At 36.8% G+C, this 276,101-nt stretch overlaps 1 protein-coding gene and 1 long non-coding RNA gene across 2 annotated transcripts; one reads left to right on the top strand and one right to left on the bottom strand.

Moving 5' to 3' along the window:
- The first annotated feature begins 69,346 nt into the window (after positions 1 to 69,346).
- On the top strand, positions 69,347 to 234,632 carry LOC143571783 (uncharacterized). The gene is made up of 2 exons (XR_013142154.1): positions 69,347 to 69,467; positions 234,359 to 234,632. It is a non-coding gene; the product is annotated as an uncharacterized LOC143571783 (long non-coding RNA).
- On the bottom strand, positions 118,971 to 120,802 carry LOC143571782 (protein LATERAL BRANCHING OXIDOREDUCTASE 1-like). The gene is made up of 4 exons (XM_077057118.1): positions 120,396 to 120,802; positions 120,034 to 120,281; positions 119,496 to 119,823; positions 118,971 to 119,373 (listed from the first exon to the last, which is right to left on the bottom strand). The coding sequence occupies exons 1-4, from the start codon at positions 120,654 to 120,656 to the stop codon at positions 119,113 to 119,115; spliced, it is 1,098 nt and encodes a 365-aa protein (XP_076913233.1). The 5' UTR covers positions 120,657 to 120,802; the 3' UTR covers positions 118,971 to 119,112.
- Positions 234,633 to 276,101: the final 41,469 nt, after the last annotated feature.

A 276,101-nucleotide genomic window follows, 5' to 3' on the forward strand; every position in this document is an offset into this window, starting at 1 on the left:
AGTGATCAAGTTTAATGACTTTGGGTTTGCTCTAGAAAGCGAGTGAAATATTCATGCATATGAATACCCAGATGGTTAAACCGCATAAAGACTCACAATATCCAGAAATTTAACGCTTGTTATTTGCTTTATTTGATTTTTGGGTGATCAACAAATATAAGGCTTGAGTAAGACTGGTTATTACATTTCTGCCATCCTCACCAAGACTTTTGCTAGAGACTAACACCCCTTTCAATTTGGCGTTTCTTTATGTTTATATCACATACTTTACTCTACTGGGTTGTTTTAAGACCTACCAATGCACCAATGCAATTAAACATACAGTCTTTTAAGCTTACCTTTTGCTGAACTTGGGGTCAAAATAATCAATGTACTATCATTTTCTCTTTTTGCTTCAAAAACTCAATATTTAGAGGAGCATAAAAAAACAAAATAAAGATAAATTTAATCGCCCCAGTTAACTTAAGTTAATAAATAAATGGCTAACCTTCAATCCACAAGTGAATCATAAAATCACATTCTTTTTGGTTTTTCAAAAAATTTTAAAAAGTTTTTGGTTTTTCTAGATATTTAAAGGGAAAACATTAAAGAACATAAATCACAATATTTTTGAATTTTGAAAATTTTTTAATGTTTTTTTTATCTATACAGACGAAAGCACATTCTTTTTGTATTTTCTATACTTTTCACCCCCTAAAATCTAAAACATAAAAAAATAAGACTAAATTTATAAAGCAATTAAAAGATAATTATCTTAATTTTAGGATCTCAGCAAGGGTCTTCAATCCATTTAAACCAAGCAAAAAAGTAAAACGTGTTTTATCAAACGCTTTGGTAAATAGATCGGCTTTTTGAAAATCAGTGTGTACTTTCTCAAGATCAATTAGTTTCTTTTCATAATAATCCCGTATAAAATGATATCGAATCTCGATATGTTTCGTTTTAGAATGTTGTACTGGATTCTTGGTGATACTTATAGCAGCAGAATTATCAATCAAGATGGGAGTAGTAAGAAACTTCAAACCGTAGTCGCGAAGATGTTGTTGTATCCACAGAACCTGGGAACAGCAACTCGAGGCTGCAACATATTCAACTTCGGCGGTTGAAGTAGAGACCGTTGTCTGCTTCTTACACTGCCAGGAAACAAGCCGGTTTCCTAAAAAATGACATCCTGCAGTCGTTGATTTGAAGTTGATCTTGCATCCTCCATAATCTGAGTCTGAATAGGCGGTAAAATCGAAAGAATTATCTTTGGGGTACCATAACCCGATGTCAGGATTTCCCCGTAGATATTGCAAAATACGCTTGACCGCTGCCAGGTGAGTCACTCGGGGACTAGCTTGGTACCTGGCACACACACAAATAGCAAACATTATGTCAGGTCGAGAAGCAGTTAAATACATTAGAGAACCAATCATAGCACGATAAAGGGTCGGATCAACGGTATCCTCCAATTCATCCGGTGATAAATTGTGACCCACTGGAAGAGGAGTTGAAGGGATTTTTCCGGCAGTTATCTTGAATCGGCTCAAGACGTCGTTCACATTCTTAGTCTGATGAATGAAGATTCCCTTATCAGATTGATGAACCTGCAGCCCTAAAAAGAAATTCATCTCTCCCATCGAGCTCATTTCGAACTTTGTTTGCATGGACTTCTCGAACTCCTTACATAAAGTGTCGTTTGTAGACCCAAATATAATATCATCAACATAAATCTGGACTAGAAGAAGATCATCACCAACAGTTTTATGAAATAAAGTGCAGTCAACAGTTCCTCGTTTGAAGTCATTATCTGTCAGATGGTCGGCGAGTGTGCCATACCAAGCTCTCGGGGCTTGATGTAAACCATACAGGGCCTTGTTTAAACGGTAAACACGGTCAGGATAATCAGGATCTTCAAAACCAGGTGGTTGTTGAACAAACACTTCCTCATGTAGTTCACCATTGAGAAAAGCACTTTTGACATCCATTTGATAAACCTTGATATTCTTGTAAGCAGCATAAGCCAGAAAGATTCGAATCGACTCTAATCTTGCAACTGGAGCATATACCTCTGTATAATCAATACCCTCTTGCTGATGAAAACCTTGCACCACTAGACGTGCTTTGTTTATGAAAATCACCCATCGATCATCCTTTTTACATTTAAATACCCACTTAGTCGGAATAGCTTTCTTGACTCTAGCAGGTTTGTCTATTAAATCCCAAACACCTAATCATGCAAACCGCTGTAATTCCTCTTGCATAGCTTCTACCCAAGAAGGATCTTCAAGTGCCTTACGAGCTGTCGTTGGCTCAACTTGAGATAGAAAGCAATTGAATTTAGCAATATTCACAATTCCCGAAGAGTGTAAATTAGTGTAAGCACACAATACGTTATTGTCGCTTAACGAAGCAACTTGATGACGTGTACAAACGCCCACATCAAGTTCTCCAATGATATTGTCCTGTGGATGATATCCATGAATCCGAAGAGTAGGATTTTCAGGAACAACAACATTGTCAAATAAATTAGTGTAATGTTCACCCAACTCGGGAGATGAGACATTATCGCAATCAAGATCAATAACTTGAATCTCAGCTTGATCATCATCGGAAGAGGTAGAGGCACTATCAATAACAACTGGAGGAACAACTTGAGAATCTTCAGTTGTAGCATCGGGTTGAACTTCATCTGCATTAGTATTTGAAGAGCTTGGAATGTTCAATTGTTCTTCAAAGTAAGTTCTAACCAGATCTTCATCGATGTGATCAGTCGAAGGAGTAAACGAATTAAATAAACTATCGTAGTCAAACATCCAGTCTGGACCTTTCCCTTGTGGAGGAGTTGTGTATTTTTGACAATCCACATGGTACCATTCTTCAACACAGCCGGATGTAAAATTAAATACTCTTTTCTTTGGAGACGCATAGCCCAAGAAATATCCTTCGATAGCCTTTTCATCAAATTTACCCGAATCCTTCTTCAACATTGTACACGGACACCCAAACGGTTACAGGTACTTTAAATTAGGTTTTCTGTTATTTAAAATTTCATAGCTTGTCTTCTTGAGTCGTTTAACTGTTAGAACCCGATTAAGTGTATAACAAGCTGTGTTCACTGCTTCATTCCAAAATTGAATAGGAAGCTTTGAATCATCAAGCATTGTACGTGCAGCTTCAATCAGAGTTCTATTTTTCCTTTCAGCAACACCGTTTTGTTGTGGTACATAAGGTGCACTATATTCTCGATGAATTCCCTTTTGAATACAAAAGAAATCCAAAATAGTGTTTTTGAATTCAGTACCATTATCACACCGGATTCTCCTCACCTTTTGTTTGTACAGTGATTCGATCTTGGTAATAAGGTTTTGTACCAAAACAGGTGTTTGATCTTTTGAACTCATAAATAACACCCATGAATATCTTGAATAATCATCTGTCACAATAAGACAATACCAGTCTCCAGAAATACTCGCACAATTCACTGGACCAAACAAATCCATATGAAGTCGTTCAAGAGGAGTATTAATGGAGTTCAATAACTTAGATGGATGTGTCTTCTTCTTCTGCTTGCCCTTTTTGCATGCAACACAGTGATCAGATAACTTAAAGTTCTTTAGCGAGACACCCTCAACTAAGTCATTTGCCATTAAATAATTCATCTTTCTAACATGAATGTGACCCATTCGTCGATGCCACAGAATCGAGTCTTTCTCAGTTGCTTTCGAGACAAAACATGTTTCAATTGATGTTGATATCTTAGAATTCATGTTTAAGACATAAATATCATTTGATCGTGGTGATCGCATGATAACCATGTCCTCGGGAATCACGTAACCCGGTTTCAAGATAAGACACTCTTTGTCAGTAAATATTATAGTGTACTTTTTATCACATATCTGCGATACACTCAATAAATTATGATCAACCTTGTCACAATAATTTACTTTTTCAAATGTAATATGACCATTTGAAACATCACCCTCTTGTGTGATCATGCCTCCAGAATTCCCAGCAAATGCTACATAACCACCTTGAATATTTCTTACATTGGTTAAAAGGTCGAGATTTCCAGTGATATGACGAGAACACCCGCTATCCATGATCCAGTTTTCACCAGAAATGGTCTTGGATGAACCCTACACATAAACAAAAATGATTAGTTCAAAAAGGCAGCCCAGGCCTCAGTCTTGGGCACCTTTTGGTTTTCTCTTTGATCATTAACATTAACAGATTTCAATTGTTGTTCAGCCACTTGTGAATAAGTTACTGGCTTCTTAGACTTTCGTCTTAAATAAGCTGCCTGAACAATGTTTGAATTCCTGTTTTGACATAAAGGTTCAGTTGGAATGAATTTTGGTTTCACTTGACCGTGTGTCTCATTGATCTGAAACACCTTCCGAGGATTCACATCAGAGAACAAGATATAAGTATCATCAGCATATGACATTGGTCGTTTCAGAATCTCCTTAACCACTGGAATTGGTTTAGATTTGTACTTGATAAAAGGATGAAGATTATGAAAGTTCTGTTGATTACAATTTCTCACAACATGACCTTGTTGACCGCATAAGAAACACGTTCGTATGTCCACAAGATGATGTTTAGAAGTAATTGGAATAGATGATTTATGATGACTCACATTCTTAGTCATGCTCTTAGCAAACTTATCAGATAATTCAGATTTCTTGTTTAAATAAAAATCTAAATTAGAACTGTTTGAAAAACTTTGTAGTGTATCTGTTCCAGTTGACTTAACAAAATTAATCTTCTTAGCTTGCTTTAAAAATTGTTGTGCCTTAGTCAATGGATCAGATGAGACTGATGCTTTCGCTTGAGCATACACACGTTCAAGTTCACGAACCTTGGAAGTTTCATTGTAAAACACACTCTCAATTAGCTCAGGCTTAATGATACTAGTTGGAATATCTTTTTCAGTGAACATTGTGTCCATTCCTTTTAACTTAAAAACTCTAGCAGCAGATGGCTTAGAATTAGAAGGATTAATGAAACGCATTAGATCCTCATCAGAAATTTTTGGTTTAACTGACTTCTTTGCCTTCATAGAGTTCACTTTCTTTGAATTTTCCTTTTTCTCTTGAGGTTTGTGTGAACCATACACTGCTTCCTCAAATTCGTGAGGTTCGCACAGAATGTGATTAGAACTGGGAATGTTCTTATTCTTGTGTATAATTTCTGGTTCAAACACATCCTCGATAATGACCTCGTCATTGTGTTCAACAAACACCTTTTTGCTTTGGACATGAGATTTTTGAGGAGCAACTTGGGGTTTGACAATTTCAGGTTTAACCATTTTTGGTTTTTCAGAAATTAAAGATTCCTTTTGAATCAAATCCTCTTCTTTTCTTGCAAAAGGATTAATTTTATAGTCATTATGAAAAGGTGGTGGAATTTCAACAAAACGAATACCTTTTTAGAATCTTTTTGTTTTCCAGAAACTTCAATAATTTCATTCAATAAAAACGAAGAATTTCGAAATTTACCCAACTTGTTCTTCAACTCAAGAACCTCATTCTCAAGCTCAGTTATTTTAGAACGATGTTTCAAGATTTCCTGAAACTTTTGGTCATTAATGGTCATTTTCACAGATAACTCGGCTTTGAGATCATGATTACTTGTCGACAATGCTTCAATCTTTTCTCGAGATTTCATTTGAGACTCAAGAGATTGTCGATAAGTGTCCTTAAGAGAAGCAATTTCTCTTATAAGATTATCATTTTGATTTTTCAAAGCTTCTAACTTAGAGTTATTAGATTCACAGTCAACACATGATGCTTTAACAAATGAAGTAGAATAGATAGAATTACTAACCTCATTGATCTTAGCCATGCAAGCAAACATTGATTCAGAAGACTTGTCGCAAGAATCATCAGAATCAGATCCAGAATCATTATCTGAAGACATCACACTAGCAGTAGCATCTTGACAATCTTCATGTAACCCAAACATAGCTAAATTTGCTTGAACATCATTGCACAATAGCCTTTGAGACCAATCAGTTCCATTTGCTAACATCGCTTGTGTTGTAGAAGTAGACGGTTTCTTTTCAGCATCACTTCCTCGTGGTGAAGAAAGCGTTTTGACTTTGACCACGAGGTCCAGTGTATTCTCTTCTTGGTTTGTCGCATTCCTTCGCGAAATGACCGAATTCTTGACAATTATAACACTTCACCTTTAATTTGTCAAAACCCAACTTCTTGTTTAACGCTGGAAGATCTTTTCCAGTTCTCTGCATGAATCTTTTAACTTTACGAACGATCATGGCCATATTCCATTTTAAATCCATGATCTCTATATCATCCGGATCTATTTGATCATAATCCTCATCTATTAACTCACTCGTGGCAATTTTACTACTCACCAGGTTTTCATATGAAGACATAAATGCCGTCAGAAAAGCAAAGTTTTGCTCAGCTTCCTTCATATTCACACTAGGAGGTGTAGCAAATGGATTAGTACTAGTAGAACTTCCAGAACCACCTGAATTACCAGCAGAGTAGAAACAAACTTTTGGATCATTAAATAAAGCAGATTCTTTTTCACTTGCGGCATGAGTAAGAAAAGCAGTGATAGGTGAGATTGTTGAACTCAGAGGCATACTTCCACCATAGAAAGCCGGATCTTGATTTTCTTTTGAAGACTTTTGACACTTAAAAGCATACTTCCACCATAGAAAGCATACTTCCATCATATTCTCTTGCTTCGATCTTTTGTAGGAATTCAAGTGCTGTCAAATCTTCATTCAGAAAATAATCATTCTCTTTCAAAACCATGAGAAATGTTGAATAGGAACTAGGAAGCACACTCTTGATAGTGTCAATTTTATCTCTTTCAGAAATTTCCATTCTCATTTTATCCATTTCAGCAATCAAATGACTAAATCTGGTAGTCATTTCTTCAACTGTTTCTCCTTTTAATAAATTAAAGTTTCGAAATTGAAACTTGTGCATCACTTTCTTACTCTCAGCTGTGTTTCCCATGCTTCTCATACGCAGATGTTGAAAAAAAGATGCACATCTCTTGATACTTCCAACTTGATGAAAAATATTCTCTGGTAAAGCCATAGTCAATGTAGAATATGCTTTTATCTCAATTTCTAAAGCTTTCTTCCCTTCTTGTGAGTATTGAGAGACAGCTTTAGGAGTATACCCAACAGTATCATCACCAATCATTGGTGCAACATAAACCTCATCCAGACAATATGAACAGTCAGGATGAACCGATCCTAAATGTGCACGAAACCAAGGTTCCCATTTGGCGAAGTCACTGAATTTCATCAATCTTGGACATTTAGAATGTGAACCAATCTCGGTATCAAGTTGCAAAATCTGTTGCATCAACATATTTTGAGACGCCAATGCATACATACCATCCATCTTTGAAAATAAACAAGTAATAAAATATCTTAACGAATCAGTGAACAGTAGTAGCGAATGGTGAACAGTTGTAACGAACTGAGACTTAACGAATCAAGTCTTAACGAATGAGGAAAATTGGTTAACGAATCAAAAGTCAACTAAGCGAGTCAACCTTAACGAATCACAACTAAGTTTAACGAATCACCCAAATGGCGAAACAGATAACAAATGTGATAAAGGCTTAACGAATCACAAGTCAACTTAACGAATTGACTTAAACGAATTGACCAAGTCAACTTAACGAATTGATCAAGCGAATTGACCAAGTCAACTTAACGAATTGATCACACGAATTGACCAAGTCAACTTAACGAATTGATCAAGCGAATTGACCAAGTCAACTTAACGAATTATTAAGGAATGCTTAGCAAATTAAGATAACGAATCAGCTACAGTTGATAACGAATCAACACTATAGCGAATTATAATATAACGAATCAGGTTGTTACAACCGTTTGTAACAAACTTGATTCCTTTTTGCCACGTGGCAAAAAGTTGTTAAAGCACAAATTCCAAGACTAACACGTGTCAAACGAATCAGTTATCTAGTTAACGAACTAGATAACACGAATTAATTAACTCACACGAATCAGTTAGCGAACTGATTAGCGAATGACAAGAATTGATAGCGAATCAAATTAAAGACATAGCGAATCGCCTAAAATTTTATAACGAATCGCATTCATCTTCAAATCTTCAAACATTCAAGAACAAATTTCCAGAAATATGAAGATCAAACCCAGAAATATATCAATTCCAGATCTGTAATACACACACAATTCTTAACCAAACTCAACACATAATATACCAAAATGCTTGTAATCGCAAAGCGAATTCAACCCAACACATCTCGTAACCAATTAACACCATACACGAACCAATTTCGACCAAAATCAAACCCCTGTTCACGGACTTAAACCGAAAGCACAATACACATCCCAAATCCAATTCACACTCCAATTCCACACAATTGAACCTCAATAATACCTTAACTAAACCAAAATCACTCTAATCCATCCATATTCAATCCAAATCAACTAAAATTAATTCAAATTCAATCCAAACAGAAAAATAACACAAAACTATAATAATAATAATCAAAACCAAGTGAATTGAGCCCCGAAAGCTCTGATACCACTTGTTTGATCCCCTGACTTACACTCGTTCTAATCAACAACTCAGATCTGATCCAGATCTATATGTTGATATTAATTAAACGGATCTAACTCTTTCTATACCTTAGTTTGATTGTTATGTAATATATATTATCAATAATATTAATCGTGAAGCTTGTGAGAGAGAGAGAGAATACTTTAACTTATTTTAGAATAATATTAGTTCTCTAAAAAACTTTTCTCTAAATTACAAGTGAGCAGTGGTTCACTATATATAGAAGACGATCTGGTTCGCTAACATCCCCTAGTGAACCAGAATCCCCTTCGTTAAATAACTTAATTAACTTAACGAACCACCCCCTGATTCGTTAACATCCCCTAACGAATCAGGAGGGAGTACATTATAAAGTCCTAGTTCGCTAACATTCCTAGCGAACTAGACCTAACCTTAACGAACTAGTCTTAGTTCGCTAACATTCCTAGCGAACTAGACATGACATAACGAATTAGATAAACAAACATTAAATATTACATTAAAATAATCAAATAAACATTTAACGATAATTACAAAGACTCGAGACGCAAAACCGTGCACTAACACCTTGATAACCCATCGTCTGCTCAAATATCCTCATCAAGTGAGGTGTGTTGAAGTTTATTGAGTTATGATCATCATCATTCAACCACAAGCATCTCCTTATCATCCTCTCAGTTATGTGTATTTCTTGTCTTGAAACAGTTGCTTCGATTCTCTTTCCATTGATGTCTTCAACAAGTTCTGCAGATCTCCAGAAATCCAGTGAATGATTTCTGTAGATGACAGGACATTCAGTGAACGCAAAGCTGACATTTGATCGAGCCATCCATGTAATCATCCTTGCCACCGGCTCGTTGTCAGGTGTGACTTGTAATAGTGCACACATGTTGTGTTTTGGTTCGAAGGCATATTTGGGTTGATCTTCTGCCGTATCTGAACAACATAATTAAACATATTCAAAGTGAAATTAGTTTTAAAGCTCACAACTTTAAGTAATTTCAAGTTATAAAAATGAAGAAGAAAGAGAGTAAAATCATCAAGAACCTGTTCTTCGACAAGTTTATAACCTAAACACAAAAAAAAGTATTAGTAATCAGATACATAATCAAAGCCCATTATAGTCTAATCGTGATCGGAAAACACATTATTATTGCTTACCGAGTCAGAATTAGAGGGCTGATTCAAATTAGGGTTTGGATTAATAATGAATGCGATAAGTCGGTTTAGGTTTCTTTGTGAGTAAGCAGTTGTAGTGGAAGGAGAGAGAGGGAAAGTAATATTGAAAAATTATGCCTAACTCCCTCTTATATACCTTTTGAAAGTGGGTTTTAAATGCTTTTTGTCGTTTAGTGAGTTATTAGCTGTCAAACAGTAAAATTATCCATTTGATAATTTTAAAAAAATTTAAAACATATAACTCTTTATCATTTTAGGCTTAGCAAACCTTACTCGGAAAAGTAATCCTTCGCAAAGTCTACTTGGTATACTTCCACTTACACAAAGCTTACCCGATTGAAATAAAACATCAAACCTTGCTTGGTAAAATTTTCATTATTAGATTCACAAAGCTTGCCCGATCCTTTCCTATTACAAACCATGCTTGGTCAAGCTAAGTGATTTAAAGTCAAGACACTTTTGAAGAAAGCTTACCCGAAATACCAGATTTCTTGAGAAATTAATCACAAGGTAAATAATCAAGTATAAAATATCAAATAAACATCCTTACTAGGAATCAATTAAGATTCCGATATTAATTTCTTAATTTAGATTAATAGCTCAATCTAGCATAAACCCTATCAGAATAAGAATCATATTCAATTAGGCATACTAAAAACATATTCAATCAAGCATACTTGGAAGCAAAGTGTGCCCCAGCAACCTTTACAATGTTTAATGTGCCCGAACAACCTTTTTATGCAAAGTATACCCGAATAACCTTCCAAGAGTACAAAGTGTGCCCGGAAAAGGTCTTTTAGCAGACAGTGTACTCGGAAAGTCAATTTTTGAAATTACCAAGTATATTGAGGGAACAAAAGTGTACCCGAAATATAAAGTGTGCCCAGGAAACAACATTTTCCCTGAAGCACTTGTTATCTCAAAGAAATCATAAACACAAATATCATAGAGCAAGTAAGGAATGAAATTAAAAACACATAAACATTTAAGTGTGCTATAGTCTAAAATTTCAAAGAGCTTGCCCGAATAACGTATGTTAGCATTAAGCTTACTAGGATACACATATTCAATCATCAGGTATGCCTGAGTACTAGACTAAACAGTTTAGTCTACCCGAGAGACTTCAACATGTCAAACCATACCCGAAAATGACAAACTTAAATAATAATATCTAAGTGTGCCCGGAAAGGTTAACAAACCTTTCCTAACATCATATTCACACAAATCACAAAGCTTACTCGGTGTACAAATCCTAAGTTCACAAAGTTTGCTTGGAATAACAATCAACATATAAAATGCAAAGCTTGCCCGAAACAAGAATTTCTTGTTAAAAGCTAGCTATAACACATAATCATCTCAAGATTTCAAGCTTGCTTGGGAAATTAGTACAACAATGTCCTCTACCCGGAAAGTGTAAACACTTCAAAGCATGTCCGAAAATCATAAACTTAGTCAAAAATGACTAAGCTTTCCCGGAAAGGTCATAAAGCATCAAACCTTACCCGAAAGTACATATTCAAACATATTCAACTGTTTTGTGCCCGGAAAGGTTATAAAACATCAAACCTTACCCGAACTTACATATTCAACCTATTAAAGGCAAAATGCAACACTTTTTGACTCAAACCACTTGTCAAAATATATTTTCATTAAAGATCATAGTTTAAGAGAAAATGGTGCATTTAGAGATCAAATTTCAGTTGTAATTCTCTTCAAAACAGGTTGTTCCATTTTCTGAAAAGATCTCAAGAATGGGATCATATTGACTAAGTAGCTTTCTCAATACTTCATTCTCAGCATTATTATGACAACATAGATAGGTTAACAGCAGGTATTAACATAGCATGAATTTCATCTCTTTGGTGATATGATTAAGGTTCATTTAGTAGCATAATGCATTAATGGTCAACACTATGCTATGATGCCTCATATCTCTTCTCAAAGCTTATTTGGCTTTCCCCAGATCACCCCAATTTGACTCCAACCTCCTGTATTTGGTCAAAAAATTATTTTTTTATATGACAGAACTTATTGGATCTTTTTGTATTTTTGATTTTCAAACATATATAGAGGTTGAACGTTGGACTTACTGTTAGATAACAGGCCTTTCATTCAAGATGAGACAGATTTTGTCAACATCTTTGTAGTTCTTGTTGTAACCCTCTTGTTTGATAAAATATTTAAAACACTTATCAACTTGTGGTTGATTTATTCATTCTTCCCCTTGTTTTTGATATTTTATCAAAATTTTCTAACACGTGTTCTTTGTCATATTTAAAGATGTTTCATTTTTGTTTGACCAAATAACAACAGGCTTGTGTATGACTGGGTAATCACTTTTCTGCCTATCATTTGGAGAGATTTATCTTGAGACATGCAAGGACAACTATGTATCTCCACTTAAAGATTAACATATTCATTATGTTTATATCACTTTAGTTTTTACATCATCATGGGAAAGCAACCATACATGTTAATGACTATACTAAGGTCTTTTTAGCCTATTAAATCCATATGATTGGCTAAGTAGTCAATGTACTATCATTTCCCATATTAAATTCAGTTTAATATTCAATCACCCCAATTTCTCTTCATTGGCAGGTAAATGGCTATCATGTTTGATCACAATTTATCAACAGGACCAAACATACATGTGAATAAATGTCCTTTCAAAGTTAGAGCTATTGACATAGTTTTAAGTGAAGGAATAAGAAACAAGTCATAATTGCCCCAAATGCATTCAGTTTTAAATGTCAATGGCTATCCTTTGAATCTGTAGAGATTTTAGGACCAAACATACACAAGTGTATGTCCTTCCAACTGGGCAAATGACATAATTTTTAGCAAGAATAACTACTTGAAACTTTTCTTTAAAAATCCTTCTTTTTAAGCTTCTTCAAAGCTTGAACTGAATAATCTTATCATATCTCTGCACCACTAATAAACTTGCTCATGTTTTGACCAAAATAAAGTATTTATGCAAAATTCATTAGAAAAACTTCATTTTATCCCTTAAATTTGACATAAGACTCATTTTGACATAAACAGTTGTAACATAATCAAATCTTAATCAAACTTAATATTATCAAGACAAGTAGACAGTATTGACATTCAAGGTCTATCATATCCTAATAACATCAGAAGATCAGATAAAACAAATATTCAAGCAATTAAGAAATGATGTAAGATAAGCTTTCATTAACAAGTAATTCATAACAAGAACACTCATTCTAACATCACAAATGCACATCAACTGATAAACATGCACACAGATTAAACAGATCAATCATGTCAAACTTTGCACACATAATCAGTTAAAGCACATAACAGTTAACATATCAAGCAACATAATCAAGCATATTCACTAAACATTCATTATGTGTGACCACTAACAGAATAATCAGTTAGCACATAGAGGTACACAACTAGTGTGACATTCGTGACAAAACAAGGTATACCTTATTCATTACATAGCGAGTAAACGATAAATCGGTTAATTTGTAGTGCTTAAACGAGTAACCGATCGATACTAATTATGACCCGTATACATACCGAGGGGTCATATACGAGTTATAGATATATTATAGAGGCTAACATATTGATATTTAGGCCCCAGTACGTTTAAAACTCTGTAAACAAAAAAGGTTTCGTTTATCGATACGCTATAAGCTTAAACGCAATCGTTAACATCAAAACGAGCATTGTAGCATCCGTCAAGCCGAAAAAGATTTATAGAACACTTATATGACATGTTCTAAGCTATCCGTGAAAATATTTTGGGCTTTTACAACCATTTAATATGTTTTTATTACTTTGCAAAAAATGAGTCGAAAAACGAACATTTTCGCGCTATTTCTCGCACTTGGTTTAATTTTCTCGCGAAAAACCGAACCCGAATTAAATTTTGGACCAAGGCCGAACTTTGGGCATGCAAAACGAGGCATGTGGGCCAAAAGAGGGGCACATGGGCCCCCCTTTTTCTTTGCGGCCGCCATACACATTACATACACCCTTAGATATTTTTGATTGATAAACATGACATTTCATTGATATTTTTCACACTTTAACATATATCTAACAACTTAGCAGCTGAGTTATTCTTTCCCCAGCAAAAAACTTAAGGTAAGGTTTAAAATTAATGATTTTGAACTTGTTTTAATTCTTGATATAATCATAATAAAAGTGTTTTGATTAGTATTAAACATGTTTAACCATCCAAAAACCATAAAAATCAAGTAAAATCATGTTTTGATGTTAAACATGTTTACAAACCAGGAACATATACTTTTTTGGTCAAAAACGCGGATTAGAACATGAATACAACGTTTTTACGGTTTGAAAGTTCGGTTTGAACCCAAAACCGAAACCCTAATTATCAAGGCTGTCACATGGATGATTTATGCTTGGTTTGATGTTATATGATATGTAGATACACTGAGTTTGCAACCCGAGACCCAGAAAGTCGTTTAAGCTAGCAAAACTCATCGAAAACCGACAAGGTAAACCCGTAACACTCGTTTAAGGACTGTTTAGTATTACGTTGTGACGTGCTTGTTGTTAGCTTGTGAAAATTTTCAGGGACATTAGGGATCATATAAATGAGTCCCTGTTCAAATTTGGTAATTTTTCGATAAACGGAGAATATTTGGTGAATTTATTTCCGTTTATGAGCGTTTATTTGGGAAAAATAGCTAAACATATTGAAAAATTCTGAAATTTGGTTTTAGAGATTAATATGTGATGTTAAGATCACTGGTAAAGTTTGGGGATCATTGGAAATGCCTAAGTATGGTTTGTGCAATTATGATTTAACTGAATCTTAACAGCCGAAAAACGCACAAAAAGGCATTTTGTCAAAAGAGTTAGGTTCTGGAGATTTTTCAGGGGCTATGTAATAACATTGAGGCCATTTTTAAAAATTATCTGATTTTTCAGAGGTTGTTTGATATAAACAGGCCATTTATTACACGATTATAACCTATTAAATGAATTTTTATAAATAAATAATTAATCATTAAATTTCTAAAAATATTTTTATAAAATTTTCCATGTCTTAATGTATTTTTACAAAAATTTACATAATTTATATATAAGTACATATTTAGTTATGATTAATCAAAGATTTAAATTATAATTGTTTTAATGAAACCGGCAGTTTTGTGTTTAACGGACTGACTGGTATGTCAAAATGTCAAAAGTGGTCAAATATCATATTTTTGAATGATATTGATAAAAACGAACTTTTTACAAGAATTCCGGACAATTCGGGTGGATTGTACACGTTTTGTATAATCAAACCCGTGTGAAAAGGAAACGAACCCTGCGATCAAACCAGATACCGAAACCTTAAAATTCTTTCATAAATCAAATCATTTTATCAATCAATATATTTACTTAAGTTTATGTGATCTTACCTAATCCCGAAACGCATAAACGATCAACTTGGCTAGGCTCGGGGAACGGTGAAACTGAGCCAAATCCAGTTTTAATCATTTCATAGTATACAACGTCAAAATCTAAGACTATGGTCATGGTCTGGGCCTAACAGTTATACCCAGACTAGTTAAACAGCCCGATTTGGTTTAAACATTGTACTAGTATTAACAGTACGATACCGGTTATAGGAGTCAAGCTATAATCGAGACATTCTAGTTACCGATACGTACCACCAGCTCGAACAACATTAAGGTGAGTTTCACGACCCCACTTTCTAAACTGTTTGATGAACTTTTGGGGTGGAAAGCATGTTTACATATACTTATATACTTGAAAACGTGTGATGATGTGAATTATCTAAGTACTAACACTTGACAAGTCCCCACAAACACAAGTGATTAACTTCGTGCCGGTGACGTGTGGATAGTACTATCGGTTTGACAAACCCAACTGACAGAGCCGGTGGGGTATGCCGGAACATGTTAACCCAGTTGCACATTGTCATTTAAACTTATTACATACTGCTATGTGGTGTTAGACATAGTACATACTTGGGGCAAAGTGGCTGTTAAATGCCAACGGAAGTGCATGGGCAGGGGTGGCCATGTGTTTTAGCTCGTTTCGGTTTCACTTGTGGCTTAGGATAATACATCATACACATACATATATACATACACACTGTAAACTTTACGAACTCGTATACTGGTTTCGTTAATACTCGTGAAACTTGAAACTCACCAACTAGACGTAGTTGACCTGTTTTAACATGCTTTTCAGGTAAAGCAAAGGTAGAATGACTTGCTTACGTCCTTGGTGTTAGGAATGAAGTTGAATAGCTGTAAATAGACGCAGATATATAATATTGAATATGAAGCTCGTAAACCGGTTATGTGAATTTCATCTAGTTTGTAAACATAGTACCTACCAATGTAATATGATGTAAATTAGTGGTTGAATTTCTTTATAAACAATGTGGTTGATACCAGTGTTATCTGTTACATTCCCGTATTACGCTTCCGCAACTACTAGTCGGGGTGTGACAACTAGGCACACATCCTTAATCAGATTTCATCAGAGTTGATCATTCCCAAGGCTTTCAGAAGAAAGTTGAACCTGGTTCTATCAAGTGGTTTGGTGAATAGGTCAGCCAAATTGTCACTTGTATCAACTCTTTGCATTTCAATCAAACCTTTTTCACTGCAATCTCTGATGAAGTGATGTCTGATTTCAATGTGCTTAGTCTTGGAATGTTGAACTGGATTCTTAATAGTAAAATATGCAGCAATATTGTCAATAAGAATAGGGGTGTTCAGAAAATTCAAACCATAGTCCAGCATCTGATTTTGAATCCATAGAACTTGTGCACAACAGACAGATGCAGCAACATATTCAGCTTCTGCAGTGGAGATTGAGACAGTAGTCTGCTTCTTGCATTGCCATGACACTAGCCTTTCACCCAAAAATTGACATCCTCCTGAGGTTGACTTTCTGATCATGTTACAGCCATAATAATCACTGTCTGTATAGGCAATCAGATCAAAAGATTGGTTCTTTGGGTACCAAATTCCTAAGTCTGATCTTCCCTTCAAATATCTGAATATTCTTTTGACAACATTCATGTGGGAGACTTTTTGACTTGACTGGAATCTTGCACACACACATACAGCAAACATGATATCTGGTCTTGTTGCAGTTAGATACATCAGAGATCCAATTTTGGCTCTATATTCATGTTCATCCACAGGTTCCCCCTTTTCATCTGCAATCATCTTTTCTTTAGTGTCCATTGGTGTTGAAGAAGTTTTGTATTCATGACAGTTGAACTTGTTCAAGATGTCCTGCACATATTTAGCTTGGTGAATGAAGATCCCTTCAGCTTTTTGTTAAACTTGCAATCCAAGAAAGAAGTTCATTTCTCCCATAGAGCTCATGCTGTATTTGGACTTCATTACCCCTTCAAACTCCATGCACATTTTTTCATTTGTAGATCCAAAGAGGATGTCATCCACATATACTTGTAACAGTAGTAAGTCTGATCCCTTTCGTTTGTAGAAGAGTGTCTTGTCAATGGCTCCTCTTTTAAAACCATTTTCAAGAAGATGATTTGACAGCTCATCATACCAAGCTCTAGGAGCTTGATGCAATCCATATAGGGCTTTGTTCAACTTATACACCTTGTTTGGATACAAAGGATCCTCAAAACCTGGAGGTTGAGCTACATACACCTCTTCATCAATCTTTCCATTTAGGAATGCAGACTTAACATCAAGCGGGAACACCTTAATGTTCTTTGAGGCAGCATATTCAAGAAAGGTCTTGATAGCTTCAAGTCTTGCAACTGGTGCAAAGACTTCCTCAAAGTCTATTCCTTCTTCCTGAAGACATCCCAGTGCTACAAGTCTTGCTTTGTTCTTAATCACCAAACACCTTTCATCCCTTTTATTTCTAAAAACCTATTTGGTTCTATTGCATATCTCTCTATTGGCTTATCAACAAGATCCCACACATGTAGGTGTCTGAACTGTGCCAGTTCCTCCTGCATTGCTTCCACCAAACTATTGTCTTTTAGTGCTTCAGCAATGTTCTTTGGCTCTATTTGGGATAGGAAACAGGAGTAAAGACAGATGTTTGCAGTCTCAGAATGACTTCTTGTGACTCTTTCATGCAAATCTCCAATGATGTTTTCAGAAGGATGATTCTTTTCCAAATAAGGAGTTTGTACAATCATATCTGTAGACAAATTTGTGTCAAGATTTGTTTCATTGAGATCTGGTTCTTCAATGATCAAATCAGTTTCTGTATCATTAAATTCTGGTGCTTCATCATTATGTTGTCCTGAAGTTGATGCACCATTGTTTTCTAAATTCAGTCTCTCAAATAGATCTTGAAATCTTGAAGTAGTTGCAGGTTCTACTTTATTCAGTAGGTTACTTGTGTCTCCCTCATTCTGAACTGGATCATTCTGTACTTCTTGATTGTCTTGATTGTTCTCAGTATGATCATGTTCAGGATTGTGATTGTTTTCTTGATTTCGATCAACATTATCACTTGAGGAATTCTTCACAAAAGTATATTCCTTTTCATTTCTAGCAACCTTCTTCCATAATTCTTCCAAGTCCAATGTTTTCTCTTTTTCTCTTCAATTACACTGGTCTTGTAGAAAGATTCATCAAAGTCTTCAGGATAAATCTTGAAAGACCTTATCAACTTTTCATGATCAAACAGCCATGCTGCACCATCAACTGTATTGAATTGATTCTCATTAAAGATGATATCAGATGATTCTATAACACTCAAATGGTCTTTCACATATACTCTGTATGCTTTTGAATGTGTAGAATATCCAACAAAGAAACAATCTAGGGATTTTGTTTGAAACTTGTTCAAATAGTCCCTCGTGTTCAGAAGAAAAAATTTGCATCCAAAGGGCTTGAAAAACTTGATATAAGGCTTTCTGTTGTGAAATATTTCATAAGGTGTCTTGTTATGCCTCTTGTTGACAAGTGTGACACTCGTCAATTTCAGGTTAACTCCGTTAACTTAAACTCCGTCAATTCAAACTTAAGATCACTGGATCTATAACGCATATCTCATTACATTTAAACTAGGGTTTTAAATGACGCTTGACAATTACTACATGTGTAGTCTTTCGGGATTTCACCGAAACGCAAACGAGTTGACGCAAACCATTGGTGAATAAACGAAAAATATCAAAACAATATTTATGTGATAATTATGTGTTAGACTTATGTGTTATGTGATAACATGGTATAAAAACTCTAACTCAAGATGCAAACGAGTTAATTTAAGCTAGAAAAGTAATACTAAAGAGTTGAGGGACATTGATGTAACATATTATTATATTATTATTAATAATATTAAACCCTAACCTCTCCTCTCTCCCTCTCAACCGATCGCCCCCCCCCCTCCCCTTGCTCTTGGCTGCCGTCAATCACACACACACATACACACAAGATCTTTCAAGTTTGGTTGAAGATTAAGGTGCTAGGAAGGTATAAACAACTATCCTATGTATTTTACATGTTTAATTTTGATCTTGAATGGGTTAATCTAAAACCCTAGGTCACGAAAATTATGAATAAGTGTTCTTATGCTTGATTGTTGCTAGAGGATGATTGATTATGTGTTAGTTATTGATATTGATAATCAAATGTGATTTTGAACGGTGAAAGATCATTGAATCATTGATTGTTTGTAAACCCTAGAGGGTTACTACTGATTTTTGTGATTAATTATGCTCGTTACATGTTTTGAGATATGTCGTATGCTTAGGATGCATGTTAGATGATTGTTTATGCTTGCTGAGTTTTGACAGCAGTGATTGTTAAACTTGAACATTGTGTAACTTGTTGAATATAAACGAAAACTGAGCTAATTATGAGTCTACAAGGTAGTACTCTGAGTCTAGTTTTCAGAAAGTCCAACCACGCCTAATTTGGAGGTGTTTTGGTTAGTCAAATGATTTAAATGTGATTAAAGGTCAAAACTGGTACTGGACCGATTGTAAGTTATGTTTAGACAACTGTAACTAATTGTAAATGTGGAAATTGGCTGAGGTTGTTAACACTACAGGGTACTATAATGAGTCTGGTTTCTATAAAGTCTAAGTTTGTAATTTTTGGACGAGTAAAAGTTAATCTTTAAGATTTTACAAAACTGAAGTGCAAATCTGAGTTGTGAGACCTGCTGTTAAGTTGTTTTATAAATATCATATCTCATGAACTATGAGACCAAATGGGTTGGTTCCACTTCTGGAAGTTAACTTGTTGAGTTAAGAACCTAACCCAATTGGTCTTGCATTAATTAGATTTTTCATTTAACGGGAAAAACAAATAACATACTGTTGCGCATGAATTTGACTGTTGTGAGTTTGCTGTAATGTTTTGATCATTGTGAGAAATCTATGTGGAATAAAAATACAATAAAATATGTTTTGGAAACCTAACACATGTGTGCTTTTGTGACGATTTTTGGTGAATTAATTGAGATACTATGATCTGTTGAATAGAGTAGTCTTTCAAGTAGAATTCTGTCGTGATGAAACTAGCTGCTGAACTTTGTGAAAATACATGAAACGTGCTAATTGCTAGATAATTGTTATGTTTTGACCAAATTGCCCTTGCGGGGAATAATTTCTAGTAATGTACACCATTAACACTTGACACGTAGATAGTTGTTCACAAGATGTAACGTATCACAAATGTGCTTGTTAAGTCACACACGAGTCACAAACGAAACACGAAACGTATCTTGTGCATAGGAATTATGTGCCGGGTCTAGAGACTCGATAATAGTTCCGACTCTTAGAAAATCTCCTTGTTGTTATAGAACGCTAGTGAGAGTTTTCTGTGATGCGCATCACTTGGGTGACTTGTTTTTGGGAATTCTTCGCAAACAGTGAGTTTCACTTTCCCCTTTTAAACTTTTAAACGCTTTTCACTTGGGGGAGATAACATACTCCGAAACGCTTTTAGATTTTGTTATGAAATTATATAACATACTCCGAAACGCTTTTAGATTTTGTTATGAAATTATATATCACTTGTAAAGGCTAAGTGGCAAACGAAATAACTGAAGTCCTACACATCGAACCGTTTAGTATTGGAAAATAGTGAGTCATTGTTGAGTAGTACTACTGGGTTTGACAAACCCCACCCAACGCTAAGCTCGACTGGAGGTCGAGTGGGTGTAATTTTGGCTAACACATTACCATGGTCGGGATAGACCTGGTGGCAAGGCACATGATAAACAGTCAGCTTCGGTGTCGAACACTTAGTAATACTTGCTTTATAGGCTAGCTACCTATAGATATATAATCGATTTAACACTATCTGGTAACGCAAAACGCTAAACGCAAAACGCAAAACGCTAAACGCAAACGCTTTAATTTATATACACATGTGAACTCACCAACCCCGTGTTGACACTTTTAGTATGTTATTCTCAGGTAGCCGAGGGGGGCGCGCGGTATAGGATCATGCATTATTTGATACGCTATTGTTTATGCAAACTTGTTTTAAACTGTTATCAATTGGGTTTTAAGTCGTCCTGCGTGACGCAACATTTGTCTTATGGTTTTTACGCTTCCGCATTTATTTACACTTAAACGTTTTCGTGGCTTCAAAAACTTTATTTATGGTTTGATTATAACTAATGATTCCGATCCTGTTGGTTCACACCCTCTGACGGTAAAACTCCGTTAGTGGATTTGAGGGTGTGATAACAAGTACTCTATTCTGAACATAGCAGGCTGTATTTATGGCTTCAGCCCAAAAAGTAACAGACAAATTAGCATCTGCTATCATGGTTCTTGCAGCTTCAATCAAAGTTCTATTACTTCTTTCTGCAACACCATTTTGTTCAGGAGTTCTAGGAGCTGAGAATTGTTGAATGATTCCTTTTGCTTTACAAAACTCTTGCATAACTCCATTCTTGAACTCTGTACCATTGTCACTTCTCATTATTTTAACCTTCTTATTCAATTTGTTCTCAATCATTGTTACACAACCTTTAATCAACTCTGCAGTCTCATCCTTTTTACTTAAGAAATAAACCCAAGTATATCTTGAATAGTCATCAATGATCACAAGACAATATCTTTTCTTTCCTATACTTGGCACACTCATAGGACCAAAGAGATCCATGTGAAGTAATTCAAGTACTTGATCAATTGAGTTGATGAGTTTTGGCTTATGAGTAGATTTGTGTTGTTTTCCCTTTTGACATGAACTACAGTGATCTTCCAATTTGAATTCTCTTATAGGTAAGCCAATCACATGCTCACCTTTCACAAGTTTGTTCATGTTCTTCAAGTTCACATGACACAGTTTCCTATGCCACAATTTTGATTCATTTGCAGTGGCTTTGGAAACAAAACATGCACCTCCTCTTGAAACAACTTCTTTCATATTCAATTCATATAAGTTGCCATTTCTTGGTGCCATCATCATAATCATTTCAGGTGGAATTAAAAATTCAAGTTTTAGAATGAAAGAGTGGGAATCATCAAAACTGACTTTGTAACCCATATCACACATTTGTGAAATACTTAGTAGTTTATACTGAAGACCCTCAACATGAAATACATTATCAAATGAGACTTTTCCATTTGTTAAAATTCCTTTTCCAACAATTTTTCCACCATTTTCATCACTACCAAATGCTACAGGACCTACAAACTTTTCTTCATACTTGACAAGAGTTTGATAAAAGGTTGATCAAGGGTTTGTTTCGTAAAGTATTCTATGGGGTTGACATTGAAGCATCTATGTATAACAAGAATGGATTATGCCCAACGTACAAGTATTTATTACATGTACTAGTCCATTACTTAGTAGGTTGAAAGGGTGGTTTCGATGAATGCCAGATTATTCTACAATCAGCATTTGTTGCTTTGATTTTGAACAAGCCTTTCAACTTCTCGGAAATGATCTTTTATCATCTTAAGGAACAATGCCTTCAGATGGTTCAACGAAAGAATTTTTTAATGTATCCTTGGTTCCTCCAGTTAATTATTGAAGATTTGATTCCCAATCTGGTTATAGATCAAGCTGTTGTGAATGATGTGTTGCCACTTGAGCATATGTCGGCTGATACTATACGACGGATGAAGATTTATAGGAAATATCCTCCACAGACCAAACGTTTAATTGGTCATCTGGTGAATCCAGAGTATGTATGTCCTGACAATGATCACTTGATCCATGATGATTCAGATTCTGAGCGTGAGGAAGGACCAGGTGGGAATGAGGGTGATGATAATGATGATGATGGTGGTAATGGGCGTAATCGTGGTGATGGTGCTGTTATTGCTGAACAACAAGATGCGGTTGAGGCGGCTTTAGCTGCTACTATTGCAGCTCAACGCAAGAAAAAAAGGGAAAGAGTTAGTTGTTGAAGGATCCTCGAAACGTCGAGTGACCGCTGGAGCTGATGTATCGTTTGGAGTTCCACCTCCAATGACGTCTATTACTCAACGATCGGCGGTGCCGCTTACTACTAGTACCCCAGAACTTACATTGACGACCACGCTGACGTCGGATCTGAGGCTTGGCATGATTCCACATTCAGTCTTATCTACTTTGCCAAGGCCTTCAACTGTTACCTCGGTGGTTTTTCCTACACTGATGATGTTGCCTCCACCACCGTTGGACATTTCATTTATGAGACTTAATCGCCCACAAGTGTACAGTTCAACCTATCCCTCCATCTTTTCATGCTATGGCTCAGGATCAGCAGACGAATATGTTGTTAAGCTTACTTCATCTTTATGAAAATCAAATGTCTGTTGATCGCTTGAATCAAGAAAGGTTGATGGAGAATCAGAAAAAACTTTTAAGTTATGTCTCCTTCTGTCAAAAGGAGACAAAATCCCTTCGTGAGATTGTTACGTCTCAGGGGGTGAAGCTGAAAGAGTAAGAAGACCTTATTTTTCAACTAACTTGCAAGGAAGACGTACTAAAGAAACTCAAAAACGAAGATGAAGATCCTGATGCGTCGGGTGCTGGAGGAAGTGAGCCGAAACAAGCTCACGGCTCGTCCTCTTGTGCGGGTACAAGTGTTGCTGATGATTCAGGAAAGCAGATTATTGTGTATCGTGACTATATAGCCGCCAAACCCATTGAGATGATTGAAGCTAACACTGTTATCTTTGTTGATGGATCGGGGGTGGTTTCAAGTGTTGTGAATAAGGATGAGATTGAAAGGTCACTAACACAAGTGCAGATTCCGTTACTGCTTGGCTTGAATGATGATGATTTGACCTTGTTAGAAGCCGAGCCTGATGTGGAAGTTGAAAATGATGAAGAGATCTTTAATGATCCAACTATTCAGATGAATACGGACTTTATTTACGAAGACGAGGAGATAGAGATTGAGGATATGACAGCTCAGGAATACCCTGATCTGTTTCAACACACCAATGTTGATCAGGGTGCTCCGGTATTTACTGAGGAAACGGTCAAAGCAACTGAGGATCACTTGGAAAAGAGATCAAAGGGAAAGAGTGTTGTAGATACAAGATTTGACTCGATTCGTGATCCTTCATTGGCTGATATTCATAATTGGTTTGGTTATCGAGACAAGAAATCTCGTAAAATTATTGAGGCTTATCGGTATGTGGATCAGGAGTAGAAGGATGAAGCTGTTGCTCGAGCCCAAGCAAATCAGATGGCATCTTTCAAGACTGTGTCTAAAGTTCAAGGTGATATTATTTCATGGCTCTTTGATCCTGATTTGAAAGTTTGTATTGTTAAATGGGAGAGAGGCATTCAATACTATGAAAATATCACTTATGTTCTCTCATTACCGCGTTGGGACGTTCGAACCCTCGCGTGTCGGTCGTTTATAAACCGTGGGGGTGATCGAATCGCAGATTGGTTTCATCAACATCTGCTATTCGAGGTCAACCATGGGTGTAAGTTTCTTAAGCCACAGGTTCCTACTCGCAAGCGTATCAATGAGATTGATCCAAGGACGGGCTGGAGAAAGTTGGTTCTTAAAGTAAAGCCGCCAAAGACTATGAAGCGTGTGCAAGTGAAGACGTTGAATCAACACATGTATTTATCATTCAACCGCTACTATGACAACCGAACTGGAGAGGCCGTAATTGTCTTGGGTAAAGGGTTAAAGACCGAGCTGATAAAGATCATCGAACCGATATGGCTCGTGGACTAGACAGAGACCGAAAACGACGTGCTTTTCGAGAATAAGATTTTATTTGAGCGCCGTGAAGACTATGACCAAGCAATGCAGTTTCAACGTGTTGTTCATATGTGTTATAAACATGGTATTCACAACTGCAGAGATTGGCAAAGCAAGCGCTTCAAGTAATTTAAAGACAAAGAGCTCAAGACGAGGGGGTGTTTGTTAGTACACGGTTTTGCGTCTCGAGTCTTTGTAATTAACGTTAATGTATATATCGTTTATTAATGTAATAATTAATTAAGATATTATTGTAGTTCGTTAAAGTAGTCATCTAGTTCGTTAAGGATGTTTACCGAACTAGACTTAAGTTATGCTCCCTCCTGATTCTTTAATGATGTTTAACGAATCAGGGGGTGATTCGTTAAGTTTATTCTGTTTATTGTATATAACGAAGTGGGTGGCTAGTTCGTTACGGAATGTGTAACGAACTAGACCCATCTTCTATATATAGTGTTTTCATACACTGTTTAAATTAAGTATTGAGTTTATATTATCAAAACTCTGTGAAAATCGTTTCTCCTAATCTTCAACTTAATATTATACATATACATATATACAATTAATATATATACATATACTGAACATTAACGTATAATCGACATATATAGCATCATGAGCTAGATCCGTATTATAATATGTTTAGATCTTAGATCTGAGTGGATTAGATTCAAACAGGTAATCGAATGGAAAGGGGACATTCGAGTACAATGACCCAGACTTAGAAATTTTTGATGAACTTTAGAGTAAAGAACAGTTAATAGAAATAAAATTTTTTTAAGCTGACCTTGCAGCTCGACCCCAGCCAGGGGCTCTGCCCCTTGGACCCTGCTAGGGCGCTGCCCTCGGACCCCTCATTGAGGGTTTTATCAATCTAGAAGTAAAATATGGATAGGGTTAGTTAATTGATACTTGTAATTATTATACAGTTAGTCGTGCACAGCTAAAGAGGACCATTACTATACACTCATAAAGAAGCATGATCCATGTGAGTTTCTAGCCCCATTACCTTGTATTTTTTCGGGGTTGTGTGCATACTCAATTTGATTAGTTAATACACCTACCTTAAGTGGTAAGTGTATGATGTGTGAATGCTTATGAATGGTGTATGCATGATATATTAATGTATATGAATGTATATGAATGATGTATGCATGATGTATGAATAATATTGAAAGTATTAAGAGTATGTATGAGAGTATATAAATATAAAAGAAAAGGAAGGTGTGTATGAATTGATGGTAAAGGGTGGCAGACCCTAATAATATCTGTGAAGGAAGGTGTCAGACCCTAATAATATATGTGAAGGAGGGTGGTAGACCTTAACAATATCTGTGAAGGAGGGTGGCAGACCCTAATAATATCTGTGAAGTAGGGTGGCAGAATCTAATAATATATGTGAGGTTATAGGGCAAAAGGCTCTTTAAACATACGAGTATGTATGAAAGTAAGATAAAATATGAAAGTATGAAAGAAAGAAAGAAGGAAAGTAAGAATGAAGGTATATACTTATGTATGTACAAAAGAAAGTAAACCAGGATAAGTATGTAATATATGAATGTATTTTATGTTGCCTGATTAACTAGAACTCACTCAGCGTAGCTGACTTTTAGTATGCACACAGGTGAATAGGCTAAGGCAACTCGCTTGAATGAAGACACATGGCATTGGACTGAAGATACTGGCATCTTGAGAAGAATGTTGTGATGTTTTTAAATGACTTTTTAAATTAAGTTTCAAGACAAGAATTTAGTTGTTGAGACTATTTGAATGATTTGTAATACATGGTTGATGTTTTTATTATTCCGCGAAAGTTTTAATTAACTCTGATATTTAGAACTGTGTTTATGAGTAATTCAACGTCAATGTAGGGCACTGGGATCGGGCCCTTACAGAAACATGGAAGGTAGAATGAATTCCTTCTAGCTCCTTGGGTAAATCTAGCTTGTAAGAAACTTCACCCACCCTATATACAATCTTGAACGGTCCAATGTACTTTGGACTCAACTTCCCCTCTTCCTAAAATGAATAATTCCTTTCCAAGGAGTGACCTTGAGCATCACATTGTGACCAATGCTAAACTCCATCAGTCGCTGCCACTTACGGCATATGACTTCTGACGATCTTGAGCAGCTTTCATTATTGCCATTACCTGATCAAGCCTTGAAGAGGTTTCTTGCACAACTTCCATGCTTCCAAGCTCCTTCTAACCAATCTCTCCCCAACATATAGGAGTTCTACAACGTCTACCGTATATCATCTCAAACGGTGGCATACCAATACTTGAATGGTAGCTGTTGTTGTAAGAGAATTCTGCAAGATGCAAATGATCATCCCAACTTCCTCCAAAGTCTAAACACAAGCACGTAGCATATCCTCAAGGGTTTGGATAGTCCATTCAGACTTCCCATCTGTTTGAGGATGATACGTCGTGCTAATGTTCAACCTCATTCCCATAGCTTCATGGAACTTCTTCCAGAATCTCGAAGTAAAGAGAGTATCTCTATCGGACACGATTGACAACGGCACTCCATGCTTAGTCACAACTTCTTTTATGAACACATTTGCTAACGTTTATGATAAGATGGCCTCTCGTATAGGCAGAAAGTGAGAACTTTTTGTCAAGCGGTCCACAATCACCCCAATGGTATCATGATGTTTAGATGTATGTGGTAGCTTAGTTATGAAATCCATGGTGATGTGTTCCCATTTCCATTCAGGTATCTCTAAAGGCTGCATCTTCCCATAATGCTTCTGGTGTTCAGCTTTGACTTGCAAACAAGTTTAGCACTTACTAACATAATATACTACATCATTTTTCATTCCCCACACCAATAGTCTTTCTTCAAGTCCTGATACATTTTGGTGGATCCTGGATGGATCGAGTATCTTGACTTATGAGTTTCATCTAGGATTCGGCTTCTAAGATCTATGTGGCACGGAATCCACATGCGGTCAAATCTAGTTTTCACACCATGACTGTTTTCCATCAACTCACCTTGTTGTCCGAAGATTCTTTCCTTCTTCACTAGGCCTTCATTTATAAGAACCTCATACTGTACCTTGATGATCTCTCCAAAGAGATATGAGTTAATAATCAACTTATACGACTTCACCGTTGCAATGACCTCTTCATTCTTCCAGCTTAGTGCGTCTGCAACCATATTAGCCTTACCAGGATAGTACTTGATATCACAGTCATAGTCCTTTTTCAACTCCAACCATCCCCTCTGTCTCATGTTCAGCTCTTTCTACTCAAAGAAATATTTCAAACTCTTATGATCGGTGTAGATAGTATAGTTAGTACCATATAAGTAGTGTCTCCAAATCTTGAGAGCATGCACCACTACTGCTAACTCTAGATCATGTGTTGGATAGGTACTCTCATGCACCTTTAACTGTCTGGACGCATAAGCTATAACATTCCCTCGTTGCACTAACACGCAACCTAACCCACGATGCGAGGCATCGGTACAGACTACCATATCCTCATCACCATCGGGTAGAATAAGGATTGAAGCTTGTGTAAGCCTCTTCTTTAATTATTCAAAATTCAAAAGCTTCTTGCTGAAACTTACCCCTACTGAATACTACAGACTTGTGGGTCATCCCAGGTAACGGTGCGGCTATCTTGGAGAAGCCTTCGATGAATCTCCTATAATAGCCAGCCAACCCTAAGAAGCTTCGAATGTCAGTCAGGTTATGCGGAGTCTTCCAATTCGTTATCGCCTCGATCTTAGCTGGGTTCACGTTAATCCTTTAGGATTGATTACGTGACCTAAAAACTGCACTTCACGCAACCAGAATGCGCATTTTAAAAAACAAAGCATACAACTTCTCTTCAAAATCTCCAATACTTCTCTTAGATGTTCAGCGTGGTCATACTCGCTCCTTGAATAAATCAATATATTGTCAATGAAAACAATAATTGGCAGGTCTAACATCGGCCGACATACCCTATTCATCAGTCCAAAAATTTTATGGGAGCATTTGCTAGACCAAACGACATCACATGGAACTCGTAGTGTCCAAACTGCGTCCGAAACGCTGTCTTAGGGATGTTCGCCTATTTCACCTTCAGCTGATGATAGCCTGATCTAAGGTCTATTCGGGAGAACCAACTCGAACCTTGTAGTTGATCAAACAAATCATCAATCTGTGGCAACGGATATCTGTTCTTCACCGTAAGGTTGTTCAACTCACGGTAGTCTATACATATTCTCATGCTTCCATCCTTATTCTTAACGAACAACACTGGTGCGCCCCATGGGGAAATACTTGGACTTATGAAACCTTTATCGAGGAGTTCTTGCAGTTGTAACATCAATTCCTTCATATCGGATGGCGCCAAGCGGTAAGGTGCTTTCGCGACGGCCTGTGCTCCTTCTATTAAGTCTATCTAGAATTCTAGCTCTCGCTCCGGTTGCAACCCCGGAAGGTCCTCAGGGAACACTTCTGGGTAGTCGCACACAATAGGAACATCTTTCACTTCTTTCGTTTCGGCCGTAGCTTTGACTACATACGCCAGGTAGGCACCGCACCCTCGCCTTAACAATCCCTCGGCTTTTATCATTGAAATGACATTAAGTCTAGAACTTTCCTTATCACCATAAACCGTCATCGTACGTCCATCCAAGGACTTTAACCCTATCAACCTACTCTTACACACAATCTGAGCCTCAAACTCAAATAGCCAATCTATTCCCAAAACCACATCGAACCCTCCTAAGGTCATAACATACAGGGTAACAGGGAACTCACGTCCCTCTAACTCTATCTTACAATCCTTAACAATTCTCATTATCTTGACCGAGCTTTCACTAGCGATTTCTACGGTAAAGGTTTCAGGCACACGACAACATCTCATTTTTGCTAACTTACTAAATATTGTAGCTACAAAACTTCTATTTGCACCTGAGTCAAACAACACAGAAGCGGAAATACCGTTTACTAAAAACGTACATGTGACAACATCTGAGACCTGCTTGGCTTGCTCCTGAGTCAGCATGTAGGCCCTGGTCCTTGGCCTGGCTTGCTCACCATCTTTCTTTCCACTTCCTCCAACTCCACCATCGGTTCACTCCCTTGACATGTGACTTGTCTTGCCGCATTTGTAACATGCAGTCTTTGCATTACACTCATGAGCATAATGCCCCTCATTTCCGCACTTATAATAGGCATTTGATCCAACTCTACACTCCCCAGCATGGATTTTCCCGCACTTGTGACATGTATCTTAGCCAATGCCCCACCTACACTCACCACCGTGCATCTTACCGCATGTTTTACAGGGTCTTCTCTGCCACACCTTTTGCCTTTTATCCATGGGATTCAACATCTGAGTACCGGGCCGCTTAGAATGAGCAACCCATTTCTTTTCTTTCTTCTCCTCCACCACCACCACATCCTCCACAGTCATATCATCATAAACCATCTCTGCGAGCTCAATAGTAGAGTCAAAGGTAGCAGATTTATTAGTCCTACGTTCTGTGGCAGTCCTCTTATGTAGCACTTGATTCTTTTGGCTTTGGGATTCACCATTTCAGGCACCAACCTAGACATACAGTTAAATTCGGTAGTATACTCTCGGTGTGTCATCTTACCTGCCTTCAAGTTCAGAAACTTCATTTCAGCCCTCTCGACTTTAGCATCAGCACAAAACCTTCTCATCACTAACTCCTTCAGGTCATCCCATCTCATAGCCTTAATTTCTTCTCAAGTCTTCCTCTACTCTACCGACTCCCACCAGTACATAGCTTCAAATCCGAACGATTGGGTAGCATAACCCACGACTTGGTCAGGACGACACTCGATAATTCAGATAACCTTGTCCATGGCGGTTATCCATTGGAGGGTAGCGAATGCATCCCCCAAACTAGTCGGCTTTGGTGGGTCGCAACCTTTGAACGACTTGTAGTTACACCCAATAACATGCTCACCTTTAACCATTTTTTTCATGTTCTTTAAGTTCACATGTCACAATTATTATTCTACAATCTTTATTTACTCTTTGAAGCTTTGGAAACAAAAAAGGCACCACCCTTGGAAATGGCTTCTTTCATATTTAACTTATATAAGTTCTCATTCCTTGGTGCAATCATCACGATCATATCAGCATGCATTAGAAACACATGCTTAAGAATATAATTGTTGTTGTCATCAAATTCCACTTTGTATCTTTTTTCATAAACTTGAGAGACACTCAACAAGTTCTATTATAACCCTTCAACAAAATAAACATTATCAAATGACACTCTTCCATTTGTAAGAATCCCTTTTGCGACAGTATTTCCCCATTCTCATCACTACCAAAGACAACCGGCCCTTCATAATTCCCTTTATAATTTACGACTGACCTTTTATCATAGGTCATGTGCCTGGAACATCCACTATCCATATACCATACATCTTCAAGCTCCTTGGATTGTTGACGTATATAAAATAAAATAAATTAGTGATGAAGAGAAACACAAGGCATTGAGGCTTGCTTTCTCTCATTAGCAAGAACAACATAATCTTTTGGATCCATTGATTCAGTGATTGCTTCATCTTGATCCATTCTTTGTATAAAATCATTGGAAATTTATGGTTTCTCTTCTTTATTCACTATCTCCTATCTCTTCAATCCTTTCTTCAAAGGATGTCTTTTTCACCCAATCAAAACCCTTTAGATATTTGCCATAAACCGTTAAGAAATCATCATTTCTTCTTTGACTAGTATTCTTTTTTGGCTTGTTCAATTTGGATTTTGATTTCTTAGCCTTTACATTCACCTTTGGCTTTGGTTGATCATCTTTCTTCAGATACTTTATTTTAAGTTTTTCAATATTCTTTTAAGAATTCACAATCTTCTTTTCAGGTTTCTCATTCACTTGTTGCTTTGATGATTCGCCCTTCTTCACAAACTTCATAGTCTTTTTCTTGACAACAAGTTTCTTGTGTTCTAATTCTTCATTCTATTCAACCGTTTATTTACCTTTGTTTATATAGGCATTGTATGTCTTCTTATTAAAGCCAAAGTCTTGACCAAACTTCTTTTTTTCATTGATTTTAAAAGGTTTCTCATTCTTATACCAACAGCTATCAGAGTGATGCCCATAAACATCACAATGTTTACACCACACATTTTCATGGTTTTCAATATCATCATCGCTGTAACAAGAACTTGATACCTTATTGAATCTTTCACTTGTCTTCACATTTTAACTCCAATGGTCTTTTGATGACCAAACATCTTTTTGTAGTCAACTTGAATAGGAATAGAAAAAGTGACCTTATCTTCATTTGGATATTTGTTTCCATTCTTGAAAATGACCTTTTGTGAAGGTTTATATTTTCCATTGCTTTTAGAATACCATTCTAAACCTGGTCTATCCTTCTTTGGTAACAATGAAGGATCACCACAAATATCAAACATTTCATGATTTGAGTACAGAGGATAGATTTATGGATGAATTTGAGTCCACATTTGAGTGTTGTTTTGAGTTGTCATCTTTTTGTTGGAATCGATCTGCCCAAGACACATACTTAAGTTGATGTGGCTAATAAGTTATGATCCAAGCAGGGTCATACCCAATAACAAGCTAGGCAACACACCATGATATTTATTATTAGTTATGATCTAACTAATAATTATCAACACTTATAATATTTGGAAAAAGGTTTTCTAAATATTTGCACTTGTGTGGTAAATAAATTATATGGATAATTTGTATGTTGAGAGTTGTTATTAAATTGGTTAAATAACATATTGCATATTACTTATATATGTTATGTTACATTTTAAATGTAACATATAACAACATATGTAAACAAAAGAAAGAAAGAAAACAATTTTGGGTTTGAATTTGGGAGGGAGCCATGTGGTCGGCCCCCTCTTCCCTCTTCTCTCTCCTCTTTGTTTTCTTTCTAGGACATGCAATGTAAAAGGTTGGTGGATTGTTTTTTTCTTGAACAACAACAAAAACACTTTCTCACACACACGCACAGGAAACTCTCTCTTTCTCTCTTCCTATTTTGGCCGAACAAAGAAGAAGAACAAAGAGATTTTTGCAAATGTTAAAATCCTAGCAAGAAGGTGTTTGTTGAAAAGCTAGGGTATACAAGCTTGAGGATCTTCTACATTGAAGACTCATCATTCAAACCATTAATCCCCTTCGGTGTTTCTAGGACTTGATAGTATGTTTTAAAACACATTATGGTTATATTTGATAGCATGGTAATTCGTATATGGATCCTGTTATTGGGTTTTATATAAAACGGACTTGGTCAACAAGATTTAAAACTAATATTTCCGCTGCGTTTTACATATAAATGGGTTTATATGTTCTTTATAATCTTGTGAAAACCCAACAATGGCCTCAAGAGCCGCTTATACGATTACTTGCTTCAAAAGGGATCTAAAGTATTCGGGTTTTATGGTATTTTTTTATAATATTGGTCGAAAACTTTAGGCTTTTGGTTACCCCTTGGTTTTTCAAGATTGTATCATACATGCATGTGGTATTCTGGAAAATTGAATCATTTGGATGATGGAATTTTGTTTGGACAAAATCTGATTTTCAGCTCCGGCCGAGAATTTTTGGTTGGAAAACACAGTTCTCGGTATGGCCGGAAATACCACAAGACGCCGTTCTCGGTTGCCCGGGAACTCATGGTTCTCGGTCTTGGCCAAGAATTCTAGGTTCTCGATCACTTGGCCGAAAACTCTCATTTTGGTTTATGGCCGAGAACTTAAAGGGTTAAAGAGGAACCATTATGTACAAACGTTGACCTGATTGTTTGGATGTTCATAACCTAGCCATGACCTTGTGTATGTTGTGTGTTGTGTTGTGATTTATTCAATTTGGTTGTAATATTCTTTTATTCGGGTTTGTAATCTATTTATTTATTTCAAATTGGTTTGTAATAATAAGTAAGGTAGTTGTATTCCTTTTACTAGAAAAATGTATTAGGATATATTTTGTAAAGCAAGATGCAACTACATTAACATTTTGGTTTTGGGCCTTAATGGACCTAATAGTTCACTATGGGATTTAAGCCTAATAGCCCATTCCCAAAAGAGGCCCAAGGAAGCAAGGAGCTAAAGTTGGAGCCCAAATGGAAGCCCAATTAAAGAGAAAGGATCACAACCAGAGGTGGTGTGACACCCGGTAAATTCCCAATCCCTTAAACCGAGTAATCAACCTAAATATTAGGTAATTATGTTATATGCGCCTTGCGCGATGTGCGCCCTGCGCGAGCGCGCCATGTTAGAATCAGCGCGTGCATTTGTTATGTGCGTCCTGCGCGAGCGCGCCATGTTAATCAGCGCGTGCATTTGTTATGTGCGCCCTGCGCGAGCGCACCATGTTAAGAACCAGCGTGGGCATATGTTATATGCGCCATGCGCGAATGTTTTGGCTTTATGTTTTCATGTACCTTAACGTTATGTTGTCTAATGGGTTGACCATCCCGCATGATGCTAAGGCGGGTGCATCCTAAATCGTTTATGCGCGTGCGGAAGGGAACTAACCTCCCCGCATGGCGGGAACATTGAGAGCTAGTTTGTCTGAAGCTCCAAGATGGAATTGACTTCAACATAACTGATCACTATGTTGAAATACCAAGACCACCTGGAGAATCTACAAATGAAACTCAATGTCCCTGACTGCGAGAAGGTTACACCCCTACCCGCAGCAAAGAAATGTCCTTCACGCAGAAAGCTATGCGCACCAAGTGATACGCGCAGAACACTTTGTCTATTCTCCAGATGTAAGGAGATTACTCCCGCCCAAAAGAAAACAGTAGCGTGTTTCAGAGATTTTCCACTTTTTACTGTACACTGACAAAAGTACCTGAAAAAGCACACTGTAACATGAAAAGTCAACTGTCAGCCACCCTATTCTCACCAACCCCAGACCTGCATGTCCTGACCAAATCAAATCAAAATCTTTTATCCACTACTCCACTTTTAAATAAATAATAATAATTTCCATACTTTATCATCATTACACCTAGATATGAAAAGATTACAATCCCCTAAAGCAAGGGATTGTGTTCCCTTGAGTTTGACTATAAATATGTAACCTAAGTTATCACCCAAACACACTTCAAACTTCTCTCTTAAGAACTGCAAACTTGCACTAATCATCTCCCAAGCATCCGATCCTGTTACTAGGTAAGCCGAGAATATAACCTTGAGATCTACCTTCCAACCCTTATATTCTCCTATTTCTTGATCTTAATATATATACTTCTTAATCGTATTCTAGACCTTCAATTCAAAGGCCAACACCAAGAAAACCCGAATCTCGATTAATCCCTTAACAAGAACCACAGGTGAGTCTCACAGCCCCTATTTTTCACTATTTTCACTGTTTTTAAACTGTTTTCGGGGCGAGGGACACGTACTTAAATTACGATTTATCATGTTATACTTACAAGTTATGCAAACGATTGTGTTTAAATTATGTTTCATGATGAGCAATGCAAACGGTTATCTATGGTTTACGATGTATGTGCGCCAGAATTCGAGTAAGTGATCACTTTACCATTGGAACTCTAAGGGTAGGGACTGCTGGTTTGATCCGCCCACTCGTAGGGGTCGCACCTCTTACACAGACGAGTGCCTAGTATGGTCATGGGGCAGTACTATGGGTTTGAGCCCGCTCGTAGAGGTCGCTCCTCTTACGCAGACGAGCGCCTTGTTTTCCGGCACAACGTCCGCGCGTAACCCGCGGGACGGTATTATTCGCTCGTAGTGGCAGCGCCACTTACACAGACGAGCACGATTTTTCAGAAGTGTCCGCGCGTAACCCGCGGGACGGTATTACTTGTTTCGCTCGTAGTGGCAGCGCCACTTACACAGACGAGCACAGTTCCCAGAAATGTTCGCGCGTAACCCGCGGAACGATTTTTATCAGAATATGTTGATAGAACTATGTTTTACCAAGCATGTGTTTTAATGATGCTATCAGAATTATGTTTCAGAATGATTTTTATCAAGATTATGATGCAATACGATTTATCAAGTTACTAAAACTTGTGAACTCACTCAGTTTATACTGATTCAAATGTTTTACGTGTCTTTCAGGAGATAACTAAGTAGCGCTGGAGTCACACTTAGAGCACCTCACGCTGAACATCTAAAACTAGCTTTTTGGAAGATTTTAGTTCTATCCCTTCGATGCGCGTGGTTGTTCTCGCCGCGCAAGGGGATATAGCGTGGAAATCTTCAACAGTTTTTATACTTGGATGTTTTTATGTAATTTTTAAAACAATGTAATGTATTTGTATTAAACATTTCATGCGCAATGAAAATCGTACTTTGAATGTTTGCAATGGCCCGTGCTTAATTATCAATCCCCACTCGCGCGCGCCCGGCTGTTTCCGCCGCTCAGGGCCGGGTGTGACAGATTGGTATCAGAGCACTGGTTATAGCGAACTAGGAAAAGAAGTTTTAACCTAGACTATAACCGTTGGGGAATCGCATGAAATATTTTTCAAAAGAAACTATACACACACTTAGGAACACGGGTCACACAGTGTCTAGTGAATAAAGATAAAGAACATTATGTGCTCAGAGTAAATGCGCTAAGTTTAATATATTTTCACTCTTTTAAAGCGAGAATGCCTCCAACCAGAGCCAAGGGAATTACCATGACACCCGAGGAACTCGCGGAAATAATCGCGCAGGCGATTGCGACACTGAGGCCAGCAAGACCGAATCAAGTCAGGGTCGTCAGAACGAGACCCCAGAACCCGATTCAGGAGCCTTGGACAAAGGATGCTCCTATAAGACATTCATGGCCTGTAGGCCTTGGCCATTCAAGGGTACCGAAGGGGCCATTGGGCTCTACAACTGGATTGACAAGATGGAGACAGTTCTCTCCATTAGCAGATGTAGTGAGAACCAGAAGGTCCTTTACGCGACATGCATGTTCCAAGAAGCAGCTTCGTCTTGGTGGAAGCTTCAAGTGAAGACTTTGGGGCGAGAAGTTGCTCTTCACAAGACCTAGGAGGAACTGAAGGAAATGATGATGAGAAAGTTCTGCTCTCGCGCAGAAATCCAGAGTCTGCAGCAGGAATTCTGGAACCACACCATGGTAGGAACGGATATCGACGCCTACAACAACCGGTTCAACGAGCTTTGCCAGTTGGTGCCAGACATGGCAAACACGGAGGAAAAGAAGATCGAGAGGTATATTTTTGGGTTACCTCCTGTTGTTAGGGTTCCGCTCAACGCCGCAGCGCCTCCAACCTTTGATGAGGCGGTAGCGCGGGCCATCACCCTTACAAGGGATACGGTCCGTGCGGGTATGTTGACTACGCGCGGAAGCGAGCAGCGAACCTCTGACTCCAAGAGGAAATGGAACTCTCACCACCGAGGGTCCGACTCCAAGCAGCCACCGTTCAAGAAGCAGGAAAGCGCAAGGGTTTACGCGATCCAAGCCGCGGAGCCATCAAGGAAAGGATACAGCGGGCCTTACCCATGGTGCAACAAATGCAAGTTTCACCACGAGGGTGAATGCGCGAGCGTCACGTGCGCCAAATGTAACAGGCCAGGGCACAAGACGGTGAATTGCCGTGCTAAAGAAGCTGGAGCCAGTGACAACTGCTACGCATGCGGAAAGCCAGGGCATTTCAGTCGGGATTGCCCGCAAAGGGGAAACCAAGCTCGCGGGAGAGCTTTTGTGATCGGCGCGGGTGAAGCTAAAGAAGAGCCGAATGTGGTAACCGGTACGTTTTTGCTTAACGGCCATTTTGCATCTGTCTTATTTGATACTGGCGCTGACCTAAGTTTTATATCTGCTGAGTTTAAAAACTCCCTAGGCTTAGCAACCAGTAGGCTAGACACGCCTTATACTATAGAACTAGCCAATGGAAGGCAGTTATGCGCGAACGAAAGAACTGAACAATGTGTTATAGTCATGGGAGGTCACGGGTTCAATATTAACTTGTTACCAATAGACTTGGGAAGTTTTGACATTGTGGTAGGTATGGATTGGTTAGTCGAGAACCGCGCGGAAGTTATTTGCCATGAGAAGCAGGTTCGGATCCCACTGTTGAACGAGGAAACCTTGGTAATTCAAGGGGAAAGAAGGGGAGTTGCGACGAAACTGATTTCGTGCCTAAAGGCGCGCAAGTGCCTAAGGAAAGGGTGCTACACCTTCCTGGCGCATGTAGTAGAGAAGAAAGGAGATGAGCGAAGAATTGAAGACTTACCAGTAGTGCGCGAATTTCCAGAAGTTTTTCATGAAGATTTGCCCGGATTGCCGCAGCCGCGACAAGTAGACTTTCGTATTGATTTAGTCCCAGGAGCTGCGCCAGTAGCTCGAGCACCTTATCGATTAGCTCCATCTGAGATGCAAGAGCTATCCGATCAGTTACAGGAACTATTGGATAAGGGTTTCATACGCCCAAGCTTTTCACCTTGGGGAGCTCCAATACTGTTTGTTAAGAAGAAGGATGGTTCCTTCCGGATGTGTATTGACTACAGGGAGCTGAACAAGCTGACAGTCAAGAATCGGTACCCTTTACCGAGGATTGACGACTTATTTGACCAGTTGCAGGGATCCAGTTATTATTCAAAGATAGATCTACGGTCAGGATACCACCAACTTAGGGTCCATGAGGAAGATGTGCCGAAAACAGCCTTCCAAACTAGATACGGCCATTATGAGTTCTTAGTGATGCCCTTCGGGCTAACTAATGCGCCGGCTGTATTCATGGATCTGATGAACCGCGTGTGCAAACCATACTTGGACAAGTTTGTGATTGTGTTTATAGATGATATTCTGATTTACTCTCGGACCAAGGCCGAGCATGAGCAACACCTGAGATTGATTTTGGAATTGTTGAGGAAAGAAAAGTTGTATGCGAAGTTTTCCAAGTGCGAGTTTTGGCTTAGAGAAGTTCATTTTCTCGGTCACGTTGTAAACGAGAAAGGAATACACGTTGATCCTTCCAAAGTCAAGGCCATCGAAAACTGGGAAGCGCCAAAAACCCCAACTGAGGTGAGGCAATTCCTAGGACTAGCTGGCTACTATCGACGCTTCATTGAGAACTTCTCCAAGATAGCTCTACCACTGACCGCGCTAACTCAGAAAGACAAGAAGTTTGTTTGGGGCGAAAATCAGGAAACAGCATTTCAAATGTTGAAACAGAAGTTATGTAGTGCGCCAATTTTGTCTCTGCCCGAGGGGACGGATGACATCGTCGTTTACTGCGACGCTTCACATCAGGGACTTGGATGTGTCCTTATGCAGCGAGACAAAGTCATAGCGTATGCCTCGCGCCAACTCAAGATCAATGAAAAGAACTACACAACGCATGATCTGGAACTTGGAGCGGTTGTCTTCGCGCTAAAGATTTGGCGCCATTACCTCTATGGTACAAAGTGTATAATCTTTACGGATCACAAGAGCCTTCAACATATATTTGATCAAAAGGATTTAAACATGAGGCAACGAAGATGGGTTGAATTGTTGAATGATTATGATTGTGAAATAAAGTACCACCCTGGAAAGGCGAACGTGGTAGCAGACGCGCTAAGTAGGAAGGAGCGAATAAAAACGCTACGAGTCAAGGCTCTAAGGTTGACCTTTCGCGCAGATCTCTCTACCCGCATCCGAGACGCTCAGCAAGAAGCCTTGAAACCAGAGTTTGCTAAAAACGAATCCCTTGGGGGTATGATTAAGAGTTTGGAACTTAAAGAGAATGGCAATTTATATTTCGCTAACCGCATATGGGTCCCTCTCAAGGGAGGATTGCGCGAGCAAGTATTAAACGAAGCTCACAAGACGCGGTATTCCGTACATCCTGGCGCAGACAAGATGTACCATGATGTTAAAGCGCTGTATTGGTGGCCCAATCTTAAAGGCGCCATCGCGACGTATGTCAGTAAGTGCCTGACGTGTTCGAAGGTAAAGGCTGAATACCAGAAGCCGTCGGGGTTACTTCAGCAGCCAGAAATTCCCATGTGGAAGTGGGAACAAATCTCTATGGACTTCATCACCAAACTGCCAAGGACACCTGGGGGTTATGACACAATCTGGGTTATCGTAGATCGGCTAACTAAATCAGCACACTTCCTGCCGATCAAGGAAACCGATAAGATGGAAAAGTTAGCCCGATTGTATATTCGAGAAGTAGTTTCAAAACATGGAATCCCAGTGTCCATCATTTCTGATAGAGATAGTCGGTTCACATCAAGGTTTTGGAGATCGTTACAAGGAGCTCTAGGTACTCGCCTTGATATGAGTACAGCTTATCATCCTCAAACGGATGGGCAAAGCGAGCGAACAATCCAGACATTGGAAGATATGCTGCGCGCGTGCGCGATCGATTTCGGAGGTAGCTGGGATACTCATCTCCCATTGGTTGAATTTTCTTACAACAACAGTTATCACACAAGCCTCAAGGCTGCGCCGTTTGAAGCTTTGTATGGGCGCAAGTGTAGATCCCCACTGTGCTGGGCTGAAGTGGGTGACAAGCAAATGACTGGTCCAGAATTGATCCAAGAAACAACAGACAAGATTTTTCAGATACGGGATCGCCTTAAGACAGCACGCGACAGACAGAAGAGCTACGCAGATGTGCGAAGGAAACCATTGGAGTTTCAGGTAGGGGATAGAGTACTTTTGAAAGTCTCTCCATGGAAAGGAGTCCCCCGTTTCGGCAAGCGAGGAAAGTTGAATCCGCGCTATATTGGACCATTTGAGATCCTGGAAAGGATCGGTCCGGTTGCTTATAAACTCCGTTTACCCGCCGAACTCAGTGGAGTTCATGATACGTTTCATGTGTCCAACCTCAAAAAGTGCTTATCTGACGAAACGTTGATTTTGCCGTTGGAAGAGATTCACATCGACAAACAGCTGCACTTCGTAGAAGAACCTATAGCAGTAACCGATTGGAAAGAACAAAAGTTACGCAGAAGCAGAATCAAGTTAGTAAGGGTTCAATGGAACTCGAGGCGTGGGCCTGAATTCACTTGGGAAAGAGAAGACCAGATGCGCATGAAATACCCACACCTCTTTCAGAGCATGGCTTCTGCCAGCAACGTCTCCTAAATTTCGGGACGAAATTCGTTTAACAGGGGGAGAATGTGACACCCGGTAAATTCCCAATCCCTTAAACCGAGTAATCAACCTAAATATTAGGTAATTATGTTATATGCGCCTTGCGCGAGCGCGCCATATTAGAAACAGCGCGTGCATTTGTTATGTGCGCCCTGCGCGAGCGCGCCATGTTAGAATCAGCGCGTGCATTTGTTATGTGCGTCCTGCGCGAGCGCGCCATGTTAATCAGCGCGTGCATTTGTTATGTGCGCCCTGCGCGAGCGCACCATGTTAAGAACCAGCGTGGGCATATGTTATATGCGCCATGCGCGAATGTTTTGGCTTTATGTTTTCATGTACCTTAACGTTATGTTGTCTAATGGGTTGACCATCCCGCATGATGCTAAGGCGGGTGCATCCTAAATCGTTTATGCGCGTGCGGAAGGGAACTAACCTCCCCGCATGGCGGGAACATTGAGAGCTAGTTTGTCTGAAGCTCCAAGATGGAATTGACTTCAACATAACTGATCACTATGTTGAAATACCAAGACCACCTGGAGAATCTACAAATGAAACTCAATGTCCCTGACTGCGAGAAGGTTACGCACCTACCCGCAGCAAAGAAATGTCCTTCACGCAGAAAGCTATGCGCACCAAGTGATACGCGCAGAACACTTTGTCTATTCTCCAGATGTAAGGAGATTACTCCCGCCCAAAAGAAAACAGTAGCGTGTTTCAGAGATTTTCCACTTTTTACTGTACACTGACAAAAGTACCTGAAAAAGCACACTGTAACATGAAAAGTCAACTGTCAGCCACCCTATTCTCACCAACCCCAGACCTGCATGTCCTGACCAAATCAAATCAAAATCTTTTATCCACTACTCCACTTTTAAATAAATAATAATAATTTCCATACTTTATCATCATTACACCTAGATATGAAAAGATTACAATCCCCTAAAGCAAGGGATTGTGTTCCCTTGAGTTTGACTATAAATATGTAACCTAAGTTATCACCCAAACACACTTCAAACTTCTCTCTTAAGAACTGCAAACTTGCACTAATCATCTCCCAAGCATCCGATCCTGTTACTAGGTAAGCCGAGAATATAACCTTGAGATCTACCTTCCAACCCTTATATTCTCCTATTTCTTGATCTTAATATATATACTTCTTAATCGTATTCTAGACCTTCAATTCAAAGGCCAACACCAAGAAAACCCGAATCTCGATTAATCCCTTAACAAGAACCACAGGTGAGTCTCACAGCCCCTATTTTTCACTATTTTCACTGTTTTTAAACTGTTTTCGGGGCGAGGGACACGTACTTAAATTACGATTTATCATGTTATACTTACAAGTTATGCAAACGATTGTGTTTAAATTATGTTTCATGATGAGCAATGCAAACGGTTATCTATGGTTTACGATGTATGTGCGCCAGAATTCGAGTAAGTGATCACTTTACCATTGGAACTCTAAGGGTAGGGACTGCTGGTTTGATCCGCCCACTCGTAGGGGTCGCACCTCTTACACAGACGAGTGCCTAGTATGGTCATGGGGCAGTACTATGGGTTTGAGCCCGCTCGTAGAGGTCGCTCCTCTTACGCAGACGAGCGCCTTGTTTTCCAGCACAACGTCCGCGCGTAACCCGTGGGACGGTATTATTCGCTCGTAGTGGCAGCGCCACTTACACAGACGAGCACGATTTTTCAGAAGTGTCCGCGCGTAACCCGCGGGACGGTATTACTTGTTTCGCTCGTAGTGGCAGCGCCACTTACACAGACGAGCACAGTTCCCAGAAATGTTCGCGCGTAACCCGCGGAACGATTTTTATCAGAATATGTTGATAGAACTATGTTTTACCAAGCATGTGTTTTAATGATGCTATCAGAATTATGTTTCAGAATGATTTTTATCAAGATTATGATGCAATACGATTTATCAAGTTACTAAAACTTGTGAACTCACTCAGTTTATACTGATTCAAATGTTTTACGTGTCTTTCAGGAGATAACTAAGTAGCGCTGGAGTCACACTTAGAGCACCTCACGCTGAACATCTAAAACTAGCTTTTTGGAAGATTTTAGTTCTATCCCTTCGATGCGCGTGGTTGTTCTCGCCGCGCAAGGGGATATAGCGTGGAAATCTTCAACAGTTTTTATACTTGGATGTTTTTATGTAATTTTTAAAACAATGTAATGTATTTGTATTAAACATTTCATGCGCAATGAAAATCTTACTTTGAATGTTTGCAATGGCCCGTGCTTAATTATCAATCCCCACTCGCGCGCGCCCGGCTGTTTCCGCCGCTCAGGGCCGGGTGTGACAGGTGGACACGTGAAGCATATGGATGCGGAGTCAAGTGGAAGTTCACCATCACATGCCTTGTGTCATGCTCGTCCCTTAGGAGAGACCTTATGGCACACTTGTTTCGATCAACAAGTGTTGTCAATCTTAGGTGGCTATGGTTATGGACTTGTGATTGTTATATATGTTTGTGTGGTTGATTTATGTTTTTGTTTTATCATATTTGAATATGGATGTTAACAAATTAAAATCAACAACTTGCATAAAATTGATTCCTTAAGAAATTATTAAGTAATAAAATTGGTTTTATTAACAATTAATGATTTCATAATAAAATGGGTTTTATTAAAAGAAATTATGAAATTGGTTTTCATCAAAAGTACCATAAACCTGAATGCATGAAAATGGAAGGTACATAAAAGGTTTTCCAATCTAGAATTTAGAAAACTTAAATCACTTTTAAAAAGAAGTTGAATGCCATCCTTTTATACGACACTCGAATCACTTGTGAACTTGATGTGGGATAAAGGTCACCTAACTGCATTAAAGGAAACTTGTGAGTTTGAGGCGTGTTTACAATATTTGTGGGATAAAGGTCATGTAATCGCTTGTATGTGTAAACTCACACGCGTGTGTAAGTAGGACGACTTGATTTGGAAACCATGTGAATAGGGTCACCGAAGCATGGCGTACAAAGGTGTTGATGGGATTAAACATGCCAACTAAACATATGATGTTTAACCGATCCCATAAAGCTAGAAGTTGCAAAGGTTTGAAATTGTCAAACGTTGACTACCTTGTTGTGACACCCGGTAATTTTTCACACTCTAATGTATATATTTGATTTAAATTACGTATTATTTATATAATTTATATAAGGTATAAACCATAGTATACTTGAAATGTGAACGAGAACAGTCGTTATGCCTATAGGATCGTGTAAAGAGCCGATGAGAACGGCTATATGATAAAGACAGCCCAGTAATAGTCAGAGGTGACAAACATATCAAGCTAAATATATACCTATGATCCAATATAATGGGTAATGGTAAGACTTTGCCCAATAATGTCCTAATTCCCTAATTAGGACCGAAACGTCAAAAACGTTTAAATAATGGAATATAGTCGCCGAACCGGCCAAATTAATGACACATTATACAGTGAGACGATCAAGATATGAAACTATGAAGTGTTTAAAGGTATACTAGTCGGAATAATATGAAGATAATAATTTAAACAATCCATGAAAGATTACAATATGGAGCACTATTTAACCGAATATAACTCCGGGCTAAATTTAAATATACATCATACCGGGAACCGAAATAAATACCGGGTTCCATACCATCTATAATACTTTATAGGTGACCAAATAAATTAAGAGAAGCTCATAATACCCAAGTCCAATATAATTCCCATAACTCGTTCATTCGATAAACTACTCGTCCTAACGACTATCCATTTAAGACCCGAACCAAGATTGAACTTAGCACTACATTTGGACAACCAATATATTTATTAAATGACCATAATACCCTCCCTTTGCAGCCCAAAGCCGAACCCCAACTTTTCCCATTCGGTTATAACACAAGACAAAACACCATTACATACATCCATGTATTAACATATTCATCATCATCCATAGCATCATCCATCTAACTATCATCATCACCAACATTATCATGACCTTGAAAATTTGCAAGCCACCAAAAAGTCTCCAAAAAGCCTTCCAAGAGCCGGCCTCCCATTCCCCTCCCAAATAAAAAACAATTTACACCATGCCTTGACTACTATTACACTTGAATGAGTGATTTGCCACCCTTAATTCATGGGATTGTGATTCCCCAATTTAAGGGATTATGTTTCCATCCTCCACTCTATATATACTCTAGCTTTCTTGATCAAAAATCACCACCCAAACTCAAGAAACTTAACTCCAAAAACAACCCCTTCCTCTCTCGGCCGAAGGCAGCAGCAGTGCACCACCACAGCCGCCTCTTTGCAACCTGTTTTCTCTATAATTCTACTATTATCATCTTGAACCCTATATATCGTTGGAAAGCTAGAAGAAATCCTTAAACCGTGGTAGAAAGCCTTGAACGGATCTCTGCCCGGAAAACTCGGTAAGAAGCTTTGAACCTTCGAAGGTCACTACTGGAAACTGCATTTTCCAGCAGTACCCCCCTCTCTTCTTTTGTTCATATCTCACAAACCACTTGGTATTTTTGGGTGATTCTTGTTTAGGAATCCAAGGAAACTCGCAAGGATCACGAACCACCTTTTGAACATCCATTTCCGGCTTCATTTCAGCATTAGGTAAGCCGAAAACTCGAGTTGTAACAGTTTATGGTGGCTGGAAAAACACAGATTCTGTCCAGCCACGGTTTCATCATTTTACTTGACCCTAGTTCACCTATTTCATGTTATTTAAACATAATGTAGACCCTCAACATCGTGATTAACGTCAAGGAACTTGGATCTCGCCTTAAACCCGCTCAAGAACGCCTCAAAAACCGACATTCCCAAGGTACTAATGCCATGTAATGTTTAGTAGAAAAACATGGACTAAGCCTAAGATACATATACATAATGAGGTGATGAATCATGAACATAAACTTGAAGTGTGTTAAAATGACATATAATGAGGAGTAAATCATGTTGGGTAAAAATTACAAGTGTTAAAAGGGTGTTTAAGGAAGGTTAAGGTTAATAGAACACTTAGTTAAGATCTTGAGTAATAAAACCCACTTATAAATAAACAAGATAATATAAATGTAAAGACGGAATCTTGGTTATGTTAAACTTTAAAAAGGGTATATAACTAACGTATTAAAAACCGTATCGGGTGTAGTATGAGAATAAATATTTTTACTATCATAAAAGTAAAAATAATAATAGTAATAATAATAGTAATAATAATAATAATAAAAGTAACAAAAATAATAAGAGAAACGACTACGGGAAATCGGATACTAAAATATATATAAAAGTGCAATCCTTTGCGCTGAGGATACATGGATATAATGGCTTTAAAACAAAGAGATATATATATAAATACACTCGTATAATCCTATGAATACACGGGGAATACGTGTAAGATATATATAAGTAAATGTAAATATACAATATTGTATGGGTCAAGGATAATGGTAAAAGCATGTAATATAATTATAAGATTTAAAAAGAATATTAATAATACTTATAATATATACATAACAAAATAAGTATACAAGTCATACACATATATTCCTATATATGTGCAACAAATATAAAATACGGGTTTTTGTGATGGACATTGCGAGTAACTGGAAGGGTGGAGGTGCCGGTAGTCGGGACGTCCTGTCTAGGCTGGTAAACGAATATATCATAGATGGGCCCGTTACCTACCTGGGGACAAACGATGAGAGAACCAAAACCTATTAGGCTAAAGCATGTCACGAACGTCATGATTACCGACGAATAATTTGTATCGAGCATTCCCTAATGCTCGGAGGATATATATATAAAGAGGATATAACGGATATACATAACAAGTATAAGACGTTGTCTAACGTCCGTATCGCTAATGTATAAAAAGTATACATATATACCGTCACCTCATAAGTATGTATCGGGCTAAGTATTAATAGTTATATATTATGTACTGAAGTGCATACGTATACGATATAATACAGGAAACTCGCCAAGTATAACGGAACATTATTCCTCATTTAAGGTGAGTCTCACAGCCCCTATTTTCACTATTTTCACTATGTTTTAAACTGTTTTCGGGGCGAGGGACACGTGTTTAAATATGTTTTATCATGGTGTATATCTTGATTTACAATGTGCGTGTACATGAGATATTTGGCGCGCTCATGGTACATAAAGTCCCCGGTATATATTGTAACCATAAACTATAGGCAACTATAGCCGAGGAACTCTACGGGTAGTACTACTGGTCTGACCAACCCACTCGTAAGTGGTCGCGCCACTTTATAAGACGGGTGCTTAGTTTTCCGATTTATTTATTCCCTCGTGGACTCGTGGGATGTTATGTGGGGCTTTATGGTGTATATATATAGTCAAGGAATGGTTACGAACTCATGTATTCACGTTACACTGCAAGTCATGGATACTGCATTCATGACGTTATGAGAATTATATTATAAAGCATTTTATCGAGTCACAAAACTTGTGAACTCACTCAGTTTATACTGATTAAATTATTTTACGTGTCTTTCAGGTATTTAGCTACGTGGAGAGGTCACGGTGTCTCACTACGGTTTTATGTTTAACTATGGAAATTTCATGTATGAGGATTTTATATTTTGGAGTTTTCACGGTTATATCTCCCTTCGGCAGGACATAACTGTGAAATCTCAATATGTTATATGTAAACTTTTTTTATGGATATTTTTGTAAAACTTATATTATGAATGAAATCCTCATGTATTTTATCATATAGTTGTTGCTTAACCGCGCTCTCGAAAAACCTTTCATGAGTCACACACCGGTTGTTTCCGCCTATGGACCGGGTGTGACACTTGTTAATTTGAATAGTAGGATAAAGGTCTCCTAACTACTATTTGAATGAAACGTTGGATTCTAGATTTTAATCATTAATTGTCTAGGATACATTAAAAGGTATTAACGATTAAAATTTGTTAATGACATCAAAAATACTAAAATTGATCTTTGTTAATTTTATAGATGGCCACAAACAACAATCCACCGAACGCAATTATCCCACCCGTGCATAACTTATCACTAAGATCCATTCTGGATAAGGACCGTCTAAACTACAACAATTTTATGGATTGGTATCGAAACTAGAAATTTTTTTCAAGCAAGAAAAGAAATCCTATATATTGGACGATCCTATTCCTGATGAACCTGATGTTAACGACTTGGTTTCCTACAACGATTGTTAAAATACACCGAGGATTTGGTGCAAGTTTCTTGCCTTATGTTGGGAACAATGATTCCCGAGATCCAAAAGGATTTCGAGAATTATGGGGCATATGACATGATCACCCAGCTTAAGGAAATGTTCCTTACTCAAGCTAGAAGAGGCTTCACCTGGAACCTAAAGCAAAGTTTACTAGTGGTAAAGTGCAAGTCAAGGGAAGTTTCAAGGGAAAGGCAAAATCGGAACCATCCAAACCGACGAAGCTAAAGGTTAGCTCTAAGGATCCATGCTTTGGTTGTGGCGAGATAGGCCATTGGATGAGAAATTTTCCAACTTATCTCAAGGAGTTGAAAGCTAACAGGGATGCGGGGCATACCTCAGGTACAACTTTCATGATCTATATTGATCTTAACGTTATTTCTTCTAACACATGGGTATTGGATACCGGATGTGGAACTCATATATGCAATTCATTGCAGGAGTTCAAAAGAAGAAGTGGTTACAAGAAAGGAGATATAAGTCTCTTTATGGGCAATTGTAGGTTCCCAGCCGGATCTACACGGAATATCTCGTTCTACGTAGGTGCGGAATCCCTACGTAAGACGTTACGAGCGTAGAAGACGATATACGTTAACACGATCGAACACACGTTACAATAAACAAATACTCGATGTATTGCAACTGGAAACACGTGATATCAATGATCACCGATTACACAACATGTTAACTGACTCGTACTCTCAAAAAAATCACGTTCTAAGCCGTAACCTAGCCATATATAAACACGACAACTTCGCCTGGCATGTTCAGGCGAAGTTGTCCCTAACTTCGCTTAGTTCATAAGTTCGCCTGTATCAGCGAACTTGTGAGCTAACTTCGCTTACATCCAAATACAAATCTAACAAACTCGATTACAGACACTTGACACTGAACTACTGACATCATGTACCAACAGACTCCCCCTTGGCAGTAGCTTCATATCTCTATCTTCAGGTACGTGTCTCGTAATCTTCAACAATCTTGTATCTCTATCTTTAAGCATGAACTCCTTCGCGTACACAAACCGAAACAACTCTTTGATATTTCCTCGCTTCGTCTTTCCAAGCAGGAATATAAAATATTTTCTTCTCATTCAGCACCTGCAGATCAGCTTGAGACAAGTTCACTAGATGCATCGGATCATACACTCTCAGCAGCTCTTGTTCATCTTCATCCTCCATTACTGCCTCAGCTGTTTCACAATCTACATACCACCACTTCAGGTCTTTGAGCACATCCTTGGGCATTTGTTTCATCGGCACTTCTTTAAGACACCGGATCGGCTTATACTTCATAATCATCCAAGGCATGCCATCTGCTCTCATCCCTCTATCTTTGTCTTCAATAAGTTTTCCCTTCTGTGGTTTCAACAGCTCGAACTTCTTTTCCTTTATACTTTCTTTCCAAACAATCTTTCCAATGACTCTAGCCATATTATCATCACTTCTGTTTATCAACCCCAATCTGGTTAAGTCCTTCACTTCACATTATGACAATGTATTCAATGATCTTAACAGCCTTTTGAAGTACTGAACACCGTCATACCTTTTAATCACAAAGAGCCTCAACTGCTCATCATATATCCAGCATATAATTCCCTTATTCGATTCAGCATAACCTCTAATATTGTAACTCTTCTTGAACATAGTAGGGATCGCCGGTTTCTTCGTTTTTACAAACCACTGAGCATAGCCTTCTTTCCATCTTGGCTGCTCTTCCCATTCCGTCTCATCACTTCCCATACCTTGACTCATATCTGCCTTATCAACATCCGGAATCTCATGCTCAACATTTTCTTCTACAATCTCTCCCTCTTCAATCTCATTATCAATAACAATCTCTGCACCAATCTTCTCTATCTCTTCAACTGGTAATACATCATCATCACCTATAAACTCATCATCCAACTCCTCAACATCCACGACCACCACCTCATCACATGTATCATCAGCCGCACTTGTTGACTCCCCCTGAGATGTGGAAGTCCCAAGAGCTTGTTCAGTTCTTGGCAACTCTCCACCTGCACCTTTCGATGCATTGGGATCATCGTCTCGATCATTTCGCTTCTTAGTCCTCAGCTCATCGCCTTTACAGCTCGTCTCCCCCTGAGATGCCAAGAACACCTTCAAAGCATCAATGATTTTGCCATGTTCGATCAGCAGGGACGACTGTATCTGATTCTCTGAAACGAGGCGCTGAATAGCATGGGTCTGGATAAGATTCACCCTTGATTGTTCTGCCACGACCCGTTCAAGTCCTGCTATTCGTTCTGAGTCTGATAAGGTTGCATCGAAATCAAACCTCAGATGTGATATATCTTGAGTGTACTGAGGAGGGATTTCCAATGTAACTGGGACCTCAGAAGAAGGCGTAATCGTAACCGCAGGTGGTATCGTTACTGACAACCCTGCAGTTGCCACAACCGTCGACTCTTTAAATATTTCCACGACCTCCGTTGGAGTAAGAGTTGGAGGTGGCAAGGGTACAATCTCCGGAGTCGATAGCTGGAATGAAGTGGGTGGGAGGCCAAATGAGGATGAGGTAGCCACCACGGGAACATCCGTGGCGCTTGGCCTTATAACAGGTAATGATGAAGGAACTATTGTCATACCGGACAGTGCGGGTGGAGTGAAACGTACCACCCTTGAGCTCTCACCAGCTCCCGATCCTTCACCTGTCCTCTCCCTTCTTGATCTTCGAATCAACTGATGTACTTCTTTCTCAAAATCTGACTCGCTGTCATCATCAGTTCTCTTTCTTTTCCCTTGAACCCTTTCTTGTGTAACTAAGATGCGTCTAGCCTCAGCCACTTCATCATCTGACGAATCTGAGTCAGCCACCGTCGTAGCTGCCCTAGTAACATTCACACTAGAAGCTCGTGCTACCGGGACTTGTACATTCTCCTCAGGGTCAACACGATCCATATCAAAGAAGCCTTTACCACCAAATGCTTCATCAAAGTCTACAGCCTCCTCCGGTGACACAACAGGAGCAGCAGGAATAGCTTGAGGTGCTCCAGCCTGTTGTGGTTGAGGATCCCGAAACTCGTCCCCAATAGCTGGCACATACTCCGGGTTGATCAGGTACCCAAATAAAGGAGTATGTCGAGGACGGAGCTCAGGTTTGCTCCTCGCACTGGATGATCTGCACTGAGCAAAGATCCGCTTGCTCACACTTTCTACATATCTGATTGGGCGGCACTGAGGTAGCGTTGGAGCAACATGATTCAAGATCATCTGAAGGAATCTTGGATACATGATAAATCTCTCACGCGCCACCGCTCTTCTTTGTCGATCTATCTCGTAAAAGACCATCTGACTAAAGCTGTAATGCTTATTGTAAGTCAGAGCAGTCATCGCCGACTGCATGGTCGCGCCCATCCCATCAGTACCAGCCTTTCTCCCTGACATGCACACGATCATCACGTGCATGAGAAAGCGCCACTGGTCTAGCAAGAACCCCTTCCTTCTCTGAGTATCCCCCAAGGGACCAGAGTATCCCATTCTCAAAAACGCTCCATCTCGGAAAGGAGCTACAAAGTCTGTCGGGTCGTCTCTCGTTTCATCTCCAAACCGCAAAGCCGCCCGGATCTGTTCAGATGAGAACTGAACAATCTGATTATTGACCGTTGCACGCATGACCGGGGGCTCGACTCGACAGTCATACTCCACCGTCTGCCAAAAATCCTCTATGTTTGGCAAAGAGATAGGCAGGGTGGTAGTAATTGCGTGAAAGATACGCGAGCGAAGGAGAAACGTGATGATCTCGCGGAAATCATCAACTCCGCTCGCATCCGGGTCTAATGTTATGTACATGTTGTGACCCGGGAAAAACTGTCGCTGGTTGTCTTTCCCATCATCACCACCTGCACCGCCTGCTCCAGCTACAGCAGCCATTTCTGCAACAAACAGACTAAGTTAGATAAACGTCAAGGCAAATCACAAGTTCGCCTGTTACCATGAGCGAAGTTGTGATTTATTCTGTATAGGCGAAGTTAGAGGTGGGGCGAAGTTGGGAACAACTTCGCCTCAAGTTGAACTTCGTCTGATAAATGTTAAGTAAAAAGGGCTAGGCGAAGTTAATGAGAACTTCGCCTAACCACAACTTCGCCTCATAAACTGTTACATAATTAATTGTCAGGCGAAGTTAAACCTCAGGCGAAGTTACGGATAACTTCGCCTAACCTGTAACTTCGCCGAATATGAATCGGCAACAGTTAAGGTTTTGAAACAAAACTGATTTGAAGAATTCGGTTAAATTGGAGATTGCGGATCCCGTAAAACATGTTTCTATGACGATCTAGACGTACAAGTTGATTACGACCACGTGAAATTAAGTTTGAAAATCGGTTATTTAGTTTTCGAATAAACGGGGTCGAGATTCGGGTCGAAACGACCGATGATTAAAGTCAATAACATTGATTATACGATACTATAACCCCACACACCTTTAATCGGACTTGTAATCGAGAAAAGTTAAACACAGATGAACCGATAGATAAGTTCGCCTAGGGTTACGGAAGATAAGTTCGCTGGGTTTTGAAAATAATAACCAGTTTGACCTTAAAAATCCTTTATATAGGGTTAGAGTTATACAGGCGAAGTTATGGGTAACTTCGCCTATTGCAGGCGAAGTTATCGATAAGTTCGCCTATATATTAAACTTTACAAAAAAAACCTCTATAATTTGAACAATTTGCAATTAAGGTTTAAAATATCATTTAAAGAGTTAAATGATACGATCAAGACCAAGTAACCAGGTATAACATCAAACAACTACATAAGTAGAAAAATGTTTTAACTATAAAGTACACGGGATCAAATTTCAGTCTCGACAGGGACTACCATTTATTAGAAAAGATCCGAACAGGAATCATACTAATTAAGTGACTGTCACACAGATCCGTGTTCAGCTGTATTATGACATAAAGAAACAGGTTGTAAGCAGGTAATTAACTTAAAATGGTCTTCATCGTTTCTGTGATACGGGTTATGTTCAATTAAGCTCAAAACTTAAATGGGCAACAACTCAGAGATTATGATGCCTCCTATCTATTCTCAAAGCGTATTTGGCTTTCCCCAAGTCACCCCGAGTTGACCTCGACCCATAGTGTCTGATTAAATAGTAAGTACACATCTCTGTAGAGTCTTCTTCCCGTTCTCTTTCTTACATCTTGATTGAGAAGTATTAACATTATGAACTCTAGAATGTCTCAATAACATACATTTTTTTTTTAAGTATTTACACAACTTCAGAGTAGTAAATAACTGCAAGTCCCGAATCTGGATCACTGCAGTTTCTTGACACGCTATCTTCACGGGAATCAGAACACTCACGGGCTCGTGTATGACTGGGTAATCGCTTTTCTGCCTATCATTCGGAAAGATATATGCGGAGACATACACAACTCTTAAGGAGTTTCCACGTAAAATCGAGTAGATTTAGTTAGTATCACTTCTACTTTTACGCACCATAAAAAGCTACCATGACATACAATGACTGTTCTAAAGTCTTTTAGGTCTAATAACTTCACTAGTTAAGCACACAGAATCAGTATATCTATCACTTTCCAAGGTTGGATCAATTTTCTGTTAAACATAGTAAAGGAACTTCTTACGAAGTAGTAGACTTGAAAAATAATTTCATATCCCCAAAAATTTTAACTTCAATCGCCCCGATCAAATTGAAGTTTTCAGGTAAACGGCTATCCTGAAGATCCAATGGATCAGCTGGACCGACCACATACAAGTATGTGTCCTTCTAACTACTTATGAACGACTAATTTTCAGCGAAAGAATAAAAACACATCATAAATCGCCCCGGTCAGTTTCAGTCATCTGGTTAATGGCTATCCTCATATTCTACAAGTAGAAATGAGGACCAAACATATCCGAAGATATGTCCTTCAAACTGAGGCAACCGACATAATTCTAAGCAATAGTGACGTTTTTTTTTTTTTTTTTTTTTTTTTTAAACAAAGACTAAATACACGGTTACTCGGGATTGATCATCCCATTCAACTCAACAAGGTTTTGAAAACGGTTTTTGTCAAACGCTTTAGTGAACAAATCAGCGAAATTATCTAACGTATCAACCTTTTCGAGCATAATCAGTTTCTTCTCAGCACAATCCCGTATAAAATGATGACGGATGTCAATGTGTTTAGTTTTACTGTGCTTTACGGGATTGTTAGTTACTGAGATAGCAGCAGTGTTATCAATGCAAATAGGAGTATGAGTGAAATTCAGACCATAATCGCGCAATTGCTGTTGTATCCAAAGAACCTGGGAGCAGCAGTTAGATGCTGCCATGTATTCTGCTTCACAGGTTGAAATGGCGACTGAGGTCTGCTTCTTGCATTGCCATGACACTAATCTGCCACCAAGAAACTGACATCCACCTGTTGTTGACTTCCGACTCTGATTGCACCCTCCATAATCAGAATCCGTGTAGGCGACCAACTCCAAGTCTCCTCCTTTCGTGTACCACAACCCCAGCCTAGGCTTGCCTTTGAGATATCGCAATATTCTCTTCACACCCTTCAAATGAGATTCTTTTGGGTTTGCCTGAAAGCGTGCACAAAGACAAACTGCAAACATAATATCAGGTCTATAAGCAGTTAAGTACATTAAAGAACCTATTATTGCCCGATATTGGGTTGGGTCCACGTCTGCATCACTGTCTGAATCAGTGCCCAATTTATGGTTGACGCAGACTGGAGTATCAAATGGAGTGCTGTCCTCCATCTTGAAGCGTTTGAGAACGTCTTGGACATACTTCGTCTGATGAATGAACATCCCATCTTTCTTCTGATCAACCTGCAGTCCTAAAAATAAAGTTAGTTCACCGATAGCACTCATTTCAAATCTCTTTTTCATGACGGCCTCAAATTCCTGACACATGGCGACTTTTGATGCAGCAAAGATGATGTCGTTCACGTAGACTTGCACCAGAAGAAATTCGCTTCCTTTTCTCTTAAAGAACAGTGTGCTATCAATCTTTCTCCTTTCAAACTCATTCTCAAGCAAGTAATCAGATAGTGTTGAGTACCAGGCACAAGGAGCCTGATGTAGCCCATATAGCGCTTTACTTAGCTTGTACACATGATCGGGAAAGTCTGGGTCAGGAAATCCCGGAGGTTGCTCAACGTACACTACCTCATCAACTTTACCGTTAAGGAACGCACTCTTCACGTCTAACTGAAATACTTTCATCTCCTTGTGTGCTGCAAATGCCAAAAACAGTCGAATGGCTTCCAATCTCGTCACAGGAGCAAACACCTCATTGTAGTCGATCCCCTCTTGCTGATTAAAACCTTTAACAACCAGCCTCGCCTTGTTCCTGATAATTATTCCTTTCTCATCTCTCTTGCATTTGAAAACCCATTTTGTGCCAATCGCGTGCACATCCTTCGGTTTTGTAACCAAATTCCATACTTCCATCTTCTTGAACTGGGCTAACTCTTCTTGCATGGCTTTGACCCACGAGCTGTCCTTGAGAGTCATTTGATAGTTCTTTGGTTCAATCTGGCTGATGAAGCAGGTGTACAAGCATTCGTTGATTATGCCCGTATCTTTAATGCTTGTGTAAACACAGGTGTGCTCATTCAAGCTTTGTCTTGTTTGTACACCGTCGGACAGATCACCTATCACGTTCTCCAAAGGGTGATTTTTGTGAACTCTCGTAGTCGGAACCGAACTGACTTGCAGATTATCTTCCAGGTTCGAAGATAGCTCATCAATGGGTGATTGTTGTTGAGAGTGAAACGGATTGAAGAATTCTTCTTCTGTAGAGGCAGCAGGGGTATCGACAGCATTTGACGAGGAAGGCTAACATTCATTGTACAGCGGTCTTTGCACAGCATTTTCTTCCTAATCATAAAGCATCTTCGTAGCAATTCTCTCATCAACTTCTGCACAATCCAAGTAAGGCATGTTAAAAGATTTAAAAAGCCTATCATAGTCGAAAACCCCAGCGGGTCCCGTGCTTGGTTTTGGTGATATGTAACTTGTGATATCAGTGTTACACACCACCTCAACCTTGCTGGTCGATGTATTAAAGACTCTTCTGTTGGGAGTCCCAACAACATATCCGACTAAAATACCTTCGTCGGCTATTTCACCAAATTTAGAATTTTTCTTTAATATCGAACACGGGGACCCGAATGGTTCGAGACCACTCAAGTTGGGCTTTCTCCCATGCATAAGTTCATAACATGTTTTATTCAATCTTTTAACAGTTAACACTCTATTAAGGATATAACAGGCTGTTGCAACAGCTTCAGCCCAGAACACCACAGGAAGTTTCGAATCAGCTAGCATGGTTCTGGCTCCTTCAATTAACGTTCTGTTCTTCCTCTCAGCCACTCCATTTTGTTGCGGAGTATTAGGCGCGCTGTACTGGTGTTCTATCCCTTTTTGTAAGCAGAAGATCTCCATCTGATAGTTTTTGAACTCTGTCCCATTGTCACTCCTGATGTATTTCACTCTTTTCCCCATAATATTCTCAACCTTGGTAATCAAATTTATTACCATCTGAACCGTTTCATCCTTTGACTTCAGGAAATATACCCAAGAGTATCGAGAGAAATCATCAGTTATCACCAAGCAGTATGATGTTCCTCCTAGGCTTTTTACATTCACGGGACCGAAGAGATCCATGTGAAGTAGGTCTAGGGTACTGACTATTGAATTGACCTTCTTGGTGTGATGGGATTTCTTGTGTTGCTTTCCCTTTTTGCACGATAAGCATTGGTCTTCAAAGTTGAAATTCTTCAAGGGAACTCCAAGAACCAGCCCATTCTTGACAATGTAGTTCCTTTTCCGAAGATGAATATGCCCCATTCTCCTATGCCATAACTCGGACTCCGAATCAGTTGCTTTTGACAGAAGACACGATTCTTCTGTTGCCAGCTCAGTCGACCTCATGTCCATAATATACGTATTCTTTTCTCTTGGAGCCTTCATAACTATCCAATCCTCTGGTATCTTGAAACCAGGATACAGCACGATCGCTTCATTCTTGGTAAAGTGCACGGTGTAATCTTTGTCACAGATCTGCGAGACACTCAGCAGATTATGCTTCAGTTCTTCAACGAAATTTACTTTCTCTAACGTCATTTTTCCATTAGTCACCGTCCCAATTCCTGTGATCCTTCCACCGCTCTCTCCAGCAAAACTCACTCTTCCTCCTTGAACAGGTTACCAATCGTGTAACAAATTCTTGTTACCCGTCATGTGCCGGGAACAGCCGCTATCCACAACCCATAGATTGTTTGCAGCCCTGTTCAACTGTTCCTGCACGATTAAAGCAGTGGATTAAAATCTGAGGGCCCAAGACCTATTGGTCTTGGGTCGATACATCCCGTACTTTGGCTGTCCAAAGTTAGTATCAGAATAATTTCTGTAAGTCCTAAAAGGATACCTTCTTGTAGATTGACTATGAGGCCATCCAAACCTTCGTGAATTAAATGAATTATTACTTATGGTTTGGTTGTTAGCAGTGAAAAACTGAGATCGATTTCTTTGAAAACCTGGATTAGTCCAATGTCTGAACTTTGATGAGTTTTCATTTTTACCATTATTGTATTTACCGTTAGATCTATTCTCAGTTTTTGAAGGCCTCAGACCTCTGAATCTCTGCTTCAGAGGGCAATCAGCAATCAGGTGTCCTGTTTGATTGCATCTAAAACAACTTCTGTATTCAACTTTCTTCTCAATAGTTGTTTTAGATGTTGAGGCTGCATTACTGCCCGTTTGTCTCACATATGGTGGGACATACGGGTTTAGTGGAGAATTCTTTTCATTTGTTTTATGTTTCTCTCCACTTTTTGGTAACACTGCCTCTTCTTTTGTCTCACTCGACTTGGATGTCTTGTCCGAATTTGATGAGACTGGACTAGGTACAGAAATCTTAACACTCGAAACAGGCTTACTTGTTTCGCCTTTACTAACTTCTGGTTCTTTAATAGTAACCTTAACCGGAACTGTCTGACCAAAATCAACATCAACAGATTTCTGATTACTAGGATCATAAGTGTAATTATGATTGTAAGGTGGTGGAACTTCATGATATCCAATTCCTCTCCTTTTAACTGGGGAACCTTGATCACTAACGAGGTGATCAAGTATAGCAGAGGAATTTCTGAATTGCTCAAGTTTTCTGTTAAGTTCCACCACTTTCACCTGGTGATCAGCTATCTGTTTATCCCTTTCAGCTATTAGTTTGGTTTTCTCTTCTAACACTTCATAACTAAGATCAATTACTTGTATTTTCTCAGCTAGATTGGCTTTAAGACTTCTGATATCTTTCTCACTAGCTTTTATTTTTACTTTGTAACTATTTTCTCTAGCTTTAGTGAAATGATGATCTTCTTTTAATGTTTTAAATTGAGCATCCAAACTAACAAACTGATCAGTTATAGTTGTCAATTGTTCAGACAGATTTTCACATTTAGTACAAGGGAGTTTAGTACTTACCTCGGAGAGCTGATCTGTCACATCGGCCATGAAAGCTTGATTTTCTCCAGTCACCTTCTCACTTTCTGCAGTTTCGATGTTCGCCAAATTAGCCTGTTCAAACACTTCCTCAACATGCAGATTCCAGTTGTACTCCCCGTTCTGTCTGGATATCATGGCTCTATTCTCATTACCACCCCCACTCTGCTGTGTAGACCTGTTCTGACTACGTTCAACACGTTCATTTGTGCACTCTTTTGCAAAGTGGCCATTCTGTTGACAGTTGTAACACCGAACCTTTGACTTGTCAAAACCTGGTCTTTCACCAACAAACTTCCTACCAGTCTTCTTCATAAACCGTTTAACCCTCCTTACAATCATCGCCATCTGCCACTGCAGATCCATCTCTTCCAGATCATCAGCATAGATCTGATCATAGTCTTCATCTAAAGTAGCAGGATCAACAATCTTACCTTGAATGTAATTTTCATATGAGGCAATGAAAGATGCATAGAGAGCAAACTGCTGTTCAGCAGATTTAACACTCATGGGCATCTTAGAGTAGTTGTTGTTAGGAACACTTGAGGAAAAACTACCCTAGGTTGCTTGAGGTTTAGAAGCATTTGATCCACCAGCTACAAAACACACATCACCATTCATGTTGAGAGATACATGACCTTCATGTGTTGAGTTAGCGCCCGACTCTCCCTTTGAGTAGTAAGCAGATGATTCAGACTTCAAACTTAAACTTGAGTTAACTTTTGCACCATACATTCCTGGATCTTGAACCTGATCGGTTGGTGTCTCTTTTCGAACCATGTTAAGTTCAAAAGTTCGTAGTTTGTTGACTGCTGTTTCCAAGTCATAGTCTGCAAACTCTTTGTCTTCTCTCATCAAGATAGTGTACATCTCCCATTTCGGTGGGAGAGCATCAAGAAGCTTTTCCACGATCTCATCTTCTTTGTAAGTAATGGAATAATTGCTGAGTTCGGTCATCAGATGATAATATCTCGTGATGATATCATCGAGTGATTCATTCTTCAAATACTTGAAGACCGAGAATTGGGTTTTGAGTAGTTTAATCTTCGATGCACGTATCCCCACATTACCCTCAAACCGGTTTTCAAGTGCTTCCCATAGCTCTCTGGCAGTTTTATACTTCCTGAAGGTATGAAGAATCTCTTGTGGAAGAGCCATTGTAATCGCAGCATGAGCTTTGCTTTCGGCCTCATACATTTTCTTCTCTTCCTCTTCCATCTTGCTGTATTTCTTAATCTGATCACGACCCTCATACTCAGCAGTTGGTGGAATGTATCCATCTTGGATGCACACCCACATCTTAGCATCTTGGTATTTGACATATTGTTCAAACCGATCCTTCCAAGCCACGAAATCGGTTCCTTTCAGCATCTTCGGTGCCTTAGTAGCTGAACCCGCTTCCACTTCCATCTTCACCAGTTCCGTAATATTTATTGAAGTCATCTTTCACGAAACACAAAGAAACCCGAAAAACAAAAATTTTATTCTTAACAGTACTGTAGGCGAAGTTGTGGATAACTTCGCTTAAGTCTTAACTTCGCTGATTTTTAACTTCGCTCCCTTTTTAAATTCGCCTGAAAAGGCGAAGTTGAGAATAACTTCGCTTAAGTTAACCGAACTTGTGAGGTAGGCGAAATTGTGGGTAACTTCGCTTAGGCGAACTTGTGAGGTAGGCGAAGTTGTGGATAACTTCGCTTAACCTTATATCTTCGCCGAAACCCTACGAACAGTGACGGCAACTTCGCCTGATGAACACGATGGTTTTGCAGGTTTGATTTCTGGATTTTGCGATGTTTGTGAAGGTGTTATGGGTTGTTTATGATGGTGGGAGGTGAGTAGGACACAAAAACTCGGTAAACTCGTCCCGCGAATAGTCGAACGGAACGATTTCTACACCCGCGTGATAATCCCGAACCACACAATCACGAGCAATCGATCTGATACCAATTGTAGGTTCCCAGCCGGATCTACACGGAATATCTCGTTCTACGTAGGTGCGGAATCCCTACGTAAGACGTTACGAGCGTAGAAGACGATATACGTTAACACGATCGAACACACGTTACAATAAACAAATACTCGTTGTATTGCAACTGGAAACATGTGATATCAATGATCACCGATTACACAACACGTTAACTGGCTCGTACAATCCAAAATCACGTTCTAAGCCGTAACCTAGCCATATATAAACACGACAACTTCGCCTGGCATGTTCAGGCGAAGTTGTCCCTAACTTCGCTTAGTTCATAAGTTCGCCTGTATCAGCGAACTTGTGAGCTAACTTCGCTTACATCCAAATACAAATCTAACAAACTCGATTACAGACACTTGACAATGAACTACTGACATCATGTACCAACAGCAATGGAGCAAAGGTTGACGTCCAAGCCCGATGAGATTATGTTTTGAAGCTTCCAAATGGTTGGAAGTTATTTTGAAAAACAATTTGTACCCTCTTAGTTTGACTAGGAATATTATCTCTGTTTTTGTATTAAGACAATTTGGTTTTGATTTGAAGTTTGTTGACAATGGTATTTATGTTTTCATGAATGATCTCTTTTATTTTAAAGCGATGCCGTCTAATGGCATTTATGAATTAGTTCATGATAACACAACTATTGATAACTCGTTGTACCAATCTAGCACCAAATGGCTCAAATTGGATTTTAGTAAGACTTATCTTTGGGATTGTCGCCTTGGTCACATAAACAAGGATCGCATACATACACTTCAAAAGAATGGTCCTTTGGAATCAAATGATGAATCATTTGATAAGTGTGAATCTTGTTTATTAGGAAAGATGACCAAGGAGCCCTTTAGTGGAACTAATGAAGGTGCGAAAGACTTATTAGGAATCATACATTCGGATGTATGTGGTCCTTTTAAGACAATGACAAGGAATGCTGAAAGGTACTTCATTACCTTTACCGACGATTATAATCATTATGGGTATGTGTTCTTGTTAAGACACAAAGATGAAGCCTTTGAAATGTTCAAAGTCTTCCAAAATGAAGTACAAAATCAACTCAATAAAACAATCAAAGTATTACGTTCCGACAGAGGTGGTGAATACCTCAATGATTCTTTTCTAGATCATCTTAGGAGTTGTGGGATTATCTCACAACTTACTCCACCTGGAACACCACAACATACTGGTGTATCTGAAAGGAGAAATCGAACCTTATTAAATATGATTCGATCCATGATGGCTAGAAGCACATTACCTTTATCATTTTGAGGTTTCACATTGATCTTCGCAGTCCGTATTCTAAATATGGCACCAACCAAGAAAGTGGATAGGATGCCTTTTGAAATATGGCATGGAAGGGTTCCATCATTATCATATTTAAAGGTATGGGGTTGTGAGGCTTATGTTAAGCACAACACCCAAAACAAACTTTAAAGTTAATCCACTAAGTGTATCTTTGTAGGATATCCCATAGATTCTATGAGATATTATTTGTACAATCCAAACAAGCAAAATGTGTTTATTGCTCGAAAGGCTGAGTTCTTGGAAACTAAGTTCCTTATGGAAGGAACTAGTAGAACTGTGGAACTCGAGGAAGATCGAGAACCATAAGCCGATACACATTGGGTTGATACTAGCAATCAATAAGCGGTTGTTGAGAATGATCAATGGTTGATCGAGACACACAAAACGTTCGTAAATCTGTTATAATTAGCACTCCACCCGAAAGATATGGATTTTTCGTGGTTGGATGTTATGTGGTAGATTCGGATGAACCCTCCACTTACCATGATGCATGTCACAATTTGATTGTGATAAATGGCTTGAAGCCATGAACGTTGAGATCCAATCCATGCATGACAACCAAGTATGGGACTTGGTTGCACCACCTCTTAATTCCAAACTGGTTGGAAGTAAGTGGGTTTTTAAGAAGAAAACTGATATGCATGGAAACTTGGATACTTATAAAGCTAGACTTGTGGCAAAAGGTTTTACTCAAACTCAAGGGGTTGATTAGGATGAAACTTTCTCGTCGGTAGCGATGCTAAAGTCTATTAGGATATTGTTTGCCATAGCCGCATATTATGACTATGATATTTGACAAATGGATGCCAAAACCATTTTTCTAAATGGACACCTTGAGGAAGATGTCTATATGGTTCAGCCTGAAGGTTTAGTCTATCCACAACATTCTAATAAAGTATGCAAGTTAAAGAAGTCAATCTATGGATTGAAACAAGCATCTAGTAGTTGGAATCACCGTTTTGATGATGAAGTTAAGAAATTTGGATTCATCAAAAATGCTGATGAAGCTTATGTGTATAAGAAAGCTACTGGGAGCATCATTACCTTTTCGGTATTATATGTCGATGACATACTACTATTTGGAAATGACACTCCAACCATGGAAGGTGTAAAAGCCTGGCTTGGAAGTTGTTTTTCCATCAAGGATCTTGGTGAAGCCGCCTATCTTTTGGGAATAAGGATCAATAAGGATAGATCAAGACGGTTGATAGGTTTAAATCAAAGTGCATACATTGACAAAATCTTGAAAAGGTTCAAGAATGACAACTCTAAGAAAGGTTTGGTACCTATTCAAAGAGCAACAATATTGAGTGCATCTTGATGTCCATGCTCAATGGATGAGCAAGACAAAATGAATGGAATCCCATATGCATTTGCTATAGGTTCCATCATGTATGCCATGATATGCACTAGACCAGATGTGTCATGTGCTTTGAGCATGACAAGTAGATACCAACAAATTTCGGTAACTAGCCACTGGATGGCGGTTAAGAGCATATTGAAATACCTTAGGAGGACTAAGCATATGTTTCTAATATATGGCTCTGGTGAGGAGGAACTCGTTGTAAAGTGTTACATGGATGCGAGTTTCCAAACTGATCGAGATGATTCTCGATCGCAATCGGGATATGTTTTCGTTTTAAATGGTGGGGCTGTCTCTTGGAAGAGAGCAAAACAAGATGTGGTGGCGTTGTCCACCACTAAATCCGAATACATCGCCGCCTCTTTGGCAGCTCAAGAAGCTGCGTGGATTAGAAACTTCATTGCCGATCTAGGGGTAGTCCCTACCATTCAGGACCCTCTAGAGATATTTTGTGACAACGAGGGTGCGATTGCTCAAATCAAGGAACCCCGTGCACAACAAAAGACAAGGCACATTGAGCGGAGATTCAACTACATAAGGGATGAAGTTGAAAAGGGAAAGATATGTATTCTCAAAGTTAACGCTGATCAAAACATTGCGGATCCACTCACGAAGCATCTAGAAAGGCCAAAGCATGAAAGTCATACTTGTGCCTTAGGACTTTGATATTCTAGTGATTAGATTTGATCAAATTTTGTATTTGGATATTGGGACAATTGATATTTTGACTCAATCATATGATTGTGTTTTATGATTATGCTTTTGATTTATGTTCCATTTTAGCATGTTTAAATCCATGAATAAGTTAATTATTCTAAATGTCCGTAGTCGATCATATTTGTGGGAACGAATATGAAGGTAAGACTATTATGAACTTGGATTGGTAGATATTCATAAGGTATGAATATAGCAAGGGTTTGTTGCCAAGGTTCATAGATATTTATGGGATAAGTATTGGACTGACCCGCCCTCAAATTTTACTGCATGGAATCCTTGGAATTTGTGGTCATAAGTAAGTTTGAGTAAAGGCGAACATCATAGTATCCTCCAACCTGAGATACTATTGGGTCTTAATATTCACCAAATATTATACTTTAACTTAGTTCTTCGCTGCTCTGAAACATGTCAGTACATAAGGCTAAACTAAAGTATAGTACAAGGCGATAGTGAGAGACGTATGTAGTCAATAGTGGATTTGTCCCTCTTATTCGTTGAGAGTTAAATGTCTAAGGCCTGATAAGTTAAATCAACAGAGAATGATCACTCTGTGTCTCTGGATTCAACATGGCATTTGAGGCAAAAGAATAAATGATAGTTTCACCTAAATCATTTTCAAGTAAGGGACTTGAAGGGGATGATGTTAATGAATGGCACTTTGTCATGTGTATTAGGGGTAGTAAACCGTTGTTAGGTGGTATTTGATGCTTGCTTCAATCTTCTGTGTATCTTGTGCAAGTGGGAGATTGTTGGAATCAATCTGCCCAAGACACATACTTGAGTTGATGTGGCTAGTACGTTATGATCCAAGCAGGGTCATACCCAATAACAAGCTAGAGAAACACCACGATATTTATTATTATATATGAGCTAACTATAATTATCAACACTTATAATATTTGGAAAAAGGTTTTCTAAATATTTGCACTTGTGTGATAAATAAATTATATGGATAAATTGTATGTTGAGAGTTGTTATTTAATTGGTTAAATAACATATTGCATATTACTTATATATGTTATGTTACATTTTAAATGTAACATATAACAACATAAGTAAACAAAAGAAAGAAAAAACAATTTTGGGTTTGAATTTGGGAGGGAGCCATGTGGTCGGCCCCCTCTTCCCTCTTCTCTCTCCTCTTTGTTTTCTTTCTAGGACATGCAATGTAAAAGGTTGGTGGATTGTTTTTTCTTGAACAACAACAAAAACACTTTCTCACACACACACAAGAAACTCTCTCTTTCTGTCTTCCTATTTCGGCCAAACAAGGAAGAAGAACAAAGAGATTTTTGCAAGTGTTAAAATCCTAGCAAAAAGGTGTTTGTTGAAAAGCTTGGAGGGTATACAAGCTTGAGTATCTTCTACATTGAAGACTCATCATTCAAACCATTCATCCCCTTCGGTGTTTCTAGGACTTGAAGGTATGTTTTAAAACACCCTATAGTTGTATTTGATATCATGGTAATTCGTATATGGATCTTGTTATTGGGTTTTATATAAAATGGGTTTCATATATACTTGGTCAACAAGATTTAAAACTAATATTTCCGCTGCGTTTTACATATAAATGGGTTTATATCTTCTAGATAATCTTGTGAAAACCCAACACTTTTCACTTGAATTACTTCCATTTGAACCCCTGCAACTACAGCTACATGACACACTCTTTCCATTTTCACTTGAGTTCTCAATAGAAGTTTCACTTTCTTTCTTGTCTTTAGATTTATTTGCAGCATATTCTTCATTAGAAAACTCAGATTTTGTTTCATTAAAATCAGTTTCATACAAAGCAAATTCACCTTATTTATCTACAAATACAATTTAGAACCGATTCAAGTAAGCCTCTTTCTTATCTTTATCTATTTTCAATGAGTAATTGTCACTAAAAGGTGGAGGGACTTATTTGTATATGTCTTCAGGTTTCACTACCTCCATCTTACCAATAATGTTACTAGTTGAAACCAAAATTTGGAGAAAATAAACTTGAATTTCCACTTCAACATTCTTAAATCTTTATTCCGTGAACATCTTCTTTAAATTATCAATTTCAACCATGTATCTTGATTGAAGTTGTAGAGTTTCAATGCAATCATCTCTTAAGCTTTTAATCTACTTTTCATAACTGTTTTCACTTTCTTCCATCACTTCAATTATTCTTTTTTCTAGTTTTAGACTTCAAACTCCTATTCTCCTTTTTCAAATCATCAATTAAAATATTTAAATCAGAAAGATAAGGTTCGGTTGGTACCTTGGAAGAAGAAGATCCATCTTCATATGTTGGAAATGAAATGAACTTTGTCTTTAACAATAGCTTCGGCATGATTACTCCAGTCAAAATCTACATCTTAATGCTTAGCAGTAACTGCAACATTGACTTGATTTCTATGATGTTTTTGATTTTGTTGTTGGCTGAATACTGATTGGTTCTTTGTTGGTTTGGAGCAACTTGATTTCTTTGTGGTTCAAATCTCTACAAAATAGAGCTTAACCTCTCACCAGGTATCAAAATACACCTATCAATTTGTTGCTTTAACTTGTCCTTCTTAATATCCTTCAATTCCACATTTCCTTCAAACATGTCTATAACAACATCACACATTGATTTAGTTGAGACATGATGTTAAACACTTGTTAGAATTTCTAACGACAATCCCAGTTTTAACATGGCAAGAGACTTTTCATCAATTCTTAACATGGCTCTTTCACCAGCTTGATTCATAGGAGCATTCTCATATCTTTCAAAAGGTCCTACACTTATAGACTACCACACATTTTGATCATTTTAACACACTACAACTTGGAATAACACCTTCCACTTTGATGTAATTTGATTTTTTTTTCTTTTGAGAAAATTAAAACAACGGCTTTGTGTATTTTTATTTTAATTTTGAAAACAAGGAACCCTAAGTTACTTAAAAATAAAATATCACATATTAAGCAGAAAATTTTCTAGATCTGCTAAAGCTTGATCAGATTCGGAATAATAAAATCTCAAAAGTGGATTAAGACAAATATCTAAAGAAAATAATCAATAAAGCACATTAAATTTAGGATTAGAAAACTTTTAAACCTCTAAATTTAGCAAATCAGGAAGAAAAACAGCAAGTTCAGTAATGGTGATGTAGCAGGCCAATGGAACAGTGCTCAGCTATCGTCACTGTTCGTCTTTCTTCAGATTCACCTCAAATTCTTCAGATCTAGTGTTAAAAATCTGGATTCAGCAACCAACCATTCTTCAAATCAGCTTACACAACTTCAGTGTCTTCAATTTGAGCTCCAGGCTCTTATACCACTAGTCAGAATCAGATTAAACCATGTTTGATAATATCAAACGGAATAATAATAAACTTGAAGAACACTAATTAATGAAGGCGGAATCAACAATAATTAGTATGGTTGCTAAAAGAAGAAAAACATATCAACAATTAAACTCAAAATATATCCATTATCATATATCTCATTAAATGCTTAGTACATGGAATATCTAGGGTATCAGGGAAAGAAGGAATGTCGGCTTCCAAAGTAGGTCAGGTAGTGGGTATGAGGTAGAGAGGTGTTCCATCAATGCTAATAATCATTCTATTTAAAGAGAACCTGACATTCCTTCTAGAAACTCTAAAATATAGAAAACACTAAATTACGTAAGCATAAACGGTCTTTGAGCAAGCTTTATCCTATCTCAAGCATGGCTCCTTGACCTTGTAATCTTTAAGTAAGTCTTGATATTTTATGACAAAGCCTCATGCTAGAACAGTTACATGGAGAAACCATTCTTTCATCTTCACGAGCAAGAGAATTCTTGCTCGAATAACTTCAGTCTTAACCTAGTTTTTATTTGAACAACCACTAGTATGCTCAGATACTGTTGGGTTGCTCGAGACTGAACCTTGCTGGGAGTATCCCACAGAAGAATATTATAAACTCCTTACCAGCATGCTCGCGATCTTTTATTCATGTCAATTTTTCTCGGCCCACAAAGTTGCTATGGAACTTTGTTTATGCAGTTGTTCTTCAACAAGTTTGCTCGGTAGCCAAACTTGTATACTCGAGGACATCCTTTGCTTGGGGAAGTGTTAGTTTTCTCTAACTAGCCACTTAGAATATATAAAAGACTTAGCATGCACGATTGTCGATATCATGCTCGAGGAAGCACTTGCCTTGCTCAGAGTGCACTTGTTTGCTCGGAATTCATACTTAGCGTTTTCCGGGGAGGTTGAGAATATTTCAATCATTGTTTGGACCTAACACCCGCTATTCCACATTTTATAAATTTTGATAAATCAATTGATGTCTATAAATTCTAAGGACTAGTTAATTGGATCCGAAATTAAATTCCATACAATACTAAATATAGATATTCAGTTTTGATTAAGGTTGGGTTTGGTGCCTCTATGGTGTAGGACATACTCACTTATTTCTTATTTTTGCGAACCAAAACCTCTAAAAATAAGTTTATAACTTCTTATTAATGTTTTAATAAATAATATAATTTTTCAAACATTCATGACATTTTGAAATATTTTTGGACTTTTATCCTAACATGGGTCATCGCCAGCATTCGTTTCACGTATTGTCCGGTACGCGACAATATTTAACTTTTTAAACGTTATGAAATACAACTCATATATTTTTATAATTTTTGGAATAAAATAATTTCCTTTCATTTACTATAATACTTTATTTACAATAAACAATGATTACATTAGCACAATGTTAGGCTTAATTTAGTCCAGTATCACATGTATGGCGATGGAAACATCCTAGTGAAAACATATTTGATATCCCTGCTGAGATATCCAGAAAATTATTTTGTGTTTTAACGAATGATTAAAATTCTTTTAGAGTCTACCAAAGTTTCCCCATCATGTCGCTACGTACTTTCTAAATATTTTATGTAATTAAGTTAAGCAGCTAAAAATATTAACATTTGCAAAACAAGTATGAACTGACAATCACATATTTTGGCCCTAACTCGGGGTGTGACACTTACCTTGCATGACAATGTTATTATTTCATTTCTTATTAGATACTAAGATGACTAGAATACGAGTGATGGTGGTCGTACCGGTGTCAGGTCGACTATCACTCTACTGAAGACCATCGAAAGAGAACAAGAGCACCTCTTGATGGCCTTCGTTGAGTTACAGCCGGCCCTTCTAAAGTTCTCACTTACAATAGTACTTGGTTAGCATCAAGTACTTGCTTGAACCAAATTCTTAGTTAGCAAGAAGCGAATACTTATTTACTTTTGTATCATAACTTCATTTTCGTTGGACCCCCCACCCCCCCTCCCTCTTGGGAAAAACGACCACCTAGCCACGAACGGTAAACAAAAATTGCGGAATTAATCTTCGTTTGGCTAAACTATTTCCTGACCCGAATGAACCAATGAGGATGCAAACAAATAGGGTAATTAAAAGTAAATAGGACACAATAAATTTAGCGTGGAAAACCTCTCAAGACGAGAGTAAAAACCACGGGACTACTAGAGCCGCTTCATATCCACTGTCACCAATAATAGCAATACAAAGTTCTTCTCTAGATAAAACTAGAGGCATACACAAATCATCATATACTTGGTATAAACTAACATCAAGTACATGGAATAAAACAAAGAGTAAGAGGTAACATTAATGAGAAAATACCGATCTCTTGAACGTCTCTTATCTTCACAAAACCACCCAAAATAATGGTGTAAAAAACTTGTCTTCGTCTCTATTGGTCTTTGACAGCAGAGGAATACAATAATAATCTTTTCGTATATGTTGTAAGTGACGACAGGATCCAAGAGGAAAGAAAAACAATGTATATAATATTTATTTCTTGCAGACCACTCAAAAAACCCATATCTGTTGCCCAAAGTCCAAAACCAATATTACCAATTTGGTTGTGGTGTAACAAATATATATATATATATATATATATATATATATATATATATATATATATTATTCTCTTTTTTTTTCTCTTTTTAACATTATATTAATAATATAGATAATAAATCCCATGAAGGTTAATATTGTTGTCGGTTTTCTCATGGGCAAAAATACCCCAACAAATCTCCCCCTTTTTGTCTATGAGAAAGAACTCACCACCCCGGCGAGCGAACAACATATCTTCAGTTTCTCTCTTGCCAAAGCTTTAGTCAACATATCAGAACAATTATCATCGGTGTGAACTTTATCAAACTCAAAAAACTTGTCTTCAGTAGCATCTCTAATCCAATGATACCTCACATCAATATGTTTTGTTCTCTTATGATACATAGAATTCTTAGAAATGTGAATAGCACTTTGATTATCACAAAGAACCACGTAGCGCTGTTGCATAAAGCCAAGCTCTTGCATAAATCTTTTCAACCACAATAATTCTTTGCATGCTTATGTTGCTGCCATATACTCAGCCTCGGTAGTAGACAAGGCAACACACTTTTGCAGTCTTGATTGCCATGACACGGCTCCCCCTGCAAATAACATCAAATATCTAGAAATGGATTTCATGTTGTCCTTATTTTCAATGTATTGCTCTTGTGACATGTGCAACTTCTTTGAAGCTCTATCTCTAGTAATCCGAATGCCAAGAATCTTCTTAGCTGGCCCCAAGTCTTTCATAGAAAACGACTTGCTTAACTCTTTCTTCAGCTGGACAATTCTTTCTGCATTCTTGCCAACAATCAGCATATTATCAACATAAAGCAAGAAACTGATGAACCCATCATCACCAAATCTCTTAAAGAAAACACAGTGATCAGACGCATTCTTTCGGTAGCCTTGCTTCCCCATAACTGACTCAAATTTCCTGTACCACTGTCTCGGTGCTTGCTTCAACCCATAAAGACTTTTATGAAGTTTACAAACATAATATTCTTTACCTTTAACATGAAAACCTTCAGTTTGTTCCATATAGATTTCTTTATCCAGATCACCATGAAGGAATGCTGTCTTGACATCTATTTGCTCAACCTCAAGATCAAGACTAGCAACTAAACCAAGGATCACCCTGATGGAACTCATCTTCACAACTGGAGAGAAAATCTCATCAAAATCAATACCCTCTCTTTGACTGAACCCTTTGACCACCAATCTTGCCTTGTACTTAGGCTGTGAGGTATGTTCTTCAGTCTTTAATTTCTAGACCCACTTGTTCTTCAAAGCTCTTTTGCCCTTAGGAAACTTCACTAACTCAAAGGTATTGTTCTCATACAAGGAATTCATCTAATCTTGCATGGCTTCAAACCACTCTCTTTTATGCATATGTTCCATGGCCTCTTTATAATTCTCGGGCTCTTCCCCATCAGTGAATAAGACGTAATCACCAGTCGAATAACGAGTAGAAGGTAGACGATCTCTCGTAGACCGCCTGAGTGGGATAAATGCAGGCATATGTACAGGTTACTCGGGATGAATATCCTCATCCAACTCTACCTGCTCTTGATTATCAACATTATTGGTACCATGTTGTTCGTCATTTTGAATACCATCTCCGTGATGTGGCTTAGATTGCTGAGTAGGAATAGGATCCAAATCAATGAGATCATCAGTGTACTGAGGAACTACCTGTGTCTTCTCGATATCTTTCAAACTCTGATCTTCCACAAACACAACATCACGACTTCTAACAAGCTTCTTTGAAACCGGATCATATAGCCTGTATCCAAACTCATCTTGCCCATAACCAAGGAATATACACTGTCTATACTTCACATCAAGCTTTGATCTTTCATCTTTGGGAATATGCACAAATGCTTTGCATCCAAAGACCCGCAAATGACGATACGAAACATCTTTGCCACTCAAAACCCTGTCTGGAACATCATTATGCAAAGGAATACAAGGAGTAAGATTAATAACATGTACCGATGTATTTAAAGCTTCTCCCCATAAGGAATTAGGCAAACCTGCATGTGAGAGCACAAACTTAAACCTTTCAACCAAAATTCTGTTCATCCGTTCTACTAAACCATTCAATTGTGGTGTATTAGGAGGTGGCCTTTGGTGTCAAATACCTTTCTCTCTACAATAAGCATTAAAAGGATCAATGTATTCACCTCCATTATCTGTACGAACACACTTGAGCTTCTTCCCAATCTGTCTCTCAACCAGGGCATGAAACTGCTTAAACACATCAAATACTTGATCTTTAGACTTTCATGTATAAACACATACCTTCCTCGAATGATCATCTATAAATGTGACAAAATATAAGCAGCCCCCAAGTGTTCTAGTCTTCATAGGACCACATACGTCTGAATGCACCAAGTCAAGTATACTTTCTTTTCTATGAGGCGGATGACTATGAAAAGAAACTCTCTTTTGCTTACCATTCATACAATGAGAACACTTCTTTAAATGAACATCTTCCACACCAGACAAGGAATCTTTCTTCAATAAAATAGACATCCATTTTTCACTCATGTGAACAAGTCTCTTATGCCACATATCGGTCACATCAGAATTCGTCAATGAATTAACCGAGTCTCTGGAAATATTTGGATGTGCCATGTACAACTTTGAAGTTCTTTCACCTCTTTCCACGATCAACAAACCACGAGTGAGTTTCCAAATTCCACCACCAAAGGTACTGTGAAAACCATCATCATCTAATGTGCCTGCAAAGATCAAATTAAGTTTAATATCCGAAACATGTTTTACATTGGATAAAACCAAATCCATCCCAGCATCAAATTTCAAACAAACATCCCCAATACCAACGATCTTTGATAGCCCATTATTACCCATCTTGACATTCCCAAAATCACTAGGAGTGTAAGACGAATTAAAATCCCTTTGTGATATCACATGACAAGTAGCACCACTGTCAACAACCCAACTCAATCACGTGCAACGTTCACCCTATCATAATCACAACAAATATGAAACTCTTCGGTGGCAGTGCTAGTTTCAGAAGTACCTTCATCACCGTCGTCTTTCTTATGGTTGTTCTTTTTATTGTTGTAATTAGCCTTCTTGTTCTCCTTTTTCAGTTGTCTGCAATATTTTATTGTGTGTCTTTTTCTACCACAATGATTACACTCATAATCTTCAAACTTCCCTCTAGACTTACGGCGGTGCATTGCGTTATTACTCGGACCTCTGCTATGGCTTCTACCCCTACTTTCGGTAATTAAGGCATCTGACTGTGAAGAGGAACCTTGTGACTTTCTTCTCATCTATTCATTTATAATATTACCTTTAGCCAATTCCACAGTAATAACACCGTTAGCTGCGGAGTTGGACAATGATGTCCTTAAAGTCTCCCAAGAATCCGGTAAAGTACCAAGAAGCCATAAACCTTGTATTTCGTCTTCAAACTTAATACCCATACCTGCAAGTTGATTAATAACACCCTGAAAAACATTCAGATGATCAATAACAGGAGTTCCATCACGGTATTTCAAGTTTATCAATTGTATAATCAAGAACAACTTATTGTTCCCGGTCTTCTGAGCATACAACTCTTCAAGCTTGGTCCATAGAGTACGAGCATGACTCTCCCCGCTAATATGGTTCAAAACATTATCATCAACCCATTGCCGAATATACCCACAAACCTTCCTATGCAAAATATTCCACTATTCAACAGTTTTATCTTCAGGTTTATCGATACTAAAAATAGGCAAATAATAATCCTTCACATAAAGAAGGTGTTCCATCTTGCCTTTCCAAACATGATAATTAGAACCATTCAAACTCACCATCTACCCGAATTAGCTTTCATTGTTCAAACAAGGCTTAACCCAAGAACAAGAGCCGAAGCTCTGATACCGCTCTGTTGGGAAAAACAACCACCTAGCCACGAACAGTAAACAAAAATTGCGGAATCAATCTTCGTTTGGCTAAAATTTTTCCCGACCCGAATGAACCAATGAGGATGCAAAAAAATAGGGTATTTAAAAGTAAATAGCGCACAATAATTTTATCGTGGAAAACCTCTCAAGACAAGAGTAAAAACCACGGGACTACTAGAGCCGCTTCAAATCCACTATCACCAATAATAGCAATACAAAGTTCTTCTCTAGATAAAACTAGAGGCATACACAAATCATCATATACTTGGTACAAACTAACATCAAGTATATGGAATAAAACAAAGAGTGAGAGGTAACACCAATGTGAAAATACCGATCTCTTGAACGTCTCTTATCTTCACAAAACCACACAAAATAATGGTGTAAAAAACTTGTCTGCGTCTCTGTTGGTCTTCGACAGCAGAGGAATACAATAATAATCTTTTCTTATATGTTATAAGTGACGGCAGGATCCAAAAGGAAAGAAAAACAATATATACAATATTTATTTCTTGCAGACCACTCAAAAAACCCATATTGGTGGCCCAAAGTCCAAAACCAATATTACCAATTTGGTTTTGGTGTAACAAATATATATATATATATATATATATATATATACATATATATATTATTCTCTTTTTTTATTCCTTTTTTTAACATTATAATAATAATATAGATAATAAATCCCATAAAGGTTAAGATTGTTATCAGGTTTTCTCATTGGCAAAAATACCCCAACACTCCATTCCCTACCCACACCACTCAGCCAACATATGTAACTTAGAAGCAAATGTGATATTAAAAGAAGCTGATTTGGTTGTATATCATCGTTAATTGGTCGTCAAATAAATACCCTGTTAAGTTTAGCTAAACATACACACAGATAAATGAATCAAAAATATTTAAATTGGTACATAGAGTTCATGTGAAATAATTTTATGATTTCTATAATCACATGTGTTACATATTTAGAAAATTAAAAACTTAACACATTCGTGTTAACGTATAGCGGGTCAACTGTAACACCCCGTAACCGCAGCGGAAATGTAAACGGGATGCAACAGACACCTCTGATATCAACCACATTGTTTATAAAGAAAACTGAATACATTAATATACTTCAAATTACATTATCTCGTATTTCATTACCGTCTAGGTGATACACACATCATACAATATGATACATAATTCTATTTAATATAATGTATCCTAACATCCCACACGCAAATCTTACACACATCAAGCACTTAGCACGTAAGCAATCACTTCATCTTAATTGTACCTGAAAAGTATGTGAGAAAACGGGTCAACTACGAATAGTTGGTGAGTTTCACAATTTGAGTAAACCATGATAAATCCATATCATAATATAATATTATCGATGTAATTATGCTGAGCCCACAAGTGAAACCTCTGTTAACCCGGTACTGTACCCGTTCCGGGGGCAATGTTAACCCAGAAACACTTCTAGGGACATCTGGGGACACTGTTAACCCAGTACAGTACCCATTCCGGGGGCAATGTTAACCCAGAAACACTTCTAGAGACCTCTGGGGACACTGTTAACCCAGTACAGTACCCATTTCGGGGGCAATGTTAACCCAGAAACACTTCTAGGGACCTCTGGGGACACTGTTAACCCAGTACAGTACCCATTCTGGGGGCAATGTTAACCCAGAAACACTTCTAGGGACATCTGGGGACACTGTTAACCCAGTACTGTACCCATTCCGTACGTTTCCCGTACAATCAAATATTTATAAATACACGCAAATCCATGCGTTCAGTATGTACTTAAACATTTCAATAGTAACATGCTTTCCGCCCCGGGAAAATATTTAAAAACAATTCAGAAAAAGGGGCTCGTGAAACTCACCTTAGCACATGCAAGCAGGTAACAACAATCATTATCAGTTAACACGTCCAATCTGTAATATGATCCCTACGATCGTTATTATACAATTATAGTTTATATAATCTTTAACCGTGTTAACCAGTACATCTGGGGACACTGTTAACCCAGTACTGTACCCATTCCGGGGGCAATGTTAACCCAGAAACACTTCTTCGGACTCAGATTGTGATATCGTTTAGAGTTTACTAGTCAAAATTACTATTAGTCGTTTTTCCCGTTTTGCGTGCCTAGCACGGTTATCCGTTTTTACGTTTCAAAAATGAGTTTGGTCACACACGACCCGAAAATAGTGGTTGACTGATAATTTAATTAAAGTTGTGAAATTAGAGCTCGGTTTAGACGCCCCGATTGGCCGCGGGACCCGTTTCCGTCTTTAGTGCACCGGAAACTGTTTTATCGGATAAAATTACCCAAATCATCCGAATTATTTTCGGATGATTTATTTTTACTTGTTTAAATCAGTTATATGAAAATAGTTCATTTTTAGGGTTTTTATACACCAGTCAGCTCGTTTAGGCGAGCTTTACCGGTTTACGCGTTTTAAGCTTTAAAAGTTTGTTTTTATTTTCTTTTTAGCACAAATAATTATCCGTTTAGTCTCGGATCTTGAAATTTTGCACAAATCACTTTTTGACAGTGGGGAATTTTATAAAAATATTTCCAGAATTAATTTTTATATTCAAAATTTATTTATCTATTTTTAAACACCATTTAAACACTAAATATGTCGTAAATACCAAACGACCTTAGAAAAATCCCAAATTTTTCCTGGATGACCCCTGCCATCTTAATAGTCCCCTGTAATTTTTCTAGAACTAAAATCTCTTTTTACATGCCATTTTCACTAAAACCGAGCTAGAAAACCCTAGAACTCGTTTAACCGAAAAGCCTACTTAGACTTCTCCAACTGACCTAAAATTTTGTGTGTGACTTTTACATGTTATAAAAAGCTTATCTGCAATTTTCCAGATTTTTTCATGATATTTAACTATTTTTCACCATTTTTGGCCAAAACCGAGCATTAAATTCACCAAATATTCATCCTTTGTCCAAAAATTACCAAACTTTCACAGAACTCATATTTTCATGTATTTAACACCTCTGTAAAATTTCATAACCTAACTCTAAACCATCCACAATCTGTCCAAAAACTCATACTTATATAAAAACCGAATATACCTTTCGATCTCCGCCACTACAAGCTACAAACTCGTTTTTCTGCCTTATCTACCACTAAATTCAGAACCTACAACCAACATACCACAATACCAAGCAAGTTACACTCACGATCAAGCCTCTTACACTATAGTTTCGGTTATTGTTTCAAAACTAAAGTTTAAACCGTAAAAATTCGTTTTTGGTTCGTTTAACTCCTTTCATGGACCAAGATCCCTTGTATAACCCGTATACATCACTTGATCATGCAAGAATCGGTTCTCATCTTTGAAACCTCATTTTCTTGCAAATAAACTCAAGAAACGAAGATAAACACGTAATTAACTCGGTTTTTACCTCGGTTTTCTTGCTCCAAATATCGGTTTTGAGTTCATGAAACTGGAGAGACTTGAAGATTGTTGAAGTGTTTGTGTAAAAAAAAGAAATGAGGGAATGGGGTTAGACCCTTGGGTCCGATCGGTGTAAAGGGGGGAGTGGGGTGGGACCCACTTCTCCATTCTTAGCCACATGTTTGGATTCTCGAAATCCGGATAATGTTTTGGATAATCTGGTTCAGTTCGTTTTTCGATTAAATGTTTAATTTGGCTTAAAACGAGGCTAAAACGGTCGTTTTCGGCTTAAAAATGAAATTTATATAAAACCGATTTAAAAACTTTAAAAACTTAAACCATGACATTTATTAACTTGAAACATCATATTATTAATATTTGCGCATCTTTTTCGGCTTGATCGATTGTCTCTTGCTCGGTTTGGTATTAAAGGTTTCGTTTAATGTACCGACGTACCATTAAATCGAAATTCTTTTTCTGTGCCGTATTTTACTTACCCCGAAGCATTAATGCTCCGTAAAATCACTAAATATTATAGATATCGTCTATAATTGAACCCTCGATTCGTTCGGGTTTCAATAACTATCGATCGATTAATCGCATATTCAATAGGATGAATTATATATTCACGTACAATCAATACAGTGAACCATGTATTCTCGTATAATTACTATGGTAATTCATGTACCCGACATTAAATATAACGTAACTATTGTCTACCGGTTAGGGTATGCCTAGTTTCGTCGGAATCGTTACATTCTCCCCTCGTTAAGAAATTTCGTCCTCGAAATTTTACACGCCCACTATCCCCTTCCGAGAGAAAGGTGGGGGTTTTTCCTTCAGAATTCACCCTCGCGTTACCAGGTATAATCTGGTCCTCGCTGTGAATTCCACTTAATCTTAATCAATAAAACTTGGTGTGTCCAAACTGTTTAGTTTTCCCGTCTACTATCTCTACGGAATTATTTATGATATCAAGTATGTCTTCTATGAGTACCTCCATTACTAGTACTTTCGTTGCCTCGTCGCTTAAGTACTTTTCAATCCATATACATGGCAAAACATCAAGTATAGTACATAGCCCCTGGAGTACTTTAATCGATAAACTAAATGACCAATCATGGAGATAGTCTCGTGAGGTCCAATATATTAAGGAGCTATTTTCGATTTTGCCAAACCTCATATCACCTCTCTAAGGTGATGCCTTAAAAATACCTTGTCACCTCTTTCTAGCGACAATGGTTTCCTTTGAATGTTGGCATAGATCCCGTGCCAATCTCACGCTGCTTTCAACTTATCTTAAATATTATAAATCCGATTTGGTTGTTTCTCGAAACAATTCAAATCTTATGGCTTGATTGACGCCCATTTTCAATTTAACAAATTGGTGATAATTACTTCCCCCATAGAAAGCTTCAAGCTCTCGATGCTTCCTTCCCTGCCTTCCAATAATGGAAGTAGGATGACTATTTCGATCTGAGATCATTGAAAATGGTACTCCACGACGAGATACCATTTCACCATCAGGAATCTGGGCGAGAATTCATTGTGGTAATCGTCATGGATTGGGATGAAATGCGAGGATTGGTTAATCGATCCGCGATTACTCAAATTGCATCATGTCCTCGGGACGTCTTAGGGAGATGTGTCACAAAATCCATCGTGAATTGCTCCTACTTCCTTTCGGGAATTTTCTGTTGTTGTAACATCCCCGAGGGTTTCTGGTGCTCCGCCTTAACTCTCGCACAAGTCGTACACTTACCGACATACGTTGCTATATCCTTTTTCATACCCGGCCACCAGTAAAACGCCTTCACATCCTTGTACATCTTATCCGATCCCGGATGTATGGAATATTTCGATCTATGCGCTTCGTCCATTATTAATTCACGAAAGTCATGGAGGGTCGGGATCCAAACCCGATTTTTGAAATAGAGAATTTCGTCCACGCGCTGTTCGAAATTCTTCTCATTGCCGTAAAGTCCCTCCTTGTCCAATTGTTCCTCTTTCAACGCCTCACGTTGAGCGACTCGAATCAGGTCCGAAAGGTTCGACTGGACTATCATCCCCAGCGCTCGCACTCGCAATGGCTTAACCCGATCTTTCCTACTCAAGGCATCGGCTACGACGTTAGCCTTGCCGGGGTGATAACGGATGTCACAGTCATAATCGCTTAACAACTCGACCCATCTTCGTTGAATATGAGACTGCGGTCTCTTATCATCTATAAAATTTGTACATTTGCGTCGTACAAAGGATTATAAGTTGGGTAATGTTAAAAAAATTCTTCAATAAACCGCTGATAGTCTCCGGCTAGTCCTAAAAATTGGCGCATTTCCTTTGGCGTCTTGGGTGACTGCCAATTTTAATGGTTTCTACCTTACTCGGATCAACGTGTATTCCTTGATGGTTTACAACGTGACCGAGGAATTGCACTTCTTGTAACCAGAAGTTACACTTGGAGAATTTTGCATACAACTTCTCCTGATTCAGAAGCTCTAAAATTATTCTCAAGTGTCGCTCGTGCTCTTCTTTACTTTTCGAGTAGATCAAAATATCGTCAATAAACACGATGACGAATTTGTCGAGGTAGGGTTTACAGACTCGATTCATGAGGTCCATGAACACTGCCGGCGCATTTGTTAGCCCGAAAGGCATAACTAAGAACTCGTAATGGCCGTAGCGAGTCCGACACGCTGTTGTTGCAACGTCCTCCTCTTGGATTTTTCATTTGGTGATAACTATATCTAAGATCAATTTTCTAAAAATAAATCGCTCCTTGCAGTTGGTTAAACAGATCATTTACTTCGAAGAAGTGAATACCTATTCTTGATCGTCACTTTATTCAATTCTCCCTAATCAATACATATCCTAACACTTCCGTCCTTCATTTTACAAATAACACTGGTGCACCCCATGGTGACTAACTAGGTCGTATAAAACCTTTATCCAATAATTCTTGCATTTCAGTTGGTGCAAGTCGGTAAGATGCTTTAGCAACAGGGCCAGCTTGAGGTGTTAAATCGATTCTGAATTCGACCTGTCGGGTTGGCGGTAATCCAGGAAGTTCTTCTGGGAAAACTTCTGGATATTTACGTATCACCGAAACATCTTCTATATGTTTTCTTTTAAATCTGTGGCAATCACGTTTGTTAAATACACCACGTCTTCTTGACGTAATTATTATAACATCTCAAGACGAGATTAGAGTGGTAACATAATACCGTACACTTTTCTCTGTATCTAATCGCTTCATCGTCCGAAATAGAGCTTCTAATCATCTTCTTTTCATATTTGATTTCAGCTTCATGTTGAGTCAGCCAATCCATGTTAACTATTACGTCAAAACTTCTTAACTTTACTGGTCGTAGGTCAATAAGGAAAGGTTAATCGTGCAGAATAATAGGACAATTCCGAACAATTTAGTTAACCATTAGGGGTTTACCGTTAGCGATTCTACAGTATAGGGTTCTATAGTTTCACTAATCGGTATCTTTCCAAATGATAGGAGGTTAACAGGAACTAACTTCTATCGACGACCGTAAAAAATATCACTGAAGCCTATTGATTTAAAACTACAACATACTTAATAACACCTTTGGATCATGACGTGCTTTATTCGAATTACTCACAAAAGCACGGCTCCTTGCTTGATCAAAGGTTGATGCTTGTCATGAGGTTCGTCTTCCAACGACAACTTGGTTCAACTTTGGGCAATTTCTCTTGAAATGTGTTGTACTGCCACATTCATAGCAAGTACAACTGTTTGGCATAATTTGATTCTTTGGATGGATTGTTATTGAAGCTGTTGGGTTCGGAGTGGTTGTACACGAATGGGTTGGGGTTGCCGGTTCACATAGCTTTAAATGGTTCTACAATTGGGGCATTACGTCCATCTTTACCACACATGTGGCCTACTATCACTCGACATTCTTCTTCCTGCCGATAACCATATTTTCCACATTTAGGGAAGGACCCTTCATGCGGTTCATGTTTTCACACCAGAACTAGTCTTAGTATAATTCTGGGTTGTAGGACATACCCACTTATTCACAAGTCTATCTTGCACTATACCTTTATCATTTCTCTTCTTTAACTCTCGACGTCTCACCTAACGTCCTTCCAGTCCGCTTCCCATAGAGTCAAATATATCAATGCTGGCTTGTGACACAACCCTTCCAAAGGTTGTATATTTTACAGGATTGACTATACTCCTTATCGATGGAGTTAATCCCCAACATAGTGCTCACTTCGCTTAGTTTCAGGAGTAATTAGCCATGTTACCAGACATGGCAATTCCTTCAAACGATTAGCGCGTTCTAAGTGATCAGCACTCAACATTTCTATTTTCCATAGCTCAGTTTCCAATCTCTGAACTTAATTACTCAAATAAAAGTGCTCTAGCCCAAGAATTTTAAATTCCGACCATATCATCTGAGTAATAATTTTCTAACTATAATTTTTGTACCATCGTGTTCCATCACGATACAACATAATCTATCAACATATTTGTAGCATATTTCACTACACAATGTTCTAGACTCTTACCAATATCCTTAACCATTTCGATCTTTTCTATCCACTTGCTAATCTATTCCTCCCTTTACCATCAGTAAACTATTAATAATTTCCTTAACACAACCACAAACATATCCTTCATACCGGATCTAATTCATTACGACTACTATTCATGTTTAGTTTATAACTAATACTTGTAGTCATAATAGTATTCGGTGGGACATTATCACTCTTAGTAATAACACTAAGAATTGAAATATTCATATTCATGTGATTGCTCGATCTATAATTCTGAGATCACATTTGCATCAACACTAGCAGTGATCTGTGATACGACATTCGGTATCATCATCTGCTATCTTTGAGCAATCAGCTGAATCATATCAATCTCCATCATTGGAGTTACTTTTTATGTCATTCTGCCGTACTCATCCCGTACGCAGCAATCAATACTAATCTCACCGTATAACTCGTTACCAGCTCAATCATAACAGCAGGTATACATACACACCAAATATTATCATACATATTACACATACCAGTATCTAGTATATATGTCCCACAAATATAATAATATATAGACTTAACCTGACGTCAGTTAACGTTTAAATATGTTCCATAACCCTTGTCACCAACTGACATATAGATCTTTCTCAACAAAGATTATTGTTTAATATGCTTGATTTCGATATCCTTCTGCATATCAGCATAACCGATACATGCTCACCGTGAGCACCAAACGATTACGTACCACGGAGTTATAATATCCGTGTCCATTTGTATACCCGGCATACACGGTATACCACCTACGAACAAACAACCAACTATGCTATAATGATTCCAACACCTCTTTGTGTATGGGTAATCATTCTATTCGAGTATGCATGGGTATAGGCATCTAACGGATGTAAGGATAACATAGGGAGTTGCAAGGTTCAAGGTAATCGCGCAACCCATGTTGCCTTCAAATATTATCAATTACTATCATGAGAAACTCTATCACTTGCTCAGTCAATGTCCTCGGGCGTTCTAGGTTCGCTAAAATCGGTAATTCTCGATCTGGAGGTGGTATGTCTCATATGTTTGAGAGTGAGAAATACGCATATATATTTCTATATATATTATTTTTATCTGCTCATTTATTATCAAATTTATTATTATTATTATTATTTTATTTTATTTTATTTACTTATTTACTTATTTATTTATTTACCTTAATGGAATAGGAATGGGTTCAGGTACAGATCCGTCCGTACGTGAGGGTCGGCGGTTCGGGTGAACATAGGGGGTTATTAAGATATACGGTACCGGTATTGGTAGGGTAAGGGATTTATTAATTTCGGTTGGGAGTGACGGTTACTAGATATTTCTGGTTAATGTCAAACGGGAGATCTAATTTGGTACTATCATAACTATGGCCCGATAAGTCAGACTTATCATCAACCGATGCTCTAGAAATTTCAGCATCCTTGGTACTTTTATTATTTCATCCCCCGGTTCCTTATCCGGGTCCTATTTCTCAATACATGTACCCGCGAGATATGTACATATATATATATACACATTAGCACGTATGAATAATATTATATACTTTACACATATGTTGCCATTTTTACCTATTAATGTACCCAGTGACTTCCCCTGAATTCCCTCGTGCGGACAAGTCTGTTATTATGTTCCGGACCATAATAACTCAATTGTCCATCCAAGTTCATCCAGATCCCGTCACTATATATTATTAGTTGATATTCAGATCCTACAATACTTGAGCTACTGGTTATATTTTAGGTATCTTTTAAAGACATCCTAATTCTTTATAACCAATGGCTCTGATACCAACTTCTGTAACACCCCGTAACCGCAGCGGAAACGTAAACGGGATGCAACAGACACCTCTGATATCAACCACATTGTTTATAAAGAAAACTGAATACATTAATATACTTCAAATTACATTATCTCGTATTTCATTACCGTCTAGGTGATACACACATCATACAATATGATATATAATTCTATTTAATATAATGTATCCTAACATCCCACACGCAAATCTTACACACATCAAGCGCTTAGCACATAAGCAATCACTTCATCTTAATTGTACCTGAAAAGCATGTGAGAAAACGGGTCAACTACGAATAGTTTGTGAGTTTCACAATTTGAGTAAACCATGATAAATCCATATCATAATATAATATTATCGATGTAATTATGCTGAGCCCACAAGTGAAACCTCTGTTAACCCAGTACTGTACCCGTTCCGGGGGCAATGTTAACCCAGAAACACTTCTAGGGACATCTGGGGACACTGTTAACCCAGTACAGTACCCATTCCGGGGGCAATGTTAACCCAGAAACACTTCTAGGGACCTCTGGGGACACTGTTAACCCAGTACAGTACCCATTCCGAGGGCAATGTTAACCCAGAAACACTTCTAGGGACCTCTGGGGACACTGTTAACCCAGTACAGTACCCATTCTGGGGGCAATGTTAACCCAGAAACACTTCTAGGGGCAATGTTAACCCAGAAACACTTCTAGGGACATCTGGGGACACTGTTAACCCAGTACTGTACCCATTCCGTACGATTCCCGTACAATCAAATATTTATAAATACACGCAAATCCATGCGTTCAGTATGTACTTAAACATTTCAATAGTAACATGCTTTCCGCCCCGGGAAAATTTTTAAAAACAATTCAGAAAAAGGGGCTCGTGAAACTCACCTTAGCACATGCAAGCAAGTAACAACAATCATTATCAGTTAACACGTCCAATCTGTAATATGATCCCTACGATCGTTATTATACAATTATAGTTTATATAATCTTTAACCGTGTTAACCAGTACATCTGGGGACACTGTTAACCCAGTACTGTACCCATTCCGGGAGCAATGTTAACCCAGAAACACTTCTCCGGACTCAGATTGTGATATCGTTTAGAGTTTACTAGTCAAAATTACTATTAGTCGTTTTCCCCGTTTTGCGTGCCTAGCACGGTTATCCGTTTTTACGTTTCAAAAATGAGTTTGGTCACACATGACCCGAAAATAGTGGTTGACTGATAATTTAATTAAAGTTGTGAAATTAGAGCTCGGTTTAGACGCCCCGATTGGCCGCGGGACCCGTTTCCGTCTTTAGTGCACCGGAAACTGTTTTATCGAATAAAATTACCCAAATCATCCGAATTATTTTCGGATGATTTATTTTTACTTGTTTAACTCAGTTATATGAAAATAGTTCATTTTTAGGGTTTTTATACACCAGTCAGCTCGTTTAGGCGAGCTTTACCGGTTTACGCGTTTTAAGCTTTAAAAGTTTGTTTTTATTTTCTTTTTAGCACAAATAATTATCCGTTTAGTCTCGGATCTTGAAATTTTGCAAAAATCACTTTTTGACAGTGGGGAATTTTATAAAAATATTTCCAGAATTAATTTTTATATTCAAAATTTATTTATCTATTTTTAAACACCATTTAAACACTAAATATGTCGTAAATACCAAACGACCTTAGAAAAATCCCAAATTTTTCTTGGATGACCCCTGCCATCTTCATAGTCCCCTGTAATGTTTCCAGAACCAAAATCTATTTTTACATGCCATTTTAACTAAAACCGAGCTAGAAAACCCTAGAACTCGTTTAACCGAAAAGCCTACTTAGACTTCTCCAACTGACCTAAAATTTTGTGTGTGACTTTTACATGTTATAAAAAGCTTATCTGAAATTTTCCAGAATTTTTCATGATATTTAACTATATTTCACCATTTTTGGCCAAAACCGAGCATTAAATTCACCAAATATTCATCCTTTGTCCAAAAATTACCAAATTTCACAGAACTCATATTTTCATGTATTTAACACCTCTGTAAAATTTCATGACTTAACTCTAAACCATCCACAATCTGTCCAAAAACTCATACTTATATAAAAACCGAATATACCTTTCGATCTCCGCCACTACAAGCTACAAACTCGTTTTTCCGCCTTATCTACCACTAAATACAGAACCTACAACCAACATACCACAATACCAAGCAAGTTACACTCACGATCAAGCCTCTTACACTATAGTTTCGGTTATTGTTTCAAAACTAAAGTTTAAACCGTAAAAATTCGTTTTTGGTTCGTTTAACTCCTTTCTTGGACCAAGATCCCTTGTATAACCCGTATACATCACTTGATCATGCAAGAATCGGTTTTCATCTTTGAAACCTCATTTTCTTGCAAATAAACTCAAGAAACGAAGATAAACACGTAATTAACTCGGTTTTTACCTTGGTTTTCTTGCTCCAAATATCGGTTTTGAGTTCATGAAAGTGGAGAGACTTGAAGATTGTTGAAGTGTTTGTGTAAAAAAAAGAAATGAGGGAATGGGGTTAGACCCTTGGGTCCGAACGGTGTAAAGGGGGGAGTGGGGTGGGACCCACTTCTCCATTCTTAGCCACATGTTTGGATTCTCGAAATCCGGATAATGTTTTGGATAATCTGGTTCAGTTTGTTTTTCGATTAAATGTTTAATTCGGCTTAAAACGAGGCTAAAACGGTCGTTTTCGGCTTAAAAATGAAATTTATATAAAACCGATTTAAAAACTTTAAAAACTTAAACCATGACATTTATTAACTTGAAACATCATATTATTAATATTTGCGCATCTTTTTCGGCTTGATCGATTGTCTCTTGCTCGGTTTGGTATTAAAGGTTTCGTTTAATGTACCGACGTACCATTAAATCGAAATTCTTTTTCTGTGCCGTATTTTACTTATCCCGAAGCATTAATGCTCCGTAAAATCACTAAATATTATAGATATCGTCTATAATTGAACCCTCGATTCGTTCGGGTTTCAATAACTATCGATCGATTAATCGCATATTCAATAGGATGAATTATATATTCACGTACAATCAATACAGTGAACCATGTATTCTCGTATAATTACTATGGTAATTCATGTACCCGACATTAAATATAACGTAACTATTGTCTACCGGTTAGGGTATGCCTGGTTTCGTCGGAATCGTTACATTCTCCCCTTGTTAAGAAATTTCGTCCTCGAAATTTTACACGCCCACTATCCCCTTCCGAGAGAAAGGTGGGGGTTTTTCCTTCAGAATTCACCCTCGCGTTACCAGGTATAATCTGGTCCTCGCTGTGAATTCCACTTAATCTTAATCAATAAAACTTGGTGTGTCCAAACTGTTTAGTTTTCCCGTCTACTATCTCTACGGAATTATTTATGATATCAAGTATGTCTTCTATGTGTACCTCCATTACTAGTACTTTCGTTGCCTCGTCGCTTAAGTACTTTTCAATCCATATACATGGCAAAACATCAAGTATAGTACATAGCCCCTGGAGTACTTTAATCGATAAACTAAATGACCAATCATGGAGATAGTCTCGTGAGGTCCAATATATTAAGGAGCTATTTTCGGTTTTGCCAAACCTCATATCACCTCTCTAAGGTGATGCCTTAAAAATACCTTGTCACCTCTTTCTAGCGACAATGGTTTCCTTTGAATGTTGGCATAGATCCCGTGCCAATCTCGCGCTGCTTTCAACTTATCTTAAATATTATAAATCCGATTTGGTTGTTTCTCGAATCAATTCAAATCTTATGGCTTGATTGACGCCCATTTTCAATTTAACAAATTGGTGATAATTACTTTCCCCATAGAAAGCTTCAAGCTCTCGATGCTTCCTTCCATGCCTTCCAATAATGGAAGTAGGATGACTATTTCGATCTGAGATCATTGAAAATGGTACTCCACGACGAGATACCATTTCACCATCAGGAATCTGGGCGAGAATTCATTGTGGTAATCGTCATGGATTGGGATGAAATGCGAGGATTGGTTAATCGATCCGCGATTATTCAAATTGCATCATGTCCTCGGGACGTCTTAGGGAGATGTGTCACAAATCCATCGTGAATTGCTCCCACTTCCATTCGGGAATTTCCGGTTGTTGTAACATCCCCGAGGGTTTCTGGTGCTCCGCCTTAACTCTCGCACAAGTAGTACACTTACCGACATACGTTGCTATATCCTTTTTCATACCCGGCCACCAGTAAAACTCCTTCACATCCTTGTACATCTTATCCGATCCCTAGATAAAACTTGAGGCATACACAAATCATCATATACTTGGTACAAACTAACATCAAGTATATGGAATAAAACAAAGAGTGAGAGGTAACACCAATGTGAAAATACCGATCTCTTGAACGTCTCTTATCTTCACAAAACCACCCAAAATAATGGTGTAAAAAACTTGTCTGCGTCTCTGTTGGTCTTCGACAGCAGAGGAATACAATAATAATCTTTTCTTATATGTTATAAGTGACGGCAGGATCCAAAAGGAAAGAAAAACAATATATACAATATTTATTTCTTGCAGACCACTCAAAAAACCCATATTGGTGGCCCAAAGTCCAAAACCAATATTACCAATTTGGTTTTGGTGTAACAAATATATATATATATATATATATATATATATATATATATATATATATATATATATACTATTCTCTTTTTTTATTTCTTTTTTTAACATTATAATAATAATATAGATAATAAATCCCATAAAGGTTAAGATTGTTATCAGGTTTTCTCATGGGCAAAAATACCCCAACACTCCATTCCCTACCCACACCACTCAGCCAACATATGTAACTTAGAAGCAAATGTGATATTAAAAGAAGCTGATTTGGTTGTATATCATCGTTAATTGGTCATCAAATAGCTACCCTGTTAAGTTTAGCTAAACATACACACAGATAAATGAATCTAAAATATTTAAATTGGTACATAGAGTTCATGTGAAATAATTTTATGATTTCTATAATCACATGTGTTACATATTTAGAAAATTAAAAACTTAACACATTCGTGTTAACGTATAGCGGGTCAACCGCCTAAAACACGAATCAGTTTTACTCATATAACTGGTACATTTGGAGGTCGGGGGATCAAACCTGGCATCACCTGATTTGTTCTTTATTTATTTTATAGCACGTTATTTACCTCTTTCATGTTATTCACAGAACCGGTAGGTTGAGGACACCCAATTGTCTGACGTGAGCCCCATATGTTACATTTAACTTTATATATACAAATTTAACACCATGCCTGTTCGATCATTGCACACATCATATAGTTTGAGTGGTTTTTTCCATGAAAACTTGCTTTACATAGTGCATTCTTGCAACACCTACACCAACACCAATATGTCACTTGGCTTGTGGGCTCTCTTCTCTTCCCCGCCGTCCACAGAGTCTCTGCTCTCCAAAACAATACCAACCCATGATTGTTTGTCTATGGGAGAGTGTTTTTTTTAAGTACGGAAGTGCATAGATTCTTCCAATTACTTTCTATTATTATATATTTTTTTCTCTCAAATTAAAGGTGAGTTGGAAAAATACATAATTTTATAAAATTATAATAATTGCAATGCTATATATATATATATATATATATATATATATATATATATATATACTAACTTTTATTCCCCATATAACAGGGGTTGTTGGACATTTTTCGTTTGTTATATATATATATATATATATGTGGATTTTAAATAAGTTAATAATGTATTATAACCCGTTTAAAGCTATCTGAGTTTGGTGAGACTCATGACCCGCTTTTTTTTACTACGAAATTTATTCGTAATTATAAATAATATATTTTTTAAAATCGGATATTAATTTTTTGTATATCCATATTTTATATGATTTTCATAACAAATATTTGGTAAGATTAACTTTCTATTTAATGAGATGTTATAATTCGTTTAAGGGTTATCTAGGTTTGGTGAGACCCATACCCGTGAATTCGTGTCAAATGCATGAGAAACCTCCATTTACAAATAAAGCAATTTTGTGACTTGAGAAAAAGTTAAAAACAACCAGAGAGCTTTTAAATGTTTCGTTTATATATATTTAAGTGGTAAAGTTAAAATATAAAGGACAACAAAAATGAGAATAATGAGAAGGAATCCAGTTCATTGATCTTAGATTTGAATGACTGAGATTAATTTAATAAAGAAAAATTGATGAAGCTAATAATTCATCTTTATTGACTTTCTCTCTCCACATGCAAGGCACATGTCAATTCCCCTATCATTTTAAAATGTCCATAACTTTTTCATACGACATTATTTTTTTAAAAAAAATTCACCATAAAAATAAGCGGTTTTTTATCTTTAATATGAGTATCATATTGTCATATAGAAATAAAAAAAATTAATAGGTTTTTTAATTGTGTTTTTTTGTTGTTTATTGTGTCTTTTAGTTGAGTTTTCATATGAATTGTATTATAGATTTTGATCATTATATTTTTCAATTGTTACTCATATTAAAGACAAAAATTAAAACAAAGATTACGTCATTGTGTCATTTTATTCGTCATTAACTTTTAGTTATTGTGTAATACGTTCATTGTCTTTTATTCGGATTGGCATATGACAAATTCATTTAATTTAAGAAAAATAGTATTGCGTTCATTGTATATTATGTTCAAGTTATTGTGTAATATGTTGTTTCCATTGTGTTTTACGTTTCAAGTCATTGTGTTATATATATTCACCAGTGTGTATTACATTTTAGGTCATTATGTTATACGTACTCACCATTGTGTCTTCCGTTATAGGTCATTGTGTTATACGTATTCACCATTGTGTTTTACGTTTCAAGTTATTGTGTAACATGTATTAATCATTGTGTTTTATGTATTAGATAATTTGTTGTTATTTTATCATTATTTTTACATATTATTATTACACAACGGTGTTATTAGTATTTAAAAAAGCATAATGATGAGTTGAAAGACACAATGATGAAAAAACACAATGACGAAAAAAGACACAATGATAAGCGAAAAGACACAATGATGAAAAAAGACACAATGATAAACGAAAAGACACAATGACAAAAAGACCCAATGGTGTGCGAAAAGACACAATAACGTGATTTTTGTTTTAAATTTTATATAACAATATTTATACTCATATTAAAGATAAAAAAACGCTTGTTATTATCACCATTTTTTTTAAATATCATACGAAAAGGTTATAAACATTCTAAAATGATGGGGGTATTAACATGTATTTTGCATGTGGAGAGAGAAAATGTATACAATTACCTCTATACCCTTTTTCATTTGGTCCCCACTTGACACATGTCAATGGCTTCTCATACTTCTCATTTTTGTTACCATTTATAGAATAACTTGACCCTATATTTAAGATATATAAGCACACACCTTTTTTTTTCCTTTTTCTTCTTTTGAAAATGTGATTTGTCAATGGCTAAGCCTTTAAGTTTCTTGGGTTAAGAGTGTGTAAGAGGTTTTGGGTTCATCTTCTATAAACGACAAAAAAAATTCACAGTTCGAAAAAAAAAGAACGCTCGTCCCTTAGAGCATTCTCATCACTTCGTTTATCTTTAAATCCAAAATTACATTAAAAACATTACATTTTCTCTGTCATTTTTAATAAATAATATTTTTAATACTTTTTCATTACATATTTTTCTCCTTCACTCACAACCATTTTCAATAAATAATTAAAAATTATATGGGGTGAAAAATAAATTTTCAAATATAAAGAAAAATCACTGCATTTCTCTTACATTCACTTAAAGTAACCTAAACCACTATTTAAAATATTAAAACACCAGTCACATGATATTGTAAATAGGATGTGAATGCTTTTAGAGCATTCAAATCCTAACCACCAAATTTCGTGAATCTTGTTTTTATAATTTAGGGAGTGATTTAAGGTGTTATGAATAGTTTAGAGAGAAAATGCAACGATTTTTTTGTATATTTGAAAAGTTAAGGTGTTAAAGGGTTAGGCTAAATGTACCCCCCATGGTTGCTTGTCATACCCCCCCCCCCCTTTGGAAAAACCAACTTTCATATTAACCCTTGAAATCATATAATTACTAAATTAGCACAAAAGTAAGGATTTAATATTTTTTTTACAAGTTGCGTTTTCTTTTAATGATTTCGAGTTTAGGGTTTAGGGTTTCGGTTTTAAGGTTTAGGGTTCGGGTTTAGGGTTTAGGGTTTGGTTTCGGGTTTAGGGTTTAGGGTTCGGGTTTAGGGATTAGGGTTCGGTTTCGGGTTTCAGGTTTAGGGTTTCGGTTTTAGGGTTTAGGGTTCGGTTTCGGGTTTTGGGTTTAGGGTTCGGTTTCGGTTTTAGGGTTTAGGGTTCGGTTTCGGGTTTAGGGTTTAGGTTTTAGGGTTTAGGGTTTCGGGTTTAGGGTTTTGGGTTTCGGGTTTTGGGTTTGTGGTTTATTTTGTAAAAGATAAAGTGGTAAAATAAAGATATTATAAATACATATACTATTAAAATTTAAAAAAGATATTATAAATATTTATAATATTAATATTAAAAATATTAATATTAAAAAAATAAATTGATAGTAATACTTGATAGTTTTTAATTTGATATATGTAGTGGAGGGACTAATATGTATATAAATAATGTTAAGAGTTAATTGTAATTTATGTATTAAGTTCAGGGGGGTATATTTAGTAAACATGGAGTAAGGGGGGGTATGTTTAGCAGCACCCGGTGTTAAATTTCTTACTCCGAAGGTCGAGAAGTGACTTAAAGATTGTTGGGTTTTTATTTTATTTACATTTTAATAATTAATAATAAATACACATGAATGTGTTCGGTGTTATTTATATTTTAAGACTTCATTTTGGTGGTGTTTTTGAAGACTTTATTGTTGGATTTTTATTTTATTTACATACATTTCTTATTTATGATGGTGGTTTTTAATTTCTTTATGTTATCCTTAACCTTATTTTGGTTCTTTTGTTTATTACAACTCATATATTTTAGTTTAATTTTATTATTTTATGTTTTTAAAAGTTTAATTCTTTAAATTTAGGATTACATAATTCAATATTGACTATAAAAAATGTATTCAATATTGACTATAAAAAATGTAATTACCTTCTACAAATATTAAAGTTTAAGATGAATATAAATATCATAGATATGCTATCTAGGTTATATTATTATATTCCAATATTAAAATGTGATGTTTATATTATCAAAAAACCCGTTTACCAATTCATGACCCGGGTCAAACCGACTTTTGGTATCATTTATAACCAATTTTAAATTCTTTTTACTCTATTTCAACAATCCGATCAATATCAAAAAAAATTATCGATTTTCTTCCGTGTTTTGAAGGTAAGTTGGTTACTTCAACCCTAATTAGTGTTTGATTTTCTTCCGAAACAATTTATATTATTAGATTTTTCTTGATTAGTACACATATTGTTCATCATTACTTGAATTTCATATATTTGTTTTTACTACGGTAAAGCTAATTACCAATAATATTGCCTAATCAGATAAATTATCCTGCATTAGCCGTGTTTAATCAACCATTCGTTGAACATATGGTTAATATCTACAAGTTAAAAGTTATCGTTATTATCATGTACTTCAAATTTTTAGGTTAATCTATGCTAATAGAGTTTCTGTTTTATTTTATAGAAAATTTCCAAAGATTATTTTAAGCTTCTTTTCCTCATGAGTCTGTCCATGAGACCGTTAGCATTACACATCTAAATCAAGAGTGGAGTGGTGATATTGATCGAAGCTTTGATAAGTATGTATTTGGCAATGAATGGTTCCCATTTGTAAAAGACAACGGTTTCGGATTTGGTGATGTCTTTGTTTTCTTTCCCACTCAGCCACACGAGTGGAGATTGTTATATGTTCCAGAACATCCGGATTGGGAGCATATGGTTTTTGATGTCTATGTCTCTTATCCAACAATGAATAAGTTGGTATGTTAAAGCGTATTTTTATTCTTACTTATATATCAGTTTTAAATTTTTATATATTTATTTGTTTATTTCTTAAAATTTGTCTTTTACAGTATTTTTAACAAGGTTTTATAAATTTGTATGTCAACAATTAAGAGACGATCAGCTTGTACGTTATCTTCCATATCTGAATCGTAGATGGTTATCTGCCAACTGGGATGTTTCTGCAGCTGATGGAAGTAGATGGACTCTTGTGTTTAAAAGTTTCAAAAGCAGTATTCCTGGATACGCATTTGTTGGTGAATGGCCCAGTTTAGCAAGGCATGTTAACTTACAAGTTAATGATTATCTTGTGTTTTTACCGGTTGATCACAATACTCTCAGGTTATATGTCTTTGATAGTCGTGGTGTTGAACGGACACATTTTGTTCAACAAAATAATATTGTTGGTGGGTCGGACAATGTTGATATAGTTACTGTTTCAGGTTAATTTCTCAATATTCACATAATTTGTGTATCAAAATATAATTATTTGTTAACTTTTGTTCTATGTTTTTATTATTAGATGATGGTAGCTTTGGTGTTGTTGATATAGAAGGTGAGCGTGTTTGGATTCAAGATGAGGATGTCGGTGACAATTTTTTTGAAGTTGTTATTAGGGATCGTTTGGTAAGTTTTTTTCCATGTCATAAATTGGTTATGGTATACATACGTTTTTGTATTCAAGTATGTATTATTATAAACACTAAATACTTTTGTTTATATATTTTACAACGTTTACCTGTTCAATTTGCACGTGACAATGGATTAGATAAAGAGACTAGGTTGGTGTTTATAAACCCAAATGGTGAAGATGTGATTACTAGAATCCACATTGAATACAATCATGGTAATTACAAGTTTAGAGTTCATGACTGGCCAGAATTTGTTCGTCTTAATTCACTCGATTTGGGGAAGAAATGTCTACTCGAGTACAACCGTCCAACTCATTCTCTGATCCTGTCACAAGTACTTGAATAGGTTTTAAACAAGCTTTTGTGGTATCCATGTTTGGGTTCAAGAATATTATGTTTTGGTTGTTTAAGTTCTACTACAATTGACACTTTATGTTTGTTCAGTATAATATCTTTTGTTAATTATTATGTTTTGGTATAAACTTAACAAATTTTATAAAATCTATGTTTATCATAATTTGTTCGTCATACATGTTGTCATGTTGATGTCATTCAAAACGTATCATAAATGTTATAGTATCTTATGTTTAGTAGTATATATATTAATTTTATATTAATTAACTTATTTACTAGATGTTTTACATATTAATAGTTTATGTTTAAATGTTTTAGTATAACTAACAGATAAATGTGCTTTATTTGTTAATTTGTTTTGATTCTTCTTGAATGTAGTTTTCATTTTAAAAAACCACCCCTCTTATATTCATTTTATGTTAATTTGCATTCTAACAAAATTACCGCCTATTACCTAAGTTAGAATATTATTTTAAAAAGTGTTATAAGTCCCTAATCATCTTTTAGGTTTAACATATTCTTTATCATTCTTCCTGCCGTCATTCATGTATGTATCCATCCCTTAATTTCTAATTTACTACTTATAATGTATAATTTAATTTTAACTATTTTTATAGAAGTTGTATTTCTTAGATTAATCCGTTAATAACTACTATTTTAAATTTATATTATTTTGTTTCATGTAGAGAGATTATTTTTGTAATGACAACTTCTTTTCTTATGCTTAATGAAGATCCGAAATTTCCTATTCAGGTATTCTTAAAATTCTATGATAATATTTTTGTCTAAACGTTGAATATCTAATTCTTGTAAATCTTAATTTTGTTATTAGGGAATTCCAAAAGAATTTATCTTGCAAAAATCTTTGATGTTTAACCTGTTGCCTAAAATAGTTGAAATTGAACATTACAAAGGATCATCGAAAGTGGAGTTAAAAAAGCATGAAAAAACAGTTTGTTTGGGTGATGGAGTTACTGATCTAATGTGTTCTTTGAAGATTCGTCCTTATCAGAGGATTAATTTTATTTTATTTGAAGATGAAAGTAAATGGTTAGTTACAACTCCTTCCAAGAAGGCAACTTCTACTGGGCATCGACAAGCATTTGTTTTATACGATCATAATAGAATGAATGATAAATTGGCAGAATTCAATTTATTTGTTTTAAATTAATAGTTAGGGTTAGAAACATGTATATTAAAATGGTTTTAACATATATTATGCTTTTCTATTTTCCTAACAGGTTGTTTCAAAGAAGAACATTGAATCCTAGTTTCAAGACGCGCTTCAAATCGGAGTAATTAAGTTCATTTTTTGTCATAACCATTCATGGGAGATAAATTTTAAATTTTATAAAAACACTATTTATTTGGTAACGGTTGGAAACAGTCGGTTCAAGATTTGGCTTTCAGAGATGGTGACTTTCTTTGGTTAAAGTCTGTCAACACGTCTACTGTTGATTTAAGAGTGTATGACAAGAACAATATTCCTTTATTGTTTCCACATTTACCACCAATTGTTTTTCATCAATTATCAAATCTCAATACACATGGTGAACATACCGTGGACTCTCCATATTTTGAATCAGTAGTTGGTTATTCTCACAATCCCGTTATAGATCATGGTGATAATAATAAGGATGAAAACTCTAATTGTTATTTAGAGTTCCATAAGAAGATTGAATATCGTATGGTAATAAATTTTATATGTTTGAAAACTATTTTGTTATATGTTTGTTACTTTAAATTTAAATTAACCATATTAAGTTTCTAATTTATTTTGTTTTTAATATGTAAGCGACTACCTGCTGAAGTTGGCAGACTGGCGAATCTGAAAAGAAGGTGCTTAATTAAGTTCAGGAGTTTGGCAGGCAATGAAACAATCTTTAAAGTTAAAAACGGAGGAGAAAAAGAGAAGGGTCGCTTTACGTTAATTGGATGGAAGGATTACGTAATCAACAATCGATTATGTTTTGGCAAGAGTTTAGTTATTCGTTATTATAAGAATGATGTTGTTTTGGTTATTCTTAAAGTTATTTAGTTCTGATGTTTGGTTTTTGTTTTTAATTTTATTAATTTCGACTTTATTAAAACTTTAATGTAAGAACGATTATCTTTATTTATTTTGTTTGCTTTAAAAATAATGTGTTTATGTATTGTTATTTTTTCATTCATTCATGTTTATACCAAATATTTGTCAACATAATCATAAATCATGATAACCAAAATCTTTTGTATAACCATAACCTATGTAAATGTAAAATTTATGTTATTCAAACTTTTTATTAAACCTGGTCAAAATAGATTAATAATAAACTATTGACTTACATTAAACTTAATTACGATTTCCTAAAGATATTCATAATTGAAATTTATATCATATTCCCAAATTTAAGATTCTTTCCATTTTGTTACATTAATTACATTTTAATTTAGTTTTAATTAATATTATAAATTCCTTAAATACTGATTCATAATTTTTTCCTCTATTAACCATTTTCTATGATTTGTCAACATATCTTCCACCATTTTTTTCCATTATACGTATAATCATGTCTTCATCTTCTAAGAAACGTAAAACTGTTCTCTCCACTTCAAAGAGCAAGAACTACGATCCAACTGTTCTTTCCACTTCAAAACGTAAAACAGTCTTTGTTCATATTTGTACAACTCAGTCGATTGTTTTTTCATTTAAACGGAATTCTTTATGTTTTATGTAAGTAATCTTCCAAGAGACCCATTGTCTGATGTTTCCAACACAGCCCAGTCAAATAATGTTCAAAGTGTTTATTCGAATCCACCTACCACATTTTTTTAACGGATACTCATATCCAGTATATCATTCCAATCAATACGGTAATATCTCGAGGCGTCAACATTTTAATATTAATTTTAACAATTTTTAATTTGGTTGTTTTGTAATATTAATGTTTTCATTTACTTTGAATTAATCTATTTTCGTATCCTATGTTTGTTGAAATAAAGGTCAACCTCAAATCGGCCAGTTAGGTAACGTTTTAAGCAATACACCAGTTAGTATATCTCAAAATTACACATCAAATAACTATTCATCAAAAAACGGTTCAAGTAAGTTTTATATATATTATATTTATAATATATTTGTACATTTTTTTCTATACTACATTATTGGACTTATTTTAAAATTATAAACGCATATTCAAACATTAGAACCCGTACTCCGTATGAAGTTCAAAAGAGTTGTGTTACTACAATTCACAAAGGGAAGGATAACTTATCTCCGTCAACACTACCAAGCGTAAACAATAATTCCCTAAATAACCAACGTTTGTTTCTCTTTTTTTCATTCATAAGTATTCTAATTCTCTAGCTACTGTTATTTTCAGTATTCATTTTTCATTATATTTATATTATAAATATATTTCCAGATGATACTTCTACGCAACTGGTAGTTTTTATTGTTCAAATCGAAAACAAAGAAAGCAATTTGTAGATGGTAAACGTGATAAATTAAAACACTCCTTAAACCAAGCTTCTCAAACAATGCCGTATTCTTCAAGTAAAACATTTTTCCTTTTAGTCATACATTTGTAATATTAATCTATTTGTTGTTTTATTAGCTATAAAATATTGTTTTTAACAGATTGTGTTATTTCCTCTAACATCATCCCTAATCCAACATCAAATATTAGCGGTTTTGTTTCTAACTACATAAACTCTGGAAGTACGTCATCAAAAAGGCGTGTTGGAAGACCAAGGAAAACAACCAATACTACTCCTATACCTATGCAGCAGTTAAACGATTTTGAGTTTGTTGTTGATGTTTTTAAAGGCATATCAAAAGGTTATTATTTAATACATTATATAATTTTACATTAAATATTATAAATCTTGGTCATAAACTTATATGTCTCATTTATTGTATAGATTAAGTTGATCATGGTAATCAAAGTTTCAAATGTGAGTCTTGCAACGCGTGCTTGTGGGAAATTGAATCTAGGAGAGGAAAAAAAGTGCCGATACAACGTTCTCTTTATGTTGTCGCAATGGAAATGTTAAACTTCCTGATTTAAAGCAACCTCATGAAACTTATGTAAAGTTATTTCGTGGCGAAGATCCTCTAAGCAAGTATTTTTTGAAAAATATTAGAAGATTCAATTCTATGTTCTCCTTTACATCAATGGGTGGAAAAATTGACAATTCCATTAATAGAGGAAACGCTCCTTACACATTTAGACTTGGCGGAGAAAACTACCATTCTATAGGAAGTCTTCTTCTCTTAGATGATAACAAACCTCAGTTTGCTCAACTATACATTTATGATACGGAGAACGAAATATCAAACCGACAACGAATTTTTGGGTAAGGCTTACTTTTAAACATTATATGATTTTCAGTTTTAAAACAATTACTGTTTTATCATATATTTCCTTTATATTAATGTTAAAGTTTATTTGTTTGTCTTACAGTGAATCATCTTCAGATGCCGACAATTACGAAAATTATATTATAATTATCTCAAGGAAATGTTAGACTCACAAAATCCATTGGTTCAGGCATATCGTATGGTACGTGATACTTTTAAAGAAAATCCTCAGATTAATTTTAAGCTCCGCATTGTTGGAACAAGGAAATACGATGCTAGGACTTATAACTTACCAACGGCCTCTGAGGTTGCCGATCTTATTGTTGGAGATATTGGTGATGCAATAGATAAGAAAGATATAATAGTTAACTCCAGGTCTGGTGGTCTTCGACAAATTAGTGAACTTCATCCTTCTTATACTCCTCTACAATTTCCTTTGCTTTATTCTTTTGGTGAGGATGGTTATAAGGTAGACATTCCTCATAGGAATGTCGATCCTTCGTCTACGGCTGCCCGTAAGAAGTGCACGATGCGAGAGTTCTTTGCATATAGGAAGAAGGCTTTTTTAGCAATTCTCACTACCCTTAAATGGAAGAAGGCTTTTTTAGCAGCTTTTGGTTGACAAATATACCATGATTGAGAGTCAAAGGTTGCATTTTATACGTGGAAAACAGAGTGAACTTAGGTCTGACACCTATGAAAGCCTTCGAAACCTTAAGACGGCAGGAAATTCAGATGTTTCAACATCTGGGCAGCGTGTAATTCTTCCGTCATCTTTTACTGGTGGAAGTAGATATATGATGCAAAATTACTTGGACGCTATGTGTCTTTGTAGATGGTATGGTTATTCAGATTTTTTCTTAACCATTACGTGCAATCCCGGTTGGCCAGAAGTCAAATGTTTTTTAAAGGATACTAGTTTAAATTCTGAAGACAGGCCAGATATACTATGTCGGATTTTTAAAATAAAGCTTGATTCAATGATTAAGTTGTTGAAGGATAAGGCTTTGTTTGGAAAAATTAAAGCAGGTTCGGTTCCCTATTTAATATTTGTTTTTCTTCATATTTTGTTTACTGTTTGTTAAAGATATTTATTTTATTTAATTTTTGCTAATTTATTTGTTTGATTCCAAATGCAGCCGTTTACACAATTGAGTTTCAGAAACGTGGTCTGCCTCATGCCCATATTTGCCTATTCATTGCTCCAAAGAATAAAATTCACAATCCGTCACATATAGATAATTTTATTTCAAGTGAAATTCTTGACAAGGTCACTGAACCAGACCTATACCAGCTTGTGTTAGATCATATGCTTCATGGTCCTTGTGGTGAGGCTAATCTGAGCTGTAGCTGCATGATTGATAGAGAATGTTCAAAAAATTTCCCAAAACGATTTCAAAATGAGACAAGCATAGATTCCAAAGGTTTTCCGATTTATAAAAGAAGAGACAATGGACGTTACGTCTTTAAGAAAGGTATAAATCTAGATAATAGAAGTGTTGTACCTTACAACAAAATTCTTTTACGAAAGTATCAAGCCCATATAAATGTCGAGTGGTGCAATCAAGAAGGATCAATCAAGTATTTGTTTAAATATATAAATAAGGTTCAAGATCGACCTACAATTTCCCTTGTCCAAAATAACACCGCCGACAATGAAGATCCTCAAGTAGATGAAATTAAAGCCTTTTACGATTGTAGATATCTTTCTGCATGTGAGGCTGCTTGGAGAATATTTGCTTTTGATGTTCATTACAGGGTCCCTACTGTTACGAGACTTCCTTTTCATTTACCTGGTCAACAACAAGTAATTTATGGCCCTGAGGAAGATATTGAAGATGTTCTTACCAAGACTTCCAATTCAGATTCAATGTTTACTGGTTGGATGGAAGCAAATAGAAACTACGAGCATGCAAGGAGGCTATCATATGCTGAGTTTCCAACACAGTTTGTATGGAAAAAAAACATCACCACCAAAATGGGTAGAAAGGCAAAGTGGATTTGCTATTGGTAGAATTCATGCCGTTCCCGCATCATTTGACGAGGCATACTACTTAAGAATAATTTTAAACAAGGTTAAAGGACCGAAATGTTTTGAAGATATTCGAATAGTAGATGGTTTTGTTTGTGATTCTTTTAGAGATGCATGTTATAGAAGAGGGCTTTAGACGATGATAAGGAGTACATAGAAGCAATTGAGGAAGCAAGCCATACCGCAAACGGATATTATCTAATAAATTTGTTTGTAACAATGCTTATAACATCCTCCTTATCAAGACCAGATTACGTTTGGGATAATACATGGCATTTTTTAGTCGAAGGGATTCTTTATCATCAACAAAAGAAACATAAGAATCCATGTTAGTTTTGTTATGTGTGTGAACTTGTCTTTTTGTAGTTTAGTTTAAGGTAGATTTTTTTTTCGGGTTTGTCTCTTAGTGACAAGCAACTGAAGAACTTGGCATTACTTCAGATTGAGGAGTTTTTGGTATCAAACAATTCATCTCTACGTAGGTTTTCACAAATGCCGTTTCCAGATCAGGAATCTGTGTCTACGTCAATGAATCCTCTTATGATGGAAGAATTATCTTATGATAAGGATTCTTTGTCAAATGACTTTAAGCTTTTGTACACATCTCTAACTGATGAACAAAAAAGCGTTTACAACGAAATATTCAACTCCGTGAAACGTAAAAAAGGTGGTGTTTTTTTTCATGTATGGTTACGGCGGTACTGGCAAAACATACTTATGGAAAACTTTATCTGCCTCAGTTCGGTCTAAGGGAGAAATTGTTCTTAATGTGGCTTCAAGTGGAATAGCATCTTTATTATTAGAAGGCGGTAGAACGGCACATTCAAGATTCCTTATTCCAATCAATCTTACCGAGGACTCCCAATGTCAGGTAACTATTATAAATTTCATTAAGTCTAGATTATTTCACATTTAAATTTATGTTTTTTAATTATTTTATTGAATATAATGTTTACATATTCAACATTTTCAGGTTAAGGGAAATACAGATGTTTCTGACTTATTGAAGAAAACATCATTAATAATTTGGGATGAAGCTCCCATGATTCATAAACATGCATTTGAAGCGTTGGACAGAACCCTAAAAGATGTTATGAACGTTGGTTTGGGCAACACTTCTGGATCATTGTTTGGAGGTAAGGTAGTTGTTCTTAGTGGTGATTTCAGACAGATTTTACCTGTTGTACAGAATGGAACAAGAAACGATTGTGTGAACGCCACAATTAGTTCTTCTTACATATGGTCAAATTATAAGGTTTTGAAACTAACTAAGAACATGAGGTTGACTGTTGGTTCTCAAATGTCAAATACTTTAGAGATTAAACAATTCGCTGATTGGTTGTTGGATATTGGTGAAGGTAATCTTGGTGGTCCTAATGATGATGAAGCAACTATATCAATTTCATAGGATCTTCTAATAAAAGATTCCCTTGATCCTATGTCGGATTTAATAGACTTTGTTTATCCTTCTATGTTAGATAGGTTTCAAGAACGGGCGTTGCTTGCTCCCTTAAATGATGTGGTTCAAGAGATTAATGATCGTATGTTAGCGTATTTTCCTGTTCAAGAAATGTAGTACTTAAGTTCAGATAGCATCGACGAGGTTGAAAGTGTATCTGAGGATTTTGAACCCACGTTGTAGTCTCCTGATTTTCTTAATGGTATAAAGATGTCCGGAATGCCAAACCATCATTTGTTACTTAAGGTTGGAGTTCCTGTTATGTTACTACGGAATATTAATCAGAAAAAAGGGTTGTGCAATGGAACTCGACTACAAGTTGTTAGTTTGGGTAAACGTGTCATTGAATCTAAGGTTTTTTCTGGTACTAATATTGGATTTCGTACTTTAATTAGCATAATAAGTCTTACACCGTCTAATAAGAAGCTTCCATTCAAGTTAAAGAGGAGACAGTTTCCTATATCGGTTTGTTTTGCAATGACTATAAATAAAAGTCAAGGACAATCTTTAGCGCATGTTGGATTATATTTAAAAGACCCGGTTTTTACACATGGCCAGCTTTATGTTGCTTTGTCTAGAGTGAAGAATCGCGAAGGTATTAAGATTGTTTTATTAGATATGGAATCCAAATTGATTAGTGAAACCAAAAATGTTGTGTATAAGGAAATATTTGGAAACCTTCTACGAATTTTTTGACAATACTTTTTTGTTTACGTTTGTATCTTTTTAAATATGTTTAAGGTTTTTAATAAAAGGATTGTATAATTTTATTTTGTCTAACTATAGGTACATGTTTGTATGTTCAATTATGTTTAGTTGTTTATGTTTTTTGTAGTATATCTTTTATGTTTTTGAAATTTAATTTTATAGACTTTTATTTATAGGCTTATATTATACTGATTTATATATATATATATATATCCGAAATATATGTTATATACATTTATATCTTATCAATTTACTACATTAAAAAATAGGAGAATAGGTTAAATGTTCATCAATCGTTTAATAAATATAAGGATAATCATGAGTTTTATTGAATGAATAAACCGTCATTTTTATTAATAATTAAAAAAGACTCTTTGGAAGATAAACACAATAATCATAATTTCTACAATAATCAGTTTCTTCAAAATTTTCATCTCTTCCATCATCTTCAACAATGACAACTATTGTTTCTTGGAAATTTTCATCCGAAACCAATAATTATCAGTTTCTTCTTAGCGATCCGTCTACAATCCATAATCCTTCTATCGTATCGATTCTGTCTTTTAACATTCTGTTTAAGTACCAAATAATAGGTTTCGGAAACCGCAAACAAGTTATTAACGACGAAGAGAGAGACCTATTGAATGTTCTAAATTAAGAGATTTTAAAATATGAACAAGAACTACTTCCTTTGGTCAATGTTAGGGAGTGGTTTTATTATCCTTTGCAAAATAATGTGGTTATTAAATATGTGAATGGGCAACAAAAGAGTGTTAATCCTAAGTCCATATTGCAATCCAATGACATTTTTCTTTTAAGAGATTTAGATTTCTTGAAGCTTTTTAACGTTTTTAAAGCAAGAGCACATTTGGATTTGGAGAATGAGGTGGCTGAGAAGGTTAAATGGGTTTTAGATTGTCAAAATTATGAATCTGATTTTGATGATCTTCAAAGCTATTTTGGTTCTGATTCAGAAGTTTAAGGTAAATCAGATGAAATATGTTAGTTAGATTTTTGATAAATATAATTTTTGACTTTATTGTTGACTTTGCTTTTTTCCTTTATGTTAGTAGTTTACTTCATATACATAGGCTTCTAAAAAAGTACAATACACACTTATAACAGTTTGTTTTTGTTTTGTCAGGTTGTTATGACACTTTGCGGTTTTTGGTGGGTTGTGATGTAAGGTCATTTTTGGTAAACTTAACATCCACACGTTTATATTTTCTTTTAGAGTATACCTTTTATGTTTATATTTAGTTTGTGTTAGCATGAAGATTGTATTAACGGTATTAGAATTTTAATTATTTGGTATTAGTGATTACTTTTAATATGTCTGTCTCTCTAATATTATTTTTTCAATATACTTTGATTTGTAATTACCAAACTGATTAATTTTTTTTTGTTTCCGGTTATAAACTTAGGTTATAAAATTGATTAATTTTCTTTTGTCCTCAACATAAATAGCTACATATTGTAGATATCACCCATTCATTATGATATACATTAACTTTTTGGTTTAATACTTAATAACGCTCCATGGTTTGTTTAAATTTTTCAGGTGGTTAAGGTGCATGGTTTTGTTTTGGACGAAAATTTTCAAGGTCATCCTGTTCAAGTCATGTTAATATCTAATGGTTTAATGTGTTTGATAAGACAATGAATTATTTGTTTCTATTAGGTTATTATGTAGACAATGGTTTGGTGTACTTCTTTTTGTGGATGTTTTTGAATGTTTATATATCGTTATATATTATTATATTGTATGGTAGTTTATATACATTTTGTTATATATCAAATATCAACACACGGGTACTAACCTAGTATATAATATAGGAGTGAGTGACCTCTTAAATTTTAAGAGGTACCACTCTTGTTGCATATAGTTCAAGTAACAATGCATATAATTTTAAGAATATAGGGGTAAAATAGTCATTTATTCCAAAATAATATACAATAATGGTCCTTCAATTTCAATAAATTTTTGTTAATATATTAAATAGTTACACATATCCCCCCTAATTATAAACCACCTACCCCACGAATTTTTAACGGTCGTAACTTTTTCACACGTTAATATTTTTTGTTCTCTTTAATTTGAGTATAGTATTACTATAGTTTATTAATTTTTAAAAAACAAACATGTTACGTGATTAGTTATTACCGATAACTGGTCAGGCAGGTTCGGCAAATGGTGTTGGAACGAGTTAGGGTTGGAGCAGGTTAATACAAAAGGGTTAATTTAGTTCATGTCGGGATGGTTTAGATCGAAAGGGTTCATGTCAAAACGGGCTCTGGGTTAAAACATTTTCAGGTCGAAACAGGTCCGTCAAAATGCACTGGGTTTTGAAATTACTGTACATTTCATCTTTGCTTCTTGCTTGTCGCCACCAGTTACGCATGTTCAAGCATCAGTTAGGTGGATGACATTGTTTATACATTCCGGATTGCTCGCATATAGGCATTATGTGACGCGCTTACTGGCACTGGTTGCACGTCCGAAACCACGTTTTTAATGCATATCACCTTTGGGTTACGCACATACCGTTGCGAGGTTACAAACGTACTAACACCAGTTGCGTTTGCGCATACACGGCTGCATCGCGCAGGCAATTGGCTAGTGCTTATTAATGCATAGGAATTACATCCTTAAGATGCTTACTTTTAACCAATAAATCGTGTTAGGAAACTCATCATGAGTTCCATGTATATTTCATTCATCAATGTATACAAGAATAATATGTACTCGGATCCAAATTTATATAATACAACATCGTTCTCTAGAACTTATTATATATGATTTTGGCAATTTAAATCCTTCAAGGATAAATTTCATTATCATAATATTTATCAGATGCATATCATTTCTCTCTTGTATTACCAGATTAAATTGTGTTGCATCTACCACTAGAGAATGTATCTCCTCATCGTTGCGCCATTAATTATGTCTTAACTTGCATAATTTTATTTTTCTTATCACGCTCTCACAGAAAAGACTCTTTTATATCTAATATATATTACAACAATTAGTTGTATGGACCACTTGTCCAAAAACTAGCAGATTCATTAGAGAATTCATTTCTGCATCATTTGTATCTGTTCATTTTGGCCAATCATTTTAATATCTTATTTATCGGCAGAACTTAGTTCTTCATCCTCAACGTTTTCATTATTTCAAGTGCTATACAAAATTATCAACGGCGTCGATTTTTTTCGATTCCATGTATATCTAGACATGATATAGTTTGTTGAGATCTCTTTTAATTTTAGGTACCTGAAGTTCTTTTGGAACCATCATGTCTATCGTCTCTTAAAGAGAATATTTCATTATACCTCGACTTGACCATTTTCATTACTTGCTACATTTTCGAGGATTTTTATTCCTTGAACTGAATAATCTATCACACTCCAGGCGTGCCATAGACTCATCACCAATGCATGGTTGTCCTTTCAATAACATCTATTGGAGCACTAGTTGTTGTTATATTTGACTTAGCTAGTCACTCTATTTAGGTCAGGGAATGCATCTGGTAGTTAATTCGCAAACTCTTGTAAATGAATTATCTTTTTAACTTTTCCTTTTCACTTTTAAACTGAGGATCAACATAATGATAATTCATTACAACTTTTTTAATTTCTCAACTGCTTCCTACTTCCCCCTCATGTTGGAAATATTATTTTGTTGAAGTAAAAATCAATATTGAGTCGTAAACGAATCTCACATTGATGACTCTAAATACATAATCATCAATACTTTTCCATATCCAACATATATTCCCAATCTTTCTTCAAGTCTTATATTTGTGTAGTGTGATGGAGTAATTGCAATGTGTTATGCACTTTTCAAAACTATGAATGAGAAATATTTGGTTCCTGACCGAAAACCAATTATAATGGGGATGAAGTATTATAACTTATTGGCCTTATGTGAATTAATATTAGCTTCTGTAAAAACACATGTTTCAACATACATATATGAACTTTTGCTCTCATGATTATTGGATTTGTATTTAATCATAGACGCTTGTTCTTCGTCTTCGACAAAAAAAATTTGTAACAATAATAATCACTTGCTGTTTAACACTTATTCCAATAATTATTAATAATATGGGAATTAAGATCACCTCTAGAATAGTGTGCTTGCTATTAGCTAAGTCACAAGTCACGCAAACTTCAGGTTGCGAATTTGATAACCATTTAGACGATGCATCAATTTTAAAACACTAAATGGCATCATGTCGGGATATGCGTATCCATTTAGCATTTCGATAGTATATTAGAGATTTACACCTAAATTAGTTGGGTAATAATTAAGTTATGTTGAGAGCAAACATTGTATGTTTAATTACCATGAAGAATCTTCTGGTTCTTCAATATTTTCACATCATCAATGACTCGGAATGGTCTAGCCGGTCAAGCCAATATATTAAACGATCATGAAAATTTCTAGCTTATGATCATCATATATGCTTCAGTTTCACTCGTGTTTCTTTAATACACGACATAAAACATGAGAGAATAATGTATTATTATTTCAAACATTCATGTTTTAAACATGTTTTACGTATTGTACTCTCAAATAATCATTCCCTTGCCACTTGTGGTCACTTTTAATATTAACATGGTTGATCTCAATAATAATGTGAGAGTCATTACAATTTCCTAAGTAACCATGATCATGACTTTTAAAACGATCATTATGTCATCACATTCACTTCAAGAATGGAATAGAACCACACAACTTTCATTGAAATTTTCAAACCTTGTAATATATTGCTTCCTTAGGAGCATAACTAAGGTGTGACAAATGGAAATTCAATCTTTGCACATAAATAATTTTCTCATCACATAATATCAATTGAGAAGTAATTGTGATCGATTCATGCTCGTTTATCTTTTCAAATCTTCCAACTTTTTGCAAGTTTATAATGAGCTTTAGAGAGTATGACACTTGTGATGTCAGTTCTTTACATTAAATAATTCGAATTAGCATATCATTTGCTATAACAAAAACATATTTATAATCAATCACGAGAGTGATAACATGCTCTTTTATCTATTTCATTAAAAATCTACACAAATAAACGATAACATCTTTAATATACAAGATATAACATAAAATCAATTATACAGCACGTCGAGTTGTAATAAGATGCCATATTACAATTTGTAAACCACAAAGTAATGAAATAAAAAAAAACATTAAACATCATTTGCAAAATACTTAGATGCATAAAGATGGTGATGTCCTGTAAATAAAAGGTTTCTAACCATACAATAATCGTTATAACGCTTTAGATGCATAAAGACCAATAATAAGTGTTTGTAAGATCAAATAGATTTTCATAAGCAAAATCATACGACTTTCCTTTAAATTTCTTATTATATATAATGTTACTATATGGTAGCTATATAATTCAAGTAAATAACTTTTTATTCATTATCATTATTATTTATTAACGGTAAATCATAGATCTTATATGACTATAATTGACAAAATATAAATAGTTATAAAACAAATTATAGTATTTAAAAAAAATTCAAGCCATAAAGACACAACTCGTTTTGAAACACCATGAATAAAGCATGAATAAAGGAGAGTCGTTTCACAAAATATACAAAATGACATTAATTGTGTTAATCGGATAAAAGTTACGTACTAATTTATTCAAGTGAGACATTCATAAATCCAAGTTATAATATGTTAACTATCATAATTATGATATGATTTCATCACACACACACACAATATATATATATATATATATATATATATATATATATATATATATATATATATATATATATATATAGGGCCAGATCTGAAAAGACGGAAATTTTTTTGGACCAAAGGCGAAAATTTTTTTAGACCTTAAGTAAAAGGAATATATTTTTTGGGTTTAAACAATTTAACATTAAGTGTACTTAGTTATGATTTGAGTTGTGTAAAAACTTGTGTTTAAAAATAAAAATAAAAATGTCTCAACTAAAACTTGAACCCACAACCTCTTGGTTAGAGGTCATGCCTCTTTGCCACTTGACCAAGCAAGTGATTATGAAATTATGTTAAAACATTGATTATACATAATTTGTTTTCATAAAAATACATATAATTTAAAAATAAAAATAAAAATTCGGGCCTAGCGAGTGTCGGGCCTATAGCCGTCGACTACCCGGCCACACCCCTAGACCGGCCCTGTATATATATATATATATATATATTATACAAATATTTCTATCGAAGCTCATGATGTCAAATGGCAAATAGCATATAACACATATTTTGTTGTGCACACATTTCATATATTTAAATTATGTTTTTCTGTGTACATTTATAAATATCATAGCAAGCATTAGTCAATTTTCAATATTTTGACATCTCACGTACTAAGTAGTTAAATAAATAAAAGGATTCATTAGTTCTATCGTAACAATGTCATAATAAACGTAAACTAAAATTATTTTAGGTTTAATAAACAATTTAAGAACATTATGAAAAAAAATTAATATCATACCCAATACTATTCAATGTACTCTCGTAATTTACATGTTTCAAGAATTTAAGTTATATTAGTTAAAACTAAATATTAAAACTAAATAAATTGCATACCCATTTTCCAAATCAAGTAGTGATTCCAATTCTGTTTGCTTTACAATTAAGTTCTCATGTTTCTAATCTTATTTACAATCAAAATTACTTAGTATAATTTGAAACAAGCTCAACATTAAATAAAGATACAGATCTTTCACGTAAAAATAAATTGATGAATCAAACATCAGAAAAAGAAAGTTAATTTGTCTCATTTCAAATACCAGCAAAGAACTTAAACTCAATGTTTTAAAAACCGGTTCAAACCGGCCGGTTGAACCGGTTAAAACGGATTTCACATAGTAGACCGGTATTTTGAATCCGGTATTTTTGTCTGGTTTGCTAGAACATCATACCGGCAGTTTTTGTCTAAAATACCGGTTTTTACCGGCAAACCGGTTTTAAACCCGAGAAATTTTTGATATTTGCGGCTCATATATTTTCAAAATTACTTTTAACCCAACAATTAACATTCAAACGTGTAAACTTTAAGACTATTTTTTAAAAAATTGAGTGTTCTTGCATTATTTTTAATATATATTAACTCTTGGATTATTTTTTTGTTATATTAATCATTTAGTTTTATGTTATTTTTGGATTGAAGTTAAATTTTTAGGCAATTATAAGGTAAACTATCCGACCGGTTGAACCTCCCGATTTAACATTAGGTATCATAATATATAAAACGACCCCGTAAAAATATATAAATATTAGAAACGAAAAATGTAAAACGACCCCGTAATACGGGAGATAAAGCTAGTATATCATAATTGTAATAAACCTGGAATTTAATGATGACATGTTGTCGCCAAAGGCCCCGAAGTTTATCAAACAAATTAAATAAAGGTTTTCTTGTTTAGCAATGGTTATATTGTAATGAACTAGTTATGACATTTTGTAGGAATAAGCTAAGCTATGGAGACGACAATGAGAACCTATACATACTAACCTTTAACAACAACCTTATTGCGACGACATAACGTGGGGATAGATGATAGCACCCTGTAGCGATACCATGTCATCAACTATATCCATAGTAGGGCAGCAAACTAACCAAACCGAAACAAACAAAGCTTTGTTCATGTTCGTTCGTTTAGCATTAAACTTGTTCACGAACGGTTCATGAAAGCTAACCGAACGAAAAATCTTGTTTTTGTTCGTTCGTTAAGGAATTAAACTTGTTCACGGACGGTTCAGGAACGTAAACGGACATTTAATATTTATGAAAAAAAGAATATTCTTAATCTAAAACATTAGATATAATCACCATAATTAAATATAAACTTAAGCATTTGAGATAATAATAAAAACGTATCATTCTCAGTGGTGGTTTTATTCTAATAATGTCAATGAAGCACAAGTAAGATTTGTTAGTTAGTTAAAGTAAGCTTTTATAAAACAAACCATTAGCAAAACGAACTAAACAAAAGCAATAAAAATATAAAATTTAAATGTTATGTTGGTTATTATAAAATAAAATATTATAAAAATATAAAATAAACCTTTTAAACGTAAACAAACGTAAATGAACACATTATTGAACGTTCAAAAGCACAAATGAATGAATGCAACCCCTGCTCATGTCCGTTCATTTAAATAAACGAACAAAATTTCTTGTCCGTGTTGGTTCATACATTAAACGAACGAGCATAAACGAACTTCCTGTCGAACGATTGACCAACAATGTGTTAAACGTTTGATTCATTTACAACCCTGCCATAGGTATTTTCATCGGCAGAGAAGTATATAACTATGTTTAAGTATTTTCTCTTTGGTTACAACTCATATGCTACATGTTTATTATATTTTCTGACACAAAATTATAAATAAACATGAAATAAACCATTTGTCTTCATCTTTAAAGAAAACTAGTATTCAGTGTTGCCCAAAGGGGGGAGTGTTAAAACCGTGACAAGTAGCCACCATGAAACATCATTGCCAGCGATCACCAACACGGGAAATAAAAGGAAGAAAAATAAAGTCGAACAAAAAGTAGACTTAAAAAGTTGTACCACACACACAAAATGCAGAACAAAGAAAGCGGTAATTAAGTTGATCAGCGAACCCGCGCGTTGTAACGGGGCAATTAAGCAAAAAAAATCGTAAAAACACTTAACCATACACGCAAGTTGCAACGTTTTAATAGCAAAATTTATACCAAAAAATTGTGAAAGATAAAAAGTATTTGTAACATCGTGAAAATATCGGGTCAAAAATACCAAGTTCCAAAGTCCAAGGATCAAAAGTGAAAACTTTTGTTTTTCTGTCTTGTCGCAATACACAACGGATCAGAAAGAAGCCCATCGCGTATCGCGGATTAGAAGGAAACCCAAGGAATGGGCGGTGGGCGATACACGACAACTCAAACTCCAACGTCATCGCGTATTCCGATGACGTGATCTAACATACGAGACACGTGTCCAGCCACATGGCACAACGTCCGCCACGTGTCCCACGTGGCACTGCATCCGCCACGTGTCGCCACGTGGCAAGCCTATGAAGCCAGTCATCACTCTACGTCGCGATACACGACGGCAGAGCCAATGGACCATCACGTATCGCGATGGGTCCTGTGATCAGCCTATAAATAAAGGTGTCCAGCCTTATCATGTAAGGCCCCATGACTGGTAGCCCTACTTGGGTGTTGGATTTACTCATAAACATAGTTCTAAATATCATAGTTAATTAAAACATTCGTGGAACATAAAAACTTTCATAAAACATTTCATAACAATCCAAAACTTGTCTTAAATAAACAACTTGTCTTTCAAAAACTAAGTAATTAAAACATAGCACGTCTTGAGTCTTCCGATGCCAGCCTCTTATTCAATGCCACGTGTCCCCTCAAGCGAGCTGCCTCATTCTACTCACCTGCGTGTATACTAAAAGTCAGCTACGCTGAGTGAGTTCTAGTTAATCACATAACATACAATGCATTCATAACTACGTACTTTCATACTTTCGTTTATAATATACCTACTTACCTTCGCACTTTCTTTCTTTCATATACTCACCTTACGTTTTAAAGAGCATTACGCCCTATAACCTTCGCATATATTATTAGGGTATGCAACCCTTTAACCTTCACATATATTATTAGGGTATGCAACCCTTTACCCTTCGCATATATTATTAGGGTATGCAACCCTTTACCCTTCGCATATATTGTTAGGGTATGCAACCCTTTAACCTTGCCTTACCTTACCTTTCATTATCATATCCGTACATTTAATACCATACACAACATAATCGTACATACTCATTTATTCACATACACATTTCATACATACTATATTATACTTACCTTAACAATACGTGCTATACTCGAAGGTCGTTCACGTACTGTCAAGCATACATACATAACTATCACAATCGTCAATAAGACATACACTTACCATTAAGGTAAGTGTATTAACATTCACATTGAGTATGCACGCAGCCCCGAAAACATAACAAGGAAATGGGGCTAGAAACTCACCTGTATGCGGTTACGTTCACCGTTAATGGTAATCCCTTTCTTCAGTTGTGCACGGCTGACTGTATAATAATTACACGTATCAATTAACTATCACTACTCATATCATCTTTCTAGTCTTAGTTATCACCCACAACGAACGGGGGTCCGGGGGCAGCGCCCCTGGCAGCGGGGGTCTAGGGGCGGCAGCCCCTAGCAGGGTCCAAGGGGCAGAGTCCCTGGCTGGGGTTATTATTTTATTCACCTACTCATTAACTGTCTTAACGCATTTTCCATTAGGATTTTACGCATTTTCCATTAGGATTTTAAGTTATTATTTTATTCACCTACTCATTCGTTAGCACGATTCGTTACCTTAAAATGCATGTTAAGCGAACTTAACTTAAGCGAACTTATATACAAGCGAAGTTATATACCAGCGAACTTATATGATGCGAACTTAATTGTAGGCGAAATTCATGTTTGGCGAACTTAGTCCTAGCGAACTTGAAGTTTGGCGAAATTAACTTGGCGAACTTGTGGCAGCGAAGTTAATACACAAACGAACTTATGCCCAGCGAACTTATCTTTAGCGAACTTATTCTTTAACAAACTTATCCAGCTGCGAACTTGATCCACAGCGAAGTTGATCAGTTGGCGAACTTGCTTGCAAGCGATCTTAAGCTCGCAGGCGAAGTTGTTTAGTTGCAGCTACGGTTCATCCCGAAACCTCTATAATCATCTTAGTTTTATCGTTTAATTCTTGGTTATGATTTTAACCAACCCGCGATTATTCCTTTGGTCATTTTTAACAAGATTCGGCTCGAAAACGCATAAAGGTTGGACCTTTAAGCTAAAACGTTCCAAACTAGATCTTGGAGTTTTCTTTTAATCGAGCCGCATAGGTTTATGGGTTCATTAGGTTCGTTTATCTTCAAGTTTACAACTTTATGTTTCATTTACACCCGATCTAATCCCGTTCTAAGTTTCAAGGCAAAGGTTCATAAAAACGTAAATTTTAAAGGTCAAGAACATACCTTTTGTGTTCGTTTGGATCTCGTTTAGCTAGTCTATGCACTCTAGATCTTGTATAAGCTTGTATTATAAAGATCTACACGAACTAGCGTCCGCTTGACCTCGGATTCCTCTCAACTCTCTCTCGGCCGCAAGCGTGTGTAGTGGTGAGTGTGTTTTTGGAGTGTGTAGGCAAATATGGAAAGTTGGAATGAGGATTAGGGTTTTAGGGTGGTTTAAGGGGTATTTATATCCCTTAAAGCCCATGGACCTAAGGCCCATTCCCTTTGATCCATCTTAATTAGCCCAAGTCCATGATCTTTATTAATACCGATTAATTATTTTGGCCCAATAACTAAACGCGACTTTTTTTTATTAAATGCGAAAATTTTAGGATGTTACATATCATTCATCACGCCAACTCACACAGCTCCTTCTCTATCTAGAAAATCATCTCTCTAACCATATAAAGCGTGCCATGACGTTAACTCGTTTTCCGTGCCATAAATCTAACATTATACCCTATAAGCCATAAACCGATGATACCTCGAAGTATCGATGGCATTATCTTGAAGTTTGTTCCACCAAGGAGACGAGCCGACACCCGTCTCGAAGTGCGTGCTAACGAATATCAAAGACTGGCGTGTATTGGTTTGTGTGTTAAAGAAGGTGTTAATCAAGATTCCCCGGCACTGAACAACTACCAAAGGATAATATGAGTGAAGTTACTACGAAGATTTATTCTACCAAGATCACTCAATCGAACGACCTACACCGGTAAACTTCCCCGGCACTGAACAACTACCAATCAACATACCCGATGATCCATCGAGACAAGAGTATGATGTACCAAGACATTCAATTTATCATCCATCAAGAATACCAATATATCACCCGTCCGACTTCCCAACTTATCAACCATCTGACATCCCGACGTATCACCCGTCTGACATTTCGATGTATCCACCACCCAATCCCCATCCATCTTATGCATTTTTGGCTAACAAAAATATCAAAGAGGAACCCGAGTTCGACTCTTCCGACTGGATGCAATGTCACTCCGACCAAAGAAGATGGCACACCGGAACCTCTACTTACAACTCTTTGATTCTCACCCTAAAGAAGGTTCTCAAAAGCCGAAGATGAAAGTCATCCATCCATACGAGAGTTATCCTCTGCACCCTGTGCTTGCTGAAACTGCAAAACTAATGGAAGAGGAGGAAGACCGCGAAGAAGAGGAAGATCCAGAAGAAGATGAAGACCCACCCTGAGGAAGATCAAGATGAAGAGATCACTGAAGCGTTAACAACTTCAATGGAGGAGCAACCAGTCGGACGAAGTTTAAATAGGTAATACATATATATTATATTTTTTTAAAAGAGGTAATACATATATATAATATATATAAATATAAGAAATTTATAAAAACGTTCAACGATGAGCAACATCAATAATGGTGTTCGGGTTTTTAATAAAATAAGGTTTACTATTAATATATACTTATTACTTATAACACACACACACATATCCGATAGCTTGTGACGAGGTTTAAATGGAAAGAAACAAACTCAAAGATATCGATTTGATAAAATATTGTATATTTTATATTTACTATTAAGCATAATTAATTAAATTAAACTAAAAATAATAAAAGGACAAAAGTGGGCTGACCGGGGCTCGAACCTGCACCCTGGCCGGAACCACACCTGAACATACACACCCCGGACCAGCCACGCTAGGGTGTTAGTTGTTTAAAGAATGATAACAAATGTTTAAATACAGATACTGAATAATCCATAAAACAATTATGAACCCTAGAAGTTCAATTGATTAATTGGCTAAGTGTTAGTTCAATTAACCTTAGGGTTAATGCAATACACATTAAAACGTTCTTGTTACATGTATCAATTACCTGGAACAACGATGGATTGAGGGTTAATCTGCTTGAACTACGGTTGTCCAACAAACGGATTAGGATTGATCATTACTGGCTTCGATATTGAAATTAATTAAGGGAGTTTTATTCGCGAGGTTAAGGAGAAGGTGTTTGCAAGTTTAACTGAATTCTTATCAACTGTTTAGGGTATAACACTATAATGCTTAGGACGGTGTTGTTAATATGTCAAATCGTGTCATATTGATCGTTTTTCTTTACTTAAATGTGTCGGTGAGAGCGTGTTTGGTATAGAATGATTTGCAAGAATCAATTTTGTTTATAATACGAAAATTATAGTAGAAGATAGCTAACTGGGTACTTGGATACGGGTAAAAGGGTTACCGGCTATTATATAATATATTATGAAGATTTTCAATTTAGTCCCTGATGTTTATGTGTGGATACATAAACGGTTGAAACTTAAGTTTAGGGTAGAATATGTTTATTATTCAAAGTTATTTTTGATAATTTATTAGATATAACAAACAATAAAAATAAAATAATAATAACTAAAAAAAATGCGATGTTTTGATGATTAAAATTATCCGAAAATGAAAACGGGGCGGGTAACATGAATACATATTATAAACAAAAAACCCGAGTTGTTACATTAATGATGCACACTAAGGTTGCAAATTGATATAAATACTAGCTTTTATCCCCCATATTACGGAGGTTGTTTTACATTATTCGTTTATAATATTTATATATTTTTTGGAATTTTGATTTTATTTATTGTATAGATGTTAATAGTATACTTAATATTTGATGATGAAAGAGTTTCACATATAAATGAGATGTTATAATCGGGTTTAAAAGCTATTTGGATTTGATGAAACCCATGACCCGCTTATAAAATTTGTTTTTAAAATTGTTTTGAATTATAAATAAGATATATATATATTTAAATGAATCATATATTAATTTTTAGTATATCTCTATCTTATAGCATTTTCATATCAAATATTTGGTGAGACTAATTTTTAATTTAATGAGATGTTATAACCCGTTTAAGAAACATCTGGGTTTGGTAAGACCCATACCCGTGAATTCGATTCAAATGCATGAGAAGCCTCAATTTACAAACAATGCAATTTGGTAGCTTGAGATAATGTAGAGAGCAACCAGAAAGCTTTTAAATGCTTCGTTTGTATATATTATAGATATAATAGAGAAAATTACTGTTTGGGTCTCTGTGGTTTATGGGCGAAGTCACATTGAGTCCTACAGAAAAAAAGAAACTGATTGGATCCATGTGGTTCCAAAAGTGACCCGAATGAGTCCCTACCGTTAAGTTTCCATCCAAAAAAAGTTGAAATTACTAATACGCCCTTTCATGATATTCATATGAGTCCCTGTGGTTTGTGGTTGTGCTCAGTTTTAGTCGCTCATTATAAATTTCCCACCACACTATTTTTTAAAAGAAATTAATCAAAACGGACTATTTCTTTTAACAAAACTAATTGAACCAAGCGACTTTTTTTAACATAAACTAATCGATCCGAACTATTTTTTAACTAAACTAATCAAATCAAACTACTTTTTTTAACTAAACTAATCGAACCGAAGTACTTTTTTAACAAAACTAATCGAACGAAACTACTATCTATTAACAAAACTAATCGAACCGGAGTACTTGAAAAAACGTTAATCGAACCAAACTACTTTTTAGCTATACTAATATAACCGAACTACATTTTTAACAAAACTAATTGAGCCAAACTATTTTTTTAACAAAACTAATTGAACGAAACTATTTTTTTAACAAAACTAATCGAACCAAACTAGCTTTTTAACAAAACTTGTCGAACAAAACTACTTCGGTTCAATTGGTTTTGTTAAAAAAAAGGAGTTCGGTTCGAATGGTTTTGTTAAAAGAAGGAGTTAGGTTCGGTTAGTTTTGTTTAAAAAAATGAGTTTGGTTCAATTAGTTTTGTTTAAAAAAGTAGTTAGTTTTCATTAGTTTTGTTAAAAAAGGTACTTTTGCTTGATTAGCTTAGTTAAAAAAATAGTTCAGGTTGATTAGTTTGGTTAAAAAAAAGTAGTTCGGTTCGATTAGTATTTGTTAAAAAAATAATTCGGTTCGATTAGTTTTGTTAAAAAATGTAGTTCGATTCGATTAGTTTTGTTAAAAATTAGTTTGGTTCGATTAGTTTTTGTTGAAAAATTCTTTTTATTCGATTAGTTTTGTTAAAAATACTAGTCCAATTCAATTAGTTTTCTTTTAAAAAATAGTATGGAAGAAAATTTAAATGAGGGACTAAAACTAAGCATGGCCACAAACTACAAGAACTCATAGAATCTTATGAAAGGGCGTGTTGGTAAGTTTAATTTTTTTTGGATCGAAGCTTAATAGCATGAACTCATTCGGGCCACTTTTGAAACTACGGGGATTCAATCAGTTATTTTTTTTTCTCAAGTACTCAATGTGACTCTAGGCTCAAACCACAGAGACACAAACAATAATTTTCTCTATATAATATAATGTTAAATTGTTAATATACGAAATTGTCCCAATAAGAAATTATAGGGGTGCTAATGGTTTTGGTATCCCCACATGATCGCCTGAATCTTTGGGAACTATAATCATATATTGAAACTTTTTCACTTTAGATATTTTGTGTACTATTGCTTTTATCAAGTTCAGCAATGGATACATCAAATACACACTATCATCATGTGGCTTACAACAGGATCTTCAACATTATATAAACTGAGTCAATAATCGTGATGATATGATAATCTTGAATTTTTAGCTTTTGGGTTATGATATCCACATAGTATTAGAAAAAACTAAAATAAAAAACAATAATATAGTGATCATATCAAACGGTATTAAGAATAAAGAGACACATTAACAATAATTTACAAGCATCGATCTATTTATTTATGATATAATTACAATATGATTTTACAATATAAACAATATGTTGAGGGAGTCATTATATGATTTAGTTTATTCTCTAGTCTACAATGACTTTATGGGTGGTATTTTGGCAAAATCAAGTGTTTTTTTGCCTTGCAACTTGTTGGTTACGTAGTGCCTACTGTACTCTCCATGGTTGTATCTTCTATACTTGCTAGGGTTACTTTCATCAACCATTTCTTTCATTGGACCTATCTCTACCTCATAACTTGGAGCATAAAATGTAACGATCGATAGTCGGTCCTTTTCTTTGTGTGTAACTGCTCTATGTTCCGAGCTCTTGTATCTTCCGTTCGTCAAAACCTATATTAATGTAAAAAGTTTTTAACATTACAAGATTAAACCTTTTTTCAAGGGAATGAGTACATGTTTAGGGTAACATTTAAGTCAAAATATAACAAAAGTTCCTAAAAAACAGAGTTCACCTCTATGGTGTCACCAATGTTGATAACAAGTGCATTTTCGACAGGCTGAACAGGCACCCATGTATCGTTTTTGTGTATATGTAGACCAACGGTGTTACCCTTTCCTTGTTGCAACACAGTTAGAGCGCTTCCGTCTGAATGGGGGCTTAAACCCAATACGAGATCCGGTCTGGGACACGCGGGGTAGTAGTTCATTCTTATTGCTTGCACACTTAACCCGAACATGTCTTCAAAAACATTCTCGTTAAGCCTAAGGCATAATGCGATAAATCTCAAAAGATCTCCACATAGCTTTCTTATTTCTTTTGAGTAAGCCTCTACAGTTTGGCTACAAAATATGAATGCTCATTAAAAGGCAATTTCTTTTTAATGTATCTAGAAAAAGGTACTCAAAGTCCCAAAGTAAAGTTCTTTTTGACTTTGCTATTAAAATTTTTGTAATGGTTTTTCATTTTTGGGATTTTAAGAAGTGATGTATATGTTTGACCTTTTAATGTTAGGAAGTAAACAAAAAACACCATTTTTAGTGGACACTTACCCAAACATTGGTGGGTTGGTTGGCCATAGTTTAGGGTTTCTGATGGAGTGAGGGAGTAATCCAAGAGCAAACATGTTGCACCAATCTAGCTTCTGATCTTCTGAGAACACAAAAGCTTGCCCATAACCCTGAACAGTTCCTGGTGCCATGGGATACTTCTGCTTCTCTTCAACAGGAAGCATGAAGAAGTCCATAGCCACTTTCTCTATCTTGTCTAGCAAATCCAATTTAATTTCATGGTTTATCACCTACAACAACACAATAAAGTCAGTCTCATGAGTTTGGAATTATATATATACATAAAATTGGTTTGCCATTTGTAATTTACCAACAAAAGTTAGACTTTTTATGAGTTTATTTACCTGAAAAAAGCCCCACTCTTCACAAGAAGCTGCAAGCTTCAAGATCTCTAAGTGAAATTCTTTTTCGTTTCCCCTCATGAGTTTTTTAAGATCAATGACAGGTATACTGCTCGACAACGGTGAAGGGGTTGCTGCTAGCTTCGGCCTTTCGGCCATATTACGAACAAACCTGTTTGGGATTTTTGTTTTTCGGGCCTTCTTGAGTTCCTGAACGTCGTCTATTTGGCCTACGTTGAGAGGCAAATTGAGCACTGGAGCCATGGCAATTAGAATAAGTTTAGAGGTAAGAAATGAGTTTGCACATGATCTTTGTGTTTCTACAATGCAAGTATTTATAGACAAACAAGGCTTGGTAGGTGTACAAGTCTACATGTGGAATGACGTATTGGCCCCCATGCTTTTGCACTTTAAAGATTTCGTCAAACACTTTTATTTGGGTTCCAATTTTGAGTTTTCAACCATCTTGGTGTACTTAGAAAAAGTATTTACTAATTTGATGTAGTTTAAAAACTATTTACCAAATTAAGTACTTTCTTAAAACTTGTTTTTTTCTTTCGTATTTCAGTTGGATAAATCAAATTCTTAAATTAATATCTCTTTAAACAAATAATTTTAGCCACTTAAATAATATTTTAACACCGATTCCTCCTTTTTAGTTCATAATCTTTTTTTTGATCTTGAATAATTCTATTAGCAGTTTTTTATTTAAAGTTACAGTTTAAGTACGTACAATAAATAAATAAATAAATAAAAATGCTTTCAAAACAAAAATTTCTTTCACACAACCGTTGTAATAAAATTAATATTAGTAAATTAATTACTATTTATTTTACTAAACAGCCATAGCTTTTCAACAGTATTGAATTTAGAAAAAAAATATATTTAAAAGTAAGTTATAAATTGCATCATTTATATTAATAAAAAAAAATCGAAATATATAGCTGTGTGTATTTTTCTTGATGTTCCAATATTGATTGTCATTGAAAATATTATATTTTTTGTATCACAAGTTATAATGAATGTCACACTTGTACCGGCACTGTGACGAATCAAAGCGATACCATCCGAACAACATATAAACCCCAAGAAACTTATATTGTGAGTACTGGCATTTAGCTTATACGTACCAAAAAACTTATATTATGAGTAGAACTTCATTTTCAATGAAATTTATAAAGCAACATCAATAATTTTTTTACACGCTTACGTCGTATTTAGTTTTTTAAAAGTTAGAAAACTTATTTTAAGTTTAGAACCAATACTATTGAATGTTGTGACAGTGTGTTTGAAATAAATTAATAGATAATTTAATATTATTTTATTACAATACTATGTGTATGGCAAATATTACAGTGAACAATAAAAAGAAAACTATTAATTGTTTTGAAACAAGCCTAATAGTCAAACATGTGAAGAAGAGATGTAGAGAGAAAGATGGAGATTTCAATAATTATGTATGTAATATAAGGAGGTACAATGAGATGTATATATAGGATAGGAAAACTTGGAGAAAAAATCATAAAAATTAATATATTCATAACATTAATAGAATAATAGAATTACTCTTAATTATGGAAGAGGATTTTGGTGTTAAAATAATATTTTAATGGATAAAATTATATGTTTAAAAAGATGTTAATTTAAGAATGTGGTTTATCCAATTAAAATATGAGAGAGAAAAACAAGTTTCAAGAAAATACCCAATTTGATAAATAGTTTTAAAACTACACTAAATTGGTAAATATTTTTTCTAAGTACACTATTCTGGTAGAAAACTCTCCAATTTTACCATTTTGTACAAGGGACACCGAAAAAACATATTATAAGTCATTATTATTAAACACCATTTTGTAGTTGCAACTTAAGGCCACCATTTTAGTAGACCAAATTTAATCGTGATATATACTATCATCATTATTTCTCTTTCCATTCATCTTGTTGTTTGGAACTTGTCAAATCTTTTACCAAGTGGTAGGGGTGCATGACACTAATGATTTTCATCATTAGAGTGCTAGATAGTTTGATGGGAACGACTGTGATAGTTCATCCGAACTCATATACCGACAAATCACTGACCGAGTAGCGATGAAATAGTGACAACTTTTGCAGCGTCGTCGAAATATTATTTTCTAACATATTACTGACGCATGTAAGAATAATATATAATAATATATAAATATATATGACCATTGTAATTATTTATATTATAATAGATCACATATTAAATATACCTTATTATATATTAGTTTGGTAATTGTTGATGGACCATATTACCTATAATTAACTAATAAAGGGTTTCCCCTTGCGTGTATATATAGAGAGATAAATATTAACATCATAACCTAATCACACACACATAACAATTTTGTGTGCCTCCTCTCTCATAAAACCGGGTTCATCTCAAGAACCCTAACACCATCCTTATCTATACATCCTAAAGGGGAACTCGAACAAGATGACAAACATGTCGACTATCTCATACTCTACTGCGATTACTATTCTCCATGCTGTAACAGGTTCATAGGTTTAATATTTATCATGTTTTATATTACTTACATGAAGAACTGATCAACATGTGGCATCAGAGTGATGTTGATTAATCAGTTTTTCATGTTTTCCCTAAATCTGGAATTAAATCAGAAGACATGGACTAAAACTTGATAAACCCTATTTTTTCGGTTTCTTTTTCATGTTCTATTACGAAAACTGTTTAAAATCGCTAAAATTCATATTTAATAAACCCTAATATTTTCGAAATCTGTTAAAATCATGTTTAAAGATTTCGATTCCAGTTTTTCTATGTGTTTAATAATTAAAATTTTTAACGATGTTCTTCGTGTTCATCATAATTTTTTGAAAATTATAACATATTTTGGTTCAAATCTGAATTAAAATCTGTTAAAGTTAATTTAGAGATATAATTTTTCATATATTAAATTAATTAAAAGTTTTGGTATTTTTTTTAAAAGATTTGAATCCCATTAAAATAGGAAATAGATATAATTGTTAATCCTTAAAAGATTTGAACCAAATCTTATTATTATTATCCTTTTAGTTTTCGAAATATGTTTAGGGATCAACTAGTTTACGGAATTATTTGTATGGGTGTTATTATTTTTTTGTGTTTTTAGTTTAATTAGGATAATATTAATTTTTGGATTTTAGAGTTCTCGGATTTTAAATTATATCGCCTTATACGGGTCTTTTTGGGAATGGTTTTCCAGTCTTCTTCCCGCAAACACGTTAATTTTCCGAAAACTCATTACTTTACCCAAAAACCCATAATACTCGAAAACATATTAACCAAGAATCCATGTCATCCGAAAACTATAATTTACCCGAAAACGTTATTTCTCAAAATCCTTAATTTTACCTAGAAAGTTTTTACTATTAACTCATTTAAATCTTTTGCAGATACTTAAATATTATAAAATTTTACATAACATAAAGGCTTAACTTGAATGAACTTTTGATGTATCACTTCTGCCCAAAGGTGATGAGTTACATTTACTATATCATTAAAGTCTAACTGAAAGCTTTTGTTAGTTTTTGCCTAACATAATATAAATGTCTCACTTCTGCCCAAAGGTGATGTATTACATTTTTATTCATGTTAGTGCACGGTTTTGCGTCTTGAGTCTTTGTAATTATCGTTAACGTATTTGTCGTTTGTTTAATGTAATAAACAATTATAATAGCTTGTAGTTCGTTAATGTATTAGTCTAGTTCGCTAAGGATATTTAGCGAACTAGATTTAAGTTAAGTCTCCCCTGGTTCGTTAAGGATGTTTAACGAATCAGAGGGTGATTCGTTAAGTTATTTCGTTTGTAATGTATGTAACGAAGCGGACTCTAGTTAGTTAGGGGATGTTAACGAACAAGGTCCGTCTTCTATTTATACGTGAACACTATTCACGAGTTATTTATGTTTTGAGAATTAATTAACGATACGCTGTCCGAATCTCTCTCAATCTTCACCTTAATCTTATTCATATACAACTACTAATATACTGATAATATATATACATATACAACACATAATCAAACGTAATTATGAGCTAGATCCTTATTAAGGTATTAATCGTATTAACACAGATCTGAGATCTGTTTAGAGTTATAGGATTGATTCCCGGGTTCCAATAAGTGGTATCAGAGCTTTCGGGGCTCAATTACACTTGATTTGGTGTTTTATTTAAAGTATTAGACGGTTAATTAGTATTGGGTATTGTTAGTGTTCTGTTTGACTAATTTTGAATCAAACTGAGGTTAATTGAGTGAATTATGATGGAATTGGATTGGAGTTGAATTGGTTAAGGTATTGTGGATTGGAATTGAGGTTTGATTTGGTTTTAGTTTGATTCGGTGTTGATTCTGATTTGTAGCCGAAACAGAGGTTGATTTTGGTACAATTGGATTCGAGAAAGGGGTTAATCGGTTACGAGTATTGGTGTTTTGGATTCGTGTTTGGTTTGCGAGTCATTTGTTAGTTTATTGGTATGTTTTGGTTAAGAATTAAGTGCATATTACGGATTTGAGTTTCTGGGTTTGATGTTCATCATTTCCAGAAATCTGGAAATCTTTGTTGAAGATTTGAAGATCTGCATACGTAGTTGATTCGCTACCATATTCATATTGATTCGTTAATATGTTTCACCCATTCGCTATGAGTTCTAGTTGATTCGTTATCCATTCGCTAGAAATTTTAGTTGATTCGTGAAATCAATTCGCTAACTCATCTGATTCGTGTTCACAGATTTGTGTGACACGTGTCTACCTTGGAATTTGTGTTATAACAACCTTTGCCACGTGGCATTCGGTGTCAGAGTTTGTTACAAACCGTTGTAACAACCTGATTCGCTATTAGTTGATTCGTTATCAACTGTGGCTGGTTCGTTATCTATTTCGCTAAGTCTACCTTAGCGATTCGTTATTGAAAATCTTCTAATTTGTCAAGATTACACTTAGCAATTCGCTAGCCGATTCGTTAGTCAATTCGTTAGTTTGACTTACTGTTGAATCTGATTCGTTGACTTTTGATTCGTTGGATTGATTCGTTAAGTTCCATCTTGATTCGTTACCTGATTAATCTTAGATTCGTTAAGATTTCATTCGTTAATCTACCGTTCACAGTTCGCTACAACTGTTTAGAGTTCGTTACACTTAACCCTTACATTTTTTATACTTGTCAAAACTGGCTGGTATGTATGCACTAGCCTCACAGAATATGCTAATGCAACAAATGTTGCAACTTGATACCGAGATAGGGTCACATTCGAAATGTCCAAGATTGATGAAGTTCAGTGACTTCGCCAAATGGGAACCTAGGTTTCGTGCTCATCTAGGATTAGTTCATCCTGACTGCTCATATTGTTTAGATGAAGTTTATACCGTTCCTATGATTGGGGATGAGACTATCGGATTCAGAACTAAAGCTATATCTCAATACTCACAGGAAGAGAAGAAAGCATTAGAGATAGAAACAAAAGCCTATTATACTCTAACCATGGCTTTACCTGAAAATATCTTTCACCAAGTGGGTAGTATAAAAATCTGTGCCTCTTTGTTTCAACATATCCGAATGAGAAGTATGGGAAATACGGCTGAAAGCAAAAGGGTGATGCTTAAGTTTCAATTCAGAAACTTTAATTTACTCAAAGGTGAGATGGTTGAAGAAATGACAACGAGATTTAATTACTTGATTGCAGAAATGAATAAAATGAAGTTGGAAATTTCTGAGATTGACAAGATTGATACTATTAAGAGTGCACTACCAAGTTCGTACTCTACTTTTCTAATGGTATTAAAAGAAAATAGTTATTTCAATGAAGATTTGACTGCAAGTGAGTTCTTACAAAAGATTGAAGCTCGGGAGTATGATCTCAAATGTCAAAAATCATCCAAGGAAAGTCAAGATCCTGCTTTCTATGGTGGTAGCATGCCTCTAAGTTCAACAATTTCACCGATCACTGCTTTTCTGACACAGAACGCAAGAGAAAATGAAACAACCATCTATAGTGATCCTAGAGCATGTTTTTATACTGCTGGTAACTCTGGATCACCAAATGTTTCTGCTGGTTCAGGAAGTTCATCCACTACAAATCAATACTCATCACCTCCAAATGTCAACATGAAAGAAGCTGAACAAAATTTTGCCTTTCTATCAGCTTTCATGACTTCTTACGAAAATCTGGTAAGTAGCAAAATTGCCACTAGTGATCTAACCGATGAAGACTATGATCAGATTGATCCAGATGACTTAGAAATCATGGATTTAAAGTGGAACATGGCAATGATTGTTCGTAAGGTGAAAAGATTTATGCAAAGAACCGGAAAAGATCTTCCTGCCCTGAACAAGAAGTTGGGTTTTGATAAGTTAAAAGTGAAATGTTATAACTGTCAAGAATTCGGGCATTTTGCAAAAGAATGTGATAAACCGAAAAAGGAGTACACTGGTCCTCGTGGTTAAAATTCAAACTCTTCAACACCACGAAGTAATGATGCTGAGAAGAAACCATCAAGTTCTGGGTCATAAGCAATGTTAGCTAATGGAGATGATTGGTCACAACGACTACTGTGCAATGATACTCAAGCTAATCTGGCTTTGTTTGGGTTGACTCAAGATCTTCATGATGCTAGTGGAAGTGAGGTGTCTTCTGATAATGACTCTGGATCGGATTCTGATGATTCCTGTGACAAGCCTACAATAGTATTTGCTTGCATGGCTAAAATCAACGAGGTTAGTCATTCTATTTATGCTACATCATCGGTTAAATTAAATTGTGCTGAATGTGAATCTAACAAACCTAAGTTAGAATCTTTAAAGAATCACAATGACAATTTAGTGAGAGAAATTGCTTCACTAAAGGATACTTATTGACAATCTCTCGAATCTCAAATGAGATCTCGTGAAAAGATTGAAGCATTTTCGACAAGTAATCATGACCTCAAAGTTGAGTTATCTGTGAAAATGACAATTAATGACCAAAAGTTTCAAGAAATTTTGAAACATCGTTCAAAGATAACCGAGCTTGAGAATGAGGTTCTTGAGTTAAAGAATAAATTGGGTAAATTTCGAAATTCTTCTTTTCTGTTAAATGAAATTATTGAAGTTTCTGGAAAACAAAAGGATTCAAAGAAAGGTATAAGTTTTGTTGAAATTCCTCCACCATTTCACAATGATTATAAAATTAACCCTTTTGCTCCAACCGAGGAAGATGTAATTCTTAATGAACCTGTGATTTCAGAAAAATCTAAACCTAGTAAGTCTGAATCTGTTAAAACCCAATTTGCTTCTCAGAAACCTCATGTTCAAAGCAACAAAGTCTTTGTTGAAAATGTTGACAAAGTTATCATTAAGGATGTGTTTGAACCTGAAATTATACACAAGAACAAGAACATTCCAAGTTCTAATCACATACTTTGTGAACCTCATGAATTTGAGGAGGCTGTTATGGTTCACACACAACTACGATGAAACAAGATGTGTTTGTCAAACCAGTGAAGGCTAAGAAACCAGAAAAACCCAAAATTTCTGATGAGGATTTGTTGCGTTTCATAAATCCTAATGCATCTAAGTCGTCATCTGCTCGTGTGTTTAAGTTAAAGGGGATGGACACGATGTTCACTGAGAAAGACATTCCAATAAGTATCCTTAAACCTGAACTAATTGAGAGTGTATTTCACAATGAAACTTCCAAGATTCGTGAACTTGAACATCAATATGCTCAAGCGAAAACATCATCCTCATCTGATCCATTTACTAAAGCAAAGCAAGTTTTAAAACAAGCTAAGAAAATTCAATTTGTGAAATCAACTGGGACAGATATGTTGAAAAGTTTTTCAAATTGTTCTAATTTAGATTTTTACTTGAAAAAGAAATCTGAATTATCTGATGATTTTTTCTAAGAGCATGAACAAGAATGTGAGTCATCATTCATCATCTATGTCACATGTTCCAACTAATCTTCAACATCATCATGTTGACATGCGAAGCTGTTTCCTTTGCGGTCAACAAGGTCATGTAGTAAGAAATTGTGGTCAGAAGACTATCAGAATCTTCATCCCTTTATCAAGGACCATTCTAAACCGGTTCCTTTGGTAAAGGAAATTCTGAAACGACCTGTGTCGTATGCTGATGATTCTCATATTATGTTCTCTAAAGTACATCCTCGAAAAGTTGTTCATGTGAATGAAACTCATGGTTCAGTTAAACCTAAGTTTATTCCAACCGAACCAATTTTCAAAAACATTAATTCAAATGTGGTTCAAGCTGCGTATCTAAGACGAAAGTCTAAGAAACCTGTAACTTATTCACAAGTTGCTGAACAACAATTGAATGCAACTAAGGTTAACTTTTCTCAAGGAAACCAAAAGGTGCCCAAGACTGAGGCCTGGGCTGCCTTTTTGAACTAATCATTTTCATTTGTGTGTAGGGTACATCCAAGACCATCTCTGGTGAAAACTGGATCATGGATAGTGGATGTTCTCGTCATATCACTGGGAATCTCAACCTCTTAACAAATGTGAGAAATATTCAAGGGGTTTATGTGGCGTTTGCTGAGAATTCTGGGGGTATTATTACACAGGAAGGTGATGTTTCGAATGGGAAGATTAATTTTGATAAAGTTAACTATTGTGATAAAGTGGACCATAATTTATTGAGTGTATCGCAAATATGTGATAAGCAATACACTACAGTATTTACAGATAAAGAGTGTCTGATTTTGAAACCGAGTTATGTGATTCCCGAGGACATGGTTGTCATGCGATCACCTCGATCAAAAGATATTTATGTCTTGAATATGAATTTTAAAGTATCTACATCAATCGAAACGTGTTTTGTCTAGAAAGCATCCGAGAAAGATTCAGTTCTTTGGCATCGAAGAATGGGTCATATACATGTTTGAAAGATGAATTACCTGATGGCAAATAATCTGGTAGAGGGTGTGTCGTTAAAGAATTTTAAATTATCTGATCACTGTGTTGCTTGCAAGAAGGGCAAACAGAAGAAGAAATCGCACCCATCTAAGTTATTAAATTCCATTGATACTCTGCTTGAACGACTTCATATGGATTTATTTGGTCCAGTGAACCGTGCGAGTATTTCTGGAGACTGGTATTGCCTAGTAGTTACAGATGATTATTCACGATATTCATGGGTCTTGTTTATGAGTTCAAAAGATCAAACACCGGGTCTTGTTCAAAATCTAATCACTAAGATCGAATCACTATACAAACAGAAAGTGAGGAGAATTCGAAGTGACAATGGTACTGAATTTAAAAATACTGTATTAGATTTCTTTTGTATCCAAAAAGGAATTCATCGAGAATACAGTGCCCCATATGTACCACAACAGAACGGTGTAGCTGAAAGAAAGAATAGAACGTTGATTGAAGCTGCTAGAACAATGCTTGCTGATTCAAAGCTTCCTGTTTAGTTTTGGAATGAGGCGGTGAATACTGCTTGTTATACACTCAATCGAGTTCTAACTGTTGAACGACTCAAGAAGACCAGTTATGAATTATTGAATAATCGTAAACTTAATTTAAAGTACTTGGAACCATTTGGGTGTCCTTGTACTATGTTGAAAAAGGATGTGAGAAAGTTTGATGAAAAAGCCATTGAAGGTTATTTCTTGTGGTATGCGTCACCTAAGAAAAGCGTGTTTAACTTTACGTCCGGTTGTGTTGAAGAATGGTACCATGTGGACTGTCAGAAGTACACTACTCCTTCTCAAGGAAAAGGTCCCGACTGGATGTGACTATAATGGCTTATTTAATTCTTTTACTCCAACAACTGATCATCCAGATGAAGATTTAGTTCGTGCTTATTTTGAAGAACATTTGGAAATTCCAAGGTTTGCAAGTTCAAATGATGTTGAAGCTCCAATTATTGCTTCAACTGAAGAACCTGACAATGAGTCTCCTGTTCATTATGATAATGATTCTACTTCATCTGTTGAGAATGCTGTTGCAGATCAAGTTATGGAACTTGATAGTGATGTTTCACCTCCTGAATTGGGTGAACATTACACTAATTTATTTGAAGATATTGCTGTTTCTGAGAATCCTACTCTCATAATTCATAATTACCATCCACAAGAGAACATTATTAGAGAACTTGATGTGGGAGTTCGAACACGTCGTCAAGTTGCTTCATCAAGTGAAAATCATGTTCTATGTGCCTATGCTGACTTACACTCGTCTGGGATTGTAAATCTTGCTAAATTCACTTGTTTTCTATCTCAAGTTGAGCCGACGACTCCTACTGTGGCACTTCAAGATCCTTCTTGGGTAGAAGCCATGCAAGAAGAATTACAGCAATTTGAACGTTTAGGTGTTTGGGATCTTATCGATAAACCTGCTAGAGTCAAGAAGGCGATTCCGACTAACTGGGTATACAAGTGTAAGAAAGATGATCGTGGGGTAATTGTGAGAAACAAAGCACGTTTAGTGGTGCAAGGTTTTCATCAGCAAGAGGGTATTGATTACACTGAAGTATATGCTCCAGTTGCAAGATTAGAGTCAATTCGAATCTTTCTGGCATATTTTGCTCACAAGAATATTAAAGTTTATCAAATGGATGTCAAGAGTGCTTTTCTCAATGGTGAACTTCATGAGGAAGTGTTTGTTTTACAGCCTCCAGGTTTTGAAGTTCCTGATTATCCTGACCGTGTTTACCGATTAAACAAGGCATTATATGGTCTACATCAAGCCCCAGGAGCTTGGTATGACACGCTCGCCGACCATCTGACGGATAATGGTTTCAAACATGGAACTGTCGACTGCACTTTGTTTTATAAAAATATTGGTGATGATCTTCTACTCGTTCAGATTTATGTTGATGACATAATCTTTGGGTCTACAAACGACACGTTGTGTAAGGAATTCGAGAAGTCTATACAAACCAAGTTCGAGATGAGTTTGATGGGAGAGATGAATTTCTTCTTAGGGTTGCAGGTTCATCAGTCTGCAAAGGGAATCTTCATTCATCAGACAAAATATGTGAACGACGTCTTGAGCCGATTCAAGATTACTACCGGAAAAATCCCTTCTACTCCTCTTCCCGTGGGTCACAATTTATCACCGGATGAATTGGAGGATACCGTTGATCCGACCCTCTGTCGTGCTATGATTGGTTCTTTAATGTATTTAACTGCTTCTCGACCCGATATAATGTTTGCTGTTTGTTTATGTGCTAGGTACCAAGCTAGTCCCCGAGTGACTCACCTGGCAGCGGTCAAGCGTATTCTACAATATCTAAGGGGAAATCCTGACATCGGGTTATGGTACCCCAAAGATGATACTTTCGATCTAACCGCTTATTCAGACTCAGACTATGGAGGATGCAAGATCAATTTCAAGTCTACTACAGCGGGATGTCATATCTTAGGAAGCCGGCTTGTTTCCTGGCAGTGTAAGAAGCAGACAACGGTGTCCACTTCAACCGCCGAAGCTGAGTATGTTGCAGCCTCGAGTTCCTGTTCCCAGGTTTTGTGGATACAACAACATCTTCGCGACTACGGTTTGAAGTTTCTTACTACTCTCATATTGATTGATAATTCTGCTGCTATCAGTATAACCAAAAATCCCGTACAACATTCTAAAACGAAACATATCGAAATTCGATATCATTTTATACGAGATTGTTATGAAAAGAAATTAATTGATCTTGAGAAAGTACATACTGATTTTCAGAAAGCCGATCTATTTACCAAAGCCTTTGATAAAACACGTTTTAACTTTCTACTTGGTTTAAATGGATTGAAGACCCTTGCTGAGATCCAAAAATTAGGATGATTATCTTTTATTTTAGTCTGTTCTAGTTTCAATTTTATTTTTTTTAGGTTTTAGGGGGTGAATCTTAGAAAATACAAAAATATTGTGCCTTTTTGTTTGTATAGATAAAACCAAAAAAAAATATTAGAAAATTTTGAAAAATCAAAAATATTATGCTCTTTCTTGTTTTATTTTAAATTTTGAAAAACCAAAAACATTTTTAAAATTAGAAGATACCAAAAAGATTGTGATTTCTGCTTGTACAGAAAATTTTAAAAAAGTCAAAAAGAATGTGAATTTCTCGTTTTTGTAAAGAAAACTCCAAAAAGACAAAAATATTGTTTTTTAAGTTTGTAAAGAGTAAAACCAAAAAGATTTTTGCTTATGTTTGCTGAAAATTATGTCATTTGCTTCTATTTTGAAGGACATATACTTGTATATGTTTGGTCCTGATAATTTCTTTTAAATATTCGGGTTAACCATTCACCTGACAAATGGAAAGTACTTGGGGCGTTCATTAAGGTTTCAATTTTATTTTAGCTGAGAATTATGTCAGTTATTTAAGTTTGTGAAGCATGCTTGCATGTATTGGTCCTGTTATCTACTTGTAGATGGATAGGATAGCCATTAATTTATGGACTTAAAGTAACTGGGGCAATTAAATTCTTTTTTTATTTTTTTTATGCTCCTCAAAATTTGTTTTTGAAGCAAAAAGAGAAAATGATAGTACATTGATTATTTGACCCCAAATCCAGAAAGAAATAAGCTTAAAAGACTGAGTGCTTAATCATTGGTGCTTTGATAGGTCTTAAACAAGCTGTTAGAGTAAAGTAAGTGATATAAACCTAAAGAAAAGCCAAATTGAAAGAGGTGTTAGTCTCTAGCAAAAGTCTTGGTGAGGATGGCAGAAATGTAATAACCGGTCATACTCAAGCCTTATAGTTGTTGATCACCAAAAAATAAAAAAAATAAAATAATAAAGCAAATAACAACCGTTAGGATTCTGGACACTTTGAGTCTTTATGCGGCTTAATCATCTGGGTATTCATATGCATGAATATTTCACTCGCTTTTAGAGCAAACCCAAAGTCATTAAACTTGATCACTTCTGTACTTCGTACAATCCAAATTACTGACTTGATCAAAATCCCCTGTTAGTCATACAATTGTTCCTCCCTTGCGTGCGTCTCAATACCAATAAAAAACGGACCCCAGGGGATATAATGTATGTAAGCCGACAGATGGACTCGTGCATACTCACTCACGGTAGAGGAAACTTGATGCATTGCCCAAAATTTCACAATTGGTATTCAAAAATATTGATCAACACTATAATGGTTTAAGTCAAGTTGGGGTGATTTGGCAAAAATCAAATTAAGCTTGAACCGAGATTAGGGGCTGATAGTTTCTGATATTCTGTGCTCTAATTGAACTATAAATCATATCACAAAAATGCTCGAAGGTTTGTTATAAGATTTAAGTAGACAACAATATCAATGACCGACTTAACACCAGTAATAATATCGCTGAAATATAAAACTGTGATGGAAGGGCATTTTGGTCAATATGTTTCTCTGCTCAAAACTCAACAAAAACACAAAAATATGTATTGCTTTTGAAAATATAGAAAAACACAAAAAGATTGTCTATTTTTCTAATTCGGATATTTCTGTAAAAAAAAATTCTTTAATTTTTATAAAATACCAAAAATATTTTATCTTTTTACTTTACATATTATTTAATATTTTTAAGTTTTGTTCCGAAAAAGTTAAACGATTTTAAAGTATTTGATTATCGGGATAAAGGTCCTCGGTAATTCTTTTAAGATTATTTTATTTATTAATTGGATAATATTTAATTAATTCTTTATTCAATTTATTTAATTATTTAAGTTAAAATTAAATAAACTTTAATTCGTTAAGTATGGATAACGAATTAGGTGATTCTCAAGCCAACTACTTTCTAGTTCACTCACCTAATTCGCTTCCGTACTCTGTAACGAACTACTTCTAATTCGTTATACATATTTAACGAATCCAACAACGAGTCAAATCTAATTCGCTACACTACGTGAGTAATTTGAAGAACGAATTAGCTAATTCGTTAGGTCAAATTCATAGCGAATTGGTTTGATTCTATCTTGGAATACGTGCAAGGACTGTGTATAAAAGGACAAGAGTAAAACGAACCGTCCTTTGTTATTACTCTTTCTTCTTTATACATACTGTCACTCTGTTCAAATTTTTCCTGATTTTCGCGACCTTTGAAATTCACACTTTTGATTATACCAGTGTGTTGCTAAGGTATAGATTATCACATCTTTGTGCTTTACGTAAAAAATGACACTGTTTTGATAGGTTAATTATGTGATTTTGTTCTAAGGGTTTTACGGTTTGATGAACCCTATATAATCGATGCTATACTGTGTTGATATAGCTTATTTATGATTCATTGTGGTCGGAATGTGATTCCGAAACCCTTGGTAGACTTTAATCAATGTTTGATTATTGTTTGCCGGGTTGATTGAATGTTGATATTTTCGGGGTTTTAGGCTCTGTTTAACTTTCCGAGTATCCTTAATTATTTCACGGTGTTGAGCCTCAATCTCAACATTGTGTGCTTCGTATTGTATTTCCGAGTCTGCTAAGATTGTTGATTTGGTTATCTAACGATGAGTATGGTTTAATTGACACTGGATTCATATTGTTGACTTTCTGTGTTCATAATCCAATTTTGACTTTGACTATGGGAGTCAAAGATCAAGTCTTCAGTGACCATTCGTTAACCTTAGCGAATTGGAACTGCTTCGTGTCCAATTCGTTAAGGATACATACGAATTAGCTCAGTGAATCATTTTATCAGCGAATCAAATATGGATTTGTTAAAATTGGAACGAACTGGTATTTAGTTCTTTAATATTTATGGTTAGTTCGCTTGGTCTAATTCGTTAACTTATTTACCTGATAGCGAATCACTTGATTCGTTAAAAGTTAGTAACGAATCAGAGTGATAACCTAACGAATGACATTTTCTTTTGAAATTAGTAAACCTTTGTAATTAATGATGTATTCCAATCGTCTAAACGCGTAATTAAATTAATTACACACGACGTATAAAATTAAATACACCATATATAGATAAATAGATATATAAATGTTAATTGTATTATATCTTAACATTACTTATACTCGTTCTACTTTATTAAGTAAAATGGCTGATCAATTGAATCAAGGGCATCAAGAACCACCACCACAAGAACAACCACCTCAAGCACAGCAAGAAGAAGTTATTTTATTACCTTATGACACAAAACACAACATCTGTGCTTATGTTGATCAAGATATTGCTTATGTTGCTGTGTTCGGAGACATGTTGGCATTCTTAAGACGATTAGTGATACATTATGCAATCACTGCTCAATCTAAAGTTTATTTGAGCATTATTAGGCAGTTTTGGGATACTGCTGAGGTTGTTGAGGTGGAGAATCACATTCGAGCCACGATCAATCGAATTGTTATTTCAATTGATGTGGAAGTGGTTCGCCGTGTGCTTCGTTTTGATGACAATGATGACAACCCAAGTGAATTTGACAAGAAGCTGATCAAGGATTTGTTTACACGTCTACGTTACGGTGGTGGTATTGATGAATCTATAAGAATGGGTTATGTCCACCATACAAGTATCTTCTCCGTGTCTTGATTCATTGTATGAGTGGTCGTCGTGGTGGATTTGACCAATGCAGAAGCAGTACACAATCAGCTTTTGTTGCACTTATCCTCAACAAGCCATTTAACTACTCAGAGCTAGTTTTCGATCATCTGAAAGAACAAGTTCAACAAACACTTCAAAAGAAGAAATTTTTAACGTATCCTCGATTTCAACAACTGATCATTCAATACTTAATCCCCAATTTGGTTATTGATCAAACTCTGGTGAATGATGTGCTTCCTATGAAACACATGAAGGCTGATACCGTGCATCGAATGTTGATTTATAGAAAGGAGAAGCCAAGAGATAAACGGATGATTGGTCATATCATTAATCCGAATTATGTATGTCCTCCTAATGAACGCTGGATCCACGACGACTCGGATTCCTAGCGTGAAGGGGGAGAAGGTGGGAACGATGATGAAGGTAATGATGATGGAGATGGTGGTGATGGTGGAGCTGGTGATGCTGCTTTTCAAGAGCAACAAGATGCAGTAAATGCTGCGTTAGCTGCCACTATTGCAGCTCAACAAGAAAGGAAGAGAAAAGGGAAAGGAGTGGCAACTGAAGAGCCATCAAAGAAGAGACGTGTGTCAGCTGGGGCTGGAATAATTATTGGTGTGCCACCGCCTCGTCAAACAACGCCTCAACGCCTGGTAGTGTCGTCTACTACTAGCACTCTGATGCTCACATTAACAACGACGATGGTGTCTCATGAAAGGCTTGGTTTAGTTCCACAGATGGCTTTATCTGAAATACCAAGGCCTCCTGCTACGTTGTCTACTGTCCCTCCAACACCATCCATGAGGCCTCCTCCTCCTCCTAGTGATGTCTCTTTCCTGAGAATTACTCGGCCTCAGGGACCAATCCAACCAGTTCATCCATCATTATACAACTTGCCCCTGAACCGTCAGACAGAGATGCTGTTAAATCTGCTTCATCTATATGAAAATCAAATGGCTGCTGACCGTCAGAATCAAGAACGTCTTATGGAGAATCAAAGACGAATGATGAGTTATATCTCATTTTGTCAGAAGGAGACTAAATCGCTACGTGCGATTGTTGAGTCTCAGGGGGGTGAAAATGAAGGAACAAGAGGATCTAATCTTTCAATTGACTTGCAAAGAGGATGCCTTAAAGAAACTCAAGAACAATGATAAAGATCCTGACGAATCTGGTGCAGGAGGTGAGCCTAAACAAGCGCACGACTCATCTTCCGGTGCTGGTACAAGTGGCGGTGATGACTCAGGTAAACAGGTTGTTGTGTATCAAGATACAACCGCCGTTAAGCCAATTGAAATGATTGAAGCCACCACCGTGATATTTGTGGATGGATCGGGGGTAGTTAGAAGTGTGGTGAACAGGGACGAGATTGAGGTTGGTGAGTTCGTTGATAGGTCTCTGACGCGAGAGCTGATTTCCCTTCTGCTAGGGTTAAATGATGAACAGTTAACTGCGTTAGAGACTGAGCCTGACGTCGAAGTGGTGAATGAGGAAGGTATAAAAGATGATCCGTCTATTCAAATGAATACGGATTTTATTTATGAAGACAAGGATGTTGAGATGGATGACGTCACTGCTGAGGAGTATCCTGACCTGTTTCAACACACAAATGTTGATCAAGGTGCTCCAGTATTCGATGAGCAAACGTTTAAAGCTGCTGAGGATGATTTGGTAAAGGCTTCTAAGGTAAACAAGCTGCTAATGCCGTATGTAAATCACTTGATGTCATAACTGATGCCGATATTGATAAGTGGTTCAGCTATAAAAAGGTGAGTAAGATTATCAAGGCATATCGGTATGTTGATCAAGAACGAAAAGACATAGCTGCAACTTGGGTCAATGAAAACCAAGTGACTTCCTTCAAGACTGTATCCAAGGTACATGGTGATATCGTCTCTTGGCTATATGATTCCGAGCTTAAGGTATGTATAGTTAAATGGGAGAAGGGAATCCAGTACTACGAAACGATAATGGATGTTCTTACATTACCGCGTTGGGATGTTCGTACCCTCGCGAGTCGTCCATTTATCAATCGTGGTGGTTACCGGACAGCTGAGTGGTTTCATCAACACTTATTGTTCGAGGTAAATCGTGGTTTCAAGTTCTTCAAGCCTCAGGTCCCGAGACGTAAACCTATTGACGAGATTGATCCAAGGACTGGCTGGAGGAAACTTGTTCTTAAAGTAAAGCCGCCGAAGACGATGAAGACGGTACCTGTGAAGACGTTGCCCCAACACATGCATCTCTCGTTTGATCGCTGGTACTATGACAATCGTGCTGGCGAGGCCTTGGTAAAGGACTGAAGACGGAGCTTATCAAGATAATCGACCCTATGTGGTTGGTTAATTTATCTGAAACAGACAATGACGTGCTACACAAGAACCAGATTCTGATCGAGCGCAATGAAGACTACGATCTGGCTATGCAATTCCAACGCGTTATGAGTGTTTGTTATGAAAATGTAATTCATAGTTGCAGAGACTGGTAGTCCAAGCGTTTCAAGTGAAGACAAAGACAAAGAGCTCAAGACGAGGGGATGTCTGTTAGTGCACGGTTTTGCGTCTTGAGTCTTTGTAATTATCGTTAACGTATTTGTCGTTTGTTTAATGTAATAAACAATTATAATAGCTTGTAGTTCGTTAATGTATTAGTCTAGTTAGCTAAGGATGTTTAGCGAACTAGATTTAAGTTAAGTCTCCCCTGGTTCGTTAAGGATTTTTAACGAATCAGGGGGTGATTCGTTAAGTTATTTCGTTTGTAATGTATGTAACGAAGAGGACTCTAGTTCGTTAGGGGATGTTAACGAACTAGGTCCGTCTTATATTTATACTTGAACACTGTTCACGAGTTATTTAAGTTTTGAGAATTAATTAACGATACGCTGTCCGAATCTCTCTCAATCTTCACCTTAATCTTATTCATATACAACTACTAATATACTGATAATATATATACATATACAACACATAATCAAACGTAATTATGAGCTAGATCCTTATTAAGGTATTAATCGTATTAACACAGATCTGAGATCTGTTTAGAGTTATAGGATTGATTCCCGGGTTCCAGTAATTCAGCAAAACTAGCATGTGAATAATTAAACTAATTGTCTCTTCTGCCCAAAGGTGATGTGTTACAGTTATTTTGCACAAATACTTAAATAAAATTTAATTATGCCCAAAGGTGATTTATTTTTTGTTTAAGTAGAACTTTTAATTATAGTCTATTAGTTTGATGTTACTTATAGACATATCACATCTTCAATAAAATATAATGATCCTCACATTAATGATCCTTCATTAATCTAATGATCATAAATTTTAAGATGTATTATCCTAATATCCCATAACATTACTCACTATAATTTTCTTCTATAAATAGTATCTCATCCAAATCATCCACTCTAATCTCAAAACACAATTGAATTTGGTCTCATAAAGAGTTTTAATAACATTTAGCTCTTCTCAATTTTAATTATCCATTAAGACATGATATGACTATCCTACTGCTCTTTCTAATAACAATTATTCCATTGAAAACTAGAGTCTAACAAATGGAATGAATCAATCATAATGTCTATTACGATAATGATAATCAAGAACTTATATAAATAAATGTTATCACTAGAGTTATTCTAGATTTAGTTTTTCCTAAGACTAATCAAAATAACTCCCAAGATTCATGCACTCCTTAAAAATTCTAACTATAAGGTTAGATGGTATTATTGAATACATCATAATGTACAATCATGACCCATAAAATTAAGGGCCCACACATGACATCAAGTACAATATTCTAGTACACTGCATTCTCAAATTTTCAATAGTACAATTTGGTGCATTAAAAATCAACTATAATACTCAGAAGTACCAAAGGAAAACGAGTGTGTTGATCAGCAACATATGTACAAGAAAAGAAGCATCCGGTACTGGAAAATAAGATGTTATTCAACTCACTACCACTAAAACCTAAAAGAGGATTATTCTAAGGTTCATAGACAAAATACAAGTATTACTTCCAGCTTTAAGTTCTCTAAGGAGAAGTCTCATTGCAAAAATATGCCATTAGATTAGGCATAGGCATTACAAGATTATCCATAATTCAAAAGAACAACTGGCTAAAATTGATAGTTATATATTAATGATATTTAAGTCTGCTAACCTAATATTCTCATTAACACATGATTGGTTTAGCCTAGTTCTGTATGTTTACCCAAAAATCAACAAATAACAAATATGAGGGTTAGTGACAAATTTAAATGTTAAGGTTATTAGAACCATGATAAACTGTCTTCAAATTACGCTTTATGATACCTTAAATATTCTGGAGATTAATCAGAATTTAGTATCAATACTTAATCTACGTTCTGACAGTTATAAGGTTTGCATAGCCAACATAAAGTCACTATTACCTTAAACTCTCATATTATTTGTTATCAATATCTGGATTGAAACATTTATAAAATAGAACTAGATGATATTATATACTTTCACAACTTTTGTTATCATGCAAATAAAAATGTAACAAAAGACAAATGAGACATATAAAATTCATTCATTAAAACCAAATTTCATGAGAAATAATGACATGGTTAATGAGGGTGATTTTTCATATAATCTCATTCTCAGTGATTTTAAATCATGTGTTAGATGCCCTAAACATTGTTTGGCTTAAGGAATAAGTATGGGTCCACCAGAATTATATTTATTTACATTCGTGGAACTTATTCATATGAAATACTCAGACATAATTCTTTATCATTTAAAAGACTATTTACTTGTATCCAATCTGTCTTGTATGATCCACGGTCTTAATGAGATCCATTCATATATACTTAATACGATTTCTTCTAAATATGTCCCTAAGTATACTATGACATCTGGTCATTAATGAAATCAAATCAAGTCTAACATATATATAGCAGATTCCCATCTCACGTAAATCATTGAAACTTCTTTTGTATTTTTCCTAGAGATATTAAAGATCAGTGGGAGCCGTAAGTGTCTCAATCCTAACTTACAAGATTTGCAAGAGGTGGGTGTAAGGTCCCGTTACCTGTACCTCACATTTGGACGTTGGATTTACTCATCAACATAGTTCTAATCATCAGAGTTAATAAAAACATTCACGGAATATAAAAAACTTTCATAAAATATTACAAACGATCCATAACTTGTCTTGGAACAACATATTTGTCTTTTAAAATAAACAAAACATTAAAAATAAACGTCATAGTCTTCCGATGCCAGCCTCTTATTCAATGTCACGTGTTCCTCTCAAGCGAGCTGCCTCATCCTACTCACCTGCATGCATACTAAAAGTCAGCTACGCTGAGTGAGTTCTAGTTAATCACATAACATACATTACATACGTACTTACATACTTTCATTCATACTTTCATATCCTTATCTCATTCTTACTTACCTTCATTTCTTATGTTATAAAGAGCATTACGCCCTACTTTCCTCGAGTATTGTTAGGGCTTGGTCCCTCCTTCCTCGAGTATTATTAGGGCTTCGTCCCTCCTTCCTCGAGTATTATTAGGGCTCGGTCCCTCCTTCCTCAAGTATTATTAGGTCTCGGTCCCTTTTCTCGAATAGTAGTAGGGTTCGATTCCCTCTTCCTTACCATACAACCATACATCATTTACATTCATTCATATATCATACATAACATTTCATCATTTAACATAACCTTTCAACTTGACAATACGTGCAATATCCTATGATCGTTCACGTACTAACAAGCAATCATTCGTACTGTTCGCATAATCACGTAAGGCATACATTCATCACCTAGTATAAATGTATTAACAAACACATAGAGTATGCATAAAGTACCGAAAACATAACAAGGAAGTGGGGCTAGAAACTCACCTGGATGCGGTTGCGTTCACCGTTAATAGTAATCCCTTTCTTTAGCTGTGCACGGCTAACTATATAATAATTACATGTATCAATTAACTATTACTACTTATATCGTGTTTCTATCTTTGTACAGCCCACAACGAACGGGGGTCCGGGGGCAGCGCCCCTGGCAGCGGGGTTCTAGGGGTGGCAGTCCCTAGCGGGGTCCAAGGGGCAGAGCCCCTGGCTGGGGTTAAGCTGCCTGATTCGTTAGGATTTTTAATACATTTTCCATTAGGATTTTTAATTTATTTTCTAATTCGTTAATTCATTCTTCATAACGAAATAAGTGTGATTCGCTATATGATTCGTTAAGCAAACATGTCAGTGGTGAACTTATTTCAAGCGAACTTGGTCAGCTGGCGAACTTGTTGATAGGAGAACTTAACAACAAGCGAAGTTATAGCCAGCGAACTTAGTTATTAAGCGAACTTATAAACAAACTTAACCATCAGCGAACTTAATCAATCTGCAAAGTTGACCAGTAGGCGAACTTGCTTGCAAGTGAACTTGCTTGCAGGCGAAGTTGTTCAGTGACGGCCACGGGTTTGGTTTTAACCCATAAACACCTCCGTTTTGACGTGAAACCTCTAGATATGATGTTAATGTTCCACGTAAATCGTTCCCATGGCTAATTTTGGATAAACGCAACTCGAAAACTCATAAAGTTCGGACCTTTATCCTTAAATGTTCAAAACTAGATCTTAGGATTCTTTTAAACGAGCCGTAAGGGTTCATTAGGTTCGCTTTATCATCAAGTTTACAACTTTAAGTTCCGTTTATACCAGATCTATTCCAGACTCTAGTTTCAAGACTAAAATTTATAAGAACGTAAACTTTAATGTAAAACATACCTTTATGTGTTCGTTTGGTCTCGTTTGGCTTGATTATGAACTCTAGATCTTATATTTATCTTGTGTATTGAAGAATCTGTCAAGAATCATGCACACTCGATCTCGTTTCTTCCCTTTCCTCTCTCGGCCGCAAATAATAAGGAAGTGTGTGTGTTTTTGAGTGTGTAGGCAAATATGGAAAGATGGAATGAATATGTTGTAGCATGGTTTAAGGGGTATTTATATCCCTTAAAGCCCATGGACCTAAGGCTCATTATCCTTTTAATCCCTCTTAATTAATCCAAGTCCATGACCCTTCTTTATTAACACTAATTAATAATTTAACACCCGTCAACTTAACACAACTTTCTTTATTTAATATTAGAATATTTTATGATGTTACAGTGGGGGAGTGAAAACTTTATATTATCTCAATTACACCTCTTGTACAAGGCATTGCTCCATCACAACACTATTCTATCAAAACTTATCTCTTTAAAATTACAATCTCTTACAAAAGTTTCATTGTTGCTTAAACTCGGCAAATTTGGATTTCTTATTAAACTAATCATCAACAAGAGAAAGTCCAACAACTTATATTATTAACTTGTTTCTCTATTAGAATTGATTGGTCTATAAATATTGACCCTAAGCATGCTAATTTCCTAAAGGTTTCTAAGGTCAGTGGAAGCAGTGAAAGTCCTTATAATGACTTGGCAAAAGTATAAGAGGCAGGGGGAAGAGAGTCATTAAATTTTACTCCAAATTTAACTCCAATTACACCTCTTGTACACCATACTGTACCAACTCTTACACACTTAGAATCCTGAAAATGATAGCAACCTAATCAAGAGCTAATTCATAAAACTGAAACTTCAAATAAACCCAATAATCAACTCAGGAGGTCATCTAGGTTTTTAAACCTACTAACTTTGATGATTATGCAAGCTCCCTAACTAAAGTTGAAATGGATGTTGGAAAGTTTAATGATCATACTCCTTTTAATTAAACCATTAAATCAATCAATATTCGAAATGGAATAATGCTATTATTAGCAAATTAAACTAAGCTTCATAAGTCAGGATAACGTTTTGAGATTTGGTTGAATCACCTTAGAGTGTTCACAACTAAACTAAATCCCAATACGAAACGTTAAAACAATAAGAAGCACGATTGATTGTTAAAGGTTATATTCAAGGATAAACCAATTATCAAAGAATCTTCTTACCTATATTACAAAATATTTCTTTAAGAATCATTATTGTTCTAGTAGTTTACAATCGTTAAGAGCTACATTAGAGGAACATTAAAACAACTTTCCCTAACAATCGGCCTACATATTTATATATTCATAAAACAACCTAAAAGTTATAAACTGAAGGTCAAAGAACATTTAGTTTATAAGTCAATAAAATCCATATATGGGTTAATGCAAACATCAAAATATGATGAAATATTTATACAAGTATTTTCATAAAAAAAAAAGTGGATTAATGTACCTACCTCAAGATGAGTGGGAGCAACTAAAAACAAACTTGTCCTTATATAGATGACATTCTTCTGACAAGTATATGTTACATGAGTCAAAACATTTTCACACATACTTTGATATTATAGATCTCAGAGATATTCCTTACACATGTAACAAACAGTATTGCTCTACTTTAGAGGATAATAGGAACACATAGATTATTTCCTTATGCTTCATTAAGTAGAAGCCTTATATAAGTTCAAGTCTATACTCGTTTAGATATTACTCAAAATTGCAACACACTACATATGTCTAGATTAATGTGAAGCATATAAAAGAGTACTAAGATATCTTTAAAAGAAAACGAAAGACTTAATTTTAAAGAAGAAGTGAGAATTCAAACCGGTAGATTACTCTAAACTTTGTCATATTCAAATATAAGAAAATGTAATTTTCGGGATATATTATTATGTCAGTAGACAAATCTATCTTATGGAAGAGTCATAATGAACTGATAACAAAAACCTAAGTCATAACGACATAATATGTTGATTAATTACAACGTTGTTGTCAATAAATATTGTTGAACATTTATTAGTGGACTCGTAAGTTTTTATTAAACTCCATATAAATTATATATTGAAGACTTATTGTGATAAAGTCAGCTACCATGTTTTCTCAAACAGTAACAGTTTGAGAGGTGCTACATTAAATTTTGATATGAAATTAATTATTCGTTTATGAACGAATTGAGGAATCTAAATTTTCGTATCGAATACATTCATGATATCCTTAAGGATCCAATAAATAAAAGTCTCACCCATAAATATTATGAAAGCGCTTATAATAATGACGGGTTATTGATGACTATGCACAACTGCATATCATACTATGAATAATTAACTATTAAATTTCTTCATTAGTTTTGATTTGTATGTCTCTTAATATGTTCTGCATGCATAATGACATATAGACAAATTATTATACAAATCAAACGTTTGAAGGGCTTACTTGAAAATTTTGATCATAACTACTTAGGTTTCAAATAAGGACTGCAGTATGATTAATGGAGGTCTTGAGCTGATGTTCAATTCAATGACTATATTTCTCTACTCCAATTTAAGTTTAAAGCTAAAATGAGTGTTAACTCCTGATCAGGCTTATCTAATACTCATAATAAATGATTACTCGGCCAAGTGGGAGAATGTAAGAATAATATATAATAATATATAAATATATATGGCCATTATAATCATTTATATTATAATAGATCAAATATTAAATATACCTTATTATATATTAGTTTGGTAATTGTTGATGGACCATATTACCTATAATTAACTAATAAAGGGTTTCCCCTTGCGTGTATATATAGAGAGATAAATATTAACATCATAACCTAATCACACACACATAACAATTTTGTGTGCCTCCTCTCTCATAAAACCGGGTTCCTCTCAAGAACCATAACACCATCCTTCACTATACATCCTAAAGGGGAACTCGACCAAGATGACAAACATGTCGACAATCTGATACTCTACTGCGATTACTATTCTCCATGCTTTAACAGGTTCATAGGTTTAATATTTATCATGTTTTATATTACTTACATGAAGAATTGATCAACAACATGTTTGTTAGCAATGGATTTTTGAAAAATTAAGCGATGGAATTTTCTTCTATAATCCATCAGTAAGCACATTTCCAGGGGCGTCTCCGAGAATTTATATACCTCGGCCGAGCCGAAATAAAAAGGCCCGTAGGCCTTGACGAATAACGAAATGTATAAGCTAATTTTTATAAAAAACGGTTAATGTTATAATAATAAACATAGCAAAAATATTGTGGTAATATAATACACCGGTTTTGAAACCCTAAAATTTAATACTTATATAGTTTATTAATACGTAATTTATGCGAATTAATATAGTTAGTTTAATAAAAGCTTAAGTTTTTTAAATTGTTTAAAAGATTATAGAAATGATATGTTGTTGAAATAGAAGTTATTAAGTTAAGTGTGGAGTATAATTAAAACAAAACTAAATGTGGTTAGCATGTAACTAATAAATGTAATTATGAAATAAAGAGTAGATGATATTTTTGTCATTCCTTAAAACTTGATTTCTTTTTTGGATTAGTAGGTTTAGGAAAAAAACTTATGGATACTAGGTGTACAGATGCGTTAATGATGGAAAATAGGTACTTCGCCATCTCAAATGGTGGAACATGAAACTTCATTACGTTTTAATGTCTTCCAACTAGTAATGTTAGTAAGAAAAAACTATATATGAATCAACAACATATGTTAATTTATAAAGACACAATACTTACATGTCAACCGGTTTCAAATGTCATTCATTTTAGTATGGATTCATATGTAAATACTGATTATACATTTATTTTGTTATTTCTTTGTAAACCAAGTAAATGGGTTAGTTAATTAAATTGTAAAACTTGAAGTTTAATAGATTTTTTTGTTTAATTAATATTGAAATAAGTCAGGGGGCAGTTTTGCCATATCCAAAAACTTCATTTAAAACAATTTATAACTTCACGTCTTTGTCTTCTCCGACTCTCCAGTCCTTTGCCAACATGCGAACCTTTTTTCCGGCGAGTTTTAGACACTAAAAATAATGACCCAATCGATCAATTAACGGTGTCGTTTGACTCAAAATCATTTACCGATAAAAAAATATATACACATAAAAAGGTATGGGCCCCCAAAAATTACGTGCCTCGGCCGAAGGTGCGGCTCGCACACCCTCCGGGCCGCCCATGCACATTTCATTAAAAAGTAATATTAAGTACATAAATTTCTTCAAAATTATTATATAATTAAATTATAATGTTTGGTGTCGCAAAGTCCTAACTGGGCAATTTTATGACACCTTATTGGTCTTTTAGTTTGTTTTAGTTTCGGTTCGTAACAAACTTAAAAAAAAACCGGCCGAACACTTATTGGTCCATTTTGGTTTGTTTTAGTTCCGGTCCGAAACAAACGTGTTGTAAAGTCCCGACTGGGCAACTTTGCGGCACCTTATTGGTCTTTTTTAGTTTATTTTAGTTTTGGTCCGTAACAAACGCAAAGAAAACCGGTTGAATACTTATTGGTCCTTTTTGGTTTGTTTTAGTTTTGATCAGCAACAAACGTAACCAAAACCGACAGAATGTCAATTTTGTTTTGTTTTAGTAAGAGTACCGTAACAAACATTGCTAAAACCGACTGAATGCCGATTTTGCTTTTGTTTTTGTTTTAGTTCCGATACCGTAACGAACGCGACATACTCCAACCGAATTTGCGTTGGCTCACCTCTCAACGCCCGAGATTGACAACGATATGGTTTTACAAACGACCAAGTTTTACTGTCCGACACCGTCCACCTCAAATTTTATTATTTTTTGTTTTTATTTTGGATGTAGTTCTGGTACAATAACACACGTGACTGAAACCGACCGATTTCGCGTCGACTTACCGCCTCAACCCTTGCGACCGATAACGCTTGGGTTTTACCATTTCCCTTGGTATTACCAACATGCCCCGGCACAACATGCCGGGTAAAACGTTAGTTAGATATAAAGTATAATTTCTGTATTTTAAAATAAATCTCGTGACGGATTCATTGGACTCAATCTAAGCATATATCTCATGACGTAATTAGTAAATTCAACCTTATGGTCTAAGTTGGAATAAATCTCGTGATGGTGTTTAATTTTTATGCCTTTAAGTCTTCAGTTTCTTTTTAGCAGATATATAGCTCATCTTCATATTATTAATTAACAATAACACAATGTTTATTAATAATTTTTTTATACTGAAGGCTTGTCAGGGTTCGAGTCCTGATCTCACCCGGTTTTAATGGATCCTCGCTGTCGTGCCGTTTGGCGGGTGTGGGGTCGGGTTTTATCCGGTGAATCCCTTAACAGGTGGACCGCTAGGGGCTCCGTCCGTCCGGACTAGTGGCCGGCTCGGGCTACCTTTAGCCAATGGGGGCTGCGTACGGGGTACCTGGCGTTACTTAGTTGGCCGTTCAAAAAAAAAAAATAATTTTTTTATACAAATATGGGGGCCTTAATATAATTGTGGCCTCAAGCCCTTGCTTGGGTCACCAATGAAGTAGGGTCGGCATTTGGTCTAACAAAAGATAAGCTTGTTAACTCATTTTTAAAATTTTCGATAGTATAGTAAGAGGCTACCTCTTAATGGTTCATATGCTCTTAACGGTTAATAGGTAACCTTAAGTCTGAATGGTACCTCTTAACCATTTAGACTTAAGGTTACCTTTTAACCATTAAGAGATTATGAAACATCAAGAGATAGCGTCTTAATAACCATTAAGAGACTACCAAACAGCCCCTAAGTTGATATCAAACATATCTATTATATGCTATAAAAACTATACTTGCATATATACATTGTCATTTCACAATGTAAATAATCTATATCTAGTTCTAGACAAGATCAATTGATTTGGAGTTCTAAAATAAAACGATAATTTAGAATCATTTAAGAATTTTGTTGTTAAAAACCCAGCACTCCGCGACTAACAAATGGTTAACTCCTTTAATCTATTTCTTGCATGGCATGCCTAATTATGAATAAATATCTTAAGTGACATAAAAGTGGGGGCTAACACATCTCCTTCATCCCCTATTTTATGGACCCCCCTACTAATAAAATATTAAAATAAAAAATGAAGCATACTCATCATTCATTTATCTTCCCCCACCTTGGCACACAACTAGTTGACCACCACAATCACCGCCATAAGTTTTGATACAACCTCATCTTTATCTCCGGTGGGTTCAACTTCCACCACCTTCGGCAAATTCCAAGGCCTCCCACCTGCACCATCTTCTTTGAATTCCTCTCACCCTTCGATCTGGGGTTATCTTCTAGTCTTTAACCATCACCGGTAAGCTCAAAAATAGAACCAGAAGCAGGGTACTTCGATCTTCCATCATTATATTTGTAAACATATGCATATTTTGAAGAAATAAGATCTCCAAATTAGGGCTTTCTGTAGAGTTGGAAATTCTGATGTTGAATCAAAAGGGGATATTGAAGAAATAGAAGTTGGAATGCCGATAATGACGATGCTTGTAAATTAGATATTTGCTTGAAGTCGGTTAGCGATTGTTTAAGAGGAAGAAAGTGAGAGAGTATGATTCATCATCATAATAACATATATGGATCTAGTCATATGGTTATAGTTGATTAGGATCTATTAGGGTTTACCGTGTGTATCGAGAGTGCATTGACAGAGCAACGACACTAAAGATCAATAATAACTGGATTCGTTAATTGGATAATAGATTAAAAGATATATATAGACCCCATGCCATTCGGTAAACATGCTTAGAGAATGGTACCCTTTCGCTACGCCATTCGCTAAACACCTTAGCAAATGACATCTTATAATTTTCCCCATACGCTTAACAAGACTTAGCGTAATAAATCAAAACTCCATTTGCTAGATAGACCCTAGCGAATGAACATTACATAATTACAAAACAAGTCCCTATACTATTACATATGACCCAATCTTGTAAAACAAAGACCGAGACGAATAAAAATGTATCATAAAACCTCCCTCGTCTCATGCTTTGTCTTTATTTCTTCTTAATTCACTTGGTCTTCCAATCTGATCCGTAATGTATCCCAAATGAAATTAAGTACGTACAACTCGTTGGAATTGCAATGCCAGCTCGTTATCCTTGTTGTATGCACATCTGACTTGATGCTTGAATAACACGTGTATATTAGTCTCAAATAGGTTAACGAGCCACATTGGATCAAGCACTCGTATAAACTTCACACTATCACCTATCCCCAGTACAATCACAGCTTCACCAATCTTGTTATCAAACTACCAACGATAAAAATCCTTACGAAAGTCTTGTGGAATTACTTTCAAAGGTATATACTTTAACGTGCACGACGGCTTCATTTTAAGTACCAGTTTTCTCCACCCAATTATCGAATCTATTTTATCAAGTCTTTGTCGTTTCGGAACCTGTGGTTTGGAAAACTTGAAACCACGATTGACCTCGTGAACCAAGTGACGGTAGAACGAATCAACTAACTCATTCTTTCCATGATTCATAAACGGTCGACTGGATAGTGTACGCATATCCCACCAAGGCATAGAGAGAATATATGTGAATCTTTCAAAATACTGCATCCCATTCTTTCACTTTACTATGCAGACTTTCATCCCGGGTTCGTACATCCATGATACTATGTCTTTTTTCACCGTCTTTACACTGATGAACTTGTTCATTTGATTTGCGAAAAGTATAGCCTTTGACTGTAGATAATATTGTTTATGAGAGTGTCTCATAGTTTGCAGCCATTTGTTGAGTTTCTTTGTGTTGTAATTGAAAAAATCATCTAATGTTCTTCTCGGTTAAGGCTCGGGTACGACATGTTCTTTCTCTTTATTCATCCTCTCTTTAACAATCCTCTCCTCGGTCATATCAAAATGCTCTATTGTAAAGAAAAGAATCCCCTCGTCAGTGTTGTTCATGGTATACATGTCGGGATATTCCTCGGCCGTCACATCCTCTATTTCAACATCATCTAAATAAGTTACCAGCCGGAATACCTTGATTTACACCCACATCCACATCATCCTCATCCTCTTTATCCTCCCTTTTCTCCAAATCCTCCACATCCTCCTTGTTAATATTAAACAATATGGTGATTTGTTCTATAGTAAGACAATGCTCAACAAACTCGCTTTCTTCAATATCGTTCGCATTCACCTAACTTTGTATAATCCCTGTCATATCTATAAACATAATGGTTTTCACATTTAGCATACTGACATGTTGTACATTGACCTTATTGGCTTGAAGATACATAATATTCAACAAGTATATCATTTGTTCCTCAATAGGTCGGTTGAGAAAGCTTGCAAGAATAGGCATGATTGAACCTTGAGGACTGTTAAACTGCAGTAATGGAGTAGGCATCCCAACAGTTCCAACCGACACAGTGGATATTGTAGCAGGTACAAAAATAGGAGGAGGAATAGGAGTATGAATATGTTGGAGACTCATTTATGGAAGAGAAGAGAATCTCATATCAACAAATGCAGTTGTAACCAAAAGTTACAATTGGAGAGCATGAGCATTATTGGTGCGGGTTCTTATCCTCTTATTCTTTGGAGCAGAAGGATAAACATCTCAAGGGATATCAGGTTTAGGAGTCTCACGTATAACTACCTTCGAACCCCTTCTTCTTTGCGTTTTATTCTTAGGCTCTTCAATAGCCACCGATTTTCCTTTAGCTTTACGCTTTCGAGCCTCATCACCATCATCACCATCGTTACCTACATCACCATCATCACTATCATTACCACCAACAACACCACCATCTTCTTTTTTGGAATCAGAATCATCAGGAATCCAATGATCGTTAGGTGGTGGTTCGTGTTTCAGATTAATCAAATGGCTTATCAAACGCATCTAACGTGGCTTTGTCTTTTTGGTCTTGCCCCTATAAACCATAATCCGCTTCATTGTATCTTCGTTCATTGGTTTGATAAAGATCACATATTGGACATTTAAAGGATCTATAGGTAGACTTAGCACCATCTTTTTAATAATCATCTGAATGAATCTCGGATACATCAAAAGCTTATCTCGTTTGTTTGGGCAATTCTCTTTCAGATGGAAGAAGATCATCTCAGAAAAGTTAACCGGTTTATTCAACACAATTGCCACCATACCTGATTGAATCATGATTCTACAATAATCAAAACCACCACGTCTACCTCCAAGAAAGTGAATCAGCACATGCAAAGATACGTGTACGACTCACAAGCATTCGCTTTGTTGTATTGAGAGTCGTTCAAGTTCCCGTTATACCACAATCTTCTAAACAAACCTTCTATCAACTTCTTATCAAAAGTATAAACATTGTTGTCATTGTCCCCGAACAACACAGTGTCCAGAATAATCTGAGGAGTTATAATAATCTCATGCCTTTGAACCGTAGTAGCAAAATGGTTCTGTGTAGATACATATCGAGTCATCTCCCAAGAAGTTCGAATAATACTGTAATACACCGAGAGATTTGTTGAAATGGCTTGATAGATTCTTGATCGGCGTAGGAAATTGATAATTCCCGAGAAAGTTGCAAGATCAGAGAAATTCTGGCCAAGGCATGCCACTTGATTGTGTTAGGGTCCCACAACCCATCTCGCAACAGTAGGTTGTTCTTGTTATTGAGAAGGTTCTGGAACATGTTCTTGAATTTGATGTTGTTGCGTGATATGTGCTTGCTGAACCTCTTAATTCTCGGGTTGATCCTCAAGCATATTAACTTGTTCTTGGTCTGCCATGATTGTAAAAATGAGAAAATTAGACTTAATATTCACTTGAAATGACTAAAATACCTTTATTCGTCACGAAATTATGTTTAACGAATGAGTAAGATTCCATTCGCTTCATCTTTGTAACAACTTGGATTTTTCATTTAGATATTACCCGACCTGTTTTCGTTTTCGGCTAAATTAATCAATAAAATAATTCAAAGTATTTACATTATATTATTATTATATTAATCTTTTTCTTTATTTGTTATTTTAACCTTAAACTTATGTTTTAACCATTTTTGAATGCCACACTTAAAGTTAAGGGACCATTCAACAATTATTAAAAAGATTATATTATAATCCATAATCCAAACCCTTTTAACCAACCCGTAACCCGTATTCAAGTCCAAACCCGCAACCTGTTTAACAAGCTTGTGCCACAATTTTCGTTGTTAACATGGAAATTGGATCACTAATATTATTCATCTTCCTATAACGAGCTCACCGACATCTGTAATTAGGAAATTGACATCTTATTGATTCATAATTACTTTTCTGATGAACCGTTCATAACCTGGATTTGGAAGAGACATGATCTCTGCATCACAAATAAATTAATCTTGCCTACACCATCTGATAAGCAGCTCCTATCAAACCCCAATGCTCAATTGCATTACAATCATCGTATGGTGCCTGTTCGTGATCTGCTATGTGCCGTCGGGTTTTGGTCGGAAATACACCATCAATTCTTCATCACAATAGGTAATCAAATATACAACAATGTTCATCTTTGATCACTAATAAAAAAACCCTAACTTTAATTTACCAAACGTAGGACGGATTTATCAATTGTAGAATCTAGGGTTTATATCAATTTGCGGATTTTAGGCTGCTTTGTTAGGCTGTTTTGTTTTCCAAAGGTTGATAAATTAATTATTTATTTGATATTAATTATAAAATAAGCATTATTATTATCAAACCGACACTTTTAAGTAATGTTTTCTCGTCGATGAACATTCTTTTAACTATAAAGTAATGTATTGTGTGTGTGTGTGTATATATATATATAATATTTGTTTATTTATTTTTACAAAAATATAATGAATATAATTTTAACTAAATATGGTAAATACATGTTTACAATTAAATTTCGTTAAAGATTCAAGATGAATATTTATTAAATATTATTTTATGTATTATTACGTATTATAACTATTTATTTAAATATTTGTATATTTGTATTTTATTTATTCGAATAACTAGTTATTATAATTATTAATTTATAAATTTGATTACATATTTATCATATCAAGTAAACAAGGATAATTTTATAAATAATAAAAATTATGATTTTATAAGTACATGATAGAAAATAACTATAGAAATCAATCGTTCGATAAATAAACATTTTAATCACAATCATAATTCAAATCACATCGAAACCTAAAATCCGTCATATTATTATTTCGTTATAATTGTCAACGAATCCCAAGAAGCTCAGTCTCATTTAACTTGATTTATATCACCGTTTCATCTTCACGTGTTCTACTTTATCAGGTGAGTAACTCATTCCCCTTTTTACTCATTTTTATATCTTTTTTGGGAGATATGCGTATCGTACAATATATACCTATTATCTATTATTCTCACTAGTGCACCATCGATCCTTCTGTTTATATCAATTACTTGCTTAACTTGCTATTTGTTTACTTGCCTACTTGAACGCATTCGGAGAGGTCAAACATATTCATATTATTAGTATGATCATACGACAGTTGTAGTAGCCATCATCCAGTTCATCTGGCCTCGCGTCTACCGACACCCTTACTTGCGTATTAGCTTTAATTGATTATCTCACAATGGGTGGTTTGGTTCTTTTATATTTTATTATATTCAACTAACTGATGTTTTACTCACTCAAGTTAGTGTTGACAAAATATATCTATATTATACGCATATGTAGGTTTTATATTGGAAGAGTGTCTCATTCTATTTTGTAATTTCTTTGTACTTGATGTACTTGTAAGTTATTTGTTGTTAAATTAAATAAATAAATACTGTCACCTTTAATATTGCATGATAGTACATTGTGAGCTGTGAACCAAAACTCGCGCCTCGACATTTCTGCCTTTGTTTGGGGTGTGACATTCTTGTAGCGAATGAGTATCCATTCGCTAACCCATGTTCGTATGTTAATCCCTTCTTTATGTTTTATAACAAAGGAAGTTCATTCGCTACAAACTCCATTCATTACTAATTATGTTAACGAATCACTAAGAGAGAATGAGCCCAAGAATGAATCAATGATATCGAATCAATGAAACATATAGGATAAACATGGAAAAGTCAAACCCATATTTAACATTCAATTAACCCCAAAATAAAAAAATTAGCACCCATAACTCGTCAATTAGGTATCGATAAATGATCATAATGACCAATATACCAATTAATCTCATTATTTAGCAGATTATAAGTGACAATTGAACAGTTAAAGGTCTGTCCAGGGTTTAATCATTCAAAGTCCAAAACCAGTCTAAAACCACAATCAGTTATTTCAACGAAGCATTGTCTACCTATCGATGATGACGATGAACACAAATTGTTGATCAAATCTAACAAATATTTAAGAAATAATTTGGTAAGGGTTCGTCTTAGTGAGAGGGAAAATCGAGGAAAACGCTGTAGGCAAATGAGCATCCATTCGTTAGAATTAATCTTTATATGCCGTGCAGAGTATGCATGCATCCCAATGTAACGATAATCCCATCCGCTACAATTCTAGCGAATAACCTTCCATTTTCTATCAATCTAGTGTATAAGATTCCATTCTCTAACCATTTAACGAATGAGCATTCAACGAATGAAAGGATTTAGCGAATGGTCTCCATTCTTTGAGTAAACTAGCTAATGAATTTCATTTCCTGAAAATTTTAATGAATGGGAAACCAAAAATAGCGACTGAACCCAATGGACCCCACAATTTTATATATTAACCAAACAACTCTTGTCTTTTGAAGTAAAATCTCAATCTTTAACTTACAAACATGGATTTTGAAAATAAATCAAGATTTTATTCTTTTACTTCGCACAACTCGATGATCGAAAATAAATCAGAAGTAAAATAATTTTGGATTTTGAAAATTTAAGCTAAAATACACTTGAAATATTTTTGTGTTTTCCAAAATTTTTATCAAAACACACTGAAAATCTTTTTGTATTTTTCAAACATCATGATAAAAAATAATCAAAATACGATAAGTAGTACGTATTTTTGTGAGAAAGATTGCAACATGGGATCATATTTACTAATAAAGTTCTAAACTACACTTCCATATTGATATTATTATGCACATAATTCGATGATCATTGCAAATATAATTTTCCACTTTAATCTTTACATAAATCTTTCATTAGCTTTACAATAAATTTATGTATTAATTAAGCAAAACATTTATGTAGACCATACCTATCATACACAATTATTATCTAATACAATGTATTTCACGTGTATTTTCATTTTCTCATTCTTAAAATGATTAGATGTGATCCATGCAAAAATAATAAAAAGAAAATAAAGCAGAAAGCTAAATTTTTCCTTAAGGTCAGTATTATTACTCCGCATATAAGGTTCCAATTTAACAAAATAGATAGATAAAAGAAGTTGAACTTTTACATGGCCTTACCCTTCAAATAGATACAAGACTTTCACATGTGTGTGCTTTTAGTATACGCAGAGAATGTTAAAGGCTTGTATGAAACACCAATAAAATAAAGCAGAATACTTAGGCCTTAACCCTCATATCGGTATTACTACACGCAGAGATGATCCAAGACTTAAGCTGAAATAAAGGAAAACTAAAGTTGAATTTCTTTGCAAAATATAATACAATAAGATGAATTTCTTTGCAAAAAGAACGCGTGTACACACAACAATCTTTAAACTTTTTGAAACTTAAAAACAAATATTAATTATGCATCAAGATGTTGTACCACTAGATTAGAGAAACATTTATGTTTATGTCTTTACACCACTTATATGATTTGTCACTCCTGTCTTAAACATCATACAATTAAGGTTCCGACAATTTTTAGTCTAATTTGTCTATGTGGTAGGTACGCTAAGCCAATACCATTATTTCCATAAGGTTGGATCAAATTTCTCAAAATTTTATATTTTTCAATTTTATTTTGTATTTTTATATATATCAAACAAAAATCACGTAAATTTATATTTTTCTAGTATTTTCTCCTCCCTAAAATCAAAAATAAAGAAAGAAAATAAACTAAAAGTCTACAAAGAAATAAAATTGATCACCCGAGCGATTGAATTTCTTAAAACTGCTTTAGACCATTTGAACCAAGCAAATAAATGAGTCTTGTTCTATCAAACACTTTAGTAAAAAGATCAGCCATTTGAAAATCCGCGTAAATTTTCTATAAGGAGATTAATTTCTTTTCAAAGCAATCACCAACTAAGTGATATAACATGTCAATATGTTTTGTGTTTGAATGATGCACGTAGTTCTTCGTAAAACAATTCGCAGTTGAGTTATCAATTAAAATGGGAGTAGCAAGAAACTTCAAACCGGAATCCCGAAAATGTTGTTGGATCCATAGAACATGTGAACAGAAACTCGAGGCCGCCATGTATTTGGCTTCAACTATTGAAGTAGAGACCTTCGTCTGCTTCTTACATTGCCAGGAAACAAGCCGGTTTCCTAAGAAATCTCGACCTGCTGTGGATGACTTGAAATTGATCTTGCAACCTCCATAGTCTGAATCTGTATAGGTAGTAAGCTCGAAACTATCGGACTTAGGGTGCCATAACCTGATGTCAGGATTATCCCTTAGATAGTGAAAGATACGCTTAACAGCCGCAAGATGAGTCATTTAGGGACTCACCTGGCACACAAAAAAGCATTAAACATTACATCAAGACGAGAAGCAGCTAGATACATTAACGAACCAATCCTAGCATGATAGAAGGTCGAATCTATTGTATCCTCTAATTCATCTGGTGACAAATTGTGACCCACTGGAAGAGGAGTCGAGGGCAATTTTCTGGCATTTATCTTGAAACAACTCATGATATCGTTCACGTACTTCGTCTGATGAATGAAAATTCCTAATCAGACTGATGAACCTACAACCCTAGAAAGAAACTATTCTCTCACATCGAGCTCATCTTAAACTTTGATTGCATCGTCTTCTCTATTTCCTTATATATGTCTTAGTTTGTCGAGCCAAAAATAATATCGTTAGCGTATATCTAGACCAAGAGAAGATCATGCTTCACATCCTTGTAAAAGAGATTACAATCCAAATTCCCTCATTAAAACCCACTATCCAGCAAATAGTCACCCAACTTACTATACCAAGCTCTCGTGGCTTGGTGAATACCACATAGTGCCTTGCTTAAATGGTAATCATGCTCAAGATATTTAGGATCCTCAAAACTAGGAGGTTGCTTTACTTAAACCTCTTCATGAATATCCCTGTTCAAAAACACACTTTTTATGTCCATTTGATACACTTTGAACTTCTTGTAAGCAACATAGGCGAAAATAATTAGTATAGCTTCGAGTCTTGCAACAGGAGCATATACTTCATTATAGTAAGTGTCTTCTCGTTGATTAAACCCTTGGACCACCAATATTTCCTTGTTTTGTACAATTAACCCGATCGTCTTTCTTACACTTAAATACCAACTTCGTATGAATCACCTTACGAACTCGATCGGGCTTCTGAATTAGATCCCAAACACCAAGACGAACAAATTGTTGTTGTTCATCTTGCATTGTTTCTATCCAAGATGATTCTTGTAACACCATTGATACATGTGTCGGCTTAATTTGGTATAAAAGCACATGTATTGGGCAATATTTTGTATTCCCGAGGCCTTAATATTATAATACACACATAGCAACGGATCTTCAACAGTGTTTGCCACTTGATGTCGTGTACGAACCACCTCATTTAAATCATCAATAACGTTCTTTTGAGGATGATAAGAATGAATACGAAGAGTCAGATGCTCAATAACTTCAACATTGTCTTGCAAGTTGGTGACATTTATATCAACCGCTTGTTCAGTCACATGGATGTAAGATTCACCTCTATTAACCTCATTTTCTTCATGTTTTCAACCAATGGTTCTGAGGTTGAATCTTCAAAGTTGGCATCATCAGATGTATCATATAACACATCTGAAGCATCAAGTTGAACAAGCGTAGAAGTAGATTGACGAGTAGAAGAACTTGGAGAATACAAGAGTTCATTTTCTAGATAAGAACGAACCAAGTCTTCATTTTGTACCTCAACTAAGGGAATGAAAGAATCAAAGATACCATCATAATCAAACATCTAGTCAAGTCACTTACCAATAGGGTGTGGTGTACCTTTGACAAACAACGTGGTACCACTCTTTAAGACAACTGGAGGAGATATTAAAAACCCATTCTTAGGTGAAGCATGCCCAAGAAAGTACCCTTCAATAGATTTCTCCTCGAATTTTCCGCATCTCTTTTAATCATTGTGCAAGGACATCCGAACGACTCTAGAAATTAAAGAGTTGGTTTCGGTTGGTGAGAATTTCATAACTTTTCTTCTTGAACTTCTTAGCCTTGAGAACCCGGTTAAGCGTGTAGCAAGCAGTAGTCACAAATTCATTCCAAAATTGCACAGGGTGTCTAGAATCTGCGAGCATCTGCTTTAATGATGGTTTGATTCTTCCTTTCAGCAACACCGTTATGTTGTGGCATGTAAGGAGCACTATACTCATGATGAATTCCTCTTTTAATGCAAAAGATCTCCCTGATACTATTATTGAATTCCATGCCATTATCACTTCGAATTCGTCTCACTTTCAGTTTGTAAAGTGAGCCGATCTTAGTGATCAGTTGTTGTACGAGAAGGGTTGTCTAATCCTTCGTGTGCATGAATAACAACCATGAAAATCGTGAGTAGTCGTTAGTGACCACCAAACAATACAAATCTTCTCCAATACTCGCATGATTAATAGGAGCCAATAAATCCATGTGTAGATGTTCTAGTGGAGTATTGATTGAGTTGACATACTTCAATGGATGAGATCTCTTCTTTTTTTTGCCTTTCTTGCACGAGACATAGTGATCGGTCGTATGAAAATGTTTCAATGATCTACCATTAACCAATTCATTTTCCATTAAATGATTCATCTTTGTTATGTGAATGTTCCCAATCTTCTGTGCCATATGATCGTTTCTTTCTATGTAGCTTTTAATATGAAACAAGTAGTTGTTGAAGAAGATGATGCTTTGGAATCCATGTCATGAACATAGATATCATTCGATCGTGGTGATCTTATGACACAATGTCCTCAGGAATAATAAAAATCAGTTTCAAGATCACACATTCTTTATCTGTGAATAAAGTTGTATAAGTTTTGTCACAAATATGTGAATCGCTAAACAGATTATTATCAACTTTATCACAAAATTTAACTTTCTTGAATGCGATCTTTCCATTGGACACTTGACCCTCTTTGGTTATATGCCCGCCGTTGTTACCCGCAAATGCAACATAACCTCCTTGAATTTGTTTTACATTAGTAAGGAGAATAAAATTGCCAGTTAAATGTCGAGAACATCCACTATCTATAATCTACTTACCACCCCAGGATAGTCTTGGATGAACTTTTCACATAAAAGTAAAGAATTAATTTGAAGAGGTAACCCAAGCCTCAGTCTTGGGTTCAACCATAGCTTCCTTTTGATACTCATACGCTTTGGGTTTCCATGTTGGTAAATCTCCAACAGTAACCTTATCATCTTTAACTCTCTTTTTCAAGGCATGTTGATGTAACTTTTGAAATTGTCTAAAAGTCAAAGTTTCCTTTAATCTTATTGTTAAGAACATAGATATCATTCAACTAATTAATAATCCTAACATTTTTCTTAGGGTTAACAATGTCAACAACTTTTTGTTTCTCATATACTTTTTCTTGTGTTGCTTGCCTTCTAAAAATTCTTTAATCACATACACCTTGTCCTTGATTAAAGGTTTCTCAATCTTGATCGCCTTAGATTCACAAAGAATTGCAATATGATCCCTTTTACCACACGAGAAACACGTTCTCCTTTCTACAAATTTGTGTGGTGAACTAGGTCTATCATGCGAACCGTCAGGTTGAGAACTAACAACCTTCAATTGAGACTTAACCAAATTTTCTTCTTGTTTTTGATTGTAAAAATCTAAGTTAGAAAACTCAGAAAAACTCTTGAAGATGTCTAACCCATATGATTTAACAAAATGATTTTGGTGAAAAAAAATTGTTGAGATTTCTTTTGGAGTTTTGGCTTATTTTTCTAGATTTCCCCAATACAAAATCTAGTCTCATTAGACAAAAGTTTTGCACAATCAAAAACCTTATGAACACATTCTGGTTTTACCAAAAGTATAGGATCTACTTCATCAACAATAAGCTGAGTGACTCCCTTTAGTTTGTAAACCTTCCAGTTTCTCACACAATCAATCGGATTCACAAACGCTCTTGACACGGCATATGAGACCACCTTCTTCGAAGTAAATTTAGGTTCAAAAGAAGATGATGTCAAAGAATGTAACATCCCGTTTCCAGTTTTGGTTAATAAAATAATAATATTAGTTATTATAAATGTGGGTAATGGACATGGACTAATAAGGAAGGAAGAAAGACCATGGGCTTAAGCCCATGACCCATAAAATATAAACCACAGTTGTCATTAATCCATCCAACCCAAATAGACTCATAAAGAGAAGTGCGTAGGACACGGAGAGTAACGTGATCAGCTAATCACAGCTGACCAATGTTATTACCTACCACTGAGAGGGCAGGGAATGATGGTAAGAAAGTTGATGATGGGAAGGTGATTCGAATGAAGTTTGATATGTGAAATTGGACGAGAGAAAGAGTGGCCGAGGTGGGTGTAACTACAAGTCGTTCAAAGGTTGTGACCCACCAAAGCTGATAGGTTTGAGGGATGCAATCGCTACTCTCAAATGGATAACCACCATGGACAATGTTATCCGAATTAGCGAATTCCGTCCTGACCAAGCACTGGGTTATGCCATCCAATCATTCGGATATGAAGCTATGTACTGGTGGGAGTCGGTGGAGCAGAGAAAGACTCAGGAAGAGACTAAGGCTTTGAGGTGGGATGACCTGAAGGGGTTAGTGATGAGAAGGTTTCGTGCTGATGCTGAGGTTAAAAAGGCTGAGATGAAGTTTCTAAACTTGAATGAGGGAAAGATGACACACCGTGAGTATCCTACCGAATTTAACCTCATGTCTAGATTGGTGTCTGACATGATGGATACCGAAGCCAAAAGAATCAAGTTCTACATAAGAGGACTGCCACAGAACGTCCACACCTTGGTCAAGACCAGTAAACCTGCTACCTTCAACTCTGCTGTGGAACTCGTAGAGATGGTTTACGATGATCTGACTGTGGATGAAGTGGTGGTAGAAGAGAAGAAGGAGAAGAAATGGGTTGTTCCTACTAAACGACCTGGTACTCAGTTGCGGAACCCTAGAGATAAGAAGCAGAGAGTGTGGGAGAAGAGGTCAGGTAAGACGTGTGGTAAGATGCATGCTGGTGAGTGCAAATGGGGTAAGTGTACGGATGTTTTTCACAAGTGTGTTAAAGCTCACGGTGGAGAGTGCAGGCTTGTGTCGAATGCTTGTTACAAGTGCGGGAAGGTGGGGCGTTATGCTCCAGATTGCACTACAAAGCCTGTGTGTTACAAGTGCGGTAAGACTGGTCATATGGCAAGGGAGTGCACTCACGGAGAAGCTGGAGGAAGCCAAAAGGAAGATGCTGATCAAGCAAGGCTAGGGACTCGGGCCTTCATGTTAACTCAGGAACATGCAAGATAGATTCCTGATGTTGTGACATGTACGTTTCTTGGTATTTCTGCTTCTGTATTGTTTGATTCAGGTGCAAATAGAAGTTTTGTAGCCACACCATTTAGTAAGTTAGCAAAGATGAAGTGTTTCCGTGTGCCTGAAACATTTAATGTAGAAACCGCGAGTGAAAACTCGGTTAGAATAATGAGAATGGTTAAGGACTGTAAGATATAATTAGAGGGGCATGAGTTCCCTGTTACCATGTATGCTATGCCTTAGGAGGGTTCGATGTGGTTTTGGGAATGGATTGGCTATCTGAGTTTGAGGCTCAGATAGTGTGTAAGAGTAGATTGATAAGGTTAAGGTCCTTGGATGGTGGTATGGTGACGGTTTATGGTGACAAAGAAAGTTCAGGACTTAATGTCATTTTGATGATAAAAGCCGAATGATTGTTAAGGCTAGGGTGCGATGCTTACCAGGTGTATGTTGTCAAAACTACGGACGAGATGAAAGAAATGAAAGATATTCCTGTTGTGCGGGACTATCCAGAAGTGTTCCTTGAGGACCTTCCGGGGTTGCCACAGGAGCGTGGGATAGAATTCCAGATAGACTTAATACCAGGAGCCCAACCCGTCATGAAAGCGCCTTACCGCCTAGCGCTGTCTGAGATGAAAGAACTGATGTCCCAACTACAAGAACTCCTCTAAAAGGGTTTTATTTGGCCAAGTGTTTCCCCGTGGGGCGCACCGGTGCTGTTTATAAAGAAGAAGGATGGAAGTATGAGAATGTGTATAGACTACCGAGAGTTGAACAAGCTACAGTGATGAACAGATATCCCTTGCCATGGATTGATAATTTGTTTGACCATCTACAAGGTTCGAGTTGGTTCTCACGAATAGACCTTAGATCGGGCTATTATCAGCTGAAGGTGAAAGAGGAAGACATCCCTAAAACATCATTTCGAACGCGGTATGGACACTACGAGTTTCTTGTGATGTCATTCGGTCTAACAAATGCTTCAGCAGCATTTATGGACATGATGAATAGGGTATGTCGGCCGATATTAGACAAGTCAGTTATCGTTTTGTTGATGATATATTGCATTTACGAGAAGTATTAGAGGTTTTGAAGGAAGAGAAGCTGTATGCTAAGTTTTCGAAATGTGTATTTTGGTTGCGTGAAGTTCAGTTTCTTAGGCACGTGATAAATCCTGAAGGGATTATCGTGGACCCAGCTAAGATTGAGGCGATAACAAAATGGAAGACTCCACAAAACCCGATTGATATACGCAAGTTCTGATGGTTGGCTGGATATTATAGGATGTTCATTGAAGGCTTCTCTAAGATAGTCGCACCATTGACTTGAATAACCCAGAAGTCTGTAGTATTCAATTGGGGTAAGTTTCAGGAGGAATCTTTTGAGGAATTGATGAAAAGACTCACACAAGCTCCAATCCTTGCTCTACCCGACGGTGATGAGGATTTGGTAGTTTGTAATGATGCCTCGCATTGTGGGTTAGGTTGTGTGTTAATGCAATGAGGAAAAGTGATAGCTTATGCATCCAAACAGTTGAAGGTTCATGAGAGTACCTATCCGATGCATGACTTAGAGCTAGCAGTGTAGGTTCCCTGGACGGATCGCACGAGATATCTCGATCTACTCAGGTGCGGAATCCCTGCGTAGGTCAATTGGGGTAAGTTTCAGGAGTAATCTTTTGAGGAATTGATGAAAAGACTCACACAAGCTCCAATTCATGAGAGTACCTATCGAGATTGATGAAAACACAAAAGATCATCTGAGTAGACTTCTGGGTTGACTTGAATAACCCAGAAGTCTGTAGTATTCAATTGGGGTAAGTTTCAGGAGGAATCTTTTGAGGAATTGATGAAAAGACTCACACAAGCTCCAATCCTTGCTCTACCCGACGGTGATGAGGATTTGGTAGTTTGTAATGATGCCTCGCATCGTGGGTTAGGTTGTGTGTTAATGCAATGAGGAAAAGTGATAGCTTATGCATCCAAACAATTGAAGGTTCATGAGAGTACCTATCCGATGCATGACTTAGAGCTAGCAGTGTAGGTTCCCTGGACGGATCGCACGAGATATCTCGATCTACTCAGGTGCGGAATCCCTGCGTAGGTCGTTACGAGCGTAGAAAACGAATCAAACAAACACACGAATAAACGAACACACGTTATATATTATAACTAAAACACGTGATGTAATATCACTGTTACAGACTCTCGTCCTCACGTTACAATGAACTCGATGAACAACGAACACACGAACTCTTTTTTTACAAGCTAATCCGTAACCTATTTAAATACACGACAACTTCGCCTTGTCTCCCCTTTGACCGTTGCTCTCAATTCTAACAAACACAAAAGATCATCTGTTACAAAACATGCACCAACAGACTCCCTCTTAACTGATGATCTTCTGTTTGCTCAACAACAAGCCGTGTCTGAAACTGTCCTGTAGCTTCACAAGTATAATGATTGAGGTCTTTGAAATGCATGCATCCTCGTGCCAATAGATCATCTCAACCAATCACGTGAGTCCATATGACTTCACCAACACGTGAAGTTGGGCTTCCTCCACAACTTCACCAACTCGTCGGCATACGATAAGGTTTAATCTTCAACTACTCAACATCAAGTGATCAATTTCATCACAAAACCACCTTGACAGAATCTAACACATGACCATTAATTAATCTGAAGCATCTTCAATCACCAGGGATAACGATCAAGAACATAAACACTTTATTTCCTGATTAAATCCAACTTGTTCCAGAATTTTCACTCTAATAAATGAGCATCACGTTTCAGGATCCAATTCTCGAACGCCTTGAAAATAACATAAATAATATGCTCTGACCGCAATCCAGTAATGACGAAAACCTTCAGTTCAATTTGACTTTCTTCAGTTGGTCAACCTCGAACAACAACAATTTCATTGCCCACAAACACCCAAATATGTGTCAATATCCAGTTTCAATCAATATCCCATTCACAAACTCAACTCCATATCCAGAGTTGACACGTATTTGTTCACACGTAAGACCCAGAGATAACAAGTTTCACTCGTTGACGGAACAACATCTCCGGTCTCACAATAATCGTGTACACCTAGCCATACAGACGAAAACTCCAAAACACTCATGGTGAAACCCTACGAACAGTGACGGCAACTTCGCCTGTTCATAACTTCGCCAGACCTTATATCTTCGCTGAAACCCTACGAACAGTGACGGCAACTTCGCCTGATGAACAATAACTTCGCCTGTGGCGCTGTTCGGCCAGAAACGCACAGAAACGTGCCAGAAACACCAAAACGCAGATCTCGAACCATAGCATAAGAGCCTAAGGCTCTGATACCACATGTAGGTCCCCCTCCCGGGGCGTTGCCGATCGATACGAGATCCGCACGAGGTCTAGGAGTGCGGAATCCTCCTAGACTCGTTTATTGGTGTAAAGATGAAGAACACAAACACGTACACGAACAAATACACGAACAAATACAAGAACAAATACAAGAACGGGATAATCAAATCTGCAGATTCTTATATAATAATCAAAACACGTTACATACCGTAACCAAATAGAAAACACGACTGACCCGAGGTGAGCTCTACCTCGGGTCGTCTCACACGACTCTCCTTGTCTCTTACTCTCTCTAAACAAACAAACTGCTCAAAACACACACTAATTTCTGGATTACTAACCTAAACAAGACACACGTATATATATATAAACTTCAGTAGGCGTCAGTAGGCGAAGTTGTTCATAACTTCGCCTATGGCGAAGTTGTGATAACTTCGCCTAAGGTGAAGTTGTCCTAACTTCCCCGTTAGCGAAGTTGTTCTAACTTCGCCTAAGGCGAAGTTGTTCTAACTTCACCTATGGCGTCTCCGCTGGTCTGAATTGCATAGCGACGGTCACAAAATGCACCAACAAGCAGCAGTAGTGCATGCTCTCAAGATTCAGAGAAACTACTAATATGGTACTAAGTGTACTATTTACACCGACCTTAAGAGTTTGAAGTATTTCTTTGAGCAGAAAGAGCTGAACATGAGACAGAGGAGATTGTTAGAGTTGATAAAGGACTAAGATTGTGATATCAAATACTATCCTGGTAAGGCTAATGTTGTTGCTGATGCACTAAGCCGTAAGAATGAGGAAGTCATAGCAACAGTGAAGTCGTATAAGTTGATTATTAACTCAGATCTATTCGAAGAGATCATCAAAGTACAGTCCGAAGTGCTTATAAATGAAGGGCTAGTGAAGAAGGAAAGAATCTTCGGACACCATGGCAAGCTGATGGAAAACACTCATGATGTGAAGACTAGGTTTGACCGTATGTGGATTCCAAGCCATAGAGATCTTAGAGGTTGAATCCAAGATGAATATCATAAGTCAAGATACTCGATTCATCCGAGATCCACCAAGATGCATCAAGATCTTAAGAGAAACTACTGGTGGCCAGGTATGAAGAATGATGTAGTGGATTATGTTAGTAAGAACTTAACTTGCTTGCAATTCAAAGCTGAACACCAGAATCCTTATGGGAAGATGCAGCCTTTTGAGATACATGAATGGAAATGGGAACACATCACCATGGATTTTATAACTAAGCTACCGCGTTCATCTACATATCATGATACCATCTGGGTGATAGTTGACTGTTTGACTAAAAGTGCTCACTTTTTGCCCATACGAGAGGCTATCTCGTCAGAATCATTAGAAAATGTGTTCATAAAGGAGGTTGTTACTAAACATGGAGTACCGCTGTCGATCGTGTCTGACAGAGACACTCGCTTTACTTCAAGATTTTGGAACAAGTTCCATGAAGCTATGGGAACAAGATTAAACATCAATACGGCGTATCATCCTTAAACAGATGAGCAGTCTGAAAGGACTATTCCAACCCTCGAGGATATGCTACGTGCCTGTGTTTTGGATTTTGGAGGAAGTTGGGATGATCATCTACACCTTGCAGAATTCTCTTACAACAACACCTACCATTCGAGTATGGGTATGCCACCGTTTAAGATGTTGTATGGTAGACGTTGTAGAACTCCTGTATGTTGGGGAGAGATTGGTCAGAAGGAGATTGGAAGCCTAGAAGTTGTGCAAGAAGCTTCGTCAAGGTTCGATCAGATCAAGAAAGGAATGAAAGCTGCTCAGGACCGTCAGAAGTCGTATGCGGATAAACGGTGACGACCAATCGAGTTTAACGTTGGTGACAATGTGATGCTCAAGGTCTCGCGTGGGAAAGGAATTATTCGTTTTAGGTAGAAACGGAAGTTAAATCTAAGGTATATTGGACCGTTTAAGATCATCGATCGTGTGGGCGAAGTGTCCTACAAGCTGGAGTTACCCGAGGAGTTAGAAGGAACTCACTCTACCTTTCATGTTTCTTACTTGAGGAAATGCCTATTTGATGACACGTCGCATGTGTCATTAGTAGACATTGTGGTTGATGAACAGTTAAACTATATCGAACAGCAAGTGGAGATCGTTGATCGCAAGGAAAAGCAGCTTCGTTATAAAGTTATCCCTTTGGTGAAAGTGATGTGGAAGCATCACAAAGTATCAGATGCCACTTGGGTAGTTGAAGAAGAGATGCGCAAGTTTTACCCAGGATTGTTTAAGTAATAGTTAGGTTTTGGGGACGAAACCTCTTTAAGGAGGGAAGACTTGTAACATCCTATTTCCTGTTTCGATTAATAAAATAATAATATTAGTTATTATGAGTTGGGCTTGTGTTGGGTTAAATAAATGTGGGTAATGGACTTGAACTAATAAGGAAGGAAGAAAGACCATGGGTTGAAGCCCATGACCCATAATATATAAACCATAATTTGTCATTAATACATCCATTTTTTACCCATTCCATACACCATCCAAAACACACACTTAAGCTCTCTCTCATATCTCTCCCTTTTTCTAACTGAAACCAAGGAGAAGAACCGATCCCGACCCGAGGTAATGATAGTTAGACATTATATGGATCCAAACCCGTGTAGGTACCCGCTGGGACGTCGCCGATCGATACGAGATCCGCACGAGGTCTAGGAATGCGGAATCCTCCTAGACTCGTTTAATGGTGTAGAAGACGAAGAACACGATTACACACATACAAACACATGAATGGGATAAACACATCTGCAGATCTTTTATAATAATCAAAACCACGTTACATACCGAACATAAACAGAAACACGGCCGACCCGAGGTGAGCTCTACCTCGGGCCGTCCCACACGACTCTCCCTCTCGGTTTCTCTCTAAACAATTGAACTACACAAAACACACTCTAACTTTTCTGGATACCCAAACCTAAACAAGACACGTATATATATATATCGAAACAAATTCGCGGGCTTGGGCTTGGGCCTGTAGGCGAAGTTGTCCTAACTTCGCCTATGGCAGAAGTTGTTACAACTTCGCCTACGGCAGAAGTTGTTACAACTTCGCCTACGGCGAAGTTGTTATAACTTAGCCTATGGCGAAGTTGTTCTAACTTCGTACTTCGTTTCCGCTGATCAGAATTGCATAGCGACGGTCAAAAAATGCACCAACAGACTCCCCTTTGACCGTTGCTCTCAATTCTAACAAACACAAAAGATCATCTGTTACAAAACATGCACCAACAGACTCCCTCTTAACTAATGATCTTCTGTTTGCTCTTCAACCAGCCGTGTCTGAAACAGTCTTGTAGCTTCACAAATCTACCAATCACCCAGCGTCTTCAATATCAGATCTCCCCTTCAGTGTAAGCTTCTCCGACTATATAGGTTGAGGTCTTTGAAATACATGCATCCCCGTGCCTAATTAATCATCTCAACCAATCACGTGAGTCCTTCTGACTTCACCAACACGTGAAGTTGGGCTCCCTCCACAACTTCACCAACACGTCGGCATACGATAAGGTTTAATCTTCAACTACTCAACATCAAGTGATCAATTTCATCACAAAACCACCTTGACAGAATCTAACACACATGACCATTACTTAATCCGAAGCGTCTTCAATCACCAGGGATAACGATCAAGAACATAAACACTTTAATTCCCGATTAAATCCAACTTGTTCCAGAATTTTCACTTTAATAAATAAGCATCACGTTTCAGGATCCAATTCTCGAACGCCTTGAAAATAACATAAATAATATGCTCTGACCGCAATCCAGTAATGACGAAAACCTTCAGTTCAGTTTGACTTTCTTCAGTTGGTCAACCTCGAACAACAACTATTTCATTGCCCACAAACACCCAAATATGTGTCAATATCCAGTTTCAATCAATATCCCATTCACAAATTCAACTCCATATCCAGAGTTGACACGTATTTGTTCACACGTAAGACCAAGAGATAACAAGTTTCACTCGTTGACGGAACAACGTCTTCGGTCTCACAATAATCGTGTACACCTGGCCATACAGACGAAAACTCCAAACACTTTTTTATTTTTTTTTAACTTCGCCTAAATTCAACTTCGCTCCTCCTTAACTTCGCATGTCCATAACTTCGCCTGTCCAAAACTTCGCCTGACAGATAACTTCGCCTGAGATAAGCGAACTTGTGAGGTAGGCGAAGTTGTGAATAACTTCGCTTAACCTTATATCTTCGCCTAAGCCCTAAAATTTAAGCGACAACTTCGCCTGAACCCCATAACTTCGCCTGCGGTGGCTGTTCAGCCAAAAATGCATCAGAAACGTGCCAGAAACACCAAAACGCAGATCTCGAACCATAGCATAAGAGCCTAAGGCTCTGATACCACTTGTAGGTCCCCGCGGGGCGTCGCCGATCGATACGAGATCCGCACGAGGTCTAGGAGTGCGGAATCCTCCTAGACTCGTTTAATGGTGTAGAAGACGAAGAACACGATTACACACATACAAACACACGAACAAACACACGAATGGGATAAACACATCTGCAGATCTTTTATAATAATCAAAACCACGTTACATACCGAACATAAACAGAAACACGGCCGACCCGAGGTGAGCTCTACCTCGGGCCGTCCCACACGACTCTCCCTCTCGGTTTCTCTCTAGACAATTGAACTACACAAAACACACTCTAACTTTTCTGGATACCCAAACCTAAACAAGACACGTATATATATATCGAAACAACTTCGCGGGCTTGGGCTTGGGCCTGTAGGCGAAGTTGTCCTAACTTCGCCTATGGCTGAAGTTGTTACAACTTCGCCTACGTCAGAAGTTGTTACAACTTCGCCTACGGCGAAGTTGTTATAACCTCGCCTATGGCGAAGTTGTTCTAACTTCGTACTTCGTTTCCGCTGATTAGAATTGCATAGCGACGGTCACAAAATGCACCAACAGACTCCCCTTTGACCGTTGCTCTCAATTCTAACAAACACAAAAGATCATCTGTTACAAAACATGCACCAACAACCCGTTAGATCTAGTCACGAAATGATGAACCGACACCCTTAACCGTTAAAGTCACAAGATCCGGATGGAATCGGGTTTAAAACGATTGCAAGACGAGCATAGGGCTCACCCTAGCTCGGATCCGGAACGATCGGACGAAAAAAAGGTGAAAAACCGATTGTAGAAACACGTTTTTCAGGCAATCGCCCGTTTTTTCGGCATGGTAAAGGAATGTCATAGAATGTTTCTGACCTTCCCTGACCTAACCCTAGGCGCTTGTAATGAAATTTTTAAGCAATTTGTTACGGAGAATTAACGAATGAGCTCTCATTCGTTAGGCTCATGAGCTATGCCAATTCGTTAAGAAAGAGTAACAAATGAGCTTCATTCGTTAAGCAATTCGTTACGGAAAACTAACGAATGAACCCTCATTCGTTAGGCTCATTCATTATGGTCATTCGTTAAGGCCATTCATTAAATGAGAGACGAATGAACCTCATTCATTATAGGTGGGTTCATTCGTTAGCCAGACTAAATGAATGAGTCCATTCGTTATAAAGGCCAATTCGTTATGAAGGGCCATTCTCTATGAAGTGACGATTGAGTCCATTCCTTATGAATAAGCACACTCGGTAAGAAGTAACGAGTGAGCCCCATTCGTTGAAGAACTGGATAACGAATTTGACTTTGAAAGAATGACAGAAAGGTCCCTGTACTTTATCAATTTATGAAAGATACCTTAACCCCAGCCATGGGCTTTGCCCCTTAGGCCCCGCTAGGGGCTGCCGCCCCCACAACCCCGCTGCCAGGGGCGCTGCCCCCCGGACCCCCGTTCGTTGCGGGTTATAATAAAACTAGAAACACGATATGGATAGTGATAGTTAAATGATACGTGTAATTGTTATACAGTTAGCCGTGCCCAGTTAAAGAAAGGAGTTACCATTAACTCTTAGAGGAGTCGAGTTCTGGTGATTTTCTAGCCCCATTTCCTTGTTATGTTTTCGAGGTTGTGTGCATACTCGATGTGATTAGTTACTACACTTACCCTAATTGGAAAGTGTATGCCTTATATAACTTATGTGATAATGATTGAAGTTATGAATGAATGCTTCTAGATACATGAACGAACTTCGGATATTGCACATATCACTAGGGAAGGTGAGTTTTACATACTATGCATGAATGATATATGAATGATTACGAGTATGTGTTAAAGTTTATAATAGAATATATATGTAAAGAAGCATATGTATGGTTGCACGGAAAGAAGGGACCAGGCCCTAACAATATCTGAGATAGAAAGGACCAGACCCTAATAATATCTGAGATAGAGAAGAAAGGGACTAGACCCTAATAAAATCTGAGATAGAGAAGGAAGGGACAAGACCCTACTAACATCTGAAATGGTAAAGATAGTTATGTATGTATGGAAGAATGTTTGAATGAATGTATGAGAGTATGAAAGAAAGAAAGAAAGAAAGTAGGTATGTAGGAATGAAAGAAAGGTAATAGGCTAAGTATGTAATATGTATCTTCGGATATGTATGTATGTATGTACGTATGCATGCATGTATGTATGAATGTTGTATGTATGTATGTATGTTGTATGTATGTATGTATGTATGTATGTATGCATGTATGTATGTGAATGTATTGTATGTTGCTTGATTAACTAGAACTCGCTTAGCGTAGCTGACTTTTAGTATGCATGCAGATGAATAGGTTGAGGCAACTCGCTTGAATAAGGACACATGGCATTGGACTGAAGATTCTGGCATCTTGAGAAGAATGTTATGTTGACTTATATGATTATGTTTTATTTTAAAGGAAAAATTTGAATGATGTTTAGACAAGATTTAGAATGCTATGTAATATATGGCTATTTTATTATTATTCCGCAAATATTTTAATTAACTCCGATATTCAGAACTGTGTTTATGAGTAAATCCAACATCAAAGTAGGGCACCGGGACCAGGGCCTTACAAAGAATATGATTTTCAAGCAAACTGTTTTCATTCTTGTGAATCACTCTTGGTTCACACTCATCTTCAATTATGAAACCATCATAAGTTTGAGTAAATAGCATATTACATCTTCAATGGGTTTTGAAGCTAAACATTTCTCAATTTTTGTTCTCACTTTTTTAGCTTTCTCCTCTTTCATAGATTTTACTTTACTAACTTGTACTAGAGGATCTACTGTCAGTGGAAATATAATATCCACTTCTTTTTGATTCTCGGTATTAGGTTGTTTAGTATAATCATGATGAAATGGAGGAGGAATCTCAACAAAGCCTAAACCATTTTTAGTATCTTAAGAATGACTATTATTAACTTATATTATTTGATCTAGTAAAAATGATGAGTGTTTGAAATTACTTAATTTATGTTTTAGCTCGAAAATCACATTCTCAAGCTCATGAATCTTAGATCTACCTTTAAGTATTTCCTCAAACTTGGAGTTATTGACTCTTACTTGATAGATAAATCAACTTTTAATTCATGGCTGCTAATAGTTAACACATCAATTTTATCTTTATACTTTTGTTCAGTTTCAACGACACTCTATAATTGTCTCTTATCATAGCAAGATCAACAACTAAGGTTTCACTATTATTACAAATCTTCTCAAGTTTAGACAAAGATTTGTCACACTGAATACAAATAGTCATTTGAGAATCATCAAACACATCACTATGAGATGAACTACTACAAAAAGACTAAGACAAACTACTACATCACATTGAATACAAATACTTACCTCTTCGATTTTGGGCATGCAAGAAAAATATCCTTCTGATCATCATTTGAAATTTATGTATTTGTATCAGGCTCCTCAATCATCACACTCTTTTCCTTCAAATCACCAACCTCATCTTGATCAACTTTAGTAATAATAGCCATGTTTACTTGCTATTGACTAGAAGATGACTCACACAATAGTTTCATTGGCCAATCCACACCCTCTTGAATCAATATAACCTTTGTTCATTTTAATTTGGTGGTTCCAAGAATTTTTGAGGTACTTGTAACACCCCGACTTAAGTGGAAACGCCTGAGTGTGACACACAGATTGCTCAAAATACATGTGTCACTATTAAGTGATAATATTATCATTAATTACTTGAAGTATCAAATACACCAGTTCGAAAATAAAGAAATATAAGAAAAAACAAGAACAATTTAACAACTTGTCCATTTATTAAAATACCCTAAGTTCAAATGTCTTCTCCGAGATCATCCCTTAATAACGGTACATGTAGCATATATAGCACATATATAAAATAGGGTCAACTAATTAGTAGTTGGTGAGTTCACACAAATTTTGATATACATACGTAAGACTCATACAATTACACTAAACAAGTGTAAATATCGCGCAAGTAGGGTCCTTTCCAGTTGGTGACAACCAACGTACTTGGATAATCAAGCAAGTAAGGTCCTTTCCAGTTGGTAAAAATTAGCATACTTGGATCGGGGGTCTGTTTTCCACTTATAACAAAATGATAACGAGTGCAGGGGGGTGGCATGATTATACATACCGAGGATACCACGTGCAAATAAGTTATGAGAAAGTAATCAAGTAAACACACAAGTACATCATACGAATTGTAGTTTTGTAAATGAACAAGTAAACAATTGATTTGTTAGGATACATATGCTAACCCTAAATGGTAAAAGCGTTAAATAGGGTTGTGAGAACTCACCTTGAAATTGAAGCTAAACTTGAAATAATAACCGAAAGCGCGTTAAAGAAATTGAAACCATCGAACCTAACGAACTATAATTAAAAATACAACAATTGAAGTCTAACTAACTAACTAACGGGATTATAAAAATCAAATAATTTTATTGCAGAGTGTATGTATTATTTTAATATATATGTTATTATTTTATGGCAATTTTTATTATAATATTATTTTTAAGCTTTATGAAATTTTAACTATTTTATTATTGTTTTAATATTATTATTTTACAAGTAAAACGAGAATTATAATATTTAGGGAACACCGATTTTTATCGGTTAAATTTATCTCAAAAACGTTTACGTTAGTGTATTATAGAGATTAACAAAATAAAACAATCATATAATATTAATCGGGTTTTCACAAAACTTGATGTATATGTAAGATTAGTTTTCGATGAAAAAGACAAATTTAACTTAAAAGTGGTTTTATTTAATTTAAAAAAGTTATTTTTTTAATTTATAATTATCTTATTTAATAATTTATTTGATTAATATAATAAACTAAATAGGTTTTAAAGTAAAAGAACAAAAAATCGGCCTGACCCAGGTTCGGACCTGAGTCTTCCCACTCAGACACAAGAGAACTAACCAACTGTTTTAGCATCTTACTTGTTATAAGGATGAAATTAAAAAAATATATATATTATACTACATGATCATCTTCTTCATTATAAACCCTAGGTTTCAATTCTGTAAATTAGTTCCATGTACGATAAAATTAGGATATGGGTTTTGATTAGGGGCTGAAAATGATTCAAAAACATATATTAGTTACCTGGTAATGTTCCAAAATGATGGTGAACGGAGGGTTGGCCGTAATCGGATCTTTATGAACAAATACGGGATTTAGATATTATTTTAGATTGATTCGATGATAGGGACAAGTTTAGATGATGGTTTAGGTCCTTTTAAAGTATCAATTGAAGCGTTTAAGGTTTAATGATAGTTATTGCTTTTTTACTATAATCTGGTGGTTACGTGGTAAAATCGTATTAGTTAGATGTTATTACGGGTCATTAATCGATTATGATGATTTGCCGTTACGGTCTAACGAGATTAGATGCTTTAATTTGAGTTAAAAATGCGTTTTAGTCGGATTTGGAGCTCGTCGGAGCCAGTTTTTCGATGGCCCGAAAAACGACTCGGGGGGGGGTACAACTTAGTTATTTAATTTATTATAATATTATACAAATACATAAAATACATATATATACACATATATAAAATACTTATATATACATACATATATATATTTATATATGTTAGTGCACGATTTGTGACTGGTGATTTGCGGTTAAAGTATTCAAGGTTAAATTATTCGATAGATACGGAAAAGGGGGTGTCTGTTAGTGCACCGTTTTAGTGTCCGTAGCATTCGAATAAGTTATACATAGTCTAGGTTGAATATTTATTGTAAATGGCCCATTCGCTATGGTTTGTATAGTGAATGAGGTCCATTCGTTAGTGATCTAGGCTAGCTCGTTAAGTTAATAAACCCGTTCGTTATGTAATATAACGAATGGAGGCTAGTTCATTTAGTTATTACCATTCGTCATGGAATGTTGACGAATGGTGTCTAATTCGTTATGGAGGCATAACGAATTAGAGTTAACTTAACGAATGGAGCATGTGGCCTATAAATAGGTTGCTCCATGCTCATAATTAGGTGAGTTCACATACATGAGAGATGTGAGGTTCTCCATAACTTATTATGTAATTATTCATTATTTATCAATAACCGCATTTAAAGTATTCATGTTCTTATTGTATAATCGATGTATCGTATTGGCGGCTAGATCCTTGGTAGGTCTCCACAATATATATATATATATATATATATATATATATATATATATATATATATATATATATATATAAATAGAAACGGGTTAAAATAAAAATACATAGTTTCGTAGGAAGAGTAGGAAAAACATAAAATTTAGAGTTAGGAAACTATGTAGCATAAATCCTAAATTCTAGGAAACTATTTGATATTTTGAAAACTACTAATATCAACCACTAGATCATAGATCCAAGGTCCTAAGTTTATTCTTACTCTTTCTAGAATACTATTTCTTTTTATTATAACCCACCCATATATATATATATATATATATATATATCCATATATATTTGCATACACACACACACACACACACACACACACACACATATATATATATATAGGGTGGGGTTAAAATAAGAAGTGGAGTGTGTCAAAGAAGTTTAAGAAGTAATCTGGTGTGTTAGATATGTTGGTCTAACGGTGGATATGGAAAGTGTGTTTATTGTACGGTGTGTTTTATTTTAGTTGCGGTGTGTTTATTGTTCGGTGTGTTTTATTAGATTTAGTGGTAGAAACACACTTCCTACACTTTTTAGGAAAAATGTACTTCTTATTATAACCTTGCTCTATAATAATGATGATTTATGTGAAGAAAAGTAATGATGAATTATGTTAAGATAATTTGAAAGTTTAAAGACAAGATTTTAATATTTTATAATGAATGTTTGATGTTTTTTATATTCCACGAAAATTTTTAATTCACTATGATGTTTAGAACTGCGTTTATGAGTAATTCTAACGTCCAAGTAAGGCACCCAGAATGAGGCCTTACAGAAGCATAGTGGGTGTGTTTGGGTCACTACAATGGTGGCACGCTTGAAGCACGAGCATATGGTAAGGCACATGGTTGGGATTAATGTTTGGGTGATAGGTCGTGGGAATAAATGGGTGGTTTTGAGTATGTATATGTTCTTGGATGGAGGTGGTGGCTGACACTACCATAAAAGAGTGGTGGGATTTACACATGGTACACAAAGGATGTGTTCCGGTGCAATGCTTTTTATTGGGGTAAGTTTGAGTGTCCAAGAGTTGTGTTGGGTTTTGATTGGTTCAGGCATAGCTTTGAATTTACTGTCATGGTTAGTGTGGGTTTTGATGGATTTTGGGTTATCATGGTCAGGCTCATGGCGGCCAATAGCGTGATAATCTAAATTGTCATTTTCTGGGTTGAATTTTGAGGGCGACGTGGAGGAAAACAAGAAGACATGCGGCGAAAAGTGAATGATTTACGTGACATGGGACGTAAATATGAAATTCATATTAATAACCAAAATACACATCATAATAAATCAATATAAATCTTTAAAAAAAGTAAATAAATAAAATCACATGATGCAAAATTTGAAATCGAAATTTGAATGCCCATGGGTCATCATGAGTTTTCACATTTCCCGGAGAATGAATCAAGAAATTAGCGAATGAAACTAAAGAAATCAGTGAATGAATCAAGAAATTAGCGAACGAAATCAATACTTCATCCATATACCCATAATTCAAACCATACGTTACTTTTCCAATCCACAATCAATTCTCACAATTTATACTAATTACCAATCCAAACACAAAGCCTTACCAAAAAAATATCAACTCTCTATCAAACTCAATCCAATTTTGATTCAAAGAAAGTCAAAACAAAACGTTCAAACCACTGTTACTTCCAGCCATGACTCATTCAATCCAGTTACTATCAAATCAGTTCAATTATACTCAACGGAATCTGCCTGTGTCCAACTAACATCTATACGAATGATACTTAATCAATAATTCATCCAACTAAACCATTAATTTGAACCAATTGACCAAATATCAGTTTGTACAAGTCCGAACACCAAATTACGAAACATCTTAATTCTCCTAATTGATTCAATAAATCAGCTAATTAGACACTACTACGGATCTGATACCACTTGAGAGAGTATGATTCATTATCATAATAACATATACAGATCTAGTCTTATGATTATAGTTGATTAGGATCTATTAGGCTTTATTGTGTGTAATTTTGTGTTTCGAGAGTGAATTTGGACATTGAAACGATATTAAAGATCAATAATATTTGGATTTGTTAATTAGAACATATATTACAAGATACATATAGACCCCATCCCATTCTTTAAACATGCTTAGCGAATGGGACCCTTTTGCTATGCCATTCACTAAACAACCTTAGTGAATGACCTCTTATAATCTACCCCATACTCTAAACAAGCCTTAGCGTATGGACTAATTAACCAAAACTCCATTCGCTAGACAGACCCTAGCAAATGAACATTACATAATTACAAAGAAAGTTCCTATACTATTACATATGACCAAATCTTGTGAAACAAAGACTGAGATGAATAAACATGTATCAACAGAAAGTTGATGATGATGGTGCATGTGGTGGCTGGATAGGGGGTGCCGAAGATGGTTCACGATAATTGATGGTGGAGCTGTGACGATTGTTGATAGTTGATTAAGGAGGGGGTGATAGTTTCATGATGGTGGACGGAGTCTTGGTTCTAGGTGGTTGACGAGCTGTGAGTCTGATAATTTAATATGTATGTATATATTTTAATATAAAACAAGTTTGAAAAAGAAGGGTTGCGGCCCATTTTTATGCCACCTAAGATCTTTATTGACAACTAGGCGTGGCACGTAAGGAACATACTAATGAAGTTAATCATTCGCTAGTTGCAGACCATCTGAAACATATATTCCTTTAGTTGAGATCGCCACCAGTCAAGTGGGAAGTTGGTACCATTATTGGAAGTTAGGCATAATTGGGATTATTTAAAGCCAATATACCACACACACACATTGATATGAATATAATACTTATAACTAGTTCAAAATTCAAACAAGTAAACTTAATAATAACAAATCAAGTATTTAAATTTCAAACATATACATATTACTTCAAATAATTCAAAGATCAAATAGTCCAAAATTTATCATCGTTTAGTCCATATTGTTCAATGATTTGAAAACCATCTGACTTGTGTTCAAACTCCTAATCATCTAAATCAAATTCTTCGTCAAAATAGTTTGGGTTTGTTATTGTCGAGTCATTTGTCAGTGTTTTTCAAGTTGAAGCATTCTTCGAGTTGTATAAGACATGAGAAATTTAGTTAATTAATGCACCCATAAAGTTCCACTCTTTTGGGAGGTCTCGAACTAGTTGAAAAACCCATTGTGATTCCATAACCAGCTAGATGACATTGTTTAATGATATCTTTTTGTTTGTGATAGTACGCATCATAAATGAGCATGTACTAAGAAAATTATTTGAGAAGGCCTGTTCAAGAGCGACTACTCGAGAACTTTGGTTGTTCAAGAAAATGGTTTGGATCTTGATCCATGTCGATGTGATGGTTGTATCCGTATCAGGAACACAAACTAACAAATCGTCATAAACAGTTATATAAATTGTCAGGATCGATTTATCTCACTATCAACCTCGTAACCAACAACTTAATGTTTACAAGACGGTTACGAGGTTGATAGTGAGATAAATCGATCCTGACAAGTGGTATCAGAGTTTCGTTTTCTCTTGTGAAGACCGACCTTTTGCAGTGAAGATTAATTGTGAAACTTTTACTGAATACTACTTGATTTTGAAGAAGATGACTACGTCAACTGAGCACTGTTCCATTGAGTTGTGACGTCAGCAGTTCTGTTCTTTATCTTTCAGATCTAGAATCATTTAAGGTTTAAAAGTAAATTAATCTTAGGTTTACATTAATTATTGTTTTTATGAGTAGAGATCATGTATTAATCCATTTGTTTTCATCAAATTCAAGGATTTCATCTTCAGAGTTGAATATTTTTCTAAGGTTGTTTATAATTTAAGTAATTTTCATTTCAAAATCTCACTAAAAATAAATATATCAAAAATATTTTCAAACAAATGGATGATCAAGAAGTGTCTACTAACAAGATTCCAAGATTGTTAGGTTAAAAAAATTATATCACGTGGAAATTTTTGTTTAAGGATGTTGTTTACTACAATGAAACTGAAATGTGGAACTCCATAAAAAATGGTCCCTATGTTCCCACTGAAGGTGCAAACAACAACCAAGCTGTTGAAACACAAGTGAAGAAAAGGGATGAGAATGCCCTTTCTATGTTGAAAATGGGTTTGTATGGGAATCATGACAAGTGTGAATCATCACACAACTGCAAAAGCCATGTATGATGCTATGGTAGAGATGTTTGAAGGAAACACTGAATTGAAAGACATCAAGAAAGATCGGCTGAAGTAGAAACTTGACATATTCAAGTTTAAAGAGGGAGAAATGTTGAAATCAGTTTTGCAAAGATTTGTGGCAATTTTCAATGACATCATAACAACTGATCTTGCTATTACTGATTTTGATCTAAACAAAAAAACTTCTTTCCTCCTCATCTGGTGAATAGTATACAGCAAACAAGTTTATCAAAGAAAAGGCAAATTTTCCCAATTTCAAGCTTGATGTGTTTTCTACAAGCAGCTGAGCATGAAATGATTGAAAATTGCATGATCAAAGAAGAGAAGCCAACTTTTCAAGTTGCAAATGTTCTAATAGCTCCAATAGGAAATCTGTCAACTAAGATTCAACAACAGATTCCTATAATTGAAGAGCCAAATGAATTTAATGTTGAAACCCCAAGGGTTTATGCGGAAATCCAATCTGGGAGCCGATGTGGAAAGCAAAGATTTAATGTCCACATGATAGAGGTTGGTTAAGAAACCTATTGCGGACAAATCAATTTAAATTCGTACTTTAAGGATCTAGTTCTTTGATATATTATAGATGACTGAATACGTTAGGTGAAGTGTGTGTGTTGAGAGAGTAATTGAGCAGCGTAACGACACTCTGATAATAATAATTCACACTTGTTAATTTACTGATCAGGGATACAAGTATATATAGAAGACGATACCCATTCGTTATACATACCATAATGAATAGGATCCATTCGTCTTCAATCCCTAACTTAACTTAAAGTATAGAGAATGACTCGTTCGATATACCAAATTCGTAAGACAACTTTAACGAATGGTACATATTAATAGTGTATATGCACATTCGTTATACAATCCATATCGATTGGCCAATAAACATAACGACTGGACTCATTCGTTAAATATACTTAACGAATGGCGTTATAAAAATAACTAATGGACTGGTATTTACCAAAATGCCTTTTTACATAAATAAAGATAAATTACAATGATAAACAAAGACCGAGACGACAAAACAATGCACTAACAAACTCCTCCTCGTATCATGCTCTTTGTATTCGATCACTTGAATCTCTTCGTCTTCCAGTCCGCACAACTATGAACCCCAAACGCGATGCAAACACGCAAGACACGTTGGAATTTCATAGGACGTTCATAATCTTTAATATCAGCAAAACGGATTTCATTCTTGGATAGCATATCGTTGCCCGATTCTGATAAATAAACTAACCACATCGGATCGATCACCAGTATGAATTCCGTCTTTAATCATGTATCGAGTACGATAATGGCTTCACCAGTGTGGTTGTCATAATACCACCGGTTGAATGTCTTGTGAAGACTTTGGGGGAAAGTCTTCATAGGTACACCTTTCATCGTCTGCGGCAGGTTCAAAACAAGTTTTCTCAACCTGTTCTTGGATCGATTTCATCGATGCACTTTCTCGTCTGAACCTGTGACTTATAGAATTTAAACCCATGATTGACCTCAAACAGCATGTGTTAATATAATCATCCCGCCATTTTATGTCCACCACGATTCGCGAACGACCTGTTTGCTAGTGTTCGTACATCCCGCCATGGAAATGTAAGAACATCGGTGATATATTGGTAGTACCGTACACCGTGTTCCCACTTGATGATGCATACTTTAAGATCGGAACAATAAAGCCATAAAACAATATCACCTTTGTCAGTCTTCACAGCTATGAAAGTTGTCATTTGGTGAGGCGTTTCCCAAGCTTTGATTTTCTACTCGTTTTCTTAATCCGCATATATATAAACCTCAATAAGCTTAGAAAGTCTAGCTTTATTGCGTACCTCAAACATACCGTCGAATGCTGGATTTTTCAAACCCAAACCAGATTCCTGTACTTTCTCTTTGTTCTTCTTCTTTCCAAGATGTTCTTCAGCTTTTTTATATGTTCTGTAGTGAAGAATGGAATACCCTGATTAATATTGATACGCGTGTATAGATCATGATACTCCTTAGCTGTCACTTCTTCTACCTTGTATTCATCATAATCAAACGACGTATCCCTAGATGGAATACTCGTGTCGAACCTAACCTCATAGTCATCGATAACTTCAATATGCTCCTCATTCTCCAACGCATCCTACTCCTCATCAATCAAACCGATCAATAACGAGATTAGATCTCAGTATAAAGCATAATCAACGAATTCTCATTCCTCGATCTCATCTGCGTTAGCCGTGCTCATGACAACATCACGATCGTTGTCCATAAATAGAATCGTGTTGGCCTTGATCGTTTCAATGGGTTTCATGTTAGTAGTGTCTTGATACACTACCAAGTACTTGTCATTACCCTTAATACTAACACCACCAGCAGATGTACCTGTCTGTTGTTGCTGCTCACCACCACTAGCGCCATCATCAGGTTCCTTATCTTCGGCGTTACCCTTCAACTTCTTCAACATATCATCTTTGCACGTTAGCTGAAGGATAACGTTTTCTTACTCTTTCAGCTTCTCCCCCCCTGAGCAGTAATGTTGGTGAAGTGTGTCAGTAGTTCATTAGTCTTTAGTTTATTGTAGGTTCCCAGCCGGATCTACACAGGAGTATCTCGTAACACGAGGGTGCGGAATCCCCACTTAATACGATACGAGCGTAAAATAGATAATACTTTGAACCGATAAACAAACACACGTCACAATACTAATAAACACGATTGTATTGCAACACTTCAACACGTGATATCAATAATCACCAATACGTTCGTAAAAAAAACTATCATAAAATAAGCCGAAGTGAGGTTTATATAACCTCGACAACTTCGCCTAACATACTAGGCGAAGTTGTCATAACTTCGCTTATCTCCAAGTTCGCCTACATCCCAGGAGAACTTGTGTAAAACAATATTCAATTCCAAAAAAAACAATCTAACACGATTACAGACACATACAAAACACGAGATACTGAACTACTGACATTATGCACCAACAGACTCCCCCTTGGCAGTAGCTTCATATCTCTATCTTCATTGTCGTGTCTAGTAATCCCAAAAATCTCGTGCCACCCGTCTTCAAGCATGAACGCCCTGTCTTACACAGACAGAGACCACCCTCTGGTACTTCTTGGATTCATCTTTCCACGCAGGAATGTAGAATATCTTCTTATCGTTTAGTACCTGCAAATCAGCTTGAGACAAATTTACCAAGTGCATGGGATCATACACTCTCAGAATCTCCTGTTCATCTTCATCTTCCATAACAGCTTCAGCTGTTTGACTATCAATGTACCACCACTTGAGACTCTTTAAAACATCCTTGGGCATTATCTTCATCGGCACTTCTTTCAAGCACCGAATCGGCTTATATTTCATCACCATCCAAGGTTTGCCATCAGCTCGCATTCCCCTTTCCTTATCTTCAATTAACTTCCCTTTCTGGGGCTTTAACAACTCAAAATTCTTCTCTTTCACACTTTCTTTCCACACAATCTTCCCAATTATTCTAGCCATATTGTCATCACTCCTATTAATCAATCTCAATCTAGCCAAATACTTCACCTCGCACTCAGGCAAGGTATTGAGAGATCTCAACGTCCTCTTAAAATACTGATCCCATCAAAGCGTTTAAACACCAATAACTTTAACTGCTCATCATACAGCCAACAAATAATACCTTTCATCGACTCAGCATACCCTTTGATATTGTAACTCTTTTTGAACATTGTTGGAACCGCTGGCTTCTTTGTCTTAACAAATCACTGAGCGTAGCCTTCTTTCCATCTCGGCTGTTCTTCCAACTCAGACTCATCAGACACATCCATATCTTGACTCACATTCACCTTGTCAACATCTGGAATATCATGTTCTACACTATTATCCACAATCTCACCTTCTTCTATCTCACTATCAATCACAATCTGTTCTCCTATCTTTTCAATCTCCTCAATAGTAAACACATCATCGGTTAAATCATCATCTTCACCCAACATTTCCTCATCATCCACAACCACGACATTTTCACTACCTGATCCACCTGCCGTACCTGTTGACTCCCCCTGAGATGTGGAAGCCCCAAGAGTTTGTTCAGTTCTTGGCAACTCACCACCTGCACCTTTCGATGCATTGGGATCATCGTCTCTATCTTGACTCTTCTTGGTTCTCAACTCGTCGCCCTTGCAGCTCGTCTCCCCCTGAGATGCTAAGAACTATTTTAGGGCATCAAATAGTTTACCGTCCTCAACAAGGAGGGACGATTGGATCTGATTTTCTGCTACAAGTCGCTGGATAGCTTGAGTCTGGATTAGATTGATTCTTGTCTGTTCAGCAACTACCTGTTCAAGAGCAGCTATCCTTTCAGAATCAGACAAGGTAGCATCAAAATCAAAACGCATGTGAGAAACGTCTTGAGCATAAGGTGGAGGTATTCCCAAACTGGCTAGAGTATCAGAAGCAGGCTGAACAGTAACCGCGGGTGGTATTGTTACCGATAACCCCGCGGTAGCTACCAACGTTGACTCAACAAATCTTGCAACAACCTCCGATGGAGTAACAGTAGGAGGTGGCAAGGAAACTATCTCCGGAGTAGAAAACTGAAACGTGGTTGGTGGAATACCAGATGATGATGATGTAGTCACCACGGGAACACTTGAGGTGATCGGTACTGTCACAGTCATCGAATCAGGAACTATAGTCATACCAAATAATGAGGGTGGAGAGAAACGAACCACCCTTGAGCTTTCACTCACTCCTGAACTTTCACCAGCTCTGACCTTCTTCGATCTTCGTATCAACTTGTCTAACTCCTCCTCATAGTCAGATTCACTGTCATCCGAGTCTTTCTTTCTCTTGCCATGTATTCTTTCTTTTCTGACCAGAATCTGTTGTGCTTCAGCGATATCATCAGTGGAGGAGTCAGAGTCGGTTCTCTCAGAATCCGCTACAGACGTAGCTACCATCGAAACATTTACACCAGATGCCTCAGCTACTGGGGCTCGAACCTCAGTAGCTGGATCAATTTGTTCCATGTCAAAGAACCCTTGCCCTCCAAAGGCTGCTTCAAGATCGACCTGTTCTTCCGGAGCTGCAACAGGATCAGCAGGCAGTGCTTGCCGTACCACAGGTGGTGGTAGAACCACATGAGGTGGTTGAGGAACATTAGCCTGTTGCGGTGCTGGGTCACGAAATTCATCTCCTGGAGGAGCAATATAAGCAGGATTCACCAAATAACCAAATAGTGCAGTGTGCCGCGGACAAAGCTCTGGTTTGCTACGAGCACTTGACGACCTGCATTGCGCAAAGATTCTCTTACTTACACTCTCAACATAACGGATAGGACATCATTGAGGCAGCGTAGGGGCTATATGATTCAAAATCATCTGTAAAAATCTCGGGTACATTAAAAATCTTTCCCGGGAGACCGCGGGTCTCGGACGATCAATTTCATAAAACACCATCTGACTAAAGCTGTATGGCTTGTTGTAAGTCAGGGCTGTCATTGCAGATTGCATCGTTGCCCTCATACCGTCTGTACCAGCTTTACGACCAGACATGGACACGATCATCACGTGCATCAGAAAACGCCACTGATCTAATAGAAATCCCTTTCTCCTTTGAGTGTCACCCAACGGACCCGAATAGCCCATACGTAGAAACGCACAATCTCTGAATGAAGCTGGAAAATCTGTTGGATCATTTGTAGTTTCAACCCCTAACTGTAAAGCAACCCTTATTTGATCTGCAGAGAACTATACCACCTGATTGTTCACTGTAGCGCGCATAACCGGAGGATCAACTCTACAGTCATATTCTACCGTTCGCCAAAAGTCTTCAATATTAGGTAGAGAAATGGGAAGAGTAGTAGTGATGGCGTGAAAAATACGTGAGCGAACGAGGAAGGAGATGATCTCGCGATAGTCGTCGATACCACTCGCATCTGGATCCAAAGTAATATACATGTTGTGACCCGGAAAGAACTGTCGGTTGTTGTCACCACCTTCGTCACCACCAGCACCACCAGCCCCTGCACAACAAACGGTCTAAGTTAGAACATTGACGTAGCAGATCATAACTTCGCCTGTTACCATGAGCGAAGTTATGATAAGTTTTATGTTAACTTCGCAGACCCCAACTTCGCCTGAACACTTAGATAAGTTTCATGTGTAGCCGAAGTTAGCCATATGGCGAAGTTGAGTACAACTTCGCCCTAATTACTAACTTCGCCTGAGGACAAACCAGACTTATTAAATAAAGTATTCTTGAGGAGGCGAAGTTGAGTACAACTTCGCCTAAACCCTAACTTCGCCTGAATCTGAAACGGCATATTATTATTATCCGATCAAGGTTTAGTTTGAAGTATTTGAGAATCAAAACATGAAAGGATAGTTCTATTGAGATCTAGAAGACTAAATGGGTTACAAACGCAGTAAAAACATATAGTTTATCGGGTTTTTAAATGGTTGCACAAACAATGTCTCAAATCGGACCACAAAGGTATCTGATTAACACCATTAACATGAATTACAGGTTAAACCAATCCTACACACCTTTAACACCGACAAGAAACAGATAATAATGAGGTTCGATTCAAGGTATACGTTCGCCGAGGGTAGAAGTGAGTGGGTATAAGTTCGCCGAGAGATTGAAAGTTTGGAAAATGTTTGACCAAGTTGACCCCTTATATAGGTTTGGAAATACATGGTTAACTTCGCCCTTGTGACAACTTCGCTCCTAAACAGCTTACCATTAACTTCGCTTATGGTCAACCAGATGGTCAACTTCGCTCCTTAATAGCTTACCAGTAACTTTGCCTTTATTAATTTACAAACAGAACCTTATAAATTTGATCAAAATGCAACTGGCTTTTAAGATCCTCCGTTAAAGATTTAAACTTTACGATTAAAGACCCAAGTCACCAAGTTATAAACCATAAAACAAAATAGGCAATGACAATTTTAGTAATAAAATAAACGGGATCAAATTTCAGTCTTGACGAGAACCTGCATGTTTTAGAAAAGATCCGAACAGGAATCATACTCATTAAGTGGCTGTCACATAGATCCATGTTCAGTGATATTATGACATAAAGAAACAGGTTGTAAGCAGGTATAAAACTTAGTATGGTTTTCAACGCTTCTGTGATACGTATTAGGTTCAATTAAGCTCAAACTTTTGATGGACATCATATGAGAGATTGTGATGCCTCCTATCTATTCTCAAAGCGTATTTGGCTTTCCCCAAGTCACCCTGAGTTGACTTCGAACCGTAGTGTCTGATTAAACAGTAAGCACACATCGATCTTCAGGGTCTTCTTTCTGTTCTCTTTCTTGCCTCTTTATTGATATTTGAAACAACCTAAGCTTCCGAAGGCTTAACAACATATATGTTTTTTTTAATAAAGACAAAAATACAGCTTCAAATTATAGACAACTGCAAGTCCCGAATCTGGATCACTGCAGGTACTTGACACTATCTTCTCGGGAATCAGAACACTTACGGGCTCGTGTATGACTAGGTAATCACTTTTCTATCTATCATTTGGAAAGATGTATATGGAGACATGCACAACTCAGAATGATTCTCCACATTAAATCGAGGAGATTTAGTTTGTATCACTTCTACTTTTACGCACCATAGAAAGCTACCCTAACATACAATGGCTGTTCTAGAGTTTTTTAGGCCTAATAACTTCACCAGTTAGGCACACAGAATTAGTTTTTCTATCACTTTCCATGGTTGGATCAATTTTCTTTTAAACATTGTATTGAAACTTCTTACGAAGTTATAGACTTGAAAATTTATATCATCTCCCCAAAAAAAATTTAAATTCTATCGCCCCGATCAAGTCAAAGTCTTCAGGTAAACGGCTATCCTGAAGATCCAATGGATCAGCTGGACCGACCACATACGAGTATGTGTCCTTCTAACTAAGTATGAACGACTATTTTTCAGCGAAAAATAAAAACCCATCATAAACCGTCCCTGTCACTTTCAGTCATATGGTTAATGGCTATCCTCATAATCTACTAGTAGAAGTAAGGACCAAACATATCAAACTGAAGCAACCGACATAATTCTAAGCGATATTGATTTTTTTTTAAATAAAAACGAAAAACAAGGTTACTCGGGATTGATCATCCCATTCAGCTCAACAAGATTTTTAAAACGGGATCGGTCAAACGCTTTAGTAAAAAGATCGGCGAAATTATCCAAAGAATCAACCTTTTCAAGCACAATTAATTTCTTCTCAGCACAATCCCGTATAAAATGATGACGAATGTCAATATGTTTAGTTTTGCTGTGTCTGACGGGATTGTTAGTTACTGAGATTGTAGCAGTATTATCAATGCAAATAGGAGTTTGAGTGAAATTCAGACTGTAATCGCGCAATTGATGTTGTATCCAAAGAACCTGGGAGCAGCAGTTCGATGCTGCCATGTACTCTGCTTCGCAGGTGGAAATGGCTACTGAGGTCTGCTTTTTGCACTGCCACGAAACCAATCTTCCTCCTAGAAACTGACATCCACCGGTTGTTGACTTCCTGTTCTGATTGCAACCTCCATAGTCAGAATCTGTGTAAGCTACCAAATCCAGTTCTCCCCCTTTCGTGTACCACAATCCCAACTTAGGCTTGCCTTTGAGATACCGCAATATTCTCTTCACTCCCTTCATGTGAGATTCCTTCGGGCTTGCCTGAAAACGAGCACAAAGACAAACTGCAAACATAATATCAGGTCTATATGCAGTTAGATACATTAAAGAACCTATGATTGCTCGATATTGGGTGGGATCAACGTCTTCATCACTGTCAGAATCAGCACCCAGTTTGTGGTTGACGCAAACTGAAGTATCAAATGGGGTGCTATCGTCCATCTTGAAGCGTTTGAGCATATCATGGACATATTTTGTTTGATGAATAAACATCCCATCTTTTTTCTGATCTACCTGCAATCCCAAAAAGAAAGTTAATTCGCCCATGGCGCTCATTTCAAACCTCGTTTTCATGACTGCTTCAAATTCCTGACACATGGCGACTTTTGATGCAGCAAAAATGATGTCGTCCACATAGACTTGAACGAGTAGAAAATCTCCCCCTTTTCTCTTGACAAACAGCATGCTATCGATCTTTCCTCTTTCGAACCCATTCTCAAGCAAGTAATCGGACAAGGTTGCGTACCAGGCACGAGGGGCCTGATGTAGCCCATATAGAGGTTTACTCAGTTTGTACACATGATCAGGATAATCTGGGTCAGGGAATCCCGAAGGTTGTTCAACATACACCACCTCATTGACTTTACCATTAAGGAAGACACTTTTCACATGTAACTGGAACACTTTCATCTCTTTGTGTGCAGCAAATGCCAAAAATAGTCGAATTTCCTCCAATCTTGCCACAGGAGCAAACACTTCGTTGTAGTCGATTCCTTCTTGCTGATTAAACCCTTTTACTACCAGCCTTGCCTTGGTCCATATGATTATCCCTTTCTCATCTCTCTTACATTTAAAAACCCACTTTGTACCGATAGCGTTTACATTCTGTGGTTTTTCAATTAATTTCCATACTTCCATCTTCTCAAACTGTGCCAATTCTTCTTGCATGGCTTCAACCCACGAGCTATCCTTTAGAGCCATTTGATAATTCTTTGGTTCAATCTGGCTGATGAAGCAGGTGTACAAGCATTCATTTATGATACCCGTGTCTTTAATGCCTGCGTAAACACATGTGTGTTTATCCAAACTTCTTCTTGTTTGAACACCGTCAGACAGATTACCTATCACGTTCTCCAAAGGGTGATTTTTGTGAATTCCAGTAGTCTGAACCGGACCGACTTCCAGATTGTTTTCTAAATTCGGAGAGAGTTCATCAGTGTGTGATTGATGTTGAGAGTGAAATGGATTGTAGAATTCTTCTTCAGTAGAGGCAGCAGGAGTATTAACGGCACTTGACGAGGAAGGTTGACTTTCATCGTATCGCGGACGTTGCACAATATTTTCCTCCTCGTCATACAGAATCTGTGAAGCAATTTTCTCATCAACTTCTGCAAAATCCAAGTAAGGCATATTCAAAGATTTGAACAGTTTATCATAGTCGAAAGCTTCAGCGGGTCCCATGCTAGGCCTTGGTGATTTGTAACTCGTAATGTCAGTGTTACATACCACCTCAACCTTGTTGTTCGATAAATTAAAGACTCTTCTGTTGGGAGTCCCAACAACATATCCGACTAAAATACCTTCGTCGGCTTTCTCACCAAATTTTGAGTTTGTTTTTAGTATCGAACATGGGGACCCGAAAGGTTCGAGACCATTCAAGTTTGGCTTTCTACCATGCATAAGTTCATAACAAGTTTTATTTAATCTTTTAACAGTTAAAACACGATTAAGGATATAACAGGCTGTGGCAACAACTTCAGCCCAGAACACCACAGGATGTTTAGCATCTGCCAGCATGGTTCTGGCTCCTTCCATTAGCGTTCTATTCTTCCTCTCAGCCACCCCATTTTGCTGCGGAGTATACGGGGCGCTGTACAGATGTTCTATCCTCTTTTGTAAGCAGAACATCTCCATCTGGTAGTTCTTGAATTCTGTACCATTATCACTCCTGATGTACTTAACCTTTCTCCCAACAATATTTTCAACCTTGGTAATCAAGTTAATTACCAACTGAACTGTCTCATCTTTTGCCTTCAGAAAGTATACCCAAGAGTATCGAGAGTAATCATCGGTTACAACCAAGCAGTATGACGTTCCACCTAGACTCTTTACATTCACGGGACCAAAGAGATCCATGTAAAGTAGGTCTAGGGTACTGACAATTGAGTTAACCTTCTTGGAGTGATGAGGTTTTTTGTGTTTCTTTCCCTTCTTGCATGACAAGCATTGATCTTCAAAGTTAAAATTCTTCAAGGGAACTCCAAGCACCAGCCCATTCTTGACAATGTAATTCATTTTGCGAAGATGTATATGTCCCATTCTTCGATTCCATAACTCTGACTCAGACTCAGTTGCCTTTGACAGAAGACATGACTCTTCTGTTGTCATCTCAGTTGACCTCATATCCATTAAATACGTGTTCTTTTCTCTTGGAGCTCTCATCACCACCCAGGCCTCTGGTATCTTGAAACCAGGATAAAGAACGATTGCCTCATTTTTAGTAAAATGCACCGTTTATTCTTTGTCACAAATTTGAGACACACTCAACAAGTTATGCTTCAACTCTTCCATAAAATTCACCTTCTCTAACTTCATTCTTCCATTAGTCACAGTTCTAATACCACTGATTCTACCTCCACTCTCTCCAGCGAAACTAACCCTTCCTCCTTGAACAGATTTTCAGTCACGTAACAATTTCTTGTTACCAGTCATGTGCCGGGAACAGCCACTGTCAACAACCCACATATTGTTTACATCCTTGTTTGACTGTTCCTGCACAATTAAAGAAATAGATTAAAATCTAGGGACCCAAGACCTACTGGTCTTGGGTCGATTAAATCTGTTGACCGGCATCCAGTACTTTGGTTGCCCAAAGTCAGTTTGAGGATGATTTCTGTATGTTCTGAAAGGAAACCTTCTAGAGGATTGGCTATGAGGCCATCCAAACCTTAGTGAATTAACTGAATTATAATTGTTGGTTTGGTAGTTAACTGGGAAAAAATGAGACCGATTTCTTTGAAATCTTGGATTAGTCCAATGTCTGAAATTTGGTGTGTTCGCATTCTTACCAGTATCATAATTAATATTTGTTGTATTATCAGTTTTCGGAGGCCTCATACCTCTAAATTTTCTCTGGTTTAGAGGACAATCAGCAATAAGGTGTCCTACTTGATTGCATCTGAAACAACTTCTGTATCAACTTTCGTCTCAACAGTTGTTGCAGATTTCGAGGTTGCATTACTACCCGTTTGTCTAACATATGGTGGGACAGACGGATTTAGGGAAGAATTCTTTTTATCGGGCTTATATTCCTCCCCACGTTTTAGTAACACTACCTCTTCTTTTATCTCACCCAATTCGGATGGCTAGTCCGAATTTGATGAGACAGAGCTAGGGACAGAGATCGCAACGTTAGAACTTGACTTGCTCGTCTCGCTCTTATTAACTTCAGGTTCTTTAGTAGAAATTTTGGTTGGAACTGTCTGACTAATCTCAACATTCGCAGATTGCTGATTACTAGGATTATAAGTATAGTTATTGTTATACGGTGGTGGAACTTCAGAAAATCCAATTCCCCCTTTGTTAACTGGGGAACGTTGAACACTTATGATGTGATCTAGCATTGCTGATGAATTTATAAATTGTTCAATTTTTCTGTTTAGTTCCACCACTTTTACTGGTAATCAGCTATCTGTTTATCTTTTTCAGCAATTAGTTTGGTTTTTTCTTCTAACACTTCATAACTAAGATCAATTACTTGTATTTTTTCAGCTAGACTGGCTTTAAGACTTCTGATATCCTTTTCACTAGCTTTTAATTTTACCGAGTAACTGTTTTCTCTAGTTTTAGTATAGTGATGATCTTCTTTTAAGGTTTTAAATTGTGTGTCCAAACTAACAAACTGATCAGTTATTGTTTTCAATTGTTCAGACAGATTTTCACATTGTATACAATGAAGTTCAGAACTTACCTCAGAGAGCTGATCGTTCACTTCTGCCATATATGCTTGATTTTCTCCCGTCTCCTTCTCACTTCCTCCAGTTTCGATGTTTACCAAATTAGCCTGTTCGAACACTTCCTCAACTTGTATATTCCAGTTGTATCCACCATTCTGTCTAGATACCATAGCCCTATTCTCACTACCTCTCCCATTCTGTTGTGCAGGCCTGTTCTGAATTCGTTCGACTCTCTCATTTGTACATTCCTTAGCAAAGTGACCATTTTGTTGACAGTTGTAGCATCGAACCTTTGATTTATCAAACCCTGGTCTTTCTCCAACGAACTTTCTTCCCGTTTTCTTCATGAATCTCTTTACCCTTCTTACTATCATAGCCATCTGCCACTGCAGGTCCATCTCTTCCAAATCATCAGCATCGATCTGATCATAGTCTTCATCCAAAGTTGCAGGGTCGACTATTTTACCTTTGATGTAGTTCTCATAAGATGCAATGAAGGATGCATAGAGAGCAAACTGTTGTTCAGCTGATTTAACACTCATGGGCATCTGTGAGTAGTTATAGCTTGGAACATTTGACGAGAAATTTCCAGTTGTGGCTTGAGGTTTTGAAGAAATACTACCTCCAGCTACAAAACATACGTCACCATCCATATTGAGAATCACATGACCATCGCGAGTTGAGTTTGAGTTTGATTCTCCCTTTGAGTAGTAGGCAAATGATTCTGATTTTGAACTTGAGCTTGGAGTTACTTTCGTACCATACATTCCCGGATCCTGAACCTGATCAGTTGGTGTCTCTTTCCGAACCATGTTAAATTCAAAATTTCGTAACTTATTGACCACTGTCTCCAAATCAATCTTGGTAAAGTCTTTATCTTCTCTCATCAGAATAGTGTACATTTCCCATTTCGTCGGAAGAGCATCAAGGAGTTTCTCTACTATCTCTTCGTTTTTGTATTCAATGGAGTAATTACTAAGTTCGGTCATCAAGTGATAATATCTTGTGATGATATCGTCAAGTGATTCATTTTTCAAATACTTGAATACAGAGAATTGGGTTTTTAGCAGCTTTGTCTTGGAAGCACGTATCCCCACATTACCTTCATATCGATTTTCTAGTGCTTCCCATAGCTCTCTAGCAGTTTTGTACTTCTTGAAGGTATGAAGAATCTCTTGTGGAAGAGCCATTGTTATTACTGCATGAGCTTTACTCTCTGCCTCATGCATTTTCTTTTCCTCCTCTTCCATCTTACTGTACTTCTTAATTTGTTCACGACCTTCAAACAAGGATGTTGGTGGAATGTGTCCATCTTGAATGCAAACCCACATCTTAGCATCTTGATACTTCACATACTATTCAAACCGATCTTTCCATGCAACGAAATCGGTACCCTTAATCATTTTTGGAGCTTTAGTTGCTGAACCGGCTTCAACCTCCATTTTTACCAGTTCTATAATGTTTATTGAATTCATAGTTGAAAGAAACACGACTCGAAATACAAAGAAAGTATTTATTTTTTTTATTTATTTTTAAACAGTGTTCAGATAGCGAAGTTATCAGAACTTCGCTTGTGCTTAACTTCGCTTGTGCTTAACTTCGCTTGGACTTAACTTCGCTTGTGCTTATCTTCGCTTGTTCTTAACTTCGCCTTTCACTATAACTTCGCTTAAACCTTATAAGTTTGCTTAAACCCTGCGAAAGATGACGGCAACTTCGCCTGATGAACACGAGTTTTTGCAGGTTTTAATTGGACATATTGCGAGGTATGCGAAGGTGTATTGGGTTATATTTGATGATGGGAGATGGGCAAGACACCAAAACTAGGTATTTCAACGTAAACTCGTTCCGCGAATAGTCGAACGGAACGATCTTAGCACCCGTGTGATAATCCCGAACCACACAATCACGAGCAAATGCTCTGATACCAATTGTAGGTTCCCAGCCGGATCTACACAGGAGTATCTCGTAACACGAGGGTGCGGAATCCCCACGTAATACGATACGAGCGTAAGATAGATAATACGTTGAACCGATAAACAAACACACGTCACAATACTAATAAACACGATTGTATTGCAACACTTCAACACGTGATATCAATAATCACCAATACGTTCGTAAAAAAAACTATCATAAAATAAGCCGAAGTGAGGTTTATATAACCTCGACAACTTCGCCTAACATACTAGGCGAAGTTGTCATAACTTCGCTTATCTCCAACTTCGCCTACATCCCAGGCGATCTTGTGTAAAACAATATTCAATTCCAAAACAAACAATCTAACACGATTACAGACACATACAAAACACGGGATAATGAACTACTGACATTATGCACCAACATTTATCATGTATGTAATCAGTATACTGTCAGTTACGTTTTGGTGAACTTAATGTCTAGTGTTTGGTTGTAAGCGAAGTTGGCCAACGGCGAAGTTAGTGACAACTTCGCTAAGCATGTTTAGCGAAGTTTTCGTGGTCTATAAATACTAACTTAGGTCGTAAGTTTTGTAAGTCTTTTGGAGGATAACTTCGTACTGTCGTTCCGCTTATTGGTTAAGAGCTCTGAGAAGCTAATAACGATTAAGTGTTTGCTTTACGTGCTTGTTCTAATTACTTGTTTGATTCGTTGTTTTATATATACACTCGTAATCGTATACTTAAGGGATTCCTCACACTCCGTGTGTGAGATACTCCTGTGTAGATCCAGATGGGAACCTACAACTGGTATCTGAGCTTTGCTCTTGATTGTGTGGTTCAGGATTATCACACGAGTGTTAAAAACCTTTTCGCAAAAGTTTTTTACGGATTGTTTTAAGTAAAAACGACCACATAATACATCCTCATACCCTACGTTCACTTTAATCCATACTACAGCCTTCGAAAACACCAACAATCGTATACACTATGCTCGAAATCAATTCCAGATTCAACTAGCGAAGTTGCTGTCACTGAAAATTAGGGTTTCGGCAAAGATATAATTTGGCGAAGTTGTTGATTGGCGAAGTTGTGATTTGGTGAAGTTGTTTGTCAGCGAAGTTGTTAGACGGCGAAGTTAGACAAAAGAGTTAATATTCAGCTAAGTTAACTGACTTGATATATTTAACTTCGTCTTAAGCAAAGTTGATTTAGTGGCGAAGTTAAACTAACTTCGCCACTCACTGTTCACAGATGAAAGGTTGAAATAGTTTCAGTTGTCGTTTCGGTTAAGCATGACTTCGATAAACATCACTGAATTGGTAAAGATGGAGGTTGAGGCTGGCTCAGCGACTAAGGCTCCAAAGTTACTTAAAGGCACTAAATTTATTACTTTGCAAGAGAATGTACTAATGAGAGGGTTGAAAGGAGTCAAAACAGGTTTATCATTAGAATGAAATGAAAATGGTTCCGAGACAAAAGCCATGGTGTCTCAACAGGATGGCGGGTATAAACGGAACATCCAAGTAGAAGAGGTGATTGAACAAGCTAATCTTGTGAACATTGTGCCTGGTAGATGTGAAAAGGAACCAATAGAGGACCAAGAGTACATGGCAGTAATGAATGATTAGCTCTCAGAGGTATGTTCTGAACTTCAATGTGAACAATCTGAGAAATTGTTTGAACAATTAACTGCTTTAACTGATTAGTATTCTAAACAAAAAGAAAACAGTTACTCGGTAAAGATAAAAGCTGGTGAAAAAGACAATAGAAGCCTTAAGGCCATTCTAGCTGAAAAAATACAGGTAATTGATTTAAGTTATGAGGTAGTGGAAGCAAAGACCAAACTTATAGCTGAACAGGACAAACAGATAGCTGATTACCAAGTAAATAGAAAACTTGAACAGTTTAGGAATTCCTCCATGGTGCTAAATCATGTCCTAAGTGTTCAACGTTCTCCGAACAATAAAGAGGGAATTGGATTTTCTGAAGTTCCTCCACCTTTTAATAATAACTATACCTATAATCCTTGTAATCAGCCACTTGTCTGTGTTTAGACTGATCAAACTGTTCTGGGTACTATAAACTTTGTCACATCACCCGCTAAGGCTCAATTAAGTAATACCGACATTAACCTTATGAATCTTGAAGAGACTGATAAGGATTTTAACGAACCTATTCAGACAAATTCCACAGTCTTCGATCAAGAGTCCCAATCCAGTAAACCCATCAGCACTAGTAAAATGAATGATGAAGTTGTGTTACTAAAAAGGGGGGAGAACGTCACTTTTAGTGAAAATAAATCATCTTTAAACCCATTCGTCCCCCCCCCCTATGTGAAACTCAATGATAGTAAACCAACCTCATCTTCTGAGGTAGCTCCTGAAAAAGATGTTCAGATGCCTACAAGTAATTTGATTAAGAGTTGCTTTTGATGTCATAACAAAGGACATGTCATCAGTTTTTGTCCCTTGAAAAGAAAGAAATCTAAGAGTATGAGGACAAACAATACTGAGAACAAAACGAAACCTAAAATTGGTGTTCAAACCAATGTCAATTATACTAACACCAAACCTCGGATAAATACTAGATTTCAGAGAAACCAACCTCGTTTTTTCCTAGTTAACCATAGATCACGTAACTTTGAGTGTTACGAATCTTTTGTTGCTAGAAACTCTTGGATGTTTGGTTGGTCTCATAACCGTTTCTCTAGAAATCTTCATGTTGGCCCAAATGTCAAGTTTTCTTAAAGGAATTTTAGACAGCCAACTAGTTGGATCCCCCGCTTTTAATTCATTTCTTTAAATGTGCAGGAACAGTCTGAAAGGACTGTGAACAACATGTGGGTTGTTGACAGTGGTTGTTCCCGACACATGACAGGTAACAATAAATTGTTACTTGATTGGAAGGATATACAAGGAGAAAAGTAAGTTTTTCAGGATAAAGTGGTGGAGGAATTTCAGGCATTGGTATGGTTACTAACAGAAGAATCAGATTGGAAAAAGTAAATTTTGTGGAAGAATTGAAGGATAATCTTTTGAGTGTTTCTCAGATTTGTGACAAAGAGTACACCGTGCACTTTACAAAGGACGAAGTTTTAGTTCTTTCTCCTGGCTTCAAGATGTGACACTCGTAAATTTCAGGTTAACTCCGTTAATCCAAACTCCGTCAATTCAAACTTAAGATCACTAAAACTATAACGCACATCTCATTACATTTAAACTAGGGTTTTAAATGACGCTCGACAATCACTACACATGTAGTCTTTCAGGATTGCACCGAAACGCAAACGAGTTGACTCAAACCATTGGTGAACAAACGACAAGCATCAAACGATAAATACTTAATAATTATGTGTTAACCTATATGTTACTTGATATGTATGTGAAATATTAAACGCAAGAGACAAGAGTTATTGTTTTACACTAGAGTTTGAACAACTAGAAGTAGAGGGACCATTGTGTAACATTATTAATATTAAATAATAACAAAACCCTAACCCCCTACCCCCTCCCCATATCGATCGGCCTTCACCCCCTCTCCCTCTCCTTTGGCAGCCGTGAGCACACACACACATACATACAACCTTGTTTCAAGTTTTGTTGAAGAATTAAGGTGCTAGGAAGGTAATTAACAACTACTCTATGCATTCTATGTGTTTAATTTTAATATTGAATGGGTTAATCAAAACCCTAATTCTTGAAATTGATGATTAAGATGAGTTAGGGTTTGATTGCATGTTTGATGATGATTTGCTAGTGAAATTGATAACTAGTTGTTTTATTGTTGCTTGTTAATCACTTGTTCTTTGATTTTAAACTTTCAAGTAAAACCCTAACTATGTGTGTAACATAAAATTGATACGCATGGTTGGTAAATCTTGTGTCTAGAGTGTTATATGCATGGATTATGGTTCATAGATTGTTGTTATGTTGAGTTTTGATGTAAACTGGTACTGGACAGATTGTTAAAATTGATGTTTAGACAACTGTAACTGAATGTTAATGTGGTAATTGGTCGAAATTATTAACACTACAGTGTACTAGGTTGAGTCTAGTTTCTAAATAGTCCAAATTTGTAATTTTTGGACGTGTAAAAGTTAACTTTATTATTTTACAAAACTGTAGTGCAAGTATGAAATGTGAGGTCTGCTGTTAAACTGTTTTGAAATTATCATATCTCATAAACTACAAGACCAAATTGGTTGGTTCCACTTCTGGAAGTTAAAATTTTGACTTAAGACTCTAACCCAATTGGTCTTGCATTAATTGAATTTACCATTTAACGGGAATAGCAAATATCGTTTTGTTGCGTATGATTTTGACTACTGTGAGTTTACTGTAATGTTTTGGTCTTTGTGAGAAAACTATGTGGAATAAAAATACAATAAAAATAGTTCTAGAAACCTAACTCATGTTTTCTTTTGTGACGATTTTTGGTGAACTAGAGTAATCTTTGATATGTTATGATCTATTGAATAGAGTAATCTTTCAAGTAGAAATCTGTCTTGATAAAACTAGCTGCTGAACTATGTGAAAATACATGAAACGTGTTTGTTAATTGATAATTGCCATGTTTTGACTTAATTGCCCTTGTGGGGAGATAATTTACTAGTAATGTACAATGTTAGTATTTGATGCTTAAGTAGTTGTATACACATGTAACGTGGCACCAACGTGTTTGTCGAGTCACACATAATTCACAAACGAAACACGAAACGTATCTCATGCATAGGTATTATGTGCCGAGTCTAGAGACTCAATAGTAGTTTCAATACTTAGAGAATCTCATTTTTGTTTTAGAGCACTAGTGAGGATTTTCTTTGACGCGCATCTCTCGGATTTGTTTTTGAATTCTTCGCAAACAGTGAGTTTCACGTCCCCTTTTTACTCTTTTAAACGCTTTTTTTTGGGGGAGATAACATACTGCAAACGCTTTAGATTTTGTTATTAATTATATATCACTTGTAAGGCTATGTGGAAAACGAACCAACTAAAGTCCTTCATAACATCGAACCGTTTAGTATTTGTATAATAGCGAGTCACTGTTGAGTAGTACTACTGGGTTTGACAAACCCCACCCAACTCTAAACTCGACGGCAGGTCGAGTGGGTGTAATCTTGGCTAACACATTTTCCATGGTCGTGGTAGACATGGTGGCAAGGCAATTGATAAACAGTCAGCTTCGGTGTCGAACACTTAGTAATACTTATTTTATAGGCTAGCTATCTATTGATATATAATTGACTTAACATTATCTGGTAACGCAAACGCGAACACTTAAACGTAAACGTTTTCCTTTATTTATATATGTGAACTCCCCAACCCTGTGTTGACACTTTTAGTATGTTATTCTCAGGTAGCCGAGGCGGGGCGCGCGGTATAGGGACATGCATTTCATTGAACACTACCGTTTTGAAAACTTGCTTTTACACTTTTATTAATTTGGTTTTAAGTCGTCCCGCGTGACGCAACACTTGGCTTATGATTTACGCTTCCGCATTCATTAAACTTTAAATATTTGTGGTTTAAAAACTTTGAATATGATGTTTGATTATAACTAATGATTCCGATCCTATTAGTTCCCACCCTCTGACGGTAAAACTCCGTTAGTGGATTTTGAGGGTGTGACAGATTGGTATCAGAGCCATTGGTTATAGCGAAATAGAATTTTCATGCATACTAGACTATAACCGCAACGACCCATTAGTTATAATTTTTACGCACTGCATATATATATATATATATATATTATATTTAGACTTTCGTTATCTTTATCTCTTTACCTTATTCACTCATACGCGCGCATACACGACTTATCCTGTAAGGATGTCAACGCCATCATCATCACTCGACCCGGTGCCCCACGTCCCCGGAAAGAAACCGCAGCTACCCGACTCATCACCATCTCGAGTAGTCCCAGCACTAGCAGCCCCCGCATCGAAGAGATATCGCCCATCTGGAGACGTGTACGAGGACAATGGTCACTAGTGTTGGTACCCCGAGACTAGTCGAGCGGATCGTTTACCGTGAGCAAGTTTCACCACTACCTCTCCCGGGATGTCCTATATCCTTCAACACACTACCGCCCCTAACCCAACCAATGGAGCGCACTTTCGCTGCTCTCGCCTCCTGTTTGGATCGTGAAGTCAACATTATGCACTCGACTAGAGAAAATGTGAGGGAATTGAAAGAGAATGGAATCGATGTTCGAGAGAGAATTTCCTACCTGACCGAAGCCATGAAGGAAGTTCAGGATGCTCATGTTCAGCAAAAGAAGATAATGAACAAAATGCAAGAAAAGATGATAGATTTGAGTGACCAAATTTTTAGTGCAAGAGCCCTTGCAGCGACAGCTCTAGCCCGTTGCGACACACTAGGGGCGCAGATTTCCCTGAATGCAGAAGAAGCCGAGGAAGATCCTGAGGAAGAACCCGAAAAGGAACCGGAGGAAGAGCCGGCTGAGGAGGAGGCACATTCAGAGGTGTCCTCAGACGATGACATCTAAGAATGATAACACCTAGATGGAAGGGAGATGTCTGGAAGAAACGCTGGTCGTGGTCGCGGTAACATCAACCTAACCGCAGCAGAACTCCAAACCTTATTGAATGACCATGCGGCGACCGCTTTAGCTGCACATGTTCAGAATCAAGCCGGAGGCCCAGCCAGAGCCTGTACTTTCAAGAACTACCTGGATTGCAAGCCCAACTCATTTAAGGGCACTGAGGTAGCCATAGGTTTCCTGCGTTGGGCTGAGAAGGCAGAGTCAGCTTTCGAGATGTGTAACTGTCCACCCGCCGGCAGGGTTAAGTTTGCTGCTAGAACATTGCAAGATTCCGCCCTCACTTGGTGGAACTCCAATATGCAAATTCTTGGGTTGGATTTGGCGAACGCTATGAACTGGGAAGAGTTCAAGAATATGATGCGGGAAGAGTATTGTCCTAGAGAGGAAATCGCGAAGTTGGAATCTGAATTTTGGTCGTTGAAAATGGTGGGTTCCGAGATTGAAGCCTACACCACCCGTTCCCATGAGCTAGCAGTAATGTGTCCACGGATGGTAGACCCGCCGAGTAAGAGAATCGAAATGTATATCGATGGGTTGGTACCACAAATTCAGGGTATGGTGACGTCTTACAAACCGGCCACAATTCAACAAGCGATCCGATTAGTCCACAAACTGACGGAACATGCAGTGGCTCAAGGTGTGTTACCACCTAGAGGTTCCACCTCTAAAACCCAAGACAACTCAAGCACTGACAACAACAACAACTCGGGTAACGGAAAGAGGAAATTCGACAACACCAGGTCCTCATCATCGAACCCCCCACAGCAACAACACTACCGTAAGCCCGAACTCGCTCGGAGCTTCAATAATCAGGGTTCCAACAATAACAACAATGGTGGCGGGCAGGGTTCGAGTGGCTATGCTGGAAAGTACCCGAAATGCAACAAATGCAACTATCACCATGCTGGCTCATGCGACCGTATCAAGTGTCTGAGATGCAGAAAAATGGGTCATCAGGCCAAAGACTGTAGGGGATACCTAGCGGCAAAGGGTGCTCCTAAACAGACTACGGCGACTAAAGGGTGCTTCGAGTGTGGTCAAGAGGGTCATTTCAGGAAGGATTGCCCCAAACTAAAGCAGGATGAGAACAATGGAGGCAGCAACAGTGGCGGAAGCAGTGGTAAAGGTAGAGCTTTCGTCATTGGGTCGGGCCAGGCCCGCAACGATCCGCATGTGGTTACCGGTAAGTTTCCTGTGAACGACTGTTTTGCTTCTGTTTTGTTTGACATTGGAGCTGATAGGAGTTTTATATCGGAAGCCTTTAGTAAACTCTTAGACTTAACTCCAACCCCGTTAGATGCTAAGTTTCCTGTTGAATTAGCCGACGGTAAGTCTATAGAAACAACTCACGTATTAGCGGGATGTAAGTTGAAACTGTCAGGTCATACCTTTGATATCGACCTTATACCTTTTACACTTGGTAGTTTCGATGTCGTTGTCGGCATGGACTGCCTATCCGAGAACCGAGCTGAAATTATATGTCATGACAAAATAGTCCACATCACTACCCCTTCCGGCGAAATCATTTCGATCCAGGGTGAGAGGAGCGGCATGACCACCAGCATCATCACCCTCATGAAGGCGCAGAAATATTTAAGAAAGGGGCATCCAGCAATTTTAGCCCATGTTGTCGAGAAACCCGCGGAGGAGAAGCGAATCGAAGACATACCGATTGTGCGAGATTTTCTGGAAGTCCTCCCGGAGGATTTGCCTGGACTCCCACCTATTCGACAAGTCGAGTTCCAAATCGAATTGGCCCCCGGTGCAGCACCCATAGCACGAGCCCCGTATCGGCTCGCACCGGCGGAGCTTCAAGAGTTGTCCACTCAATTACAAGATTTGTTGGATAAAGGTTTTATCCGACCCAGCTCATCACCATGGGGAGCTCCTGTCTTATTTGTTCGAAAGAAGGACGGGACTTTCCGCATGTGCATCGACTACCGAGAGCTGAACAAGGTGACGGTTAAGAACCGTTATCCCTTACCCCGAATTGATGATCTCTTCGACCAGCTGCAAGGATCGAGTTACTACTCGAAGATCGATCTGAGATCTGGTTACCATCAATTAAGAGTGCGCGAAGAAGACATTTCAAAGACGGCTTTCAGAACTCGGTACGGTCACTACGAGTTTTCAGTTATGCCTTTTGGCTTAACCAACGCACCAGCCGTATTCATGGATCTCTTGAACAGAGTATGCAAGGCGTACCTCGACAAGTTTGTGATCGTTTTTATTGATGATATCCTCGTTTACTCCAAGAACAAGACCGACCATGAAGAACACCTGAGGTTGATCTTAGAATTGCTGAAGAAATAACAACTGTACGCTAAACTCTTGAAATGCGAATTTTGGCTTCGCGTGGTTCACTTCTTAGGATATGTGATCAATGGGAATGGAATCCATGTCGATCCCGGCAAGGTAGAGGCCATCAAAAACTGGGAAGCACCTAAGACTCCGACTGAGGTGCGACAATTCCTAGGACTGGCCGGCTACTACCGACGTTTTATTGAGGGATTTTCCAAGATTGCTCAACCACTCACCGCATTGACACATAAGGGTACTAAGTACAATTTGGGTGACGCACAAGAATCCACCTTCTAACAATTAAAAACCAAACTCTGTAGCGCCCCTATCCTAGCCCTCCCCGAGGGAATGGAGAATTTTGAGGTGCATTGTGACGCATCGATACTGGGTCTCGGTTGCGTGTTGATGCAACTCAAGAAGGTTATAGCCTATGCCTCTCGACAACTACGGATCCATGAGAAGAACTACACGACCCATGACCTGGAACTCGGAGCTGTGGTGTTTGCTCTTAAGATATGGAGACATTACTTATACGGTACCAAGTTTACCATTTACACCGACCACAAGAGTCTCCAGCATATCTACGATCAGAAGGAGCTGAACATGCGACAACGTCGTTGGGTCGAGCTACTTAAGGATTATGACTATGCCATCAAGTCTCACCCTGGCAAGGCCAATATAGTGGCCGATGCTCTCAGCAGAAAAGAAACCGATAAACCTAGACGAGTGCGAGCATTACAACTCACGATTCACGCCAACTTACCCGATCAGATTCGTGATGCTCAACTCGAAGCCTTGAAAGACGATAATCTTCCATCAGAACTCATGCGAGGCATGAACAAGCAACTTGAAACCAAATCGGACGGGGTCCGATATTTCAAAAACTGGATTTGGGTCCCTCGATACGGAGAGTTGAGAACCCTAGTGATGGACGAAACGCACAAGTCCCGATATTCCATCCACCCTGGCTCGAATAAAATGTACCATGACCAAAAGGCACTTTACTGGTGGCCAAACATGAAAGCCGACATTGCCACCTACGTTAGCAAATGCTTGACTTGTGCAAGAGTCAAAGTGGAATATCAGAAACCATCTAGTCTGCTACGGCAACCGGAACTTCCAACGTGGAAATGGGAACATATTTTCATGGATTTCATCACGGGATTACCCAAAACACCGACGGGATGCGATACCATCTGGGTGATCATTGATCGGTTGACTAAGTATGCACACTTCTTAGCAATCATGGAATCAGACAAAATGGAAAGACTGATTCGCATCTATATAAAGAAGTAGTGTCTAGACACGGAGTGCCTGTTTCAATCATATCTGATCGAGATTCCCGTTTTCACTTCGCACTTCTGGAAGTCACCACAGAGTGCACAAGGCACCCTCCTTGATATGAGCACAGCATACCATCCTCAGACGGATGGGCAAAGTGAGCGCACCATTTAGACCTTGGAGGACATGTTGCGTGCATGCGTGTTGGATTTCGGAAAAATTTGGGAACCTCACTTGCCTTTGGTAGAGTTTTCGTATAATAACAGCTACCACTCAAGCATTAAAGCAGCGCCGTTTTAGGCGTTGTACGGACGAAAGTATCGATCACCTCTCTGCTGGGCAGAGGTGGGTGATAGCCAAATCACTGGTCCAGAATTAGTACTTGAAGCCTCTGAAAAGATTGTTCATATCCGAAACCGCATGGCAGCAGCAAGAGATCGCCAAAAGAGTTACGCTGAAAAGCGCCGAAAGCCTCTTGAATTTCAAGTGAACGACCAAGTTTTACTCAAAGTCTCACCTTGGAAAGGTGTAGTTCGCTTTGGAAGGCGAAACAAACTCAATCCACGATACGTTGGCACCTACCGGATAACTGAGCGCATTGGTCCGGTAGCATACCGAATGGATTTACCAACGGAACTCAGTAGCGTACACAATGTATTCCATGTATCCAATTTGAAGAAATGCCTTTCCGATGAAACCCAAGCAGTTCCTCTGGGTGAGTTGCAAGTTGATGAACAGCTACACTTCATCGAAGAACCAGTCGAAGTTTTGGATTGGGAAACCAAAACACTCAAGCACAGCAAAATTCCAATCGTTAAGGTTCGTTGGAACTCGAGACGTGGACCAGAGTTCACGTGGGAACGCGAGGACCAAATGATGAAAAAATATCCTCAAATTTTTGAAGGGTTGACCAAATACCGAAAACCGGGAAAGTCGTCAAACCGTCAGAAATCACCAGAGGTATGAATTAAATTTCGGGACGAAATTTCTTTCTACTAGGGGATGATATGACAAACTTAAAATTTTTTTTGCTTTTTCAGACACCCATTGCGACTTGACTCAAATTTTCGGAACGAAAATTCTTTCAACATGGGAATGATGTGACACTCGTCAATTTCAGGTTAACTCCATTAATCCAAACTCCGTCAATTCAAACTTAAGATCACTAGAACTATAACGCACATCTCATTACATTTAAACTAGGGTTTTAAATGACGCTCGAAAATCACTACACATGTAGTCTTTCGGGATTGCACCGAAATGCAAACGAGTTGACTCAAACCATTGGTGAACAAACGACAAACATCAAATGATAAATACTTGATCATTATGTGTTAACCTATATGTTACTTGATATGTATGTGAAATATTAAACGCAAGAGACAAGAGTTATTGTTTTACACTAGAGTTTGAACAACTAGAAGTAGAGGGACCATTGTGTAACATTATTAATATTAAATAATAACAAAACCCTAACCCCCTACCCCCTCCCCATAATCGATCGGCCTTCACCCCCTCTCCCTCTCCTTTGGCAGCCGTGAGCACACACACACACACACATACAACCTTGTTTCAAGTTTTGTTGAAGAATTAAGGTGATAGGAAGGTAATTAACAACTACACTATGCATTCTATGTTTTTAATTTTAATATTGAATGGGTTAATCAAAACCTTAATTCTCGAAATTGATGATTAAGATGAGTTAGGGTTTGATTGCATGTTTGATGATGATTTGCTAGTGAAATTGATAACTAGTTGTGTTATTGTTGCTTGTTAATCACTTGTTCTTTGATTTTAAACTTTCAAGTAAAACCCTAACTATGTGTGTAACGTAAAATTGATATGCATGGTTGGTAAATCTTGTGTCTACAGTGTTCTATGCATGGATTATGGTTCATAGATTGTTGTTATGTTGAGTTTTGAAATAAACTGGTACGGGACAAATTGTTAAAATTGATATTTTGACGACTGTAACTGGATGTTAATCTGGTAATTGGTCGACATTATTAACACTACAGTGTACTAGGTTGAGTCTAGTTTCTAAATAGTCCAAATTTGTAATTTTTGGACGTGTAAAAGTTAACTTTTATTAATTTACAAAACTGTAGTGCAAGTCTGAAATGTGAGGTCTGCTGTTAAACTGTTTTGAAATTATCATATCTCATAAACTACAAGACCAAATTGGTTGGTTCCACTTCTGGAAGTTAAAATTTTGAGTTAAGACTCTAACCCAATTGGTTTTGCATTAATTGAATTTACCATTTAACGGGAATAGCAAATATCGTTTTGTTGCGTATGATTTTGACTGCTGTGAGTTTACTGTAATGTTTTGGTCTTTGTGAGAAAACTATGTGGAATAAAAATACAATAAAAATAGTTCTAGAAACCTAACTCATGTTTTCTTTTGTGACGATTTTTGGTGAACTAGAGTAATCTTTGATATGTTATGATCTATTGAATAGAGTAATCTTTCAAGTAGAAATCTGTCTTGATAAAACTAGCTGCTGAACTATGTGAAAATACATGAAACGTGTTTGTTAATTGATAATTGCCATGTTTTGACTTAATTGCCCTTGTGGGGAGATAATTTACTAGTAATGTACAATGTTAGTATTTGATGCTTAAGTAGTTGTATACACATGTAACGTGGCACCAACGTGTTTGTCGAGTCACACATAATTCACAAACGAAACACGAAACGTATCTCTTGCATAGGTATTATGTGCCGAGTCTAGAGACTCAATAGTAGTTTAAATACTTAGAGAATCTCATTTTTGTTTTAGAGCACTAGTGAGGATTTTCTTTGACGCGCATCTCTCAGATTTGTTTTTGAATTCTTCACAAACAGTGAGTTTCACGTCCCCTTTTTACTCTTTTAAATGCTTTTTATTTGGGGGAGATAACATACTCCAAACGCTTTAGATTTTGTTATTAGTTATATATCACTTGTAAGGCTAAGTGGCAAACGAACCAACTAAAGTCCTTCATAACATCGAACCGTTTAGTATTTGTATAATAGCGAGTCACTGTTGAGTAGTACTACTGGGTTTGACAAACCCCACCCAACTCTAAACTCGACGGCAGGTCGAGTGGGTGTAATCTTGCCTAACACATTTTCCATGGTCGTGGTAGACATGGTGGCAAGGCAATTGATAAACAGTCAGCTTCGGTGTCGAACACTTAGTAATACTTGTTTTATAGGCTAGCTACCTATTGATAAATAATTGACTTAACATTATCTGGTAACGCAAACGCGAACACTTAAACGTAAACGTTTTCCTTTATTTATATATGTGAACTCACCAACCCTGTGTTGACACTTTTAGTATGTTATTCTCAGGTAGCCGAGGCGGGCACGCGGTATAGGGACATGCATTTCATTGAACACTACCTTTTTGAAAACTTGCTTTTAAACTTTTATTAATTTGGTTTTAAGTCGTCCCGCGTGACGCAACACTAGGCTTATGATTTACGCTTCCGCATTCATTAAACTTTAAATATTTGTGGTTTAAAAACTTTGAATATGAAGTTTGATTATAACTAATGATTCTGATCCTGTTAGTTCCCACCCTCTAACGGTAAAACTCCGTTAGTGGATTTTGAGGGTGTGACACAAGATCCCAGAAAGTTGGATAGTCATGATAGGTCCAAGAGAGAAGAATACCTATGTGATGGACATGAGGTCCACAAAGATAGTAACAGAAGAATCATGACTTTTGTCTAAAGCAACAGAATCTGAATCTGAATTATGGCACCGGAGAATGGGTCACATTCATTTATGTAAAATGAATTACATTGTCAAGAATGGTTTGGTGTTGGGGGTTCTAGTAAAGAATTTCAACTTTGAAGATAAATGTCTGTCTTGCAAGAAAGGAAAAACAGCACAAGAAGCCACATCACTCCAAGCTGATTAATTCGATATTCACACCCTAGATCTACTTCACATGGATCTCTTTGGTCCAATAAATGTCAAAAGTTTGGGTGTGACATCTTACTGCTTAGTAGTATCTGACGAAAACTTAAGATACTCAAGGGTGTATTTTCTGAAAGCTAAGGATGAAACAGTACATTTGGTGATTAATCTAATTAACAAAGTAGAGAATATTGTTGGATGAAAGGTCAAATTCATCAGAAGCGATAACGGGACAGAGTCAAGAATTATCTAATGGAATTTTTTTGTCAACAGAAAGGAATAGATCATCAGTTTAGTGCACCGTACACACCCCAACAGAACGGAGTGGTTGAAAGGAAGAATAGGACGTTAATTGAGGGTGCCAGGACCATGCTAATAGATACTAAGCTTCCCGTGGTGTTATGGCCTGAGGATGTCGCTGCAGCCTGCTATATCCTTAATCGTGTTTTAATTGTTAAAAGATTAAATAAAACTTTTTATGAATTAATGCATGGTCGAAAGCCTAATCTGAAAGGTCTCGAACCTTTTGGGTCACCATGTTCAATATTAAAGACTAATTCAAAATTTGGTGAAAAAGCTGACGATGGTATTCTTGTTGATTACGTGGTTGGGTCTCCAACAGGAGAGTCTTTAATTTATTGAGAAACAAGGTTGAGGTGGTCTGTAACACTGACATTACCAGTTACATGTCACCAAATCCTAGCATGGGACCAGATGAGGTTTTTGATTATGACAAACTGCTTAAGTCTTTTAATTTACCTTTTTATGAATTTACAGATATGGAAGAAAAGATGGCCACTCAGATGTTACTTGATGAAGAAGAGGCCGTCACGCACAGCTCAAGTACCGAAGATAAAAGATCAAACCTATCTAGTGCTGAAGAAATCCTTTTCACACCCAACTTAATTCAAATGATCTCACTCTTAATCTAGGTGAAACTTTGTAGTTGCTCTTGTCCAAACCACAAGAATCCAAAATAATCATCCCCTGGAAAATGTGATTGGAAACCTTTCTGATGGGGTGCAGACCAGAAGTAGTTTGGAAGAAAATACGTGTGTCTATGTGAGCATCAAAGATACTGGTATTATGAACGAATGTTTGTATGCTTGTTATATCAGTCAAATAGAACCGAAAAACTACCAGATGGCGTTGAAGGATAGCTCTTGGGTTGAAGCCATGAAGAAAGAATTGGCTCAGTTTAACAAAATGGAGGTATGATAGTTGCTTGAGAAGCCACGAGATGTGCATGCAAACTGTACTAAATGGGTGTTCAAGTGCAAAAGAGATGATAAAGGGGCAATCGTTCAGAACAAGGCAAGACTAGTAGTAAATCGGATTTAATCAGCAAGAAGGGAACGACTACAATGAGGTGTTTGCTCATGTGTCAAGGCTGGAGGCAATTCGCCTTTTCTTGGCATTCGCCGCTCACAAAGAAATGAAGGTGTTTCAGCTAGATGTTAAGAGTGCTTTTCTAAATGGTAAGGTCGACGAAGTGGTATATGTCGAACAACCACCATGTTTCCCAGATTCAGATTTTCCAGATCAAGTATACAGACTCAGCAAAGCATTATATGGTCTACATCAAGCTCCACGGGCTTGGTATGCAACCTTATCTGATTAGCTGCTGGAGATTGGCTTTATGAGTGGAAAGATTGACAGTACGCTGTTTGTGAAATGGAATGGGAAGGATTTTCTTCTTGTCCAGGTCTATGTGGACGACGATATTATTTACGAGGCATTAAAGATTTCTATGTGTCAGGATTTTGAAGCGGTCATGAAGAAAATGTTTGAGATGAGCGCCATGGGTGAACTAACTTTTTTAGGTTTATAGGTAGATCAGAAGAAGGACGAAATGTTTATTCATCAAACTAAATATGTTCACGACGTGCTCAAACGGTTCAAGATAGAATAAAGTACTCCGTATGATACTCCAATTTGTGTCAACCACAAACTGGGTGCTCACTCTGACAGTGATGAATATGTAGATCCCACTCAATATCGTGCAATAATAGGTTCTTTAATGTATCTAACTTCTTCTAGACCTGACATTATGTTTGCAGTTTTTGTTTGTGCATATTTTTCAAGCTAATCCAAAGGAGTCACACATGAAAGGCGTGAAGAGGATACTTCGGTATCTCAAAGGAAAACCTAAGTTGGGTCTCTAGTATCCAAAGGGAGGTGAACTGGATCTAGTGGCATACTCCGATTCTAACTATGGAGGTTGTAACCAGAATAGGAAGTCGACTACCGGTGGCTGTCAGTTTCTTGGATGGAGATTGGTGTCGTGGCAATGCAAAAAAGCAGACCTTAGTACAAATATCCACTTGTGAAGCAGAGTATATGGAAGCATCAAACTGCTGCTCTCAGGTTTTATGAATACAACAACAAATGCGAGATTATGGTCCGAATTTCACTCATACTCCTATTTGCATTGATAATACCGTTGCTATCTAAGTAACTAACAATCCCATAAAGCATAGTAAAACTAAATATATTGACATTAGTTATCATTTTATACGTGATTGTGCATAGAAGAAATTAATCGTGCTTGAAAAGTTTGATTATTTGGATAATTTTGCCAATCTTTTTGCAAAAGCTTTTGACCGATCTCGTTTCAAAACCTTATTGAGTTAAATGGGATTATCAATCCCTAGTAACCGTGTCTTGTTTTTGATTTAAAAAAAAACCTTCACTCTCACTTAGAATTTTGTCAGTTGCTCAAGTTTGAAGGATATATACTTGTATATATTTGGTCCTCTGATCTACTTGTAGATTCAATAGGATAGCCATTCACCTGAAAACAGAAAGCGTCTGGGATGATTGTGATGTGTTTTATTTTAATTCTTTCGCTGAAAACTATATCGGTAGCTCTAAGTTTGAGGTACAAATACTTATATATGTTTGGTTTCGTTAACCAACTGGACATACAAGATGGCCATTTACCTAAAATTAAGAAGTGACTAGGGCGATTGAAATTAAATTGTTTTTCTGTTTTCTCTGGGAAGTGATATAATCATTCAGTCTATAGCTTTTCAAGAAGCTTCAAAGTTGGTTTTCTAAATCGAAAATTGATTCAACCTTTGGAAAATGATAGGTAAATTTATTTTGTGTGCCTAACTGGTGAAGTTATTAAGATTAAAAGGCTTTAGAACAGTGCCAGGTCCCCAATTTCAGCTGGATCTTACTCGAATCATGTCATAACTCACACAAATAGATGTGCCGACAAGAGAGTTAATGACGGTTTGCTATATTTAGAAAGATTACCGTTTGTTAAAGGCGGAATCAATAACAAACATATGGTTGCTTAATCAATATTCAAAGGTAACCAACACGAACAAGATTCACTCAAAAGATTTCCATTTATATAACTTTAATCATACAAACGATAATCTATTTAGGGTTTCTTGAAGGAAGGTTTATCCGTATGAATTCTAGGACAGCCGTCACACACAAAAATATTCTTTTTCAGTTAATGTGTATGTCTTCCTTTAGGCGGCGTGCCCTAAAACATTCTATTTATAGGCCTGCTACCCTAGGACAGCTGTCACTCCTTCTAGAAACCCCAAACAATAATACATATTAAAATTACATAATCACAAAATATTCTAAGTGTAAAACAAGTCTTCCGGGTATGCTTTGTTAGCAATATTCATTTCCCGAGTACGCTGTGTACTCTGTCATCCTTCAAGACTTGGTAACATAGAAGTGTGCTTGGATCAGTTTCCGGGTAGACTTTACTAGAAGAGTATTTTACCGAGTAAAATACTCACTGTGTAGACTTCAATCTTCTTGACTTTGCCAGACTTTGCGCGACAAACCCTTATGAGCAACCTTGTTCTTCATTGATCCGTTCAACTCTTTTGCTACAAAATAACTTATTAGAAAAGTGTGCTCGGTAGCACTGTTCCTTGCTTGAGTTGAACTGTGCCCGATGATACTTAAGATATATCAATATTCATCAAGCTTTCCTGGACCAATCATTATTATAAATACGTTGCCCGGTCTTCCAATCACTTGGTTTCTTTCATCTTGGTTAGCCAAGAGGTTTCTCGGAGATAAACCTTACTCGACTTATGAAGAACTAACTTGCTAGACAAAGTGATCCTTGCCCGGGAATATACTAACTAGCATACCTTACTCGGTAATACACTAATTAGTGAACCCTGCTTGGATAATCACTAAAGAAGAATTCTAGAAGATAACCTTTCCCGATAGGCAAAATATCGTACCCAGCTAAGTAAAAGCTTGCTCGGATGTCTAAGATGTGCTCGGATCCATACTTAGCGAATTCTGAGGAGGTTGAGAAGATTCCAATCTTCCATATATCTCACTTAGGTCAAATCTTTGACTAAACAAACAGTCATTGATTGGCATGGTAGCTTTCCATGGCGCGTAAAAGTTGAAGTGATACAAACTAAATCTGCTAGAATTACTGTGGGGAGTCATTTTGAAGAAATGTGCATGTCTCCACATATATCTCTCTGAATGATAGGCATAAATGTGATTACCCAGTCATACACGAGGCCGTTAGTGTCTTGATCACCAAAAAAATTCTGTCTGTTTTAAAAAAAAATTTGTGTAATATGAAGTTGCTGCCTTTACAATTCAAAATCTTAATACTAAAAGGTGGGTCACTTAAATAAGTCATGTACAAACTTAATGAAAGGCATGTAAAGCCGAATTTCTTGTAAAACTTTTGATCAAGCGCTAGGGGGTTGAATTCAAATTGGGATGATCTGGGGAAAGCCAAATACGCCTTGAGAATAGATAGGAGGTATCACAGGTCCATAAGTGATGTCCATCTAAATTATGTGCCTAATTGAACCTAACTCGTATCACGGATGCAATAATAATCATGCTAAGTCTCATATACCTTCTTTCAACGTGTTTCTCTATGCCATAATAACGTTGAACATGAATCTTTGGGACAGCACCTTAATCATTATGATTCCATGTTTGGATCTTTTAATAAATCGGATTGGTTGTTCTCAAAGACTGAAATTTGATCCCGCCATCCTTTATTTACTTTATTTTAAAACAGTTTTCATTTAAATCACGGGTTACTCGTTATTGATCTATGTTTTTCAAAGGTTTTAATTCACCTTAACATGGCCATGGCGAAGTTATCTGTTGGGCGAAGTTAACCTTAACTTCGCCTCCAGGGTTTTCAAAGGGTATATTAACAACTCATGAGTCTAAAGAGGTCAAACTTCACTCTTAAAACCCTCGGTAAACTTAAGCCTGGAATCAGTCTGCATCAAATCTGGTTTTGTTCACTTACTAAGGTCCTTTATCTCATAACGATTCACAATTTATTATCGGAAATTATAAATCCTTCCTATACAGTTGGTCTCTATTGATTTTCTCAGATAGTAACAAAAGGTCACTAAAAATTTTCGTTCTTAATATATTCGTGATATCGTGTGTTAGATGATGTTAATCAGACCTTGGTTAACCTGCGATGGCCCTCTGATGGTTTTTGTTTGCAACCGAAAAAGGGGAGAAAATAGTAATTCAAATCAGTTCATGGAGCGAAGTTATCTTTTTGGCGAAGTTGCTCTCAACTTCGCCTAGTCTCAATCTTCGCTGCCTATTTTGTGTTGAGCATAAGTTCGCCATGACTCAACTTCACCATTAACATGTTAGGCAAAGTTACCAACTACCTATGCATTTTTCTAACTTGGATCGTTTTACACTGCAGATATGGCTAAGGTTGCGGGTGATGGTGGCACAGGTGGTGATGGAGGTGACGGAGATAAGAGGCAATTTTTTCTGGGTCACAATATGTATGTAACTCTAGACCCAGATACTTGTGGGTCACAATTTTTTCTGTTTCTCATACGCTCACGGATTTTTCATTCTATCTCCACCACTCTTCCTATCTCCTTGTCGAATATCGAGGTATTTTTTAAAACGGTGGAGTATGACTGTCGAGTGGAACCTCCGGTTATGCGTGCTACAGTTAATCAGCAGGTTGTACAGCTTTCGGCTGATCAGGTATGGGAAGCTCTGCAATTCGGGGATGAAAATAATCAAAATCCTACTGAGTATCCGGCTACTTTTCGGAATGGGGCTTTTTTTCGCATGGGTTACTCAGGTCCTTTGGAAGACTCTCAACGTCACAAAGGGTTCTTACTTGATCAATGGTGTTTCTTTATGCATGTGTTGATTGTTTGCATGTATGGTCGTAAAGCTGGTTCTGATGGTATGTGTGCGAAAATGCAATATGCAATGATTGCATTGACATACAATAAACCGTTCAACTTTGGTCAGATGGTGTTTTATGAGAATGATCGTCAACGGAGAGCAGTGGCTAGTGAACGGTTCTTGATGTAACCCGGTTTTTACAGATGATTCTTAATCACATTGCTCCAAACCTTCAACAACGTCGTCCTATTTCATTTGTGGAAAGTGAGAGCAAGAGAATCTTCGCTCAATGTAGGATATTGAGAGCACGAAGCAATGTTGAGCGTCTTCCGAGACACACCGCTTTATTTGGGTATCTTGTGAATCCAGCTTATGTTGCTCCACCAGATGATGGATTTGCTGATCCTGTTCAAGCACAAGCTGGTATTCCACAACCACCTCCTGTGGTTCAAGATGCTCCAATTCAAGATGCTCCGGTTCAAGATGCTCCGTTTCAAGATGCTCCAGTTATGGATGATCCAGCTATTGCAACTGTTATATCTGCCGCAGAGGAGGTAGATCTTGATGTTGCTTTTGGAGTACAAGGGATTTTGGTATGTCCTCGGTTGATGCTTCTGAAGGTCAGGTTTCCTTGGTCAATGTGTCTGGGGTTCAATCTTCTTCAGTTGCCGAATCAGTTGGTCAGTCACTTCCCTCAGTTGAGGATTCTGAGAAAACTTTATCTGATTCATCCACAGAGGATTCTGGCTACTCAGGAAAAAATACATGGGAAACAAAGGAAAGGTTCTTATGATGACAGTGAGTCTGATTATGAGGAAGAGATGTATGCTCTAGTACGTAGATCCAAGAAGGCTTGGGTTGGTGAAAGCTCACATGTTTTCACTTTGCTCCTTCACAGTTATCTGGTATGTATACACTTGTACCATCCTCACCTGCCCTTTTGACAGCAACTTCTAGTGTATCCACGGTAGCTTTATCAGCACCGTCTATTGTGCCTTCTACGGTGGATGTGTCTGCACAAGAGATTGTCTTTTTACCACCTCGTTCTGTTACTCCATCTGAGGTGGTAGATATGTTTGTGGATTTTACACTGGTTGCTACTGCTAGATCTTCGTTTTCGGTTCCACCTCCAGTTACTATTCCACCTACATCTGAGATTCCAGTAAGTTTGGGTATTCCACCACCATATTCTCAGGATATCTCTCACATGTCATTTGCATTTGATACTACTTTGTTAGATTTTGACTGGATCGCGGCTTTGGAACGTGTTGTTGCTGAGCAATCGAGGATTAATGTTATTCAGACTCAGACTATTCAACGCCTGCTGGCTGAAAATCAAATTAAGTCGGCTCTCTTTATCGAAAGCGGAAAACTTTTTGATGCTCTAAGGCAATTCTTAGCATCACAGGGGGAGATTAGCAGCATGGGAGACGAATTGAGGACAAAGAGAAGGGAGGACACAGACGATGATCCCAATGCATCGGAAGGTGCAGCTGGTGAGATGCCAAGAACTTCACAATCTCTTGGGGCTTCCACATCTCAGGGGAGTCTACTGCTCTGTATGGCAGTGCAGGTGGTGAGACGATAGTTGTGGATGACGAGGATGACATGGTTGAAGATGCGTTATCGATCAGTGACATCAGAAATATTGGTAAACAGATTGAGATTGATAGTGGTTTAGAGGAAGGGGAGATACCGGAAGATGGGTTTGAACATGACATTCCTGGTAGTGGTCAAGAATAGGTGATTCAAGATGATAGTGCTAGTGATGATTCTGAGTGGGAAGAACAACCTAGGTGGAAGGAAGAATGCTTTCATTGGTTTGTTAATGCAAAGAAACCAGAGGTGCCTCCGATGATCAAACGAAGTTACAATATCAGAGGGTATAATGAATCAAAGAAAGGTATCATCTGTTGGATTTATGATGATCAGCTCAAGGTGTTTGTGGTTAAGATATGATGAGATTCAGTATTTTGCTAAGAAACTGAGATCATTCAACACGTTGCCTGAGTGTGAGGTAAAAGACTTGGCTCGTTTGAAGTTGATTAGCAGGAGTGATGATGATATGTTGGTTGGATTGGAAAGATGGTGTGGAATGAAGTGATCAAGGAGAAAAACGTTTGAGTTGTTAAAACCACAGAAAGGAAAGTTAATTGAGGACACTGAGAGAGGGATGAGAGCAGATGGTAAGCCGTGGATGGTTATGAAGTACAACCCAATTCGATGTCTGAAAGAGATTCCAATGAAGATCATGCCTCAAGATGTGCTGAAAAACTTGAAATAGTGGTATGCTAATTGCCAGACCGCTGAAGCTGTGATAGAAGATCAAGATGAACATGAGATCTTAAGGGTGTATGATCCTATGCACCTGGTTAACTTGTCTCAAGCTAATTAGCAGGTACTAAATGAAAAAAAGATCTTTTATATTCCTGCTTGGAAAAATGAAGCTAAGAAGTATCAAAGGGTGGTCTCGGTTTGTGTGAGACAAGGTGTCCATGCCTGAAGATAGTTGGTACGGCTTTTTGGATTACAAGACAAGACGAAGCTATAAGAGGGATGAAGCTTGATGTGCTAAAAACAGTCAATAAAATATTAACTAAATAAAACAAGTAATAAAAACTAGACCTAAGACTCAACTACACAAAACACCGGCAAGTGAACCGATCAATTATACTAAAGCTAAGTAAGTCCAGAATATCGAACCCACAGGACTTTATAAATTACGTAAATTAACAAATTAGACTCGACTTACGACATGGCTCTTTATTATTAATGTTTGAAGGGGGTTTTTAAACTAATATTAAACTAAGAAAGTAAATAAACAAGTAAACTAGAAACAAGCAATCAAACACAAGATCGAAACCAATAAGAGAAGGAATTTACCTAGGTAAGAATCCCATGCATCAACAATCATCAAGCAATGGACAACTAACATGATATGGAAACTGATTTCTAATCATATTCATCTAACAAACCCTAAAGGACCCTTGACCGAATCAAACAAAATCCCAAAGAATAATTATTAGATTATTAAGCAATCAGTTAGATTGATTTCCTCAAAGTCATCAATTAAGGTTAATTAATAGTATCATAGGCAAGCAATCTCACGAAACACAAAACCCTAGATAACTTGATAAGCTAAACATGACATCATGAACAAGGATCAACACAATAACCAAGAAAGAATACTGTCACCAGTCTAACCTAGAATGCAATTGACCAAGACACATAAACAACTCCTCACCTCACAGCTATTGGAATTTAGCAGAACATTCAAAATCCTAATCAACGATCAACAAGCTTCTATGATCTAATAGGCCTATTCAATCACAATAATACAAACACCAAGTAATTGATTAAACATGAACCCTAATATCTAAAGAACACAATCAATAGAAAACAAGATCCACGTTAAGCAATAGTTAATAATCAACTAAGATAATAAACACTCATATGCATCATGAAAGCAAAAATCAAGTCTTTACTATTAATATATCGAAACCATAATCAAAACAATAGTCCAAAGCAAGAATCAAGCGTCAAACATGTTTATCAAACCTAGGTAGACATGAAGTCTAACCTAGAATCATTATTAAAAACAATCCCAAACAAGTATTAAAAACAAAGAACAAAGACATTATAGAAACAATGAACAAGGAATGAAAGTTAGAGAGATAAAACCCTTGGTAATTGATCCTCGAACAGCTCCTTGAAAGACTTCTTTATCCTCTTTGATTCCTAGCTTCTAAACACCTTCAAACCCTTGGTTTCTCTCTCAAAATCGGCTACCCAAAGTTGTATGTTCATCTAGGTTTATAGCATTCTTTATATAAAATGAGTTGTGCTTGGTTTGCAAAGTTTGGGCTGAACAGAAAAGCTAGGCGCCGGGCGACCAGGCTTGGCCTCCCTGGCCGCGCGGCGCGGCGTGTACCAGGGAGGGGCTATGAATTTTTATTGTTATTTTATTACTTAAACACGTTAGATTTCTTCCTTGAACTCCAAACAACGACAGGAACCTTCTAGGCCTTCTTTTCCTTGAATCACATGCCACAATCTATATGAAAACAAATCACAATACTAAGTGAACCAAATCATAAAATCATTGATGAGCAAACACGAACATAAACTTCACATGAAATAATAGAAAGAATTAGATTTAACATCCAAGACACCAAAATATTTAAAACACGATAAACATATAATAAACTTGACTCAAAACCAAAATTAATAAAAGATAAACGAAACACGAACTAAACCAAACTCAAAACATTAAATATACACAACTTTACAAGGGATTCGAGATGTATAAATAGATGTATATCAAATATCCCCACACTTACTCTTTTTTCATCCCTGATAAAGTCTGATGTAGTTGGATCAGAATTGGAAAATACAGTCTTAAAAACATATAGGTTTATTTAAAGCTTCGATAAACGCAAAAATCTTGATCACCGATATTGTTGTCCACTTATACCCATGCCAAAATCTTTACCGGGAAAAATAAGATCCGACAATAATATTACTCAGTGGTTTACACTATTAAGACCCGCTTATTTTCAGCTTTTACCGAACCAGACCACCCTAACTCAGCAGATTTAAAACTTTTGTTGCTCTATATTTGTTATGAATAGTTAAGACGATAAAGAGTATTGCTTATCCACCTAAGCTTAAGCATCAAAGTCTACCAAGCAGTCATTAGATACGATTAAGGTACATTTAATTAATAGCTAGTGTTCCCCACAACATGACATACCCCTGTTATCTAGCAATACATCGAACCATCACCATAGGTGAGTATGCAAAATTTCATCTGCAGGCCTTACATGTAGCGTGTCCCTTGTGATCCGTTTTTTAATGGTAATGAGACGTGAGAAAGGGGACCCCACAAGGCTAACAGTGTGGATGATCAAGTCTATAGTGTATTTGTACTTTTGTGATCATCTTTAAAGACTTATGTGGCAGAAAAACTGCGGGTTTGCTCTTTTTAGCTTTATTTTAAATATTCACAGCCCCATTTAGAATTGTGAATACCAAGATGAATACACTGCATACAAACCCATGGTCTCCAGACCGGGGGCATCCCATCAATACAAGAATTAAGGTTATAAAACCATACGCCAATGATGTGTAAAACACTAAAGCTAAGTAGTTTAAGATTTGTATCACAGGCTACACGGCATACTCTAACGTTAAACCTACCCAAGCATCATATGATAACGTATTCAATTTTTTTAAATTTATAATGTTTTCACTTTTCATACCAAGAATTGAGGCTTGAGTATGGCCTGACCTTTCGTTACTTATCTTTCACGGACAAAACGCTTTACCCACAAGAGATTTCCATTTTAACCATTTTATCAAATTGCCCTTTCATTTTCAAGGCTGAGCCTACCGACACACCCCAAGTTAAGTGTGTTTTCTTTTATTTATCTCATAACATTAGTAGTTTGAAAAACCAATTTCCAATAAGTATCATCATCTCCCACTTTTAACACATAAAACTAGATTCAGTGGACATTTTTTTTAAAACATTTTTCAATTTTTTTTACCTATGACTCAAATATCCTATCCCCACACTTAAATTTTGCATTGTCCTCAATGCAAGGATAAGTACGGCTTAAAAAATAAAATTTTAAAATAAAGTTGGACTACAAAATACTAAAAACCTAAAAATAAAAAAAAAACAAAAGCAAAATACAAAGTTAACAAGCAAGATAATGGAAAAGTCTTAGCTGGTAACATGCGCATGAAACATGATGTCTAGGTCTTCTTACCATCAAAACCCTCCAAGTACGAACGTGCTCAGCAAATGGCAACTCTTTCTCTCACACACGAAGGTAAGTGGCCAAACAAAACAAACATATCTTAAAATGTATCTTGTCAAACTGATAGATATTATGCATTTAAAGTACTTCAACAACCCACAAAATACATAAAACTTGAATAATCACGCGCAAATAAATATATAAATAAAACATAAAGTATACGGCTCCATTGAAACTCCATCCCCACACTTGTCTTTTTCATTAGATTATTCCTTGGGGATCGTTACTCTAGCTTATACAATCTTCAATCTAGCAAAACTTTAAAACGCGAAAACAAAGAAAAACTACAAAAACTACGTTAATGACTCGATAAACGTAAACAAGACTCGAATAACTAGACCTCAAAACATGACTCAAAATACAGGAAATAAACACAAGGAATCACACCTGAATAAAAGAACAAAAAGGCAACAAAGAATAATAAAAAAAATATTCTGGAAATACCCCTAGGCGCCGCGCGACCAGGGGGTGAGGGCCTGGCCGCTCTACGCGGCGCCCAATTTTGGTCACATCTGGTCTGCGCTGCGCGGAGGGAAAGAAAGGTCCCCGTCGCGCGCGACGGGCAATTTTGACAAAATGTTTTGACGTTTTTTTGAAACCTTTGCGCCTTAGAAAATTTTCTAGAAAATTACCAAGTACTTGTTATGCTCATTTTATGGTATTTTGACGTGTAAAACTTACCTGGCACCTCTTGAATTCTCGTAAATTCCTCTCTCCATGATGGTGATGATTCCTTGAAACGACTCTACGACGCAAACAAAGACTACAAAAATTATTGTTAGTGACTCAAAGAAAATTAAAATAGACAAAAAAAAAATAAAATAAAATATACAAACTCTACACTTGAGTTTTCACTGAAGAAACCATGTTATGGGAATCACGTGGCGTACCGAGTGGAGCTTCCTCCACTTCGGTAGAACTCCAATGCCCTCAAAGATATCGAATCATGATCTGACCATTCATTAATCTTGGTCTTCTTCTTTCTAACTCCACAAATCTTCTCAAACTTACGCTTCCCACCACCTCTTTCTCCAACACACTCTACCATTTCTCGAGAACTAGAAACCTCTAGCTCCTTTTTCACACTAATACTCACCGAACGGGAATCGTCAAGACTAGGGCCCATGCCCGAGATAAATGATTCTATCGAGTAAACTTGGTGACGTGGATCAATGAGACCGTCTTGACCACTCGGATGTCTCATGGACTTCGCCAAATAAGTGGCACTTTCATCACCGACTCTAAGAGTGATCTTACCTTCAAACATGTCAATGATTGCCCTAGCAGTATGAAAAAAGGAACGACCCAAAATGATTGGAACTCTCTCGTCGGCCACCATATCCAAAACAACAAAATCTGCAGGGAAAACTAAATTATCAGCCTTAACGATCAAATTCTCCACGACACCCCTCGGATACTTAACGGAACAATCGGCTAAAAACAACGTCATACGAGTAGGGGTGAGCTCTCCTAGATCCAACTTTTCATAAAAAGAATATGGCATGAGGTTTTTGCTAGCTCCAAGATCGGCCAATGCTTGACACGTCGTGTCACTTCCGAAAAAGCATGGGATAGTAAAAACACCGGGGTCGGGTAATTTTTCCGGTACTTTATTAAGAACCACCGCAGAACACTCTCCATTTAGCGGTACAGTCGAAAGCTCCTCCAACTTATCCTTTCTTTTAAGAAGGTCTTTCAAAAACATGGCATATTTAGGATATGCTGGAGGACTTCGACGAACGGAAGATTGATATTAAACTGGCTAAATATATTGAGAAAATGCCCGTAATCTTTCATATACTTTTGATGCTTTAGACGAGCGGGATACGGGACATAGGCAGGGTCAATGATGTGAGGTGGTGGCCGGACATCAACCGGCTTCTTTTCGATGCTTTTCTCTACTCGTGGCTCAATAAATGGTGAGTTACATTGTATTTTTCCCAGAACCTCCATCGTTTTCTCCTCATCCACCAACTCTTCTTCCCCATCTTTCTCAAGTTCTCTACTAACTCTCTCCAGACCGAAAACCCTACCACTACGAGTGGAGATGGCTTTCAATTGAGTAAGCGGATTAGTTTGAGGAATACCCGAAAACTAACCTGGAGGCCTTACTTCTAAACAACGAGCAATATCACCAACAGTCCTTTGAATATCAAGAATAGCAGATTGTTGATTCTTAAAAAGGAGGTCATGATCAGAGAACTTCTTCTGTGTAGCTTGGTCTCTCTCCATGATTTACTTCATCATTTCTTCCAAACGCCCAATTCCACCGTTCGAATCCTACACATTATTTTGAACATTAGTACCATTGGTATTATTATCATTAACATAATAACATTGTACTGGAGTACAAGAATTTTGAAAGCCGGGTGGTGCCCCGACGGACGCCAATTAGAAGTATTCTGATTCGGGTTCTTGTAAATGTTCCAACTCTGATTGTTGTTATTATTGTAATTGTTGGGAAACCTATTCTGACCAGCAACAAAATCGACCTGTTGATTCATCACCGAGCACTCCAACGTACCATGTCCACCTCTACAAAACTTACACATGTCCACCTTGGCCTTCAGCTCCTTAACCTCTCTAGTTAGTGATTCCAAAGCAGCAGCCACACTAGTATCCAGATTAACCTGGTGTACACCTCGAGCAGATGAGGATGTACTGTTAACGGGAGTGGAATTCCCACATTGTGGCCTTTTGGAGAGGTCTGATTGAGCGAAGCTCTCAAACATCTCGTTACATTCGGTACCTTGCCATTAAGTTACCTCTAGCAACAGTGTCAAAACGAACTTGGGTTTCATATGTCAGCCCGTTGTAAAATTTCCCCACTAGAGCCCATGGTGTAAGACCATTTTGTGAACAACGGGCAAGCAGGTTCTGAAAACGCTCCCAAGCATGGAAATATTGTTCATTTGGCTCCACATGAAACGAGTGAATCTAATCACGAATAATAGCCGCTTTAGCCGGTGGGAAATATCCCTTAATAAATGTCGAACATAGTGCTTCCCACGTAGTGAACGTGTCGGGCGGCTGAGTGTCGAGCTAGAGAGCTGCTTTACCTGCAAGTGAAAACAGAAAAAGATGTAAGAAAATAGAATCTTCAGTAGCACCTTGTAAATTAAAATTTTTCAAAATGTGGTAGAGTCGGTTAATGTGAGCCGGTGCATCCTCGTCATCACGCCCATTGTAACAACCGAGCTTTTAAGACTAATACTGTGCTAATGTAATCCGTTTTTATCGTGTAATATCGTATTATGGAAAATAAAATAATACTATTTTAGTCTAAAAACTTCTAAAATATGTGTAGGAACCGGTCTGCCCAAGACACATATTGGAGTTGATTTGGCTAGTACATTATGATCCAAGTCGGGTCATACCCAATAACAAGCTAGACAAACACCATAATATTTATTGTAGATATGATATAACAAGTAAATATTAGCACTCATGATATTTTGAAAATGGGTTTCTAAATATTCGCACTTGAGGAATCGATAAATTATATGGATAATTTATTTAGAGAGATTATCTTATGATATTATTTAAGTTGGTTAAATGATATATATATGATAATGGTTGTGGTATTTTGCATAAAACTTATGGCATGTTAAAAGTGTTAAATGTCAAAAAGTTTAAACAGACCTGTGACTAATACATAGAGTATTAGTCCTGTGAACTAATACATGGAGTATTAGTCCTGCGACTGGTATGTGTAATATTAGTCCTAAGACTAGTACATGGAGTATTAGTCTAGTTCCAGGAGGAAAGAGAAAATAATTTCTGGTAGGACCAGCCCACTTTTGGGGGGGAAAATTCCCACCCTTTTGTTTAACATCCATTTTCTCTTATTAATACTTTTTGGGACAACAAACACAACCACCCAACCACATTACATGCAAAAGCTCTCTACAACCTCTCTCTCTCTCTGTCTCTCTCTCTTTGATTTCGGTTCAACGAAGAAGAAAACACAAGAGGTTTTATCTTTCAAGTACAAGTGTGATTAAATCCTATCAAGCAAAGTGTTTGTTGAAGGCTTGGAGGGTATACAAGCTTGAGGCTCTTCTCCACTGAAGGCTAGCCATTCAAACCGTCATCCCCTTCATCTTCTTGCCTCTTGAAAGGTTGTATTACATAAACCCCCTTATGGTTGATTATTTTGGTATGCATGTAATTCTTATATGGATCCGGGGCTTGGGTTTTACATATAAAACGGGTTTTATATCAATCAATATAACAAGATTTAAAACTTTTAATCCGCTGCGTTTTTCATATAAATGGGTTTATATGGCTTTGATAATCTTGTTAAAACCCAACAATGGCATAAAGAGCCGGTTATATGGATACATGCATCAATAGATCCAAAAATTTTTGGGTTTTATGGTATGGTTCAGCATATGTCTGAAATTTTTGGGGCTTTTGGTTACTCCTTGGTTCTTCAAGATTATACTTTACGTGCATGTGATAATCTTGGAGAATTAAGTCATTTGGATGGTTGGTTGTTTTGTTTGGACAAAACCCGAAACTTTCGGTTTTTCTTATCCTTGACCGAAAGTTTGAGGTTTACAAGGGGAACCATTTAGCGATATAATACTTGCATATTTGGATGTGAATTTGGATATTCATAACCTAGCCATGACCTTGTGTTTGGATGTGTGCTTGTGTTGTGATTTATTCAATATTCAATTTGGTTGTAATATTCATTTATTTGGGTTTGTAATCTATTTATTCATTCATATTGGTTTGTAATAATAAGTAGATTAGTTGTGTTTCTTTCACTAGAGAAAAATGTATTAGGATATATTTCTTTTGTAAAAGAAGAAGCAACAAAGTTACGGGGTTGTTTTGGGCCTTAATGGACTTCATACTCCAAGATGGGATTTTAGCCCAAAGGCCAAAGTCCAAACTTGGAGGCCCATGGAAGCAAGGAGCTGAAGTTGGAGCCCAATTAGAAGCCCAAATAAAGTGGAAGACTCACAACACAAGGTGGACACTTGAAGCATTTGGATGCGGGATCAAGTGAGAGTTCACCGACACATGCCTTGTGTCATTTCTCGTCCTTTAGGAGAGACCTTTTGGCACACTTGTTTCAGTCAACAAGTGTGGCCAAGATTAGGTGGCTAAGGTTATGAACTTGTGGTTGTTTATTTATGCTTGCATGGTTGATTTATATATTTTGTTTTATCTTATTTGGAAAAGGATAATTAACAAACTTAATATCAACAACTTGCATAAAATTGGTTCCTTAGAAATCATTAAGTAACAAAATTGGTTTTATTAAAGGATAATGATTTCACAATAAAATGGATTTTATTAAAAGGAATTTTGAAAAAAGGTTTTCAAATAAAGTACCATACATTTGAATGCATGCAAATGCAAGGTACATAGTTTTCCAATCTAGAATTTAGAAAACTTAAATCCCTTTTAAAAACAAGTTAAACACCATCCTTTTATACAACACTTAAGTCACTTGTAGACTAGATGTGGGGTAAGGGTCACCTAACCACATTTTTGAAAACTTGTGATCTTTAGGTGGTTTTACAATACTTGTGGAATGAGGGTCACCTAACCACTTCTATGTGTAAACTCACACGTGTGTGTAAGTAGGATGACTTGATTTGAAACCATGTGAATAAGGTCACCGGCACATGGCGTTCAAAGGTATTGATGGGATTAAACATGCCAACTAAACATATGATGTTTAACCGATCCCATAAAACTAGAAGTTGCAAAGGGTTGCAATTGTCAAACGTTGACTACCTTGTTAATTTGAATAGTAGGATAAGGATCACCTAACTACTATCTGAATGAAACGTTGGATTCTAGATTTTAATAATTAATTGTCTTGAAAACATAAAGGGTATTAAAGATTAAAATTAATTTATTGATATCAAAAATACTAAAAGTGAACTTTGTTAAATTGCCTAGATGTCCGCAATCTACAATCCACCTAACGAAATTATCCCACCCATGCATAACCTATCACTAAGATATATACTTGATAAGGATCGTCTTAACCATAATAATTTTATGGATTGGTATCGAAATTTGAGAATTGTTCTCAAACAACAAAAAATGTCCTATATATTGGACGATCCTATTCCCGATGAACCAAACATTGACGATTTAGATGCCTATGCAAATTGGTTAAAATACACCGAGGATTCGGTGCAAGTTTCTTGTCTCATGTTGGAAACTATGATTCCCGAGATTCAAAAGGGTTTTGAAAATCATGGGGCATTTGACATGATCACCCAACTTAAGGAAATGTTCCTTATTCAAGTTAGGGTGGAACGCTTTGAAAGGGTTCAAGCGTTTCATGCATGTCATATGGAAGAAACACAATCGGTGAAGAGGCATCACCCGGAACCTAAAGCAAAGGTTGCTAAAGGTAAGGGACACGTCAAGGGCAAGTTCAAAGGAAAGGCTAAAGCGGAACCAACCAAACCAAAGGAAAAGAAGCTAAAGGTTAGCTCGGAGGACCCGTGCTTTGGTTGTGGTGAGAAAGGACATTGGATGAGGAATTTTCCAACCTTTCTCAAAGAGTTGAAAGCAAAGAGGGATGCGGGGCAAACCTCGGGTACGAATTTCATGATTCATATTGATCTTAATGTTATTTATTCTAACACATGGGTATTGGATACCGGATGTGAAACTCATATTTGCAATTTGTTGCAGGAGTTCAAAAGAAATAAGCATTTCAAGAAAGGAGATACAAGTCTCTTCATGGGCAACGAAGCGAAGGTTAATGTCGAAGCCCAAGGAGACTACGTTTTGAAGCTTCCAAATGGTTTGGAAGTTGTTTTCAAAAACATTTTGTATGCTCCTAGTTTGACTAGGAACATTATCTCCGTTTCTCTTTTAAGACAATGTGGTTATGAATTTAAGTTTGTTGACAATGATATTTATGTTTTCATGAATAATGTCTTTTATTTTAAAGCGATGCCCTCTAATGTCATTTATGAATTAGTTCATGATAATAAATTCATTGATAACTCGTTGTACCAAGCTAACACCAAAAGACTCAAATTGGATTTGAGTAAAAGTTTTTCTTTGGCATTGTCGCCTTGGTCACATAAACAAGGATCGCATTCATACACTTCAAAAGATTGGTCTTTTGAAATCAATTAATGATTCATTTGATGAATGTGAATCTTGTTTATTGGGAAAGATGACCAAGGAGCCCTTTAATGGAACTAATGAAAGGGCGAAAGACTTATTAGGTATCATACATTCGGATGTATGTGGTCCTTTTAGGACAATGACAAGGAATGGTGAAAGATACTTCATTACCTTTACCGACGATTATAGTCGCTATGGGTATGTGTTCTTGTTAAGACACAAAAATGAAGCCTTTGAAATGTTCAAAGTCTTCTAAAATGAAGTACAAAATAACTCAACAAAAAAATCAAAGTACTACGTACCGATAGAGGAGGTGAATACCTCAATGATGCGTTTCTAGAACATCTTAGGAATTGTGGGATTGTCTTACAACTTACTACACCTGGAACACCACAACATAATGGTGTGTCTGAAAGGAGGAATCGAACTTTATTGGATATGGTTCAATCCATGATGGCTAGAAGCACATTACCTCTATCATTTTGGGGTTTCGCACTAATCTCTGCTACCCGTATTTTAAATATGGCACCAACCATGAAAGTGGAAAGGACACCTTTTGAATATGGCATGGAAAGGTTCCGTCATTATCATATTTAAGGGTATGGGGCTGTGAGGCTTATGTTAAGATCTACACCCCTGATAAACATGAAAGTCGTTCCACTAAGTGTATCTTTGTAGGATATCCCGAATATTCGATGGGATATTACTTCTACAACCCAAATGAGCATAAAGTGTTTATAGCTCGCAAGGCTAAGTTCTTGGAAAAAAGGTTCCTTATGGAAGGAAGTGATAGAACTATGGAACTCTAGGAGGATCGAGAACCACAGGCAGATACACGTTTGGTTGACACTAGAAATCAACAAGAGGTTGTTGATGATGATCAAATGGATGATCGAAACACGCAAAGCGTTCGCAAGACTGGTAGAATTAGCACCCCACCTGAAAGATATGGATTTTTCATGGATGGATGCTACGTGGTAGATTCGAATGAACCCACCACATACCGAGATGCAATGTCGCAATCTGATTATGATAAATGGCTGGAATCCATGAACGTTGAGATGCAATCCATGCATGAAAACCAAGTATGGGACTTGGTTGCTCCACCTCTTAGTTCCAAACTAGTTGGAAGCAAGTGGGTTTTCAAGAAGAAAACTGATATGCATGGAAACTTGGATACTTATAAAGCGAGACTTGTAGCAAAGGGTTTCATTCAAACTCAAGGGGTTGATTATGATAAAACTTTTTCGCCTGTGGCAATGCTAAAGTCTATTAGGATATTGTTTGCCATAGCCGCATATTATGACTATGAGATTTGGCAAATGGATGTCAAAACCGCTTTTCTAAATGGACACCTTAAGGAAGATGTCTATATGGTTCAGCCCGAAGGTTTTGTCGATCCACAACATCCTGATAAGGTATGCAAGTTAAAGAAATCAATATATGGATTGAAACAAGCATCTAGAAGTTGGAATCACCGTTTTAATGAAGAAGTCAAGATATTTGGATTCATCAAGAAAGCTGATGAGGTTTATGTCTATAAGAAAGCTAGTGGGAGCATCATTACTATCCTAGTATTGTATGTTGATGACACACTTTTTTTTGGGAATGACATTCCAACCATGGAAGGTGTAAAATCCTGGCTCGGGAGTTGTTTTTCCATCAAAGATCTTAGTGAAGCCGCCTATATTTTGGGAATAAGGATCTATAGGGATAGATCAAGGCGGTTGATAGGTTTGAATCAAAGTGCATACATTGACAAAATTTTGAAAAGGTGAAAGATGGACAACTCTATGAAAGGTTTCGTACCCATTCAAAGAGGAACAATATTGAGTGCTTCTCAATGTCCAAGCTCAAAGGATGAGAAAGCAAAATGAATGGAATCCCATATGCATCGGTTATAGGATCCATAATGTATGCCATGTTATGCACTAAACCGGATGTGTCATGCGCTTTGAGCATGACAAGTCGATACCAACAAAATCCGGGAAGTAGCCATTTGATGGCGGTTAAGAGCATATTGAAATACCTTAGAAGGACTAAGGATATGTTTCTAATATACGGCTCTGGTGAGGAGGAACTCGTTGTAAAGGGTTACACGGATGCGAGTTTCCAAACTGATCGAGATGATTCTCGATCACAATCGGGATATGTTTTCGTTATGAATGGTGGTGATGTATCTTGGAAGAGCGCAAATCAAGATGTGGTAGCCTTGTCCACCACTGAATCTGAATACATCGCCGCCTCATTCGCATCTCAAGAAGCTGCACGGATTAGAAAATTCATGGCCGATCTAGGGGTAGTCCATTCCATTCGGGACCCTCTAGAGATCTTTTGTGACAACGAGGGTGCGATTGCTCAAATCAAGGAACCTCGTGCACATCAAAAGACTAGGCACATTGACCGGAGGTTCAAATACATAAGGGATGAAGTTGAAAAGGGAAAGATATGTATTCGCAAAGTTCACACTGATCAAAACATTGCGGATCACTCACGAAGCTCCTTGAAAGGCCGAAGCATGAGGGTCATACTTGCGCCTTAGGACTTCGATATTCTAGTGATTGGATTTGATCTATTTTGTATTTGGATATCGGAACAATTGTTATTTTGACTCATTCATATGATTATGGTTTATGATTATGATATTTGAGTTATGTTTCATTTTAGCATGTTTAAATCCGTGAATAAGTTAATTATTCTAAATGTCCGTAGTCGTTCATATTTGTGGGAACAAGTATGAAGGTAAGACTATTATGAACTTGGATTGGTTGATATTCATAGGGTATGAATATTGCAAGGGTTGCTGCCAAGGTTCATAGATATTTATGGGATAAATATTGGACTGACCCGCCCTAAAATATTACTGCATGGAATCCTTGTGATTTGTGATCATAAGTAATTTTGAGTAAAGGAGAACATCATATTATCCTCCGACCTGAGATACATATTGGGTCTTGATATTCATCGACTTTTATACTTTGACTTAGTTCTTCGCTGCTCTGAAACATGTCAGTACATAAGGCTGAGCTCAAGTGTAGTACAAGGTGATAGTAAGAGACGTATGTAGTCAATAGGGGATTTGTCCCTCTTATTCGTTGAGAGTGAGATGTCTAAGGCCTGCTAAGTTAAATCAACAAAGAATGATCATTCTGTGTCTTTGGAGTTGACGTGACATCCGTGACAAAAGGATAAATGAAAGATTCACCTAAATCATTGAATGGCACTTCGTCATACGTATTAGGGGATGATGTTATTGAATGGCACTTCGTCATACGTATTAGGGGTAGTAAACCGTTGTTAGGCAGTATTTGCTATTTTCATCAATCTTCTATGTATTTTGTGCAAGTGGGAGATTGTAGGAATCGGTCTGCCCAAGACACATATTGGAGTTGATGTGGCTAGTACGTTATGATCCAAGTCAGGTCATACCCAATAACAAGCTAGACAAACACCATAATATTTATTGTAGATATGATCTAACAAGTAAATATTAGCACTCATGATATTTTGAAAATGGGTTTCTAAATATTCGCACTTGAGGAATCGATAAATTATATGGATAATTTATTTAGAGAGATTATCTTATGATATTATTTAAGTTGGTTAAATGATATATATATATATATATGATAATGGTTGTGGTATTTTGCATAAAACTTATGGCATGTTAAAAGTGTTAAATGTCAAAAAGTTTAAATAAACCTGTGACTAATACATAGAGTATTAGTCCTGTGAACTAATACATGGAGTATTAGTCCTGCGGCTGGTATGTGGAATATTAGTCCTAAGACTAGTACATGGAGTATTAGTCTGTTCCAGGAGGAAGGAGAAAATAATTTCTGGTAGGACCAACCCACTTTTTTTTTTAGGGGGGGGGGGGGGATGGGGGAATTCCCACCCTTTTGTTTAAAATCCATTTTCTCTTATTAATACTTCTTGGGACAACAAACACAACCACCCAACCACGTTACATGCAAAAGCTCTCTACAACCTCTCTCTCTATCTCTCTCTCTTTGATTTCGGTTCAAGGAAGAAGAAAACACAAGAGGTTTTATCTTTCAAGTGCAATAGTGATTAAATCCTAGCAAGCAAGGTGTTTGTTGAAGGCTTGGAGGGTATACAAGCTTGAGGCTCTTCTCCATTGAAGGCTAGCCATTCAAACCGTCATCCCCTTCATCTTCTTGCCTCTTGAAAGGTTGTATTACATAAACCCCCTATGGTTTATTATTTTGGTATGCATGTAATTCGTATATGGATCCGGGGCTTGGGTTTTACATATAAAACGGGTTTTATATCAATCAATATAACAAGATTTAAAACTTTTAATCCGCTGCGTTTTTCATATAAATGGGTTTATATGGCTTTGATAATCTTGTTAAAACCCAACAATATGCGTATTATATTTTATTGTGTTCAAAAAGTTAAGTTTTGGCTCATATCGAATACTGCTCAAAACTGACACTAACAGCGACCCGGGTGAGGTTAAAAGTCCAAATAAATTCCTAAACGTCGGGAATGACCTAAAATAATATAAATTCAGTAAATATATTAATATTAAGTCATAAAAATAATTTTAGAATGTTCGATTCGCGAAATTTAGAAAATAAGCGAGTAGAAGCCAATACCGCTCACCGTAAGTACCCGAAACCAACTAACTCCAAAAATTTACATCTTTATATGGTTTCGAAGCTAATTTTACAGGGAATTCAGATATGTCATTGGTTTTACATGAAACTAATCCTAACTAGTTGTATTTTATAAAATATGATCAAAGTGTAAATAAAATACATGTTATTATTAACATGTATGTTTGGGGGAACTTATCTTTTTTGCTTCTTGCTATTTGGAGGGGTAAAATGTCCAAAATGCCCCTCCAAAAGCACCTAAAAGCTTCAATTTGGTGCTTTTAGTTGCTTTTGGAGGGGCATTTTGGATATTTTGCCCCTCCAAAAAGCAAAAAGCAAAAAAGAAAAGCTCTCCCAAACACCGACATATATATACTATATTAAAACTCAAAAATAACATATCCCGCGTATCCATGTTGTGAATGGGTTTTTTCAAATTTCAAATACCTAAAAGTATTATTACACGAGCAGGGTTTTTAAACCTCGCCAAAGTTTCTCCTAATTCTCTCTACCTCCCACCTAAATCAAGAAGCAGATGATAATCAATAGAGGGCCCGATCCGAAGATGTTTAGCTGGTTCAGATGTTCTATTTGAACATTCAAAATACCCCAGGTTTGATTTCTTATTCTTGATTTCTGAAATTTTGTTTTTCAAGTATGATTTCCACCGTCGATGATTCCATATCCATCATCGGTTGGATTTATTTTGATTATGCCAGGTTCATTCCCGTTTCTCGTGGTTTTTCGACTAATTACAGCTCCTGCGCTGCCATATTCTTCACATAGATCTGTTTAGAAGCAGCATGGGTACACACAATCCCTTTTAATCATGTATTGTTTTGTTCAATTTTAGCAAATGAGTTCCCTTGAGTCCTAAGTATTTACGGTTTTCATTAGGAATCTGATAAAATTTCATAGTGAATCACTTGATTAACTGTCCATTTAGGTCTGTTTATATGGAAATAATGTGGTTTTTGGTTGATTTCTCCAGACGGCTATCGGGATTTGTAATTCGCAGTTGGGAGGTAGATTTGCTGTGATGTAATACTCTAATTGTTACAGCGAACTGTATGTTGGGTGTATTCTTCCAGTAGTTTTGCTAATAATGATATGGTAATTACTCCACTTAATCAATCATGTATATCATTTATACTAAATTGCAAGTATTTATTGTGAAATTATTATAGTTGTGAAGAAGGTGCGATAAATGGAATTGAAAATCAAAATTTTTGAAGATACATAATAACAATAACAATATATAATAATAATAATAATAATAATAATAATAATGTTTTTCTCTTTGTTTGTTCTTTCTATGCATGTTAAATTTAGACCTGTTTACGTATAATAGTAGGTCGCTTCAAGATGTGTTATATTTTAACATGTTGATAAGTAGTGATATTGTGAAGATTTATGTATGTAACAGGCTGTTTTAGGTCAAACTAATAATTTGGTACTTGTGTTGTTGGGAAAAACGACCACTTAGCCACGAACAGTAAACAAAAATTGCGGAATTAAACTTCGTTTGGCTAAACTTTTTCCCGACCCGAATGAACCAATGAGGATGCGAACAAATAGGGTATCCTAAAAGTAAATAATGACACAATAACTTTAGCGTGGAAAAACTCTCAAGGCGAGAGTAAAAAACCACGGGACTACTAGAGCCGCTTCAAATTCACTATCACCAATAATGAGCAATACAAAAGTTCTTCTCTAGGTAAAACTAGAGGCATACACAAATCATCATATACTTGGTACGAACAATCTTCAAGTATATGGAATCAAACTACAAAAGAGTAACGAGTAAGAGGTATCACCAACGAGAGAATGAATCGATCTCTGGCACGTCTCTTATCTTCAACAAAACAACCAAAACATGGAGCACTAATATTCTTCTGTTTACTGATGTCGAACATAAAGAAGAAAACCCCAAATAACTTTTTTTCGTATGTTTGTTGTTGTCTGCCGAATAATAATAATATCACCAAAAGGGTAAAGAACCCTTTTAATAGTTTTTGTTTGTTGCTTGGACTTTCACACGGCCCAACAAAAAAATACGTGGCCCAAAAAACATAAATCACCCAATTGTGATTTATGTGTACAAAGTAGAGGAACCGAGAATAGATATATATCCATATCTTTTTTTTTTCCTTATTACTTAATAATAATAATAGTAATAAATCCCATAAAGTTTAAAATTTTTGTCGGGTTTTCTCATGGGCAAAAAAATACCCCAACAAATCTCCCCCTTTTTGTCTATGAGAAAGAACTCACCACCCCGGAGAGTGAGCAACATATCTTCAAATTCTCCCTTGCCAAAGCTTTGGTCAACATATCGGAACAATTATCATCGGTGTGAACTTTATCAAGTTCAAACAACTTGTATTTAATAGCATCTCTAATCCAATGATACCTTACATCAATATGTTTTGTTCTCTTATGATACATAGAATTCTTAGCAAGGTGAATAGCACTTTGATTATCACAAAGAACCACGTAGCGCTGTTGCATAAAACCAAGCTCTTGCATAAATCTTTTCAACCACAATAATTCTTTGCATGCTTCTATTGTTGACATATACTCAGCCTCGGTAGTAGACAAAGCAACACACTTTTGTAGTCTTGACTGCCATGACACGGCCCCCCCTGCAAATAACACCAAATATCCAGAAGTGGATTTCATGTTGTCCTTATTTCCTGCCATATCAGAATCCGTGTAACCAACAAGCAGCGGCTCCCCATTTCCAAATGTTATACCCAATTTGGAAGTACCTCGTAAATATCTAAGTATCCACTTAACTGCTTCCCAATGCTTCTTACCCGGATTTGACAAGAACCGACTAACAACACCAACTGCATGGGCAATATCAGGCCGTGTACATACCATTGCATATATCAAGCTTCCAACCGCTGATGCATATGGAATACCATCCATCTCTTCAATCTCTTTCTCAGAAGTAGGACAATCTTTTTCAGTTAACTTAAAGTTGGGAGTAAGAGGTGTACTTACCACATTAACTTTAGACATCTTAAATCTGCTAAGCACCTTCTCAATGTATTGCTCTTGTGACATGTGCAACTTCTTTGAAGCTCTATCTCTAGTAATCTGAATGCCAAGAATATTCTTAGTTGGCCCCAAGTCTTTCATAGAAAACGACTTGCTTAATTCTTTCTTCAGCTGAAAAATTCTTTCCGCATTCTTGCCAACAATCAACATATCATCAACATAAAGCAATAAAATGATAAAATCATCATCACCAAACCTCTTAAAGAAAACACAGTGGTCAGACGCAGTCTTTCGGTAGCCTTGCTTCCCCATAACTGAGTCAAATTTCTTGTACCACTGTCTCGGTGCTTGCTTCAACCTATAAAGACTTTTATGAAGTTTACAAACATAATCTTCTTTACCTTTAACCTGAAAACCTTCAGGTTGCTCCATATAGATTTCTTTATTGAGATCACCGTGAAGGAATGCTGTCTTGACATCCATTTGCTCAACCTCAAGATCAAGACTAGCAGCTAAACCAAGGATCACCCTGATGGAACTCATCTTCACAACTGGAGAAAAAATCTCATCAAAATCAATACCCTCTCTTTAACTGAACCCTTTGACCACCAATCTTGCCTTGTACCTAGGCCGTGAGGTATGTTCTTCAGTCTTCAACTTGTAGACCCACTTGTTCTTCAAAGCTCTTTTGCCCTTAGGCAACTTCACCAACTCAAAGGTATTGTTTTCATACAAGGAATTCATCTCATCTTGCATGGCTTCAAACCACTCTCTTTTCTGCTTATGTTCCATGGCCTCTTTATAATACTCGGGCTCACCCCCATCAGTGAGTAAGACGTACTCACAAGCCGAATAACGAGTCGAAGGTTGACGGTCTCTCGAAGACCGCCTGAGTGGGACAAATGCAGGCATATCTACAGGTAACTCGGGATGAATATCGTCATCCAACTCTACCTGCTTTTGATTATCAACATTTTCGGTACCATGTTGTTCGTCATTTTGAATACCATCTTGGTGATGTGTCTCATAACGCTGAGTAGGAATAGGGTCCAAATCAATGAGATCATCATTATACTGAGGAACTACCTGTGTCCTCTCAATATCTTTCAAACTCTCGTCTTCCACAAACACAACATCAAGACTTCTAACAAGCTTCTTTGAAGCCGGATCATATAGCTTGTATCCAAACTCATCTTGCCCAAAACCAAGGAATATACACTGTCTGGACTTCACATCATGCTTTGATCTTTCATCTTTGGGAATATGCACAAATGCTTTGCATCCAAAGACCCGCAAATGACAATACGAAACATCTTTGCCACTCCAAACCCTGTCTGGAACATCATTATGCAAAGGAATAAAAGGAGTAAGATTAATAACATGTACCGTTGTATGTAAAGCTTCTCCCCAAAAGGAATTAGGCAACCCTGCATGTGAGAGAAAACACTTAAACCTTTCAACCAAGGTTTTGTTCATCCATTTTGCTAAACCATTCATTTGTGGTGTCTTAGGAGGTGGCCTTTGGTGTCGAATACCCTTCTCTCTACAATAAGCATTAAAAGGACCAATGTATTCACCTCCATTATCTGTACGAACACACTTGAGCTTCTTCCCAGTTTTTCTCTCAACTAGGGCATGAAACTGCTTAAACACATCAAATACTTGATCTTTAGACTTTAAAGTAGAAACCCATACCTTCCTCGAATGATCGTCTATAAATGTGACAAAATATAAGCAGCCCCCAAGTGTTCTAGTCTTCATAGGACCACACACGTCTGAATGCACCAAGTCAAGTATATTTTCTTTTCTATGAGGCGGATGACTATGAAAAGAAACTCTCATTTGCTTACCATTCATACAATGAGAACACTTCTTTAAATGAACATCTTTCACACCGGACAAGGCATCTTTCTTCAATAAAATAGACATCCCTTTTTCACTCATGTGAGCAAGTCTCTTATGCCACATATCGGTCGAATCAGAATTCGTTAATGAATTAACCGAGTCTCTGGAAATCTTTGGATGTGCCATATATAACTTTGAAGTTCTTTCACCTCTTTCCATGATCAACGAACCACGAGTGAGTTTCCAAATTCTACCACCAAAGGTACTGTGGAAACCATCATCATCTAATGTGCCTGCGGAGATCAAATTAAGTCTAATATCCGGAACATGTTTCACATTGTGTAAAACCAAATCCATCCTAGTATCAAACTTCAAACAAACATCCCCAACACCAATGATCTTTGATAGCCCATTATTACCCATCTTGACATTCCCAAAATCACCAGGAGTATAAGACGAATAAAAATCCCTTTGTGATGTCACATGAAAAGTAGCACCACTGTCAACAACCCAACTCGAATAATCACGTGCAATGTTCACCCTATCATAATCACAACAAATATAAAACTCTTTGGTGGTAGTGTTAGTTTCAGAAGTACCTTCGTCACCGTCATCTTTCTTGTTGTTGTTCTTTTTATTGTTGTAGTTAGCCTTCTTGTTCTTCTTTTTCAGTTGCTTACAATATTTTATTGTGTGCCCTTTTCTACCACAATGATGACACTCATATTCTTCAAACTTGCCTCTAGACTTACTCCGGTGCTTTGCTTTATTACTCGGACCTCTACTATGGCTTCTCCCCCTACTTTCCGTAACCAAGGCATCTGAATGTGAAGAGGAACCTTGTGACTTTCTTCTCATCTCTTTATTTATAATATTACCTTTAGCCAATTTCATAGTAATAATACCGTTAGCTGCGGAGTTGGACAACAATGTCCTAAAAGTCTCCCAAGAATCCGGTAACGTAGCAAGAAGCCATAAGCCTTGTATCTCGTATTCAAACTTAATACCCATACCTGCAAGCTGATTAATAACACCCTGAAAAACATTCAAATGATCAGTGACAGGAGTTCCATCACAATATTTCAAGTTAATCACCTGTTTAATCAAGAATAACTTATTGTTCCCGGTCTTCCGAGCATACAACTCTTCAAGCTTGGTCCATAGAGTACGAGCATGACTCTCCCCGCTAATATGGTTCAAAAAATTATCATCAACCCATTGCCGAATATACCCGCAAACCTTATGATGCAAAATATTCCATTCTTCATCAGTTTTATCTTCAGGTTTATCGGTACTAAAAACAGGCAAATAACAATCCTTCACATAAAGAAGGTCTTCCATCTTGCCTTTCCAAACATGATAATTAGAACCATTCAAACTCACCATCCTACCCGTATTAGCTTCCATAGTTCAAACAAGTCTAAACCCAAGAACAAGAGCCGAAGCTCTGATACCACTCTGTTGGGAAAAACGACCACCTAGCCACGAACGGTAAACAAAAATTGCGGAATTAAACTTCGTTTGGCTAAACTTTTTCCCGAACCGAATGAACCAATGAGGATGCAAACAAATAGGGTATACTAAAAGTAAATAATGACACAATAACTTTAGCGTGGAAAAACTCTCAAGGCGAGAGTAAAAAACCACGGGACTACTAGAGCCACTTCAAATCCACTATCTCCAATAATGAGCAATACAAAAGTTATTCTCTAGGTAAAACTAGAGGCATACGCAAATCATCATATACTTGGTACGAACAATCTTCAAGTCTATGGAATCAAACTACAAAAGAGTAACGAGTAAGATGTATCACCAACGAGAGAATGAATCGATCTCTGGCACGTCTCTTATCTTCAACAAAACAACCAAAACATAGAGCACTAATATTCTTCTGTTTACTGATGTCGAACAAAAAGAAGAAAACCCCAAATAACTTTTTTTCGTATGTTTGTTGTTGTCTGCCGAATAATAATAATATCACCAAAAGGGTAAAGAACCCTTTTAATATTTTTTGTTTGTTGCTTGGACTTTCACACGGCCCAACAAAAAAATACGTGGCCCAAAAAACAAATCACCCAATTGTGATTTATGTGTACAAAGCAGAGTAACCGAGAATAGATATATATCCATATCTTTTTTTTTTCTTTTTCTTATTACTTAATAATAATAATAGTAATAAATCCCATGAAGGTTAAGATTGTTGTCGGGTTTTCTCATGAGCAAAAAAATACCCCAACATGTGTAACATGCCGTTTAAGGACCTCGTTTCGGGTTAGTGTACTGGAGTTACGGGCTAACAGTTAGATATGTATGATTTAGAAGACAATTTTAGCTTGCATTCAGTCATGTCCCTCTTCAATAATCACTTTGTTCTAATTTTCTTTTTGTTTTCTTGAGTCTCATATCATTATAGATGATGCAAACAACTTAATTACTATCTCAGATTGAGGATACGACCATAAAGGAGTTGTGTATATGGTAATACCATAGTTACCTAATTCGCGGTTCGTTCCGGTACGGGTTCGTGAATTGGGTACGCAATTCGCTAAGTCTAACGTATTTGGTACGGAGGGGGGTAGTCTCATTTCGGTACGAACCGGTACGATGTACCATGTAGTTCAGTTCGATGTACCCAAAACCTATTTATAATTTGTATATATATAATGTTCATTTAATACTTTTTATGCATAAAAGTATAAGCTTATGTATCAAATGTAAACTACTGAAAATATAGGAGGTAAATTGCTAAAATAACAAACTAATTTTATACTTTTTAATAGCTTTTATGTAAGAGTTTACAAATTTCAATACTAAATGTAAAGATTTTTAAATATTAAAGTATCTAAAACCCTAAAAATATTAATCCCGCCGCTCTTTCTCTTCCGTGTTCTTCTTCCTTCTTCTTCTTCTTCTTCTTCTTTCAGTTACACTTTTCAACATTTAACCCTAAAAATGTTCATTAAACTCAAATTTATGGACCTAATTCACAATAATCGTACCCCTTAGTTGAATTTTAGGACCTAATTCGCAGAATCAACAACAATCGGATCAAAATTTTAGGCTTAATCGGAACGCCGAATCGGGCTTAATCGGAACGCCGAACCAAATCGATTGAATTCGCTTTCGAATTCCGATTCGGTACGAACCGATCCAATACGAAATTCGCGGCTAGGGTAGCGAATTAGGTAACTATGGGTAATACTATGACACAAATTTATTTACTTATATTATACTTATATTAAATTGTTTTAGTATTGTCCATAACAATTAAATTGATTATTGTTTTTACAGGAAAGGGTGAAATTTGTTTACCTAAATGAGAGCCACAAGTTAAAACTCGGTTGAGGTATATTTTTTATATAGTAAGAAACTAACAAAATAATCTTGTAGTTAGTTTTTTGTTTAACCTGCCAGGCTTAACCCGTGAATGGGTCATTTTTTGTTTCGTAATCGGGGTCAAAAAGTTAGTTTTATTGTTTTCTTGTCAAATTTAATCCGTAAGCAGGATCAAGGGTATTTCTGTTTTATAAAGTCAGTTTATATTCCCCGCTCTTTTTAAATCGGTTTGTCTTGTTTAAATTTTATGTTGTGAAACATTGCATTTAATACGAAAACAGACGGTGTTAGTTAAAGATACAAATTAACATTTGGCAACATGAGTCTGCTGCAGCAGCAGCAAGATGTTACACTGATATTGACTTTTTAAATACAACGAGATGATACAAGTTATGTCATTTGATAAGTTGTGTATAGTGCATGATTTAGTTTCTGTTGCGATTGTCTTTCGATGTGAAACTCTATATTTGACTTTTATGGTTCCGAATTTAAAAAAGATCCAACAAACAAATTATGTCATTTGATAAGTTGCGTATATCGTATGGATGCTTTTGTAAATTAGCTGTCGAGAGTAACCTTATTTATACCGCCTGAATTATTTTTTTTTTTATTTAAAGAGTATTTTCATTGAAATTGGATTCCGTCATTCTATGCTAAAATAGGATCTTATAGTTATTATCATTTCTAGAATATTTATAAAGTTTTGAACTGCCATCAATCTGTTTGACAGTTTGAGGAGCTGAAAAATGGTGAAACTTACAACGAGCATTTTTTGAAACGTGACACACTAACACCTCGATGATATCCATCTTTGTGAGTGATTTGTACCCCAAAAGTAAGTTTACATTTACTTTCAGTTTTGTTAAAGTCTTATGAATTCTATAAATAAATGTGTGATTAATTGTGAAACTCGTTTACAGAATGGTGATGGGTTTTGAAGGATGCCTGAATGTTACATTAGTGGAAACACCATGTAGTATCTTTGAGTGTCTGGATTAGGTATGTTCAAATGAAAACACTATTTAGGATCTTACTCATTTTATTTCATTTACTATTTAAATGGTGTATGACCTCTAATCTCATTAATAATATATCTATCATTTATGGTAATCAGTTAGGATCCCTCATGAAATTATAGAAATTCACTACAATAATTTTATCAAGATCTTTGGGGTAGAAGTACTTGTATTTCATATTAATGTAAACTTAAGTGTATAGAGTATAGACTATAGATCTGATTAGGGCTTACAGTTACGAAATTTAGTGAAACAATTGTATTTTTGAACGAAGTGAGTTGTTGCCTTATGGAAATGTCAATCAAAGTATGTACTTGATCTTGAGTCACTTAACTCTTAGCTTTATGTGTTTATTTGCTTTTGGTGGTGACCGTCTTTTGGAAATTCTCACGAATGTTTAAGTAGCTTTGTAGAGCATGGTGACTTAACTGTTCACAAACCTTTTGAACAAAGTCATTCTGCCAGTATCTATGAAGTCATTAGCATGAATAACTTAGGTATTTAACCTGCACTTAGGAATGTGTTTGATAAGTCAGCATAGTAGTGTCAACGTTACATTATTTAAATCCGCTGCAACGTGTTGCTTAATGTTGTACTATATTTCACTTAGTGTAATTTTCGCAATGATTATATTTATGTCTTACTTTTTTTAAAATAAAAAATCCCCCCCCCCTTCTCCCTTTAATACAAGAACTAAGCCATGCAAAGTGGACGAATTAAGTTGTGTAACATGTTAAAAAAGTCGGACTGATGTAGATGAATTCCCGTCTCATTCCCGCTGTATCGCGCGGGTTTCTACTAGTGTGTTTGTGTGTGTGTTTGTATATATATATATATATATATATATATATATAACCACCCCACTACTCCTTAGAGCCATCCACCTTCACAAACACCCTAAACCATAAATGTAGCTTGAGTGTGTTGTAAGACTCTTGCTTTTCCAAGTATACAAATCATGTACATGCATCAAGACACTTGTCCTTGAAAACCTCAATATAAACCACTTCACCTCCCAAAAAAAAACAACCACCCACTCTCTCCCTCCCTTCCTGCTTCCTATGGCCGAACCCCACCCCCACCCCTTTCTCTGTCATCCATTTTCATATTATTATCCATAACATAATCAAAACCCTAGCATCAAATCAAGAAAGATGAGTTAGAAGCAAGGTTAGGAAGATTCAAGCTTAAGCATACATCAAGAGACCATCAATCTTATTTCCTTGTACCTCTCTCTAAAACCCTAAGGTATATCCGAAACCCTAGTTTCATTCTTTAAGTTTTGGATGCAAAATACTTGTTCTTGCATCTTAAAAGGATTCACACAAGTAACCAAACCTTAAAAGTCATATGAAAATGGAAGATTACAAAGTGTATGTGTGTGCATATATGACCCGTGGGTTGTGTGTGTGTGTGTGTATGTGGAACTCGAATCCACATATACATACATACACACATGCATATCACTTTCATATTCATATTGGTTAAGCTTGGTTTGGTGATTTTAAGATCTAAAAGATTAAAAATGAGATTAAAATGTGTGAATACAAAGATATATATATATAGAGAGAGAGAGACATGAGTTAGAGAGAGAGAGTATGAATATATATGATTTCAAATGGTTAATGTTACATACATGTATGTATTTTGGTGATTTATGCTTGAATATTGATATGCATGTTAAAGTATGATAATTCATATATGATTCTTAACAAAAATGAGAATAATATGATAATAATACAAGATTGATAATAATATTAACTTAGATATATGTTCTTGTTAATAGAAACACTTATACTATACATGCATGTAATCTACTTAAGATTGTTATGTTTAAATTTGAATTGTTACTAGTAAACTTGTTAATATTATTTTGAAAATGGTTGACATGGATTAATAAAATAATATTGATAAGTTGAAAAACAAGAAAGTAAAAGTATACAAAAAGTTGTCATAAAAAGCTAGGATAAATCTTGGAAAAGTAATACTTTGACATATAATAAAAATAATAAATAAGCTACAAAAGATATGAAATAAAATTGATTTCATAAGTATATTAAATGTTATAAATCATTAGAATTTAATATCATAAGTATGGTTAATAAAGTGTGACATAATAAACTTACAATAAGAAATAAAAGCATATTTTTAGCTAATAAAATATGATTTTTATGACATAATATTAATTCTGGAAATTTAAATATTTTTTCATGTTTATAATAATTAGATTTGATACGTTATATGTTATACATACTTTATTTGCTTTAAAATGAGTGTCGATTACTTAACTAGTCAAAAAATCAGCTTTTTAAAGCTAATAGACAAAGATTTTAGGAGCTGAAATAACAGCCCCTAAAACTTAAAAACTCATATACATTACACCATATAATGTGTGTAAAGTGGTCAAGATGATAAAACTTGAAAATAAATGAGTCACGTCGCGAATGACGACGCGAAACCGTAAAAATTACCATTTTTACTAAATTTAAACTAAACCGACAACAAATATATTTTTACAAACTAAATTATAAAACACATTTACTTCAGCTATAAAAACTATATATTTACTTAAAAAATTAATTTTCAATAAAAACATTAAACAATTCACCGTTAAACGCTAAACCGACAAAACCGGTAAAATATCACAAATTAACATAAGTATAGTAAAATTTTGGAAAGACTTAAATAATTCAGCAAATAAAAAGATGTTTTATTATTATTACAATTAAATATTTAATTAATAAATAACAAACAATTTTAAGAAATTACCTAAGTGTTTTGTTTGCATAATTAATGATAATGTGTGTATAAATATACATGTTAGTAATATATAAGTAAATATATAAAATATATGTGTGTGTATATATATGTGCTTATGGTATATATGTTATGTGCTTAAGTGAATATATAATATGGACTTAACCAAATCAAAACCTTCAGTGGGTCATTAAACACTAAAACTAATAAACAAGTTAAACAATTTTGGAAAGACTGAAATATTGGTGTGAACGCTTTAAATTGAAAGTACAACATAAGATTATTGTGGGAATAAATTATTAAAAACGTGTACTAAATGAATAGGACATGAGACGTGAACAAAAACCAACAGTACAGTCAATGTGAGTTTCTCACAGATCCGCACCATTTTAAATGTTTTAAATGATTTATAAATGTTTTTAGGGAGGAAATACGTTTGAGTCAAAACACATTTATTATCTTAACAATTGTGATATTGTAAGGTCTTTAAATTTGACCGACGTTGATTAACGTGGTCGCGCTGACTAGAATAAATGTTGTGAGAATTGTGATTACCGCAGTCTTATAATCATTAACTATAAAAAGGCATAGAAATATTGATAGATCTATCGGGTGAAGCCACCAGTTGCGCTGGTTAAATGTTGGGGGCAAATATTTTGAATGATTGTACGCTTTGATTATAGGTTTAGTAGCATTACATTTGTTATATTCCCTGCTAGTTTATAACTATCACAAATGTTGAAAAATAAAATGTTATATTTTGAAAACTATCTTTGTAAGACGAAAGGTGTCCATTTGTTTTGTCGTTGAGGCGAAAAATTATTTTTAAGCAACTTTCGTGTAAGTTGGCCTTGGCCTAGTGGAGGCAAGGTTAGATGTTAATGTCACTTTGTATGGACAAAATAGTTTCAAAATGAAGAAAGTGAAATTTAATGAAAAGGATATTTTATATTACTGAGAACTCACCAACCTTTGTGTTGACGTATATTTAAATGTGTTTTTCAGGTAAAAGAAAACTCGGCGCTTCGTGAAGAAAACGTGGGAAAATGCGGGATTCTAGATCCCGACAGTTGGACATAATGTTTTAAAATAATATGTACTCTGATGACTTGAAACTTGTGTTTTCAATAATAAATGTCCAACTTGTACATTAATGATGTGTGTTTAAATATTGTATGGCTAATCGGCGTCTGTCACCACCCGAACGTCTTAATTAAGACTTATGCTGCTATGTTAAGTTTTCGGGGTGTTACAGAAGTTGGTATCAGAGCCAATAGTTATAGCGAATTAGAAATTTTTGGTGAAAAAATTCTAAACTATAACTTTTATATTTAAACACAACACTAATTTTCCCACTTCACAAAGCTAAGGAAAGATAAATGAAAAGTTAAATTTCATTTTGTTTAATGATAGATTATATTATATGATTACTTAGCACAAATGTTTGGTCTTATGCCACAGATGTCTGAACCTAGGAATATGGTTGACCTTTCCGACACTGACTCAAATGACGAGGCGAGGGATATACCATATCCGAAGTCGGTACTAGAGGAGACACTAGAGAAACAACTAGAAATGGCACAAGCTGCATTCCGACAGCTCACTCACCCGCCCCCCATCGGGGAACTTCTCCACTTTCGGCCCCATGAGTACTTCAGCGATTGGTTTGAAAAATGGCTGGGTAGAAGCCGAAGGGGCACCACCACTTGTTATGACAACTACACCCTCAGTTACCCTATCCCTAGCCAGCAAATTCACACGGATCACTATGTAGACTAGTGACTCTTTCTAGAAAGCTGAGACCTTTGAGGCTGAGTTCACTTTGTCTGAGGACGCCATGGCAGCTCTAGCTACTGTGGAAGCCGCTAAGGTAGCGGTACTTGCCTCCGCACTTACTGGTAGTCCATCACTAGTGACCTCACAGCCTGTACTAGCGCTACCTATGACTACTACACCTACTACTACGGTAACTGCTACCCCTGCTCCACCACCACCGACCGCGAACCCTTCTCCTGAACCGGTGACACCTAAACCACTTAAGGTGTACACCCGAAGGGGTAAGCGACCTATGGATGGTCGTACTGGTCCTTCATCTGCTGGTGGATCTTCACCAAAGATGGCTAAGACTCAGTGGGTGGAACGATGCTCTTCATGCGACCGTCACTTAAGCCACATTAAGGACAAACTAGCCACTCAAGACTCTGCTATCGATCACCTTTGTAGTCGCATAAGCCACTTGGAGACGACGGGTATCTTCGATGTCCAGACATTCTCCACTTTTCTGTAGAGGCTTAGGAGCGTTGAGGCTCACATGACTCACATTAGGAGGGTATTGGGATTGCCGCCACCACCAGGTCCATGATGGGTGGTAATGGGTATTAGTAGCTAAGGGGAAGTGATGCTGATGAAGATGGGATGTTAGTTTCTTTTGATGTTTATTTGTTTGTTTATTTCCTTGTATGTTCCATAGGCACTTTAGGCCTATTTGTACTGTGTTTGGGAAAAATCTAAGACAATATAGGCACCCGTATGTATCGGTACCTAATTTTGGATGTTTAATATATTAAGAATTTTGCTTTATGAATGTGTATTGTGGTATTTACCATGCTTGATCATTAATTAGTTATTAATGGTGAAATTAATTGTGTATTATATAATATTTCTTTATTATTTAAAAGAAAATGCCACCAAGGACTAGGAAAAGCACCGCCCGAGGTTCTGGTTTACCCATGACCCCCGAGGAATTAGCCCAATTAATTGCACAACATGTTAATACGACTATGGAACAGCAGAATGTTAACCGAGGTACTGACCCCAACCAAGGTCGAAACACGGGAAACGAAACCAGGAACAGTACTAGTACTGGAAATGCTACGGGTAACCCCTCAGGGAGTCAATTACTTGGATGTAACTACAAAACATTCCAAGGGTACGGTCCTAAAACTTTTACGGGAGCCGAAGGTCCTTTAGCGATTGTAAGATGGATCGATAAGATGGAATCTGTGATGAAGATTAGTAACTGTTCTCCAGTCGAAAGAATCGAATACGGCGTTTTTTCTTTCCAAGATGAGGCTATAGAATGGTGGAACTCTTTAATCCAGAATATGGGAGAAGAGGCAGCATACGACTTATCTTGGGAGAAGTTAAAGGACATGTAGTTACAAAAGTATTTTCCTAGAAACGAGCTTCAAAAAATTGAGTATGATTTCTGGCATTTAACCATGGAGGGAGCTGACGTTAATACTTACACATCACTATTTAATGCGCTTGCTAGACTGGTACCTTGTTTGGTTAACCCGGAATATGTTCGAATCGAAAGATACATATGGGGTTTAGCATCAGAGGTTAAAGGGATGGTGACTTCATCTAAACCTGATACGATTCATTCTACTTGTGCTTTAGCGAAAACCCTCACTGACGATGCGGTTCGTAAAGGTATTTTGGTTAAAAAGGATGCCGGAAAGAAAACTACTGGAGATGGAGGGGAATCGGAGAAGAAGGTTGTTGACGTTGGAGATAACGAAAGGAAATGGATGGGTAATTCATGAAGTTAATTTTAGAAAGGAAAGAACCGAGGATCAGGTTGTTTGTTTGTTGCTAACTCTAGAAACACTAATCAAACACCTCGATGTAACACTTGCGGTGGAAGCCACTATGGTACTTGCAAAGGATGTCACCGATGTAACCAATTTGGACACTTGATCCAAGATTTTTATGTTCGATCAATGAATCCCAGTAAGAGGAAATGTTATGAATGTGGGATTGAAGGACATTATATGAACGAATGCCTAAAGCTTAAGGGTTGTAAGGACTCATATGTGGTAACTAGTACGTTTATGGTTAATAACCACTATGCTTATGTTCTTTTCGATACGGGTGCTGATTTGAGTTTCGTCTCTAAACAATTCGAACCATTACTTGACATTAAACCCAGTAAATTAGAAAACAAATATTCCATTGAATTAGCCAACGGGAAACTTATAAAAAACGGAGAAATCATTCATGGTTGTACCATTATACTGGAAAATCGAAAATTCGAGATCGACTTTTTGCCAGTTGAATTAGGCAGGTTTGACATCGTTGTAGGAATTGACTGGTTATCTAGGAATCAGGCTTAAATTTTCTGTTCCGAGAAGTTAGTTCGTATACCCATTCCTAATGGAGAAATTCTATCAATCCGTGGCGATCAAAGCAACACAGATTTGAAGTTTGTCAATGTGATAAAAGCCCGGAAGATGTTAAGAAAAGGATACCCCGCTTTCTTAGCCAATGTAGTTGACACCAAAGCCAAGGAGCGTAAACTCTGTTGGGACCCGGATAGTTATCAATCTAATAACAATTAACAGATCTCGGATCTGTGTTAACCGATTAATACATTAACTATAGATCTAGCTCATAATTAACTTTGATTCAGTGTTATATGTGTGTATATATTATCAGTATGTATATAATAGTGATGTTATAATGTTAGGATGAAGATCGAGAGAGGATTTGGACAGGGTTTCGTTAATTAACTCTCAAAAACTTAAATTAAGGGTGATCAGTGTTCACGTATAAATAGAAGACGAACCTAGTTCGTTAACATCCCCTAACGAACTAGAGTTCACTTCATTACATACACTTAAATAACGAAACACCCCCTGATTCGTTAGCATCCCCTAACGAATCAGGAGGGAATAAGTTTAAGTCTTAGTTCTCTAACATCCCCTAGCGAACTAGACTTTACATTTAACGAACTAGAAAATAATTAAACTAATTATTATATTAAATATAAAATGAAAACATTAACGTTAATTACAAAGACTCAAGACGCAAAACCGTGCACTAACAGACACCCCCTCGTCTTGAGCTCTTCGTCTTTAAATTACTTGAAGCGCTTGGACTGCCAGTCTCTGCAACTATGAAATCCATGCTCATGACATACACGAACAACTCGTTGGAATTGCATAGCCAGGTCGTAGTCTTCATGGCGCTCGAACAAAATCTGCTTCCTGTGGAGCACATCATTGTCTGTCTCTGATAAATTAACCAACCACATCTGGTCGATTATCTTGATGAGCTTAGTTTTCAGTCCTCTACCAAGAACAATGACGGCCTCTCCAGTACGATTGTCATACTACCCTCGGTTGAACGATAGATACATATTTTGAGGCATCGTCTTCACAGGAACCTGCTACATCGTCTTTGGCGGCTTCACCTTTAGGACAAGTATCCTCCAGCCAGTCCTAGGATCAATCTCGTCAATACGTTTACGCCTAGGACCTGAGGCTTGAAGAACTTGAAGCCATGACTGACCTCGAACAGTAAGTGTTGGTGAAACCACTAAGCTGTTCGGTAACCCCCACGATTGATAAATGGACGTCTCGCGAGGGTACGAACATCCCAACGCAGTAAAGTAAGAACGTCCTTCATCGTTTCGTAGTACTGGACCCCCTTCTCCCACTTAACTATACATACCTTAAGCTCAGATTCATAGAGCCATGAAACAATATCACCATGTACCTTGGAAACAGTCTTGAAAGAGGTTACTTGGTTTTCTTTAACCCATGCAGCAGTAGTGTCTTTACGTTCTTGATCAACGTATCGATACGCACTGATGATTTTACCCACTTTCTGAAGTTTGAACCATCTTGCAATATCATCATAAGTTATGACTTCAAGTGACTGAACTGTCTGCTTACACTTCAACACCTTTTCCAATTCATCTTCTGCCACTTTAACAGTCTGTTCATCAAATACCGGAGCACCTTGATCAACATTAGTGTGTTGAAACAAGTCCGGATACTCCTCAGCAGTTACATCTTCCATCTCAACATCCTCATCTTCATAAATAAAGTCCTTATTCATCTGAATTGACGGATCATCCGATATACCTTCCTCATTCAACACCTCGACATCAGGCTCAGTCTCTAAAGCAGACAACTGATCGTCATTCAGCCCACAAACTCACCAACCTCTATCTCATCTATGTTCACCACACTCCTAACCATCCGCGATCCATCCAAAAATATCACAGTGTTAGCTGCAATCATTTCAATAGGCTTAGCAGCAGTTGGATCCTGATATATAATAATCTATTTACCCGAGTCTTCACCGCCTCTTGTACCAGCACTAGAAGATGACCCGTACGATTGTTTAGGCTCACCTCCCGCACCAGACTCGTTAGGATCTTAGTCATCATCTTTGAGTTTCTTAAGGGCACCTTCTTTGCAAGTCAATTGCAAGATCAATTCTTCTTGTTCCTTCATTTTCACCCCCTGAGACTCAACAATCGCCCGCAGCGCTTTAGTCTCCTTCTGACAAAAAGAGATATAGCTCATCATCCTTCTTTGATTCTCCATGAGGCGTTCTTGATTTTGACGGTCAGCTGCCATTTGATTTTCATAAAGGTGGAGAAGATTCAACAGCATCTCAGTCTGACGGTTTGGTGGCAAGTTGTATAGTGATGGATGAATAGGTTGAATCGGTCCCTGAGGTCGAGTGATTCTTATAAATGAGACATCACTTGGAGGAGGAGGAGTAGGAGGACGAGGAAGAGGAGGCCTCATTGAGGGTGTTGAAGGGACAACAGATAATGTAGCAGGAGGCCTTGGAATCTCATATAACGCCATTTGAGGGATTAAACCAAGCCTTTCATGTGACACCATCGTCGATGTCAATGTAAGCATCGGAGTGCTAGTAGTTGGCGGCACTGCCGAGCTTTGAGGCGTTGATTGACGTGGTGGTGTAACACCAATAATTACCCCAGCCCTCGCTGAGACACGTATTTTCTTCGATGGCTCACCAGTTGCCACCGCTTTCCCTTTCCTTTTCATTTCTTGTTGAGCTGCAATGGCGGAAGCTAAAGCAGCATTGACTGCCTCTTGTTGCTCTTGAAATGCAGCATCACCAGCTCCACCATCACCATCATTACCATCATCATTTCCATCATCCTTGTTCCCACCTTCTCCCCCTTCAAGCTCGGAATCCGAGTCATCATGGATCCAGCGTTCATTAGGAGGACATTCATAATTAGGATTAAATATATGACCAATCATCCGTTTATTCTTTGGCTTCTCCTCTCTATAAATCAACATTCGATGCACCGTATCAGCTTTCATGTGTTCCATAGGAAACACATCATTCACTTGAGTTGGATCAATGGCTAAATTGGGAATTAAGTTTTGAATAATCAGCTGTAGGAAGCGAGGATACATCAAAAACTTCTTCTTTTGAAGTGTTTGCTGAACTTGCTCTTGCAGATGATCATAAACTAACTCAGAGTAGTTAAACGGCTTGTTAAGAATAAGAGCAACGAAAGCTGACTGTATACTACTTCTACATTCATCAAATCCACCCCGACGACCACTCATACAGTGAATTAAAACATGAAGAAGATATTTGTATGTGGGCATAAACCATTCTAGTTTAACATAGACTTCTCAATATCGCCACCATAACGGAAACGAGTAAATAAGCCCTTGATCAGCTGTTTGTCAAATTCAATGGGTTTGTCATCATTATCACCAAATTGAAGCACCCGGCGAACCACTTCCACATCAATTGTAATAGCCGTTTGATTAATCGTGGCTCTAATATGTTTTTCCGCCTCCACAACCTCAGCAGTATCCCAAAACTGTCTAATAATACTCAAAGACACTCTGGGTCGAGCAGTGATTGCATATCGTATCACTGAACGTCTTAAAAATGCTAACATGTCTCCAAATACGTCAACATCAATAATATCTTGATCAATATATGCACAGATGTTGTGTTTTGTGTCGTATGGTAACAAGATAACATCCTCCTGTTGTTCTTGAGCTGGTTGCTCCTGTGGTGGTTGTTCTTTTGTCCTTGACCAGCAACCGGTGGATCTTGATTTACTTGATCAGCCATGTTAACTGTATAAATATGAACGAATTAAAGAAATGTGAAAATGTAATACATATTTAGGACATTTAAATACCTAATGATGTATTTAATTTCATATGATATGTGTAATCAATTCATTTACGCGCTTGGACGGTTGAAAGACTTTATTTACTTTAAATGTTAATTTTAAATAAATTATCATAAATGTCATTCGTTAAATATCGCTCTGATTCGTTACCATTCAGTAACGAATCGAGCGATTCTCTATCAGGTAAATAAGCTAACGAAGTAGACTTAGCGAATTACTATTCAAAATGACAAACTAAGGATCTAGTTTGTTATTATTTTAACGAATCCACATCTGATTCGTGAACTAAATTATTCGCTGAGCTAGTTCGTGTATTTCCTTAACGAATTGGACACGAAGCAGTTCCAATTCGCTAAAGATAACGAATGGTCAATAAAAGTTTGACTTGATCTTTGACTCTTCATAGTCAAGGTCAAAATTAATAAGAACGTTGAAGGTCAATAACACAAACCCAGCTACAACTCGCATATGTTTATCGTCGAACAAACAAAGTAATAGGTCTATGTAACTCGGAAAAGCTATACGAAGCTCACGGTGTTAAGATTGAGGCTTAACACCGTATCCTAAACAAGAACAATCAATACATTAAACAGAGTCTAAAACCCTGAAACAACAATCATTCAAACGACACGGCAAACAAAAATCAATCGTTGATTAAAGTCTACCTAGGGTATCGGAATCACATTCCGATCACATTGAATCATCAATAAGCAAATTTAACATAATGAATCATCAATAAATTGGGGTTTATGAACTTGGAAAACCCTTGAATCACAAAAATCCCTAAATAGTATATCAAAGCTCAGTCATTTTTGACGAAAATCACATCGCAGTGATCCTCTATACCTTAGACAAACAATGATAACCTTGAAATGTTGAGATATGGAAGTCAAATTTCAGAGAAAAATTTGAAAAAGATTACTTTAGGGTGAAGGAAGAAGACAAACAGTGAAGGACTGTTCGTGTTTCTTGTCTTATATAGCCTAACACGCCACCCAAGGTACTCTTTGTACGAATCAAGCTATTCGTTTGAATTATTAAAAACGAATTAGGTAATTCGCTATTACAGTTCGTTACCTTAGAGTAGCGAACAAGACATGACTCGTGTCTTGATTCGTTAAATATGTATAACAAAGAAGGGATGATTCGTTACAGAGTGCGTAAGCGAATTAGGTGAGCGAACTAGAAACCAGTTCGCTAAAGAATCACCTAGTTCGTTATTCATAATTAACGAAGTAGATTTTAACGAATTAAAACTTTATTTAATTTTAAATTAAATAATTAAATGAATTAAATAGTGAATAAAACAAATTTTAACTTAAAAGCATTACCGAGATTTTTTTTATCTCGATAATTGAATACCTTAAAAGATGTTTCACTTTTACGAAACATAACTTAAAAACATTAAATAATTTGTAAAGTAAGAAGAATAAAATATTTTTGGTATTTAAAAAAAAATTAAAGAATGTATTTACAAAGAAGCATCCGAACATAAAAATTGGACAATCTTTTTGTGTTTTTCTATGATTTATCAAAAGCAGTACATATTTTTGTATTTTTGCTGAGTTTGAACAAAGAATCATATTGACAAAAATGCCCTTCCATCCCAGTTTTATATTTCAGCGATATTATAACTGGCGTTAAGTCGGTCATTGATATTTTTGTCCACTTAAATCTTATAACCAACCTTCGAGCATTTATGTGATATGATTTATGGTTCAATTAGCGCACAGAATATCAGAAACTATCAGCCTCTAATCTCGGTTCAAGCTTAATTCGATTTTTGCCAAATCACCCCAATTTCACTTAAACCATTATAGTGTTGATCAAAAATTTTGATACCAATTGTGAAATTTTGATCAATGCATCAAGTTTCCTTTACTGTGAGTGAGTATGCACGAGTCCATCTGTCCGCTTACATACATTGTATCCCCTGGGGTCCGTTTCTTATTGGTAATGAGACGCACCCAAGGGAGGAACAATTGTATGACTAACAACGGATTTTGATCAATTCAGTAATTTAAATTGTACAAAGTACAGCAGTGATCAAGTTTAATGACTTTGGGTTTGCTCTAGAAAAAAAGTGAAATATTCATGCATAAAGACTCACAGTGTCCAGAATCCTAACGCTTGTTATTTGCTTTATTATATTTTTGGATGAACAACAACTATAAGGCTTGAGTATGACCGTTTATTACATTTCTGCCATCTTCACCGAGACTTTTGCTAGAGACTAACACCTCTTTCAATTTGGCTTTTCTTTAAGTTTATATCACTTACTTTACTCTATCAGCATGTTTAAGACCTATCAATGCACCAATGGTTAAGCACTCAGTCTTTTAAGCTTATTTCTTTCTGGATTTGGGGTCAAATAATCAATGTACTATCATTTTCTCTTTTTGCTTCAAAAACTCAAAATTTTGAGGAGCATAAAACAAAATAATATTAATTGCCCCAGTTAATTTAAGTTTATAAATTAATGGCTATCCTATCCATCTACAAGTAGAGAACAGGACCAAAACATGCAAGCACGTTCACAAACTTAAATAACTGACTAAATTTTCAGCTAAAACTAAAGTACAAAGCTTAACAAACGCCCCAAGTACTATCCATTTGTCAGGTAAATGGCTAACCCGAAGATTTACAAGAAATTATCAGGACCAAACATATACAATTATATGTCCTTCAAAATAGAAGCAAATGACATAATTTTCAGCGAGTATAAGAAAAAATCTTTTTGGTTTTTCTCTTTACAAACTAAAACACAATCTTTTTGTCTTTTCGGATTTTTCTTTACAAAACAAGAAAAATTCACATTCTTTTTTACCTTTTTAGAATTTTTCTGTACAAACAGATATCACAATCTTTTTGGTATTTACTAACTTTAACATGTTTTTGGGTTTTCAAATAATAGAATAAAACAAGAGAGAAAAACAAGAAAGAACACAATATTTTTGATTTTTCTATGTTTTCTAATGTTTTTGGGTTTTATCTATACAAACAAAAAGCACAATAATTTTGTATTTTCTAGAATTCATTCCCTAAAACCTAAAAACAGAAGAAAATTAAACTAGAACAATAAAACAAGTAAAGATAATTATCCTAATTTTAGGATCTCAGCAAGGGTCTTCAATCCATTTAAACCAAGCAAAAAAGTTAAAACGTGTTTTATCAAACGCTATGGTAAATAGATCGGCTTTTTGAAAATCAGTGTGCACTTTCTCAAGATCAGTTAATTTCTTTTCATAACAATCCCGTATAAAATGATATCGAATGTCGATATGTTTTGTTTTAGAATGTTGTACGGGATTCTTGGTGATACTAATAGCAGCAGAGTTATCAATCAAGATGTGAGTAGTAAGAAACTTCAAACCGTAGTTGCGAAGATGTTGTTGTATCCACAAAACCTGGGAACAGCAACTCGAGGCTGCAACATACTCAGCTTCGGCGGTTGAAGTGGAGACCGTTGTCTACTTCTTACACTGCCAGGAAATAAGTCGGCTTCCTAAGAATTGACATCCCGCTGTAGTAGACTTGAAATTGATCTTGCATCCTCCATAATCTGGGTCTGAGTAAGCGGTAAGATCGAAAGTATCATCTTTAGGGTACCATAACCCGATGTCAGGATTTCCCCGTAGATATTGCAGAATACGCTTGACCGCTGCCAGGTGAGTTACTCGGGGACTAGCTTGGTACCTAGCACATAAACAAACAGCAAACATTATGTCGGGTCGAGAAGCAGTTAAATAAATTAAAGAACCAATCATAGCACGATAGAGGCTCGGATCAACGGAATCCTCCAATTCATCCGGTGATAAATTGTGACCCATGGGAAGAGGAGTAGAAGGGATTTTTCCGGCAGTAATCTTGAATCGGCCCATGACATCGTTCACATATTTTGTCTGATGAATGAAGATTCCCTTCGCAGACTGATAAACCTGCAACCCTAAAAAGAAATTCATCTCTCCTATCGAACTCATCTCGAACTTGGTTTGCATAGATTTCTCGAACTCCTTACACAATGTATCGTTTGTAGACCCAAAGATTATGTCATCAACATAGATCTGAAGCCGTTATCACCAATATTTTTATTAAATAAAGTGCAGTCAACAGTTCCACGTTTGAAGCCGTTATCCGTCAGATGTTTGGCGAGCGTGCCATACCAAGCTCTCGGGGCTTGATGTAGACCATATAATGCCTTGTTTAATCGGTAAACACGGTCAGGATAATCAGGATCTTCAAAGCCTGGAGGATGTAAAACAAACACTACCTCGTGAAGTTCACCATTGAGAAAAGCACTCTTAACATCCATTTGATACACTTTGATATTCTTGTAAGCAGCATATACCAGGAAGATTCAAATCGACTCTAATCTTGCAACTGGAGCATACACCTCAGTGTAATCAATACCCTCTTGTAGGTTCCTGGACGGATCGTACACGGGATGTCGCTATCTGCGCAGGTGCGGAATCCCTGCGTAGTTAGATACGAGCGTAGAATACGTATAAATCAAACACACGAGCAATAACCGAAACACGTTATATTGATAACACGAACACGTGACACGCGGTCACTATTACAGACTCTGACTTGTAAACACGTAACCCTAACCAATCTCTCGAACTCACGTACTCTCGAACTCCTCAAACTGTTACGGTGAACAGTTTATATAAACACGACAACTTCGCCTCAGGCGAAGTTGTCCATAACTTCGCTTGTTCAACAAGTTCGCCTGAGCGAACTTGTTAACAACTTCGCTTGTTCAACAAGTTCGCCTAAGCGAACTTGTTGACAACTTCGCTCGTTACATAAACATAAACATAATCAAAAACATAATTACATTACAGACTCGATTACAATCGTTAGACTATGAACTACTGACAAACTTGTACCAACAGACTCCCCCTTGGTAGTAGCTTCATATCTTGATCTTCAAAGCTTGAGTCTTGTAATCTTGTACCTTTACGCGTGCGCTCCTTCTCTAACACATACCGACACCACCCTTTGATATTTCATTGCTTGATCCTTCCAAGCAGGAATGTAGAAGATCTTCTTTTCGTTGAGCATCTTCAGATCAGCTTGCGATAGATTAACAAGATGCATCGGGTCGTTAACCCTAAGCACTTCTTGTTCATCCTCATCTTCCATTACCGCCTCCGCTGTTTCACAATCCACGAACCACCATTTTAGGTCTTTGAGCACGTCCTTGGGCATAAGCTTCATCGGTACTTCTTTAAGGCACCGGATCGGTTTATACTTCATAACCATCCAAGGCTTTCCATCAGCTCTCAAACCTCTATCCTTGTCTTCGACAAGTTTCCCCTTTTGTGGTTTCAGCAGCTCAAACTTCTTCTCCTTAATGCTCTCTTTCCATACGATCTTTCCGATGACTCTAGCCATGTTATTGTCACTTCGATTTATCAACCCCAATCTGGCTAAGTCTTTAACCTCACATTCAGGCAGTGTGTTTAATGATCTCAAAGTTCTCCTGAAGTACTGAATCCCGTCATATCTTTTGATCACGAAGAGCCGCAGCTGCTCATCATATATCCAGCAGATAATACCTTTCTTTGCTTCAGCGTATCCCTTAATATTGTAACTCTTTTTGAACATTTTAGGGACCGCCGGTTTCTTCGTCTTTACGAACCATTGAGCACAACCTTCCTTCCAATTCGGCTGCTCTTCCCATTCAGTATCTTCCACCACTGTCTCATCACCCATATCGGGCATCTCAACCTCTGGAATCTCGTGTTCAATATCTTCATCTACTATCTCCCCTTCTTCTATCACACTTTCAACAATAATTTGCTCACCGATCTTCTCAATCTCATCACTCGGCAGCACATCTTCTTCAAGCATAAAATCATCATCATCATCTAGCTCTTTCAGCGCGTCGATTACATCATCAACATCATCATCATCACCAGTTGCGCTTGTAGACTCCCCCTCAGCTGTGGAAGTACCAAGAGCTATAGAAGTTCTTGGCAGCTCACCACCTGCACCTTCCGGTGCATTAGGATCATCGTCATGATCTTCTCTCCGTTTTGTCCTCAACTCATCTCCCCTACAGCTCATCTCCCCCTGAGATGCCAAGAACGCTTTCATAGTGTTTATGATCTTCCCATGCTCGACCAGGAGGGAGGCCTGTAGTTGGTTTGCTTCCACTAGGCTTTGAATGGTCTTGGACTGCTCAGCTACAATCCTCTCTAGTGAAGCTATCCTTTCGGAGTCTGAAGTAGGCGTTGGAGTTGGCGGGACATCAGCAGCAGAAGTGACCGCAGGTGGTACACTTGGTAACCCTGCAGTAGTAGTAACTGTAGACTCAACAAATCGTGCTACTGCCACCGATGGAGTAAGCGATTGAGGTGGTAGAGACACAATTGTTGGAGTCGACGTCTGGACGGCAGTAACCTGTGCTGTAGAAGGAATAAGAGACATACCAGACAAGGCAGGTGGAGCAAAACGTACCAGCCTTGAAGTTTCTCCAGCTCCCGAACCCATACCTGTCCGTTCTCTTCTTGAACGTCTGAGCACTAGCTGAACTGCTTCTTCTTCATCATCCTCCTCGTCATCGTCGTCAACCGTTCTCATCCTCTTCCCAATCGTTCTCTCCCTAGACACCATCAATCGGCTAGCTTCAGCAAATGTCTCATCAAGATCGGAGTCAGCTACCGAAGTAACTGCTCTAGTAACATCCGTGGCCTGAGAACCCGAGACATCCATATCAAACATTCCTTGGCCGCTAAAAGCAGCATCAAGGTCGACGTCTTCAGCAGCAGGCACAGCAGGCGCAGCTGATACAACATGAGGTGCTGCCGCCTGTTGTGGTCTTGGGTCTCTGAACTCGTCCCCACCAGCAGGAACATACTCCGGGTTGACAAGATACCCGAACAGTGGAGTATGCCTGGGACGCAGCTCAGGCTTGCTTCGTGCGCTAGAAGTGCGACACTGAGCAAAGATACGCTTCGTCACACATTCAACGTATCTAATAGGGCGTCTCTGAGGTAGCAACGGAGCCACATGATTGAGAATCATTTGTAAGAATCGAGGATACATAATAAATCGCTCACGCGCCACAGCCCTCCTCTGACGATCAATCTCGTAAAATATCAGCTGACTAAATGAGTATCGTCTGTTGTAAGTCAGGGCAGTCATGGCAGACTGCATCGTCGCGCCCATTCCATCAGTTCCTACCTTCCTCCCAGACATGCACACGATCAATACGTGCATTAGGAAGCGCCACTGATCTAGCAAAAATCCTTTTCTCCTCTGCGTGTCCCCCAACGGACCGGAATAACCCATCCTGAGATATGCCCCATCACGAAAAGGAGCTACGAACTCCGTCGGGTCATCCCTTGTTTCTTCTCCAAACTGCAAAGCCAACCGTATATCTTCTGAAGAGAACTGCACAACATGACCATTTACGGTTGCTCGCATCACTGGGGGATCAACCCGGCAATCATACTCTACCGACTGCCAAAAGTCTTCATTGTTAGGTAGTGAAATAGGCAGGGTATTCGTGATCGCATGGAAGATCCTTGAGCGCAGGAGAAATGTGATTATTTCCCTGTAGTCCTCCACGCCACTTGCGTCTGGGTCTAGCATGATGTACTGGTTATATGCTGGAAAGAACTGTCTTTGATCATTACCGTCATCACCACCAGCACCGCCAACAGCAGCCATATCTGCACTAAAAGAACCAAATTAGATAACTGTTAAGCAACTCACTAGTTCGCGTTATACCATGAGCGAAGTTGTGATTAAAATTGTATAGGCGAACTTAAAGGTGAGGCGAAGTTGGGAACAACTTCGCTTCAACTGTAAGTTAGTCTAAATAACTGTTAAACAAATTGCTTTAGGCGAAGTTGAAGATAACTTCGCCTTATCACAACATCGCCTCAGGCGAAGATAAGTGTTAGGCGAAATTAAGCTTCAGGCGAAGTTGTGTATAACTTCGCCTCAAGCGAAATTAAGCACCAGGCGAAGTTGCGGATAACTTCGCCTAAACCCTAACTTCGCCTAAACCCTAACGGCGACTGTCCAGATTCCAACACCGGAAATCCGGTGTTTTCGGCTAAGTCCGACGATCAAGAACATCAATACACATGATTTTAAGGATGTTTAGATGAGAAGCATGTCCATGCACACGTTAACACAAGTTATGAAGATTTCAGTTTTGAAGGTCCGACGACCCGAGGTCTCGAACCGGGTAAAAACGATCAAGAACGAACAAGTTTGTGAGAGATATCGACAACACATACCCTCAATGATAATAAAAAACTAGAAGCAAAGATCGAAAACGGAGATAAAAACCAAGTTCGCCGGAGATCTCGCAAGTTCGCCGGAAAAACAATTTCGCTGATATTATAATGATGGTTACTGTTTAAAAATCAACTTATATAGGGTCAGAGTTGGTCAGGCGAAGTTAAGGATAACTTCGCCTATGCGAAGTTAAGCACAAGTTCGCCTGATTCAACAACTTCGCCTATATTTTCAGAATCAACCCTTTAAGTTTGAACTTTTTGCAATTAATATTTGAAAGTTTCATAAAGAGTTAAACAAAAATGATCAAGTCTAAGTAACCAAAAATAATACAACTACAAAAATAGAAAAACTTATAAAAATTTAACGAATAAGGGATCAAATTTCAGTCTTGGTAGGGACAGCTATGTTTTAGAAAAGATCCTAACAGGAATCATACTAACTACGTGACTGTCACATAGATCCGTGTTTAGCTGTATTATGACATATAGAGACAGGTTGTAAGCAGGTAATATACTTAAGATGGTTTTCATCGTTTCTGTGATACGAGTTAGGTTCAATTAATCCTTAAAATTTAAGTGGGCAACAACTCAGAAATATTGATGCCTCCTATCTATCCTCAAAGCGTATTTGGCTTTCCCCAAGTCACCCCGAATTGACTTCGACCCATAGTGTCTGATTAACTTGTATGTATTCTTCTTCTGTTTCCCGTTCTTCATCTTGCTCTAAGATAGAGAAGTCTTGAATTTATGATCACTAATATGTTACAATAACTCAAAATTATTTCTTTTTTTTTTTTTTTTTTTTTTTTTTTTTCAACATAGACTTCAAAGTAGAATTTTACTGCAAGTCCCGAATCTGGATCACTGCAGTGTCTTGAAACGCTTTCTTCACGGGAATCAGAACACACATGGGCTCGTGTATGACTGGGTAATCGCTTTTCTGCCTATCATTCGAAAAGATATATATGAAGACACGCAAAACTCGTAAGGAGTTTCCACGTAAAATCAAGTAAAATTAGTTTGTATCACATCTACTTTTACGCACCATAAAAAGTTACCATGACATACAATGATTGTTCTAAAGCCTTTTAAGCCTAATAACTTCACCAGTTAAGCACACACAATCAGTATATATATCATTTTCCAAGGTTAGATCAATTTTCTGTTAAACATAGCACATTTACTTCATACGAAGTAATAGACTTGAAAAGTAATTTCATTTCCCAAAAAAAAATTTTGACTTCAGTCACCCCGATCACGTCAAAGTCTTCAGGTAAACGGCAATCCTGAAGATCCAATGGATCAACTGGACCGACCACATACAAGTATGTGTCCTTCTAACTAAGTATGACCGACTAATTTTCAGCGACAGAAAGAAAACACATCATAAATCGCCCCGGTCACTTTCAGTCATCTGGTTAATGGCTATCCTCAAAATCTACAAGTAGAAGATGAGGACCAAAACATATCCTAAGACATGTCATTCCAACTGAGATAACCGACATAATTTTAAGAGATTAGTGACGTTTTTTTTTTTTTTTTTTTTTTTTTTTAAGACATTAAAGAAAAGCATGGTTACTCGGGATTGATCATCCCGTTTAGCTCAATTAGGTTTTGAAATCTGGATTTATCAAACGCTTTTGTAAATAAATCAGCGAAATTCTCGAGCGTATCGAATTTTTCGATCTTAATCAGTTTCTTCTCAGCACAATCCCGTATGAAATGATGACGAATGTCCATATGTTTGGTTTTACTATGTTTCACGGGATTGTTAATTACTGAGATGGCAGCAGTGTTATCAATTAAAATAGGAGTGAGTAAGAAATTCAGACCATAGTCGCGCAATTGTTGCTGAATCCACAAAACATGTGAACAGCAGTTGGATGCTGCCATATATTCAGCTTCACATGTTGAGATTGCAACTGAAGTCTGTTTCTTGCACTGCCAGGAAACTAGTCTTCCACCGAGAAACTGACATCCTCCTGTTGTCGACTTCCGACTCTGATTGCACCCTCCATAATCAGAATCAGTATAAGCAACTAGTTCCACGTCTCCTCCCTTCGGGTACCACAACCCTAGCTTCGGCTTGCCCTTGAGATACCGTAGTATCCTCTTTGCACCTTTCAAATGAGATTCTTTCGGATTTGCCTGAAAACGTGCACAAAGACAAACAGCAAACATTATATCAGGCCTAGAAGCAGTTAAATACATTAATGAACCTATTATCGCCCGATACAGAGTTGGGTCCACATCTGCGACACCATCTGATTCAGCGCCCAATTTGTGATTGACGCAGATTGGAGTGTCGTATGGAGAACTGTCCTCCATCTTGAATCGCTTGAGCACATCATGAACGTACTTCGTCTGATGAATGAACATCCCGTCCTTCTTCTGATCAACCTGCAATCCTAGAAAGAAAGTTAGTTCACCCATAGCACTCATTTCGAACCTTTTCTCATGACAACCTCAAAATCTTGACACATGGAGACTCTTGATGCAGCAAATATGATGTCATCCACGTAGACTTGAACTAGTAGGAAGTCGCTTCCTTCTCTCTTCACGAACAGTGTGCTGTCAATTAAACCCCTTTCAAAACCATTTTCTAGCAAGTAGTCCGATAACGTTGAATACCAGGCACGAGGTGCCTGATGTAATCCATATAGTGCCTTGCTCAACTTGTATACGTGATCTGGGAAATCTGGGTCAGGAAAACCCGGAGGTTGCTCAACATACACAACCTCATCAACTTTCCCATTTAAAAATGCACTCTTCACATCTTGCTGAAACACCTTCATTCTCTTACATGCAGCAAACGCCAAAAACAATCTTATCGCTTCCAACCGGGCGACAGGAGCAAACACCTCATTGTAATCAATACCCTCTTGCTGATTAAACCCTTTAACAACCAGCCTTGCCTTGTTTCTAATGATAATCCCCTTTTCATCCCTCTTGCACTTAAACACCCATTTTGTGCCTATAGCATGCACATTCCTTGGTTTTTCAACCAAAGTCCAGACTTCCATCTTCTCGAATTGAGCCAACTCTTCTTGCATAGCCTCGACCCACGAGCTGTCCTTAAGAGCCATTTGATAATTTTTCGGTTCAATTTGGCTAATAAAGCAGGAGTACAAACATTCGTTCATTATACCCGTTTCTTTAATGCTTGTATAAACACAGGTGTGCTCATTCAAGATACTTCTGGTTTGTACACTGGAGGACACATCACCTATAATATTCTCCAATGGGTGATCTCTGTGAATTCTCGTGGTCGGAACATCACCGACATGCAAATTATCTTCCAAATTTGAAGAGATCTCATCAATGGTTGTTTCTGGCTGAGAGTGAAATGGATTGATAAACTCATCTTCAGGTAAGGCAGCAGGGGTCTCAATAGTGTTTGATGTGGAAGGTTGACTTTTCTCAATAAGCTGTCGTTGCAATAGATTCTCTTCCTCATCAAGTATCATCTTCGACGCAATTCTTTCTTCTTCTTCAGAAATTTCCAAATTAGGGATGTTAAATGACTTAAACAGCTTAACATAGTCGAAAAGCTCAGCAGGTCCATTGCTTGGTTTTGGCGATTGGTAACTAGTAATGTCGGTGTTACACACCACCTCCACCTTGCAAGTCGACGTATTGAAGACCCGTCTGTTGGGAGTCCCAACAACATAACCGACTAAGATTCCTTCATCGGCTACTTCACCAAATTTCGAATTAGTCTTCAAAATCGAACAAGGAGACCCGAATGGTTCAAGACCGTTCAAGTTGGTCTTCCTTCCATGCATAAGCTCGTAACATGTTTTTCCAAGTCTCTTAACGGTTAACACCCTATTCAGAACATAGCAGGCTGTAGCAACTGCTTCAGCCCAGAATATCACAGGAAGTTTTGAATCTGCCAGCATAGTTCTGGCTCCTTCAATTAAAGTTCGGTTCTTCCTTTCAGCCACTCCATTCTGTTGCGGAGTATACGGAGCGCTGTATTGATGTTCAATTCCTTTCTGAAGACAGAAGATTTCCATTTTAAAGTTCTTGAACTCTGTTCCATTATCACTTCTGATGTATTTAACTGATTTACTCATGACGTTCTCAACTTTTGTAATTAGATTCTTCACCATTTGAGCCGTCTCATCTTTCGATTTCAGAAAATATACCCACGAATATCGCGAGTAGTCATCAGTGATCACCAAGCAGTAAGAAGTACCTCCTAGACTTTTTACATTCACGGGACCAAAGAGATCCATGTGAAGTAGTTCTAGAGTACCGGCAATAGAGTTGACCTTCTTGGTGAGATGGGATTTCTTGTGTTGCTTTCCCTTCTTGCATGCTATACATTTGTCTTCAAAGTTAAAACTTTTTAAGGGAACGCCCATCACAAGCCCATTCTTGACAATGAAGTTCATCTTCCGAAGATGAATGTGCCCCATTCTCCTGTGCCACAATTCAGATTCTGATTCGCTTGCCTTCGTCATTAAACACGATACTCCCGTGGCCATTTCAGTATACCTCATATCCATCACATATGTATTTGTTTCACGTGGAGCTTTCATTACTATCCACTCGTCTGGTATCTGGAAACCAGGCTTCAACACGATCGCTTCATTTTTCGTAAAATGGACAGTGTAATCTTTATCACAAATCTGCGACACACTCAGCAGATTGTGCTTTAATTCCTCCACAAAATTCACATTCTCAAGTGTCATCCTTCCATTTGACACGGTACCTCTACCAGTAATCCTTCCTCCGCTTTCACCAGCAAAACTAACTCTCGCTCCCTGAACAGGTTTTAAGTCTTGCAACAAGTGTTTGTTGCCCGTCATGTGCCGGGGAACAGCCGCTATCTACAATCCAAAGACTGTGGGCAGCCCTGTTCAACTGTTCCTGCACAATAAAACAGAGAATTAGAATCTTGGGACCCAAGACCAATTGGTCTTGGATCGATACGTCCCGTACCCTGGCTTTCCAAAGTTAGCATCAGGATAATTCCTGTAAGTCCTGTTAGGAAATCTTCTTGAAGATTGAGTGTGATGCCTTCCAAACCTATGTGAATTGAAAGTGTTATATCTTGTGGTTTGGTTGAAAAACTGAGGTTTGTTTTTATGAAAACTTGAATTAGTTACATTTTGGCATTTTGAAAAGTTTTCATTTTTAGCAGTATCAAACTGATGCTTATTCTCAGTTTTATTTGGCCTCACACCTCTGTATCTCGGAGTCAGAGGGCAATCTGCAACAAGATGTCCTAATTTATTACATCGAAAACAACACCTATACTCCATTTTCTTTTCAAATGTTGGTTTGGATGTAGAGGCAGTGTTACCAGCCGTTCGTCTCACATAAGGTGGGACATACGGGTTGAGTGGAGTACACTTTTTAGAAGATTTATTTTTATCTCCACCGGTGGGTAACACTACCTTCTCTTTCGTCTTACCTGATTCGGACAACTTATCCGAATCCGATGAGACTGGACTCATAACAGGAATATTTTCACTAGAAACAGGCGAACTCGTTTCGCCATTACTAACAGTTGGTTCTTTATATGTAACCTTGATGGGAACTGTCTGAGGAACTTCAAACTCAGCAGATTTCTGTACACTAGGGTTAAAAGTGTAATTATGGTTATACGGTGGTGGAACCTCGTGATAACCAATTCCTCCTCTCTTTGGAGAGGTACCTTGATCACTAACAAGGTGATCAAGAATAGCTGAGGAATTTCGGAACTGCTCGAGTTTTCGGTTCAGTTCCACCACTTTCACCTGGTGGTCAGCAATCTGCTTTTCACGTTCAGCAATAAGTTTAGTCTTTTCTTCTAAAACCTCATAACTTAGGTCAATTACATCAATTTTTTCAGCAAGTTTAGTTTTTAAGCTTTTGACATCTTTTTCACATGCTTTTATTTTAACTTTATAACTGTTTTCTCTTGCCTTAGTAAAATGATGATCTTCTTTAAGATTTTTAAATTCAGCATCTAAACGAACATACTGATCAGTTATGGTCGCAAGTTGCTCAGACAAATTCTCACATTTTGTACAAACAGGTTTAGGACTTACCTCGGAGGGTTGACCATCGTTATCTGCCATGAAAGCTTTCTCTTCACCAGTAGCTTTCTCCTTTCCAGTCATCTTCTCACAATCTTCATTTTCTACCTTAGCCATATTCGCCTGCTCACCAGTTTCATTCGCATGCAGGTTCCAGTTGTATTCACCGGCTTCTCTAGACAACATAGCATTGACTTCTCTACTAATCCCAGTAGGCTGTGCAGACCGGCCTTGACCCCGTTCAACTCTCTCGTTTCTGCATTCTTTAGCAAAGTGCCCATACTGTTGACAGTTATAGCACCTCACTTTAGACTTGTCGAATCCGGGCCTACCACCAACAAACTTTCTCCCCGTCTTATTCATGAAACGCTTGACTCGCCTCACTATCATGGCCATTTGCCATTGCAAATCCATCTCCTCCAGATCATCAGCATCGATTTGGTCATAATCCTCATCCAAAACAGCAGGGTCCACAATCTTCCCTTGTATGTAGTTCTCATATGAAGCAATAAAAGATGCATAGACTGCAAACTGCTCTTCAGCATATTTGACACTCATTGGCATCTTGGAATAGTTATTGCTTGAGGCACTTGGAGAGAAACTACTGTTGGATGTTTGAGGTTTCGAAGCACTTGAACCTCCAGCAGCAAAGCAAACATCACCGTTCATGTTTACTGAAACGTTTCCTTCATGAGAAGAGTTAGAACCTGACTCTCCTTTGGAGTAGTAAGCAGCAGATTCAGGCTTCGAACTTGAGCCTGAGTTAAGTTTGGCACCATACATACCAGGGTCTTGAATCTGATCTGTTGGTGTCTCTTTACGTACCATATTAAGCTCAAAGGTTCTGAGCTTGTTAACTGCAGTCTCCAAATCACAATTAGGAAAGTCTCTGTCTTCCCTCATCAGAACTGTGTACATTTCCCACTTCGGTGGGAGAGCATCGAGAAGCTTTTCAACTATCTCCTCTTCTCTGTAAGCAATCGAATAGTTGTTTAGCTCTGTCATTAGATGATAGTATCGAGTGATAATATCATCCAGAGATTCGTTCTTCAAAAATTTGAAGACAGAGAACTGAGTCTTCAACAGTTTAATCTTCGAGGCACGAATACCTACGTTCCCTTCGAATCTATTTTCAAGAGCATCCCAAAGCTCTCTAGCCGATGTATACTTTCTGAAAGTATGAAGGATCTCCTGTGGAAGAGCCATAGTGATAGCTGCGTGAGCCTTGCTTTCGGCTTCGTACATCTTCCTCTCCTCTTCCTCCATCTTGCTGTACTTCTTAACCACATCACGACCTTCGTACACCATTGTCGGTGGGATATATCCATCCTGGATGCACACCCACATCTTTGCATCCTGGTATTTAATATACTGAATAAACCGATCCTTCCATGCAACAAAGTCGGTTCCTTTTAACAGCCTTGGGGCCTTAGTGGCTGACCCCGCTTCGACCTCCATTTTCACCAATTCAGAGATGTTAATTTGCGACATCTTCTCAAAACCCGAAAAATTCAAAAATTTACCCAAACAGTACTAAAGGCGAAGTTAAGAATAACTTCGCTTAAGTGTTAACTTAGCTGGAAAAATTCTTAAATTCGTGTGACTCGGCGAAGTTGAGAATTACTTCGCTTACGGTAAGCGAAGTTGAGGATAACTTCGCTGAGGCGAACTTATGAGGCAGGCGAAGTTGTGAATAACTTCGCTTAACCTTATATCTTCGCCGAAACCCTACTTTCAGTGACGGCAACTTCGCCTGAAGAACAGTAACTTCGCCCGATGAACACTGAAAATATTCAGATCTGATGACGACGAATCTGCAGTTTCCGGTCGTTGTAAAGGCTTGAAAATGACTGTGTATAGTGATTAGAACTCAATACGAACAAAAACTCGTCCCGTGAATAGGTCAAACGAGACGTTTTCTACACCCGCGTGAAATCCCGAACCTCACAATCGAGCCGATGGCTCTGATACCAATTGTAGGTTCCTGGACGGATCGTACACGGGATGTCGCTATCTGCGCAGGTGCGGAATCCCTGCGTAGTTAGATACGAGCATAGAATACGTATAAATCAAACACACGAGCAATAACCGAAACACGTTATATTGATAACACGAACACGTGACACGCGGTCACTATTACAGACTCTGACTTGTAAACACGTAACCCTAACCAATCTCTCGAACTCACGTACTCTCGAACTCCTCAAACTGTTACGGTGAACAGTTTATATAAACACGACAACTTCGCCTCAGGCGAAGTTGTCCATAACTTCGCTTGTTCAACAAGTTCGCCTGAGCGAACTTGTTAACAACTTCGCTTGTTCAACAAGTTCGCCTAAGCGAACTTGTTGACAACTTCGCTCGTTACATAAACATAAACATAAACATAATCAAAAACATAATTACATTACAGACTCGATTACAATCGTTAGACTATGAACTACTGACAAACATGTACCAACACCTCTTGCTGATGAAAACCTTGCACCACTAAACGTGCTTTATTTCTCACAATTACTCCACGATCATCTTTCGTACACTTATATACCCACTTAGTGGGAATTGCCTTCTTAACTCTAGCAGGTTTGCAATAAGATCCCAAACACCTGAACGTGCAAATTGTTGTAATTCTTCTTGCATAGCTTCTACCCAAGAAGGATCTTGAAGAGCCACACGAGGAGTTGTAGGCTCAACTTGAGATAGAAAACAAGTAAATATAGCAACAATTGCAATTTCAGATGCGTGTAAGTCAGCATGAGCACATAGAGCATTATTGTCACTTGAAGAGGCAACTTGATGTCGTGTCTGAACCCCTACATCAAGGTCTCCAATAATGTTTTCTTGTGGATGGTAATTATGAATCCTGAGAGTGGGATTTTCAGAAACAACAACATTTTGAAATAAATTAGTGTAATGTTCACCCAATTCAGGAGATGAAACATCACTGTCAAGTGCAATAACTTGATCCACAACAGTATTATCATCAGATGAAGTAGATGCATTATCATCATGAACAGGAGATTCATTATGAAGTAGATGCATTTCCAAATGTTCTTTAAAATAAGCACGAACTAAATCTTCATCTGGATGATCAGTTGATGGAGTGAATGAATTAAATAAGCTATCATAGTCAAACATCCAGTCGGGACCTTTCCCTTGTGGAGGAGTAGTGTACTTTTGACAATCAACATGGTACCACTCTTCAACACAACCAGATGTAAAATTAAAAACCCGTTTCTTAGGTGACGCATACCCCAAGAAATACCCTTCAATGGCTTTTTCTTCAAACTTACCCACATCCTTTTTCAGCATAGTACAGGGACACCCAAAAGGTTCTGGGTACTTTAAGTTAGGCTTACGATTATTCAATAATTAATAACTGGTCTTCTTGAGTCGTTTAACAGTTAGAACACGATTGAGTGTATAACAAGCCGTATTCACCGCCTCATTCCAAAAATGGACAGGAAGCTTAGAATCAGCAAGCATAGTTCTTGCAGCTTCAATCAAGGTCTATTCTTTCGTTCAGTAATGCCATTTTGTTGAAGTACATATGGTGCACTATATTCACGGTGAATTCCCTTTTGAATACAAAAGAAATCCAATATAGTGTTTTTGAATTTAGTTCCATTATCACTCCTAATTCTCCTCACCTTTTGCTTGTACAGTGATTCGATTTTAGTGATAAGGTTTTGTACCAAAACAGGCGTATGATCTTTAGAACTCATAAATAAGACCCATGAATATCTCGAATAATCATCAGTCACAACTAGGCAATACCAGTCTCCAGAAATACTCGCACGATTCACTAGACCGAACAAATCCATATGAAGTCGTTCAAGTGGAGTATCAATGGAATTCAACAATTTAAATGGGTGCGATTTCTTCTTCTGTTTGCCCTTCTTACAAGCAACACAGTGATCAGATAACTTAAAATTTTTCAACGACACCCCCTCTACCAAATTGTTTGCCATTAAATAATTCATCTTTCGAACATGTATGTGACACATTCTTCGATGCCAAAGTACGGAGTCTTTCTCGGTTGCTTTCGAGATGTAGATACTTTAGAATTCATATTCAAGACATAAATATCATTTGATCGAGATGATCGCATGACAACCATGTCCTCGGGAATCACATAACCCAGTTTCAGAATCAGACACTCTTTATCTGTAAATACTGTAGTGTATTGCTTATCACAAATTTGCGATACACTCAATAAATTATGGTCCACTTTATCACAATAGTTAACTTTCTCAAATGTAATCTTCCCATTCGAAACACCACCTTCTTGTGTAATCATACCCCCAGAATTCCCAGCAAACGCCACATAACTCCCTTCAATATTTCTCAGGTTTATAAGAGATTGAGATTTCCAGTAATATGACGAGAACATCCACTGTCCATGATCCAGTTTTCACCAGAAATGGTCTTGGATGAACCCTACACACAAAAGAAAATGATTAGTTCAAAAAGGCAGCCCAGGCCTCAGTCTTGGGCACCTTTTGGTTTTATTGAGAAAAGTTAACCTTAGTTGCATTCAATTGTTGTTCAGCAACTTGAGAATAAGTTACAGGTTTCTTCGACATTCATCTTAGATACGCAGCTTGAACCACATTTGAATTAACATTTTTGCATAATGGTTCAGTAGGAATAAACTTAGGTTTAACGGAACCATGAGTTTCATTCACATGAATAACTTTTCGAGGATGTATATTCAAAAACATAATATGAGTATCATCAGCACACGACACTGGTCGTTTCAGAATCTCCTTTACCACTGGAACCGGTTTGGAATGGTCGTTGATAAAAGGATGAAGATTCTGATAGTTCTTCTGGCCACAGTTTCTTACTACATGACCTTGTTGACCGCAAAGAAAACAACTTCGCATATCAACTTGATTATGTTGTGAATTTGTTGGAACATGTGACACAGATGATGACTGATGACTCACATTTTTAGTCATGCTTTTAGCAAAATCATCAGATAAATCAGATTTGTTTTTCAAGTAAAAATCTAAATCAGAACAGTTCGAAAAACTTTTCAACGTATTTGTCCCAGTTGACTTCACAAAATTAATTTTCTTAGCATGTTTTAAAACCTGTTTTGCTTTAGTCAATGTGTCAGAATGAACTGATGTTTTCGCTTGAGCATATTGACGTTCGAGTTCACGAACTTTGAAAGTTTCATTGTAAAACACACTCTCAATTAGTTCAGGTTTAATGATAGTTATTGGAATGTCTTTATCAGTGAACATTGTGTCCATCCCCTTTAACTTAAACACATGAGCAGATGACGACTTAAGTGCATTAGGATTTATAAAACATAACAAATCCTCATCAGAAATTTTGGATTTTTCTGGTTTCTTAGCCTTCATTGGTTTGACAAACACATCTTGTTTCATCGTAGTTGTATGGAAACCATACACCGCCTCCTCTAATTCATGAGGTTCACACAGTATGTGATTAGAACTTGAAATGTTCTTGTTCTTTTGTATAATTTCAGGTTCAAACACATCCTCAATGATAACTTTGTCAACATTTTCAACAAAAACTTTGTTGCTTTGAACATGAGGTTTCTGAGAAACAGATTGGGTTTTACCAGTTTCAGATTTACTTGGTTTAGAATTTTCTGAAATCACAGGCACTTTAAGAATAACATCTTCTTCATTTGGAGCAAAAGGCTTAATTTTATAGTCATTGTGAAATGGTGGTGGAATTTCAACAAAACATATACCCTTCTTTGAATCCTTTGATTTTCCAGAAACTTCGATAATTTCATTCAACGGAAAAGATGAATTTCTAAATTTACCCAATTTGTTCTTTAACTCAAGAACCTCATTTTCAAGCTCGGTTATCTCTGAACGGTGTTTCAAAATTTCTTGAAACTTTTGATCATTAATTGTCATTTTCACAGATAATTCAGCTTTAAGATCATGATTACTTATAGTTAAAGCCTCAATTTTCTCTCTTGAATTCATTTGAGAAGTCAAGGATTGCCTATAAGTATCTTTTAAGGAAATAATCTCTTTTAGCAAATTATCATTTTGTAGTTTTAATGAATCAATTTTAGATTTATTATAATCACAATCAACACATGACACCTTAGAAGTAGATTCACTAACCTCATTTTGCTTGGCCGTACAAGCAGATGTGGAAGGATCACTGATTTTCGCCCTACAAGCAAAATTGATTGAAAGATCTTTACTTGACTCATCAGACTCAGATCCAGAATCATTATCAAAAGACATCTCACTTCCACTATCCTCTTGAACATTTTCAGTAAGTCCAGTCATTGCCAGATTTGGTTGAGTATCATTACACAGTAGTCGTTGTGACCAATCGTCTCCATTAGCTAACATTGCTTGTGACCCGGACTTGATGGTTTCTTTTCAGTATCATTACCTCGTGGTGTTGAAGAGTTTGAATTTTGACCACGAGGACCAGTATACTCCTTTTTCGGTTTGTCACACTCTTTTGCAAAATGACCGAATTCTTGACAATTGTAACATTTCACTTTCAACTTGTCAAATCCCAAATTTTTGTTTAGAGCGGGAAGATCTCTTCCGGTTCTTTGCATGAATCTTTTCATCTTTCTAACAATCATTGCCATGTTCCACTTTAAATCCATGATTTCCAAGTCATCTGGATCAATCTGATCATAGTCTTCATCAGTTAAATCACTAGTGGCAATTTTGCTACTAACCAGATTTTCATACGAAGTCATGAAAGCAGATAGAAAAGCAAAGTTTTGTTCAGCTTCTTTCATGTTGACATTTGAAGATGCTGAGTAGTGAGTTGTATTGGGTACCAAATTTCCTGAAACTCAAGTTGATCCAGAAATACCAGAAGATCCTAGTACTTCCAGCTGTATAAAAACAGGCTCGTGGATCACTATATAATGTAGTTGCATTCTCACTTGCAGCTTGAGTAAGAAAAGCAGTTAGTGGGGAGATGGTTGAACTAAGAGGCGTACTACCACCATAGAAAGAAGGATCTTAACTTTCTTTTGAAGATTTCTGACACTTAAGATCATATTCTCTGGCTTTAATCTTCTGTAAGAATTCAATTGCAGTCAAATCTTCATTCAATAAATAATTGTTTTCCTTGAGAACCATTAAGAATGTGGAATAAGAACTTGGAAGTACACTCTTAATAGTGTCAATTTTATCCCTCTCAGAGACATCTAATTTCATCTTGTCCATCTCAGCAATCAAGTAATTGAATCTCGTTGTCATTTCTTCAACCGTCTCATCTTTCAATAAATTAAAGTTTCTGTATTGAAACTTAAGCATCACCTTTTTGCTTATAACCGTGTTACCCATACTTCTCATTCGAATATGTTGAAATAAAGAAGCACATATTTTTATACTACCCCACTTGGTGAAAAATATTCTCAGGCAAAGCCATAGTTAGAGTAGAATAGGCTTTTGTCTCTATCTCTAATGCTTTCTTTTCTTCAACTGAGTATTGTGAGATAGCTTTTTGTATAAAACCAATAGTCTCATCTCCAATCATAGGAATGGTATAGACATCATCTAAACAGTATGAACAATCAGGATGAACTGATCCTAAATGAGCACGAAACCTAGGTTCCCACTTGGCAAAGTCACTGAACTTCATCAACCTTGGACATTTCGAATGTGAACCTATCTCGGTATCGAGTTGCAACATTTGTTGCATCAACATGTTTTGCGACGCCAATGCATACATACCGGCCATCTTTGACAAGTTTCAAAATTCAAGGGTGTAACGAATCAAACAACGAATCAAAAGGTTAACGAATCAGAAAGTCAAACTAATGAATTGACTAACGAACTGGGCAACGAATTAGTAATCAAACTGATAAGAAAAAAAACTTAATGAATTAGAGTCTTCAGTAGCGAATCACTAAGAAAGACTTAGCGAAATAGATAACGAACCAGCTACAGTTGATTAGCGAATCAACTATAACGAATCAGGTTGTTACAACCGTTTGTAACAAACTCTGACACCTTATGCCACGTGGCAAAGGTTGTTATGACACAAATCCCAAAGTGGACGCGTGTCACACGAATCAGTTAATCCAATTAACGAATCAGATGACACGAACTAACAAATTACACAAACTGACTAGCGAATCACTTGAAAGTTATGACAAATCTACTAATTTTGATAACGAATCAAGATGAATAGTATAACGAATCATCAGAAAGATAATAGCGAACCATATTCATCTTCAAATCTTCAAATCTTCAAAGAGAATTTCCAGAAATCTGGAAATGATGAACACCAACCCAGATTCTAAAATCTGTAATACTAACTCGATTCTTAACCAAAATCCACAAATGACCTATCAAAATACTCGTAACACAATCGCGAAACCCAATACGCTAATCCTCGATACCAAACATCTACGATTACCAGTCCAATTTTACCAAAACACGAACCCTGTTTCGGCCTTAAACCAAAACCAACACCAAATCCATTCAAAACCAAACCAAAACTCAATTCCAATTCAAAAAACCATTCCAATACTTTAACCAACTCGGATTCAATCCAAGTCATCCATAATTCAATCAATTCAACTTAAAATTGATTCAAAATCACTCAAACAGAATATTAACAATATCAAAACTAATTAAACACCAAATCAAGTGTAATTGAGCTCCAACAGCTCTGATACCACTTTTTGGGACCCGGATTGTTATCAATCTAATAATAATTAACAGATCTCGGATCTGTGTTAACCGATTAATGCATTAACTATAGATCTAGCTCATAATTAACTTCGATTTAGTGTTATATGTGTGTATATATTATCAGTATGTATCTAATAGTGATGTTATAATGTTAGGATGAAGATCGAGAGAGGATTTGGACAGGGGTTTCGTTAATTAAATCTCAAAAACTTAAATTAAGCGTGAACAGTGTTCAGTATAAATAAAAGAAGAACCTAGTTCGTTAACATCCCCTAACGAACTAGAGTTCACTTCATTACATACACTTAAATAACGAAACACCCCCTGATTCGTTAACATCCCCTAACGACTCAGGAGGGAATAAGTTTAAGTCTTAGTTCGCTAACATCCCCTAGCGAAGTAGACTTTACATTTAACGAACTAGACAATAATTAAACTAATTATTACATTAAATATAAAAC

This window comes from Bidens hawaiensis, unplaced genomic scaffold (genome assembly GCF_021521415.1).
Source record: "Bidens hawaiensis isolate Kalapana, Puna unplaced genomic scaffold, B.hawaiensis_p1.1 tig00025580_1, whole genome shotgun sequence".
Classification (NCBI taxonomy): domain Eukaryota; kingdom Viridiplantae; phylum Streptophyta; class Magnoliopsida; order Asterales; family Asteraceae; genus Bidens; species Bidens hawaiensis.

What these genes read in the sequence shown, in the direction of transcription:
- LOC143571782 (XM_077057118.1), bottom strand. Translation starts at nt 120,656, where the DNA reads ATGGCTCCAGTGCTCAATTTGCCTCTCAACGTAGGCCAAATAGACGAC. An exon ending in AAGAGTGGGGCTTTTTTCAG is followed by an intron (nt 120,282 to 120,395) that starts GTAAATAAACTC and finishes GTGTTGTTGTAG; the next exon opens with GTGATAAACCATGAAATTAA. An exon ending in ACCAACCCACCAATGTTTGG is followed by an intron (nt 119,824 to 120,033) that starts GTAAGTGTCCAC and finishes CATATTTTGTAG; the next exon opens with CCAAACTGTAGAGGCTTACT.